This window comes from Xiphophorus maculatus, chromosome 14 (genome assembly GCF_002775205.1).
Source record: "Xiphophorus maculatus strain JP 163 A chromosome 14, X_maculatus-5.0-male, whole genome shotgun sequence".
In the NCBI taxonomy this organism is placed as follows: domain Eukaryota; kingdom Metazoa; phylum Chordata; class Actinopteri; order Cyprinodontiformes; family Poeciliidae; genus Xiphophorus; species Xiphophorus maculatus.
In genome coordinates, this window is record NC_036456.1 from 23,470,513 (window position 1) to 23,714,305 (window position 243,793).

The 243,793-nt window shown below is 38.5% G+C and overlaps 21 protein-coding genes across 27 annotated transcripts in view; 13 read left to right on the top strand and 8 right to left on the bottom strand.

Moving 5' to 3' along the window:
* LOC102229438 (cyclin-dependent kinase-like 5) overlaps nt 1-7,704 on the bottom strand; it is a 9,410-nt gene extending 1,706 nt beyond the window's left edge. Inside the window, exons 1-10 of the mRNA XM_023346899.1 lie at nt 7,614-7,704; nt 6,545-6,724; nt 6,066-6,260; nt 5,677-5,861; nt 5,481-5,593; nt 5,269-5,408; nt 5,039-5,127; nt 3,085-4,941; nt 2,332-2,419; nt 2,156-2,246 (exon numbers count right to left, since the gene is read on the bottom strand). Of these exons, the coding sequence (XP_023202667.1) occupies nt 2,156-2,246; nt 2,332-2,419; nt 3,085-4,941; nt 5,039-5,127; nt 5,269-5,408; nt 5,481-5,593; nt 5,677-5,861; nt 6,066-6,260; nt 6,545-6,712 (2,926 nt within the window). The 5' untranslated portion in view covers nt 6,713-6,724; nt 7,614-7,704. The remainder of the gene's footprint in view (nt 1-2,155; nt 2,247-2,331; nt 2,420-3,084; nt 4,942-5,038; nt 5,128-5,268; nt 5,409-5,480; nt 5,594-5,676; nt 5,862-6,065; nt 6,261-6,544; nt 6,725-7,613) is intronic.
* An 875-nt stretch (nt 7,705-8,579) lies between these two features.
* LOC102229185 (tyrosine-protein kinase TXK) lies at nt 8,580-24,415 on the bottom strand. The gene is made up of 16 exons (XM_023346970.1): nt 23,912-24,415; nt 16,459-16,507; nt 15,039-15,120; nt 14,838-14,963; nt 14,440-14,504; nt 14,172-14,231; nt 14,033-14,087; nt 13,751-13,830; nt 13,543-13,667; nt 12,449-12,523; nt 11,692-11,863; nt 11,392-11,608; nt 10,578-10,642; nt 10,222-10,340; nt 9,980-10,137; nt 8,580-8,978 (listed from the first exon to the last, which is right to left on the bottom strand). The coding sequence occupies exons 1-16, from the start codon at nt 23,922-23,924 to the stop codon at nt 8,907-8,909; spliced, it is 1,533 nt and encodes a 510-aa protein (XP_023202738.1). The 5' UTR covers nt 23,925-24,415; the 3' UTR covers nt 8,580-8,906.
* Nucleotides 24,416-25,811: 1,396 nt separating this feature from the next.
* On the top strand, nt 25,812-46,520 carry tec (tec protein tyrosine kinase). The gene is made up of 18 exons (XM_023346936.1): nt 25,812-25,943; nt 32,106-32,309; nt 33,761-33,865; nt 34,528-34,609; nt 36,160-36,288; nt 36,550-36,593; nt 36,670-36,866; nt 38,835-38,900; nt 40,230-40,284; nt 40,468-40,550; nt 41,080-41,213; nt 41,661-41,735; nt 41,872-42,043; nt 43,020-43,236; nt 43,316-43,380; nt 43,453-43,571; nt 43,994-44,151; nt 45,134-46,520. The coding sequence occupies exons 2-18, from the start codon at nt 32,172-32,174 to the stop codon at nt 45,215-45,217; spliced, it is 1,923 nt and encodes a 640-aa protein (XP_023202704.1). The 5' UTR covers nt 25,812-25,943; nt 32,106-32,171; the 3' UTR covers nt 45,218-46,520.
* Nucleotides 46,521-46,807: 287 nt separating this feature from the next.
* LOC102226953 (endonuclease domain-containing 1 protein-like) lies at nt 46,808-49,024 on the top strand. The gene is made up of 3 exons (XM_023347093.1): nt 46,808-46,927; nt 48,535-48,866; nt 48,945-49,024. The coding sequence occupies exons 2-3, from the start codon at nt 48,618-48,620 to the stop codon at nt 48,972-48,974; spliced, it is 279 nt and encodes a 92-aa protein (XP_023202861.1). The 5' UTR covers nt 46,808-46,927; nt 48,535-48,617; the 3' UTR covers nt 48,975-49,024.
* A 3,052-nt stretch (nt 49,025-52,076) lies between these two features.
* On the top strand, nt 52,077-54,802 carry LOC102234249 (tripartite motif-containing protein 16-like). Its single transcript, XM_023346949.1, has one exon. The coding sequence runs from the start codon at nt 52,249-52,251 to the stop codon at nt 54,004-54,006; it is 1,758 nt and encodes a 585-aa protein (XP_023202717.1). The 5' UTR covers nt 52,077-52,248; the 3' UTR covers nt 54,007-54,802.
* A 31,952-nt stretch (nt 54,803-86,754) lies between these two features.
* On the top strand, nt 86,755-89,854 carry LOC102232935 (tripartite motif-containing protein 16-like). Its single transcript, XM_023346959.1, has one exon. The coding sequence runs from the start codon at nt 86,871-86,873 to the stop codon at nt 88,530-88,532; it is 1,662 nt and encodes a 553-aa protein (XP_023202727.1). The 5' UTR covers nt 86,755-86,870; the 3' UTR covers nt 88,533-89,854.
* An 89-nt stretch (nt 89,855-89,943) lies between these two features.
* On the top strand, nt 89,944-93,875 carry LOC102233198 (tripartite motif-containing protein 16-like). Its single transcript, XM_014475213.2, has one exon. It carries the CDS (start codon nt 91,614-91,616, stop codon nt 93,285-93,287), a length of 1,674 nt encoding a protein of 557 aa, XP_014330699.1. The 5' UTR covers nt 89,944-91,613; the 3' UTR covers nt 93,288-93,875.
* A 1,830-nt stretch (nt 93,876-95,705) lies between these two features.
* Nucleotides 95,706-97,707, top strand: LOC102232411 (tripartite motif-containing protein 16-like). The gene has a single exon (XM_005815768.2). It carries the CDS (start codon nt 95,737-95,739, stop codon nt 97,402-97,404), a length of 1,668 nt encoding a protein of 555 aa, XP_005815825.2. The 5' UTR covers nt 95,706-95,736; the 3' UTR covers nt 97,405-97,707.
* Nucleotides 97,708-100,448: 2,741 nt separating this feature from the next.
* Nucleotides 100,449-103,423, top strand: LOC102233458 (tripartite motif-containing protein 16-like). The gene has a single exon (XM_014475212.2). The coding sequence runs from the start codon at nt 100,516-100,518 to the stop codon at nt 102,178-102,180; it is 1,665 nt and encodes a 554-aa protein (XP_014330698.1). The 5' UTR covers nt 100,449-100,515; the 3' UTR covers nt 102,181-103,423.
* Nucleotides 103,424-104,680: 1,257 nt separating this feature from the next.
* Nucleotides 104,681-106,801, top strand: LOC106700224 (tripartite motif-containing protein 16-like). The gene is made up of 2 exons (XM_023345971.1): nt 104,681-104,730; nt 105,982-106,801. The coding sequence occupies exons 1-2, from the start codon at nt 104,681-104,683 to the stop codon at nt 106,688-106,690; spliced, it is 759 nt and encodes a 252-aa protein (XP_023201739.1). The 3' UTR covers nt 106,691-106,801.
* Nucleotides 106,802-120,825: 14,024 nt separating this feature from the next.
* LOC111611163 lies at nt 120,826-128,099 on the bottom strand. Of its 2 annotated transcripts, none has more exons than XR_002753923.1 (2): nt 121,241-128,099; nt 120,826-121,165 (listed from the first exon to the last, which is right to left on the bottom strand). XR_002753923.1 is itself a non-coding variant. In XM_023346885.1 (2 exons), the coding sequence occupies exon 2, from the start codon at nt 127,503-127,505 to the stop codon at nt 121,602-121,604; it is 5,904 nt and encodes a 1,967-aa protein (XP_023202653.1). In that variant the 5' UTR covers nt 127,506-127,813; nt 127,889-128,099; the 3' UTR covers nt 120,826-121,601. The 2 variants fall into 2 exon arrangements, 1 of the variants encoding a protein (XP_023202653.1); XM_023346885.1 differs by having other exon boundaries at nt 120,826-127,813; nt 127,889-128,099.
* A 1,288-nt stretch (nt 128,100-129,387) lies between these two features.
* Nucleotides 129,388-151,518, top strand: LOC102223938 (F-box/WD repeat-containing protein 7-like). Its single transcript, XM_014473461.2, has 13 exons — nt 129,388-129,701; nt 136,034-136,116; nt 136,915-137,050; nt 139,537-139,671; nt 139,740-139,863; nt 142,486-142,622; nt 142,701-142,814; nt 146,765-146,946; nt 148,184-148,409; nt 148,503-148,569; nt 149,545-149,688; nt 149,779-149,928; nt 150,925-151,518. Exons 1-13 carry the CDS (start codon nt 129,663-129,665, stop codon nt 151,062-151,064), a joined length of 1,677 nt encoding a protein of 558 aa, XP_014328947.2. The 5' UTR covers nt 129,388-129,662; the 3' UTR covers nt 151,065-151,518.
* A 3,162-nt stretch (nt 151,519-154,680) lies between these two features.
* Nucleotides 154,681-163,483, top strand: LOC102226177 (tripartite motif-containing protein 16-like). 2 transcript variants are annotated; one of them, XM_005811425.2, is made up of 3 exons: nt 154,681-154,719; nt 160,758-160,930; nt 161,909-163,483. In XM_005811425.2, the coding sequence occupies exon 3, from the start codon at nt 162,016-162,018 to the stop codon at nt 163,162-163,164; it is 1,149 nt and encodes a 382-aa protein (XP_005811482.1). In that variant the 5' UTR covers nt 154,681-154,719; nt 160,758-160,930; nt 161,909-162,015; the 3' UTR covers nt 163,165-163,483. The 2 variants fall into 2 exon arrangements, with proteins under 2 accessions (XP_005811482.1, XP_023202762.1); XM_023346994.1 differs by lacking the exon at nt 154,681-154,719 and adding an exon at nt 158,556-158,757.
* Nucleotides 156,217-158,458, top strand: LOC102225917 (tripartite motif-containing protein 16-like). The gene has a single exon (XM_023346960.1). It carries the CDS (start codon nt 156,243-156,245, stop codon nt 157,902-157,904), a length of 1,662 nt encoding a protein of 553 aa, XP_023202728.1. The 5' UTR covers nt 156,217-156,242; the 3' UTR covers nt 157,905-158,458.
* A 764-nt stretch (nt 163,484-164,247) lies between the features above and the next one.
* On the bottom strand, nt 164,248-167,357 carry anapc10 (anaphase promoting complex subunit 10). Of its 2 annotated transcripts, none has more exons than XM_023347091.1 (6): nt 167,151-167,357; nt 166,776-166,897; nt 166,603-166,693; nt 165,487-165,607; nt 165,351-165,401; nt 164,248-164,649 (listed from the first exon to the last, which is right to left on the bottom strand). In XM_023347091.1, exons 2-6 carry the CDS (start codon nt 166,888-166,890, stop codon nt 164,470-164,472), a joined length of 558 nt encoding a protein of 185 aa, XP_023202859.1. In that variant the 5' UTR covers nt 166,891-166,897; nt 167,151-167,357; the 3' UTR covers nt 164,248-164,469. The 2 variants fall into 2 exon arrangements, with proteins under 2 accessions (XP_023202859.1, XP_014328942.2); XM_014473456.2 differs by having other exon boundaries at nt 164,251-164,649; nt 165,351-165,404; nt 167,151-167,356.
* A 53-nt stretch (nt 167,358-167,410) lies between these two features.
* abce1 (ATP binding cassette subfamily E member 1) lies at nt 167,411-177,899 on the top strand. The gene is made up of 19 exons (XM_005811421.3): nt 167,411-167,534; nt 169,427-169,568; nt 169,653-169,738; nt 169,814-169,911; nt 170,149-170,266; nt 170,767-170,904; nt 170,985-171,054; nt 172,171-172,267; nt 172,343-172,432; nt 173,148-173,269; nt 173,846-173,970; nt 174,543-174,639; nt 174,709-174,768; nt 174,840-174,898; nt 174,978-175,088; nt 175,742-175,884; nt 176,904-177,026; nt 177,448-177,559; nt 177,645-177,899. The coding sequence occupies exons 2-19, from the start codon at nt 169,466-169,468 to the stop codon at nt 177,690-177,692; spliced, it is 1,800 nt and encodes a 599-aa protein (XP_005811478.1). The 5' UTR covers nt 167,411-167,534; nt 169,427-169,465; the 3' UTR covers nt 177,693-177,899.
* Nucleotides 177,900-179,334: 1,435 nt separating this feature from the next.
* otud4 (OTU deubiquitinase 4) lies at nt 179,335-195,525 on the bottom strand. Its single transcript, XM_014473466.2, has 21 exons — nt 195,148-195,525; nt 194,773-194,856; nt 192,375-192,425; nt 192,254-192,300; nt 191,852-191,924; nt 190,917-190,998; nt 189,876-190,035; nt 189,723-189,771; nt 189,334-189,436; nt 186,876-186,940; nt 186,701-186,798; nt 186,507-186,601; nt 186,060-186,222; nt 185,656-185,791; nt 185,329-185,403; nt 184,556-185,123; nt 183,890-184,474; nt 182,957-182,997; nt 181,441-182,080; nt 181,249-181,325; nt 179,335-180,324 (listed from the first exon to the last, which is right to left on the bottom strand). The coding sequence occupies exons 1-21, from the start codon at nt 195,286-195,288 to the stop codon at nt 179,926-179,928; spliced, it is 3,732 nt and encodes a 1,243-aa protein (XP_014328952.2). The 5' UTR covers nt 195,289-195,525; the 3' UTR covers nt 179,335-179,925.
* A 5,885-nt stretch (nt 195,526-201,410) lies between these two features.
* Nucleotides 201,411-216,242, bottom strand: LOC102226688 (zinc finger protein 827-like). 2 transcript variants are annotated; one of them, XM_005811427.2, is made up of 9 exons: nt 216,018-216,242; nt 213,618-214,092; nt 211,037-211,222; nt 210,281-210,949; nt 208,813-208,873; nt 208,650-208,720; nt 206,389-206,443; nt 205,000-205,185; nt 201,411-204,182 (listed from the first exon to the last, which is right to left on the bottom strand). In XM_005811427.2, exons 2-9 carry the CDS (start codon nt 213,832-213,834, stop codon nt 203,528-203,530), a joined length of 2,100 nt encoding a protein of 699 aa, XP_005811484.2. In that variant the 5' UTR covers nt 213,835-214,092; nt 216,018-216,242; the 3' UTR covers nt 201,411-203,527. The 2 variants fall into 2 exon arrangements, with proteins under 2 accessions (XP_005811484.2, XP_023202692.1); XM_023346924.1 differs by lacking the exon at nt 216,018-216,242 and adding an exon at nt 215,597-216,007.
* A 3,194-nt stretch (nt 216,243-219,436) lies between these two features.
* Nucleotides 219,437-226,624, bottom strand: LOC111611185. The gene is made up of 12 exons (XM_023346993.1): nt 226,590-226,624; nt 224,670-224,731; nt 224,494-224,591; nt 224,305-224,418; nt 224,114-224,219; nt 223,211-223,274; nt 222,743-222,786; nt 222,305-222,489; nt 221,603-221,686; nt 221,252-221,490; nt 220,177-220,281; nt 219,437-220,104 (listed from the first exon to the last, which is right to left on the bottom strand). The coding sequence occupies exons 2-12, from the start codon at nt 224,722-224,724 to the stop codon at nt 220,050-220,052; spliced, it is 1,149 nt and encodes a 382-aa protein (XP_023202761.1). The 5' UTR covers nt 224,725-224,731; nt 226,590-226,624; the 3' UTR covers nt 219,437-220,049.
* A 2,207-nt stretch (nt 226,625-228,831) lies between these two features.
* Nucleotides 228,832-232,813, top strand: LOC111611168 (mucin-5AC-like). The gene is made up of 4 exons (XM_023346914.1): nt 228,832-229,249; nt 230,130-230,406; nt 230,504-230,661; nt 230,784-232,813. The coding sequence occupies exons 1-4, from the start codon at nt 229,039-229,041 to the stop codon at nt 232,748-232,750; spliced, it is 2,613 nt and encodes an 870-aa protein (XP_023202682.1). The 5' UTR covers nt 228,832-229,038; the 3' UTR covers nt 232,751-232,813.
* Nucleotides 232,814-234,719: 1,906 nt separating this feature from the next.
* Nucleotides 234,720-243,422, bottom strand: slc10a7 (solute carrier family 10 member 7). 3 transcript variants are annotated; one of them, XM_023346999.1, is made up of 13 exons: nt 243,142-243,421; nt 241,975-242,057; nt 241,764-241,900; nt 240,688-240,763; nt 240,554-240,592; nt 240,436-240,471; nt 238,800-238,883; nt 237,742-237,907; nt 237,255-237,306; nt 236,769-236,842; nt 236,443-236,588; nt 236,331-236,362; nt 235,037-235,145 (listed from the first exon to the last, which is right to left on the bottom strand). In XM_023346999.1, exons 1-12 carry the CDS (start codon nt 243,239-243,241, stop codon nt 236,342-236,344), a joined length of 1,014 nt encoding a protein of 337 aa, XP_023202767.1. In that variant the 5' UTR covers nt 243,242-243,421; the 3' UTR covers nt 235,037-235,145; nt 236,331-236,341. The 3 variants fall into 3 exon arrangements, with proteins under 3 accessions (XP_023202766.1, XP_023202767.1, XP_014328954.1); XM_023346998.1 differs by lacking the exon at nt 236,331-236,362 and having other exon boundaries at nt 234,720-235,145; nt 243,142-243,420; XM_014473468.2 differs by lacking the exons at nt 235,037-235,145; nt 236,331-236,362 and having other exon boundaries at nt 236,383-236,588; nt 243,142-243,422.
* Between the last annotated feature and the right edge of the window lie 371 nt (nt 243,423-243,793).

The following is a 243,793-nucleotide window of genomic DNA, read 5'->3' on the forward strand; positions in this document are numbered from 1 at the left end:
CTTCCAGAGATTGATGGTTCACCTGTTGATGAGACCTGCAAGGTTTTTGACACGGGATCTAACATCAGTCCAACAACAACCAGGCCTGCCACCGCAAAGGTAAGATAGAAACCAGACGGTGCTGAGCCCGGTGAAACCGTCCACAATAAAGTCCAATCAAGACCTGTACATCCTGTTTGTCTTGTTTGGTATCAAAGTATTCTAATCTCAAAGTGTCACACTATTTGAATTGAGATTTAGAAGCTGAACAAATATTTTCTGAGGTGGAATTCGTTGTAGGGTTAGCACATACAGACAGATACAGAATAATGTATCTTTCTTTGTTCTGGCTGCCATATTGGATCCCGTAGATAATCATTGATTACTATGTGGAGAATCACAGTCAGGATAACCATCAACACATTTTCAATGCCACCAAAATTAAAATCAGGTGTCCAGGATCTATGGTTCAAGATGGCCACCGTTTAACATCCTACCCACAATTAATACTTTAGAATAAAGCATTAAACTATACAATACTGCTGTTTGTTTTGATTTAAATTACCGTTTTGCTTTTTGCTTAGATATAACCACAAAACTGGATCAAGAGTTTGAAAAACTCTAACCACTCTGCCCACTTCTCATAAGACTGACCTGAAATTAATAAACAGCATCAGATTTAATAACCTAGTATGTGTTAAAACATTGTTAGAGGAGTAAACATTTTATTTGTAAAACTTTACAGCAGGTCGTCACAACCCAAAGGTCCGTGGTCCAATCGTCGGCAAGGAAGCCGGTAACCAAGGTACCAATCAGAGAACAACCAATTGCTGGAGGACCAATCAGAAACCACAACACCAACCAAGCTCTCAGACTCCTCTACCAGCTGCTGGCCAATGCCAGAGGGCGTTCGGCTGGCTCTCAGCCAATCAGGAGCCTGAATGTGATGTCGAGCAGTGAGGAGTCAGCGCCAGCCTGGAAACTTAGGGCCATTACATCAGAAGATTCAAGTGATGAGTCGTAGGATTAAACCATTATTTCTTAAATAACTTAAGACTGACGCTAAATACAGAAACCAGTGGGAAAGTTGTCAGTGTACTCAACTGTTGTAATGAGTTTGTTTTATGGGTTGGATTTCTTAAAGTTTACAGAAGTTTTCATTTTTATACCTGTGACCAATAAGACACACCCAACATGTTTTTACAGCTGATTTATTGTTGATTTATTTGGGGAAAAGTTGCATTAATTGTTTTAAAGTTTCCTGTGTTGTGTTGTACCACGAAAATACCAAAATAAATAATTCATTAACAGTTTTCAATAATCAAAGGTTGTTAAAGGAAATGATAACTATAAATGTGTTCTCATACTCAAAGTTTAACATTTTAGGAATTTAAAGTCAGTATTTGAAGTATAGTTCAGCAGCATTTACATCACCATGATTAAATAATAAAAAATTAAAATCAGTATATCAGTTTGGGAGGGGGAACTCCTTTTACTCCATCTGTTTTGGCGCATTTGTGTTGAAGTTTTGTCCATATTGTCCTTCTGATGGTGGACTGAGTGAGACTGGAGTCTTTTCTGTCCTCTGTTCCTTGGTAACACCTTTGCTCTGTTTAGCTGAGAAGACATTAAACATTTTATTTCACTTCTGTCAAGGTTTGGTGTACAGCTGGAGATGTGAATTAGGCACTTTATAAAAGAATAATAAAAGTTTTATTTGATTAAACTTAAATTACATGTGGTTTCTAATAGTTTTCCTCTAATGCTTCGTTTCCACTGAGCGGTTTGTTAAATTATTTTGTCTGTTTCCAGTTTTATGCTTTTGTTCTGGGTTTGACATGCAAGTTTCACTATCTTTGGTATTCACAACGCCTCTCCTACCTGAACAAAGTGATTGCTGAACATCCCCATGTTTCTACTTCCATTTAATTGTTTGAACAGATGGACATGTCACCTCCAGGCACAAAGAAATACATCCACATAACTCAAATGTTTTGTGTATTAACGTATCAGAAGCTTACAACTGCTTGAAGACCTAATAATGTAGGTGTTTGTAAACTTATGTCCTTAAAGAAAGGAACTTTAAAAATCTGTAATAACAACTAACCTAAAATAGAAAAGAAAAGTGATCAGATTTAGTGTCAGACAGAAAGAGTTTGCAAAAATGTGTCCATACCTTCTTTTCCACTGAGCAACACAGAGTTTCTTACATCTGGGAAATGGACGATGTTTTTAGACCTTTCACTTACAAAACTCTTTTCTCGGGCCTAGAGAGACAGAAACAGTTGATATAAGTTATTAGAAATATCCTACTTGGCTGTAAGCAAGAAAGACACCAGTTCAAACTACAACCTGCAAGGTGAAGGACCTTGTGGCCTGGTTCAGTCCAAACTGTTGGTCCTGTCGACCATGACCATAACATATTGGTTTAACTAAATTCCTACAACATGCAAGAGGAACAGCAAGCCGTAAGTCATGTATAACATTTATGCAACTCTTCAACAAGACTCTTTGGATTGTGAGAGATTTATGAATCTGAAAAAACATTCTCTCAACTTTGCTAATGCTAGCTTTGGGGTAAGTTTGGCTAGAAATATTGACTTTACATTGATAAAACCAAAAAAAATCAAGTTACAAAAACACAAAATAATCAATATATAAATACAGTCTAACAAAAACAGTTGGACTGACCTAGCAGTCTAGCTAGGCGACATTTAAAAAGGCATCTAAGTTTGATTTTGTCCAACTGGCCAAGTCAGATTAATGTTTTCAACTACTGGACAAACATTTCAGGAGTTCTTGAGACAGGAACTGCATATTCAACCCTCCCACTAAGACAATGGCTCCTCCGGCCACTGCGTGACAGATGTCATGATCAGACAGTGGGATAGCAGGAGGAGGATGTCCTGTTAGACCGTCAGTTCACGAAACTTTACACAAAAAAGGTAATATATACCCTGCTCGACTGCGCACAAGCTTTTCGGACAACAAGAAAGGTTTTTCTTAAGACCGTTGAAAGGTTGGAGGGTCAAACAAATCTAGCTTATATCGGTGAATTATTCTTAGCTGGGTCAAAATTTCAAAGGCAAGTACATTGAGAACTACCAAAGACTGTTGGTCCCGGTATGATAACTTCCTCCCTGAAGGTGATCGCTGGCAGCAGGCCTGTTGGCACTGGAGACAAAGATGGAAGGGGTAAGGGTTCTGGAAGATGAAGGGAGGTGAAGGAGATTGGTAGCAGGTGCAGGAGGAGGAGAAGGTGTACATGATCGGGCTACACTGTGATTAAATTCATCAGTGTCTGTAGAGTCCCTTTCGTGAAGGATAAGACTTCTCGTCAAAGCTTTGTGATCCATAGACATGACTGAAGTCAAATCAGAGGACATATTTGTGTTGTTTCCTTCTAGCTTGTTGCTTTTCTTCCTTCCATCTGGAGAAAATGCAGTTTTTTGATTCTTGGGGTTCACCGAGAACCTTGTGTGATCACCAAACAATTGAGACATTGTTGGGTTCTGATTAAGGTGAAAAATGTTCAAAGACTTTGCATCAAATTTGAACTCCTGATTGCTATTGTTCCTTTTGTCAATAGGTGACCTTTCAGGAAGCATTAAGGCTTTATTCATTAAGGCATTAGCTGTTGAACTAATGGACACAGAAATAGCTGAATCCTCTTGGTTCTCTTGCACTGACAATGTCAGAGCTTTTTCCACTGGTAAGTTTTCATTTGGCACAAGGGTTGAGGTAACTTTTTCTTCTGCTGCAATCATGTTGTTTTGCCAATTAGAAAAATAATGCTCTGATGAATCAGGTTCTCCATCTGAATCTTGGGCCAACCAAATAGGTTTAGTTGGAGTTTCTGTCATTGGATTCAGCTTCAAGAATCTGTGATACTTCCTAACATCCTGGTCATCAGTGGGTTCCTTGTCTTTTGAAAGAGTCTTTGTTTTTGAAAGTGAGATTCCTCGAGGTAGGGTGGACAGGTTGTGGGCAGCACTGGTTTCTGTAACAGGTGTAAATGACTGTTTGGAAAGATCTGCAGCAGCCCTTGAAGGACTGAATGAGGTGTTATGAGTGTGTTGGCCACTAGTTGAGGTAGTTTGGGATTTCCTGAAGCTTTTTTGTTTGGCTTTTGGACATTCAGGGAAGTCGTGCTTCGCATTAGTTTCTAATAACTCAATCTGAAACTTTGATGTCAAACTTGTCTTTCCCGACTTTGTGACATCGACCGTTGTTGGGGTAGTAAAGTCATTGAAGGATGGTAGAGGATATGTAGGTGCTACACTTGTGTCCGATTCCAAAACGGTTTTTGGGGATAAATTTAAACTTCGACCATCACTGACGGACATTTTAGATAATTTACAAACTTTTAAGCTAGGGTTGCTTGAGTTCCTCACAAACTCTTCATTTGTCTCAGATTTAGATGATTCCCCAAGGAGCTTCATGGTTTTCTCTTTGTCCAGGTCACTGTAGTCTGTGACTTTGGCCTTCTGAAGGTAGTCTTTACTTAAGTCTAGAGACACATCAGGTTTTGTTGCTACTGAAGTTTTCTTCCTTAAGCTTACAGCTTTCTTGGTGACATCTGATGAGTCAGAGAGACAGATTTTAGTTGACTTTAAAATCTCAAGCTCCTTTAACTCTGAACCAGGTGTTTTCTCTGGTTTCATTGAAAACTGCTCTGTGTGATAGATGTCCTTGTTACCAAATGTTTTCGGTTGTTTGGTCACAAAAGATTCATTGGTGGTATGAATAGATTTAGACAGCTTGGACGGTTGCTTTCCCTTTGTTTTCTCTGTCTTATCCTTGTTAACTTTCTCTTCAGTTTGTTCCGATTGTTTCTTGTCTTTGTTTTTACAGTTTTTATCATCCCCTTTATCTTTTTCTGGCAGTGTCGTGGGTATTTTGGGAAGTGTAGAGTTTTCTCTGTGGTCTTTTTGAATTTTAGTGTTCAGCTCATCTAAAAATCTGTGCAGACACAAAGAAAGATGCAGAAGTTTTTGACTATTTCGAAGATAAATTCTAGGATTTGAGACTTATTTCACAAAACAAAGGTAAAGTATACCTGATGTTGAAAGAGTCTTGAGTAAACAGAAGATGCTCTAACAGGTCTGAACACTGAGCTCGTATTTTTGGGTCCATCTCTAGACATTTCTGAGCAACAAATGAAGGTACAAATTATGTTAATGATTTGGTCACTTAAACAATACCAAAAAAGAACTTCCACTTAATACTTCATTGATTTGAACTGTTGGATTGTCTTTGGCATTAACTGATAACCAAACTGTGGAATACCTGTGCCAGATCAAGGGCAGTTGGTGGAACTTTGGAGAAGCGTTGTTGCAGTGGGACAATTTTTGAACATTCAGGTAGTTTAACTCCAGAAAAGACTGGATTTCTGTAAAATAACTCCTGGTGATGAGCCGTCAAGTTACCTGGAGCCAAGGAGAATTTATTAATAAATGAATATGAATCGATATCCTGATTAGGTTACTGTAAGAGCTTACCAAAACATCTGACAATGTGGTATATCTGGTCAAGGTCGGAGTCTCCGGGAAACAGAGGTTGTGCGGTCAGCATTTCTATTAACACACAACCCAGCGCCCAAACATCTACCGGTCTACACATACAAACACACCTACCAGTTATTGCTTGGCATTCATAACATCCAACAGGAAACTAGAGCAGTGCAGAAATACCTACTTTCCATACTTGATGTCCCCTACAAGCAGTTCGGGAGCTCTGTACCAACGAGTGGCTACGTAGTCGGTATACACACCACCTTCAGAGGGCGATGCAATGGTTCGGGCAAAGCCAAAATCACACAGTTTGACCACACCCTCTTGAGAGATGAGGATGTTCTCAGGTTTGATGTCACGATGGATGACCTAATGAGGATAAGTTATTCCAATCACAGGGTCACGCATATTTCCATGACATATTTATTGGAAAAATAATTGAATTTGTGACTGTAAAGCTGTGAGTCTTGATGATAAAGACTAGCCTGGACCTCTGAACCTGTGGAGTAAATTTAATGATCCTTGATGCCATTTTTGCTCATGTTAAAAAGAAGCTTTGAAAGTATTCCTTACATCTTGCTGATGACAAAAGTTGACAGCTCTAAGGACCTGGAATAAGTACTGCCGACAGGTGTTAAGGTCCAATCTGCTTGAGCACTGCTGCAGTTCATCTAGAAGCGTCCGGTCCACGAACTCAAACACCAGGTACCAGCGACGACGGCGCTTCCACACCTCCAGGAGGTTCACCAGATTGTCGTGACGCAGTTGCTGTGAGGTTCAAAAGAGAGCAGAGAATGTAGATGCATGTAGTTTTTGTCTTTTACTATAACTAACACTTTGATCATCATGGTTTCCAGTCAAAGGTTTTTTAACGGGTCAGGCCTTCACAACATCACAACCAACTCAAAACAACGGGTCACAGTTTATGAGAATTTGAGCTTGTTTGTCTTGTGGTTGGCTGATCATCTCAGTGTTTCAGCAGCACTCAGGTTTCAGGCTCAGTTATTCATTGACCGATTGACTGAATGGTTGATGGGATGATTGGCAGGTACCCTGAGCAGCTTGATTTCCCTGAGGGCGATCTTCTTCACTGCCTCATCATCTTCCGAGTCCATGAATTTCTTGATGGCGACCAAGCGACCGGAGTGTCGATGACGGCACTTGAGCACGGTACCGTAACTGCCCTCCCCGACAGGACCCAGAGACTCGTAACGCTCCATCAAAGTTTTGCTCTGAAAGGACAGAACAAACCTTTCAAGTTATTTGTATCAAATTAAATTAAAAAAGCAAACTGAAGCAATGTTAGCACCTTGCTTCACTCCTTATTTTAGTATTTTAGTCCTTAAAAGCTAACTTTTAAGGACTTTCTTTTTATGGTTTAATTTAGTCTTGATCACAAACTCTAAAGACTTTGAGAATCATCCAAAGATTTTATTTTTGGACGTCAGCTGCTTTTTCACTAGTCTTTACTTATTAATATAATTGCTTTATTAATATAACTGCATTCCTATGAATGTTTTTGTTTGCTACTTAATAGTGACCAATGAATTATTGAACCATAACGTCTTCTAAACTAAAGACTCTAGAGCTTTAGATTAGAAGTGGTAATAAAAAAACAAATGTCAATTTGTATCTTTGAGCCTTTTCTTAGTAACAGCTAATTCATATTCAGTGTTTTTCATTTTCCATTTCAATAAAATCTAAGAAAAACACTAACATGGACCAGGTTAATAAAGAAAATTTCAGTAATTAAGAAAATACAGCACTTTTCATTGGAAATTATGGTGAACATTAATGCATATTTGTTATTTTGTACATCATTATTACATTTGATTTATGAACTAATTCTAGAAAAAAATACACTAAAATTACAACAATAAAAAAATCCAAAGTAAAGACTTTACTATTGAATATCTTGTATCAAATGAACATCACAAAGAATTTTCCCTGACAATGACTCTTTTATATATATTTTTTTCTTTTATTTATAACAGTTAAAAACTGATTTTTAGACAACAGATTTATAAAATAAGGCAAAAATAAGTGATTATGTGTCCTAAAACCACATAATGAAGGTTCTATGGACTAAAACAGGGAAAAAAACAACAAAAACAAACTCACCACGTCGCCGACCTCAGCGGTTGATCTCAGTTTGTCGCTTTAATCTGTTCCATCAACGTAAACACCTGAGTATCGGTGTCTTCGGTGTGTGTGGGAACGTGTCAGAGTCACCTGAGAACACGGCCACGCAGCGGCGAGTGTTTCAACCGACGCGTTGCCACGGCAACACTCCCCTCCCGCCCTGCGGTGGTGACGTAGTTCGAGAAAGAAAGAAAAAACGGCTGTTCCTGTTGAAATGTGTAATAAACTGATTCATTAAACAACTTCCCTTCAATTTAACATTTGTGGAAAACTATATTTTAGTTATTCATCACAAGTAAAAGCATGAAAATGTAAGAAGTACCAAATTCTGGCCCAATTTAGCGGCTTTGAAACGGTAACGGTCAGGTTATTTTAGCCTTTTAGCTAATCCCTTTGCCTTTCACGGGCTAATCTACTTGTTCGTAATAACATTTTTTATAGTGAAGAAAAAAAATTATTTATAAAAAAAAATAATGAGTGTTCCATTATTTGAATTAGTGATCATTACAATGAATTAGTGTTCCAAGTTGGAAAAGTGCATTTTTATAGCTATTGGAGGATATTTTTAGTCCCAAAAATGTCAAATGAATACATCTATCCAGCCATTCCTTCATTTCTAGTAAAAACTAAACATTTTTTCTCCTAAATGTCCAGCAGATGGCAATGCTGGACGGAAATAATCCCAATTTCTGAATTCTGTCATACAACCCTGCTGCTTGAGAACTGTAGATTGATTTAAATAGAATTAAATAAAACTGAACTCGTCTAGAAACCTTTATTTTGTCTCCTTATCGACTTCTTCACAGTTTGGTGTTAAGATTTGTTTACAATCCTCAAAAATTCAAACAGAGACCAGAAATTGGGCATTGTTGCACCTCCTCTGAAATATACACTTTAATTCACTTTGCAAAGCCCTGTAACTAAAAGATGGAGAAAGTCACAGCATAAATATTTAAAGTGACATTTATTCACTCATTCATGCTTCATAAACAATCATACATAGTTTTGTTAGTTTGTATTTAACAGTCTGTACATTAATATAAACAGAAGCTTCATATGTATAAAACCAACTTCACATATATAAGAACCAGCTTAAAATTTTAAATCTCTTTTTGGTTTTATTGCATATTTCAAAATAAATAAATGATTTAAAGCACCGGCATAGGTAAGTTTAATTTATACATCTATATACAACAATAAAACATGTTTTATTTGTACATATGCGTTTAAAAACAGTTTGATATTCAGAGGTAAAAGAATAGCATCTTTGTGTTAGTCTGGATTTTCTGCCAGTTTTCTGATTTCCTCCAAGATTTCAGAGAACGCCGGCCGACCCTGAGGTTTCTATAAGACCAAGAAAAATGAGGAGAAAAGAGGTTAGAAAAAATATATAACATAAAAATATACACATACAAAAATTAAACTGGTCACTGGAGTTACTTCATTCGATTTGTTAAGGACGTGGAACTAATATGTTAAATCAATAACAGACTTTATCAATGAAAAGGCCAATTTCCAAATCTAATTGTTTACATGTATTTGTCTAATTAACATCCCTGGATGTTTGTTTGTTGTGTACAGGGCCGGCCAAAGCCTTTTGGGGGGCCTAAGCAGTTTTTTCTGGGGGGTCCCCATACCAACATGTTAACACCAGATGCTTTAGCATTTCTAAGCTACGTTTTGTGGGTATTATTAGCATAATTTGTAATTAGCTTTCATCATACCAGTGTTGTGATGGCTTTTAATTTTAACCTTACAGGAGTAGCTAACTACAAAAAATGATTTGCATTTTGAAATGCAGAGTAGAATTTAAGTGCATTATCTTATTTTAACTATTTGAAAGTAACACCAGCTGATAAATACTAGATTTACAGTTAGCAAATAGACAAGTTAGCTTGTATTTTCCCAACAGTAGCAGCAGAAATCAACAGAAGGATATTAATTATTATTAATAATAATTGTTACACAACTATGAAAACAATGTAGAAATTGTTTTTCCATGTGTAATAGCGTTTAGTTAAATATATATGTTGTTTTTTTCATGCTAGCTTGATGTTCTTGGGGCCCCCTGGTGATGTAGGGTCTGTTTACTTGCCTTGTTCTTGCCATTTGTTTAAATATTTTTAGAAAACCAAACAAAGGATGACAGAGCTGCTTCTCTTGGTCCACTGGAGGTTCATTTTTGCTTCAAAAAACAATCTGATTGGACGCTGAAAAAGACTATTGTTGTTTTTACGCTGTGCTAAAAGCAGTTAGCTTGTCAGCGAAGCTATTCAAAGCTAAAACACCAGAACCCAGCGTTTTCTGAACCATTTTCTCTCGGTGAGGATGAAGCGGGTCGGTACCTCGTGCCAGCAGCGGTACATGATGGCGTACAGCGGCTGGGAAGCGCGGTGCGGCCGGTACAGCCGGATCCCTCTGGTGATATCGTTCACCACCTCCAAGTTGGAGCGGCTCTCAAACGGCGTTCGACCCTCGGAGAAGATCTCCCACATCACCACGCCTGAACACAAACACATCAGTGACCTCTGACTCCTGGCTTTAGAGCAACACGGCGATCAGCTGCTGATTGGTTAAGCTCTCTCACCAAAGGACCACACGTCTGACTTGCTGCTGTATTTGCTGTAGTGCAGAACCTCCGGAGGAGACCACTTCACTGGGAACTTGGCGCCACTGGAACTGGTGTACTGGTTGTCCAAAACGTACCTGCAGTCGGTTTAAAAGAAACGCTCAAAGCTCAGGAAAGAAATAATTATAACTGATCTAATCTAAATGTTTATATGACAGAGTATTAGAGCCATACCAAGAAAAAATAAAAGGTCACACAAAACCCAGCATGTTACTCATTTAAATTGTATAAATTTATTTATTTTTAAATTAAATTTTTATCATTACTAATGATTTTTTAAAATTCTTTATAAGGCTGGAAGTAAAGTGTCATACCTGGTCATCCCAAAGTCGCTGACCTTCACCACGTTGTTCTCATTAACCAGACAGTTTCTGGCTGCCTGAATAAAACAGAACAAACACATAAAGAACAGATATTAAACATAATTTAAACATAATTTAAACAGATATTAAGGACTTTATAAAATATTTCTGAAGTTACTATTCATAATCTGCTTCCAATAAAGTTAGTATTGGCATTTTCAAGTTTATGTTGCAGGATGTAACTAATAATCTAACATGCAATTTTACCTAGTTACTTTTAAAATAAAGTAATCAGTGGTTTGACTGCTTTTTCATTGTAGCTGTGGAAACACTGATGACAACATAAAGCCTGAGTTATGCTGGACGCGTCCATGAGGTCAGAGTAGGTTTGTCCAGCCACCCGCTTCCTCCACACGGCATCCAGTAAATATCTTCTGTGTTTCTTTTACTTCTAAACGTTACATTTGCTCAAGGAGACTCTACACTGCCCCCTAGAGCTTAACAGAATAAATTCTCCAGTGGGGATTGGCTTGAGCGCTCCTATGCTGAAGCTAGCAACTACCTTTAGCATTCTAAGCTTGAGCTAGTGACTAGCTTTAGCATTCCTATGCTTGAGCTAGTGACTAGCTTTAGCATTCCTATGTTTGAGCTAGCGACTAGCTTTAGCGTCCCTGGTCTTAAGCCCGCAACTAGCATTAGCGTCCTTGTGCTTAAACTAACGACTGGCTTTAGTGTTTCCGTGCTAGAGCTAGCGACTACCATTAGCATTCCTTTTCTTAAGCTAGCGACTAGCTATAGCGTCCCTGTCGGTCTGCTGGAGCCTCACCAGGTCTCTGTGGATGAAGCTGTGAGCTTCCAGGTACTCCATCCCCTCGCAGACATCCTGACACATGGACATAAGCCACGCCTCCTTCAGAGCTCCACCCTTCTGCCGCAGGTAGTTCAGCAGGCAGCCGTTATCCATGAACTCAGCCACAATCAGCAGGGGGCGGTGCTTCAGGCAGACACCGTACAGCTGGACCAGTTTGGGATGACACAGCCTCCTGGAGCAGAACACACAGAACCGTTATCGAAACTCGTTCTCTGTGTCTCGTTAGTGGTTTTCATCCTGATTCTCCTCCCGTACATCATGACTTTGGCCTCTTCGACGAAGTCCTCCTCGTACATGGCTCCTTCTCTGATGGACTTGATGGCCACTCTCTGCTGGTCTCTCCACTTGCCGAGCCTCACCACTCCAAACTGGCCACAGCCCAGTTCCTTCATGAAGGTCAGCTCACTGGGGTTGATTTCCCACTTCTCTGAAAGAGAGAAAATCAGGGGCAATTAAAATAAAATATCAGGTTAAACTGATTGAATGTTATTAGCCTTGTACCTTGATAATATTAGAAGATCAGAGAACTAAGAAAATAATCACAATAATAAACAATCTTTTGTGTGATTCATGTATTCTCTTGCTTGTTTTTGGTTAAAAATGTAGTATCTAAGTTTTCTCTGCTAATTAGAAACAACCAATCAGAGTCAAGAAGCAAGTCTTAGCTTTGTCAATCCTCTCTGCTATGCTGCAGCTAGCACAGGCCTGTTGTCAATGCTAATTCAAGTTAGCATAGCCACCGACGGCTGTGGATAAACTATTTAGTACATGTGATTGATTGGCAGCGCTAAGGACCGCCTCCTTGCTCTGATTTGGCGGAAAACAGTGCATTCCATCAGACAGCAATAGAAGCTCAGAGAGTGGGTCTTTTCACAGATTATTTGTCTCATAGCAAACTGTTACAACATGGTAACAACTTACCAAACAAATATGTAAAAATCATAATCTTTAAAAGTTACTAACAGCAGATTTAAACAATGTATGATACGCAGCTTAACATGAATGTGTTTACCTGAGCTGAATCCTGCTGTGGCTGGGACACACCTTCCCATCTGTCCTACAGCGTACCGTAACCGGGTCACCAGACCTACAAACCCAAACATGAGAACGACAAAACCATAACGTATGACAGCGGTGTTGGAAAAATTACAGCAGACCAAGATGTTAAAGTATGAGAGCAGACTCAAAATGGGCGTTTCTAAACGCAAACACTGATTGGCTAGTTCAGAAGCAGAAATGAATCTCTAAATGATGTATTTTATTTTCTTACTAGCATAAATAAACACGCTAGTAACATACTTCATATAGAGTGAAGAAACCCATGCAAAAGCTAAAACTAGCTACAAAGCTAAAGCTGGCTAGAAAAAAACCTAATAAGAGCATTTAGGTCAGGACTAGCGCAGCCCGCTACAGTAACATACTCTATGCCGTGTGGAAAAAACCCAGGCAAAAGCTAAAACTAGCTATAAAGTTAAAATTAGCTGAAAAGAAAACAAACAAACTAAGAATAGCATTTAGACTAGCACTAGCATGTTGGCCTACAGTAACATACTCCATAAAGTGAGAACAAACTCATGTAAATCTTAAAACTAGCTAAAATACTAATGTTAGCCTACATGTTATCGTTAGTATTAGTATTTTATCTAGCTTTAGCTTTTTAGTCAATTCTAGCTTTTACCCTGGTTTTGTATATTGAATGGAGTATGCTACATTACGTCAACATGCTATTACTAGCCTTGATGCTATTACTGGTATTACTGGTATCTACAGCTAATTTAAATTTTTAATAGTTTTTTTCACTCTGCTTGATGTATGTTAATATTGTATTCTATGCTAATGCTAGCCTAGATGCTATCATTAGTGTTTTTTAGCTAGTTCTAGTTCATTTATCTTTATTCATCTTTCTATCTCGTTTCTCTAACATATTAAAGCAATATGTTGCAATCTCTACGTTACAATAACAGTCGATAATTTCGTCCAGTCTTTGACACCCCTACAGTTCTCAATGCTCCTCCAATCGTGTTGCAGTTAATTTGGTTCGTCCAATCAGGTGTTGCTGTTGAGAAAAACTCACTTCGTCTGCAGAGACACTGATTTGTCTCCTACCTGCTGCGTTGTGTTCATGGTAGTGTATAACGTCTGGTATGGAGCTGAAGACGTGTTTTTCAGCCAGGTAGTACTGTCCAGTGTTCGTTATTTTTATCTGGTAATGCCTAATGCCCCCATTCGGACTGAGCAGAAGAAAAATCGGTTAAATATTTTCTGTAGATGTAAGTTTGATTCAAATGTCTGGAATTTAAAACTTGTGACTCACCTCAATGTCTTTGTATAAACAGAAACGGTATAAGTTCCTTGTTTACTGGACTCCCGCACAACAAAACCACCTTCTTTATCCTGGAAAATAGTAATTAATTATTAGGACTGTAGTGAAAATTCACATTTAAGATAAATCAGGAGTTAATTTCTTGCAACTTTCAGGTGTAAATATGTTTATATTTAGACAGCGGGATGAATAAATCAAATCAAAATTCAATTCAAGTTCAAAAATACTTTATTGATCCTAAAGTGAAATTAAATAATCAGAAATAAATCATACCTGCTGTTTCAGCAGCTGTTCAGCTTCTGTTCTGGTGATGTTCTTGCAGTACCACCTTCACGACGGACATTTTAAATAAACATTAAATGTGTTAGAACTGCGCTCTACGGCCGAGTGAAATAAGAAAGTTAAAACTTACGAGTTTGCCTCGATTCTGTTTTTCTCTGTTACGTAGTTACTGGGGATGAAGCCTTTATTCCTGAGCAAAAGCAACAACACATCAGAACCGAGTTGTTAGTTTTTTTTAGAGGATTTATAACCGACTGCCTCAATAATTAAATTTTTAAACATGTTTTTTTAGCTGAATCTGTAAACTTTGACGAACTGCTGATTGAGAGAAATGTGTAAGATTAAATCACAGTTTAACGGATTAAATCTCTGGTGGTTCTGGACTTGGTGTGCCGTACCCGTGTCTGTCCTCCGCTCTCCACCACAGCTGGTCCTGCTTATGGAGGATGACGTATTCCTCTCCCTGGAGACACAAAGCATTAGCATTACACACATTTATTTATTTGCTTTTTGTTGTCAGCAGCGTGTAGTAAATAAATCTGATTTAATGACTAGTAAATATCTGGTCATTTCTTGTTAATTAATCTCTAAAATCATTGTTGTTTTGGTTTGACCAGAGATCGTAATGTCCAATTTTATGAATTTAAATGGAGCAAAATAAATGGGAAAACAGTGTAACAGAAAGTTTTTAGAGGACAATATACAGTTAAATGTATTTTTTCTCCATAATTGATTTTAAAACAGTGAAATAATTTTATTCACCATAGTTTCAGTGAGTTGGTGTGAAATTGTGTACCTGTTTAATGGTGAGGTCTGAGTCCTCCTTGGCCGTGAAGTCGTACATGGCAACGACTCTCGCCAAACCTTCACCTTCTCCGTTCTCTGGAGGGGGCAGAGGGAGCTTTTTCCTGGACCGGTCCACCTGACCCAAACGTAACAAAAATCAAAACCTAGAACTCAATAACACAAGGATACGGAGAAATGCGCTGTTTCTTACCCGCCGGGCATTTCCGGGGTATCGTCTGGTTGGGAAGCAAAGAGACGTTCTGCCCTCCAGCTCCATGCGTGTGCTGATCTCCCTGAAATCAGCCAAATCATCTTTACATTTGGGGTTTTTTTCTATTCAATGTGAAAATGTATCGCAGTTAATCTTTCTAACACTGAGATCTATTAATTTTACTTTTTTTAGTATTGACAAATCAACAAACTTTATTTTTTTGGGTGCACATACTTATTTTTAAAGTAAATTACATTAAACATTTAAAAAAATATGAACAAATAAGTATAACCGATTTAAGTATTAAATTTTGGGGCAGCCCTAAAATACGGGCAGCGCCAATTGTTAAACTCCGCCCATATTTGGGGCTGCCCCAAAAGTTAACTCAGACCATATTTCCTGCTGCCCATATTTGGAGCAGCACATTTGTGAATATTTGGGGCAACTCCAAAAATGGGCGGAGTCAGTTATTTGACTGCGCCCATTTTGGGGGCTGCCTCAAAGCTTTCACCTACTGACAGAAATTGTTATGTGTTATGTATTGTACATATAGGTTAAACCATATTAAGCATCTTCTGAAAGCAAGTGGCACAACCAAGGCTAGTGAGGGGTGAGATCAAATACTGAACTCCGCCCACATTCATTTTAAGAAAACAAACCCAAAGATTTGCTTTATTATTATAAATTATGTCAAACTCCTGAAATAAACATATTTTGACCTTGTTTAGATCTAAGAAAGGTTTTAAGTTAACCTTTCCTTTTGCAATTTTTTTATTTTTAGAGAAAACTTACATATAAGATGAATTGAAAAATTATATGCGATGAAAGAAAATTTTCCTGTTAAAATTATAGACCAAAAAAGGAGTTTTATGATTCAGCCGCTTTTCTTTAATGTTATTTTGGTGCATGCATCTTTGCAAGGTGTTCATGCGTTGGACAAAGTTTGCTCACCACATGGCTCCGAGGGTAACCACAAGCTAAAAACTCTAAAACATGACCTCGATCTGTGAGAATCTGCAGGATGGACGTTTCCTCTGTATCTTTAGAAATATGCAAAACAATATCAACTGGGAGGTTATAAATATCCTCATTTTACTGCCAATATAGTATTTTCTTTCTCTTTACGTTGTTGTGGACTAACTTGAGCCTCTATTGTTTATAATGTTGTACAAACACGTTTCAGATCAACTCGTAGGTCCAACCGCAGCATTTCAATCAAGTTGAGGGCTGGACTTTGACTGGACCAAAGTAACGCCTCTGGCCTTTTCAAGACCTTTTGTTGTGGATCCTGCTGTATTTCTAATATTTTTAAGAGACAGAGTTCCGGGTTGACTCAGTGACGAGCCTTAAAAATCACCACTGAAAATGTAACTGAAGACTTTTCCACCTCAACATTGCGAAAAACAATTCTTATCTTTACCTGCTTTGAACAGCACAGCAGCAGCAGAATAAAGAGTGGGTGGATTGATCTGAAAGAGACAGAAAGAGGAAAAGTTATGGCTAATCTTTTAGCATTTCCATGTGATAGAAGCTAAAATCTAAAATTTTTTTATGGCAGATTGTGTTAAGTTTAGATGGTTGGATGGTTTATCTATAAATTTGGCTGTAAGTAAACAGTTCCTCCAGTTTTCTTTCAATTCTGCCATCATGGAAATTCCCTCAAAATTAACAGATTTTTTCTCAAATTTATTGTAAATTTTCCACAAAATGGTCAAAAACATTGGGTTTTAGCTAGATGCTAACTCCCATCCACAGCCTCAGCCTAATTTTATGTCAATTTAAATATGACTGATGTGATAAGTAACAAAATTCAAGCTATTTTAGTTTGTTAAAGAATGGACATGTTTGTGTCTAATGTGTCTGCTTTTTTCTCACCTTTTTTTTCTTCTAAAGATTTTAAAATTGGTTTGATGATAGAAAAATATCACAAAATTTCTTCTAAATATTTCTAAAGTAACATGACAAAATTTGTGATTGTCAATGGAATAAAAAGCACCAAAACAATCTAAAAATCCCGGAGAGACTGATTTATATAAATCTACTTTTTCTATTCACATAAAGGCAAATGTGAAAAGCTTCTTTTAACACAGGGGTGGGCAATCCTGGCCCTCCAGGCCTGGAGCTGCCCACCCCTGTTTTAACACCTTAATGACTAGATTAAAAAAGTGACATAAATGACAATGTCATCAGCATACAGACGTATTTTAGCTGAAATTAATTCCTTTCCTGCTTCTATATCTCACTATAACTCATTTATGAAAACTTAAATAAAACAGGGACTTAAACATATTCCTGAGGAACGCCTGGATACAAAAGGAGAAGTTAAGTTAGTTGAAATTTATGTTTGTCAAAGTTTAAACCAAACCAATTCAGGCCCTACGCAAAATCAACTTTCTTAGCTTTTTATGTGATTCTCTCATTAAAAACTAACCCAGAGTGTTGATTGGATTGAATATTTAAGAAATCCTAAAATCTCCCTACATCATTCAGGGCCTGAACCCCGGTTCATACAAAATGCTGTCATTTTACCCAAAACTCCAACCAAGATTCTCGACAAAACTCTTCCAGACTAGCGGCAGCAGCAGTTAGCAAACACCTGGTGGAACCGCTGATCTCATTATAGGAGCTTCTTCTCAGTGAAATGTTGGTGAAAATGATGTTAAAGGGTTAATAGAGGAGCCATGATTTCCTGGAGGCGGAGTTTCAGAAAGAGCAGGAGCTTCTTAAAGAGACAGGCGCCCAATTTCAAGGTGTTCAGTTCTAGTCAAATTTCTCTCAAGTTATTTTTGATACAGACACCATTTTCATAACAACCGATGGTAACTTAGTTAATTGATTGTGCTATAAAATGACACAATGTGCCTGCAAAATACACGATACCGCCCGTTTAATTAACTTAGATCTAAACAAATAATTATTACTGTCTAACATCTATAAAGTGTCTTTTTTCAAACCACAGTAGCTCCAGCGTTGATACCTCTGTGAGTTGCATAAAGTTTACACATTAAATTTATTATTATATAATGTTAATTATTTGACCATTTTAGTAATGTTGTCCACTGTTGCTGACGCAGCTTTTAACATACGTTACGTTTATTTTCTGTTTGCCAAGTTTAAACCACTAAAGTTAACATTTGCCCTTTAAGAGTGAAATTTTAACCAGTCAAAAGATAAAATCTAACAAGGAAACGCATATTTGCAAATTGTCCCACCAGCTGTTTTAGTTCATTTTTTCTGTCTTTGTGTCTCTGTGGTTTCAAGTGGGAGGTCTTTGTCAGGAAGTATAGTTTCCTTTTCTGCAGAATTAACACTCTCTCTGCTTTGAGCGAGTCCGTTTGTGTGTTTCTGTGGGCGAGTGAAGAAGATGGTGCGTGTGGCCGGGTCATTGTTTGTTTCAGACTGCAGGGAGAGGTGGCTACATTACTTCCTGTGTGAATTCAACAAAAAAAAAACCCACTCATATGCAGAGCGACGAGTCTCATGCGATTCTGAAGGTACAAAATGAAAGCAGAGCTTCAGGGGGAAAAAGGTGATAAAATAAACATCATGCCAGCGAGCGGTGAACTGTTTTTCTCATTATTACGTCTAATCTACTATTGTGTTACCAAACATGTCAGAACACAATGAATAGTTCATCTAATACGTAGCAAAACAATCAATTTAAATACTTTAACCATCTTCTTTGCAAAGAAATTTGCTTTATTTATCCAAAAGTAAAGATTTCTTATTCAATTATTTAAGATTTGCAACCCATAAGAGATGGGTCATGTAACCTTTTTCACATTTTGTCTCATTACAGAAACAAAATTCAGTGTATTTTATTGGGACGGTGTGTGACAGACCAGGACAAAGTAGGAAAAAGAAACAAGGCTTTAACAAGTTGGGATCCTGGAAAGTTAAATGTGAAACAATGTGCAACAAACTGCCTGCAGAAATCACTTACAGGGGCAGTACTGTGTATTTTATAGCAATATCAAGTAGCTATGTTTCCAGTTTTATAAAGATGCTGTATATATCAAATATATCTTGACTTCATAATTTAATATCTTGAAATTGGGCCTCTGTCTCTTTAAGAAGCTCCTGCTCTTTCTGAAACCCCGCCTTCAGGAAGTCAGCACAACATGGCTCCTCTATGAACCCTTTAGCAACATTTTTACAAGAGAAGTAGCTCCTATAATGAGCTCAGCAGTTCTACCAGGTGTTTGCTAATTGCTGCTGGCTAGTCTGAAGGAGCTGAGTGGGGGAGGAGCCGTGACTCGAAGGCGGGGCTAGGTCCTACTAGGCGTTTAGCACATTTGAATGGTTGCCAGGGAGATTAAAGGACTTATCAAACATGCATGGAAGAATCAAGATATCACTCCAGGTTTGTTTTTGATGGATGGATGGATGGATGGATGGATGGATGGATGGATGGATGGATGGATGGATGGATGGATGGATGGATGGATGGATGGATGGATGGATGGATGGATGGAGAGCTAAAATACATCTTTATGCTGATGACAATGTCTTTTTTAAAAACTTTCTGTTGGTAACTCTTTCCTCTATTGAACAGTTTCTAATCAAAGCCAATTAATGTGTCAGAATGGCCTAGTCAAAGAAACCGAATCAATAGTGAAACATTAATTAAAATTAAGATTAATTACACACAGATGGATGTTTGAAAACCTTTATTTCTGTTAATTATTACTATTTTCCACTTACAGCTACTGAAAAAACGACATTTAAAATTTGATTATTACACTTGATCAAATTTTAAAAAACTACTTTTACAAGCAGAAATGTGATTTTAATGAAAATATGTTCAGGTTTTTATTTACAAATGCTACTGGGTCAGACAAATGAGACTCATTTGATATTATAATTTACTGAATTTGACTGTAAATGTGCAAAAAAAAAAAAAAACACCTGCAGCAAACGCAGCAGAAATATTCCACAAAGCATCGACTAAAATTTACAAAACAGATTTTGTTCAGATTTTAAAACCACTGAACAGAATTAATTTAACTGTAAATGAGAACAAACTGCCATAACTGGAGGAATAAAAGCCCCATAATTTGTTGAAATAATACCAATAACGCATCAGATGTTGGTAATGTTGGGGAACGGGAATCGTTTCTCTACAGGTGAAATGTCAGCGTTCGGCTCAGCATGGGAACGACCAGCTCACTAAAGTTTTAGAAACGGTTTTAACAATTCTTGCTCTTTGAATCTGAGGTTTACCAGATGCATGAGAACCGCAGCGTTTGGTTCGTCTCAGTAAAACATTTCAGTTTGTGGTCAGAACGTGACAAAAGGGACACTTTGCAAAGGACATTTTTACAGAAACAATCAGTTTTTCTAACTTATTACATCCAAACTGGGACATTCTGTCAATGAGCGTCAATAACCAGGATCTACTGGTTTATCAACCAGGATCATGTTTCTACTGGTTTATCAACCATGTTTCTACTGGTTTATCAACCATGTTTCTACTGGTTTACCAGCTGGTCACTGTTGTTTTTAAAACCGTGAAGTTTTTAACTCTGAATGTTTTCACAGTTTCTGTGGATCTTTGTAACAAATCTTTACATTTTTTCCTGACTCTGGTTCTGCGGTTCTGTCCGTGTTGGACCTCCAGGAATCATGGCTCAGTGAAGCTACGTCTGGACAGTTTGACCCAGTTCCTGCCCCGTTTGTTTTAAACTTCTGTCTCTCTGCTCACTTATTTAAAGACAGTTGTTTTATTTTGGCATTGGGTCATATATCTTTGGACTGGATTTGTCCCGGTTGCCTTCAAACCCATTTATTAAATAAATGATACTTCATGGTATCCTGGATGAATTTCTGTTTGGATCTTGGACTCTTTTGGTGTTTTGGACCATTTAGTTCTGTTTTACTTTGTTTATTTTTTAATGGATGGATGGATGGATGGATGCTCTATAGATTTATTTCTCTCTCGTTTCTCATCGTCCATCTGTTCGTTGTTCAGTAACCAACCAGGAACTCGTTTTTACTGCCTAATCCTGTTGTTACTGTGTTCCTGTTTTTGTTCTGCTCTGGTTCCCTGTGGTTTTCTGTCATGTTTTATTAAACATTTAACATGATCCAAGCATTTTGCTCCACCAACAAACTCGCTCATATAGACAATTCCTAGAATAGCGTCTTTACCTAAAGTCCTGGTGAGGATTGTTTTTATTCTACTTCAATCTTTGTTAAACTACAACAACTACGAGAAATTCCAGTCCAGTTTTAAACATGAGTGAAGAACAGAAACATTTTTGCTTAAAGTGTTTAACGATCTCCTAACAGCTGATTGAGGGAACATCTCTGTGTTATTTGTATCGTATCTAGGCGCAGCGACCATCACATCTTTTTATTTTGATTTCAGCGCCATGTTGGTGGTTTGGTTCTCATCGTTTTAGTTTGACAGAAGTTTTCCAGTTCCTCTCCATCACTGCTCTTCTGTGACAATACTCCTAAATTATGGAGTCCCTCAAGGTTCAGTATTATGTCTGTTTTGTTTATATTGTACTTTCTGCCTCTTGGACACATTTAGAAATTTATTATCTTTCTCTGTTTTTATCTGTGGTTTTAATAAAACTGTGCAGCACTGTGGTGCCGTTATTGGCTGTTTTTAAAATGCTTTTTAAATAAACTGACATTGTTGTTTAAAGTCTGACAGTTAGTTTTACGTTGTTTTGCTTTGAGACGCTTTTAGAATGTAAATTAGTAGAAAATCTTTTACTTAATTTCTATGTTTTCCTTCCAAGCAGCCAGATTTTCTTCAGATCTTTCAAAGTGGATTTAAAGACAATAAAGTAAAAACAATGATGGATATTTTTGGTGCACAAAGGAGCATCAGCAGAGATCCTTCCTCCCAGCAGATGATAGATTGTAACTACATACATTTACTTGAGTAACTTTTTGGAAAAAATGTACTTTTATGAGTATTTTTACTACACTTTGCTTTTTACTTTAACTTGAGTAATTTTGTTATGAAGTATTTCTACTCTTACTTGAGTAAAATTTCTGGATTTTCTGCCCACTGAATGAAAAACAAACATGTTTTAAACAAAAACTGACCATAAAACAAACCTGCAAAAATAAAAACAAACCTGCAGATTCTGTTAAAGTTAAATCAGTTTTTTAGTGAAGGAAACTTGATTTGGAAAAATTTATTTTTGCCTGATTTTGTTATTTATATGAACTATTTTCATTTTGCTGTTGAAAATACCAAAATTCCCACATAACTTTATATTTCTGTCCGTCTGATGATATAATGTTTAAACATTAAATGATTGATAATTTCAGGAATCCGTTTATTTTAAATTAAACACTTTTCTTACTTTTACTTCAGTATAATTTCTGGTTCCCATCTCTGTCTATAACCATCATGTCTTAAAACAAACGTAACAAATGTTTTCATCCCTGCTGGTTTTTGCACGTCTCTGTTGATTTTGTAAAAATAAATATCAATATTTTGGATTTTTCTTTAATTATCCTGATCCGTTGTACGTTCCTTGGATCAGAGTGTGCTGTGTTTGGTAACAGCACAGTATTTATTTACGTTGTAATTTTACACTTTCTGTACAGCATGTTATTGTTCATTTTGTTTTTTAATTATTTTTATACTTTTTTCTTTGTCTGAACCTGAATTTCTTGATTTCCTGCTGCGCCTGGATTTCCCCATTTTGGGACAGCAAAGCCGATTTCTTTTCTTCTTCTCTAATCAGCGCTTCTTCTGGGTTTCTGAGTTTTCCTCTGAAGCTTTGCTGCCGTTTCACCCGTTTTCTCCTCGTCTTTTAACCAAATTTGTGCAGAATGTTTTTGAAAGACACAAACTGGGGCAGCCAGTGGCTCACATGCGAATGCAGCAGGTCCAGGTGTTTGATTCCAGGTCACGACCCGTTACCTGCTCACTGCAAAACTCTCAGGTTTAACTGAGTTTTTAAAAAATGGGTGAAAAAGCAGCTAATGCCAAAAAAAAAAACCTTGAAGCTCCTTGAGAACAAAAGTCTGGCTGCTATGGAGGAAAACATTTACTTTTTCTGGTTTCTGGTTTAAACTGTCTGTCAGACATTTTATAGTCTGTAATTAATCATTTTAATGAAAAACTATGCAGGTTAATGAAAAACCTACAAACAGAAAAAGGCAGAACGATGAAGAAAACGTAAATATTGTTGTCAGGACATTTAAAGGTGCAGCAGCTCATGTATGAGACTCAACAAAAGAAAAACTGAGCTTTGTGACCAAAACGTACATGTTGTGCTACTAGTTGTTCATCTCATCTATTAGTTGTTGTTAATGGATGTTTCTTGTGCATCAGATTTATGTGCGTACCAGAAACAAGCAAACAGAAAGTTCCACTTTGAAACATTTGTATATAAAATGTAAAAATGTGAATCATTTCAGATTTCCTGCCAGTTGGGATGATTAACCAGCTGTTTAAGATTTTATTTCTAGATAACTGCCTTTCGCCTTTGGAGGTTTGTGGACTGTTTACTTTGCTTTTCTTCTTAATCTCTAATTAAATCCCAGACCAGATGTGAAACTGCTTCTCTAAAAGCCGCCAGGCAGTGAGAACTGAAACCTGTCTGCAGGCCAGAGCTGCTAACTGAGGAGCTGCTCTGCGTTTCCATCTGCACAGGTGAAGCTCCGCTTTGTTTTGATTAGTCATGGAGAAACGAAGGCCAACCGTCACTTTTCAGGTTTGGCTGATTGTGCAGTTCTAGAAGCAGAATATTGTAAATATTTGAGTGTTTTATGAATCCATGACAGCCTCTCCTGTACATAAACACCAATCATCTGCTTCTTCTAACTCCCTTCATTTGTTCCTCTTGTTCTGTTTCAGTTTAAAGCGTAAATGTTCGGCTTTTGGAGAGTCTACTTACTCGAGTGGATCATGTCGGTGTTTGGCCTTCGCTCTCTTCTGTCCTCCTCTTCCTCCGCCTGGTTTTGCTCCAGTTTTGGTTCTGGAGCTCGACGTCGGCTTCGGTTTCTCAGCGCGGACGCAGCTGCTGTGATGCTGCAGGTAGGAAACGGCCGAGGCGTGGAGTCAGAGACAAGAGGCAGGTGGGCGGAGGAAGTGAGGTAGGCGAAGAAGAAGAGCAGCAGAACAAACCAAAAATAAGTTCAGAAAGAAGATTTTTAATTGCTGGTGTTGATGTTCGGATTGCTGCTGAAAGAGCAAAAAGTTTTCTTTAAGTTATGCTTCATTCGCCAGAGTTTATAGAGAATTAGAAAGATAAAGAGAGCAGCGCAGAGGAAGTGAAACAATGACGTGAACGAAACCGCAAAGCATCCGTCTGAGAATAAATCCAGGAAGAAGAAGGGCTCACATGCAGAAATCGTCATGCAGCTCTTCAATCCGACTCTTTCACTTTATGTTTCTGACTCTCTAAAATGTTTTCTGCTTCAAAGCCCGGAAAAAGAACGACCGTCTGTTTGGTCAAGTCAAAGTTACAAGAGCAGAAAGTAAAGTGTGAATGGATTAATCAAAACGATAAAATCGACGGAACTGATACTAAACCAAATTAGAAATAAGTAACTAACTGTTAGCATCTTGACTTTTACCAGTTTGCTTTTGGTTTGGTTGGTAAACCCTGAATCTGATGACCCGGAGAGGTCAAACAGGAACGATCCTGTTAGCTGAACCTCCAGAAACAGAAGCGAAACCCAGTGCAGGCTGATGAGAGAGTAAAGGTTTCCTGTTGGTTTGGAAGGACAGATGTTGGGGTTGGGCAATATTTGACCACAAAGCAGATCTTTAGGCTACTTATTACCACTAATCTGTTGATGTTTAAACATAGTTGGTTTTATATAAACTCAACAAGGTGGTTGGTAAAACTCTCAGTTCCTTAAATGTCTGTCTGATGCTTCATCTACGAAGTTTTATCCAAACAAAAATAAGCAGTTTTCCCAAACTTTCCTCACATTTATTACAAGTCTGGTGCGTTCAGGGCCACTCCGGCCCACAGAGTGATGAACGCACCGCCAATGGAGACACGCTCAGCCCCGCTGCAACAGAACCGGACATGAAAAGTCAGGATTTTATGAGAATAAAATAAAAATTGTTTTAAGAAAAAAAACCTCATAATAAGTTGAGAATAAAGTCATGATTTTATAAGAATAAAATACTAACATTACAAGAATATAATCATTATTTTATGAGAATAATGTTATAATATTACAAGAACAGTCCAATGTTTTGTGAAAAAACTTGAAATACTACGAGAAAAAAGTCATAATATTTTAGGAATAAATACAAAATATTACAAGAATAAAATGGTGAAAATAAGGTTGAAATAATATGAAAATAAAGTCAGAATATTTTGTGAATAAAGCCTAAATATTTCGACAATGAAGTAGAAAGAATAAGAAGAAAGTCAAAATAATAGAATAAAGTCATAATTTTCAGACAATAAAGGGTAAAATTATAATAATAAATTTTGAGAATAATATTGCAAACAATACGAGAATAAAGTCAAAATAATACAAGAATGTTATGATATAATTTTATAATTTTATTTGTTAAATCCGCCCAGAAAACCACATCATTTCTCAGCAGAAATTAATTAAATAAATGATTAAAATCCTCCATCAAACTTTGACTTCCTGCTAAATTTGTAACATTTTTTCACAGTGAATCTCCATTCTGTGTAAATTTCACAGATTTTCCATTGCAGCTCCAGTTTCACGCCGTGACCTGTTTCCTCTGCTCTCTGTGTGACTTCGCGGTGGCGCCTGTGAGCAGGAGGAAGTTTTTCTCTCCGTGTTTTTTGGTTTCGTGCTGCGCTGCGTGGCGTGGCGCTGCGCGGCGTGTCCGCCCCCTTCCCTTCCCTCCCTCTTCATTTCCTCAACCCTGCTGCTTCACATCGTGAGGGGCCAGAGGTTCGGCTGCGACCCGGAGCATGACGCGTCAAGGTAAGACGGAACATTTTCACCGCTTCGCAGTCCGAGAAAACGCGGCCGGTTCGGTTCTGATCGGACTCTGGCGGCGTGGAAAACCCAAACAAGTCAGAGCCAGAACTTTAAAAATCACTCGATCTGATCAATGAAAAAGACATAATCAATCAGAGAGATATCGATCCAGGCTGTAGAGAACGAGCTTTACTGTGTTTTTCTGTTTCTGCTGATCTGAGTGTAAACTGTGAACACCTGAGGACAGGTGCGATCACGCTGGTGTTGCGTTCAAATGCCGTCGGAAACACGTTTTAGTCAATCAATTTGCGAAACTTGCGCACCGTGACTTCAATAGAGAGTTTATTTAAATGTTTTTAATCAAAAACTTGTTTCGATTAAGCAATTAGAACTGAAAATACTTAACTTTAAAAATGAACGCAGCTTGGTGAGGAAGTCTGGATTTCCTTCACAATAAATGACGGAAATGTGATTTTTTTTTTTTTTTTAAAAAAGTGTGTAAACAAAAACAACAAAAGGTGTACTTGCTGATGACGTCACAGGAGGACGTGATGTTTGAGCGGATCTGCTGGTTTTAGGTGAACCTTCAGTTATACTCAGGTTTCTGTGATTAGCTCATGTCCGGTCCAAGATGGATGCCGCCGCAGAACGATAATTACATCGATAAACAGATTCATTATGACATATTTTACCTCATTTTGCTCCCATGTTGGCTTTGATTTCAGTATTTTAAATATTTAATCTTTTAAATTAGGGATGTCAAACCCATTTTGTACCAGAATATTTTGATAAAACCCATAAAAAATCTGTTAAAACTTTAATAAATCGCTGCAATAAGTACTTTTTAGTATTTGATATATCTTCACATTTTAAAATTTGGTATTATAAAGATAAAAACTGCTTTGATTTTATTTTATTTGATTGACTGAGAGTCAAGAGGGCCACATAAGAAGCTTTAACGGGCCATATTTGGCCCCCGTGCCTTCAGTTTGACACACGTATTGGATAATTGTTCCGTTTTTCCAGATTTTCGTCACATTGAAAGTTTCAAATCATCATTCATATCTAAAACTAAACAAAAAAAAGCCTGAAGTGCAAAATCCAGTTTTCCAACGATGGATTCAGCAATTAGGTGAAGAAATGTTTCCAAACCAGCGTTGAGGTAAGATGGCGACTGAAGTCCAGAAACACTCAGACGTCCAGAAAGCATCTGGACCACAGAGGGACGATTACTCCCTCTGGTTCTGGACGCTGTGCAGCCCGAACAATCTTTTTTCTTTTCTTCGTTTTTCACTTTCAGCCGTTGTTATAATGCGTAACCGTGGCAACAAGGTGTTGTTTTTACAACTGGGAGCAGCTGATTAGTGTGTCAAAAGATTAAATAATATCTGAACTTTGACCTGGAGGAGTTAAGAGTAGCTTCTTGGATGTGGAGAGAGAAGCAGAAACATTTAGAGAGGAGCGGCGAAAGCAAAGGAAGAGGATTAGCAGAGCTAGCTAACAGCTGATGATGTCATCCTGGACTTTTTCTGTTTTATTTGGAACATCACGTCTACCGTCTGAACACTGAGCTGGTAGGAAGTCATTAGACTGTCTTCAGTCAGAGGCTTCTTCAAAATCGCTGCAATACTGACTGCTACTGGAGATCCTTCCAGCCGTCCACAACATCTGAAGAAACTCAGATTATACGAGTTATCGCAACATTTAATTACCTTTTAGGATAAATAACGTTTTTTAAATCAAATTTATTTTAACAACTTTAAACTCTTGAGTTCCTGAAATAACTTGAGGGCAACCGTTGCTGCCAATTGTTGCACAACTGGTTTTCCAGTTCAGAGAGCAATTAAGTTTTCATGAAAACCGACGTTTGGTTGGATAGTTTTTTATTTCCTTCATGAATGAATGAATGCATGAATGCAGTCCCCATTTAAAAACTGTGTAACCATGTTGTTTACTGTGAATAATAATTTTATTAGTAATGTAATTTAAGATTGACATTTAGGTGTTAAGATTTCAGCTTTTTTCTGCAGAAGTTTTGCACATTTCAGCCAAATTGCATTGAAAAGGTAAAACTTCCTTCAGAAATCATAAGTCATAAGTTCTGGAGAAATTCTTGAAACCAACTCCAGTTAGTCATGAGTAAATGTTGCTATGCAACAGTAATTTCCGTTTCACAACTTGGCATGGACCCAAACAGATTCACAGTTTGGTCCAGAGCAGTTTTAAAGGCTTTGCTGTTTGTTTGTTTTTTAAAGAGAGACGGGATCCCAGTGAATTAGAGGTTGATTGTTGTTTTCAGTATCTTCCTGCTGGAAACTGTTTTTAAGCAGGATTTTAAAAATGCATTTCTTCTTCCTCCAACCTGCTCTGAGCTGCTGCCGGGTCTCTGCCGACCCGAGCTGCGGTTCTGAGCGGCTCGTTTGTTCTGATTCATTGCTGTTGTCTCTTTAACCCCGATCTCATTCAGTTCCTCTCAGCAAACATCAATTCTGCGAAAGAAACAACTTCTGCTTCGTTAAATTTAAGTCTTAAACGTTGATGCTGCAGAGGCTGCTGCTGATCTGAGGAAGTGAGTTTCGTTTTTTATCCCGCTGAATAAAAAAACTGATGTTGACAAACCTAGAAATGACATTTTTCTCTGAGGTAGGAAGCAATAATCGAGTTTCTCTTATCAGCGGCTCTGATGGACGTTGGAATCGCGTTGAGCTGGAAGCCAAACGGTCGATTCATCACATTCTTTCTTCTGTTGGGATAAAATATGCAGCTTCATTATGTCAAAAAAATTCAGATTTAGATTACAGACATGTGGTTACGGTGGGAGTTTCTTCTCTCAACTCTCTAATATATCACAATATCATCTGCAAACAATGTAATCCACAATGTGCAAATACAAAGTTTTACATTCAATATGTATTACTATTATAATTATTTAGATTTTTACAGATATTTTTTCAGATTTCATATGTTTTTCATGTTCCACTCTTTCCCATATTTATCTAGTTTCTAGTTTTGTCTTTTTTTTGTGAAGTGCACAAACTTTCTAGTAACTTCCCATCGAGATTTAAGAGATTGTTTTAAGTTAAGAATTCCTTAGCATGAAGAACAGGGGTTTATTTGTTTCAGTAGGTAACGTCTCATTACATACGGAGTCCCGCAAGGCTCAATACCAGGACTTTTTATTCAGTACACTGCAAAAACACAAAATCTTACTAAGCTCCTACATCTTGGTAAAAGTTACTTATAAGTTAGTTTAGTCTTATTTCAAGTGTAATTAGATTTTTAAACTAGACCAAAAATACTTGGTAAGATTTTGTCTTTTTGCAGTGTATCTTTATGCTAATTCAGGTTATTACAGGAAATAAGATTATGTGTCAAATCTATGCAGATGATACACAGATTACAATGTCAGCAGCAGGCCTGACGCAATAAATAAATTAATCACATGATACATTAAAACAAAATAATTTCCATTTGCTTTTATTTTCCACTTTCTACCAAGAACTGGATGATAAAAATCTTCAGTCTGATGTTTTAGTTCCAAATAACTTCTTACCACTGACAGTTTATTTGCAGATACTTTATAATTTAATTTACTTGTTAGTTTTGGTTGTTTGTTTATTCTGAATATTTAAAATGTCTTCCAGTTCCAGTGTTTAATATTCATCAGAATTGAAAGTTTATTGTTATTTAAGAACATATTCTGAACTCATTATTCCATTGTTTCTGTTATTTCACTTGAAAATGGTCAAAAAACAACAATATTATCGTTTATCGCGATAACTTCTGGGACGATTTATCGTCAGTGAGACTGGTTCTGTTGGAGTGAAACTGGTTTTGTTGGAGTGAAACTGGATCTGTTGGAGTGAGACTGGTTCTGTTGGAATGAAACTGGTTCTGTTGGAATGAAACTGGTTCTGTTGGAATGAAACTGGTTCTGCTGGAATGAAACTGGTTCTGTTGGAATGAAACTGGTTCTGTTGGAGGGAGACTGGTTCTGTTGGAGTGAAACTGGTTCTGTTGGAATTAAACTGGTTCTGCTGGAATGAAACTGGTTCTGTTGGAATGAAACTGGTTCTGCTGGAATGAAACTGGTTCTGTTGGAATGAAACTGGTTCTGTTGGAGTGAAACTGGTTCTGTTGGAGTGAAACTGGTTCTGTTGGAATGAAACTGGTTCTGTTGGAGTGAGGCTGGTTCTGTTGGAGTGAAACTGGTTCTGTTGGAGTGAAACTGGTTCTGTTGGAATGAAACTGGTTCTGTTGGAGTGAGGCTGGTTCTGTTGGAATGAAACTGGTTCTGTTGGAATGAAACTGGTTCTGTTGGAATTAAACTGGTTCTGTTGGAATGAAACTGGTTCTGTTGGAATTAAACTGGTTCTGTTGGAGTGAGACTGGTTCTGTTGGAATGAAACTGGTTCTGTTGGAGTGAGAGGAAATCTCATGACCTTTGACCCCCCAGGATGTAGTTGACCATTTTCACATGTTTAAGGAGGAAACCTGTCACCAGCTGATTGTGGCTCAGGGAATCAGTGACCACATTAGTGAGGTTTATTTTCTAGGGACATTTTGCAGCTTTGAAGCCAAAATGGAGGAATTTCAAGATTAAAAACTGACCCGATTTTTAAGGGACAATAGATGAAAAATGGCTGATTGTCCAATTCTGGTGCATTTAGAGCAGTTTTAGTTAATGTGCTTTGGTCTCAATTTGCCCTTTTTATGAAGGATTAATTAGTTTACAGATTTCTGTCTCCATTATTTGTTGTTTTTGATGTTATTTTGGATATTTAAAATGTCTTCTAGTTCCAGTGTTAAATGTTTGTTAGAATATAAAGTTTATTGATCTTTGGGAGGATCTGATTGCATAGAGAGCCGTTGTAGATGGAAAAAAATAATAATTTTTGTCAAAAAACTGATATTTTAACATGAATCTACAAAATTTTCTAGACAAAAATAGGAAATTTCTGAGTCTGAAAACTCAAAGATTTGTTAGAAAAAAATCTGAAATTGTGAGACTAATCTCAGTAATTTATCAGGAAATTTAGTAGTTTGAAAAGTTGAACATTTTCTAGAAAATTTCAGAAATTTTCTGAAATTTTTGAGAAAAAACTTCAAGTTAAAAAAAAACTTTTTCTAAAAAACATTCTGGAAATAATCTCAACCCTCAATAACTTCTGGGAGTTTTTACCATCCAGTAAAATTTATGGTGACAGATCAACAGTCGTGATTGTTTGTAATATTTGACGATATTTTTGTTTCACATTTTCTAGAAAGGTTCGTGAATTTTCTCCAAAAATGTGACTATTTTTGAGGAAATTGTTAAAAATCAAAGCAGATTAACGTCCCACTTCTAGTAGCTGCGTTTATCCAGAACACAGACGGAAGTGAGAACCGGTCCAGAAGCTGAAACCGAATACGGACCGGGTCGACTTTTAAGCAAAACGTCTAGAGTTCTGGTTCAGGAGCCGGGTTCTGTTTCTTCCTTTTCTCTCTGTGTGCAGAACTATTTCCTCTCAAAGGCTTTTCTGGTCACTCTGACCCGGTTCTATGAATGAATGACCCATTTGTCTCGCTTTTGTGGAACTAATTTTGGAGGAACAAGTTCCAGTGAAAGTGAGCAGCACGATTCACAGCAGCTGGTTACAAACTAACAAGATCAATTTCAATTTATGTACAAATAATAGAAAATAAATTCTGTAAAATCTGTTTATTCTCCAACTGGTAACAAGTTTTCTTTCTAAGGAAACTCACTCATTAATTTGGAGGTTTATTCTTCCTCCCAAGCAAGCATGTGGCGACAGTGGACGTGGTTTTCAAAGAATTTTTAAAAATTAAATCTGAGAAAGTTTAACATGAATTTCCAGACTGAAATTTTTTAAAATTTTGCAGCTGCAAGAAATCTTTTATTGTGACTATTTCTACCATTTTCATCGTTTTTCCCTGTTTCTGTTTTCACAACACCATGTAAACGTCACTTTTTTTAAGTCTTCCTTTAGATTTTCACTTGAATTTTGAGCTGGGCTTTGACTAGGCCACTCTAACGCATGGATATGCTTTAATTTAAGACATTTAATTTATCTCTGGCTGTAAATGTAAAATATTTTTCCAGAAACGATGCGTCTTTAGGCCAGTGTTGACGTTTAAAGTCACTGCTGCTGCATTTCCTCTCAGCCCAGCTGCGTCCCTTCGCGGCGTAGCGCCATGGACTGACGGACAGATGCTGCAGGTGGAGCCAGAATGAGTGCCGATCCGCTACTGCAGGAGACGCTGATCAAGCGTTCGCAGCAGAAGAAAAGGACGTCGCCGCTGAACTACAAGGAGCGAGTGTTTGTCCTCACCAAGACCAGGCTGACGTACTACGAAGGGAAACCAGAGGTTGTAATGTTTTCCTTCTTTTTTTATTTAAAAACAACAACATGGTGGCAGCTCAGCTTTACACTCAAACACAGGATTTCAGTTTGAACAGAAATCTGGGTAACATATCGCTGGACCTGTCGCAGTAAGAAATAAATTAATTAATCGCATGAGAAATTAAAATGGAATCAATAATTTCCATTTCCATGATTTATTGCTTCTTTCTACAAAAAACTGAATGATAAAAAAGTCTTCAGTCTGGTGATTTGGTCTCAACTAACTTCTTTTTTTTTTTTTAAAGGACAATTTTATTTGTTTGTTTACTTTGGATATTTAAAATGTCTTCCAGTTCCAGTGTTAAATTTTCATTACAGTTTAAAGTTTATTGCTTTTTTTTACTATCCCATCACCATTACATTACTTGAAAATGGTGTCAAAACAACAATAATATTGTTTATTCACAATAACTTCTGGGACAATTTATCGTCCAGTAAACTTGTTATCATGACAGGCCTACATGTAGCCTGTACACTGCAAAAACACAACGTCTTACCAAGTATTTTTGGTCTAGTTTTTAGTGCAAATATCATCCTGCACTTAAAAGAAGACAAAACTAAATTAAAAGTATTTTTTCAGAAAGAAATGGGAGCTTTTGAAGTAAAATAATTCCTTAATATTGATGAAAAATTACTATTTCTTTATGAAAAGTTACTTTTAAGTTAGTTTTGTCTTTAGATATTTCAAGTAGAAGCCAGATAAATTTACTTGGTAAGAATTTGTGTTGTTTTCAGTGTATCTACAGTGGTTCTCATCAAGCAAATGCACTTCAAAATGTTGGTCAATGTTTCATTTACTGCTGGGTTTTAGTCTCGATTTAAAGACACTCGGTGTTTTGACTGTTTTGCAGTTTTCTGGACGTTTCTTCCAGATTTGTGGTTTGTTGAGACACATTTGTGAAGCTGAATGCTAATCCTCCATATTTGGTTCTGGTTCTGGGGATGCAGAGCAGAACCAGAACCAGAACCTGAGAGGTCTGGAAGGTGATAGAAGACTGATTTTATAATCGTCTTTATGTGTTTCTGAAGATTCAGCTTCAACTTTACTATTATTTTAACCCTTAATCTAATACAAAACCATACAAAAATTATTCATGTAGATTTAAAAGGATTCCATTTTTATCTAAACATTTTATTTTACTGTACATTAGTGACAGTTACAGTTTGGTTTGAAAGAAATCCAGTTTTACGCCCACATGTCTCTACAGTGAGGCGTCAAAAACTGTTCTAGAGGAAATGACAGTTTTTTTTAGGTATCATCATCAAGTTAAAAAAAGAAAGAAATGAAACAAGCGTTTGCTCATTACTCATCTGATAAACTCAAGCTCAGAAACCAAAGTGTCTGTCGGCTGACAGTGACATGTTGTTGTGAAGAAACAGCAAAAGCATTTCTGACGCATTTTTTTCCATCAACAGAAGAAGTTCAAGAGGGGCTCGGTGGAGCTGAGCCGCATCAAATGTGTGGAAATCGTGAAGATTGGAGGTGGGAATATCCCCTGCCAGAACAAATACCCGTTCCAGGTAAAACAAAAACACGCAGCGCCGCTGCATTCTGCTAAAACACGAAGAAAACTGATGTTCTCATCGCGTTTGGAGATGAAAAGGCGTCATGCGTCTGCGCCGAGATAACAATCAGAGAAAACCTGCCGCTGGCAGAGCCGAGCTGCAGCTGCTTTAACCTGCAGATCAGCGTTTCGGCTCACTGAAGAGAGGAGCTGCAGTTACTCCCACACACTTCTTACCTACAAACGTCCTTTTTCCATCCTTCACTGCTTCCCGGTCAGACCAACTGACCGTAAACACGCTAAACTTTAACTGGATTTATCATTTTAACCTTTATTTTCCCAGTTTGTTGCCGAGTCGCTTTCTCCAGGATTTTTATCTTGTTACTGAATCACATTAATCTGCTTTCTAACCCTAAAACATTCCATAAATGAAAGAATGACTTTTAACGTTTAAACTGGTTTTAGAAGTATTTATTTTAAAAATTAGCTATAATAATTTACACATCTCTTTCCAACATGAAGTCTGACTACTGTAGTTGTTCAAAGTATTGCATGTTTAGTTTATTGCTGAACATTTTTAGGCCTTTTCAAGACTTGATGATTTGGACCAAACGTTTGGACCAACAGATTCACCACATCTTACCAAATCTTCCTGAATGTTTCTGTGTTTGTGTCCAGGTTGTGTACGATACCAACACGCTGTATGTTTTCGCTCCCAGTCAGAAGAGCAGAACTCTGTGGGTCCTGATGCTCAAAAATGGTGGGTCAAATAAAAACAAGAACCAGTCAAACTGAAAGTTTAGCAGACGAGTCATGAGAAAAACCAAGATGGCCGCCTCCAGTGGTTTAGAACCACTGGAGGATGCCGGGGGGTAAAGGTTCCCTGGAAAAGTCTGGAAGTTGATTCAAGTGTTTTCCAGGTTTGGATAAAGAAAGAAAATTCACTCTTTCATCCATCCGTTTGTTTCCCATCGGCTGTCATCAGCACTTCTGTAATACTGGATTTTTCTGCAGAATTTAACTCAAATTCATTGATGAAAATTTCACATTTTCATGGATTTTTTTTCCTGTAGATTTTATCTGAGATATTTGATCAATTAAATAATCTGCCAGGCTGCTGTTGGAAATCAGAAATGGGTTTGAAGGGGAATTATTATGCAAAATTCACATTTTTGTTCCCTTTTTGGTCTCATCTGCTTCTAAAAACACCTAAAACGAAAATCACCTCGCTGTTTTAAGCAGTAAGTTAATTGTTTTTATTTCACTTATTTATATTTATTCATATTTAAAATACATCACATTTATGTATACATATATTTTTTTTAAAAAACATCTTGGACGGTTTAGCTTGTTTACTAATAATTAATTTCCCCTTTGGGGATCAATAAAGTAAATTCAATTCTATTCTATTTTTTCATTTATTGGTGTTTCGATAGATTAACCGTTTTGTTACCTAGCAACCCCAGCAGAATTCCACTCGTAACCTAGCAACCTAAGCGGAACTCCAGCACGCTTGGTCAGCTGTACAATGGCTGGTGGAAAAGACAAAGTGTTTTGTTGTTGACTTGCCATCCAGAAGCTGTAACTGTTCATCTGTTTGCAGCCATTTTAAGGTGGAAGTGTAAATTTGGAGTTTGGGGGGCGTGGCCAGCAGCAGCTTCCTTTGATTTAAAGTGACAAGACACCTTAAAGAAGCTCTTTCTAAATGATATATTACAAAAAATAAATTTTCATGTTTTGTATAGGCCGTAGAGCTATTCTAAAAAAGAAAGTACAAAATCTTACCAGGTACTTTTGGTTTGTTAGGAAACATAGTGGGTCACCTTTAATCTCCCTGGTGTTGGACAGTAATGGACGCCGTTGTTCTGCAGCTACTGGACCGGATGAGGTTCTGTTTACCTCCATAATGTTTCTGTTTGATCACGTTCTGATGATCATGGCGTTGAGGGCAGATACTCTGATGTTACCCTGAAACGTTTTCACACTTTGAGCCGCACTCTGGGACCGGTTCCTCTGCAGCCCCCTCTGTTTCCACTGCGCTGTCGCTTTTTCTTTTTTTTAGCTCAAAGCGCTCACTTGGCAGGAAGTGGACCGTCTGTCTGCAGACTGATCTGGTTTGATTTTTTAACACAGATCCACTGCAGTCGGTCAATTTATCCGTTTCGACATCAAACACTAAGCATAAAACTAAATTTATACCTACTTAATTTGATCACATAAAGGCAAAAAATTATTAATACAGCAGAAAAATCCTATATTATTATTAATTTCTCCTTCACGTCTTCTTTTTGTTCTTCTTGCTGCTTCCAGAGATCCAACACAACGCAGGCGTGCTGCTGAAGTTTCACCCCCAGTTCTGGCTGGAGGGCCTCTGGCTTTGCTGTCGCCAGGCAGGCAAACAGGCGCCGGGCTGCGAGGAGTACAACCTGCTGGGAGACAGTAAGCCCCGCCTCCTGGCTTCCTGTTCGGTGTGACGCGGCGTCATCAATCAGTCATTTAATTTAGTCAACTGTGCTGCAATTTTATGCATATCCACAGAAAGTTGAGAGGATGGAAAAATGTTACATAAGTGTAACATTTAGAGCTTCTTGAGAACCATTCGGCTCGAGGTCAAAGGTCACAGTGATCCGGCCAAGAAAGACGAAACAGAAACGTTGAAACTTTCTGCTTCACTGACGGTTTCTGTTCCTCTTCCTCTAGTTTCCAGAAAACCTTTGCCTCCGATTCCTGAACAGGAAAACACGGTGAGTAAACAAAACGAGCAGCAGCAGCCGATGAATCAGAGACGCTGACGCAAACTCTCCGTCCTGCTGTCCGCAGCGCCGGCCCCGACCTCCTCCGGTCCCGCAGGACGAAGACGAGGAGGATGACGAGGAGGAGGAGCAGGAGGAGGTGGTGGTGGCCCTCTACGACTTCCCAGGGATGGAGCCGCACGACCTGAAGCTGGTCTGCGGCGGAGAGTACGTCATCCTGGAGAAATGTGACGTCAACTGGTTCAGGGCGCGCAACGAGTACGGGTGAGAGGTCACACACTGGAGCAGAGGTCACGCAAAGCATGTTAACTGTCCGCCATTTTGGCTCTGTGAGCCAAAATCATAAGCAATCAGGGGTCATATTTTTCCAGTTAAGAAATCTAAATATTTTTACTGTAAATCTTTATCGACCGGTCGATCGCAGGAAGGTTCTGAGTCGATTTCGGCAACAGGTGACAAACTGAACGAAACCAGGAAGCAGAGACCAGAACTTCCTCTTCTGACAGGCTTATCAAAATATCCACTAAGATCCTAAATGTTTGTAGCTTCATTAAAGAATAATAATTCAAAAAATCAATAAAGTGTGTTAAAATGAATAATCTCAGTAATTATTGTTTCAACAAGGTGTTGCGCAATTCAGTGTGTTTTGGTTCCATTAATAAAAAACAAACAAAAAGCGACTCAAAGACCGACTGACTGGCAGAGCAGGAGTTTAAATTATCTGATCAACCATCGCTGTGATCACTGATTAATAATCGAGAAATAAATATCAAGCCTGGAAACTTGATATCGTAACGGACTGAATGTTATGTTTTTAACGTAATCTCTACTCGGCTTGCGGGAAGCAGGCGGTTGCCACGGTAACAGGTGTACTAAAACTACAAAGAGAGAGAGAGAGTAAAAAGGTAGGAGTGGTTTTGAGTTGATCACCTGTTCAGGTTATTTTACCTTTGTTTACCTTTGCTGTGGCTCATTACAGCCGCTGTAGTTTCTAAACGTTGGACTAATTACCTCGTTGTTTACGTCATTCACAACAAACATCAAATAGAACAAATATATTTCATAAAATTTTAACAAACAAACCAAAGTTCAGAACTACCATAACTGACTGACTGGCCTCAGGTTTGCAACCAGCTTGTGACTGAGAAACCAGTAACCTCCTCCCAGTGTCAGAATCTCACTGAGGAAGAAACTGCATTAGATTTTCTATCACTTTATTATTTCTGCTATAACTGATGTAAATTCTCATATAAAATAAGTCAATAGAGTTTAATTTACAGTTTTTATGTCTTCATGTCATGAGGAAGATCTCAGCCGGCTGGTGAGAGAAAAAGTAGATCTTGGTCTCAAAAAGTTTGGACGCCCCTGATTTAGGCCATCTACACCAAGCATGATATATTTATAAACTATAAAAAATGTGCATGTTTGATGATCTAAAAGTATCTCAGCGAAGTAGCTCATGTCACGAATATAGTTCCTGTCACATTATCCCTTGACAAATTTAATTTCGTACTTATTTGTGCTCATAGTTTGTGTTACAGTACGGATGGCAATGGAAAGTAAACTCTGTAGCACCTTAAATATTTAAGTGCTTTACACTAACATGCTCTACTGCTGACCCAAGCTAGTCAATGTAAAACTAGAACATTGTTGTTATGGATGCAGATGATGCAATCTACCTGGTTTTCACCAAAAAGTCAGAACCAGGTATTTTTGCACTGCAAAACCACAAACTCTTACCTAGTAATTTTGTCTAGTTTTAAGTGAAATATCTTACTACACTTGAAATACTTACATGAAACTTTTCAGTAAGATATAGAAAGCTTGTTCTAAATCAATAATTCATTAATATTGATTAAAAGCAAGTAGTTTCACTGGCAGATTATTTCACTTATGATTAAAAAATTTTACTAGTGAAACGAGACATTTTTATCAATATTAAGGAATTATTTATTTAAAACAAGCTCCTTTATCTTGCTAAAAAGCTACTTATAAGTTAGTTTTGTCTCATTTCATATTTGCAATAGAAATTAGACCAAAAATATTTGGCAAGGTTTTATGTTTTTGCAGTGTATTGTCTCAATGTAAAGAGCTGGACGCCTCAGTAGGAAAGGTGGTTAAATTAATCCAATTTTCAGTTAAATATGTAAAAAAATTACTTTGTGCAGAATAAAGTAGATTGTTTTCCCACTGTTTGTACTTTTTAAACTAGATATTTTGGGTTTGTTTCAGGGAGGAAGGCTACATCCCGAGTAACTACGTGACGGAGAAAACGTCTGGGAACCTGGTGGAGTTCGCGTAAGTGGCTTAATTATTTCCTAGTTCAAAGTTGAAACCTGCTGCTGATTTCATCTAAATGTCTGCAGGTTTCATCAGTCATTAACTTTATTAACTCGCACTGATCATAAATTTAGTGAAAGGGAGATCGACTAAGAAGATTGTGTTTATTTAATGAAAGTAAAAGTTCACTTTGATGTCTGTTGCTACTTAAACTGAAACTTATTTTTATTTCCAGCTGATGTAGAAGTAACAGCAGGAGTGCCAAGAGTTTTTTTATATGTGGTTTTTGTTCAAATTTATTATTTATTAACATTATGAGAGGGCATTTTCCCTCTCATCCTAAACATTTTTCTTAAATTTTTAGTGTGAATGTATTTTATTAACTGATCAGGATAAAACCAAGAGATGCTATAAAAACAATATTTTGCTTCTACTTTTCACCCAATATTTAAAGTTTTAGGTTTGGCCCTTCACAATGAAAGCTTGAAGAGACAAAAACAAGGTTAGCAATAACTTTGTATGCAAATAATTCAGCATTGGATAGTAGTAGAAGAAGAAAGACAAGTAAAGCGGTGAGTTTGTCCAGTAGTTAAATCTGAAGCAGAGTAGCTACAGAGCTAGCCCAAGATAAGCTAACTCTCTCATAGCTCCTGCTTGTTGCTAAAACGTTTTTCTCTTTTATAGGTATAAGCAGGAACCATAGTTGCCTGCAAACACTTCAGTTATCCTCTAAAAACTCTTATAATGGCTTATTTTAATATTTAAAACACCAGATACACCTTGATAAGCAGTAATACAGGCAATAGAAACCATTAGCGCTAACGTTTACGGTTTATTTCATTGCCGCTCTTCGAGGATTCAGCCAATCAGAGCCAGGTAAAAAGCAAATGCAGCTCCTTGATTGGCTGGTTTACTAAGTCCAGCCAATAAGGCGTCAGGTAGCATTTCTGCTAAATATTTCAGATTTCCAAGTTGGATTTTCTTTCAAATCTTTTAGATTTGCTGCAAGAATTTGCAAACAAGTGATTTATTTACAAATAAAATGTGTTGGTTTTTTTTGCTGTCCAGTTTCGTAAATCTCAGGTTGATTTTTTTAAGACACAGCGCAGCTAAATGACTAATGTGCTTTTAATGCGCTAGTTTTACTGTAAAGGCTACAAATATGAACCTAAACCAACTTCACCTGCAGTTGTTTTTGTTTCACAAGAACCTAACACTTATTTTGAATTTGTCATGCATTTTAAAAAAAATAAAAGTCACATTTAGGTTGACATTTATTACAAAATATAAGGTAATCTCTCAGATTACGTGGTAAAAGTGATAAAAGTCTTATAACGTTTGTTTCAGATGGTACAGTAAAGGAGTAAACAGGAACATGGCTGAGGAGCTGCTGAGGAAGGAGGTCAGTGTTTATTATTATTTATTTTCTGCTTCTTTACTTTTATCAAACGTAAACCTTCATAATCTGACTGATTCAAACGCAGAAGCTTTGATTTAAATCTCATCAGTTAAATATCAATCAGTTTATCTGTTAAAGAAAAATAACCAATATTTTTGGTTTGTTTGTGTTTGTCGCCCCCTGCAGGACAAAGAAGGAGCCTTCATTGTGAGAGACTCCAGCCATCCGTCGACATACACCGTCTCTCTTTACACCAAAGCAGGATCTGGGTAATAATCCTGTTAGCCTTGATTTTACTTTTTAAATAACTGGTTTCTGCTGGTTTTGTCCGTTTTAGATTCTTGACAAAACTTCTGTTTTAATTCATTTAATTAATATTTAGCTTTTTAGATATATTTAAACTCCTGATTTGACTGGAAATCAGGGGTTTCCAAGCTGGCTCTTGGATTTAGGCCATTTTTAAAATTTAAATTAAATATGTTAATTAAACCAAACCTCAGTTGTGTTGAGTAAAGAAGTTTTGTCTTGACCAGTTCAATATTTCAACCATTTTTCTTTACAACATAGCCGAAGTTTAGTTATAATGAGCAAAAAACATCTGTGAACACCAATGTCTACCTCAGATTCCCAGCTTTAGTTAGGTTTGGACTAGGCCGTTATAACACATAGCAATAGATGTGCAGTGATAGTTTTCCTCCTCACCTTGTGTTTTGCTTACAGACCAAAAGGTCCGGTTCAGTTTAACATGGATTTGTTTCTATTCCTCCCTCTGATCTGCTGTTTTGTTGTGTTTTGTAGGGAAGGAGGTCCAATGATTAAACATTATCACATTAAAGAGACGCAATGCACGCCCAAAAAGTTTTACCTGGCTGAGAAACACCTGTTCAGCTCCATCCCTGAACTCATCGAGTACCACAGCCACAACGGAGCCGGTAACAGAAAACCCAGCAGAATGGAGCTTAGCCGATGCTAACCTATGTTATCGCTATGTAAACCCATGCTATGCTAACCAATACTAAACACAAACATTACATCTAAGCTTTATGTTTAATTATTTTCTTTCTTTGAAAAGCTGTTTAATCAAACTCAAAGTTTTAACACAATCTGGCGTGAGATACAGAGAGGATTTAATTCTCTACAGGGCAGCATCATGTAAAATTGACTTTTTTTTAGCTTTACATCATATTTAACATTACTCCCTTGATTCTTTCATGACTGCTTGAGAAATCCTTCAACCTCCATGGCAACAAGTCAGCTGTGCTAAACGCCTGGGTGGACGTAGCTTATAAAATGGCACAATGTGGCTGGAAAATACTAATTTTTGCCCCTTTAAATATTTGAATAGCAGATAATTTATGTGTGAATTTGTTCTTCTTCAGGTCTTGCAGCCAGGCTCAGATATCCTGTAGGAAAGCAGGACAAGTCAGGTCCATCGACGGCAGGCTTCAGCTACGGTGAGTAGCACCGCCAGATTATTTTTAATCTTTCTAAAGCCCTGAAGGCCTTTACGTCGGACTTTAGTTGACATATTTTACAGTATTTTTACCTTCACCTGCTCTTCGTCTAACCCTGGATCTGTTGTATCTGCAGAAATGTGGGAGATCAAACCGAGCGAGTTGACCTTCATGAAGGAGCTGGGCAGCGGTCAGTACGGCCAAGTCAGGCTCGGCATGTGGAGGTCGCAGCACAAGGTGGCCATCAAGACCATCAAGGAGGGCGCCATGTACGAGGAGGACTTCATCGAAGAGGCCAAACTCATGATGTAAGGACCAGAAAACGAACAAAACTAGAATTACTAGAGTGGTGTACTCTTAAATTGTCGCCATCTAGTGATTAGTGAAAGGTACTGCAACTAAAAACATTTTTAATAATCAGATTTGTTAAAAAAAACAAAACAGATTTGAGTTGGGTTGGAAACATGTTTCCAGTGTTTTCCAAAGTGGGTGGGAAAATAAATTTTGCTTAATGGAAAAGTAATTTCTTTTTCTAAAATGTTTTTGCGCTATGATGAAGTGTTTAAGTCAAAATTGGTTTATTTTGCTACCCTCCAATGGAAACTCCTTTTTCGCATCATACGAGTCAAAAGATCAACAACCTGATGTTACTACTGGCGGAAACCACGAAAAAGACAACAGGAAGTAGTTGGAACATGCAGTGGCATATTTTTAATGACATGACGTGATTTAAACACTTGTGTGATTTTAATTCTGTCTCTTATTTAACAGAAACACAGCAATTCCAAAATAGTGTTGTTTTTTTTACGTTAGCGGAATATCGACAAAGTTGTAACGGAAATGCAGCCACTCAGCGTAACTTCCTTCTTTTCAAAATGTAAACAACGATGGAGTAGCCTCAGATTTTTGCGATTGTAGCATTTGTCCATCTTTGGTAAAAGACTCCAAGTCATTTCTCCCACTGGCACCAGACTAGTGTGTTTGTTTTGGTTGTATTTACCCAGAATGCCCTGTGCTGTAGCCCACTTCCTGCTTGTGGAGCGGGCTCTGGTTCGCTTGGTGTTCACATATGGATTTGAAATGAACCAGAGTTCACTTCAGCTAAACCGAGACAGAGACTTTAAGTGGACCAGAGTTTGTATCGGAGTCCATTTGCGCTTCCACAGACGATTGAACCGAATGCTCTTGGTTCAATTAGAGCAGACTAACGAGGGTGAATGTGAATGAACACAAAAGCCTGGATTTTCTCATGACGGTCCGGTCATTCTCTTGCCGTCTCTCCAGGAAGTTGTCCCATCCCAAGCTGGTGCAGCTGTACGGCGTCTGCAGCCAGCAGAGGCCCATCTACATCGTCACAGAGTTCATGCAGCAGGGCTGCATGGTGAACTACCTGAGGCAGCGGCGCGGCAGCTTCAGCCTCGGGTCGCTGCTCGATATGTGCCTGGACGTCTGCGAGGGCATGGAGTACCTGGAGGCAAACAGCTTCATCCACAGAGACCTGGTACGTCTCTTCACTGGTTCTGACTGGGGCTTTGCAACCACTGCTGCTGGTTCATTTATGAGCTGTTTGTCTTGTGAAGGCGGCCAGAAACTGCCTGATGAACGACGCTATGGTGGTGAAGGTTTCTGACTTCGGCATGGCCAGGTATGACTCTATATTCTGATTATTTTCATATCACTCAAACAAATCCGCGGCCATTAAACGCTCCTCTTGCAGATACGTCTTGGACAACCAGTACACCAGCACCAAAGGCGCCAAGTTTCCTGTGAAGTGGTCTCCGCCTGAGGTCTTTAACTACTGCAAGTTCAGCAGCAAGTCGGACGTCTGGTCGTACGGTGAGGGTGTTCAAACCGCATAGCAACACATTTACACATCAACACCCGAACAGAGCTGAGAAACTCACTCTTAAATGAGTCAACGTTAATTGTGCTAACTCTAAAACGATAAACCAACATGGTATTTAGAGGAAGCTAATGCTAAAGCTAGCGTAAGCTATTGCTAGACTAGCAGAAGCTAAGTGTTTTATTAGCAGATGAGCGATGATGTTCCCAACACTGTTTTCCAGATTATTTTATTGTCAGACAAACTAAACCTGGAAAAATACAACAAAAGCATTGGGTTGGTTCTGATCATTATTTGAAAACAGATATTTTATTTTTTTATATATATCTACGTTGTCTGATGTTAAAACTTCTTTGAGTTAAAACAAGAACATTTATTTGAAGACATTAACATGCTTGTGTTTGTGTGTGTCCAGGCGTGCTGATGTGGGAGGTGTTCACAGAGGGCCAAATGCCCTTCGACCAAAGTCTCAATCACGAAGTGGTTGCCATGGTAACCAACGGCCATCGGCTGTTCCGGCCCAAGATGGCCACGGCCGCCCTGTACGACATCATGCAGCTCTGTTGGAACAACGTAAGTGGAAGGAAGAAAAACTGTAGATATTTGCTTTTTCAGCCTTTTTCTGTGACATTTTACGGCTTCGCTGATTTCAGGCCCTGATTCCATTTTGCAGAGCAAACGGCACAAATTACATGCTGGGATTTTTCACTTGGCACATTCCTTTGGAGAAAATTTTAACATGGAGTTAACAAAAACAATATGTATTAAAGTAAATAATCTGATATATTTTTAGTTTAAAAATAATCTAAAAAGAAATTCTGACTATTGTCAATAAGAAGATTACATAATGACAAAAGTGGGACGAGGTTTTATGTTTAACTGCCTTTTTATTGAATATACTTTTTACAATATGTATAGCAATCCTGTCTGTAAATGGTATTAATTGCATAATTTTTGTTTTTATGGACTGCAGATGGAAATTAGCACTAATATTTTCATATGTTTAATAATAAAAGGTCTTATTTACAGAGTTATGGTTATTCGTTACTGAATGTGTAGCGCCATCTGGTGGACAGTTCTGTTATTTCAATCCTTAACTTCGAATTAAAACAGCAACAAGAGACTTATTTTATTGTTGTAGATAAAAGAAATTTATTTTGTTGTTTTAGCCAGAACAGAAATGTATTTATTTCCTTTACAACATTCCTGTTTTCTGTTTTGTAAAACTATCGATGTAGTAAGTAAATATCGTTAAAGCTTCCACCTACGTTAACTGGACTGTAAATATTTCACACTGCAATAATCTCCTATTTTTGCCGAAAAGTTACCTGTAAGTTAACATTTCAAGAGTACTGAGATATTTGCACTAGAAACTAGATAAAAAATTCTTGGCAAAGTTTTGGGCTCCATTTTGGCGTTTGTTCCACAGAGCAACACAGTTACTTTATTGTTGTATAAAATGAGGTTGGAAAAAACATACCGGCCCTTTAAGAGTTCCAGATTCTGCTCTGTTTTTCTGGAGGAAGCTTCTGAAGTTTAATTTTTCTCCCTGCAGAGACCGGAGGAGCGTCCGTCTTTCTCTGAGCTTTGCCTGAGGCTCTCAGACGTTTTGGAGGACGACGGTTTTTCTTCATCCTGACCATCCAGGCTCCTCCTCATCCTTGCTGGAGACGCACCCTGCTGTCGTAACCTTTCTGACGGCTCTGTGGTGTATATATTTATATTTTAAAACCACAAACGGAAGGACAGCATTCTGCACAGTAACGCTGCTTAACGCGATGAAGCGTCGAGGAACCGACCACATCTGCTTATCAGCCGCTGAACCCGATTCAGGACGGCGAACAGGAACTGAGCGACGCTCGCCGACTGTGGAGGTTTAGCCAGGTGTCTCAACATGTTGGGTGGAAATAAATAGTTTTTACTAAGCTTCCTTTCTTCTACTTGTTGGAGTTCTTACTGAAAGTAAAGAAACTCACAAGTCGAGGGTGTGGTTTAACCGCAGCACAGACTGATTTTTATATCACTTAAGTGAAACCTAAAAAAAATATCAAACTAATTTTTGCATTTTTAACTAAATGAATTTTGTGGCCTCACAGTAGTTTAAACTCTTCAGTTTTTGACATTTTGTTTGGGATAAAAAAAGTTTAAACCTTTTAGACTTTTTTTTTTAAAGCGACATATTGTTGCTAATCACACATTGTTTCAACATATTGTGGTTTGTAGCATGTTTATAACACTGTTTACAACAGTGTTATAAACAATATATTAACGACAATAAGTTGTAAACCATCAATATGTTGCTTTACATTGTTGCTTTATAACATTTTTAACATAGTTACATTGTTTATAACAGGTTAAACTGCAACAATATTGCTGTTAACATTGTTTTACAATAACAGTATGTCGCTTTGTTACAATGTTGCTTTGTAATATATTGTTTATAACATTGTAACGACATACTGTTTATAACAATAGATTGTTGCTATACAGCAGAATATCAACAATGTTTTGTTACAATATGTAAAAAAACTAACTTTTTAGACTTTTGTTAAAGTGACATGTTGCTAATCACAAATTGTTTCAATATATTGTTTATAAAGTGGTTTTAACGGTATAACACAGTTATACTTTATAACAACAACTTTATCAAATATGTTGCTGATAACACGTTATTGTTCTCAACAATATGTAGTTACAAAGCAACATAATGTTGTCATAACGCGCCGTTTCCACAGTCAGTGATGCTTTGGGTCTCTTCTGCTGTTCATGCAGTAATTCATGCAAAGGAGCCCCAACCCAGTGCAGTTTCTTACTGCTCTACTTGCACTGAATGTGAAATAATGGTTTTTATTATCCTTACGCCATAAAACCTCAAAACTAACGTATGAGTTTCAACTTTATGAATGTACTTAACTGAAATAAATTAACTTTTTTTAACAGACTCCCAAAGCATTTCAGTGTGTTTGTTTATCATCGTTGCCATGGTAACAGTGCCAGGTCGACCTCAGCGGTTAAACATGGGTTAAATCCAGACCGATGAACACATCCGTTACCCAGAGACTGCATATAAATACAAACTTTATAGTTTCTCCTCTACGGAGTCTCATTTGGGACATTTCTTTGACATTTGGACCAACAACGTTTCACCAGACGGTCGGGGGGAAATTACAAACACGAGACATGCAGCGGGTTTCAGAGAAAACTAAAGTTAATTTCCAGTTATCTCAAACATCCGACCACTCACTCTGTCATGCGAGTGAGCCACGACTTCCTGTCATGTTTTAGGAACTCAGATTTATTTCTTCATTAAAGGGAGCAGAGACATCGTGACACATTCTGGTAAAAAGCGGTGAGTTATGTGTTGCTTTTTCAACTAAAAACACGGTGAATATGATCAGATAATACGAATTTACCTATTTACAACTTTATAAATTCAATATTTCAATTCAAGATTTTCAGTTTGTAGTTTTAATTACTTTGTCATCCCAACATACTTTTGGAAACTAAGCTAAATAGTCTAGCTTTGTTTAAAGTATACTGCAGAAACATAAAATTCAACTTTTCAGCTAGATATAGAAGCTTGTTTAAGTCGGTAATTCTTTAAAAAAAATTTTTAAGTACTTCCGCTGGCAGATTATTTCACCTGTAACATGCGAAAAATGTATTATAGGGAAAAACTCTGCCAGTGGAATTAATACTTTTTCAACAATATTAAGAAAATATTGACTTAAACAAGAGGGATTATTTGTTAGCTACTGCATAGCATACAGTAGCTATGCTATGCGGTTAGCATAGCTACTGTCGGCCTCACTGGTTGCCATGGTTACCCGCGGTTATCTTGCTGTTTTGCAGTTAGCTAGCATGTTAGCAGCTGTTGAAATTAGCTACTCTACCATTATTAAAGCACATTTGTTCACGGTAAGATAAGATCATTAGCTCTCAGTGAAAAGTGCCGAGTATCACTGAATGAGACAAACACATCCATAGTGAGCAAAGACGCCGCAATAGGATTTTGTTAAAATGTACATTTTCACCTAAAACAAACAAACGGAATTCATATGAGCTTACAAAGGACAAATTAAATATTATTTCTTCCTATTTTGGTCACAGCGGGAAATGAAGTTGTAGTTGCAGGCATTAAATCAAGAGTGCAGCAGGTTGAATCGGAGCTGCGGGAAGTTATAGAGTAAAATAATAACAGCAACAAATTGGTTTATTTAGCCTGTCAGAGAAAAGAATGTGGGCGTTTTCAAAGTCATATTTCACCATATTAGTTATGCTATTAGAACTAAACATTTAATTTCCAAGCTAAATTAAATATTTAGTTAGGAAGCTAAATATTTAGTTTGCAACTAAATTTGTAAGTCTCAGCTAAATAGTTAGTTTACAAATGAAAGATTTAGCCTGCGGATAAAATATTTAGTTTGGAACTTTGACAAAATATTTAGTTCGCAAACTAAATATTTGGGTTTCAAATTAAATATTTATTTAGGAAACTAATTATCGACTCGTGATATCTCTGCTGCAAAGTTACTTGTAAGTTAATGCACTTGAAATGAGACAAAACTAAGATATTATCACCAGAAACTAGACCAGAAATACTTGGTAAGTTTTGTTTGGTCGGTGTAGACGGGGTTCAGATCTGCCTCCGTTCTTCAGTTCAAGTTTCGTGACTTGATGCTTTATCAGTAACAACATTCAGGAAGTTACTGTTGTTTGCCACACATTTTCATTCCAGTTTATCCTGGTTATCAACAGTAAATTGAGCTCAGTTTGTTAATCAAATTATTTCAAAAAGTTTTCTCTACTAAAACACAGCAGATTGTAAATCCTCAGAAAAATGATCAGAGTTGCTAACTGGTCTAATGCAACCAACCAACAATGTTATCTGTTTGTGATATTTGACTGTTGCAGAACAGATCTAGATCGACCCACTTTTGTCTCCTCTGATTGAAGGTCATGACGTCTCAGAAGGTTGGTGTTTCCTACCAACTACAGCTCTTCTCTTCTTCCTGTCCGTACAAACATTTGCTGAAGTGATGGAGTCGGTGTCGGACTGTGACCGCTTCTTTCTTGACCAAACGCCACCGCATGTTCCTAGCATCCTGGAGGGCGGGAAGATCCTCGATCAGAACCAGTACAAGCTCATTTGCCAGACCTACGGGGAACAAAGGAGATTTGTGACGCTTTACGATGTGCAGAACGGGATTCCGGTGTTTTCCGCTTTCAAGTTCACTGGAGAAGTTTCCAGAAGGAGACCCAAGAGCGTTTGGAAGATAGAACCTCAGGTAGGCTTGTTTTCACACCTGAGAGTCCGGTAGACTCTGTTCGATTTGGGATCAAAGTTACATTTGTTATATTTTCAGATGGTGTGGTTGGCTTTCACGCTGCACTGAGTCAAACCAACCAAACCCTTTGAAAAACCTGTTGCCCTCCTCGCCTGTGGGGGCGCTATACCAAGAACCACTGAAGGGAAAACGACACCAAAACCTCTGAAGAAGACACTGAGCATAACTTCCTCCTTCACAAAATGTAAACAAAAATGGAGTGGTGTCAGAATGTAGCAGTTGTAGTTTTTCACTTTTGTCATTGGCAAAAGACCACAATCCATTTCTTACACTGGACTAGTGCGTTTGTTTTGGTTGTATTTATGCAGAATGCGCAGCGCTATAGTCCACTTCCTGCTTTTGGAGTGGTCTCCGGTCCACTTAGCACTCATGTATGCGAACCGCACCAGAGTATGTTTTGTTGGTCTGACTATGCATTCACACAACCCCAAACAAATCGGACTCTCTAGACCAGGGGTGCTCAAGTCCAGTCCTCCAGAGATACCGTCCTGCAACTTTCAGACGCTTCGCTGCTCCAACACACCTGAATCAAATGAACGGCTCGTTAGCAGGTCTGTTCAGAGCTGATCCTGGTCTGTTGGAGTAAGGATGCATCTAAAAGTTGCAGGACAGTAGCTCTCCAGGACTGGACTTGAGCACCCTGCTCTAGACAAACGAACTGGAGTTCAATTAAAACAGACCAAACAGGGCCGCTGTGAATGCACCCTAGAAAAGGGAGGAAGACGTTCATTTCACAATGAGAATAAACAAAAAGATGTTCGATGTCTTGAATTTATAATATCCAGTTTCCCTCCTCAACTACTCTTTCCCAGCTGGAGAATTGAAATAGAGTCAAGAGGATGATCCCCGGAGATACGAACAGAACCTACAACCACCAGGCCGGCGATGTGGATTACAGATCCAATAGAACATTTGACCGGGGTCACATATTTCTAGTTCCTACGCCTCAACCAAAGCGGACAAAGAGTCGACTTTCACCCTGACGAATGTTGTTCCCCAAGCGGAGTCCTTCAACAAAGGCAGCTGGAACAAAATGGAGAGGTGTGTAAACGTCTTTGTTCGCCTCAGGTCCAACATGGACGACTTCACAACAGACTCACTCAGGTTCACTAAATTTATCCTAACAAGAGAAAAAATCTAGTTAGTTAACATCAGTCCAGCAGCGTCTGCCTCTATACAGTAAATAAACTACAATAAATAACCCGAAACAAACTACAGACCAATAGCTCTCAAAGAGCAGTTAACAATTGTAAAATTAAAGACGCCGAAAACGCACATTACATACAAAGAACATATACAAACATGGCAAAATTACACACAAAAAAATGTTACTTGTAAAAAAAAAAGGTGGAGGAGAAGTCAGTTACTGGTTGCTATGGTAACCACCAACTGCCAACAGCAGCTTTACGAGCACCAATGAAAATAACTTTTGATAAAACAAAATTAATTTGAATAATAAATAAATTTAGATGAACTTCACATCTATACTATTGTTCAAAACAAACCCTGTTACATGTTTAACATTCAAAGACTATTATTACACAGTGGATAACAGACATTACTTTTTAAGATTAAAACATACCTAGCGAGAGAAAATCAAGTACAAAACATACACACATAGCACAGTTACTACGGAGCCCCCTAGGGGGCATGGGGAATTTTTTTCTTTTGCGTTACCTCCCAATGGACCTTACCAAGCTCCGCCCACAACCGACCCACGTGACCGTAAGTCTCACAAACAAAGCCTCGCAGCGTGTTGTTTCTATGTAAACATGACTGGATTAGTGCATCATTTCTACCGGATTTTCACAATATATCAGCTACTACAATGGACAGAGGAACTAACAAGTTCATGTCATCATCTGGGAGGAGGTTACTGGTTTCTCAGTCACAAGCTGGTTGCAAACCTGAGGCCAGCAGGTGTCAGTCAGTTATGGTAGATCTGAAATTTGGTTTGATGATGTCAATATGAGAAGCTACAGACTGATAGGAGGAACCAAAGAGCTCTGTAAAGGTAAAGGCAAATCTTCTGAAGTTGGGATATAATTAATTTAATTTCACATAATTACCGCGGTAGAAGCCATTTGTTTGTTAAAATTTTATGAAATGTATTTGTTCTATTTGATGTTTGTTGTGAATGACGTAAACTCACAAACGAACGAGGTAATTAGTCCAACGTTTAGAAACTACAGCGGCTGTAATGCGCCACAGTAAAGGTAAACAAAGTTTCCAGGCTTGATATTTATTTCTCAATTATTAATCAGCGCTTCCCTGAACACAGCGATGGTTGATTGACTAGCTGTACTTGGTGCTAACGTGGCTAACACGAGTAACAGTTTAGTCCAAAGCCTTTTCTGCTAAAATAAAATCTTTAGTGTATGTCAGAGTTTTTTCAACATAAGACAAATACTGTAATATTTGTCTTGCAACTTTCTGGGTGCACTTTTGAGTGCACCCAGGAAGTAGTAACAAATTTGTTACATTACAGCCTTTTTCCAAATAGTATTAAATTTATTTCTTCCCTTGTGATTCTACAAATACCTCATTATGACAATGTGGAAAAAAGATTGCTAATCTGACAAAAGTTAAAAAAAACAACAACTAATCTTCAAAAATATTTTTTTCTGCCAGGTTAAAAATCTGCAAACTGAATTTTACTTTGTTTAGATGGACTGAACAGCAAACAGTAATAAGCATAAACTTTATGTAACAATACTTCTATCAATCATTACATCCAACAAATATAAAAAGTCCAAAAGTCCTGAAGGTGTCTCCACAACACTGTGTTATATCATGTTCATATCATCAAATCCAGCTCAACCACAAAAACTGAGAAAAAAGATATTAAACTTTTGCTCCTGCTGTCTTGATGTCCAACCCGCAGCTTTTATTAAAAATACATGCCTATCATTGCATCTGACCTGATTCAGATAGTAAATCTCACCCCTCTGATCATTCTATAAATTTGCTTCAATTCAAACATATAAAAATAAACTTGACAAGACATGCAAGTAATAAAGACATTCAAAAAAGTTCTTCAGATCTGAAGATTATAGACAAACATGACATCAAAGTTGTTAAAAAACAAAAAGAAACCATGGAAAGTCCCTCCCTGTTTTCACAACAGTTCAGTTATGACATTTCCTGGTTCCTCCTCTCGCACTAGTCTGACCGGTTGAGTTTAGCGAAAAACTCTGCTTTGAAGAATGCGATTAGCAAAGTCTTACTGCAGAAGATAAAAGAGGAAGAAAACTGACTTTTTATAGGAAACTTTTACAAGAGAAAGTAACATAGACAGCAACAGTAGTTGTTTAGAGATGAAATGGCACAACCAGGAAGACTCGTGGATTCAATGAAATTCTTTTGTTCGATCTGTTTGGATCTACTGAAGGATCCGGTGACTATTCCCTGTGGACACAGTTACTGTATGAACTGCATTAAAGACTGCTGGGATGGAGAAGATCAGAGAAGAATCCACAGCTGCCCTCAATGCAGGAAAGAGTTCATACCGAGACCTGAACTGGTGAAAAACATCATGCTAGCAGAGTTGGTGGAGGATCTGAGGAAGACTGGACTCCAAACTGCTCCCGTTGATCACTGCTATGCTGGACCTGATGATGTGGCCTGTGATGTCTGTACTGGGAGGAAGATGAAAGCTGTCAAATCCTGTCTGGTCTGTTTGGCTTCTTATTGCAAAAATCACCTTCAACCTCACTATGAATCTCCTACGTTTAAAAAACATAATCTGGTTGAAGCGTCTACTAAACTTCTGCAGAACATCTGCTCTCGTCATGATGAGGTGATGAAGATCTTCTGTCGTACTGATCAGCAGTGTATCTGTTATCTCTGCACTATGGATGAACATAAAGGCCATGAAACAGTCCCAGCTGCAACAGAAAGAGCTGAGAAGCAGAAGAAGCTCCAGGAGAGTCAACAACAAATCCATCAGAGAATCCAGGACCAAGAGAAAGATGTGAAGCTGCTTCAACAGGAGGTGGAGGCCATCAATGTCTCTGCTGATAAAGCAGTGGAGGACAGTGAGAAGATCTTCACTGATCTGATCCGTCTCCTCCAGGAAAGAAGCTCTGATGTGAAGCAGCAGATCAGATCCCAGCAGGAAACTGAAGTGAGTCGAGTCAAAGATGTTCAGGAGAAGCTGGAGCAGGAGATCACTGAGCTGAAGAGGAAAGACGCTGAGCTGGAGCAGCTCTCACACACAGAGGATCACAACCAGTTTCTCCTCAACTACCCCTCACTGCCAGCACTCAGTGAGTCTACACACTCATCCAGCATCAACATCCGTCCTCTGAGACACTTTGAGGACGTGGCAGCAGCTGTGTCAGAGCTCAGAGACATAATGCAGGACGTCCTGAGAGACTCATGGACAAACATCTCACTGACAATCACTGCAGTGGATGTTCTACTGGTAGAACCAGAGCCAGAACCAAACAGCAGAGATGAATTCTTAAAATATTCACAAAAAATCACCCTGGACCCAAATACAGCATACAGGAAGCTGTTATTATCTGAGGGGAGCAGAAAAGTGTCTTGTCTGATTGAAGGCGAAGAAGAGTCGGAAGAGGAAGAAGAGTCGGAAGAGGAAGAAGAGTCAGAAGAGGAAGAGGAAGAAGAGTCGGAAGAGGAAGAAGAACTTTATCCTGGTCATCCAGACAGATTTAGTGATGTCCCTCAGGTCCTGAGTAGAGAGAGTCTGACTAAACGTTATTACTGGGAGGTGGAGCGGACAGGAAAAGTTGATGTAGCAGTTTCATACAAGAATATCAGCAGAGGAGGGTCACAAGAATGTTTATTTGGATTCAATGACAAATCCTGGTCATTATATTGTACCACAAACAGTTACAGATTTTATCACAACAAAGTTAAAACTTCAGTACCAGGTCCAGTTTCCTCCAGAATAGGAGTGTACCTGGATCACAGAGCAGGTATTCTGTCTTTCTACAGCGTCTCTGAAACCATGACTCTCCTCCACAGAGTCCAGACAAGATTCACTCAGCCTCTGCATGCTGGGGTTTATGTTTTCTCTCATGGAGCCTCTGCTGGGTTCATTAAGCTGAAATAGTCAGCAGTGATCTGAGGTTCAGTTGGATAAAATTTGTATTTATTTGTTTATTTGGTCTTAATTGTTGTTGCTGAGAGATCATTGTCAGTTGGAGTTTGTTTGGGTGCTGCCCCTTCCTGTTTCTGTTCAGCTATGGCGTTTGTCACTGCCCAGGAGGATTTTTAATGCATCTCAACTAATTATTTACATTTATTCCATTTTCAGACCAAATGCTGATATTAAAATCTAGTACAGATGATTTATAATTGTCTGTTGACGGAAATTGTAATTGTCATAATCAATCAGAACAGTTGTCATATTATTGGATAAAGATCAGATCCTGATTATGCTTCAGGTTACAACAATCACATGTTTTCTGCATTAGGAGGTGGAAATATCTTCACATGTTTTGGCCTGTGTTTAAATATATCAGTGCAACAACATTTTTCAACGTGTTTTATGATTTTTAAAACGGCACATCATATCTCTGAGATCCTGCACAAAAAGGTTGAAACAGCCACTTGATGTTGTCTGGACTTTGCAAAGAGAAGAGCTGAGATTTTGAATGTCGTTATTCTGTAAACTGCATTGATTATCATTAAGGTGATTCTTTGTGGGGTTTTTTTCATATGGGGGTTTATACAACTATCATAATTGATTGGTGTGTTTTTCTACTTTAATGATTAATCCGTGTGGTGTAAAAATCTGAATCTAGATTTGTGACATTTAATAGGTTATGATGAGTTAATCTTTCATCTTGGTGAACATTTACATAACTAGAAAATTTCGGAAGAAATTTAGCCGGGGCCTGCCAAGGCGCGCCCGTCGGGCATGGGCCCGGCGTCGTCGCGCCACAAATCGGCGTCGACGCCAAAGGACGCCGCGACGTGATCAGTGGCACGCGGAGAACCGCAAGAACGTTAAGCGAGGCGGACGTGCACCGTTCGGTACGATTTAAAATGTTGTCAAGGCTTTTATTTTGGAAGTTTTGTTAACCTTCATTTCAAAGGGCCAAACTAATCCCATGCGTAATAGTCCTTGGGTTAAAATAGTTATATAATGCTCAAAACACAAGTAGCTGATGTAAAAATATTCAAGGCTTTTATTTTGAAATTTTCAGTATGCTTCATTTCAAAGGGCCAAACTAATACCACGTGTAACAGTGCTTTGGATGAAAAAGTCAAATAAAGCCAAAAAGAGCAATTACGTCATGTAAAATTATTCAAGGCTTTTATTTTGAAATTTTCAGAATGCTTCATTTCAAAGGGCCAAACTAATACCACGTGTAACAGTGCTTTGGATGAAAAAGTCAAATAAAGCCAAAAAGAGCAATTACCTGATGTAAAAATATTCAAGGCTTTTATTTTGAAATTATTATTATGCTCCATTTTAAAGTTCCAAACTAATCCCATGTGTAACAGTGCTTTGGATGAAAAAGTCATATAAAGCCAAAAACAGCAATTACCTGATGTAAAAATATTCAAGGCTTTTATTTTGAAATTTTCAGTATGCTTCATTTCAAAGTTCCAAAGTAATCCCATGTGTAACAGTGCTTTGGATGAAAACGTCAAATAAAGCCAAAAACAGCAATTACCTGATGTAAAAATATTCAAGGCTTTTATTTTGAAATTATTATTATGCTCCATTTTAAAGTTCCGAACTAATCCCATGTGTAACATTGCTTTGGATGAAAAAGTCATATACGGCCAAAAAGAGCAATTACTTCATGTAAAATATTCAAGGCTTTTATTTTGAAATTTTCAGTATGCTTCATTTTAAAGTTCTGAACTAATACCACGTGTAAGAGTGCTTTGGATGAAAAAGTCAAATAAAGCCAAAAAGAGCAATTACGTCATGTAAAAATATTCAAGGCTTTTATTTTGAAACTTTTGTTAAGCTTCATTTCAAAGGGCCAAACTAATACCACGTGTAACAGTGCTTTGGATGAAAAAGTCAAATAAAGCCAAAAAGAGCAATTACATGATGTAAAAATATTCAAGGCTTTAATTTTGAAATTTTTGTTAATATTCATTTCAAAGGGCCAAACTAATACCATGTGTAACAGTGCTTTGGATGAAAAAGTCAAATAAAGCCAAAAAGAGCAATTACGTCATGTAAAAATATTCAAGGCTTTTATTTTGAAATTTGCAGGATGCTTCATTTCAAAGGGCCAAACTAATCCCATGCGTAATAGTCCTTCGGTTAAAATAGTTATATAATGCTCAAAACACAAGTAGCTGATGTAAAAATATTCAAGGCTTTTATTTTGAAATTTTTGTTAAGCTTCATTTTAAAGGGCCAAACTAATACCATGTGTAACAGTGCTTTGGATGAAAAAGTCAAATAAAGCCAAAAAAGAGCAATTACGTCATGTAAAAATATTCAGGGCTTTTATTGTGAAATTTTCAATATGCTTAATTTTAAAGTGTAAAACTAATCCCATGTGTAACAGTTACTGAGTTAAATCAGTTATATACAGCCCAAAGCAGCAAGTAGTTGTAAAGGCCAGTTCTCAGTCCTGATCTGTTTCAACTGAGGATAGATAGAACTACAACGATGCGTATTCGTAGTCCTAACCAGCAGCCAATAGCCTCTTGAGTTCCGTTGCTATGGCAAATAATGGTCTCAGCAGGTGTGAGCTCTGAGCTGTGAGCTCTCAAACACACAAGTGTGTTTGAGCAAACACACTTTACTGAAAAAAAGCATTGGAAACAAATCCTTCTTGTTCGGGAACCGTAATACATATTCGAAAAGCGTTTTAAGCGTATGACAGTTCAATGTGTCTTCTGCGATAGTCCCGAGATTCATATCTGTACCTCACTCAGAGCATTTACAGTGATGAGAGAAAGAAATGTTGTGCCCAGATATGAACCGAGGTCGGCTGTCACTCTAATATGAGCAAAAATGAGAAACTTTGGGTCGCTTAGAGGCAAATTGTGGACAAACCATAACTGGTATCGACGAGCCGTCTTCACTTTCGAAGAGATCACAGACGTATCTACAAAATGAAATTTGAATGGCATTTCTAGGTGAATTTGTGACGACACAGCAAATCCTCAAAAATAGGGTATTTCTAGGATTTTTCCCATTGAGTTATAATGGGGTTTTTTTCGTAGTTTTTTGCGAATTATGTCGCCATGTTAATCCCGAATCCCACCAAAAGTAATAGCTGGAATGGCGTGAATTTTCTGCACGTTTTGATACCTCTTTTGTAGGTGTGCACGCAGCGGTATGAGCCGCATTAACGGTTACGGATGAAAAATAAAGAATAACTAGAAAATTTCGGAAGAAATTTAGCCGGGGCCTGCCAAGGCGCGGCCGTGGGGTTCGGGCCCGGCGTCGTCGCGCCACAAATCGGCGTCGACGCCAAAGAACGCCGCGACGTAATCAGTGGCACGCGGAGAACCGCAAGAACGTTAAGCGAGGCGGACGTGCACCGTTCGGTACGATTTAAAATGTTGTCGAGGCTTTTATTTTGGAAGTTTTGTTAAACTTCATTTCAAAGGGCCAAACTAATCCCATGCGTAATAGTCCTTGGGTTAAAATAGTTATATAATGCTCAAAACACAAGTAGCTGATGTAAAAAAATGCAAGGCTTTTATTTTGAAATTTTCAGTATGCTTCATTTTTAAGTTCCGAACTAATACCACGTGTAAGAGTGCTTTGGATGAAAAAGTCAAAAAAAGCCAAAAAGAGCTATTACCTCATGTAAAAATATTCAAGGCTTTTATTTTGAAATTGTCAGTATGCTTCATTTTAAAGTTCTGAACTAATACCACGTGTAAGAGTGCTTTGGATGAAAAAGTCAAATAAAGCCAAAAAGAGCTATTACGTCATGTAAAAATATTCAAGGCTTTTATTTTGAAATTTTCAGTATGCTTCCTTTCAAAGGGCCAAACTAATACCATGTGTAACAGTGCTTTGGATGAAAAAGTCAAATAAAGCCAAAAAGAGCAATTACATGATGTCAAAATATTCAAGGCTTTCATTTTGAAATTATTACTTTGCTCCATTTTAAAGTTCCAAACTAATCCCATGTGTAACAGTGCTGTGGATGAAAAAGTCATATACGGCCAAAAAAAGCAATTACATGATGTAAAAATATTCAAGGCTTTTATTTTGAAATTTTCAGTATGCTTCATTTAAGAGGGCCAAACTAATACCACGTGTAACAGTGCTTTGGATGAAAAAGTCACATAAAGCCAAAAACAGCAATTACCTGATGTAAAAATATTCAAGGCTTTTATTTTGAAATTATTATTATGCTCCATTTTAAAGTTCCGAACTAATCCCATGTGTAACATTGCTTTGGATGAAAAAGTCATATACGGCCAAAAAGAGCAATTACTTCATGTAAAAATATTCAAGGCTTTTATTTTGAAATTTGCAGGATGCTTCATTTCAAAGGGCCAAAGTAATCCCATGCGTAATAGTCCTTCGGTTAAAATAGTTATATAATGCTCAAAACACAAGTAGCTGATGTAAAAATATTCAAGGCTTTTATTTAGAAATTTTTGTTAAGCTTCATTTTAAAGGGCCAAACTAATACCATGTGTAACAGTGCTTTGGATGAAAAAGTCAAATAAAGCCAAAAAAGAGCAATTACGTCATGTAAAAATATTCAGGGCTTTTATTGTGAAATTTTCAATATGCTTAATTTTAAAGTGTAAAACTAATCCCATGTGTAACAGTTACTGAGTTAAATCAGTTATATACAGCCCATAGCAGCAGTAGTTCTAAAGGCCAGTTCTCAGTCCTGATCTGTTTCAACTGAGGATAGATAGAACTACAGCGATGCGTATCTGTAGTCCAAATCAGCAGCCAATAGCCTCTTGAGATCCGTTGCTATGGCAAATAATGGTCTCAGCAGGTGTGAGCTGTGAGCGCTGAGCTCTCAAACACACAAGTGTGTTTGAGCAAACACACTTTACTGAAAAAAAGCATTGGAAACAAATCCTTCTTGTTCGGGAACCGTAATACATATTCGAAAAGCGTTTTAAGCGTATGACAGTTCAATGTGTCTTCTGCGATAGTCCCGAGATTCATATCTGTACCTCACTCAGAGCATTTACAGTGATGAGAGAAAGAAATGTTGTGCCCAGATCTGATCCGAGGTCGGCTGTCACTCTAATATGAGCAAAAATGAGGAACTTTGGGTCGCTTAGAGGCAAATTGTGGACAAACCGTAACTGGTATCGACGAGCCGTCTTCACTTTCGAAGAGATCACAGACGTATCTACAAAATGAAATTTGAATGGCATTTCTAGGTGAATTTGTGACGACACAGCAAATCCTCAAAAATAGGGTATTTCTAGGATTTTTCCCATTGAGTTATAATGGGGTTTTTTTCGTAGTTTTTTGCGAATTATGTCGCCACGTTAAGCCCAAATCCCACCAGAAGTAATAGCTCCAATGGCGTGAATTTTCTGCACGTTTTGATACCTCATTTGTAGGTGTGCACCCAGCGGTACGAGCCGCATTAACGGTTACGGAAGAAAAATAAAGTTCTATAATAATAATAATATTAAAGAGACGCTTCTCTCCGACAATAGTAATAGGTTCCTGCCATTGCTTTGCATGGCAGGCCCCAACTAGAAAATTTCGGAAGAAATTTAGCCGGGGCCTGCCAAGGCGCGCCCGTGGGGTTTGGGCCCGGCGTCGTCACGCCACAAATTGGCATCGACGCTAAAGAACGCCGCAACGTAATCAATGGCACGCGGAGAACCGCAAGAACGTTAAGTGAGGCGGACGTGCACCGTTCGGTACGATTTAAAATTTTTGTCGAGGCTTTTATTTTGGAAGTTTTGTTAAACTTCATTTCAAAGGGCCAACCTAATCCCATGAATAACAGTCATTGGATAAAATCAGTTATATAGTGCTCAAAACAGCAATAATCTCATGTAAAAATTCTCAAGGCTTTTATTTTGAAATTTTCAGTATGCTCCATTTTAAAGTTCCGAACGAATCCCATGTGTAACAGTGCTTTGGATAAAAAAGTCACATAAAGCCAAAAAGCGCAATTACCTGATGTAAAAATATGCAAGGCTTTTATTTTGAAATTATTATTATGCTCCATTTTAAAGTTCCGAACTAATCCCATGTGTAACAGTGCTTTGGATGAAAAAGTCACATAAAGCCAAAAAGCGCAATTACCTGATGTAAAAATATTCAAGGCTTTTATTTTGAAATTATTATTATGCTCCATTTTAAAGTTCCGAACAAATCCCATGTGTAACAGTGCTTTGGATGAAAAAGTCATATACGGCCAAAAAGAGCAATTACATGACGTAAAAATATTCAAGGCTTTTATTTTGAAATTTTCAGTATGCTTCATTTCAGAGGGCCAAACTATTCCATTGTGTAACAGTGCTTTGGATAAAAAAGTCACATAAAGCCAAAAAGCGCAATTACCTGATGTAAAAATATTCAAGGCTTTTATTTTGAAATTATTATTATGCTCCATTTTAAAGTTCCGAACTAATCCCATGTGTAACATTGCTTTGGATGAAAAAGTCAAATAAAGCCAAAAAGAGCAATTACCTGATGTAAAAATATTCAAGGCTTTTATTTTGAAATTATTATTATGCTCCATTTTAAAGTTCCAAACTAATCCCATGTGTAACAGTGCTTTGGATGAAAAAGTCATATAAAGCCAAAAACAGCAATTACCTGATGTAAAAATATTCAAGGCTTTTATTTTGAAATTATTATTATTCTCCATTTTAAAGTTCCAAAGTAATCCCATGTGTAACAGTGATTTGGATGAAAACGTCAAATAAAGCCAAAAACAGCAATTACCTGATGTAAAAATATTCAAGGCTTTTATTTTGAAATTATTATTCTCCATTTTAAAGTTCCAAACTAATCCAATGTATAACATTGCTTTGGATGAAAAAGTCATATACGGCCAAAAAAAGCAATTACCTGATGTGAAAATATTCAAGGCTTTTATTTTGAAATTATTATTCTCCATTTTAAAGTTCCAAAGTAATCCCATGTGTAACAGTGCTTTGGATGAAAACGTCAAATAAAGCCAAAAAAAGCAATTACCTGATGTGAAAATATTCAAGGCTTTTATTTTGAAATTATTATTATGCTCCATTTTAAAGTTCCAAACTAATCCCATGTGTAACAGTTACTGAGTTAAATCAGTTATATACAGCCCATAGCAGCAGTAGTTCTAAAGGCCAGTTCTCAGTCCTGATCTGTTTCAACTGAGGATAGATAGAACTACAGTGATGCGTATTCGTAGTCCTAACCAGCAGCCAATAGCCTCTTGAGTTCCGTTGCTATGGCAAATAATGGTCTCAGCAGGTGTGAGCTCTGAGCTGTGAGCTCTCAAACACACAAGTGTGTTTGAGCAAACACATTTTACTGAAAAAAAGCATTGGAAACAAATCCTTCTTGTTCGGGAACCGTAATACATATTCGAAAAGCGTTTCGAGCGTATGACAGTTCAATGTGTCTTCTGCGATAGTCCCGAGATTCATATCTGTACCTCACTCAGAGCATTTACAGCGATGAGAGAAAGAAATGTTGTGCCCAGATATGAACCGAGATGGGCTGTCACTGTAATTTCAGCAAAAATGAGAAAGTTTGGGTCGCTTAGAGGCAAATTGTGGACAAACCGTAACTGGTATCGACGAGCCGTCTTCACTTTCGAAGAGATCACAGACGTATCTACAAAATGAACTTTGAATGGCATTTCTACGTGAATTTGTGACGACACAGCAAATCCTCAAAAATAGGGTATTTCTAGGATTTTTCCCATTGAGTTATAATGGGGTTTTTTTCGTAGTTTTTTGCGAATTATGTCGCCACGTTAAGCCCAAATCCCACCAGAAGTAATAGCTCCAATGGCGTGAATTTTCTGCACGTTTTGATACCTCATTTGTAGGTGTGCACCCAGCGGTACGAGCCGCATTAACGGTTACGGAAGAAAAATAAAGTTCTATAATAATAATAATAATATTAAAGAGACGCTTCTCTCCGACAATAGTAATAGGTTCCTGCCATTGCTTTGCATGGCAGGCCCCAACTAGAAAAACAAAATTTCTGAAGAAATTTAGCCGGGGCCTGCCAAGGCGCGCCCGTCGGGCTTGGGCCCGGCGTCGTCACGCCACAAATTGGCGTCGACGCTAAAGAACGCCGCAACGTAATCAGTGGCACGCGGAGAACCACAAGAACGTTAAGCGAGGCGGACGTGCACCATTCAGTACGATTTAAAATGTTGTCAAGGCTTTTATTTTGGAAGTTTTGTTAAACTTCATTTCAAAGGGCCAAACTAATCCCATGCGTAATAGTCCTTGGGTTAAAATAGTTATATAATGCTCAAAACACAAGTAGCTGATGTAAAAATATTCAAGGCTTTTATTTTGAAATTTTCAGTATGCTCCATTTTAAAGTTCCGAACTAATCCCATGTGTAACAGTGCTTTGGATGAAAAAGTCATATACGGCCAAAAAAAGCAATTACGTCATGTAAAATATTCAAGGCTTTTATTTTGAAATTTTTGTTAAGCTTCATTTCAAAGGGCCAAACTAATACCATGTGTAACAGTGCTTTCAATGAAAAAGTCAAATAAAGCCAAAAAGAGCAATTACATGATGTAAAAAATATTCAAGGCTTTTATTTAGAAACTTTTGTTAAGCTTCATTTCAAAGGGCCAAACTAATACCACGTGTAACAGTGCTTTGGATGAAAAAGTCAAATAAAGCCAAAAAGAGCAATTACATGATGTAAAAATATTCAAGGCTTTTATTTTGAAATTTTTGTTAATATTCATTTCAAAGGGCCAAACTAATACCATGTGTAACAGTGCTTTGGATGAAAAAGTCAAATAAAGCCAAAAAGAGCAATTACGTCATGTAAAAATATTCAAGGCTTTTATTTTGAAATTTGCAGGATGCTTCATTTCAAAGGGCCAAACTAATCCCATGCGTAATAGTCCTTCGGTTAAAATAGTTATATAATGCTCAAAACACAAGTAGCTGATGTAAAAATATTCAAGGCTTTTATTTTGAAATTTTTGTTAAGCTTCATTTTAAAGGGCCAAACTAATACCATGTGTAACAGTGCTTTGGATGAAAAAGTCAAATAAAGCCAAAAAAGAGCAATTACGTCATGTAAAAATATTCAGGGCTTTTATTGTGAAATTTTCAATATGCTTAATTTTAAAGTGTAAAACTAATCCCATGTGTAACAGTTACTGAGTTAAATCAGTTATATACAGCCCAAAGCAGCAATTAGTTCTAAAGGCCAGTTCAGTCCTGATCTGTTTCAACTGAGTATTCCACTATAGATAGAACTACAGTGATGCGTATTCGTAGTCCTAACCAGCAGCCAATAGCCTCTTGAGTTCCGTTGCTATGGTAAATAATGGTCTCAGCAGGTGTGAGCTCTGAGCTCTGAGCTCTCAAACACACAAGTGTGTTTGAGCAAACACACTTTACTGAAAAAAAGCATTGGAAACAAATCCTTCTTGTTCGGGAACCGTAATACATATTCGAAAAGCGTTTTAAGCGTATGACAGTTCAATGTGTCTTCTGCGATAGTCCCGAGATTCATATCTGTACCTCACTCAGAGCATTTACAGTGATGAGAGAAAGAAATGTTGTGCCCAGATATGAACCGAGATGGGCTGTCACTCTAATTTGAAGAAAAATGAGAAACTTTGGGTCGCTTAGAGGCAAATTGTGGACAAACCGTAACTGGTATCGACGAGCCGTCTTCACTTTCGAAGAAATCACAGACGTATCTACAAAATGAAATTTGAATGGCATTTCTAGGTGAATTTGTGACGACACAGCAAATCCTCAAAAATAGGGTATTTCTAGGATTTTTCCCATTGAGTTATAATGGGGTTTTTTTCGTAGTTTTTTGCGAATTATGTCGCCACGTTAAGCCCAAATCCCACCAGAAGTAATAGCTGGAATGGCGTGAATTTTCTGCATGTTTTGATACCTCATTTGTAGGTGTGCACCCAGCGGTACGAGCCGCATTAACGGTTACGGAAGAAAAATAAAGAATAAAGAAACACTTTCTCCGACAATAGCAATAGGTTCCTGCCATTGCTTTGCATGGCAGGCCCCAACTAGAAAAACAAAATTTCTGAAGAAATTTAGCCGGGGCCTGCCAAGGCGCGCCCGTCGGGCTTGGGCCCGGCGTCGTCACGCCACAAATTGGCGTCGACGCTAAAGAACGCCGCGACGTAATCAGTGGCACGCGGAGAACCGCAAGAACGTTAAGCGAGGCGGACGTGCACCATTCGGTACGATTTAAAATGTTGTCAAGGCTTTTATTTTGGAAGTTTTGTTAAACTTCATTTCAAAGGGCCAAACTAATCCCATGCGTAATAGTCCTTGGGTTAAAATAGTTATATAATGCTCAAAACACAAGTAGCTGATGTAAAAATATTCAAGGCTTTTATTTTGAAATTTTCAGTATGCTCCATTTTAAATTTCCGAACTAATCCCATGTGTAACAGTGCTTTGGATGAAAAAGTCATATACGGCCAAAAAAAGCAATTACGTCATGTAAAATATTCAAGGCTTTTATTTTGAAATTTTTAGTATGCTTAATTTTAAAGTTCCAAACTAATCCCATGTGTAACATTGCTTTGGATGAAAAAGTCATATACGGCCAATAAGAGCAATTACGTCATGTAAAATATTCAAGGCTTTTATTTTGAAATTTTTAGTATGCTTAATTTTAAAGTTCCAAACTAATCCCATGTGTAACATTGCTTTGGATGAAAAAGTCATATACGGCCAATAAGAGCAATTACGTCATGTAAAATATTCAAGGCTTTTATTTTGAAATTATTATTATGCTCCATTTTAAAGTTCCGAACTAATCCCATGTGTAACATTGCTTTGGATGAAAAAGTCATATACGGCCAATAAGAGCAATTACGTCATGTAAAATATTCAAGGCTTTTATTTTGAAATTATTATTATGCTCCATTTTAAAGTTCCAAACTAATCCCATGTGTAACATTGCTTTGGATGAAAAAGTCATATACGGCCAAAAAGAGCAATTACGTCATGTAAAATATTCAAGGCTTTTATTTTGAAATTTTCAGTATGCTTAATTTTAAAGTTCCAAACTAATCCCATGTGTAACAGTTACTGAGTTAAATCAGTTATATACAGCCCATAGCAGCAGGTAGTTCTAAAGGCCAGTTCTCAGTCCTGATCTGTTTCAACTGAGGATAGATAGAACTACAGCGATGCGTATCTGTAGTCCAAATCAGCAGCCAATAGCCTCTTGAGTTCCGTTGCTATGGTAAATAATGGTCTCAGCAGGGTGTGAGCTCTGAGCGCTGAGCTCTCAAACACACAATTGTGTGTTTGAGCAAACACATTTTACTGACAAAAAAGCATTGGAAACAAATCCTTCTTGTTCGGGAACCGTAATACATATTCGAAAAGCGTTTGCAGCGTATGACAGTTCAATGTGTCTTCTGCGATAGTCCCGAGATTCATATCTGTACCTCACTCAGAACATTTACAGCGATGAGAGAAAGAAATGTTGTGCCCAGATCTGAAATTCTATTCAAATACATGGGAGAGAGCCTCAGACAGCCTCAGAAAATCCTGTCGCATGACTTTGCTCTGAAGCACCGTGACAGAAAACCGTACGGTCTAGATAAATTTCGAAAACATTTTACCGGAGCAGACAGGCGTATCAATGTCAGGACCGATTTTGATACTAATCGTGCGATATTTGTGGGCGTGATGGCGATTTCAAAAATGATTTGGGTTGAAAAAGTTGTCTTCATCTCTCACTCTAAGCAGCCAGAAACGCACTCTAACTTGAGCAAAAATGAGAAACTTTGGGTCGCTTAGAGGCAAATTGTGGACAAACCGTAACTGGTATCGACGAGCCGTCTTCACTTTCGAAGAGATCACAGACGTATCTACAAAATGAAATTTGAATGGCATTTCTAGGTGAATTTGTGACGACACAGCAAATCCTCAAAAATAGGGTATTTCTAGGATTTTTCCCATTGAGTTATAATGGGGTTTTTTTCGCAGTTTTTTGCGAATTATGTCGCCACGTTAAGCCCAAATCCCACCAAAAATAATAGCTCCAATGGCGTGAATTTTCTGCACGTTTTGATACCTCATTTGTAGGTGTGCACCCAGCGGTATGAGCCGCATTAACGGTGACGGAAGAAAAATAAAGAATTATAATAAAGAGACACTTTGTTGGGTGTAGAGTAATAGGTTCCTGCCATTGCTTTGCATGGCAGGCCCCAACTAGAAAAACAAAATTTCTGAAGAAATTTAGCCGGGGCCTGCCAAGGCGCGCCCGTCTGGTTTGTGCCCGGCGTCGTCACGCTACAAATTGGCATCGACGCTAAAGGATGCTGCAATGTAATCAAGTTCAGATTTCTTTAGCCGAAATCTCTTTGCTTCCTTGTCTTTCGTTAGGCGATGAAATACGTTCATGTTTGGTTCGGTTCAGTTCTACTCTAGTGGGCAGACTGTACCGCAGCTGCTGCGCTACAGATATTTCTCCGCTGATTTTCAGTAAAACTCTACAACGGAGAACCTGGAGGTTCTGGTTCGGATGAACAAAATAAACCCAGATATTTTATGTTTTATTATTTGAAATTATTGATAGGCCAAGCATAATGAAAAAAAACTCAGATCATGAAGTTATTTTATGTAATTCAAACAAAAATTATAATTTACATCATACCAAGCTAATATTATGTAGTTCTGCTGTTTTTCACTGTCGGCACAAGACGGCAGCTGAGAGTATCTGTATCCGAAGCAACTGATTCAGTGAAGTAGCTTAATATGCTAGTTCCGGTTATTTGTGGCAATTTCTGCAAGTCACAATAGCTCTAGGTTGAGGTAAAACAAAATTGCCTTATTTCAGCTGATCAGATTGATGTTAACAGAGATTTTGTAGCCTAACTGGTTTCACGAAAGCCAGTTAGCAAAGTGCTAACATGTGAACAAATTGCGGTTCCATCAAGCTAGCAGCTACGCTATCAGAGCCACAACAAAATATCCCACAGCAGTCAAACTTTTAAAATCGATCACATTTCTTAAAGAACACATTACATTTAACAACTGTAAGCAGTTCTAATAATATAGTAATGAAATTAAATAGTATATTTTATGGACATAACACAAACACTTCTTACCTTAACCAAACAGTCGGAAGCAGAAAGCTCTTCTTCTTCTTTTTGTTTTTAATGGCGGTTGGCAAGCAACTTAATGGTGTGCATTACCGCCACCTACTGGTATGGAGTGTGGATCAGGGCGCAACTTAAAAAAAAAAAACACTAAATCCTTTCTATCAGTTTAGTTTTCTTAAGAAATTTTATGAAATAACATAAATATTCATGGGGCGTGCTGTGGTGGCGCAGGGGGTTAGCACGCCCCACGTTTCAGTTAACCGCTCCCCAATCTAAAGTCTTACATATAATCCTGTTACCTTCAAACATGTAATAACCGCTTTATTTATTTTGTGTTTAATTAATATCTTATTAAGTTTAAATGTCTCTATATCATATTTCCTAATTTATTGTACTTGCTTTATATTTTCCACAATTAATTATTACATGTTCTACTGTTTCCATATCCATACCACACTCACATCTACCTGTTGGATGTTTACCAATCAAATTTAAAGTTTTGTTTAATCCAGTATATCCAAGGCACAATCTTTTTTTTTTTCATACTTGCTCTTTTCGCTTTTCAGACTTACAATACTTCATTTGAGCCAGCTGGGGGAGACAATTCTCTGTTTTAGCCAGTAGGGTATTAGGGTTTTCAATGGATTTTCCCCATTGAATTATAATGGGGTTTTTTTCGTAGTTTTTTGCGAATTATGTCGCCATGTTCATCCCGAATCCCACCAAAAGTAATAGCTGGAATGGCGTGAATTTTCTGCAGGTTTTGATACCTCTTTTGTAGGTGTGCACGCAGCGGTATGAGCCGCATTAACGGTTACGGATGAAAAATAAAGAATTATAATAATAACTAGAAAATTTCGGAAGAAATTTAGACGGGGCCTGCCAAGGCGCGCCCGTGGGGTTCGGGCCCGGCGTCGTCGCGCCACAAATCGGCGTCGACGCCAAAGAACGCCGCGACGTAAGCAGTGGCACGCGGAGAACCGCAAGAACGTTAAGCGAGGCGGACGTGCACCGTTCGGTACGATTTAAAATGTTGTCGAGGCTTTTATTTTGGAAGTTTCAGTATGCTTCATTTCAAAGGGCCAAACTAATCCCATGCGTAATAGTCCTTGGGTTAAAATAGTTATATAATGCTCAAAACACAAGTAGCTGATGTAAAAGTATTCAAGGCTTTTATTTTGAAATTTTCAGTATGCTTCATTTTAAAGTTCTGAACTAATACCACGTGTAAGAGTGCTTTGGATGAAAAAGTCAAATAAAGCCAAAAAGAGCAATTACGTCATGTAAAAATATTCAAGGCTTTTATTTTGAAATTTTCAGTATGCTTCATTTCAAAGGGCCAAACTAATACCATGTGTAACAGTGCTTTGGATGAAAAAGTCAAATAAAGCCAAAACAGAGCAATTACATGATGTCAAAATATTCAAGGCTTTTATTTTGAAATTTTTGTTAATCTTCATTTCAAAGGGCCAAACTAATCCCATGTGTAACAGTGCTGTGGATGAAAAATTAATATACGGCCAAAAAAAGCAATTACATGATGTAAAAATATTCAAGGCTTTTATTTTGAAATTATTATTATGCTCCATTTTAAAGTTCCGAACTAATCCCATGTGTAACATTGCTTTGGATGAAAAAGTCATATACGGCCAATAAGAGCAATTACGTCATGTAAAATATTCAAGGCTTTTATTTTGAAATTTTCAGTATGCTTAATTTTAAAGTTCCGAACTAATCCCATGTGTAACATTGCTTTGGATGAAAAAGTCATATACGGCCAAAAAGACCAATTACTTCATGTAAAATATTCAAGGCTTTTATTTTGAAATTTTCAGTATGCTTCATTTTAAAGTTCTGAACTAATACCACCTGTAAGAGTGCTTTGGATGAAAAAGTCAAATAAAGCCAAAAAGAGCAATTACGTCATGTAAAAATATTCAAGGCTTTTATTTTGAAACTTTTGTTAAGCTTCATTTCAAAGGGCCAAACTAATACCACGTGTAACAGTGCTTTGGATGAAAAAGTCAAATAAAGCCAAAAAGAGCAATTACATGATGTAAAAATATTCAAGGCTTTTATTTTGAAATTTTTGTTAATATTCATTTCAAAGGGCCAAACTAATACCATGTGTAACAGTGCTTTGGATGAAAAAGTCAAATAAAGCCAAAAAGAGCAATTACGTCATGTAAAAATATTCAAGGCTTTTATTTTGAAATTTTTGTTAAGCTTCATTTTAAAGGGCCAAACTACTACCACGTGTAACAGTGCTTTGGATGAAAAAGTCACATAAAGCCAAAAACAGCAATTACCTGATGTAAAAATATTCAAGGCTTTTATTTTGAAATTATTATTATGCTCCATTTTAAAGTTCCGAACTAATCCCATGTGTAACATTGCTTTGGATGAAAAAGTCATACGGCCAAAAAGAGCAATGACGTCATGTAAAATATTCAAGGCTTTTATTTTGAAATTATTATTAAGCTCCATTTTAAAGTTCCGAACTAATCCCATGTGTAACATTGCTTCGGATGAAAAAGTCATATACGGCCAAAAAGAGCAATTACGTCATGTAAAATATTCAAGGCTTTTATTTTGAAATTTTTGTTAAGCTTCATTTTAAAGGGCCAAACTAATACCATGTGTAACAGTGCTTTGGATGAAAAAGTCAAATAAAGCCAAAAAAGAGCAATTACGTCATGTAAAAATATTCAGGGCTTTTATTGTGAAATTTTCAATATGCTTAATTTTAAAGTTCCAAACTAATCCCATGTGTAACAGTTACTGAGTTAAATCAGTTATATACAGCCCAAAGCAACAAGTAGTTGTAAAGGCCAGTTCTCAGTCCTGATCTGTTTCAACTGAGGATAGATAGAACTACAGTGATGCGTTTTTGTAGTCCAAATCACCAGCCAATAGCCTCTTGAGTTCCGTTGCTATGGCAAATAATGGTCTCAGCAGGTGTGAGCTCTGAGCTGTGAGCTCTCAAACACACAAGTGTGTTTGAGCAAACACACTTTACTGAAAAAAAGCATTGGAAACAAATCCTTCTTGTTCGGGAACCGTAATACATATTCGAAAAGCGTTTTAAGCGTATGACAGTTCAATGTGTCTTCTGCGATAGTCCCGAGATTCATATCTGTACCTCACTCAGAGCATTTACAGTGATGAGAGAAAGAAATGTTGTGCCCATATCTGATCCGAGGTCGGCTGTCACTCTAATATGACCAAAAATGAGAAACTTTGGGTCGCTTAGAGGCAAATTGTGGACAAACCGTAACTGGTATCGACGAGCCGTCTTCACTTTCGAAGAGATCACAGACGTATCTACAAAATGAAATTTGAATGGCATTTCTAGGTGAATTTGTGACGACACAGCAAATCCTCAAAAATAGGGTATTTCTAGGATTTTTCCCATTGACTTATAATGGGATTTTTTTCGTAGTTTTTTGCGAATTATGTCGCCACGTTAAGCCCAAATCCCACCAAAAGTAATAGCAATCATGGCGTGAATTTTCTGCACGTTTTGATACCTCATTTGTAGGTGTGCACCCAGCGGTATGAGCCGCATTAACGGTTACGGAAGAAAAATAAATAAAGAGACGCTTCTCTCCGACAATAGTAATAGGTTCCTGCCATTGCTTTGCATGGCAGGCCCCAACTAGAAAATTTCGGAAGAAATTTAGCCGGGGCCTGCCAAGGAGCGGCCGTGGGGCTTGGGCCCGGCGTCGTCACGCCACAAATCGGCGTCGACGCCAAAGAACGCCGCGAAGTAATCAGTGGCACGCGGTGAACCGCAAGAACGTTAAGCGAGGCGGACGTGCACCGTTCGGTACGATTTAAAATGTTGTCAAGGCTTTTATTTTGGAAGTTTTGTTAAACTTTATTTCAAAGGGCCAAACTAATCCCATGCGTAATAGTCCTTGGGTTAAAATAGTTATATAATGCTCAAAACACAAGTAGCTGATGTAAAAAAATGCAAGGCTTTTATTTTGAAATTTTCAGTATGCTTCATTTTTAAGTTCCGAACTAATACCACGTGTAAGAGTGCTTTGGATGAAAAAGTCAAAAAAAGCCAAAAAGAGCTATTACCTCATGTAAAAATATTCAAGGCTTTTATTTTGAAATTATTATTATGCTCCATTTTAAAGTTCCAAACTAATCCCATGTGTAACAGTGCTTTGGATGAAAAAGTCATATACGGCCAAAAAAAGCAATTACATGATGTAAAAATATTCAAGGCTTTTATTTTGAAATTTTCAGTATGCTTCATTTCAGAGGGCCAAACTAATACCACGTGTAACAGTGCTTTGGATGAAAAAGTCATATACGGCCAAAAAGAGCAATTACGTCATGTAAAATATTCAAGGCTTTTATTTTGAAATTTTCAGTATGCTTAATTTTAAAGTTCCAAACTAATCCCATGTGTAACAGTGCTTTGGATGGAAAAGTCAGATAAAGCCAAAAAGAGCAATTACATGATGTAAAAATATTCAGGGCTTTTATTTTGAAATTATTATTATGCTCCATTTTAAAGTTCCAAACTAATCCCATGTGTAACAGTGCTTTGGATGAAAAAGTCATATACGGCCAAAAAGAGCAATTACGTCATGTAAAAATATTGAGGGCTTTTATTTTGAAATTATTATTATGCTTAATTTTAAAGTTCCGAACTAATCCCATGTGTAACAGTGCTTTGGATGAAAAAGTCATACAAAGCCAAAAACAGCAATTGCATGATGTAAAAATATTCAAGGCTTTTATTTTGAAATTATTATTATGCTCCATTTTAAAGTTCCGAACTAATACCATGTGTAACAGTGGTTTGGATGAAAAAGTCATATACGGCCAAAAAGAGCAATTACATGATGTAAAAATATTCAAGGCTTTTATTTTGAAATTATTATTATGCTCCATTTTAAAGTTCCAAAGTAATCCCATGTGTAACAGTGCTTTGGATGGAAAAGTCAAATAAAGCCAAAAAGAGCAATTACGTCATGTAAAAATATTCAGGGCTTTTATTTTGAAATTTTCAATATGCTTAATTTTAAAGTTCCAAACTAATCCCATGTGTAACAGTTACTGAGTTAAATCAGTTATATACAGCCCATAGCAGCAGGTAGTTCTAAAGGCCAGTTCTCAGTCCTGATCTGTTTCAACTGAGGATAGATAGAACTACAGTGATGCGTATTCGTAGTCCTAACCAGCAGCCAATAGCCTCTTGAGTTCCGTTGCTATGGCAAATAATGGTCTCAGCAGGTGTGAGCTGTGAGCTCTGAGCTCTCAAACACACAAGTGTGTTTGAGCAAACACACTTTACTGAAAAAAAGCATTGGAAACAAATCCTTCTTGTTCGGGAACCGTAATACATATTCGAAAAGCGTTTTAAGCGTATGACAGTTCAATGTGTCTTCTGCGATAGTCCCGAGATTCATATCTGTACCTCACTCAGAGCATTTACAGCGATGAGAGAAAGAAATGTTGTGCCCATATCTGATCCGAGAGCGGCTGTCACTGTAATTTCAGCAAAAATGAGAAAGTTTGGGTCGCTTAGAGGCAAATTGTGGACAAACCGTAACTGGTATCGACGAGCCGTCTTCACTTTCGAAGAGATCACAGACGTATCTACAAAATGAAATTTGAATGGCATTTCTAGGTGAATTTGTGACGACACAGCAAATCCTCAAAAATAGGGTATTTCTAGGATTTTTCCCATTGAGTTATAATGGGGTTTTTTTCGTAGTTTTTTGCGAATTATGTCGCCACGTTAAGCCCAAATCCCACCAGAAGTAATAGCTCCAATGGCGTGAATTTTCTGCACGTTTTGATACCTCATTTGTAGGTGTGCACCCAGCGGTACGAGCCGCATTAACGGTTACGGAAGAAAAATAAAGTTCTATAACTAGAAAAACAAAATTTCTGAAGAAATTTAGCCGGGGCCTGCCAAGGCGCGCCCGTCGGGCTTGGGCCCGGCGTCGTCACGCCACAAATCGGCGTCGACGCTAAAGAACGCCGCAACGTAATCAGTGGCACGCGGAGAACCACAAGAACGTTAAGCGAGGCGGACGTGCACCATTCAGTACGATTTAAAATGTTGTCAAGGCTTTTATTTTGGAAGTTTTGTTAAACTTCATTTCAAAGGGCCAAACTAATCCCATGCGTAATAGTCCTTGGGTTAAAATAGTTATATAATGCTCAAAACACAAGTAGCTGATGTAAAAATATTCAAGGCTTTTATTTTGAAATTTTCAGTATGCTCCATTTTAAAGTTCCGAACTAATCCCATGTGTAACAGTGCTTTGGATGAAAAAGTCATATACGGCCAAAAAAAAGCAATTACGTCATGTAAAATATTCAAGGCTTTTATTTTGAAATTTTCAGTATGCTCCATTTTAAAGTTCTGAACTAATCCCATGTGTAACAGTGCTTTGGATGAAAAAGTCACATAAAGCCACAAACAGCAATTACGTCATGTAAAAATATTCAAGGCTTTTATTTTGAAATTTTGAGTATGCTTCATTTCAAAGGGCCAAACTAATCCCATGTGTAACAGTGCTTTGGATGAAAAAGTCAAATAAAGCCAAAAAGAGCAATTACATGATGTAAAAATATTCAAGGCTTTTATTTTGAAATTGTCAGTATGTTTCATTTTAAAGTTCCGAACTAATCCCATGTGTAACAGTGCTTTGGATGAAAAAGTCATACAAAGCCAAAAACAGCAATTACATGATGTAAAAATATTCAAGGCTTTTATTTTGAAATTATTATTATGCTTCATTTTAAAGTTCCAAACTAATACCATGTGTAACAGTGCTTTGGATGAAAAAGTCAAATAAAGCCAAAAAGAGCAATTACATGATGTAAAAATATTCAAGGCTTTTATTTTGAAATTTTCAGTATGCTTCATTTTAAAGTTCCAAACTAATCCCATGTGTAACAGTGCTTTGGATGAAAAAGTCAAATAAAGCCAAAAAGAGCAATTACCTGATGTAAAAATATTCAAGGCTTTTATTTTGAAATTATTATTATGCTCCATTTTAAAGTTCCAAACTAATCCCATGTGTAACAGTGCTTTGGATGAAAAAGTCATACAAAGCCAAAAACAGCAATTGCATGATGTAAAAATATTCAAGGCTTTTATTTTGAAATTATTATTATGCTTCATTTTAAAGTTCCAAACTAATACCATGTGTAACAGTGCTTTGGATGAAAAAGTCAAATAAAGCCAAAAAGAGCAATTACATGATGTAAAAATATTCAAGGCTTTTATTTTGAAATTTTCAGTATGCTTCATTTTAAAGTTCCAAACTAATCCCATGTGTAACAGTGCTTTGGATGAAAAAGTCAAATAAAGCCAAAAACAGCAATTACCTGATGTAAAAATATTCAAGGCTTTTATTTTGAAATTATTATTCTCCATTTTAAAGTTCCAAACTAATCCCATGTGTAACATTGCTTTGGATGAAAAAGTCATATACGGCCAAAAAAAGCAATTACCTGATGTAAAACTATTCAAGGCTTTTATTTTGAAATTATTATTATGCTCCATTTTAAAGTTCCAAACTAATCCCATGTGTAACAGTTACTGAGTTAAATCAGTTATATACAGCCCATAGCAGCAGTAGTTCTAAAGGCCAGTTCTCAGTCCTGATCTGTTTCAACTGAGGATAGATAGAACTACAGCGATGCGTATTCGTAGTCCAAATCAGCAGCCAATAGCCTCTTGAGTTCCGTTGCTATGGCAAATAATGGTCTCAGCAGGTGTGAGCTCTGAGCTGTGAGCTCTCAAACACACAAGTGTGTTTGAGCAAACACACTTTACTGAAAAAAAGCATTGGAAACAAATCCTTCTTGTTCGGGAACCGTAATACATATTCGAAAAGCGTTTCGAGCGTATGACAGTTCAATGTGTCTTCTGCGATAGTCCCGAGATTCATATCTGTACCTCACTCAGAGCATTTACAGTGATGAGAGAAAGAAATGTTGTGCCCAGATATGAACCGAGATGGGCTGTCACTCTAATTTGAAGAAAAATGAGAAACTTTGGGTCGCTTAGAGGCAAATTGTGGACAAACCGTAACTGGTATCGACGAGCCGTCTTCACTTTCGAAGAGATCACAGACGTATCTACAAAATGAAATTTGAATGGCATTTCTAGGTGAATTTGTGACGACACAGCAAATCCTCAAAAATAGGGTATTTCCAGGATTTTTCCCATTGACTTATAATGGGGGTTTTTTCGTAGTTTTTTGCGAATTATGTCGCCACGTTAAGCCCAAATCCCACCAAAAATAATAGCTCCAATGGCGTGAATTTTCTGCACGTTTTGATACCTCATTTGTAGGTGTGCACCCAGCGGTACGAGCCGCATTAACGGTTACGGAAGAATAAAGAATATTAAAGAGACGCTTCTCTCCGACAATAGTAATAGGTTCCTGCCATTGCTTTGCATGGCAGGCCCCAACTAGAAAATTTCGGAAGAAATTTAGCCGGGGCCTGCCAAGGCGCGGCCGTGGGGTTCGGGCCCGGCGTCGTCGCGCCACAAATCGGCGTCGACGCCAAAGAACGCCGCGACGTAAGCAGTGGCACGCGGAGAACCGCAAGAATGTTAAGCGAGGCGGACGTGCACCGTTCGGTACGATTTCAAATGTTGTCAAGGCTTTTATTTTGGAAGTTTTGTTAAACTTCATTTCAAAGGGCCAAACTAATCCCATGCGCAATAGTCCTTGGGTTAAAATAGTTATATAATGCTCAAAACACAAGTAGCTGATGTAAAAATATTCAAGGCTTTTATTTTGAAATTTTCAGAATGCTTCATTTCAAAGGGCCAAACTAATACCACGTGTAACAGTGCTTTGGATGAAAAAGTCAAATAAAGCCAAAAAGAGCAATTACCTGATGTAAAAATATTCAAGGCTTTTATTTTGAAATTATTATTATGCTCCATTTTAAAGTTCCAAACTAATCCCATGTGTAACAGTGCTTTGGATGAAAAAGTCATATAAAGCCAAAAACAGCAATTACCTGATGTAAAAATATTCAAGGCTTTTATTTTGAAATTATTATTATTCTCCATTTTAAAGTTCCAAAGTAATCCCATGTGTAACAGTGCTTTGGATGAAAACGTCAAATAAAGCCAAAAACAGCAATTACCTGATGTAAAAATATTCAAGGCTTTTATTTTGAAATTATTATTCTCCATTTTAAAGTTCCAAACTAATCCCATGTGTAACATTGCTTTGGATGAAAAAGTCATATACGGCCAAAAAAAGCAATTACCTGATGTAAAAATATTCAAGGCTTTTATTTTGAAATTATTATTATTCTCCATTTTAAAGTTCCAAAGTAATCCCATGTGTAACAGTGCTTTGGATGAAAACGTCAAATAAAGCCAAAAACAGCAATTACCTGATGTAAAACTATTCAAGGCTTTTATTTTGAAATTATTATTATGCTCCATTTTAAAGTTCCAAACCAATCCCATGTGTAACAGTGCTTTGGATGAAAAAGTCATATACGGCCAAAAAAAGCAATTACATGATGTAAAAATATTCAAGGCTTTTATTTTGAAATTTTCAGAATGCTTCATTTCAAAGGGCCAAACTAATCCCATGCGTAATAGTCCTTGGGTTAAAATAGTTATATAATGCTCAAAACACAAGTAGCTGATGTAAAAATATTCAAGGCTTTTATTTTGAAATTTTCAGTATGCTTCATTTCAAAGGGCCAAACTAATACCACGTGTAACAGTGCTTTGGATGAAAAAGTCAAATAAAGCCAAAAAGAGCAATTACGTCATGTAAAATTATTCAAGGCTTTTATTTTGAAATTTTCAGAATGCTTCATTTCAAAGGGCCAAACTAATACCACGTGTAACAGTGCTTTGGATGAAAAAGTCAAATAAAGCCAAAAAGAGCAATTACCTGATGTAAAAATATTCAAGGCTTTTATTTTGAAATTATTATTATGCTCCATTTTAAAGTTCCAAACTAATCCCATGTGTAACAGTGCTTTGGATGAAAAAGTCAAATAAAGCCAAAAACAGCAATTACCTGATGTAAAAATATTCAAGGCTTTTATTTTGAAATTATTATTCTCCATTTTAAAGTTCCAAACTAATCCCATGTGTAACATTGCTTTGGATGAAAAAGTCATATACGGCCAAAAAAAGCAATTACCTGATGTAAAAATATTCAAGGCTTTTATTTTGAAATTATTATTATTCTCCATTTTAAAGTTCCAAAGTAATCCCATGTGTAACAGTGCTTTGGATGAAAACGTCAAATAAAGCCAAAAACAGCAATTACCTGATGTAAAACTATTCAAGGCTTTTATTTTGAAATTATTATTATGCTCCATTTTAAAGTTCCAAACTAATCCCATGTGTAACAGTTACTGAGTTAAATCAGTTATATACAGCCCATAGCAGCAGTAGTTCTAAAGGCCAGTTCTCAGTCCTGATCTGTTTCAACTGAGGATAGATAGAACTACAGCGATGCGTATTCGTAGTCCAAATCAGCAGCCAATAGCCTCTTGAGTTCCGTTGCTATGGCAAATAATGGTCTCAGCAGGTGTGAGCTCTGAGCTGTGAGCTCTCAAACACACAATTGTGTTTGAGCAAACACACTTTACTGACAAAAAGCATTGGAAACAAATCCTTCTTGTTCGGGAACCGTAATACATATTCGAAAAGCGTTTTAAGCGTATGACAGTTCAATGTGTCTTCTGCGATAGTCCCGAGATTCATATCTGTACCTCACTCAGAGCATTTACAGTGATGAGAGAAAGAAATGTTGTGCCCAGATATGAACCGAGATGGGCTGTCACTCTAATTTGAAGAAAAATGAGAAAGTTTGGGTCGCTTAGAGGCAAATTGTGGACAAACCGTAACTGGTATCGACGAGCCGTCTTCACTTTCGAAGAGATCACAGACGTATCTACAAAATGAAATTTGAATGGCATTTCTAGGTGAATTTGTGACGACACAGCAAATCCTCAAAAATAGGGTATTTCTAGGATTTTTCCCATTGAGTTATAATGGGGTTTTTTTCGTAGTTTTTTGCGAATTATGTCGCCACGTTAAGCCCAAATCCCACCAGAAGTAATAGCTCCAATGGCGTGAATTTTCTGCACGTTTTGATACCTCATTTGTAGGTGTGCACCCAGCGGTACGAGCCGCATTAACGGTGACGGAAGAAAAATAAAGAAGACTAGAAAATTTCGGAAGAAATTTAGCCGGGGCCTGCCGAGGCGCGCCCGTCGGGCATGGGCCCGGCGTCGTCGCGCCACAAATCGGCGTCGACGCCAAAGAACGCCGCGACGTAAGCAGTGGCACGCGGAGAACCGCAAGAACGTTAAGCGAGGCGGACGTGCACCGTTCGGTACGATTTAAAATGTTGTCGAGGCTTTTATTTTGGAAGTTTTGTTAAACTTCATTTCAAAGGGCCAAACTAATCCCATGCGTAATAGTCCTTGGGTTAAAATAGTTATATAATGCTCAAAACACAAGTAGCTGATGTAAAAATATTCAAGGCTTTTATTTTGAAATTTTCAGTATGCTTCATTTCAAAGGGCCGAACTAATACCACGTGTAACAGTGCTTTGGATGAAAAAGTCAAATAAAGCCAAAAAGAGCAATTACCTGATGTAAAATTATTCAAGGCTTTTATTTTGAAATTTTCAGAATGCTTCATTTCAAAGGGCCAAACTAATACCACGTGTAACAGTGCTTTGGATGAAAAAGTCAAATAAAGCCAAAAAGAGCAATTACCTGATGTAAAAATATTCAAGGCTTTTATTTTGAAATTATTATTATGCTCCATTTTAAAGTTCCAAACTAATCCCATGTGTAACAGTGCTTTGGATGAAAAAGTCATATAAAGCCAAAAACAGCAATTACCTGATGTAAAAATATTCAAGGCTTTTATTTTGAAATTATTATTATTCTCCATTTTAAAGTTCCAAAGTAATCCCATGTGTAACAGTGCTTTGGATGAAAACGTCAAATAAAGCCAAAAACAGCAATTACCTGATGTAAAAATATTCAAGGCTTTTATTTTGAAATTATTATTCTCCATTTTAAAGTTCCAAACTAATCCCATGTGTAACATTGCTTTGGATGAAAAAGTCATATACGGCCAAAAAAAGCAATTACCTGATGTAAAAATATTCAAGGCTTTTATTTTGAAATTATTATTATTTTCCATTTTAAAGTTCCAAAGTAATCCCATGTGTAACAGTGCTTTGGATGAAAACGTCAAATAAAGCCAAAAACAGCAATTACCTGATGTAAAACTATTCAAGGCTTTTATTTTGAAATTATTATTATGCTCCATTTTAAAGTTCCAAACTAATCCCATGTGTAACATTGCTTTGGATGAAAAAGTCATATACGGCCAAAAAAAGCAATTACCTGATGTAAAAATATTCAAGGCTTTTATTTTGAAATTATCATTATTCTCCATTTTAAAGTTCCAAAGTAATCCCATGTGTAACAGTGCTTTGGATGAAAACGTCAAATAAAGCCAAAAACAGCAATTACCTGATGTAAAACTATTCAAGGCTTTTATTTTGAAATTATTATTATGCTCCATTTTAAAGTTCCAAACTAATCCCATGTGTAACAGTTACTGAGTTAAATCAGTTATATGCAGCCCATAGCAGCAGTAGTTCTAAAGGCCAGTTCTCAGTCCTGATCTGTTTGAACTGAGGATAGATAGAACTACAGTGATGCGTATTCGTAGTCCAAATCAGCAGCCAATAGCCTCTTGAGTTCCGTTGCTATGGCAAATAATGGTCTCAGCAGGTGTGAGCTCTGAGCTGTGAGCTCTCAAACACACAAGTGTGTTTGAGCAAACACACTTTACTGAAAAAAAGCATTGGAAACAAATCCTTCTTGTTCGGGAACCGTAATACATATTCGAAAAGCGTTTCGAGCGTATGACAGTTCAATGTGTCTTCTGCGATAGTCCCGAGATTCATATCTGTACCTCACTCAGAGCATTTACAGCGATGAGAGAAAGAAATGTTGTGCCCATATCTGATCCGAGAGCGGCTGTCACTGTAATTTCAGCAAAAATGAGAAAGTTTGGGTCGCTTAGAGGCAAATTGTGGACAAACCGTAACTGGTATCGACGAGCCGTCTTCACTTTCGAAGAGATCACAGACGTATCTACAAAATGAAATTTGAATGGCATTTCTAGGTGAATTTGTGACGACACAGCAAATCCTCAAAAATAGGGTATTTCTAGGATTTTTCCCATTGAGTTATAATGGGGTTTTTTTCGTAGTTTTTTGCGAATTATGTCGCCACGTTAAGCCCAAATCCCACCACAAGTAATAGCTCCAATGGCGTGAATTTTCTGCACGTTTTGATACTTCATTTGTAGGTGTGCACCCAGCGGTACGAGCCGCATTAACGGTTACGGAAGAAAAATAAAGTTCTATAATAATAATATTAAAGAGACGCTTCTCTCCGACAATAGTAATAGGTTCCTGCCATTGCTTTGCATGGCAGGCCCCAATAATAATAAAGAAACTTTTCTTGGGAGAATAGCAATAGGTTCCTGCCATTGCTTTGCATGGCAGGCCCCAATAATAAAGATGACCAAGGATTAAATCTTTTTGTAAAATCTTTCATTTCACATTTTACTCTTACACTGTTATCCTTTGCTGTATTTTCTACAGCTAAATACCACAAAATGCCCAGTAAAACTACCATAAGACGTCTTTACAAGTAGTTACTGTAATTTGCATTGCATTATGGGTAAAGTACATAGTATTACAGTAACTTACTGTATGTTTTGAATTTGCAGTAATTTACTGTTTACACATTACAGTAGTGGTACTGTACTTATAATATACAGTAAGAATTATATTTGATTCCCAACGGTCATCATACACTGTTAGCCTTTGCTGTATTTTTTACAGTTAAATACCACAAAATGCCCAGTAAAACTACCATAAATAGGGTGACCATATTTTCAGTTGGGAAAACCAGGACACGTTGTAGCGAGGGGGGGGTGGGGGGTCTGAAAGCGGGGAAACTCTTTTGTAAATAGTAGGTAAACATACATTTGCGCTTTCGTATGTTGTTGGCTACTGACAGCCACGCTATCTATCTTCTGATTAAGAACAGGGCTGCCCGCACTGACGCGGCTCAGGGATTACGTCACACGCAGCGCCGTGCGCAGTGCCCTAGTGCCTGTAAATATAATGGTCCAATGAAGGTAATTTAAAAAACAGGACATTTCCTCACTTTCTAAAAAAACCCCGGGACGCCCGGGACAGGACGTGAAATACGGACATGTCCCGGGAAATACGGACGTTTGGTCACCCTATAAGACATCTTTACAAGTAGTTACTGTAGTTTGCATTGCATTATGGGTATAGTACATAGTATTACAGTAACTTACTGTATGTTTTGAATTTGCAGTAATTTACTGTTTACACATTACAGTAGTGGTACTGTACTTATAATATACAGTAAGAATTATATTTGATTTCCAACGGTCATCATAGCTGCTTCATCGTGGTTCCCTGTTTCTGTATTTTTACTCCTTTAGTGGTTAACATATTTTTAAGGCAGAAAGAGAGAATGTACTTTTGTTTTTTTCACATCCTAGCTAACATTAACATGCAGTTTATCTAGCTACGTCATCAAGCGTGGCTTCCAACTGTTTTCTGATGACGTTTGTTTTAAACTCCGAAGCTTTTCTCTCCAAGTGCAAGTGCAGCTCTGTCTCCGTGCTGTGGGCTCACACTGCTTCAGCTCCTCAAGACAGGTAAGAAAACACTTCTTAGAAAACTGTTTGAAGCCAAAGCCTAGTCTGGAAATGTACATTTTAGATGGAGTTAACGTAGCTTATAGCATCATGCTATAACTTAGCATTATAGCATGAGCTGGTTTGTGCTGGTTAGCCTGGTAACATAACGTTACCTTTACTAACTCTGGTGTTTTATATAACTGGCATATTGCAACCTTATAAGTTACGTGTCTGTAAATGAGGTGAAAGATAGGAAAATATGATGGTTATTTTTTGAGCTGGTTCGGAATTAACATTAGCTAAGGTGCTAATTTTACCGTTGAAGGTTTTAGCTTGACTTTTGCCGCTTAATCTTCTTCGGGCGGCTTTGGGTTGAGATGAGCTCAGTGCTGAGTGTCTGTTAGCATTGTTGCTACATCCTTTGTCGAACAATATAACCTTAACTCATAATTGATCCCCTTCTCTTTTTTTTTTACATCTAATGACTGTTCATTTGTTTAAACTATGATCTTGCAAATGTTAAAAGTGCAGATTAGCTACGTAGGTCAGGATGAATTTCTAACTTTGTTCTTTTTTTCTTTTCTTCAGATGACCTTTTTTTTTAACTCCTAAGCTTTTTCCCTCCAAGTGGCTGTGCAGTTCTGTCCTGCTGACTGCTAACATAGCTTCATCTCTTCAAAAGACAAGACAACAGGTAAAAAGCTCTTCAAACATATTTGAAGCCACAAAATAGTCTGGAAATGTAGAGGAGCAGCTAACCTAATCTATAACTTTGAGCTTGCTACAGCTGGTTAGCCTGCTAAAGTACCATTACATCTCCAACATAGTGTATGAGAGTCTGTAAATGAGGACAAAGGTGAAAAACATTAAAGTGGTTTCTGTTATTTTTTGAGTTGGTTCAGTCACAGTGGCAGGTGGACAAAAAAGTTAATTTCCAACCCTGGTTACATATAAGGATTGTTCACATGTTTAAACCATGCTCCTGCAAATTTAAAGTTAAGTCAGTACTAACAGGTGCAATTATGTACAGGTGTAAATTCTGCAGCATTTGTACTTCAGAATTTACAGAATTTTGTAGTCATGTGAAGAAACATCAACACACAGCTAATTATCGGTTTGCATGTGGAATAGAGCAATGTCCTGCTTCCTTCAGAACATTTTCTGCATTCAGGTCCCACATGCACAGGAGTCACCGCCATTGCAGACGTCAGACTGAACACTTGTGGAATGTAATGCTTTAAAAAATGCATTTAGCCCCACAAACTGTCATTCACATCCGCTGTTTCAGAGTGGTAGCAGGATGTAGGGGTAAAATCTAGTCTAGTCTCCGGGATGAGGTTCTCAAAAACCTGTTGTAATCTGGGTGAACTGGCCCTTTAAATATAAATTACTACCAGTAATTCATATTTAAGAGAGTTTTCCTTTTATGTTTTAAAGGTATCTTCCACCAAGATGTCTGTTGAAATGGAAATGACCTTACCCACTACACCAAGGGTAATCATGCTTGGTAAGAGGAATATTTTCTATCACTATAATTTTTTCGTAGCAATGTATGTAATTGTTACGGTAGTCTGTACTTTTACTCACTAGCGTTAGCCTGACAAGGGTTTGTCTATTTTAGGAAATAGCTTGATGTCTGCAACCCGGTGGATGGTCAGTATGGAGGAGAAGGTATTTTTCCAGCCTGAGCAACTACATGACTTTGCCAGCGTCCTTGCTGTCTTTTTTGGGTCATATTATGTCTTCAATCTGGAGTATCAGGAGTCAGCATCCACCACGCTGGAGATGATACAATGGCAAGTACTCTACACCAAGCCATTTATGAATTAAATTTAATGACAGTTTGACTGATGATGAAGAACCATAGCTGATTGCTGTATTGTACGTCTTCATTAAAAAATACAATTAATATATTTTATTTCTGTTAAAAGATTCTTTGTGAGGATCAATCCAGATGTTGGTACCAAATGCACAGCCAAAGTCGGTACAAGCCGCAAGACGGGAAGTCTTGTCAAGAGGAAAGTAGTCAGTGTCAACTCCCAGATCACCACCTTCTTCCAACAACTTGCTGAATTTGAATGGAGGACTTCCAACTAGGTAAGTATTTTACCAAATGTAAATGTTTATTATTTTGTTGTCTTTTCCTCCTATCTTGCATGCTCTGACTTTACTTTAGCCTTTTTAATATGATTTTAATGATTATTTATAAATGGCATGTGATTCCTACACAATAGCCCTTTAGAGTAGCCTGCATCTTTTCTGTGTCTGTGGTAAAAAGTGGATGTCGCTGCATCTCTTAATAAATCACAGAAATGTATAAGTGTGTAGTCGTTTAAGTGTGGTGTATTTTTATACTATGCAGTTTTCAGTTTATTAGGCACACCTTTGCAGTAATCCGTCAGCACCAACAAAATGACTAAAAAGATTGTTGTACTTCATCGTCCCCTTGGGGACATTTGTAGTACGCAATCTTTTGAATTACTGAAGACTGACTGACTGCTTTTGCCATAAACAATCCAAAAACCTGAAGTGAAGCCAGTCCTGCTCATTCTTTATGCAGCTTCTATTATCACTTCAGTCCAATTGATTTTTTTTAAAACAAATTATCAACTTAATGCTGCTTTATGACAAAGATTTTATGCATTTGAACATTGTCACTTCAGCTTAATTTGTCAACTTCCTGTCGATTTGAAAATGTAGATAACTTCCTGACCATCTCACGGCCTCCCACATTGTCTGTCTTATTCTTTACAGTTCAGCTTCCACAAGATGGATCCCACTGATTTTGTTTGACGAATGGAATAAAAGTTCTTCTGATGTAGGAAATGTGTTCTATGGTTTTGTTGTTTTATAGCACATTATATTGTATTGTGACATTGTTTTTTATGACATTGCGAATATGTAAATGGATTTTATTTCTACAAATCTGCTGAAAATAAATACCTGTTATTCACAGTACTTGGACTAAAATTTCTTTTATGAAATTTTTCGGTTTATGGTAAAATATTCTTATCTTAAAGAAATGTAAACTTTAATTTACAGTAAAACTCTGACATTATGTTGTGAAACAAGTTTACAGTAGACCAGCTTTACTATAAAATACAATTACTGTATTATACTAGAAACTACATTTACAGTAATGCAGTTATAACTGTAAAGCACACTCACAGTAAAAATTAACTGTGAAATATCATAACAGTAAAGGTACTGTAGAATGGTAATTACAGTAACTTACTGGCAACACTGTTGCCAGTAAGAGTACTGTTGCCTTACTGGCAACACTGTTGCCAGTAAGAGTACTGTAGAATGGTAATTACAGTAACTTACTGGCAACAGTGTTGCCAGTAAGACTACTGTAGAATGGTAATTACAGTAACTTACTGGCAACACTGTTGCCAGTAAGAGTACTGTAGAATGGTAATTACAGTAACTTACTGGCAACACTGTTGCCAGTAAGGGTACTGTAGAATGGTAATTACAGTAACTTGCTGGCAACAGTGTTGCCAGTAAGTTACTGTAAAATTACAATAAAAGGTCTAACAGTGTATTTCTCTGTATTTATTTTTGGGGAAACAGATGACCTTTGCCATCTCTGTTAAGCCAACCCTTCCTCCACAGTTTTGTAAAGGTTTACAGCTTTTCTGTCAGAAGAGTCGTTTGGTGTCAGAGGCTCAGTAGTTCAGTCATTTATTGCAGAAACATGTTTGTAATTCAGACACGTATAGAGACGGTCAACAGCAGACACGGTCCTCATTCAAGCAAAAATGCAATCTGTAAATATTAACCAGCAAACACACACACTTCACATGAGAAGGTAAACAATGTCTGGACATAAATACAGGTAGAAACAGGGAGTGTTTATCCAGGTCCGTAGAGTTTGCTTTGCCTTCCTGCAGCCGTTTCTTTACGCATACTGCAGCACCGAGACGCAGAGATCAGCAGTCGGACAAAAACATCCTGTATAAAAACAAATCCTCCTCCAGCATGGATACAATTTTACACACGTTTTTTCAAACCCATGTCACATTATTAAACAAAAGCCACATTTTTAACAAAGTTAAAAACAGTTTATGACCAGTTTTCATTTTACCAGAAAGTTTCATGTATTAAGCAGCATTAAAACCACCCTGTACATAAGTAAAATATAATTAATTGATGTCTTAAGATAATACTAAAATTTCTCTCCTTGTGAAATTAACACAGATTCAGGTCATACACAGACTTTACAAACAGGAAGCAGTGATATACATATATAAGGCTGCATTTAATCATTTCAGCAACAGAAATCTTTGACCTGTTTCAAGTAAACTCAGTACATACAATTTGTCCACTTGGTGGCATCAAAACTCAACAAAAACATCAAAAACCAACCAACAATCCTGTGAGAATGAATACAAATTAGGTTTAAAAAAAACCCAATAATTTTCTTTTTGAGATTTTGTTTTGCCCTCTGGAGGATTCAGTAGTTCTGAAAAAAATCAAAGAATGACCCAGACATGTATTCTAAAGGCAGGACACTGGTTTCTTTCAGCTGTAATGTTTTCTGTATTTTCCCTGCTTAATTAAATTTAAACAACAGTCAGAATCTACTCCTTCAAATTTTACTCTCTTACTGATGAGGTAGAATCTCCAGGATGAGAATAATGACACGATCTCCTTATTTTGACGTAGAAAGGTTACTTCCAATAAATTGAGCTCAGAGCTTTAATTCAGGGACTTTAGAGTATGTCAACAATTAAAAAGCAGCAGAAAGGCGAGTTGAATAAAACCAAAACTTTCTGTTCACTTGAACTACCTACCTGTCTGGACTTGAAAGAACATACTTTCTTGTTCCCTCCTCATGTTTAATAAGGCAGTGGGTGTAACCATAAACATTCGCTGCAGAGACATGTTGTGTTGATCAGACTTTAAGCCAACTTTACTAGTGAACAGTTGAAATTCAAACATCCCAGGAACTGAGAGGGAAAATGGCTGAGAGAGGAGATCATCTGAACAAAGAAAAATTCTCCTGTTGCATCTGTTTGGATCTACTGACGGATCCGGTAACTATTCCCTGTGGACACAGCTACTGTATGAACTGTATTAAACACCACTGGGATGAAGAAGATCAGAGGAGAATCCACAGCTGCCCTCAGTGCAGGAAAGAGTTCATACCGAGACCTAACCTGGAGAAAAACATCATGCTATCAGAGTTGGTGGAGGAACTGAAGAAGACTGGACTCCAATCTCCTCCAGATGATCACTGCTATGCTGGACCTGATGATGTTTCCTGCGATGTCTGTACTGGGAGGAAGAGGAAAGCTGTCAGGTCCTGTTTATCATGTCCAGCTTCCTACTGTAGAGATCACCTCCAACCTCATTATGATGTTCCTGGATTAAAGAAACACAAGCTGGTGGATCCCTCCAAGAACCTCCAGCAGAGGATCTGCTCCCGTCATGATGAGGTGATGAAGATCTTCTGTCGTACTGATCAGCAGTGTATCTGTTATCTCTGCACTATGGATGAACATAAAGGACATGAAACAGTCCCAGCTGCAGCAGTAAGAGCTGAGAAGCAGAAGGAGCTCCAGGAGAGTCGACAACAAATCCAGCAGAGAATCCAGGACCAAGAGAAAGATGTGAAGCTGCTTCAACAGGAGGTAATAATCATCAATGTCTCTGCTGATAAAGCAGTGGAGGACAGTGAGAAGATCTTCACTGAGCTGATCCGTCTCCTCCAGGAAAGAAGCTCTGATGTGAAGCAGCAGATCAGATCCCAGCAGGAAACTGAAGTGAGTCGAGTCAAAGATGTTCAGGAGAAGCTGCAGCAGGAGATCACTGAGCTGAAGAGGAAAGACGCTGAGCTGGAGCAGCTCTCACACACAGAGGATCACAACCAGTTTCTCCTCAACTACCCCTCACTGCCAGCACTCAGTGAGTCTACACACTCATCCAGCATCAACATCTGTCCTCTAAGACACTTTGAGGACGTGGCAGCAGCTGTGTCAGAGCTCAGAGATAAACTACAGGATGTCCTGAGAGACACATGGAGAAACGTTGAACTGGCAATCACTGAAGCTCTTTCAGAACCAGAACCAAAGACCAGAGCTGGATTTTTAAAATATTCACAGGAAATGACTCTGAATCCAAACACAGCAAACAGATTTCTGTTATTGTCAGAGGGGAACAGAAAGGTAGAATCAAATCATGAACTACAACCTTATTCTATTAATCCAGACAGATTCAGTGATTTTTTTTCTCAGATCTTGAGTACAGAGAGTCTGACTGGACGTTGTTACTGGGAGGCGGAGCTGAGAGGCAGAGGAGTTGCTGTAGCCGTTTCAAACAGGAACATCAGCAGAACCGAAGCATTTGGTTCCAATGACAAATCTTGGTCATTATATTGTGACTTAGACGGTTACATATTTCACCACAATCACATTTTAACTCCAGTATCAGGTCCAGTTTCCTCCAGAATAGGAGTGTACCTGGATCACAGAGCAGGTATTCTGTGTTTCTACAGCATCTCTGAAACCATGACTCTCCTCCACAGAGTCCAGACCAGATTCACTCAGCCTCTACATGCTGGAGTTGGGATTTACTATTATGGATCCTCTGCTGAGTTCATTAACCTGGATAGTCAGCAGTGATCTGAGGTCCAATTGGTTAAAAACAGTGTTTTAGTTTCAGTTTCTGTAGTTTCTATCATTGTTGCTGAGAGCTTCTCTGCTCAGAGATCAGCTGTCTCTATGGAGATACGTTATCATCTTGTTTGTTGTTTTGTTGATGTTGGAGTTTGTCTGGGTGCTGCCCCTTCCTGTTTCTGTTCAGCCATGGAGACAGTCACTGCTCAGGAGGATTTTGTCCACCTAAACTAATTATATTCATATTTGTTTTGTCAAATCAAATGTTGCATATTCAGGTCTGCAGATAGAAACTAATTATCCTCATCAATCAAGAGAATTTTACAGCACAGATCAGATTCTGGGTCAAACTGGTTGTTGAAATGAAAAAGCAGATATGTGGACAAAATATAATCTTAAAGTTTTTGTGGTTTATATTTTATTTTGTGTTGGCAAGTAATAATATTCTTAAAGTGAATTGTTGTATGCAATGGTGTTTGGCTGCAAATGTTGATGTAATTAGGAACTTAAGATCTCTAGAGATCATTTAAATCTGTTCTGCTTTGGCTGAAATGGAATTATTCTCTTTACTATATTTTTATGATTATATATTTATATATATATAGCTGCATTTGTTTTGTTTGTTTTTTTATTCTGCTTTTATCTTAAAAACACAGCAGGATTTTTGTGTCGACCTCTATTATCGCCTCATCATCACCGTGAACATGATTGTTTCCTCAGTCCTAGAAACCAGTAATATCTTTAATAGTTCCACTTTTTCATGTTTTTCTGTTTGTTTCTTTTTTTTCTTCGTTTTGGTTTTGCTGTTTGCTGGTTTTTCTTTTCTTCCTGTTTTTATCTCTTGGTGGGAGACGTCTGTGTTTGTGGGGCTAGTGTTGACCTTTGACCTAAATATGGATTCTGATATTGTTGAAAAGGAAACATGTTTGAGATTTGTACTCCAGTTGACATAAATCTACACATTTGTGATGCAAATGTTACCTGGAATATTTTAGATAACACTTTGAACTGCAAGGGTTTACAGAACAATGCGTGTTTGTAGATTTAACATGTAAGATTATAATTACATGATTTTAATAATGGATTACTTTGAATAGGCCGGTCTGAGCCACTCCGGCCACTACTGACCTTTTATGATGAAAGTATCAGCCTGAAGGTTTTTAACTATTTCTTTTGGCCGTGCTACAGGACAGATATCGACGGACAACTAAACAATCTCATCAAATTTAAAGTAAGATTACATTTTTTTAAATAAAGGATGCAATTTTAATAGGTTCCTAAGAGTTACATTTTCTAAACTGACATTAAAATATGTTTTTTATACCTCTGATGGTTTTTCTGATTGAAAGGATTTGTTTATGCTTCGTAGAAGGTTTTGTCTGGAGTTTTTAGTGAGTTAGCAGTTAATAAGCAGCACAGGTGATATTTTATTTGAACTATTTTGAATGCCTGTCTGGACTTGAGAGCTGCTGGGCTGCACATTTCAAATTCAGTTTCCCTCAAGTCTTTGGTGTGTAATTTACTGTGTGAATGTTGTTTATTCTCACAGTTTCATGTTTATATCTAAGCAATTATTTTTATAACCATATTTAGAAGAACAGAGTAATACACTTTAAGCACTAATCTGGTACTAAAATTCAGAAAACGTTAATTTCTAAGTTTAAAGAATAAATATCTCTAATGAGCTGACTGGTTGTTTATGGTGCTGTTAAGTAAACCAGAGATTGTCACCAGGAATAAGGATTAGGGCGATGGCATTGAGGCCTTCCAACCTCAATCAGGACTTGGAGCTGATCACCAGATTTTATTCCACCAAAATACCAGAGAAAACATCCAAAATGCTGGTCAGTGATTACAAGAAGGGCTTCCTGCTGCCATGCCAATAAAGATATTACTGCTGATAACTGAGGAGCTGGTAAAGACATAGAAATAAAATGTTATAATTCCTTGACTCCCATAAAGACTCTCTATCCCCCCTCACTCTGCTGAACCAGGTTTAATTTCATTTATTGATTCATTCCAGACATGACCATTGTGTCAAGCATGTCCACATTAACAATAACATAAATATGTGCATCTATATATGTATACATACATGTGTGCAAACACACACATTTGAACATATAAAAAAGAAAATCCCTTATAAAATGTATATCAATCAATACATCTACTTTAACAGAATGCATACAAGAATAAATCTATAAAGTATATACCCAAGGTGCACACATCTGTCCACCCCTACATACCTGTCTACACACACAGTATAAATGATACATAAATCTGACTTTTCCTTTATTTGTTCATTGTTAGAAAACACTGGTGAAGCAACCAGTCAAGAGACACTGAGGGACATGTCCATGTGTGGGGATGAGAGGAAGGCTTTAGTCAGGATGGGAGAAACATCATGATAACATGTAATCTCTGAGCTACATAATCAACCTGCGGAGCCAGAATCTCGTCTCCAGCACCTTCCTGCTGAAAGGCAGAAGACATCAGAAATACTTACACTGAGGCTGAGGTCAAAGACTCAGGGTGTGTTGAAGTGATGGATGGGCTACTGAAGCTGCCTGGTGTCGGAATATTACCGGAACAACTGTGACAGTCTATTGTAGTCTGTTTGGGTTAATTAAAGAAACATAGTTTGTTTAGCTATTGTTTGTACAGTTTCAGGAGTCTGAGTTGCTCAGGAGTTGTTTTTGTTAGTTTGCTTTAATGTGAATTCAGTCCACTCAGTTTACTGCATCATTCACAAAACTGTGAAAAGGTTTTCATTGGCAAATTTCATTTTTGAATATTTGATATGTGAGCTCTTACTTTAACTTTATATAGAACTTAAAAAGTGACTGGTAGGTGGGAACAACTAAGGATCAGAACCTAGAATCGTTCCTCTTTATCACGTATGCGGAAAAAGGCACCAGAAAGGGTTAATGTACCTTCAGGAAATCAGTCCGTCTGAAAATATATCGTCTTCCTGCTATGAAATAGTGATTCCAGTTTATCCACATATTTTTTAAGTGGGTGTAGCTTGCACCTGTTGACAGTCAAGGTTGTCTGAGTCAAACATTTTCATTGTAGCTGAGAGGCAAAATGGCTTGGAGAGGAGTTCAGATAGACTTAGAATCTATGTCCTGCTACATCTGTTTGGATCTACTGACGGATCCGGTGACTATTCCCTGTGGACACAGTTACTGTATGGACTGTATTAATGACGACTGGGATGGAGAAGATCAGAGGAGAATCTACAACTGCCCTCAATGCAGGAAAGCCTTCATACCGAGGCCTTTCCCAAAGAAGAACATCATGATAGCTTCTGTAGTCGATATGAAGAAGACTGAATCCCAAGCTGCTGTATCGGATCACTGCTATGCTGGACCTGAATATGTGGCCTGTGATGTTTGCACTGGGAGGAAGAGGAAAGCTGTCAAGTCCTGCTTATCCTGTTCAGTTTCTTACTGTGGGAATCACCTCCAACCTCACTATGATGCTCCACCTTTACAGAGGCACAAACTGGTGAATCCCACCAATAAGCTTCAGCAGAACATCTGCTCTCGTCATGATGAGCTGATGAAGATCTTCTGTCGTACTGATCAGCAGTGTATCTGTTATCTCTGCAATATTGAGGAACATAAAGGCCATGAAACAGTTCCAGCTGTAGCAGAAAGGGCTGAGAAGCAGAAGAAGCTCCAGGAGAGTCGACAACAAATCCATCAGAGAATCCAGGACCAAGAGAAAGATGTGAAGCTGCTTCAACAGGAGGTGGAGGCCATCAATGTCTCTGCTGATAAAGCAGTGGAGGACAGTGGGAAGATCTTCACTGAGCTGATCCGTCTCCTCCAGGAAAGAAGCTCTAATGTGAAGCAGCAGATCAGATCCCAGCAGGAAACTGAAGTGAGTCGAGTCAAAGATGTTCAGGAGAAGCTGGAGCAGGAGATCACTGAGCTGAAGAGGAAAGACACTGAGCTGGAGCAGCTCTCACACACAGAGGATCACATCCAGTTTCTCCTCAACTACCCCTCACTGCCAGCACTCAGTGAGTCTACACACTCATCCAGCATCAACATCCGTCCTCTGAGACACTTTGAGGACGTGGCACCAGCTGTGTCAGAGCTCAGAGACAAACTAGTGGACATCATGAGAGACACATGGACAAACATCGAACTGAAGGTCACTGAGGTGGATGTTTTATTGGCAGAACCAGAAGAAAGTAACAGAGCTAGATGTTTAAAATATTCACAAGAAATCACTCTGGATCCAAACACAGTACACAAAAATTTAGTTTTATCTGAGGGGAACAGAAAAGTAATATTTGTGTACCAAGAACAATCTTATCCCCATCATTCAGACAGATTCAGTGATTATTATTATCAGGTTCTTAGTAGAGAGAGTCTGACTGGACGTTGTTACTGGGAGGTGGAGATGAGAGGTGGAGCTGGAGTTGGAGTAGCAGTTTCATACAAAAACATCAACAGAGCAGGAAGATCAGATAAGTGTTTATTTGGATTTAATAACAAATCTTGGTCATTATATTGTGACGGAAACAATTACACTTTTCATCACAACAACATTGTAACTCCAGTATCAGGTCCAGTTTCCTCCAGAATAGGAGTGTACCTGGATCACAGAGCAGGTGTTCTGTCTTTCTACAGCGTCTCTGAAACCATGACTCTCCTCCACAGAGTCCAGACCAGATTCACTCGGCCTCTGCATGCTGGAGTTTATGTTCATGCCGACTCCATTTCAAAGTTCATTAAACCGAAATAGTCAGCAGAGATCTGAAATTTAGTTGAAGGTGTGTATTTTAGTTTCAGCTTCTTTAGTCTCTGGCATTGATGAAGAAACATCACGACTGCCATTTCTTCACTGCTCAGAGAATCACCTTTCTTTATGTAGCTACTTTGTGATCCTGTTTGGGGTTTTATTGATGGTGGGGTTGGTTTCAGTGGTGCCTCTTCCTGCCATGGAGGCTATCAATGCTCATTTTGATTCTCCTTAAATAATTACATTTGGTCTGACAAAGTAAGACATGTAAATGTTGTTCTAATCCACATGATCATTAATCAGGATATCAGTCATTGTTTTACTGGACAAATTCTGGCTGAACCTGATTGTAGAAATTAATTTAAAAGTAGAAATGTACAGAACAAGACTCACTGTCTGCTTTATTCAGACACAAATATTGTTACTGAGCATTTTGAGCAGACAAGTGGTCACGTTCTTAAAATGTTTATGCACATCGATTTGGGGCTGTAAATGTGTTCATTGGGAAATATTTTAAAATAAAAAACTCTGTAAATCCCTAAAATCAGCTTAGGTTATTAAAAAGTGATGTTCATTTTCCTCTCTGTATTAATGTGTTTTTAGGCGTTTTTATTTCTAAATCTTTATGTTTTTTTCTGCTCTTAGTTTTAAAAGTCCTAATAAATTTAGAATCTAATGCTCTTAGATATTTGTATAACAAATATCAATTTCACATGACTCATCGTCCTTAGTTCCTGGAATTAATGTTCCAGAAATCTTTATTGTAGTTATTTAATCAACAAATATTTAATTCAATAAAATTAACCAACATGGCTGACACAACATACCTCATGGTATTTCAAGTGCATCAATCTTCTTGCAATACATAACTTCATTTGAACCAATCCTTGGAAAAGGCACCCTCTGCTTTGTAACGCTGCCATCTTGTGGACAAAAATGTGCAACTACCAGTTTTGGGCTAGAACAAGCTGACTAAAGTCAGGACCTGTGAAGGAAAGCACGAATGGGTCGTGATTGAAAATCAGTTAAACTTCATCATTAGGAACATTTATTTCTGAGTTGTATTTAGATCCAAACAAAACCAACATCTACTAAATGGACTTCCTGACGTGTGGAAACTTTTCCTCTGAGAGAATAAAACTCGACTAGAGAGAGACATGCTGTAAATGGTCCGACGTGGGAATGAGCATAGAAATGTATACTTTTGAACAAGATTTAATACCAAAGTAATTGTTTCTCTTTTAGCATCTAAACATCCTGGCTGTTCTTTTTCTCTCTTTGGGGTTTAACTCACAGCTGATGAGGAAGACAGAGTCTGGGGACGACCCAGCTGAGAGCAGCACCACTTCCCATCTAATTCAGATGTGAATTATAGAGCTGAAGCAGCTTTCCCTGGTTCTGTACCTGTTGTTGCACACATAGACCGTAGCTCTGTAAACAAGATCATCAACTTGTAAATGGATGATAGCAATGGCTGCCTGACCTAAATTTCAGTCAGACGTGACGCTACAGGTTCAAAAGTCACATTAATTGAGGTTAAGTGCTTAGTTACAGGTGTGGCTTTACAGACTGTTGTTTGAATAGCTCCTTTATGCAGTTGTTGGTCTAATTTGAAGAGCAGTTTGTTTTTAATGTTAAGAATTACCTTTTTATCTGGGGATTACTTGGTTTTTTATAACTGACAAACTGCTGCCAGAATAAGAGAAAGTGATCATGAAATCTGGATCTACATTTTAAACTAATTTAGGACTAATCCCAGCTGAGGATCCTCTCTGAACTGGACCCTGAGCTAAATGCATCTCGCTGTCCGGTAGCTGACAGCATGTTGAGCTGTGGAGGCTTTGGAGCGTGTCTGACGCAGAAGAAGAGCATCCTCCTTCACTCATACAATCTTGCTGACTTCTGATCACTTCAATTTGAAAAATGTTCCCTGATTTCAAAACTTTAGCTCCCGTTTGTAATTCCAGAGTCCAGTGGGGCTGCAGGGTGCAGATTCAGCCTCCAGATCAATATCAAAACCCTGAGACATTTGATTACGCACGAGTGGGTGAACTGTTCATGTTCATAATATAACTGTGTTGCATGTATTTATCTGCTTGATTGTGTAATGACACAATGTGGACTCTCTGTTCAACTTGTTGAATATTGATTAAACTGAATGGCACAACCTCTCGGTTGGGTTTGTGCCTTATTAGAGGCACAAAACAAGGAAACGTTTCATGCGACAAAATTACAGTTTGCCTGTTTGATTTGCTTCAAACCAGTGAGACCCACTTTTGTTCAGCCTTATGTTTATTGCCCAACCCTTTAGATATCACAGGGCAAAACAATAATGGCAGAGCTCAAAGTTTAACTGAATGAATCACATGACTGGACTAAAGTTCAAACTAATTAAACCTAACACTAACCCTATGACATAAAACTCACACAGTCATTGTTGCTGAGAAGCAAAATGGCGCAGAGAACAACGCAGCTGGAGAAGATCACCTGTTCCATCTGTCTGGATCTACTGAAGGATCCGGTGACTATTCCCTGTGGACACAGCTACTGCATGAACTGTATTAGACGATACTGGGATGGAGATCAGAGGAGAATCTACAGCTGCCCTCAGTGCAGAGAGAACTTCAGAAGAAGACCTGCATTGAGAAAAAGTACAATTTTATCAGAGTTGGTGGAGGATCTGAAGAAGACTGGACTCCACGTTGCTCCAGCTGATCACTGCTATGCTGGACCTGAAGATGTGGCCTGTGATGTCTGCACTGGGAGGAAGAGGAAAGCTGTCAAGTCATGTCTGGTTTGTTTTGTTAATTACTGTGAGAAACATATTCAGCTTCATTATGAATTTCCAGCTTTGGCAAAACATAAGCTGGTGAATCCCACAAAGAAGTTCCAACGAAACATCTGCTCTCGTCATGATGAGGTGATGAAGATCTTCTGTCGTACTGATCAGCAGTGTATCTGTTATCTCTGCACTATGGATGAACATAAAGGACATGAAACAGTCCCAGCTGCAACAGAAAGAGCTGAGAAGCAGAAGAAGCTCCAGGAGAGTCGACAACAAATCCATCAGAGAATCCAGAACCAAGAGAAAGATGTGAAGCTGCTTCAACAGGAGGTGGAGGCCATCAATGTCTCTGCTGATAAAGCAGTGGAGGACAGTGAGAAGATCTTCACTGAGCTGATCTGTCTCCTCCAGAAAAGAAGCTCTAATGTGAAGCAGCAGATCAGATCCCAGCAGGAAACTGAAGTAAGTCAAGTTAAAGATGTTCAGGAGAAGCTGGAGCAGGAGATCACTGAGCTGAAGAGGAAAGACGCTGAGCTGGAGCAGCTCTCACACACAGAGGATCACAACCAGTTTCTCCTCAACTACCCCTCACTGCCAGCACTCAGTGAGTCTACACACTCATCCAGCATCAACATCCATCCTCTGAGATACTTTGAGGACGTGACACCAGCTGTGTCAGAGCTCAGAGACAAACTACAGGACATCCTGAGAGACTCATGGACAAACATCTCACTTAAGATTGCTAATGTGCATGTTTTACTGACTGAACCAGAACCAAAGACCAGAGATGAATCCTTAAAATATTCACAAAAAATTACTCTGGATCCAAACACGGCAAACATGAATCTGTTATTATCTGAGGGGAACAGAAAAGTAACATCAATTGACCAACAACAGTCTTATCCTGGTCATCCAGACAGATTCACTGTTTTTCTTCAGGTCCTCAGTAGAGAGAGTCTGAGAGGACGTTGTTACTGGGAGGTGGAGTGGAAAGATGGAGGCGTTTACGTTGCAGTTTCATACAAGAATATCAGTAGATCAAAATTGTCAGATGAATGTAGGTTTGGATCCAATGAAAAATCTTGGTCTTTAGAATGTCACTGTTCCAGAAATAGTTACATATTTCATCATAACAACATTAAAACTCCAGTACCAGGTCCAGTTTCCTCCAGACTAGGAGTGTACCTGGATCATATAGCAGGTATTCTGTGTTTCTACAGCATCTCTGAAACCCCGACTCTCCTCCACAGAGTCCAGACCAGATTCACTCAGCCTCTGTATGCTGGGATTAGACTTTACTATGGATCTTCAGCTAAGTTTATTAAGCTGAAATAGTCATCTGAGGAAGATGGCCCTACATTTCTAGAGTTAGCTGAGAAGCGAAATTTCTCCTGATTATGTAGAGAAAACCTGGTAATGAATTGAGTTATTCAGTAAACTGCATTGATTGGATTCATTAAGATGATGCTTTGTATTTTCTCCATATGAGACTTTATGCAACTGTCATGATTGACCTTTTGTTTTACTTTCATGATTATATCAATGTGATATTTTGTTGTTAAATATGTGCATTACCTGAATTTATCTGACATTTAGCATATTTTAATAAATCTTTCATACCAGTAAACAGTAGCACAATAAAAACAGAGATGACACCTTTCTAAATGGTTTTATATTGCTTTTATTTCTCATTTTATTTGTGGAGAAACGGACTTTTGTAATATCTGTTACTAAAAGCAATTGACCCGTTGAGCTACATTTAATCCTTTCAGCAACAGAAATCTTGACCATGAATCAAATCAACTAAACTCAATTTGGCCACTTGGTGGCAGCAAAACTCAACATAAAAGGGTAAAAAGAATCAATCAACAAACCTGTCAGAAAGAAAACAATAACTGAGTGGATAAATGAGCAGTTATACTTTACCTTAAAGACATTAACCTTAAGCAAAGGGACTCACTGAAGGGACTTTATTTCTCAGCCAGAGGGTTGACCTTTCTTGTCACCCTCTGTCATTACAGGGTCAGAGGTCATAAAGACCTAACAATGAACTTATTCTTCTCGTCCTGATCTGACAGCCGGCCCTGTACGACCAAGTTTACATGCAAACCCTCTCCAGGGCCAGATGATCTCAATAAACCCTTTGGGGTCGTCATACCCCAGCCCCGAGTCCCTGAATTCCCCCCAGAGTTGTGTGGAAAATTGGCCTCAAATGGTAGCAGAGGCCGATGTTCCACACTCTGCATTGAAAACCAAAGTTCTGGAGCCTTTTAGCCGTCTGCTTTGGCTGGAGTGTCCCACGTGGTCATGCCGGGTTTGATTTTAAAGAACGGGATTGCATGATCAAAACAAGACCACCTTTTTCTTTGCAGCCCCAGAAATCACCCCAGATACTTCAGGGAAAGTATCATTAAGGGTTAGTAGGCAGTCACTAAGAATAGGCCTGAAGTGTGGCTGATCCCTCTGCTTCAGTTTTCCCAGGCATTCACTCTGGATACAGGTTTGAAGAGCAGGATTGCCCGATTAAAAAGAGCCCACCCGTGCCTCGGTAGCCCACTCCTATCCCCTCCAAGAACCCTAAAGGGACCCCAAAGTAGTTTTGGAAAGATAATGGGTCACCAGCAATACTTTGTATTGAGACTGGGAGGCCGCAACTGGTTTTTTCACTTGGACTTCGGGGAGGTGGGGCCGATTCATGCTTACTGCGTGATTTTTTTTTTTTAAGAATGGGAATGGCCGATCAAAAAGGATAAATGTTTCACAGATTAGGCCCTGCAACCAGTCTCCCATTTCATTTGGGTGGAATATTCTCTTTAAGACTGAAAATGTCTTCGCAGAATCCAGCAAATAAGTTTTGTGGCCACTCTAGGAGGGGTCTTTATTTCTGATGAAGGTCTAGGATCCTCGACAGGTTTGGGTGGCAGAATTTAGGAAAACAAAACGAGTAAATATCTTCCTATGCTCCATAGAACTTTACTGAATCCTAATTCCTGTGGTTTTAAACATAAACAATACCTACTGTTAAAGGTATTTTAGCTTTTACCTTTGTCAATACACAATTTCTTTAACAGAAAGTCTTGCAGGTATCTTGTACAAATACCGTTTGCAAATGTATGGCCAATCTATTCCTCAAAGGGAAAGGTTTATTGGATCCTTTATTGTTTTATATCCTAAGGATATAAAACAAAATAAAATAATTTGATCAATTAATTTGATCAATTAATTTATTACCGTAAGTGAGTGACTCTCCAGATAACAGTATATTGAGTTCTTTGATTCCAACATTGGAGCAAAACCTTTTAATAGAAACCGTGGGATCCAGAAAAATAATAAGGATAATAATAATGAGTGAGACTGTCTGGATCTTTATTTCTCCTGAGAAAACCTTCAGTGTGTTGGCTAAGACACATTTATCAAAGACAAAACATGATAGCATGACACGAAGACCAGATTAATAATAAACTACCTGATAAACTCTTCCACCACCGTCATTTATGACATTCTGCAGCCGTCGTCATCCACCCAGTCCAAATGAACTGCAGCAATTTCAACACTAAAGAGCTGATTAGCTATTTATATAAGTAGATTAGATAAAACTTTGAAAAAAGGTTCATAATCAAACATAAGTGCTCCACAAAAATCCCTCTTTGATCCAGTTTATTTTCTTTGACCTTTATTTTACCAAGTTAGTTGGCTGAGAACAAATTCTCATTTTCAACACCAAGCTCTTCAGGAAGCATCAAATTACAAAACAGAACATCACAAAGCAGGAAACAAATGAAAAGCAAATTCTAGTCTATGTATCTAAAAGTCAAGTACTAAACTTCCTCATTACTGGCAATGAGGAAGTTTTCCCTGATACTGTGGCTGATTGTTGCTCACATGGAGACCAAAGCTCTGCAAACTGGATCATCAGCTTGTAAATCAAAGATGTTAAAGTTCTGCTGCAGGTTCAAAGGTTCCTTTATTTAAGGTTTTAGTAACAGGTGTGGCTTTAGAATAGAATATAAATATAATTTATTGTCCCACAATGGAAACAAATCCTGTGCAAGAGCAGCAAAGTGGCAGGTAAATGTTCTGTAGTTGCTGATCTAATAGGATCTGCAGTTTGTTTCTTTTTAGTTAAAAAATTAATTAAACATTAAAAATTAAAAAAAACACAAAACATGGGACAAAAGCTGCTACTGTTAAAGAAATAAGCATTCAGTTTCTGGTATGAAATACTGTACCTCTCTTCCTATAACTAAAGTCATGCGAGTCTATCTTCTTCCTGTTATAAAACACCACAAGCTCCACTTTGTTCACTTTGATTTATATTGCCCAACCAATAAACAATAGTGGCAGAACTCAAAGTCTGACTGAAAGAAACACAAGTTCAGATTAAAGTTCAGTCATTAAACCTTTAAGACAGAGAAACTCACTCAGTCGCTGTTACTGAGAGGTGAAATGGCTCACAGAGGAGGTCGGCTGGAGAAAATCTCCTGCTCCATCTGTCTGGATTTCCTGACGGATCCTGTGACTATTGCGTGTGGACACAGCTACTGCATGATCTGTATTAAACAATCCTGGGACACAGATGAGAAGAAAGTCTATAAATGCCCTCAGTGCAGGAAAACATTCACACCGAGGCCTGTCCTGGTGAAAAACGTCATATTAGCAGAGTTGGTGGAAGATCTGAAGAAGACTGGATTCCACTCTGCTCCAGCTGATCACTGCTATGCTGGACATGAAAATGTGGTCTGTGATGTTTGTAGTGGTAGGAAGATGAAAGCTGTCAAGTCCTGCCTGGTTTGTTTGAATTCCTTTTGTGAGAATCACCTTGAAACTCACAATGACGACCCTGAATTAAAGAAGCACAAGTTGGTGAATCCACCCAAAGAGCCGCTACACAGCATCTGCTCTCGTCATGATGAGGTGATGAAGATCTTCTGTCGCACTGATCAGCAGTGTATCTGTTACCTCTGCTTAATGGATGACCATAAAGGTCATGAAACAGTTCCAGCTGCAGCAGAAATGGCTGAGAAAAAGAAGAAGCTCCAGGAGAGTCGACAACAAATCCAGCGGAATATAGAGGACCAAGAGAAAGAAGTGGAGCTGCTTCAACTGGAGGTGGAGGCCATCAATGTCTCTGCTGATAAAACAGTGGAGGACAGTGAGAAGATCTTCACTGAGATGATCCGTCTCCTCCAGGAAAGAAGCTCTGATGTGAAGCAGCAGATCAGATCCCAGCAGGAAACTGAAGTGAGCCAAATTAAAGATCTTCAGGAGAAGCTGAAGGAGGAGATCGCCGACCTAAAGTGGAAAGACGCTGAGCTGGAGCAGCTCTCAAACACAGAGGATCACAACCAGTTTCTCCTCAACTACACTTCCCTGCCAGACCTAAGTGAGTTTATACACTCACAGGGCATCTATATGCATCCTTGGAAAAACTTCAAGGATGTGATAGCAGCTGTGTCAAAGCTCAGAGATCAACTGCAGGATCTTCTGGCAAAGACTCGTACAAACAGGTCCGTTAAAGTCAGCAAGGTGGAGGTTTTAAAGTCAGAACCAGAACCAAAAACCAGAAATGAGTTCTTAAAATATTCACAAGAAATCAGTCTGGATCCAAACACGGTGAACACAAAGCTGCTATTATCTGAGGGGAACAGAAAAGTAACGAGAAAGAATAAAAAACAGTTTTATCCAGATCATCCAGACAGATTCACTGGTCACTTTCAGGTCCTGAGCAGAGAGAGTCTGACTGGACGTTGTTACTGGGAGGTGGACTGGAGAGGAGACAGAGTTGGAGTAGCAGTTTCATACAAGAACATCAGCAGAGCAGGATTGTCAGAGAAATGTGAGTTTGGAATGAATGACATGTCTTGGTCATTTGACTGCCGAACAAAGAGTTACACAATTTATCACAACAGAGTTGAAACTCCAGTACCAGGTCCAGTTTCCTCCAGACTAGGAGTGTACCTGGATCACAGAGCAGGTATTCTGTGTTTCTACAGCGTCTCTAAAACCATGACTCTCCTCCACAGAGTCCAGACCAGATTCACTCAGCCGCTATATGTTGGGATCTGGCTGTTTTATGTTGACTCTTCTGCTGAGTTCATTAAGGTTAAATAGTCAGCAATGATCTGAGGTTAAAATCTGTACTTTAGTCTCATTCACCGTAAACTCAATGTCATTTCTTCACTGCTCAGATCAGCTGTCTTTATGGAGCCACTTCGTCATTGTTTTTTGTTGATGTTGGGTCTTGTCCCGTCTCTCAAATTAAACTTTATCATAGCGAGTTATTTTTGACAGTCCAGACTGTTCTGTGGTTCTGTTAGTATGAAGCCAACTTCTGCTCCATTAGACTCTGTTTTTAGGCAAAAAACAATCATGAAGGTTAATCACTTTTTTCTTTTTTAGTAATCAGTGGTTAATTGCATTGTTTAGTTCTGATTGTTATATTGTGTGAAGACTGAGACTGAAACTGTGTTTATCCTGTTAATGATTAAATCTATGACGTGTCGGGAAACTGAGCCGACTGCATGCGGCGTCACATGGAGTCTTACATCTGTCTGAATAGAATCCTTCTGATGTAGAAAAACCAACGATCAGATCGACTGTGGTCACGGACACGTGGCCGGACCCTGGAGTCAGATTATGATAAATGTAGTTTTTCTAAAAATGCTTTGCAGATTCAGTGTTTTGAGTGAATCTCTGCTGAATCTTATTTGGTTTTTCCTGCCATGTGTGATTCAGGCTTTAATATTTCAAAGTGAAGAATATTAAATTGTCAGTAATGCAGACTTGGTGTCTAAATGCGCAGACACTGGTCAGTTTTAGATGTGATTTATTTTTTTATATGACTTTTAATAAACTATCACTCACTGGGAAAAGTGTAAATGATGTAAATGAGAATTTAGATTCAATTGAATTTACTCATAAGTGATCGAATTACGTTTTATTTTGGTAAGCTGTGAAATTGATTGATATATGAAAATGTTCTGTGTAAATTAAGTAAATTTTGATCAAATTCATTTGTACCTTCAATGAAATGAAGCTTAAAATCAATAAGTACACTTAAGATTTTCAATCAAGTTTATCATCTTTAGTGGCTGCAGACCCTTGGCAAAAACAAATCTGTCTTTGTTTTTTTTTTAAAAAGTCACAAAACATTATTTTCCAGCATTTGTTTATCTATGCAAATCAAAAACCTGAAATGGAATAAAAAATGTTAAGATCTACTTTGATTTGTTTAAACATTAAGCTGTAACTAAGAATTGTTTTTAGACACAAAGTGTAAATTTTATTGAAATCTTAATTCTTAGTTTAGTTTGTTTAAAAGAAAACTTATTTGAATAAACTCTTACCAAAAACACGTCTAGTTGATTATTGAACCATCTTCTTTTACTTATTTATATTCCAATGACATGACATTTCAGGATTAATAAATAAATGAGCTGGTTGCCTACATGCAAAAAGGCGCAAAAACAAAACCTGTAACCAGAATCCTGCTTGCATGACCAGGGAAAAGGCACGTATGTGGAAATGAGTGAGTTTTTGTTGAATGGATGTATGTGAGCGAGTTGTCATGACTCTGGGAGAACATTGGTCCAGACAACAAACAGGAAGTAAAGAATAAAAACTGGTAACACTTTATTTGACAGGGTGTGAATAAACCTGACATGAAACGAACATGAAGGAGACTTTATGAATAACTGACTGTTGTTATGAAGTGTCATTTGGTAAATAATGACACTTTAATGCAAAGTTGCCACTTTTAATGGACTTTTAATGCAACTTTTAAAGCAACTTTTTGTTAAAAGTGTCATTTTTTACTGAATGACGCTTCATGACATCAGTCATAGACATTCATAAAGACTCCTTCATGTTCATGACAGGGTCATGTCAGGCGTATCCACACCCTGTCAAACAAAGTGTTGCATAAAAACCATAAGCAAACTGCTCTGGTTAACAGTAAAGAGATTTTTCATTGGGATTCATTACCACACCCACCTCACATATTCACAAAAGAATCGGAGTCCCAATGAAACAAGAGACTTCCCATCGATACAGAAAGCGGACTTTCATTGGACACATTCGCTCACAAACACAGACAGGAAGTTTAGATCTCACCCGAAGTGATTCTTAGGACAAATGTGCTTCACATGTGAAACATGGAGGTTGGGAGAAGCTGTGAAAATGACCAAACTGTGGGAGAAACTGATCTGTTTCCAGCACCATCCTGCTGAAAAGCAGAAGACTTCAGACATACTTAAAGTCTCTCTGAGTGACACAAAGTTCAAACGCTGAGTGTTGATTCTGTTGGATCGGTCCTGCTGGACTTGTTTGACCAGAAACAAGAAACATAATGTTGTAATGTAACTTATACAAAAGTGACGATCTATTAAAGTTTGTTTAAATTAAACGTGGAGACTTACCTTGTTTACTTGCTTCAGAAGATTTCTTACCCTTTGAGTTGTTCAGTTGGAGGTTCAGAGGTCACCTTTTATTCAGAAGTTGATTTTAATTGTATTTCCTGAGTGTTTCTTTTTCTCAGGAACCTGTAATGTTCCTGGGCTTTTTATTAATGTTTCTGTTGCTGCGTCTGAAACCCAGGATGTTTATTCGGATCATGTTGCTTGGTGCTGAACGGGCCCTCGGAGTGAGCAGCGGTTTGGGGATGTAGATCTTTGGCCACCATTATAGCAAATTAGAAATGCTTTTAAAAGACACATGAATACAGCATTTAATGTGAGATTCTTTTATGGTTGAAAAGAAATGATCTGTGTAGTCGTCACAGTGAATATTAAATGGTTTATCCTGTTCCAAAAGAAAGCTTTGATAAGTTTCTATGTTTCATATCAGAAACAAACTGTTTTGTTGAATAAAATATTTTTATTCTAAATTTCCTAGGGGTATGAATATGTTTAGGCTAAACTCTTTCAGGAAATATACTCAAGAGTTAAACACACCTTTTGGAAATGAGTCAGTCTTAAAACACGTCTTCTTCCTGCTTTGAGAGAGATATTCCAGATTTTCAACATTTCTTTACTCATCTATAAAGCCTGTGAGTAATTAAGACCTGCTGAGAGTCAACAGTCGTCTGATTTAAACGTCGTTGCTGCTGAGAGGTCAAATGGCTCAGAGAGGAGTTTGTCGGGAGGAAATCTCCTGCTCCATTTGCTTGGATCTACTAAAGAATCCGGTGACTATTCCGTGTGGACACAGCTACTGTAAGAACTGTATTAAAACATACTGGGATGAAGAACATCAGAGGAGAATCCACAGCTGCCCTCAGTGCAGGAAAATGTTCAGATTTAGGCCTATCCTTGTGAAAAACATCATGCTAGCAGGACTAGTGGAGGATCTGAAAAGGACTGGACTACAAGCTACTCCAGCTGACCACTGCTATACTGGACCTGAAGATGTGGCCTGTGATGTCTGCACTGAGAGGAAGATGAAAGCTGTCGAGTCCTGTTTATCCTGTGAGAATCATCTTCAACCTGACTACAATGCTCCACCATTAAAGAAACACGAGCTGGAGAATCATGGTTTTAAGAGTCGACAACGAATCCATCAGAGAATCCAGGACCAAGAGAAAGATGTGAAGCTGCTTCAACAGGAGGTGGAGGCCATCAATGTCTCTGCTGATAAAGCAGTGGAGGACAGTGAGGAGATCTTCACTGAGCTGATCCGTCTCCTCCAGGAAAGAAGCTCTGATGTGAAGCAGCAGATCAGATCCCAGCAGGAAACTGAAGTGAGTCGAGTCAAAGATGTTCAGGAGAAGCTGGAGCAGGAGATCACTGAGCTGAAGAGGAAAGACGCTGAGCTGGAGCAGCTCTCACACACAGAGGATCACAACCAGTTTCTCCTCAACTACCCCTCACTGCCAGCACTCAGTGAGTCTACACACTCATCCAGCATCAACATCCATCCTCTGAGACACTTTGAGGACGTGACAGCAGCTGTGTCAGAGCTCAGAGACAAACTACAGAAAATCCTGAGAGACACATGGACAAACATCTCAACAAGACTCACTGAGGCTGAGAGTTCACTGACAGAACCAGAACCAAAGACCCGAGCTGAATTCCTAAAATATTCACAAGAAATCTCCTTGGATCCAAATACAGCAAACAGATTTCTGTTACTGTCTGAGGGGAACAGAAAAGTAACTAGGGTAGAAGAGCAACAGTTTTATCCTGATCATCCAGAAAGATTCACTGGTTGTTGTCAAATCCTGAGTACAAAGAATCTGACTGGACGTTGTTACTGGGAGGTGGAGTGGAGCGGAGGAGGAATTGAAGTCGTAGTTTCAAATAAAAACATTGGCAGAGCAAGGAGATCAAATGAATGTGAGTTTGGATTCAATGACAAATCTTGGTCATTAAATTGTACCACAGACAGTTACACTTTTTATCATAACCTTATTAATACTCCAGTACCAGGTCCAGTTTCCTCCAGAATAGGAGTGTACCTGGATCACAGAGCAGGTATTCTCTCTTTCTACAGCGTCTCTGAAACCATGACTCTCCTCCACAGAGTCCAGACCAGATTCACTCAGCCTCTACATGCTGGAGTTGGTCTTTTCTCCTTATTTTCATATTATGGTGAAGCGACTGCTGAGTTTGTTAACTTGAAATAGTTTATTTAGTCTCCATCTTTGTTGTCGTTTCTTCGTAGCTCAGAGATCTTTATGGCTCTGCTTGGTCGTCCTATATGTTTATATTGGAGTTTGAGTGACTCTAGTTATTTATTTATTTTTTTTACCCCTCCAGGGGGTCTTTTGTGGGCTCTAGTGTCCCTTATATGATAGTAGGCTGACAGGAAACGGGGAAGGAGAGGGGGGAAGACATGCGGCAAATGTCGTCGGGTCCGGGAGTCGAACCCGCGACGGCCGCGTCGAGGATTCAAGGCCTCCAAATACGGGTCGCGCTAACCGCTACGCCGCCACGGCACGCCCACTAGTTAGTTATTTTTGATGGTGCAAACTGCCGTGTTGTTTAGTTAATATAAAGTCACCTTCAGCTTCATTACTCTATTTTTAGAACAAGGAAATTGTTATTTATTTAATAATCCCTGGTCCATTGTATGGTTTAATGGTGATTTTTGCTACTTTGTTCTGTTATTTGTTGTTTTATTGATGTTAGAGTTTGTTTGGGTGCTGCCCCTTCCTGTTTCTGTTCAACTATAGATGCTATCACTGCTCAGAAGGATTTTATTCATCTGATATTTATTTACATTTTTCTCTTTGTCAGACCAGATATTGTTCAATCCGTGTGCAGATGAGGTTCTATCACATGTAAATACTGTGATTTTTTTTATAAGTGGTTTAGTGAAAACAGAATATTTATGTTTGCTTTGTTAGGTTAAAAATCAATTACTGGTTTATATAACACACAAATACTATGAACAAATAAATAGTTTCAGTGTTTTTAATTTCTTCTTACCCCTCCAGGGGGTCTTTTGTGGGCTCTAGTGTATACACAGTGATCCAGTTATTATTTATTGAAGTGTGGTTTGTTGAACATCAGATCTCGCTGTTCAAATACTTTTAGTTAATGGCTTGATATGTAATTTGTTTTGTAATTTGTTTTGTCTCAGATAAACTGGCTGCAGGAAGAAGATTATGTTCATATAAATGAATCAACTTCTTGTAATTCTAGTTCTTAGCTTTTACATTCCATGAATTACTGGGGAGGAAGAGGAGCAGCAACCGCTCCTCATTCAGTCCCAGAGCCAACAATGGCTACAAGCTAGTTTTCCTCTTCCACATTACAAAGCACTGAAACCTCTGTTGGTTGTTTTTTAAATAATCCATCTCAGTTTTTATTTTGTATCTGAGCTTTTTGTCTTATTTGTTGTTAAATAAATTCATGTTGACACTAAACTGATTCCTTAAATGAACCTTTTAATGGTAGCTTTGATTCATTTGGCTTTTCTCAAAGAATCCACACTCCTGTGGTCATACTTTGGACTTTCTTTTGATTTATTGAGTGTGAAGAATTAGACGTACTGCCCCATAACTGCATCCTGTTTGACCTTTTAAAAACTATCTTTGAGTTTATTTCAACTAAGCACTGAAAACCAGAGATAAAATATAATTATAATATATTTTTATATACATAAAAATGCAAATTGAAAACCATTTTGGCACTACCACAAAAGCTAATTATCTCCACTACAGACAATTAGTGCCAAGAAGAATTACGTCCCCTACTCCCTGAACCAGTCTATCACAAGTTAAATATTAAATATGCCTGTTTTATGAGGGAAGAAAAGACACAGATGGAAAAACCCTTTCATTCATTATATTTAGTAGCCAGCTGACCTTCCTTTGGGTTCATAATGTTGCAGCAACTTCAGATTATGGCAACGTAAACTGTACTTTTCATCCTATAAGCTGCAACGTCTTCTCAAAGTAACGTCTATTTTATAGCGTTGACTTCATCCCTATTTAGTGCGTGTGTGTGTGTGTGTGTGTGTATCTGTCTACATTTCTTCTATTCACCACTAGATGGAGCCTCTGTACCACACCTGATCCAGACTGGCAAGCATGGACTTCTGCAAAGGAGTTTCATAATTCTAGTTTTTCCAAACCAGTACGCAAATATAAATTAGTAAATATATTACATACACAGTCTTCAGTTTGCATTAATAAAATTTATGGGTTGTATTATTGACCTCTGACATTAGAGAGGATAGTTTTTGTTTCCTTGCTGAGAAAGAAACAAACGTTTCAACACGTCTCAGATGCAGTTTAGTCTCTCTCCACTGTGTGTGTGCGTGGGGGTGTGTGTGGGCGTGTGTGTGTGTGGGGGGGGCGTGTGTGTGTGTGTCGCATCCAGGTGCCACAATGTCTCCTGTGTTGTTGTCTTTATAAACAAACTGAACGCCACAACTGCTCCCATCGGCTTGTTTCTGTGGGACGACAGAGAGCAGGAGTCTTGGTAATGATTAACATGGAGCTTGTGGTGAATCTCAGTTTTATTTTGCATTTCTTTAGTATTTATAGAAACACTTGGAAGACAAAAGTTTAACCATGCATTTATTTATAGTAAGCACATGTCTAAACGTTAAGCTAGTGCTAGTCTTTCCACAACTAGCCAAATATATAATTTAAGCGGAAAAAGTGACATACTTGAGATTTGTGTAACCTTATATCACAACATATTAATGCTTCAGATGTCTCTGTTAGGGTAGACAGTCAGCAAACACCAACAGCCAGAAGTAATATAACATTTAATTATGCTAACCATTAGATCAGACCTCACAGCTGTTAATACGCTTCAGTGGTAAAGTTACTGTAAACTCAATAAATTGTATTTATACTGTCTGGCATGTAAAGCTGTTGAAAGTGGACATTTAAATGTCTTGCAGCTGCAGTCAGGACTTGACTTTGTCTGGTGAAGTGAATGTAAGCTGTCATTATGAAGGCATAATAAGTGCTTTAAGCTCAGCAGCCTGTATTTATCTTATTTTGAAGTGAGAAAGGAAGTTGTTCTCGAGCTGTCCTGTTGCTTCAGCAGGGTTAAATACTTTAAGATGTTTATGTGATGTGTTTATATATTCAGAAGAAAAAAGAAATGGCAACAAAGTGAAAAATAAGTTATAATATCTGGTAAGTACTTTAAAAATAGAGACCAGCTAAATGTTGGCTGCTAGGAATGCTAAAGTTTATATCAACCTCCGGTAAACTTAATGGATGTTTCACAGTTTTTAAGGAATTTTGATTGAATTTAAATGAATATCTGGAATTTAAATGAGTTTATTTTATTAGTTTTACAATTTTATTTTATTAGTTTATGTGAAAACAAAGAAATGGAGCATCTTTTTTTCTGGTGGTCCGCGGGCGCCCCTAGTGGTCCGCGAGGTACTGCATGTAAACCGCCGTTTATTTCCCGTGACGTCATCTCAAAGCGCGACGCTACAGCTAGCTTACCGAAGGATAGTGATTAAAAATGATAATAAATAAGTGGCTTGAAAACTTAAAAGAAAAGCTGGAGATACCGGTGGAAAGGAAACAACTGCAGGAATATAAATATGATCGGAGAGTATTGATGAGTCGATTCGATTCTTTTGAACGAGTCCCAGTTGGTGAGAACTGTTCTTTGTCTTTTACGAGTTCGCTTGCTTATAATTCTGTTGACATCACATGTCAACAGCTATTGTTATTTTTATTTATTTAAAAATTATTAAATTAAATTATTTAAATACAATTGATAGAATTGGGTGGATAATTTTTATATTTAATGGTGCAGAAAATGATTTTAGTTTCTGCCAAAGTAACTCATGTCTATTTTTCTTTTATTGTGCTTCTAAATTACAAATAGCCCTAAAATGTTATGAATTCGCTGCTTATTTTTGTTATTTTGATGTGTTTGACATAATTGGAAAGCTTAAAATCCACACTTTATGAATCTGTGAATAACTCAAAATGCACCAAATTGACTTGTTCATGGTTTTGTTGTCATATTTATAAAACAGATCCACTTCTCATTAGTTAAGACACTAATATTTCCACTTTAGGTTGTATATACTAACATGTTTTGTTACTGTGGGGCATTTTCCGTTTAGGTGGCCCGTGAATGTTTGTTAAATGGGTTAAATTAAATAATCCTGGTGATGTGGGCATAGATATAGAGATTTTTTAACTTGTTATAAATGAAATAATCTGCCAGTGGATCTAGTACTTTTAAATAAATATTCCAAGACTTTTTGACCTGAAGGAAACGCCTATATTTTGCTGAAAATGTTAGTTTTGTCTTATTTCCATTGTACTAAGATATTTGAACTGGAAACTACTCAAAAATACTTGGTGAGATTTTGTTTTTACAATTATTGTTCATTTTATCTTTTATGTTCTTTATTGTAATTTATATATTTACTGAATGCTTCATGTCTGTACGCTATGAAGCTGAAATCCTGCCAATAATCTGATTCTGATTTTGAATGGGATTGTGGTGAAATCCTCAGATTGTAACAGTTATAGAGCAGACAGTAGGTGTGTGTGCAGGAATGTGCAGCAGTCGACATTCCCCAGACTCAAGTCTCAACTGTTGCATCATGGGAAATGAAGTCTGCTCCCATGGGAACTGTACTGATATCTTGTATTTGTGTCTGTCTACAGAAATCTAAAGAAAACGAATCCGTATTTCTCAGGATGTAAGGATGTCAGTTTTTTTTATTTTCTGACTTAATCAGGTGTAACTACGGATGAATGTTAAAAAGGATCTTTGCTCATCCGAATGTGCTTCTTATGCGCGAGACAGAAAGGAAAAAGTGGGGCACTAATCTGGTGAGAAAGGTTGGCAATCTAAGAGCTTTTTTCCTGGATTACTACACATATAAGAGATTAAACTCCCCCATACGCAGCGCCACACATACATTCCTCCAGACGAATTACATTAATGCTGTCTAATACTCCAGAGTTTATCTTTGTGTCGAATCGGTTTTAATGTGTGCGTCCTCAGCCTCTGGTTGTTAAACGTGGCGATCACGCTACGGTCAGATGATCGGCGTGAATAAAAAGCGCGTTAGAGCCTCAGTGGCATGTCTGGTATGCGAACACATCTCCTCTTACAGTTTGAGTCTGAAGGATGAACCTGATGATCAGACGAGGCGTTCAAGTTTCAGCCGCTGAGAGAAATATTTACATTTCTACTCACTTTACAGATAGAATGGTTTTTGTTTTGATGCTGGAGAAATTTATAAGCCATAGTTTCGCTTGTTTTTCTACCTGAAACTAGAAAGATTGAGACTCAGAACTTCAAATTTAGTTTGAGTCAAATTTAATTCAATTTATTCAACACAAGTTATCAAAATAAAGTCAATTTAATTCAATCTGCTCACCTCTTAACCTGTTTCTGTTTGTGTGAGATTTTATTACCGTTCAAGCTGCAAAAAACTTAATATCTTGTGTTTTTCTCATTTAACTTTTAGTCTCATTTCTCAACGGACGTGAAATAAGACGAAACTAACTCTTGGTTCGTTTCTGTAATCCTGCAGCAGCCCTGCTGAACAGGCTGGAAAAACCCCAGAAGCCCCATGTGAGCGCTGCAGATATTCTTGTCCTCATTTATGATTCTCTGTGAAACAAAAAACAAAAAAAACACAGAGCAGAGAGCTCGAAGCAAGAAAGGTGCAGAAAATCTGTCCTGTTTGATATTTACACACCAATGAATTAATGTTTGTTGTACTTTAAAGTCCAGCTGCACAGACTTGTGGGAAATGTGGAAATATTACAGCAAAAATATAAAATATTATCAGTTATTTTGGTGTAGTTTCTGGTTCAAATTTCTTAGTACACATGAAATTAGACTAAACTAATTTATGATGGATGACGAGGCTGAAACAGGTGACAAAAATAATGAGTCTTCAAAACTTAAACTAAAGAGATAATCAACTTTGTTTCCCCAATAAACTGGTTAATAGGTTAGATAGGGTCCCGTTTTTATGTTTCTGTGCGAATTTTGACATTTTTATGTAAATTTCTTTAGTTCCACGTCATTTTGAATTGCCTCATTGCTGCCCCCTTTGGCCAAACGGTGCCTAGCGGTTGATTTCTCCTGATTTTTGTCATAATTACAATTTTCACCAATTGTTTATTCCAGCTTTACCACATCCACTGCAAAAACAAAATCTTACAACTCGTATCTTATAAATTCAACTCGTATTGAATTTCTTGTTCAAATTCAATTCAATTAAATTAAATTCAAACTTCATTAAATATTAAATATTGGTCCATATTGCAAATATTTTACTACACTTGAAATAAAACACAACTAACTTACAAGCAACTTTTCAGCAAGTTATAGGATTTTGTTTTTTAAGTTCATAAAAGCTGGCACGTGAAAATGGCTGCAAACAGATGCACAATTTAACAGCTGTACATCTGTGAAAAGTAGAAGTGGAGCCTCCTGCACAACCAACAAGGATACACCACCAAGGTTTCTTGGTGGTGAGTCAACAACTAAACATCGGTCTTTTCCACACTCCAAAACACAAAATCTTACCAAGTATTTTGGGTTTAGTTTTTACTGAAGATATTTTAGTTTACTTTAAATAAGTCAAACTAATTTACCAGTAACTTTTCAGTCAGATAAGAGGCTGTTTTAGGTCAATAATGAATTAATAAAAGCTCTAGTTTCACTGGCAGATTATCTCACTTAAAACATGGGAAAAATTAAATATTCTGCCAGGGGAACTAGTAGTTTTCATCAATATTAAGGAATTATTTAATTAGAAAAATCTATTATATCTTGCTGAAAATTACTTCTAAGTTAGGTTTGTCTTATTTTAAGTGTAGTGAGATATTTGCAGTAGAAACTAGACCTTGGTACGATTTTGTGTTTTTGCAGTGAATGTCTTTAACTGGCCAGGTTAGAGTTCAACAAACTGTTAAAAATGATCTCATTGCATCTGAAACAACAATAGCTGCACCCATTTGGCCTAATTTTTCTTGATCTCCTGATCTTTCTCTTTCTTTCTTCTTTTTGTCTCCTTCACTCGTGATTTGTGTGTGAAAATACCTGACAGCTCTCCTCTACAAACCCTCTTCCTGTTGTCTTTTGTCTCACACATTATTTGTGATTAAGTCTCTTTCTTTGGCTCATACACACCTCAACACGCCCTCATGCCCGCTCTCTCTCTCTCTGTGTGTGTGTGTGGGGTGGGTGGGGGGTGGGTGTGTGTGTGTGTGTGTGTGTGTGTGTGTGTGAGGTCACATTCCAGCGCCGGGCAGCTTTCCAGCCATTCAGGTTCAGTGCAACCTATCCAGCAGAGTCAGCACACGAACACAAACTCGGCCGCGCTCTTTGAGCTGCAGCAGCATTCCTGAAGTCTTCAGCAGGATGAAGGTTCAAACTTTGTAACCTTCCAGTTGCTGTTCGGCCTCCTGATGTGGATGGAGCTGCTGAGGGGCCAGAGTCAGCAGGCAGAGGGAACCAAGGGCATCGTCACAGTTAAAGAAACATCAGAGACCCGGGATCTGCAACCTGTGGCTCGTACGAAACCAAACAGGAAGTTTGAGTTGATTATGGTCATTTTAGGAGTTTTCCCAGAAGTCCTTGAGTGAAATCTGCTCTTACTATCTGCAGGTGCGTTCACACCAGCCCTGTTTAATCCGCTTTAATCAAACTCTAGAAAGTTTGGTTTGAAGAAAAGTGAACTCTGATCCACCTACAAACTTCGGTTGAAGTGAACTCTGATGCGGTTTGAATGCATATGTGAATGCCAAACAGATCGGTGAAAGCTCCCAGAGCAGAAAGTGGACGACAGCGCAGGGGATTCTGGGTAAATACAACCAAAACAAACTTGCTAGTTTAGCGCTAGCGTGAGAAATGGCTTGGCTCACCCCATTTTGCGAAATAGGTTTTTGTGTTTTATTATAATGTTGGATTCTGCTCTGAAAATCTGAAAATAGGAGTAAATTTTAATGAATTTTTCTATCTTTCATAATGAAACATTTTATGTAGTACATATTTAGAAAGTGAGTTTTATTTTAAAGTGACTTCATGGCTTCTCACGCTTTCAGCTCAACTCAAATTTAAATAATTTTAACCACATCCCTCATGCAGCCTCTAGTGGCCACTGTTTGTACTGCACTCATGGCAGGTTCTTCATTATCTCCGCAAGTTCAACCAAACCATGTATGAAAGCATCTTAACATCCTGAAATATCAGTTTCTCCTCTCTTTCTCTTTAACTCGCTCCGTCTTTCAGCTTTGATCGGTGAGTCTGTTAAATCTCAGCGTCTCCTCTGAGAGCGCTTAGAGACCCACACATGACTGCTTGTTAAAATATACATGAGCACTAAGTCTCCTACATCCCTGCAACACCACCAGCATTCATTATTGATGAACACACTCTCTCTCACACACACACACACACACACGGCGCGGTTTGCAGCAGTATTGTTTATTGTCTTTGTTAAGCACATGTTTGCTGCATTGCACCTTTGCAATCTGTCCCACTGGAAACACGAGAGGCAGCTTGTTAGCCCACCAACAACAGTTTCTGTTGTGCTGACCGTCGCAGTGCTGCTTTCCTGCTGGATTTTAATGAAGAAGCTCTCGGCTGTGGCTGCTCCAGGCGCTGCCATCGCGCCTGGAAATGGTGGCAAACAGTTGTTTCACGCTAACGGATTAGATCTGAGGTCCTCACTGAAGCCTCCAGGCTTCTTTAACTCATGAATATGATGTAAAACAAGCATTAATTACCTCTATTTCTGTGAATGTCTTGGCTTTCATTTGCTGAAATGCAGAGCGGTTTGTTTTTTCTCGGTGGTGTTATGACTTTACCCCCATCTCTGCTCTCCGCTCTCATGTTAACCAACATGTTTTCAGAAAATGTCAGCTTTCTGAGAAGAAAATTGCTGTTTAGTCTGAACTTTACCTACATTATTATGAAAATGACGTTCGGTTTCAAAACAAAGAGTCACACGAGGAGCAGTTCCTTTGCAAGAGATTATTGTAAAAATATCATCGCAGTTTAAAGGTAACCCATCACTGAACAGGTTAAAACAGATCTATGTACATTATATCTACACAGTCAGTCTTAGATGATCAGGTTTTAGTCTGGTGAGTTCTGCCTTTCAGATTGAGCTGTTTTAGGGCCTTTGTCACTTTAAATCCAAACAAGTTGCCAACTCAACGTTTACTCTTTAAACACGTAAAAATGGAGGCACAATTATACAATCTTAAATCTTTGACAAGCAAAAGTGGAGCCTGCTGCACAACCAACAAGAATTCAGCAAGTGGTTTCTGGATGGAAAATCAATATCAAAACATTTTGACTTTTCCAGCAGCCATTGTACAGCAGTGAAACCAGCTGAGCAAACCTGCTGGAGCTCAGCTTTGGTTGCTAGGTAACGGCGCAGCAATTAGGAGGTTTTTGAAACGACTCGTTTTCCATGAATGCTTCAGGTTCACTTTGATCCTGTTACACCTTAATTTTCTCACTGTGGGAGAATAAAGGGTTGTATATTTTTTTCTATTTCCTAATTAAAAACGAATCCAAAATGTAAGAAAACAAAGTAACTCCATGACTGAAGCTTAGCAACAACATTTCAAACATTTAGAGATCTGAACTTTGACTATAAACTTGATTCTTTGCTTTTCTTACCCGCTCTGTTGTAGTTTCGCCGCCATGTTTGACTCTAGAATAGTTTGCTGAGCAGTTGATTGAAAACCATGTTTTCCATTTGGATTTGTTATGTTTGTGCTCATGTTTTAGTAACGGTGAACACAGATCAGAACGTCCCACTGTTTTTCCAACTGCAGCCAGAACGGGCTCGGCTCTGAGGTGACATCACTCCCAGGACCCGACATGCAACACAAACAGACCATAATCACCCTGTCAAGGACTCAGCTGGTTACCATGAAGCCGACATGAAGCTTTTGGTGCTTCATCATTTCCCTGAACTCTGCAGGGTTCACTTCCAGACCTTCGGACCTTTACTGCACACCCTGCCTCTGTTTCTGCCCGTTTCTTGTCTGATTACTGTAAATAAAATTCTGATTACTGTTCTGTTAAAAGCCTTTGACTCTCCCCAAACTGACAGGTTGCTTCTAAGATCATTAAGACGCAGCTGCTCCAGAGCAGAAAATCTGTTAAAAACATTAAAGTGTGGAAATATAGCTCTGCCCCTGACAATTTTTTACAATTTCCACTAAAGTGGGCGGAGCACAGACTGAGGGGCGTGGCCAAATGTAGGGATTCAACCATTCACCCCAAAGAGTGAAGCAGAGTTCACCTTTTTAATGTTTTCATCCGTTCATTTGGGTTTGTGCTGCTTATTCCGGCAAACATGGTCACTTATTACATGAGAAACCTTGTTAAAAATAAAATGATCTGCCAGTGAAACTGGAACTTTTTCATCAATATTAATTCATTATTGACTTAAAACAAGTTCTTCTGTAAAATTTACTTGTTAGTTTTCTTATTTCAACTAATCTAAGATATTTGCACTAGAAACTACACACAAAAAAAATACTTGATAATATTTTGTGTTTTTGCAAGTGTTTTGTTAACTTGTTGGTTGTGCAGGAGGCTCCACTTTTGCTTTTCACAGACGTGCAGTTGTATAATTACCCATCTTTTTGCTGCCAGTTTCATGTGTGAGTGTAAATGTTGAGTTTGGGGAAGTGGCCAGCAGCTGTTTATTTGGATTTAAAGTAACAGGAGGCTCAAAAACATCCAATTCTGAAACAAAGTCTCATTATCTAAGAACGATTTGGTGCAAAAAATGTAATGAGAATGTTTCTTATGTACTATTAAACCTGTCCTAACCTGTTCAGGGAAGCACACAGGTCACATTTAAAGCCAGTTTCTCCAGTAATCTGCTGCTGAGTCCCACCACAAACAGTGAGAACCTGTCTGGGGCCGGCGACCCCTGATGGTCCGCCTGTCGACTTCATTAAAGACGCTGGGATGACGGGCTGAGAGTCTCTCCTCTGCTCCTACTGTAGGCCACACAGAACATCTCCAGAGTGAAATGAAACATCATCTCCTGAAAATCAATCCTTCACACATTCCTCTGATCCTCTCAGCCTCGGCCGCTCTTTATTGATTCTTCTCACACTCGCAGGATAATCCAGCCGACACACACACACTCATTTATATATATATATATCTACACGTCTTTGAAGTGTAAATGTGAGAGTTTCTGACTTTGAAGTGTTTTCCCTTCCCTTTCCCAGTTTCCAACACTCGTCCTGAATAAAATAAATCTACTGACACACGTCCTGTTTTTGCAGTTTTCTTTATTTTCCTCTCTAATGACTTTTTTTGGTCCCGTTTTCACACATGAGCTGCAAAGGAATTTGATTCAGACCTTCTGTGCAGTTTTTCTCACACATGTCCATTCACAGCTGGAGATTCTTTACTCAAGACGTAACGTCCCTGAGTGGGTCCAAGCTGCAGAAAACACAGCAGTGGGGGGGATGATGGAGGCTTTTTCTCTGTTTATGAATGGATTCGCAGCATCAAAGAACGAGGAAAAGATGAAGCATGAAGGATCGGCTGCTGGTTTCACACTTTGTGTTGCTTTTACTGACATTCCCACCTGGATGATGTTTGGAAATTTCAGGGCTTCAGTTCGCAAATCAAAGCAACTTTACATGCAAATTGGAAAGTGAGATAGGAAAGTTCACCTTCAGAGTTGGGAGTGATGAGGTTAATCTCATATTTACACTCATGCATGGCAGGACTGGAGCAGGTTTGGATGTAATTTGCAGTTCCTGCAGTGATGAGGGTGGAAATGAGTCTGTGTGAGAGAAATTCACTAATCTGGAATAAAGGAGCAAAACTTTCAACTTTTGGTGAAAGTTTTGTCTTATTTCCAGTGTACTAAGATATTTAGTACAAAAATACTTGGTAAGATTTTCTGTTTTTGCAGTGAACACAATAAATACACATGAGCAAAATGCTAACAATAAGATCCCAGGTTTGTGCTAAATATGCATCAACAGGCATTAACTGTATAAATACAAATGGGATCAACTGGAATGAACTTTAGATTGAATTGAAGTTATTTTTTTCCCAAAGTTCCTGAAGACGACTTTTGTTGTAAATTGGTGTAACTTAAATAAAACCAAACTGAATTTTTAAAAATATGTTATTTTGTACATTTGCTGAAATGTTTAAGCACAGAATGATTTGGGTATTTGAAATGACTTGACATGTTTTAATAATGTTATAAAACACATTTTACATGCGGTTAGCATGGATTCAACGAGCCTTTACAGCCTTTACTGCTCGTTATCCTTCACCACCATTTTAACTGAAGTCCCCACATCTAACAACAACAACACAGTAGTGAAATATTCCTCCGTAACGTCAACACTCCACCGCCGGTCCTTCACTGTGGGAACGGGCCTGGTTAATGCAGAGCTTCAGGTTTTACAAGGCCATCAGGGGGAAAAGTCGCTGGAGGGACGAATACCAGAGCGGGGGCTGGGTGGGAACCTTCAAAGCTTTGAACGAGCTGCAGGGAAACAGACGAAGAGGAGCTGCAGACTTATTGTCATCTGTGGCTGCTTTGTGTTTTAATTCAGCTCAGCGTTTTTTCAGACTGACTCCATGATAAAGATCTGATCGGCTGCAGGACTTTAGCTTCAGGAAACAGCCGCTCCGCTCCGACCGCCTGTCTGCAGCTGCTGCGTTCTCTGAAGTTAAAGGAAACACCGTCGGACAGTTTTTAGCCTAACAGGTTATAAATGTGTGAATGAATAAATAAAAGCAACTTAAGTTTTTTACTACAATAACATTAACTCACACTGAAGGTTGTAGAGAAATTTATTCTTTAATTTCCCTTCATTCATGAAGTGGGAAGAAAAATATTAAAATGGTTTAACAGTTAGTATTAATTCTTTTAGCCACTTTTATCCTAAATTTCTTTGCAGTTATACTGGATGCTGTAAAACGTTTTGGTTTTGATTTTGCTACTATTCTCTACAATAATTAAAATAGTTCTCTTAAATATAGCAGAGTTTTGCATGTTTAGGTATTTAGCATGCTAACTAGCATTCTTTATAAGAAATCTTATTTACGCCAACGAAGCTGAAAACTTCACATAGTTTTCAGTGATTTTATTTAGTATGTTGCTTTTTTCTATGGTTTCTATGTTTCTTTTCTCTATTTCTGCAGGTTTAGAAGTAAACTTTAAAGATGTTAACCTGTATTCTCTACAGTCTGTCTGTCTGTCTGTCTTGCTGTTCAGTTAGCCAGATGTTGTCATTTTTACAACTTTGAGCAAATAATTATGATCTAAAAAGCTGACATTATACCTGAGCTTATCCCCTACTCCAACGTCTCTCTGCTCGACTTCCTAAACATTTCAGAGACTCAAAGTGGAGCGGCAAAAGCAAATGAGGTGGAATAGCAGTGCGATGGTTTTATCTTTTCACTTCATTTTGAATCTTTTTGACAGAGAAACCATGAATACATTTATATAACTGTTAAAAAGTTCAGACAGTGAGCGGTGCAGAGTGTGACGTCCAAGCAGAAGTGAAAATTTGGCCCATTGTGACTGTAATCCTTTTCTCTTGGAGGATCATAAACCAGCCGGTAGTTTCCTCCTGTTTGGGAGCATCCGCCGTAAAACTACACGCAGAAACTTGTTGAGTCTGATGAGTAAAACTCAAAGCTGTTGATCTGCTCTGGAGATGACCGGCGTCGCAGCCAGGAGGATTCAGCGTCTTTTGTTTGGTTTTCCTGTTTGGATTCGGTCGGCAGACACTGAAAACACAAAGACTCTGGAAATCTTGCTTCTTATTTAAACATCCACACTGTCAGAGCTGCAGAGTAACTAGTTACATTTACTCAGTTACTTTTATCTCAGTAACGGAGATGAAAATTTTACTTTTAGGAGTTTTTACTACGCTGTACTTTTACTTTTACTTGAGTAATTTTATTATGAAGTATCTCAATCAGAGATCAATCATCATCACAGATTATTGATGATTATGACCTGATCAGGTCGAATCTCTGGAATAATTTCATCCATTTTATGATTGATTGTCGTTTTTAACTGTAATTACAAAAACATTTAAAACGCAAATTTATGCCTCAGTTTGTTGTGAAACTGTAAGAAAGCAACGTGACGTTTAGTCAGGCTGAAATTAGTTTTTATTGGTATAAAAATTTACTTTATCACTTTAATTATGTCTTTACAGCTTAAATCATAATGTTGAATCTTTGAAAGTCAAATTACTGAGGAAGACATGAAGGTTTCATTGATTTGGTTGTTTTATCAAAATCTAGAATAGTTTATGTAAGTAAAGTATTTCTGGTCTTATTGGCATTTATAAATAATAATAATATAATAACATGTGAATTATATAATATAATAACATTGGCATCTTGTCTTTTTTGCTCAGAGGTTTCCAAACTTTTTCATTCCAAAAGCTGTTAGTATTTTTATTTAATCAATATTATTGATTTATTGACTTAAAAGCAGCTCCTTTATCTTGCTAGAATGTTACATGCAAATTAGTTTTGTCTGATTTAAGCTGTAGTCGGATGTCTGTGTAGCGGCCTCTTGGAGTGAACAGCCAGACGCAGGGAGTTCCAAACGGGTGCAGTTTATTATTAGCCTTCCTTGTCTGACACCGTGAAAACTGCAGTATAAACAAAAGATACATGGTGTATAAATAAACATAAATGTTCACAAACACAATTGCGCACATTCCTACCTCGTTCTGCTTCCCAAGAGCGCTATTTTACAGATTTTCTTTGGTCTTTTCCTCAGGCTCTAACGCTCACTCGGCGTAGTTAGCAAACAGGAAGTGCCCAACACAAAAACACGCGAAGAAGAACTCTACCGCTCCACAAAACAAATTCACAAATCAACCACTAAGTGTCACTGTGGTACCAACGAACAAAAAGAAGAACCCCACCATTTAGTAGCTATTTACACTCCCACCAAATCCTGTCTCAATAAATGAACATAAGAAGACATGAGGAAAGTAATTGAACAGGATTTCTTGACTCTACTAAATGAGCATTTCTGCAGAAAAGAATAACATGGTGAATAAACTGTACAAAGGTTGTTTATCACTTCTCATCATTTTCCAAAAGAAGAACCAATTTCTGGATTGGTCTCTCAATAATTGAGAGTTTGGAAGAGGAATTGGACTTTCGCTCTCCGACTTGAACTTTGACTCGACGGACCAATCCATCATCGCCTTGAACAGTTTCAACCACTCGTCCTAGTTGCCACTGATTTCTTGGAAGGTTGTCGTCTTTGATAATGACAATGTCCCCTTTCTTGAGGTTACGCTGAGCCGAGTGCCATTTCTGTCTCATGGAAATGTTCAACAAATATTCCCTTTTCCAGCGACTCCAAAATTGTTCAATGAGATACTGCACTCTCCTCCACCTCTTTGTGGCATATAGGTCCTCTTTGACAAACACTCCAGGGGGAGGAAGAGAAACCTTAGATTTCATCATAATGAGATGGTTCGGTGTTATGGGCTCTAATGCTCGCGGATCATTGATTCCATCCACTGTTAATGGGCGGCTGTTTACAATAGCCATTGCCTCATATAACAATGTCCTGAGGGAGGCGTCATCAAGTCGGCCTGAGCACTGTGCAAAAGTAGCATTCAACACATTTCTGATGGTTCTGATCTGTCTTTCCCAGATACCACCTGCATGACTGGCAGAGGGGGAATTGAAAACAAATTCACACTGTTTGTCCGTCAAGAAAACTTCAAGTAACTTAGTGTCACATTGTTTCAGTGCTTGTGTGAACTCGTTCCTGGCACCAACAAAATTAGAGCCTTGATCACAGTGCAGTTGTCTTACAGCTCCTCTAATGCTGATAAAGCATCTCAGTGCATTTATGAAAGAGTCAGTCGACAGGTCTTCGAGCATTTCGATATGGACAGCTCTAGAGTAGAGACATGTGAAAATTAGACCATATCTTTTGTATTCTTTGCGGGCTTTCTTCACAATGAAAGGGCCAAAACAGTCCATGCCGCTATATGTGAAAGGTGCAGAGGATTCGACGCGTTCTTTAGGAAGGTCAGCCATTCTCTGCTTTTCTGTTGGCCGCCTAAGTTTTCTGCAAAACACACAATCGCGTATCATCTTGGCCACCAACTTACTCCCACCAATGACCCAGAAGCCATTGGTTCTAAGTTCCATTTGTGTCTGGCCTCGACCCTGATGACATGTCTTAGCATGGTAGTGGGACACAATCAGCTTAGTAATATGACTGTTGTTGGGTAGTATCACTGGGTGTTTGACTTTAAGACAGAGAGATGACTGCTTTAATCTTCCACCGACATGAAGAAGCCCTTCAGACCAGATGGGATCACAACTGAAAAGAGCGCTGGTGTTTGGAATGTTCTTTTCACCTTTAAGCAATTTTACTTCATTTGGGAAGGTTTGTTGTTGCACAATCTTAATCACTGTTTCAGCAGCCTTTTCACGTTCGTCAACAGTCACATGTTCGCCATGTTGTTGCTTTGAACCTAGTCTCTTGATTCTTGCAACTACCTTGAGGAGTGTTGTCCAAGAGGAGAATCGATTCAGGCGATTGAGGATGTCATTACTACATTTGACATCAGTTGCGAGCACCTGAATTGTCTTGACTTCAGGATCACCGACTAGTAATTCCGTTGGAGTGCTGGTCGTCAGTTGTAACTCATGCTCCCAAAGAAACCTTGGTCCTTGCAGCCAGTTTGTCGAATGAATATCTGAAGCACAAAGACCTCTGGATGCATGATCAGCCGGGTTTTCTGACGTTTCAACATAATGCCACTGATTAGGATCACTGTTATCTCTAATCAGTTGAACACGGTTGGCAACAAATATGTGGAACCTGCGAGCCTCATTATTGATGTACCCTAGTACAACTCGTGAGTCAGTCCAGAAAAATTCTTGATCAATCTTTAGGTCAAGTTCACATCTAAGCATGACACTGACCTTTGTAGAAATCACTGCTGCTGCAAGTTCTAATCTTGGGATACTTGTGATCTTTGAGGGAGCAACCCTTGCCTTTGCTATCACAAGACTGCAGTGAACTTCATCCTTGTCATTTATGTATCTCAGGTAAGAACATGCACCATATCCTACACAGCTAGCATCAGAAAAATGGTGCAGCTCTACTCTGACAATGTTGTGGAAGTCAGGGGGGTGATAACATCTGGGAATTGAGATCTCTTTCAATTTCAGTAGATCATTTGTCCATTTCTCCCACCGTGGCTTTATGTCTTCTGGGAGAGGATCGTCCCATCCTATGCCTCGGTGACAAAGCTCTTGAAGAATCAGTTTTCCACTAAGGCTGAATGGAGCAATGAATCCGAGAGGGTCATAAAGTGAAGCAATGATGGACAAGCAGCTGCGGCGGGTTGAAGCTTGATCTTTTAAGCCGATGTTAAAAACAAAGGTGTCATTTTTTATCAACCACTGAATCCCGAGTGCACGCTCAGATGAGGATGGATCCAAACCATGGGGCTCGATGGCTGCTGCTACTTCTGAAGAATCCAAGCATGTGAGAGCGGCTTCCTTGTTTGAGTTGAATTTATGAAGCCTTAAGCCTCCTTTCTTACACAACTCTTGTGATTCAATGATCAGTTTCTTGGCTTCCTCAACTGATGGCACACTGACTAAGCCATCATCCACATAAAAGTTTTTCTCAATAAATGTGGCTGCCTGAGGATAGTTAGCCTTGTGTTGCTGTGCCAGATGCTTTAACCCAAAGTTGGCACATCCTGGAGATGAAGCAGCTCCAAAGAGATGAACTGTCATTCTGAACTCCTGTGGTTCTTTCTCCAAATCTCCACCTTTCCACCAGAGGAATTTGAGATAATTTCTGGATTCAGGAGTGACAGAAAATTGGTGAAACATTCTTTCTATGTCACAAATTATAGCTATGGTCTCCTTCCTGAAGCGACATAGTACCCCTACCAAAGGATTGATTAAATCAGGCCCAGTAAGCAATGTGTCGTTAAGAGAAACACCATGGAATTTGGCTGAACAATCAAAAACAACTCTCAGCTTATCTGGTTTTCTGGGATGGTAGATGCCATGATGTGGAAGGTACCACTCTGTTTCTCCTTCAGATGTTGTAGGGGCAGGCTCTGCATCACCCTTATTTATGGTTTCTTCCATGAATGTTTTGTATTGCTCATAGTATTGTTTGCTGGTCTTTAATTTTTTCTTAAGACCCTGCAGGCGAACTTGGGCTAGTCTTTTGTTGTTTGGTAGGTTAGGCAGGTCGTTGCCTTTGAACGGAAGAGGCATTTCATAATGCCCATCATCCCTCTGTGTGATGTTGTTACTGAGAAACTGTATAAAATTAACATCATCTCGGGACACATATTTTTCTTCGTAACTTCTCTCCGTAAAATCCGACTCTAAGACCTTTAAAATGTCAGTTGAAGACGGGCTTGGTAGCTCCTTTACTGTGAGTCGATGCACAAAACTTTGACCTCCTTGTCTGTCTAGGTGGGGGTTTGATGAGCCTATTATACTCCATCCTAGTTCTGATCTCTGTGCAAATGGTTGGTTTTTATCACCTGTTATAACTTCAAGTGGAGCTAGAGCAGCTGGACAGTCGTATCCAATGAGAAGCCCTACATCACAGTCCTGAACGGGAGGTAACTTATCTGCCAAGTTTCTGAGATGGGGCCACATTAATGCAGTTTCTTTCGTCGGAATATAAGACTTGTCCACTGGGATAAAATCTCTGCTATAAGCTTGATGTAGTTGGATGCGACTCTCAGAGTTAAGTCCTCGAACTTGTAGACCATGAACACTCTTGCTGGAAATGATTGTGTCGACAGCAGTCATAGTACTCAGTTTCAGCTTTGTTGGATGGAAATCCACATTCAGTCTGTCAATTACATCTTCTAACACAAACGTCGAGTCACTTTGTGTGTCCAGCATTGCATATGTTAGTATTTCTCTGTGTGGCTCTTGTAGTGAAGACACAAGTACTGGTACAATACTGGTAGTGGCAGAAACATGCTGAGTCAATGTATGGGACACAACTCTGTGTGTTTCTTGGTTTGCATGTTCTTCTGTGGAAGTGGAGCTATTTGTTGTTGTCTCCACAGATCTTTCCTTCCTCTCTTCATGTAAGCAGGTTGGATGACGACGTCTGCATATATTGCATGTGTGTCGTCTCTTACATTCCTTGGTCACGTGACCTTTTCTCAGGCATCCAAAGCAGAGCCGATTTTCGTGTATGAATGTCCTTTTGTCTTCAACACTCTTTGAGGCGAAAGCGGGACATCTGGTGATGCCATGGGCTTCACTTTTACAAACATAGCAAGATGATTTTGCTTTACAGTCATTTGTATCTTGTATCCCATGACTGAAACTCTTTTGTTGTGCATTTGTGTTGAAAGTCTTGGCTCTCTTTTGGGTTCTGTCGTCTGCAAACTTGAAATTTCCTATCAGGGGTGAGGCAATGGGATTACAGGCTATTTTTGCCTCTTTGCTTAAAAACTCTGTGAAGCATTTAAAATCTGGATAATCACCTGATTCATCAAGTTCATCCACAACTATTCGACTCCACTTGCGAACAATCCATTCAGGTAATTTTTTGAGCAACTTATGGTTCTCTTCACAGTCACTGAGGATAGCTAATCCCTTGACATGTGGAATTGCTTCCTTGCAACCATGGAGGAAGTCAGAAAATTCACGTAGTGCAAGTGAGTCATTTGCATTAATCTTTGGCCATCTTGCAAGCTTATCACGAAAAGCCTTCTGTATAATAAACGCGTTCCCATATCTGTCCTGTAAGACTTTCCAAGCTCCAATGTATGCACTTTCTGAGTCTCGGTAAAAGAAACCTTCAACAGCTTTGCGTGCTTCTCCAGCAAGATAATTTCTGAGATAAAACATCTTCTCACTAGCTGGGAGGGGCTTTCTGTCAATGAGAGTCATAAATGACATTTTCCAATCAGTAAACCTTAAAGGATCCCCACTGAATACAGTAGGTTCAGGGACTGGTAAGCGACTTATACTTAATGAGCTGGCGATTGCTTCAGCTAGATTGGATGACTCAGGATTTATTGTCACCTCCGGAGCCGATTGGTAAGGCTGGAACGATGTAGCTTCTGGACTCAAGCAGGGTTTATCTCTAAAGAAGATAGGGTTTGTTCTGTAATTAGTATCTTCAACATTGTTTTCACTGCGTTCAAATTCATCATATGCTCTCACACGAGCTGCTGCTACAGCTATTTCCTTTTCTTCTTTTAACCGCTGCAGTTTTGCTCTTTCCTGATCCAGCTGCTGTTGCATTTCCACTTCTTTTTGCTTAATTTCTGACAGCATTTTTGACTCTTTAAGTTTCCATTCGTTTTCTAATTTTTGGAGCTGTGCTTGCTGTGCTTGAATTTCTTTGGTGGCCTTTGATTGCTCCACTTTAGCAGCAAGCTCTGCTTGCGCATCTGCTTTGCTGTTACTGGTACTAGATGAGCTGGAATGGCTGCTTGAATTCTCTGATGATTTTGATGAGCTTACGGTTTCAGTTTGAGTGTGCCCAAAGATAGAGCCATATTCATCTTTGTTTAATGTTTCTCTCACTCTTTCTTTCTCAAGATGACTATTATAATCTTTATCAATAGTCTCTGTACGATTGTTTATAAGGTCACAAATTTCCTTTGTGAGCGTAACACAAGCCTCCATCCTTTTGACAATCTCTGGTGTGGTGTTACTGTTACGTAGGATGGGCTCGTACTGCAGTCTTACAGCATCGTACTTTGCCTGAATGTTTTCTTGTAAATCATTGAGGTCTTCTAATGTACAGAGGGCCTTTAGTTTTTTCCTAGTTTCTCTTGCTACCCACTTCCAAGAATCATAAGCCTTCTGAAACGCTTTCTCACGTTTTTTGTTGTCTTGGACGTGCATCTCTTGGCCTTTTTCTGTTAGCTTTCTTTCTCTGGAGCTAGACCTGAGTGGCATGTCTACAGGATCCGTTTTCTCTGTTGGAAGTGACATCTTATTTGCTTCCTGCAACTGCCTTGGTTCACCGAAGACTTTTTAATTATCCTTTGACACACTATGCCAATTCAGTTATGCTGTGAGCTTGTTCATGTAATTGTCCATTTATCTTGCCTGTGTGACATCATCGATGCAAGCGGTGACAGCTGGGTTCCAGGTAGAATGGTGTCGGCTTCACTGCAGAAAGATCTGGTCTCTTGCAGCGAGTTTTCACTGTAGCGGCCTCTTGGAGTGAACAGCCAGACGCAGGGAGTTCCAAACGGGTGCAGTTTATTATTAGCCTTCCTTGTCTGACACCGTGAAAACTGCAGTATAAACAAAAGATACATGGTGTATAAATAAACATAAATGTTCACAAACACAATTGCGCACATTCCTACCTCGTTCTGCTTCCCAAGAGCGCTATTTTACAGATTTTCTTTGGTCTTTTCCTCAGGCTCTAACGCTCACTCGGCGTAGTTAGCAAACAGGAAGTGCCCAACACAAAAACACGCGAAGAAGAACTCTACCGCTCCACAAAACAAATTCACAAATCAACCACTAAGTGTCACTGTGGTACCAACGAACAAAAAGAAGAACCCCACCATTTAGTAGCTATTTACAGTCTGGACCAGAGATACTTGGTAATGTTTTGGTTTGCTGCCTCCATTTTGTGCTGCAGTGCAGGTGGGATGATGAGGCCTCAGTCTGAACCGGCGCCGTGTTTTGCTCTGCGGGTCCAAACACAGAGAGACGACGGACCGAACAGGTGAGGCTGATGTTTAGTCTCTGCAGGCCGACCTGCAGGTTTGACCCCCACACCGCCCCCATGCCCCCCGGCCCCCTGCTGGGTGTCACTCAGACTGTTTGGTTGATTTATGGATCTGCAGTTAAACCTGTTGGTTCCACCTTTCTGCTGCTAGTGGAGGAGGCTGGAGGCTCTTTGGTCCAATTTACTGCAAATATCTCACTGGAAATAAGACTAAACTAGTTTTCATCAACAGTTAAGAGCTCGTAAAAAAAGAAAAAGTATTAACTCCACTTGTAGCAACATTTGTCCCATAACTCCCAGTGGATCCAGCACTTTTTAATTCATTTTAAGGAATTATTGACTGAAAAAAGCTCCTACATTTTACTGGAAAAGCTTCTAGTTTTGTCTTATTTCAAGAACTACAAAACTAGATCAGATACTTGGTAAGACTTTTTTTGCAGTGCAAGATTCCTGAGTTTGACTTAATGCTTTAAAGAATTAATAACAAAATAGAATAAATGGTCAAACTTGTGAATTATTTTATCAACTGAAAGGAGCTGAATTATTTCTTTAATAAAAAGAAAAGTTGCAGCAACCAAACAGAAATAAAAAATGCTCTGATTCTCTGTAAAGGTTGGATCAGGGAACCAAACTGCAGCAATTCTCCTCCTTTCTGATTTTCTCACAAAGTTTAAACTTTTCAAATTCAGAAATATCTGAAATTTATTTCAAAATTTGTTAAACTTTTAAACTCATGAATTTTCTTGAGTTTCACATTTTGAGGTTAATCCCATAATTATGTTATTTTTTGTGCAGGTTTTTGACTGTTGGAACTTAGAAACTTAAAATTTATTTTCCAAAACATTTCTGAGTTTTTGTGGCAGAGTTTGTTTTTTTTTATCAACTCCTCTAAGGCGTTTTTGTGTTAAGTTTATAAAATCACCTCAAATTAAAACATTTTATGAAAATAAACCAAACGTTGTGACGGAAACGTGACGTAATCAAAATATAAACGTCCGTTTTTTTATGATTTATTGATCACCGCACAAGAATCACACCGCATCACACACACACACACACACACACACACACACACAAACCCCAACACGCGCACTCACACACGCGCGCGCCCGCGCGGCTCCACCCCTCGGCAGCACGCGGCGCAGAGAGGCTTGTCCCTGCGTGTTCGTGCGGGAGGTCGAGCCTCACAGATCCGGAACCGGGAGAGACAGAGAGAGAGACAGAGAGAGAGAGAGAGAGAGAGAGGTTCCGTCCGTGGATCCCGCAGCGGCCGCAGCTCCAGCTCTGCGTGGATTCTTTAATCGATCCGCGATCGCTCCGATGGATCAGTGAGGCGTCTGGATCTGCGTGTTTCTGCGTGAATTTCTGCGTGTTTGCCGGCGGTTCGGAGCGGTTCTGCGGCCATGGGTTTCTACGGCACCCTGAAGCTCATCTTCTACAAGGCGAGTATCGGTTATTGATCGGCTGTTTGCTCAGAAGGTTGTCCGGCTCGTGCGCCGGACGGGATGACGAGGCGTTTCTGCTTCTGACAGCGTGGCGCGTGCGCGTGGCGGGGCGCGTGCGAGAGTGGACCACTGCGGAACCAGGAGAGAGAGAGAGAGAGGTCCGGTGGTCTGAGTCGTGATTGATTATTGATGATCAGCGGCTGACGTGATGAAATCAGTTTAAATGAATCAATATAGTTATTGATATCGTCAGAATATAGAGATCAATCATCATCACAGCTTCAGATTACAAGATTATTGGTGATTATGGCTTCATAGGAGCCTGATTAGGTCAAATCTCATTTCACCCATTTTATGATTATTTATCGTTTTTAACTATAAATTACAATAATTAAACATTTAAAATGAAAAATTTTGCTTCAGTTTGTTGTGAAACTGTAAAAAAGAAAAGAAAAAAGAAAAATACCCACCATTAGTCAGGCTGAAATTTACTTTTATTGGTCTAAAAATGGACTTTATCACTTTTAATATGTATTTACTAAAAATGTCAAATCATTAAAATTCAAATTACTGAGGATGAATGATGTGAAAAATCTACAAAAATATACTTTTTTCCTTGAATTTTGAGTAAAAGCTTAAAATAATATTTTGTCCCATGAAAGACCATCAATATTTTACTCATTATTCTGTAAAAATCCAACATTTTATGTTAGTATTTTTCTTTTATAGTTGGTTTTGTGTTTTTATTACTTAATTATTCACTTTTATTCAATATGAAAAGGAGATTTTCTTTTTCTTTTTTTTTGCTGTCCCTTTAAAATGTAAAAATCTTTGGAATAATTTCCTCCATAATCATGGATAAATAATTATTTATAATTTTAGCTGCAGATGACAAAAATAAAACATTTAAAATGTAACTTCCTGCTTCAGTATTTTGTGAAACTGTAACAGAAAGCAGCATAACCCTCAATCAGGCTGAAATGTGATTTCATTGGTCTAAAAACAAAAAAAAAGACTTTATTGTGTTAAATATTTAATTATAGCTTAAACACATGAAGTCACATCTATGAAAGTCAAATTGCTTTGGACGTAGACTTCATTTATTTGGTTAAAAAGTTTTTTACTACCAGAAAAATTCATAAAAATACAGTTTTGGCTTTGAATTTTGAATTAAAGCTTAAAATAACATTTTGTCCCATGAAACAGAATCAATATTTGCTAAATATTCTGCAAAAATCCAATATATCATGTTAATATTCTCCTTTTATAGTTGTTTTTGTATTTTTATAACCTAATTATTAAATTTTAATCCATACAAAAAGCAGTTTATTTTTGTTATTTTGTGGTTTTTCCTTGCAAAATGAGTTATTTTTTATATTTTCTTGGTGAAAGGGCAGGATAAAATCCATAAAACAAGTTTGAAGCATATTAACATTCTTTAAAAAATAAAAATATGATAACCTTCTAGAACAAAAGACCATAAAGCTTTAAGAAAAGCTTTAATTTTCAGCTTCAAAGATTCCTCCAAAGTGCACCTGCAGCGTTTTGCATTGTTTTGGCCAAACCTCAGAAAAATTACGACCAATTACACTTTAATATTTTATGTTTATGTTTATTTTAAGCTGCAGATGATAAGATTAAATCCACTGAAACACGACGTTTCTGCTTCTCTGCTAATTTAAAATGCAAATAATGGCGGATTGCTGCCATGTTGGCTTCACAGGTGCAGAATAAGATCTTAAAACGTCATTTTACATTTTACAGCTTTTGCTAAAAGCTTTGATCTACAGGACTAGAGCTTTAAAACGCAGGTTTTCCCTCCTGCAGGAGGAAGATTCCCAAACACAGCTGCTGTAATTGTGATATTTCCAGGTAAACGTGTCATCAAGCCTCCAAGCTGCAGTTTGAAATAATGAAAAATGTTGTTTATTGCAGCTGAGAGTTTATTTTTCTGATTCAGTGTTTGGTCACACTCACATCCCTGAGAGGGAAAAAGTGTCTATAATCTGCTTTGTTTGGGCCAAATCTCACAGAGATGAACTGGAATCTGCTGCTTGTTTGTCTCTGCAGATGCAAACCAGCAGATTGAAAACCTGGAAACACGAAACTTCTGCAGAAATTCAGATTAAAGATGAAATCAGCTCACGTTCCGACTTACTGAGCTGTTTTAGGAACAGAAAACCAGTCAAATGTAAACAAAATACTTTATAAACTGCTTTAAATCTATGAAATGATATGAATTTTGTGACCCCACTCCAGTACTTTCACAGCCACCCTCAGGGCCACGACCCTCGTGTTGAAGAACTCTTCAATAAAGTCATTTTTTATTCAAATTTCTAAAGTATGGCAGTTTTTATGACAGTGTATTAGGGACATTGTTCATAAAATAAAAGAGTAAATTTCCGTAAATTTTTTAAAACTCTGAAATTTTCTAGAAAGAAAATTGTAAATTTACAAAAAATTCTAAATGTGTGAGAAAAAAACTAAGAAACTTTGAGCTCAGAAAATTTCTAGAGAAAAATAGGAAATTTATGAGTTAAAAAAGTTTAAAATTTCCTAGAAAAAAACCTTTCTAGAAAAATGTTACAATCTTCTGAGCTCATGAAGGTGAAAATGTTTCACATTTGGAAATTTTCTGAGTTTTAGAAGTAAAATATTTTCCACTTTTGAAACTCGGAAACTTTCTTACTGTTTCTGGAAAGTTTCTGAAATTAATCTCAAAATTTCAGAGTTTTTTGGTGAAGATTTACTACTGCATTTTTTCTAATAGCCCTGATATTTCAGTAATATTCTGATTTACTGTATCTTAGAAAAGAAAACCAATCAAACATGAACAAACTACTTGGTAAATTGATTTTATTTGATTACGTCGGCATATTTTGGCCATTGCAGGTAGAAATAAAGAGGAGTAAATTTGCAAACCACCAGATTAAAAGCTTGGTACTTCTCTGGAAATGTAAATAAAATAGATCAGAAAATAAAACTGTCGACTCTCACAAGCACAAATAAATCCTGTAGATAAAATGAAGGATTTAAACCTGGTAGATGAAGAACCTTTTGCTTTTGTTTTTTCAAGTCCGATTTCGGCTAAATCCTGATCTGCATTGTTTTCAGCTGCATAATAAAAGATTAAAGCCTTAAAAATACGAATTTTTCTCTCAGGAGAAGGGATTTTATAGATTACAGCTGCTGTAATCTGCATGGCTTAGATCCTGTATGCAGGACAAGGCATCAAAACTCTGTATTTTAACCACTGCTGATCTTCACAGCGAGAACTCTGAAATAATGACCTGAAACTGAAATGCCTTCATCATTTCACTCTAAAAACAGTCAACACTTTGTTTCAATGAGACTTATTGCTCTGAAAAGACATTAAATCATCTGCAGCCGTATTTAATTTCAGCTTGAAATGCTTTTCCAATGTCAGTCCTCTGGGAAGTGAATTATTGCTTCAGGAAATAGAGATATTACAAACCAAATCTGTTTCTAAAGGAGTTATTTAGTAATATTTGCCCCATAAAACATCTGAGCTTAACAATATTTAAAGCCTCTGGGAGGGATGATTTTAAATAAACCAAAATGTAAAAATATGAAGTAAAATAATACAAATACATTCATTTAGTGTTTTTCAACGTTGTGTCTTCAAACCAACATAATTTAGATCGACATAGATATCTACTAGCTAGCTGTACGGCTAGCCAGCTAGATGTCTAGATAGCTAACTAGCTAGCTAGATGCATCTAGCTAGCTATAAAAATAGATAGGTAGATACATAGTTGCTATAGCTAGCTAGATATACAGATATCAGTAGCTAGCTAGGTAGATACAGATACCTAGCTAGCTAGTTAGTTAACTAGATATACAGATATCTATCTGTAGCTAGATAGATAAAGCTAGCTAGCTAGCTATAGTTAGGGATCCACACTGTGTACAGCTAAAATCCACAGATACTTAAAACCTGCCTTAAAACATTTATAACTGGCTATTATAATAGTTCAAACACCAAATATAACTCAATATGCATAAATATGAACAGTGGGAACCATGTAGGAGCTAAAGCTAATATCTACACTCCTTTGTCCACTCTAATCAGTGCAGCTTAGCGTTGTTGAGCCCAGGTATTTCAACAAATATTTTAGATATGCTTGACAAAAATTTGGTTTTCTACAATTTTCCACAGGAAAATCTACAAATAGTGGACAATGAAATCTAAAAAGCTGTGTATTTCACACAGAAAACCAGAATTCTGTATCAGAAGGAAAAGCCTGATCAATTTATCTTTAAATAAAACAAAAAAGGAGCACTAATCTGTGAAAATGAAGCAAAATGTGGCTTTTCTAATCGTTAGTATCGTTGTATCTTCTTCCTGGGAACATTGGGATTTGATGAATGGGTTTGTAGCGAGGTCACTGATAATGGCAGACTCTGCTGCAGCATCAGAGTTAAAACATCAGGACTGAGTTATTCTGGTTCTAACAGGAAACACATTCTTTTGGCTCTTACCACAAAGTCAAGGTCTTTTTTTTGTTGGTGTTTTTTAGCAGAATTGCCACCAACAGATGTGACATCTGTTGGTGAAAGCTAAAGAGTCAGGCAATAGAAAGCAGATTCTGAATTAGTTTTTATAGAGAGTCACACACAGGTTGGTGTGTGTTAGCTTGCAGCGTTCTATTTTAAAGCAGCGCTGCACCGGCGACATTCCTCCGATTTTCTGCATTCCTGCATTCATTCACTGGCTGAAGGAGAGCGAGTCGGAGGAGGGAGGCTGGATCGGACCTCCGGGTCGCTGTGTCTGTGTTCCCCTCTCACCGTGGGAGTTTCCAGGAGAAAACGTTTATCTGCGTCTCCTCGTTACCTCTGGACTCTGAGGGTTTTTTATGATACCAGTGACGACCCAGAAACCCACAAATGTTTACAGGAACATGTTCTGCTTCTTCCACCAGAGATGTAGCTGCTAAAATTTACCGCTTAGTGATTCTCCACAAGGACGTTGGGTTTATGTCATCCAAAAATGTCAGACAGGTTCTGTTGTTAAAGCATCTATTTGTCCACTGACCCAATATGGCCGACTTCCCAGCAGACGCACTCAGCTTCACTGTTTTTATTCAAACAAGAGAGGAAATTAAGTTGGTGGTTCACATCAGTCCAGCAGGTTCTGCCCATATACATTAAATAAAATGCAAAAAATAACCTGAAGCAAACTACAGAGCGACGTATTTAACAGGTGTTAAATTAAATATGGCTGAAATGCCAAACAGAATTTTTATTAATAGTTAAAAACATGCAAAACATGCAAAATTACACAAAAATATATGTTCAAATGTAATACTTACAGAGAAATACAGAGAGAAAAGGGGGAGGAGCTTTCAGTTACTGGTTGCTACGGTAACCACCAACTGTCATGAGCAGCGTAACTTGTATACCAATAAATGTCGGGAGAAAATAGATTTTTGTCTAAACCAATTTTTGTCTAAACAAAATTTATTTAGTCTCCAAAATCAATTTGGAGACTAAATAAATTTTGACTAACTGTACATTATATTATATTATATTGTTTTATATTGTTAATTATTGTAACTGTTAAAAACATACAAAACATTGCAAAGTTACTCTTGACAGCCTGAATATTATAAAATCTTCTTAAAACGAATGTTAAAGTGTATTAATTGTAAAGAAAACAAAGAGATGATCCTATTTCTTACCACAGTTACCGACAGCAACAATTTAATTTCCTTTTGGGATCAATGAAGTTCAATTGAATTTGAATTTGATGAAGCTAGCCAGCCAGCTAGCTCGTTAGCTGCTATAGATGTTATAGATTAGTGGGTGAATAAAACCAAAACAAACGTGTACATTTAGCGCTAGCTGGCGAAATGGCTCGAGTTTTTTTTTATCAAAGACAAAAGCACTAAAATCTGAAGCTACTCCATTTTTGTCTACATTTCATGAAGAAGGAAGTTTCGCTCAGTGTCTTCCTCAGAGGTGATTTTGTCGTTTCCTTGGTTCTTATTGCAGCGCCCCCACAGGCGAGGAGGGCAACAGGTTTTTAAATCTTAATTTGAAAAAAGTTTTCTAAATTAATCTACTTGATTAGATAAAGTAAAAATATGAACACAATTTTAAGAAAGAATAGGGCTTGATTATGTTAATCAGAAGAGTGAGTTCTCAGTAAAATAAACTAAATGATAGAGAAATATTGTATTAGCAAAAACTTCACATACTGCCATTGTTCATCTCTCGTTTTTGTGACTTTTGCTTTACAGCCTGCTCTGATTCTGGCTCTCTGGTTGTTTTCTAACAGACTTTGTGTCTTTTCTTCTTAACCTCAGATGAAGAGGAAGCTGGATCACGGTCCAGATGGCCGGCCGTTCCCCTCAGGAAAGAAGCACTGCAAGGGGAACGGGTACCTCAGGTAACACAGCTGCTGTAACAGCAGATGAAACGCTTCATCACCTCCATTTAAAGACGATAATCACCTTAAAGCTACCAGCAATATTAACCCTTGATCTTTTTTTACATTTTGTTGCAATAAACTACAACTTTCAGTTTGTTTTATTGGGATTAGAGCAGCATGTATTTGAGAAACAAAAGCTAAATGATACTCAGGTTTAAATTTGTTTGTAAAATAAATATGGGAACAGTGTGAAACCCCTAAATAAAACATCCAGTGCAAATCGTTCCCTTCAGAAGCCACAGTAAACAGAATCTCTCTGTGGGTTTTTAAATCTCCACCAGGTGTCAGGTCATCCTGAGCTCACCACTCTCTCTGTGAAACATGGTAGTGGCAGCATCATACTGAGGGAATACTTTGCTTTGTCAGGAGCGTGGAAGTTGAGGATGCAAAAAATTCAAGACTTGGGTTGAGATTCCTCTTCCTGCAGGACAAAATGATTCATAGATAGAACGGCCTAGTCAAAGACCATAATCTATTACAAGATTTAAAAATGATCCGACTGAACTGTATCTGGGTACTAGCTTAGCAAAAGCTTGTAAAGATGAGATGTACCCAAAGTACTTGCTGTAGAAAGATTTGACTCAGGCAGCAAAATTTACATTCAAGCCACACTTTTCAGATTTTTACATGGAAAAATGAACTTTTATTATTTTTCTTCCTCTTTAAATCATGAGTTACTTTCTCACATAAAATCCTGATTAAATACAGCGAGGTGTGTGGACTCATTTCACTCACACTTCTCGGTCTCACCTGCAGCCCCTCCAGTCTGGCTCAGGCCACGCCCACTACCTTCGGCGACCTGCGGCTGGCCAATGGGCATTCAGCTCAGCGCCGACGCGTCAACTCCGGCCCGCCTCCCTCTGGACTGCAGGACTGGCTTCTCACCTTCCAGGTTAGCCTGTTAAATCACAATAAAATGATTTATTTTTCTAAGATATTTAGAATCAGTTGGACTGGAACGATTAATCGTGATTAATTGATTATTGAAATATTATCAACTAATTTAGTAATTGATTGATTGTTAATTGGATTACAGAGACTCGTAAAACTACCATTTTCTGAAAGAACAACACATTGAAAGCATTAATTAAACCTATGCAGTTAAACAATTAGATAAATTTGCATTTAAGATGAAAAATCTTCTTTTTCAGTAAATATATTCTGAACAGAACAAGTTTCAAAGTTTTAGCTTCACCTGATTCAAATTCTGTAAACAACGAAAAGCAACTTTTCCATCTAATTATTCATCAGTTAATCATAAAATTAGTCAACAGATCCGGTTTACACTGTACTGGGGCTAACAGTTATTTTTGTAATAGATTAATCTATTATTCTGATGATTAATCAAAGGGAAACAGTTTTTTATTTAAACACTTAAGCATTTTGTATACAATATTAGAAATACATAAAATACATTGTTGCCTAAAATGCAACGACATTCCTTTTGTAAATCTGGACCAGATGAAACTAAAAATATTTTTGTGTACTAGAGGAGTTTTGGTTAAAGCCTGTTTATAATTAAAAATGTTTTCATCTTAAATAGAAAATGTATATAAAATGTACAGTTTTAGCTTATTTACTGCAATAAATATGTTTTTTTTTTCCAGAAACTGGCCTTATTTTGAGTCTGTATGTTCCAGATAACGATTAATCTATTACTAAATTAATTGACGATTATTCCAATAATTGCTTAATCACAATTAATCGTTTTGGCTCTGCACTGTATTGATATTAAGATTAGCAATTAATCTATAGAATGATCTTTATTTTTTGTTTATTTACCTCTCAATGTACTTCTAACATTGCATAAATAAGGTGTAAATGGTCAAATTAAAAACTGTGGTCATTTTTTATCTGATTAATCATCAGAATAATTGTTATTTTAAGTCCTAGAATCAGATAAATAAACAGGAAGTTTAATATTTCTTAAAAGACAGATTCAAAAGACCTTTTTCTGTCAGTATTGTCTGTGGATAAAAGCCATGCTCTAGTTGTTTCTGTCACGTTTCTCTTGTGATCTTGTAAAGCTGCAATAATCAGCGGTTCTGCAGGCTCTCTGAGGCTCGTTCAGTTCTTTCTTTGGGCCGGTGCCGGATGGCGGATGACTCACTCGGTCTTCAGACTCCACCTCTCCTGTCCTGCAGCGCTGCAAAACACAATCCACATTTCTTCACGTTCTGCGTCTCCTTGAGTAGATTTCGGTCTTTGAGTGCGTCTTCATCCGGCGGCACATGAAGTGCTGCCTCCGAGCTGTCCTGATGCGACCGACCGAGGCTCGCACAAACCAGCTCATCTGCACACGGCCAGATTAAAAAACGGCCAGATTAAAAAAACATGGAGTCTGATTTTGTAGAGAGGAACATCAAACGGCTCCAGATTCAGGAAGGCATGATGAACCAATAGCAAAGAAATGAAAGAACACCGAACAAAGCAAAAAGTAATTTAGTAACGGATATAAACAAGTAGGAAATTAGTTAATATATTCAAATTTCACATTTTTCACATGTATTTTTCTTCCATTTTTGTTTCTGCTGCCTCCAGAAACAACCCAAGTGCTTTAAAAAAACAAAACCTGGACTTTTTTATTGTAGTAAGTTGATGTTTTTTTTTGGTGAGCCGTTTCAAAAACTTCTGGACTGTAAGGCCACATTCACAGGGCACTGCGCCGTTACCTAGCAACGCCGTTACCTAGCAACCAAAGTGGAACTCCAGCAGTTTTGGTCAGCTGGTTTTACTGATAACAAATTTCTCTAGATGATAAATTGACCCATTAGATAATACTGTTCTTTTATGAGACCATTTTTATAAAATACAATTTAATATGACGCAAGTTCACACTCTCAAAGATCAACAAGCTTTTATTTCTTACAAAAATTTAATGCTGGGACCTCTAAGACATTTTATAAATCCAAAATAAATAAACAACCAAAACAGCAAATAAATAGCAAATAAATAAATTGTTCTTCAACCGCCAGGGGGCTCTATAGCAGGAAGTGAATCATTGGAAGTCAAAATTGGAAATCAAAGAAGAAAGTGCTAATTTTCAGCCTGCAGGCCGGACGGAGACATTTCTCCAAACTCATATGATGCAGCTTTTAAGCAGAGGGATGTCGATCTGGCAGTACAGGAGGGAAATAGAGCCGCTGCACGTAAACACGGCGGAGGGATTTTAATCCTCCTTAATAAATATAGCAGCTTTATTAGGACGCTGCCCTCTGCTGGGTCCTTGTGGAAAACCGAGAACGGCGGATTTACCAGCGGCTTATATATGTACGTTTTCGGAGTTTTTTTTTTAAAAATTGTAGCTGCGGCTTATAGTATGGTGCCCTCTATAGTCCAGAAAATACGGTCCTCATGATCTTTTTTCTCTTTCTGCAGACGTGGAGCGGCCCGGAGAGGCTGCTGGCTCTGGACGAGCTGATTGATCGGTGCGAGACCAGCCAGGTGAAGCACATGATGCAGGTGATCGAGCCTCAGTTCCAGAGAGACTTCATATCTCTGCTCCCCAAAGAGGTAAAGCCTGAAAACTCGACCAGCGTGTCAGAGACGGAGCTCGGCGCTTTAACTGTGCATCTGTGCAGCTCGCCCTGTACGTGCTCACCTTCCTGGCCCCGAGGGACCTGCTGCAGGCGGCACAGACCTGCAGGTACTGGAGGATCCTGGCCGAAGACAACCTGCTGTGGCGGGAGAAATGCCGTGAGGAAGGTAAACACTGATCAGATCAGCCTTTTACCAGGGCTGGGCGATAATCGATTTCATCAATTAATCAAACGTTTTGGTTTTTGAAAATGAAATTTTTGGAAAATGTGGATTTTTTCCCCCACCAATGTGATCCTTGGAATTAATTGGAGCTTCTATTTGTTTGGACTTTGAATCCAGGTCAACTCTACAACGCAGACTGTTTTAGTAATTGATTGTTCTGACTATTAATCAATTAATCAAACAGTAAATTGGGAAATTCTCCTGATTTTTAAATGACCCATTTAAGCCTTATTATGCAATATTAGAAATACATTAGGAAAATGTAAATGGATCATTTATTTCTATTTTAAATTATAATATAAACATTTTATTGCCTAAAACCCAATAAAATAGCAAGGATGCATCTGCAGAACATATTTACAGACAAAGAAGGATTTTTAAAATCCTATATATATATATATATATATATATATAAAATTATTTGAAGAATTGATTAATCACGATTAAACCAATTAATCGTTTCAGCTCTACTACAATGGAATATGAGTCTCTGGTCTTTTTAAAATACAAGAATAAAACCATAATATTTTCTGCATAAAGTAGGAAAATTAGAAAAATGTGATAGTAATTTTATGAAAGCTCCTACAAGAAAAAGAATAAAATAAAAATAATAAGTGTTTCTTTGTATTTTCACAACTTTTCCACTAGTTTTCACTCTAGCTGAATATTTGCGGAGCTTTTTTATGAGGTGTGCTTCTAAACCACTTCAGGAATGTTGACCTCATGAATCATTCAGGTAGAAACAGGCTCTCCAACTTAAGGAACTTTGTTGATTTTACTTATATTATAATCACATAAGTTTCAATTTGTAGTCTTGTTTTTTTCTTTGTCTGACCATAAATATAATCAATCTAAAATAATACAAGATGATGAAAATTATTACCTTGGAAAGATTATCTAAAAACTGTTAAATTGGCCTCTGCCAGATTTATTTATAGCTAATGGACTCAGTATTTTACTAATGGAGTCTTGGCAGAGTTGAGCATCATGCAAATAGGATTTTACTTTAAATAAATGAAATGCAAGAATGTGATACAGAAGGAGTAGTTTATAAACAAATGTGTTTGTGAAGTTTCAAGCAATTTGTAAGTGTCATCAGAGCAGAAACTCTTCATATATGTTATTATTTTAAAGATAAAACAAAAGAAAAACATGAATTCAAGCTAAAAGACGAACTTTCTGGATGTAAAATGCCTTAAAACCTGAGGGTTACATGCTCATACAGCAATCCATCACTACTCTTTCATTCAGCGCAATGCAGTAGATGCGTGTGTGTATGTGTGTGTGTGTGTGTGTGTGGCTGGGCGTTGAGCCAGTCAGTTGAGATTCACTGCCAGCGCTCAGCAGCCATACCAATGAGGCTACCTAACGTTAGCGCCACACCACAGCCATACTAATGAAGGGAGCGCTAACTGCTTCTCACCAGCTCCATAAATAAGGCTAATTATTAGCCCTCACACCGCGCCGCTGGGAACAGTGTTGCTGTTCACAAGAAGTCAGTCAGAATACAGATGCAGCTAGCCTTCATTAGCATCGTTCCATTTACATACTAATGGAACAACTTTTTATGTTATAGAGCTAGCTAGCTAAACTAAAGCTACAGCAGATGCTTTTTGTTAAGAGCAGTGATACCAAAGACTGTTATGTTAGAAGGACTCGGCTTAAAGGACTGCAAAAAGCAAAAATATAGTCCCAACATCAAAACTTTAGCAGCTAACGTTAGCTTACCTCTAATAAGGTAAGCTAATTACCTTATTAGCTTACCTTATTAGAATAACAACCTACTGTTTTGAAGTGTTGAAAGTTTTTTCTGTGGTTATTTCTAATAATATATTGTTTGGGATTTATATAATAAAGTAACTCAGAACTCGGATGACAACCATATTTGTAGTTAGCTATAGTTTTAGGCGTTTAGCTTAATTAGCATTAACTTTATTATCCATTTTAGCTGTTAGCTTTAAATAGAATAAAATAGAAATATCTTTTATTGCTCCAGATTGAAGTTCAGCAGCAAAATGATCGTCAATCAAGACATGTAGGTTCACACAAAGATAAAATAAAGTATATTTTTAGTTTATAACTAAACTAAAAATAAAATATTGCACAGTAAGGGCATAAAATACTGTGCAGTTATTTGAAATACATGGCATCAGGAGTTGATTGTTTCTCACCCTACAAATACTGATTACCTTAAATATATTAGAATTGCAACCAAAGTGATCTATTTAAATTAAATATATAAAGTGAACATATTAAGCCATTGAAAGTTGAATATTTGTAGTGAAAATTTAAACTAGAATTTTAATTCTAATTAGTCGGTCTCAAAATTGCTCTTGCACTTTCTTTCTTACATGAACTTGGCTCAGTTCCATTGATAATACTGTAGTTAACAGATTAACCAAAAAGCCCAGTTGGAACCAAACACTGCAGCGCCAACACTTTCCTGTTCATTCAATTTTAAATCACCATGATAGGTCTGCTGCAGCTTGGTTTAATTTCTTACATTACTGTAAGAACAGCCATTAAACTGGACTCTGTTGAATTATTGTTGTGTTTTATTTTCAGGCATATCAGACGGCGTGCCGTATCGCCGTAGAGAGAGCGTTCGCCCCGACGCTTCGTTCAGCCCGTGGAAATCCGTCTACATCAGACAGCATCGCATAGAGACCAACTGGAGGATGGGCGACACGAGGGAACCCATGGTACCATCCAGCTCAGCTGAGACCGAACAAACCAGCCTGCGTTTCATAGACACCCACTGACTCTTCACGTTTTCATAGGAGCTGAAAGGCCACGATGATCATGTGATCACCTGCCTCCAGTTCAGCGGCGACCTGATCGTCAGCGGCTCGGATGACAACACGCTCAAAGTCTGGTCGGCCGTCACTGGGAAGGTAGGGCGCCATTCAGTACGCGGATTACTGCTTTCTGCCGCTTCCGCTCAACTAGGCTGGACAATAAATCAGTGAAAACCAGAGGCAGGCAGAAAACCCAAATATTATACTCAAGTAAGAGGAGAACTACTTCAACATATTGTTACTCAAGTAAAAGTCAAATGTACCCATCCAAGAAGTTACTGCAGTCAGAGTAAAAAGTACTGAGTAACTGATCCAACTGTCAATCACTTAATATTTAAAAATTACATCATCAGATGGACCAAAATATAAAATTTTGTTTTTTTTTAACAACGAAAATAACAATAATTCATATAATTAACTAAATCAGGCCAAAATAAATTTTTCCAAATCAGTTTATTTCAATAAAAAAAATTTAGCAGAAACTGCAGGTGTGTGTCTGAGTCTGGTGAATGTTTGGTTAAAAGAAGTTTGTTTTTCATTCAGTGGGTAGAAAATACAGAAATTTTACTCAAGGAAGAGTAGACTTTATGATATAATTACTCAAGTAAAAGTAAAAAGTACAGCGTAGTAAAAATACTCCTAAAAATACAAATATGTATTGTGATAGACACATGATCATTATCAATTGAAAATGCGTTCAATAAAATATTCACTGAACGCCACAACCGCACGGCATTCTGGGGGATGTAGCCTGCTAAGAAATTGAGTGGATTCAACTAACTCACTGTCGTTGGTTACCTAGCAACTCACTCACTCGTTACCTAGCAACCAATTGAGTTGCCAGCAGCAGTTTAAGTTCCGTCACTATTCCTTATAACTTCTTAAAAATAAAATACAAAGCCGTAGAGTATTTCAGATATTTAAAACAAAGAAAGCTAATCAATAACTACCAATACTATCAGATATGAAATACTTATATTGGGTTAAGTTTTTTAGCCGTTATTTTAGCCTGTGCTTTTAGTTTTAAACATAACTTATGAAAGGTTGCAGAGGTTCTAGTGAGGTGGATTTTGCTGAACGGTATAACGTGGAGGCAGACGGACCAGTTGTGTTGGTCTGGGTGTGTTTCAAACACAGCCTGCAGCAGCGTTAGCTCAACACACATTGTGTTCTTTTACCTGGATAACAGGTAAAAAAAGAGTCAACAGTGATCTGCTCTGTTTGTTAACGGTCACATGCTGCTGTGTCTGCCTTCTCATCCTTAAACAAACACAGACATGAAATAAAAACATTCTGGATCCGTCATTAAACCGTCACTGAAGGTTTAAAAGACACAGAAATGACCTAGTTAAACTACCTTTAACTAACTTCTGAGAAGGTTAGCAGGAATGCAGCAGCGGTTTCAGAAATAGGAGTTACTCTCTTCTAACGCAGCTAAACTCTTCTATAAATGCTTTTATGGTTAAAGTACAGCTGCAACTAACTATTAGTGTAATTATAAATTATTATATCGATTTATTCTGATGATTAATCGATTGTTCTGGTGATTAATCGATTAATCGGACACAAAAATTGCCACATTCTGTGTTTTTCATTTAACCAATTAATTCATTTTTACATAATGTTAGAAATACATTAAAAACAAATAATTAAGTCCCTTTTTTAAATAAGAAAATAAACATTTTATGGCCTAAAATCCAATAATAATTCATTCCTATAGTGAATGCTCGATTGTTTGTAGAAAAAGATGCATCTAAAAAATACTTCTAACATCATATTTATGAAAAGAATTCAGCATTTTTTATTTTTCTATATTTTCTTACCTGAAAAAGTCAAGTACTGCCGAAGAACATAATTTAACACTCACTTTAAGACATTTGAGTTGAATTAGTGAAGGAGCACATTATCCTGTAGCTAAACGACCTTTGACCTGCTGTGGCAAACGTTAAATCTGATATAGTAGAAAGATCCAAGTTAAGTACTCGGATTTTCTAGATTTTTTTCTCTGCTGTTTATGGTTGCTAATGCTAACCCTGCTAACTAGCGTAAGATGCTAAAGCAGTTTGAAGAACGCAGACCTTCACTAACTAAATCATTTTTGCTTTAAATCAGTAAAACGCTGCGATCTGATCGACACGCTGCTTCATGTCATATTCATAAATAATGAAACGCTCACACAGGAAGGCTTAGAGAAATATTTTAGAATTGTTTACTTTTCTAATAAAAATAAACAAATAAATGCCATTATAAGATTAATATGATTGTCATTATTAACAAGTATTGATGTTTTAATGGCAGAACGACTAGTTGCTGCTTTTCTGTTCTGAAATGATGCTAATTAGGTAATGTTATAGTTTAAAGTTTTAAATATTTATATAATCGTAAACATTTGGTCTGTGTTTGTATTTCTTCAAATCAGAGAGAGTTTTTGTTCAGATAAGCCCGGTCGTTAGAAGGTGGGGACGTTTTATGGGTCTTAACTATTCCAAAAATGTGCAAACATTTTTCAAAATACCCATAAAGTCAGATCGCTATCACGGGACTTTCTTCCTATCGGGACAGGTGAGAGTTCAGAGTTCATCCTGAGAGTTTCAGCTCAAAGTTCACATGAACTGAAACTCTCGTGTGAACTTTGAGAGACGCAGCTGCATCTGTTGTGATGAATTTTTTTATATCTGTGCTGCTGAAAAGCACTAAAATGCATCATGCTCCCTCATATCTGCCTTTAGCGCTGCAGAGGTCAGTGGATGTGACCTTCAGTTAGTCAAACAAACATTTTTCTGGTTTCGGTTGAACATTCTTCAGCGCGACACACCTGCTGCTGTCTCTGTCCGGACCTGCCTCGCTGCCAACATTCACTTAGTCGCGTTGTGAGGACGTTTTCTCTCACAACACAAACACACAACCCTCAAAACGTGAACAATTAAAAATAAAAACTGTTTGAAATAACTGTTATTTTGCGTCCCGGAGCGACGAAGGTGTGCGTTCTTCAGGTTTGTTTTGTTTTTTTAAACAAACATCAGCATCTGCAGTTCACGGAGGTCAAACGTTTCCCTGCCGCCCCCTTCCCTCCCCTTTTTGTGTCGTTGCCACGGCAACCCCAACCACAACACCACCGAGGTGAAACCGGATTGTTGTCCGTCTGCGCGTCCTTCGACTGCGGCTGTGAAAGTAAAAACAAATATTGACGCGGGTTTGTAAAGAATGTGACTTTGAGGGCAAAATTCACGCCCAGGCAGGAAAGTTTGGACAAAAAAAACACATTTATTATTCATTTAATTTGTGGAAACTGGCAAACAAACAAGGTCAATTTAAGATTTTACTTTTGTCATTCTGTTCTCGGTTTTCTTAGTTCATTTCTATGAAGGGCAAACATTTTGTTTATTATTATGTTAAATACATCAGTGCGATAATTAATAAGTCTGATGCTTCTCTGTTATTTGTGTGTTTAAGTTTTATTGAGTTAATATTAAAATATATCAGAAAAAGCATCAGTATAGATATTTAATCTGTGAAATTCCACTTTTAAAGTAATTTCTGACCAAAAATAAGATTTGATTCATTCTCTTAAAGTTAAGTTCATCTCCAAATATCTCAAATTTTAATTTCTTTTCTTGACTTGCTTCAAATAACCGAACAAAACACATTTTTGGGGTTGATATCTTTAATTTTAAATATATAACCTTTGTCAGATCAGGATCTGATAAATCTATAAAGAAAACTTCACAATTTTGTGTCCACATAATCAAAGTTAATATTTAACTTAACTACAGTGTTAACATTTCTAAAAATGCATTTGATATAGAATGTTAATTTATCTTTATATGAATATATAGTTTTTTTTCTCAAATCTGATGCAATTATTCCATAGAAAAACAGCAAAACTGGTAAAATATATATTTTAAAATAATCTGTATGTTTAAAAGATGTTTCTTTATAAAGTTTAGCAGCTGTTGGAGCCACATGTTGGTAAATCTGTGCGTTGCTTTAAGATGTGATCGATCAGATCAGCTCTAATCGTGACTCGTCTCTCTGCGTCGCCTCAGTGCCTGCGCACGCTGACGGGCCACAGCGGCGGCGTGTGGTGCAGTCAGATGGCCGGCGCCACGGTGATCAGCGGCTCCACCGACCGGACGCTGCGGGTCTGGGACGCCGAGAGCGGCGAGTGCGTCCACGCCCTGTACGGCCACACGTCCACGGTGCGCTGCATGCACCTGCACGGCGAAAGGTAGCGCACTCACTCACTCACTCACTCACTCACTCACTCACTCACTCACTCACTCACTCACTCACTCACAGGGGGTAGGGAGAGTAAACGTGTCGTCTCCATAGCAACCACAAAAGACCCTGAAAAAGCGCACGCACTAACGCGCATCTGTGCGAGCACGTCTGTGTGGCTGGCTCCCGTCTCCATGGCAACCTGCTGATGCAGGGTGTTTTATTGTTGTCGTAGCATCGTTTATCAGGGCCACGCTTGAATGGAGGCGCCGAAGGCCAGCGGAGCGGAGCGAGGAGCGAATACGAGAGCAAACAAACACGGAGTCATCAATAATTCATTAGAAAAACGTAAATATGGAGAAGGACGACATTTAGAGCAGATTCGGCTCACGGCTCCAAACGCTGGGATGGTTTAGTTACTGGGCTGCAGTCGGTCAGTTTATTCTATCAATTAATTGATTTATTCTGATGAATAACTGAATAGTCAGATAGAAAATCAGAACATTTGGCACACCATTGTTTTATGCATCAAATTATTCCATTGTTTAATTGATTCATTCTGTCAGTTAATCAATATGTTCTATTGATCCATTAATTAATTAATTTTATTGATTAAACTATTTATTCTGACAATTAATCTAATGGTTGAATAAAACATTGGCACATTTGGCACTCCATAATTTCAGTCATTGATTTATTCAATTTAATTGATCTATTCTATTGATTAATCAATTAACTCTCTCAAGTTATCAATTAATTGGAAAGAAATTGTGACAATCTCTAGATTATTTTCATTTAAACTATTGAATCTTTTTCTACACTAGAAATACATTAAAAGATGAAAGTAATCAATTAATAATTGTTTAATAACTGAATTTGAATCTTCAGCTACTAGCAATTATTTTAGTTATCAATTATTCTATTGATTATTCTGACAACTAATTGATTAATCTGCTAAAAAATATGTTGGCACATTCTACAATTAATTCATTATTGGCTATTATTGTAACAATTGATTAATTGTGAATAATCTGATTAATCGTTTGAGCTCTAATTCAGATTCTCCTGATTAAAGGTCATTTTGAGCATAAGAAAAGATTTTAAATAATTTTACTTTTACAGTTTCCTGTTGTTTCACTGGGACTCGTCGCATATTTAGTGTTTCTATCAGAAGATCAACCCTTAAAGTGGTAAGTGCCTCATTCTGATTGGCTCAGGCTGCAGTGACGTCATGCCCTCTGTCACAGGGTGGTGTCTGGTTCCCGGGACACGACGCTGCGCGTGTGGGACGTGTCGACGGGCCGCTGCGAACACGTGCTGACGGGCCACGTGGCGGCGGTGCGCTGCGTCCAGTACGACGGGCGCCGGGTCGTGTCGGGCGGATACGACTACATGGTGAAGGTGTGGGACCCCGAGACGGAGGTGTGTCTGCACACTCTGCAGGGTCACACCAACAGAGTGTACTCTCTGCAGGTAAACACACACACACACACACACATCAGCGAGTGTGTTCCATCTCTGTCGTTGTAGTTGTAGCTGATTCTGTTTCTTCCTGTTTTCATGCAGTTTGACGGCGTCTTCGTGGTGAGCGGCTCGTTGGACACGTCAATCAGAGTCTGGGACGTGGAGACAGGTAGATGCTTGGCACATACACGCTACATCCTCACAGGTTTGTTTTAGACGGCAAGATTTTCAAAACCTGAGAGACACAGACCATAAAATAAATCTTAGCTGCAAAAGGATTGGTTGTACAGCGCGTGGTGTCAAGCCACATGAATTTCATTCACCAACATTCAGATATCAGATCGGAGACTAAACGTGAGTTCAGCGTAAACAAACATGGCCGACTAAGAGGAAGTGATGAGGACGGTTTGTTGAATCCTTTTAGCAGAAAGTAAACAATACAAAAAGACATTTGTGACGTCAGCCTGGCCCTTCGTGTTTCCCTCAACTTGCTTTCTGTATATAAGTTTGTTGCAGTAATCAATCAATCAATCAACTGATAGATTAACATTTTCATTCTGTTTAATATTTTTGGAAGGGCAATTTTGCTTAGAGACTCTAATATCCATTTTATTTATGGTTTTGGTCATGTGTGAGGTAGACCTGCAATAAATCACAGAACAAATTAAAATAATTTCCATTTGCATGATTTATCGTTTTCTTTTTCTCTGGATGAGAAAAGTTTTCAGTCTGATGCTTTAGTCTCAGTTAAACCTTTTTGTGAAGGATGATTTTGTTTATAGAGACTTCATAATTCATTTTCTTTGTTTCTACAGTTTTGTTTATTTATTTTGGATATTTAAATATATATATCAGTTCCAGTCTTAAATGTTCATGTGAAGTTTATTGATCTGTGAGAATGTGTTCTAGAGTTTTCATGCCATAAACATTATATTACTGGACAATGATTTCAAAACAACAATATTATTGTTTATCCCAATAATTTCAACAATTTATTGTCCAGGCCTTGTTATGTGTCAGATTTGTCAGCTAAATGTCTTGAAAAGTGAATTTAACTCTAAAATATGTGGATTTTAGAACAGTTTTGAAACATCTTTAGGATGAAACGACCTCTTGTTGACCTTAACGTTGATGGTGTGTTTAGGCGGATGTGTTCACACGCTGACCGGCCATCAGTCGCTGACGAGCGGGATGGAGCTGCGGGACAACATCCTGGTGTCCGGGAACGCCGACTCCACTGTTCGAGTGTGGGACGTTCGGACCGGACAGTGTCTTCACACGCTGCAAGGTGGGATCTGAAAACAGAAACCAGTTTGACCAAAGATGGAGTCAAAGACCCCAGTGTGATCCGAGGACTGACGTTCTGGTCTTCGTTAAGGTCCCAATAAGCACCAGTCTGCAGTGACCTGCCTGCAGTTCTGCAGAGGTCTGGTTCTGTCCAGCTCCGACGACGGGACCGTCAAGCTGTGGGACCTGCGGACCGGCGCCTGGCTGCGGGACGTGGTGGCGCTGCAGAGCCGCGGATCAGGTCAGTTTCAAACACATCTGGATGCTTGAGAGCAGCTTTTATAAATCCAACCGAGTTTCAGGCAGTCAGTGGATTTCTGTTTGATTCTCATTCAGTGGGGAGAAATTTTACTCACGTAAGAGAAGAAATAGTTCATAATAAAATTACTCAAGTAAAAGTAAAAAGTACGTTGTGGTAAAAATACTCCTAAAAGTCACTCAAATAAATGTAACTGTAAATGTAAACAGTTTCTACCCAACTCTGTACCTGCACAGAACTGGATCAGAGTAAATCCAACTTTTCTGGACTCTTAAGGACTCAGAATACAAAAACATTTATTAATAGATTAAAAACTGGTTCTGACTGACATGTCCCCTTTAAAATGAGCTTTATTCCTTCCTAAAGAGGAGCGATGAAGAGTCAGCATGCAGCTTCAGTTATTACAGCTGGAAACTAGAGATCAGGTCCCAAACCTGGGAGTAGTGATGGACTCTGACCTGAACCTCCAGAGCCACATAAAGACAGTTAAAAAAATCAGCCTTCTATCTCCTGAAGATCATCTCCAGGATCAGGGGACTAATGTCTCCGCATTAGAGAAACTAATTTAGTCACCTTGATTACTGCAACAGCGTCTTCACAGGTCTGTCCAACAAATCAGTCCTCCAGCTGCAGCTGGTTCTGAATGCTGCTGCTGGAGTTCTGGCTAAAACCAGGAGGATGGAGCACATAAACCCAGTTCTAACGTTTCTACACTGAGAGAATAAACTTTAAAATACCGACGTTAGTTTATAAATCATTGAAAGGTTTAACTCCAGAATACATTAAAGATCTGATGTTGTCATAGCAACCTTCCAGACCGTTCAGGTCTTCTGGTTCTGGTTCTGCTCTGCATCCAGACCCAGAACGAAACATGGTTTGATTGATTGATTGATTGATTGATTGATTGATTGATTGATTGATTGATTGATTGATTGATTGATTGATTGATTGATTGACTGACTCTGCGTTGCTCCTCAGGCGGCGTGGTTTGGCGAATCAGAGCGTCCGACACCCGGCTGGTTTGCGCTGCAGGAAGCAGGAACGGCACCGAGGAGACCAAGCTGCTCGTTTTGGACTTTGACCTGGACGACACCAAGAACGACTCGGACCTGAAATGAGAGAGAAACCGACCAATCAGACTGAAGGAGGCGACAGAAACTGACTCTGTTGTTGTTGACCAAAGTCCGACTGAAGTCAGCTGTGAATGTTACAACACGACCAGAAACGGACGGACGAAAAGAACCTGCTGCTGGACGATAAATCAAACAGAATAATGGATGTAATATATGAATGTCTGACGAACGAGGGATTTCGCTCCTTTTTCTTTTCTTCTTCTTTTTTTGCTGCTGTACCAATGAGGAGGTGAAGATGCTGTTTAAACTAACCAAACCTACCAAACCGTAACGGCGCTCGTCTTCAGTCAGTGTTGATCTCAGACCGGCGTTATTTCAGCTGGAATGTCGTTTCCACATCATGAGAGGAGGGAGAGCAAACCCAGAAACCACAACCAGAGCCTCACATCTGCAACAGCTGGAGCAACTAAAACCTCCGCTGGAAATAATAGAAGCAAAACGAAACCGATCCACTGCAGGTTAAAATGGAGGAAAACAGAACAAACGATCAATTAAAGGAAGGATTTTAACTATTAATCAGAAGATTTGATCAGACGCATAAAATCACAACTATTACTGTTGTTTGTTTGAGAAATTTTCAAAATCTTCTTGATTTGAACTGATCTCCTTCCTGCACTTTCATCTCCACATATACAGATTATACATCAAAATGCAGGAATTTTTCTGCTCTTTGACGCGGTGAATCTGTCACTGCTGTGGGATTTACAGTTTTCAGTCAAATCCCCTCAGAGTGCTCAGTTTGCTAGCCTGAAATCTAATTCACTCCCGTTTTATTTCATCTCTAAACGTTTCCTTCAGAAACTAATCTAAATAATTTCCAACACTCAACATTTCCACCATAAATCCCTAAAAGTTTCTTTTAATTACAGTTGAAAAACATTTGATTTGTTTGAGGTTAAAATTAAGCTCCACCTCTTTCTACAAAAAAGGCGGGAATCGCCATGGCAACCATGTTTTGTTTGTTTTTTTGTTCTTGTTACAGTAACTCATCATCAAATCTAATTCAAAAACAGCCAACAAAGGGAAGTTGTTGGACTTTGTGTAGTTTTTATTTTGTTTTTCAACTCGTTTCACCTCATAAAGTTTGATATTTACTTTTAAATCCGGCTTTTAATCCAGTCGTTCAAGGCTAAATCTTACGTTTTTCTTTGGAGGTGAAATAAATGAGGCAGAAATATCCAAGTTATTCGCAGCGAGAGCTGCTCAAGATCTGTAAATGTTTCAGATTGGAGGCAAAATGCTTCTTTTATCATCTTTCTTTAGAATAAGGAACAATAAAAACATCATTTATGTGAAGAAAAAAGAGATTATTAGACCCTAAACTCCTGCAGCAGACTCCTCCAAATCCTGCTGATTTATTTTATTCAGCCTTGTAAACTTTCTAAATGTGATGAATATAGATGTAGGAGGGAGAGCACGGTTTATGAAAACAGAAAGCATTTATCACCTTGTGCCTTTTTCTTTCCTTTTAACAGCCAAAAAACACAATTATTACTTGAAAGACGGGTAGAAAAACCGAAAAGCTGCAGCAAGAATATTACTTTTTCAGTTGAAAACATTAGATATGCTGTTTTAATCTAATATACTTTAAAAATATGATAAAACTAGATGTATTTATCTTTAGTACTCATTAATCATACGTTGTTTTTTCTTAATTTTTCCTTAAACTCAGTAACTTTTCAAACTCTGGACAGATTTTCTGTAAAAACATTAAACAGCAGAGAGGATCAGATTGTCTCTGCTTTTATCTGCACATAAATCATATTTTCATGTTTTCTTTTTCAACGCTGGTAAGAGATTTATTCAGTATTTAACAATTTAGCCTCGGTTACATTTGATGTCAGGGAGCTTTAATTTTTTTATCATCCTGCCAGTAATTATTATCTTTTTCGTTTATTTGCGCAGCTAAACCATAATTATGTTTGTCTTCATGTTAATCCCTCGATTACACATTTAATCCGAGTTTAAATTCAATCTAATGAACCTCAGAAATCTGCCTTGTTTGAACATTTAGTCACGTTTTGACGATGAACGATTAAAAACGCAGATATCAGACATTTAATTATGTGCCTGCCTGTTTGGAGCAAATTCACTTTAATTCAGCTTCTAGAAAATCTGAATCTTTTAAATTAATTTCTGTTTTGAGTTTGTGAAGCGAAACCTTACTTTCATGTTTTTTTCTCAGCTATTGAAACATACAATAATAAAAAAGAGGATAAATAATTTAAATCAGCTGCTGGCTGCAGACATTAATTCGATAAGCCGCTGTTGCTAGGCAACAGTAAGCAGAGTTTGGACACATCTTCCCAGCAACAGGTGGTATTTCAGGAGGAAGGCTGACCTTCTGCAGGTGTGAGGCTCTCCGACGATCGTTTTCTGTGAAATAGTGTAAATACAGAGAGGATGTACATAATGAAGTTTTTATAAATAAAAGAAAACAGAGGAAATATTGTCCTGGTTGAGTGGAAAAGTCCTGGATGAATGAATATGAATCAATAAACACGAGTTTTATAAAAATGTGGACTGATGGTTCTTCATCTAATAACTCCTATGATAAAGATAAATAAATGCATTTCTGCCACATTTTTAATCAAGTAAAATTGATAAATAATTAGTACAGCTCAGATCTATTTTACAGATTCAATAATTATGAATATTACTGAAAACGTCATTTATTTCAGTAATTAAATTTACTCTAAGTGAAGCAGATTAACACAAACTGATGCTTTTAAGCCTTTATTTCAGTTAATTTTGATGGTTTTCTGCTTACAGTGAATGAAAACATCACATTTAAGGTCAAAATATTAAATGAAACTAATAAAAAATATATTTTAATACAGAAACGGGCTTTAATGAGCGGCTTAAAGTTTGTTTTTAAATAAATTCACTTTAAGTGAAACATTTTATTTATATTAACACAAACTGATGTTTTCAAGCCTTTATTTGTGTTAATTATTGTGATTTTCTGTTTACAGAACATGAAAATATATTTAATGTCAAAATATTTATCTTTATTAGTGTCTCACGAAAAGCATCTTTGAAAATCTGACGCTTTTCTCCCGGCTTTATTTTCTATAAATATACATAAATAATGATAATATTTTCCTGAATAAATTCAGAATAATCTGTTTAAAAGCTCTTTGACATATTCTGAGGCTCACAGTAATAAAATGAAACAAGAAATATTGATAAATAAATAAAACTGGCTGATCCAGATCACTCAAACAATTACCTTTTGTTTTCATTTAAAGATTTTTTTAATATTAACTTGAGCTTAATGCAGAAAAGTAGGTAGTTTCTAAATTTTATTTCCCTATGGAGTCACTGAAGTGAATTATAATTTAGTTTAATTAAAATAATCTTCGCCTGGTTGAATTGTGTTCATTTTAACCAGCAGCATGTAGAAATTCAATGGAAACGTTTTTCTAGTTTTGAATGAAAAAAGATTTTTATTTATTGATTTATTTCGCAGCAGAATGAAGTTCAGCCTCCGTCTCCTCGTTTCCTGTCTGAATCTCAGCAGAGCTTCGTGTTTCTCTACGTGGGAGTTGGTGGGAGAGCGGAGCGGAAAGCGTTACGCAACCAGAACCGGGCTCGGCAACCAGAACCAGAACCAGAAGAAGAAGAAAACACGTAGGAGGTGTGAGCATCTTTCTCTGAGCTTCATTAATAAAACAAAACCCGAATCCCCGGCAGAATTCAACATGTGAGCTTTGTTTTCTGCAAGCACTCCGATGGCTTTTTGGGTTTTCTGAGCCGTGGCTTTAAAATCCACTGAATGCAGAGACAAAAGCATGAAAAGGTAAAGAAAATTATGAAAAAAGGAACAAGATATGGAAGGTAATTAAATGGAAAAACAGAAGGGTGGTTGAAAAAACAAACATATTTTAAAACTGAAGGAAACAAAGAGATAAAAGGAGGAAGAAAAGGCCAATAATAGTAAAATAAACTAAATATATTATCCTGTTTCTTAAGAGACGTGTCCTTGTGGTGTTTCTGTTTATCACCAAACTCTCCTCGTTCCTCTGGGGTTCGCCTGTTTCCATGTGAGTTATTGTCGCTACCTGAGGAGATTCTGATGGTTCTGTGGGGAAGCAGCAGAACCTCCTGGGTCATGATGGATCACCGATGTTTTTCAGCTGCAGGTTGGAACAAACAGGCAGAGTGAAAAACAAACCGGCTCAAAACTGAAACAGACAGGATAATAACAACCTATTATTATTATAATTATTATAATTATTATGTAATTATGTTAAATGTTAAGGCTACAGAGTGTACTGTTAAAATATTTTCCATTTAGTGCAGGTAAGAGTTTCTGCCCTTTTCAATAATATCAGGATCAATATTATTGTTCACACAATGAGCGACTGTTTCCTTAATGAACAAACTTCTCATTTCATGTTTCTCCCTTTTAATTAATAACTCAAGTTATTGTGAATTGTTGGTTTTCTGTTGCCCAACAACAGCTGCTAGTAAAACAGGGAATGGTTACTGGTGTTCACTGCAAAAACATAAAATCTTACCGAATATCTTTGGTCTAGTTTCTACTGCAGATATTTTAGTTCACTTTCAATAAGACAAAAGCTTTTCAGCAAGATATAGAAGTTAGTTTTAAATAAATAATTTCTTAATATTGGTGAAAAGGTTTTATTTCCATTGGCAGATTATTTCACTTGTGGGGAAAATGTCGTGTTGTAAGTTAAATAACCTGCAAATGGAACCAAAACATTTTCATCTAAGGCATTATTAATTACCAACAAATTAAAATAAGTCCTGCTGAAAAGTTATTTGTAAGTTAGTTTTGTCTTATTTCAAGTATGTTAAGATACTGATGAAACTAGACCAAAATTATTTGGTAAGATTTTGTTTTTACAGTGAATTGCTGATGTTTTGAACATCTTTTATCAGCTTTTAGTGCTTTTATCCGCACTCTGAGAAATGTTGAATCATGTATTTTTTCAGGCATCACCACTTTCTTTTTATGAAATACTGACAGCTCCACCTATCAAAGTTATTTCCTCACCCTCTCAGATCTTGATAATCTAAGGGTGTGGCCATCAGGTACATTCCACCTTAGATGACGTCCACTGGAAGTGATAAAAGTACCGGTGAAGCTCAGAGGCATTCTTACCGAGAGCCGGACTAGAGAAGAGAGGATTTCAGATGGATAAATTCTCCTGTTCCGTCTGTTTGGATCTACTGAAGGATCCGGTGACTATTCCCTGTGGACACAGTTACTGTATGAACTGTATCAAATGCCACTGGGATGGAGAAGATCAGAGGAAAATCTACAGCTGCCCTCAATGCAGGAAAGAGTTCAAACCGAGACCTGTCCTAAAAAAAAACATGATGTTAGCTGCCTTAGTGGAGGATCTGAAGAAGAATGGACTCCAAGCTGCTCCAGCTGATCACTGCTATGCTGGACCTGAAGATGTGGCCTGTGATGTTTGTACTGGGAGGAAGATGAAAGCTGTCAAGTCCTGCTTATTTTGTTTGGCTTCATATTGTGAGAATCACCTGCAAACTCACTACAATGTTCCGCCATTAAGGAAACACAAGCTGGTGAATCCCTCGAAGAACCTCCAGGAGAACATCTGCTCTTGTCATGATGAGGTGATGAAGATCTTCTGTCGAACTGATCAGCAGTGTATCTGTTATCTCTGCACTATGGAGGAACATAAAGGCCATGAAACAGTCCCAGCTGCAGCAGAAAGAGCTGAGAAGCAGAAGAAGCTCCAGGAGAGTCGACAACAAACCCATCAGAGAATCCAGGACCAAGAGAAAGATGTGAAGCTGCTTCAACAGGAGGTGGAGGCCATCAATGTCTCTGCTGATAAAGCAGTGGAGGACAGTGAGAAGATCTTCACTGAGCTGATCTGTCTCCTCCAGAAAAGAAGCTCTAATGTGAAGCAGCAGATCAGATCCCAGCAGGAAACTGAAGTGAGTCGAGTCAAAGATGTTCAGGAGAAGCTGGAGCAGGAGATCACTGAGCTGAAGAGGAAAGACGCTGAGCTGGAGCAGCTCTCACACACAGAGGATCACAACCAGTTTCTCCTCAACTACCCCTCACTGCCAGCACTCAGTGAGTCTACACACTCATCCAGCATCAACATCCGTCCTCTGAGACACTTTGAGGACGCGACAGCAGCTGTGTCAGAGCTCAGAGACATAATGCAGGACGTCCTGAGAGACACATGGAGAAACATCGAACAGGCAGTCACTGAAGTCGATGTTCTACTGTTTAGACCAGAACCAAATTCCAGAGCTGAATTCCTGGAATATGTTCGACACGTCAACCTGGACCCAAACACAGCACACAGTTATCTGTTGCTGTCTGACGATGATGGAAGAGCAACTTTGACTAAACAAAAACAGTCATATATTGATCATCCAGATCGATTCAGTTCTTGGATTCAGGTATTAAGTAAAAACAGTCTGACTGGGCGTTGTTACTGGGAGGTGGAGTGGGGAGGCGGAGGTGTTGAAGTGGCAGTTTCATACCCAAGTATCAGCAGGGCAGGTAACTCGTATGAATGTGCCTTTGGCTTCAATGAAAACTCCTGGGCTTTGCGTTGTGATGGCAGAAGTTACACAATCAGGATTAACAAAGTCGAAACCAAATTACCAGGTCCAGTTTCCTCCAGAGTCGGAGTGTACCTGGACCACAGAGCAGGTATTCTGCGTTTCTACAGCGTCTCTGAAACCATGACTCTCCTCCACACAGTCCAGACAACATTTACTCAGCCGCTACATGCTGGGTTTGGGTTCTTTAACTACTATTTGTACTATTCAGGAGGAGACACAGCTGAGTTCATCAAACTGTAATAGGAGTGGTTGGTTTAATTCTTTCATTTTCATATATATCCCTTGTTGTGTTTTACTATGTCATCATTATTAAATGTTCAACTGTCAATCATCTTCTGTAGGAGCCTAATTTAAAAGTTCCCTTATTTCTTGTTTTGATCAGATTTAGTCTATTTATGGATGAGATGCTTGGCTACAGATACTGCAGTAGCTTATACACATGAAATATTTACCTTTACAAATTTTACTCAACCAAATGTAAATTTTGATTCTTGTACCTAAAATGTACATAATTTTACTTTGTACCTAAAATACATTTAAAAAGCTGTCCTGTCTTTGCAATATGTATTTGCTGTTGTCCATCTATTTTTCTGCAAGATATTAAAACAAAGAAACATCATGATTATCACAGGTCGTTGGAAATTAACTGATTAGAAAATAATGTGTGTTAAAATGTTTCTGCATTAGTTGCTCTGTGGAGCCTGATGTAATGTTAATAATCAATAATTACCAGGAATGTAATATTTTTTCCATTATTTCTAGGTAAATGGGGTTAAGGCCACGTTGGGCACCAATAGTTTGGGGAGTGAAAAAGTGGCTAATAATAAAAACAAGTCATCATACCAGACTGTTTCTGTCTGCTTTATTTGGCAAACCTACATTTTACACAGTTTTCATGTTCACACAGTTTTCATAGACTCTCACTGGGATAGGGACATATTTATACTCCAACCTGTCCATGTATTTGTGTGTAGCATTTTCAATCAGTCCCGTTCATTTTTTGATTGATGCAGATCTCTTGACTTGTGTTTTGCTGAATGCTATGAGAGTTTCCTGGAATTGTCCTCAGCTGGGACGCTTCAAACCTGACAACGTGAGTAATTCAAGAGTAATTTCCTCATCTCTCAAATTTTAATTTGTTCCTGACTTTCCAGCTCAGAGTGACCCAGTACATTTCCTTCTGATGAAAACATGCCTTAGTGCAAAACAGTCAAATAACTATCAACATAATCAGTGGTTAGTCTGAATCTGAGTTAGCATCCAGAGTCTCTGTTAGCTTGACCTTAGCTAGTCATTATTCTGACTCAGATTCTAAGCTAATCACAGGCTAGCTGTTAGCTTGACGTTGACAAGTTGTTACCTTGGACGATATGAACTATTAGACCAATTCCCTCTCACTGTAAGATTGACTCAGACTACCTGCTAACTGATGCTAAACAGCTTTTAGCTTAGTTCTGAGTAACAGTCAGTGTGAGCCTTAAGCTGCTAGCTTGAGCCTCATGAGATGTTAAATTCCTGTTAGTCTTACTTTGAGTAGCAGTTAGCTTGACTCATTAGTTTCCCACAGTTATAATGACCATGAACTGACGAGCTGTTAGCCTTACTAGCAATAACTCTGAGTCACATTTGACTTAGACTACATGCTAACTTTACACTAACCAGCTGTTAGCTTGGCTCTTACTAGCACTTAGCCTTAATCTAAATAAAAGTCAATTCCAAGTGGGTTTTTTTTGTTTGTTTTTGTAATGAAACTTTATGTTTATTTTACTTTTAAAAGCAGTCAGAGCTTTTACATTTTTTTACTTTTTAAAAAAAAAACTTGTATTAAAACCTCAATCTGTAATCATTCCTGTTGTGTTTTTTTAAATACCAGCTTATATTTGGATTCTTAAGTCATTATTTTACCTTGTGTATGAAACATATGTAGTTTAAAACACAAACGCTATCAGAAATAAATGAAAGATAAAACACAAATATCTAAAGCATCAGAAATCATTGCTTTATGTGTTTTACTGTGTGCTGCTCAGGCTCAGAGCTTTTCTTTTCTTTTCATCCTACACACACCAGTACGCTGTGTGTAACCCATATTTTATCTTTCCAGTTCACACAGGGGTCTGATTGATTATGTATGTTGAGCTCGTAGCACTGCGCTGCGTTTCTGTCGGCCCGTTTCATCTCCTCCATCTGCACACACCCCCATCGCTCACAAAGAAAACACTAGGTAGGCCGGTCTATATATATGTGATATATGATCAAATAACACAAACACCTGCTCCGTGTAAGGAAGCACATCCAGCTGTGTGAATCTCTCCAGAGCTTTCTGCTGGTCATCATCATGCCGGTGTATTGTGGTCGTAAAACAGGCAGAGCCATGCTTTTAGTGAGATGAAACTGGCCCTGATGTTGGTGTGCGCTTTACGGCAATTACATTAACAGGATAAACACACAAACTGATTATGTGAGGAGCCTCGGTGATATAATGCATCGCCCAGCCAACCTGATCTGCTGTGAATCTGAATCTAAAGCAAGAAAGATAAAATAAGTAAACCTATTTTGATATTCTTTGATTAGTTCTGTTGTTCACCTGTTTTTTAAGGACTAACCACTGGTTCTTATTGCGTTTAAATGACAAATATGAACAAATCTTGGTTAATATTTGGCTAATGTAAAAAAAACAAAAAAAACAACAACAAACACAATTTCCTAATTGCTGTGTTTCCATTAAATAAATAAGAAATGCAATTAAAATGACAGACACTACATTTTTTCGCACCTCAAATATTTATGTAAAAAATTCCTCTAACTACTTCCTGTCGTCTTCTTCGTGGTTTGCGCCAGTTCCAACTTCCGGTTGTGGATCATGTGACTCCTCTGATAGGAAAAAAGTGTTTCCATTACAGTTATGCAAAAATAAATCAATTTCAAAACAGCCACACAAAAAAACACACATTTCATCCACTTTTCTACCACGAACAAGCCTTTATTTTGACACAGCTCTAGTGATGTAAATGCTACATGCTAATGAGTTCTTTGTAGTTTCTAGACAGATTAAACGTCATGTCAGGTTTTGTGTTTATCTGTGTTTTCTCCCAGCTGGATTTCCTGGTTTGATTTGACTCACACATCAGTGCGATTCAATAAGGAGCAACGCTTACTGGTTGTGACAGACCCAGTTACCACAGAAACCAGAACCGAAAGACCAAACCTGCTGAGATTGCTGCTTGGCTTCTCCAGCGGCTCCGGCTCCCCCTACAGGCCAAACGGAGGTAATCAGATATTTTACTTCTTCATCATCACAAATTCAAAAGAGGCATTCAGGAATTATTTTATTATTTTATTATTCCTTCAAAAATATGGTCAGGTTTTCTTCTTCTGATCTGTTCAAGGCAAGTGGATGGATTTTTGTTGAAACTGAAAGTAGACAAAGTCCTAAAAAAAAAAATCTGCAAGACTCTCAGAAACAATTGAAGACCAAAAACTGGAGACAAGTTTTTAAATGATAAGAAAAACTGGCTGCTTGAGTGAAAAATGTGAATAAATAAATCTGAGGTGTTTGAGGTGTTTTTCTGTTTTTAGAAGCATGTTTAAACATTTTACTTCATTTTTTCAAAACCAGTAAAACATCTGTTTAGCTAGTGTCAAAATCCTATTATTGGGAGACATTAAAACATTCAAAAGTGGTGCAAATCGGTGTTTTACTTAGCTAAAAAAATATCCAGTGGTTGTGAATTTGAAAGCAAAAATCTGTGTAAGTTAACCTGTCACCACAACAAAGTTTTCTGGATGATAAATTGTCCCAGAAGTTATTGGAATAAACTATAGTATTGTTGTTTTGAGACCAGTTTTAAGTAATAAAATGGTAATGGGATAATAATCATGCAAGAACACACTAATGAATATTTAACACTAGAGCTGGAAGACATTTTAAATATCCAGAATAAACAAAACAGCACAAACAACAAATAAAGTGAATTATGAAGTCTCTAAAAACAAAATGACTAAAATCAGCAAAATGACTAAAATTTTTGCTGATGACTAAAATCAGCAGACAGAGGATTTTCATCATCCAGGTTTTGGTAGAAAGAGAAAACAATAAAACATGCGAATGCAGTTGATTGAGGTTATTTATCAACCTTCTTAAAGTTGGTAAATAAACAATAAAGATTAAATATGAATCATTCCTGTTTACGGTGTTAAAGTCTGGCTCCTCCCTCAATCATGACAACATATTTCCTCCCTAACAGGGTCACAGGTTGGATTCTGGGCGTGGCCTATGATTTACATGAGCAAGCAGAGCCGTTCCTGTTGTGAGGAAATGAAACTTACGGGAATGTTCTGACTGAACGGTGCAATGTCTTACAAAGGATTTCACCTGGACCGAAGGAAATACTCCTGTTCCATCTGTTTGGATCTACTGAGGCATCCGGTGACTATTCCCTGTGGACACAGCTACTGTATGAACTGCATTAAATACTTCTGGGATGGAGAAGATCAGAGGAGAATCCACAGCTGCCCTCAGTGCAGGAAAACCTTCAGACCGAGGCCTGTCCTGGAGAAAAGCATCATGTTAGCAGAGTTGGTGGAGGATCTGAAGAAGACTGGACACCAAGCTGACCCCTGCTATGCTGGACCTGAAGATGTGGCCTGTGATGTCTGCACTGGGAGAAAGATAAAAGCTGTCAAGTCCTGTTTAACTTGTCCAGCTTCCTACTGTAAGAATCATCTCCAGCCTCATTATGATGCTCCACCGTTACAGAAACACATCCTAGCGAATCCCAGCAAGAACCTCCAGGAGAACATCTGCTCTCATCATGATGAGGTGATGAAGATCTTCTGTCGTACTGATCAGAAGTTTATCTGTTATCTCTGCTTACTGGATGAACATAGAGTCACTGAAGTTGGTGTCTTCCTGCCACATCCAGAACCAAAGAACAGAGCTGGATTCTTAAAGTATTCATGTAGAATCAGACTACATCCAAACACAGCAAACAAATACGTGTTATTGTCTGATGGGAACAGAAAAGTGACTTTAATGAATCATCGGCAGTCTTATCCTGATCATCCGGAAAGATTCACTGACTGGTTCCAGGTCCTGAGCAGAGAGAGTCTGACTGGACGTTGCTACTGGGAGGTGAAGAGGAGAGGAAGAGGAGTTGATGTTGCAGTTTCATACAGGAACATCAGCAGAGCAGGGAAATCCAACAAATGCGCATTTGGGTTCAATGAGAACTCCTGGTCAATATCGTGTCAGAAAACGGGTTATACTTTCTGGCATGATGGTGCTGAAACTCAGATACCAGGTCCAGTTTCCTCCAGAGTCGGAGTGTACCTGGATCACAGAGCAGGTATTCTGTGTTTCTACAGCGTCTCTAAAACCATGACTCTGATCCACAGAGTCCAGACCAGATTCACTCAGCCTCTACATGCTGGGATCCAGTTCTATTACTACTTACATTCCTACCGAGGAGGAGACTCTGCTGAGTTCATGAAACTGAAATAGAGATTAGTTTGGTGAAAAGTGTCATTTCAGTCACCACAGTTTTTACCATGAAGTCATTACTGAACTTTGAACAATGGCCCCATTGTTCAAAGTTAAACTTTTAAACACACTTTATATTAAGAACTTTATTTCTTGTTTTTTTGTTTTGGTTTATTTGCTTTTAAGGGACGAGGTGTTCAGGCAATAGCTGCTTTAAAAATGTAGGTGCGTGTAATGAATTTAACAAAAACCAAAGGCAATATTTAATTTGATTGTTAAATTGATGTAAAGTCTTTTAACTCACATGTTAAGTTACAGAAATAAATCTGACTTGTCTTGATAAAAAAATGTTCATGGTACATATTATTGATGGAGTGTTTGGGTCAAGGTAAGAAAAAAATTAGAATTACAAAAATAAAGTCATATTAGGGGAATAAAGTTGAAAAATATGAGAATAAAATCATAATTCTATGACTTTATTCTCAAAAAATAACTTTTCATATTATTATGACTTTATTCTCGTAATATTATGACTCTATTCTTGTAACTGACAGTGTGTGAAAGCGAACCACACACCACCTGAAAATATAAGAAATGTTTTGGTCTCCAATCGAGTGAAAACTCTTAGTTTCACCCTGATTTGCTTGACCTTTGCTGGCTGTTAGCTTTAACTTTAGCCATTATTCTCCATGTTAGCTTGACTTGCTGATTTAGTTGTTTTTGTGTCAGAAGATTAGAATTACAGGCAACAACTGCAGACAATAGTTAAAATTTGTCAGGTTTATTGAAAATACAGTTTATGGATCTTTGTTTCCTGGCTGGAGAGTGTTTGTTTGGGATATATGAGCAGAACCTGGGCTATTTCTACTCTATTTTTATTTTTAATACATTTGCAAAACACTCAAGAACTATTTTTCCATATTGTCTTAAAGGTGAATTTGTGTGTTTAGGTTTGAGAAAAGAGATTAATTTAATACAGTTTGGCACTCTAGTTCATCTGGATTAGAGAACCGATTCTCTGTTGATCTGGGATTATGAATTTTAACGTCATTTATGTTTCACTCATAAACAAGAGTCACATTTTTGGTTTGACAACATTTATTTCACAGTTAAAAAACAAACCCAGAGGAATTGTTGGCACAAGGGTTTCACTCCAAACTCAGTTTCAGTCCCTCATTAAAGCAACTTTAAATATTGGCAACCTGAAAGATCCCAACCCAATCATAACCAGTGAGAAGCCGATCGGTTGAACCCGTCGGTCTTCCAGACAAGCAGCTCAGTCTCCGTCTTCTGTCCTCTGATCCTGAGAGTCCCGGATCGGCGGGATCACCTGATGGTGCGGTACATCATGAAGTCCACCGTGGTGCATCGTGGGAACTTGCCGATGGAGCTCTCCTCCACGGGCGTGTAAACCTTGATCTGCCGCATGTGCGTGTCTCTGCCGTTCTGGTGGTTGGCGAGCACGGCGATCTGGATCATGAAGGTACTGATTGGTTCGTTTGTTCGCTGAAAAACACAGAAATTAAAAATTACACACTGAAAAAAACCCCAGAATAAACATCAAAAATGAACACAGAAAAACTTCACGGATGCTTTTAATTTGTACCGCGGTAAAAACAAAAATCTAAATACTAATGTCTGAAAGTTTTGTGCTGCAGAACAACACTGCCGCCAGGTGGTGAAACCCGGAATTACATCTGTTTGAGTTCAGGAGGAAATAAAATGCAGTTTTCAGGTATTTAAAAACAACTGAGATAAAATAAACAGATAATTCATGGAAATAAAAATTTAAAATGCAGGGTTTGTTTTGTGCAAAGAAGTGTTAGGGCCATACTTAAAAAATAAGAAGATAAAATTAGGAGAATTAAGTTCAAATAACATGACGATAATGTCAGAATATTTTGAGAATAATGTAATATTACGAGAATAAAGTCATAAAATTACAAGAATAACGTTGTAGTATATTGCTTTTTCTTTACTTTACTCTTATACGACTTTATTCTCGTAATTTTATTTTTTATTGTGCTAATGTGGCCTTAATAGTTTGTCGCAGTTTTGGACTGAAAAAATAAAAACAGGTTTAAATCAGTGGCCTTAATCACAGATCTCTTCAACCATTTAACCCCTTGAAACATGTTTTTATATTTAAAACAGGCAGAAAAAAATGGTTTTCGCTGAATCCAAAAACAGGATCTGGATGTTTTTACCTGATTTAGTAGAGAGATGTGAATCCAGCCGCTGGGCTCCACCATCTCCAGCTGCTGCAGAGACGAAGATGAAACAATTGGACGGGTTTAACATCCAGCAGCTGTGACGGTCTGAGCCGCAGAAACACAGACTCACCCTGATCTCCTGAAGGTTGTGGAAATTGTTGCCCACTCTCACAGAGATTTTACTGGGCGTGTAACTTTCATCTGATTTATAATCGGCGTAAATACACAACATCTTCACCGTCGTCCTCCTCCTGCAGACGACCAGAGGACCAATCAGAGGCAAAGATACGACAGAAATCAGAAACGTAACAAACAATAACAGTAAAACTGCAAAACTCTGCTCTAAAATCTGCTTTTCTCTAAAATTTCAGAATACGTAGAATAAGTAGGACACGTAAGCATTTGTGCTTGAAGTTAAAAACTGCTTGTAGCTTTTTCATATTAAATAAAATCAAACCTACACATTTTTCTATTTCAGCCAAAACCTTCCCATAATTTTTTTTAAATGAATACATGTCTGAAAAGTGTGGCATGCATTTATTTATGTGTTAGAATGGCCCAATCAAAGCCCAAAAGCTAAATCCAATAAAGAATCAATCCAGTGTGACTGAGCTGGAGCTGTTTTACAAAAATCTCATCTGCTGGAGAAAAATCCCAAAAGATTTGTAGCTGTAGCTAAACGGAAAGGTGGTGCCACTGATTTAGAGCAGCATGCCACACTTTTCAGATTGTGTTACTGCTAAAAACACGGATCTTTTCCCATCAGTTCACAATTGTGACCTACTTTTAGTTGAACTAGCACAAATAAATCCCAGTATAGTATATAGAAGTTTCAATGTGACAAAGTTTGAAAAGTTATTGTACGTGAATATTATTTTAAAGCACTTTAAGTTTAAAAGATTGAAAGAAATGATTCAGTAATGACTCAGTTACCAAAATTTCATATTATAATAATGAAATCTTAGTCTAATTGTTCTTTTCTTATCGTTTTCCTTCTGGTTAGATTAAAGTTTGGACGACTTATGTAAAGATTAAAAGAAAAGCTACAAACTTTAGTACAGAGTAGAGTACTGACAGTGATGTATTGAGATTATTTGTATGTATAAATGTACATTCAACATGATTTCTAACAGATTTTTAACAATTTTACACATAAATAGGGAAGGAACTGGGTTTATATAAAAGCCAGCATGAATCTGAAGTAAGAAGAGACCCGATGTGATTGAGAAGGATTTTCCAGAAATACCTGAACTGAATGTTGACCAGGTGCGGCTGGGATCCATCTGACTGCCAGTAGGTCTCCAGGTTGTCATCCCTCAGCTGATCCACTCCAAACCCTGCGCACAGGACGCGTGTTTTCCACAGAAAACACTCCTCTAAATGTGTGTGTTCCTGTAGATCCGGTGCCGCGGTTCCTACCTGGTTTACAGGAGGACAGCGACCACACCGCCTGGGAGCCGATCTCCCGGACCGTCCCGGTCCGCTCAAGCTGCTTCGGGTCGGCACCGGGTGGGGTCTTGCTCGGGGTGGCCATCCTGCAACTATGGAGACGGAAGAGAAGCGATATGTAGTTGCGTTTTGCTCTAATACGCAAAGCGAAAGACGGATGTCTTGTAAATTTTTTTAAAACTAATTTACACATAAACTACTATAAGCACATTAGATGATCAGTTTCAGGATCTGAACACGTTTATTAAGATATTGCGAACAATTCGCCATGTCAGATATAATTACCAACCACTTATTTCGACCGAAACACAAAATAAACAAATTGCCGCAGCTAGCGGCTCGTACCTGAAGTTTTCACACCAAAACTCCTCTAAAACCGCTAAAACTCAGTTTAAAACAAAACCATCCCAGCGGAACTCACAATAAGCGTTAATATATTCCTCAAAAGACACCGTGTCAATACATGAGATGGTATTTTATTAAAAAAAACTTAGAAGAAAAGCCTAAAAGAAATTATTGCTGCTATTTTCCTGCTCTGCGTCGCTTCTTGTAAACGTCACAACAGCACCGCGTCGCACCAAAATGTGCGTCACTCCCGCCATCTTTCCAGCCGGCTTCAAGTGAAACACGTTGCTGAGGAAAAAAACAAGTTTTACTCCCAAATATTTGTTTCTAATCGGCTGCTATACTTAATTTTCACCGAAGGCGGGTTAGGGGAGCCGAAGAGGGGTGAGTTTTCAACCTGTCACCCAGGATTTTGTTTGGTTTTCTCTGTTTGTTGCTGTAGAATGAGCAGCTGTCACGGTGCGGGCCTCAAGCTAACCGCTAACTGTTAGCGTCCCCTACTGACTGTATCTAGTCACTCTTTCTAGCTTTACTTTGAGGATTTAAAATTGATGATTTATCCGTTTTAATTCTCAATGAGAGCTTATTGGTTAGCAGAAACCAAATATTTCTTACTAGGCTGTAAAAACGGAAGGGTAATCTCCCGAACTCCGCTTGGTTTCTAATGAATTTAACATTATATTCACAATTTAACAACCTAACACATATATTAGAGCACATATTTCTGTGTTTTAACAAGCAACTGGATCAGTTGATGATTTCGGCTTATGTTTGATTTGATATTTGTAAATGGATTCTGGAGTAAATCCACCTCAGATGCTGGTCGCCACCGCCCGTCACGTTTCATTTGGACGCAGAAAACCTGAATGCGTCGTCAGTGATTCGGAGTTAAATGTTGGTCAATCATGTCTGGTGGTTTTGAACAGTTACAGGCCCGGTCCAACATGCAGGCGTGACCGAGGCTGCAGAGGAACCACCAGACGTCAGAAAGAAACCGTTTAGTGTTTGGGTTTATCAGAACCGGACAGGATCAGATGCTGCAGCTGAAAATCCTGATCCAGCCTAAAAATAACTTTCCTCTCTGTCAGGGTCTGAACTAAGAAGCTGCAGGTCAAATTTTGAAGGATTTGGCATCAGACAATCTGGTTGAAACACATTAATGTTCATCATGCTGGTTTCTTCCATCTGTTCCTCACGGAGTTCAAACTCTTTGAAATTCTTAAATTTCCCCTTAATTTACTCATTTTAGATTCTAATATTCTCCCAGGAAAAACTAAAGTGTGTTTTTATCTTTCAATAAATGTGAGGATCTATTACCTACCACAAAATAAATGTAAATTAGGGCCACGACCAACAGTTATTGTATCGGTCAATCGATTATTAAGACGATTAATCAAATTTAAAAATTGGCACATAATGTAGATTTTTCATTTAAGCTTTTCTTAAATATTATAGTATATTAGGATACATTTAAAGATGCAAATAAACAAATAATTTATTTTTAAAATAAGAAAATAATGATTTATTGCCTAAATGCAATAATATATTTGCAGACAAGTTGTTGTTGTTTTTTTTTATCTTAAATGCAAAATAAATAAATTGTATAGTTTTGGCTTAAACATTGTTCTGATTACGTTGTTCTTTAGAGTCTGTATAGTCCAGTTAATGATTAATTGATTACTAAATCAGTTGATTATTTCAATAATCGATTAATCACGATTAATTGTTTTAACCCTACTGTAAATGCAGGTCTATCATTCATTTTTTACATCGTATAAATGCACAAAACCTGCTCATTAACTCACAGTGACAGTCTTCAGTCAGAGGCCTCAGCAGGAGAGCTGTAAGAACTACAGACTGCTACAGGAGGTTATTCCTGTCATCAGCCTCTACAGCAACTCTGAGGAAATCTTAAATGAATATGAGTTATAATATTAAAAGTTTAATCTTTAATTCTGTGGGACATAAACTGTTGGACTCTTCCAGTTTTTCCTGTTTTATTGAATGAAAAATATTTTACATCCAGCTTGAATTCAGTTGTTTTGTTTCCTATATTAGTTTCCTTTCCAACTCTTTGATTTTGTTTCCTGTTCTGTTAGTTTAGCGCTTCTTTTTTTAGCGTCGCTGAGTTAAATAGAGGAAGCCTGAGTTCAGCTTCACACAGACCTGGAATCAGCTGAATGAACTCAGCAGTTCTGTCTCTGCTGCTGCAGTAAAGATTAAAGGTTTGATTCTTTTCCTTCGTCTTCTCTCCTCTGTCTGCCTCCTCCTTCCAGCTCCGCAGGCGCTAGCGTCCGTCATTCCAGCCCTCCAACATGGCGGATAAGAACACCAGGATCGCCATCGTCAACCACGACAAGTGCAAACCTAAAAAATGCCGTCAGGAGTGCAAGAAGAGCTGCCCGGTGGTCCGCATGGGTGAGTGTTTGGACACCGGAGCGCTGTTGTTGTTGATGATGATGCGGCGGCTGCAGGAAGCTGATGAGCTGCGTGTGTTTGCAGGTAAGCTGTGCATCGAGGTGACTCCTCAGAGTAAGATCGTCTGGATCTCAGAGTCGCTGTGCATAGGCTGCGGCATCTGCATCAAGGTAGCCACACACAGATTGGATTGTTTGTGTGTGTTTAGTCAGGTTTCTTTTCCTCACTTCCTGTTGTCGTCGTAGAAATGTCCGTTCGGAGCGTTGTCCATCGTCAACCTTCCCAGCAACCTGGAGAAAGAAACGACTCACAGATACTGTGCCAACTCCTTCAAACTGCACAGGTACGCAGATTACTAACCATCACAGCTCTGATGTGGTTGATTGTAACCCAGCAGGATCCGCCAACCGGCCCGTATATTTACAGGCTTTTTGGTCTTAACTTTAATCCAAGGTGCCTTTAAAAAGGCCATAAAAGGTCTTGATTTTGCTGACAGTCTGGTAAATCTCTCCTAGTGATTCGTTTCCTTGCAGGATGAGTCTGAAGATGACCTGAGGTTTGTTTCTGCTTGTTGCTGCAGGCTGCCTATTCCCCGACCCGGAGAGGTTCTGGGGCTGGTGGGGACCAACGGTATCGGGAAGTCCACGGCCCTGAAGATCCTGGCTGGGAAACAGAAACCCAACCTGGGGAAGTTTGATGTGAGTGTCGGAGCCGATGGTTTCCACATTTGTTTCTTTTCTCCGTCTCCTCTTTAACATTTTGAGCAGCAACATTTTTTGTCCAGTGTGACAGACATGTAGAAATGTTATGATATCTTTAAAAAAGTAAGTTTATTACCTCTGTTGGCAATATATTGGCAGCTTTAACTACCATATTTTCCAGACTGAGTCACATAAATTAAAAAATTTCTCATGAAGAGGAAAAAAGCATGTATGAAAAAAACTGTGACTTCTAGTCCAGAAAATACGGTATTTGGTTTCAGTTTGTTTATGATAAGAATGAGGGTGGAGGAGCTTTTGTTAGCTAAAGATAAGATTCATGTTTTCATATCTGGAAGTAAAAATATAACTTTATTAATATTTATAATGTTGATCTAATGTGACAGATGTGTAATGTTGGCTCTCTCACTGATTTATCCTCCATATATTTTCATTTTCTTCCAGTTTTTGTAATTTTTCTCGTATTTTTGTCGCCTCAGAACCCTCCAGACTGGCAGGAGATCCTGACCTACTTCAGAGGTTCTGAGCTGCAGAACTACTTCACTAAAATCCTGGAGGACGACCTGAGGGCCATCGTCAAGCCGCAGTACGTCGACCAGATCCCAAAAACCGTCAAGGTCGGTGAAACCGGCAGCCGCTTCAGTCCAGGCTTCGGTTCGCTTCTCCACCTGCTGTAATGACTCGTTTCCGCCTGCAGGGGTCAGTAGGGGCCATCCTGAGCAGGAAAGACGACACAGACACTCAGGACATCATCTGTGACCAGCTAGGTAGAAACTTCATCCATTACTGGACCACTAGCCTGTTAGCCGCTAGCCTGTTAGCCACTACAGCTAGCGACGCGCTACTTCAAACTGTTCCAATGTGGGAGGAGTAAAAATGGTCGTAGCGTTTTTGTTTATTATCGGATTTCTGTAAAATATGAGAAGATGGCTGATGTTTTAACGCTTAAAACGTGTTTTCTCTCTGGATATAAATTGCTAAATAGTTTTTCTGTCAAGATGCAAGCAAGGATTATGAAAATTTCTCTTTTAATTTGGTCAATAATTTAATAATTGCTGCTGTAGGAGAAAAAAATACTTTATTGATCTCCAATGGGAAATTTATTTGTTCACACAATCCAGTGTTAAATATCACTAAATATAATATAACCACAATCTATATACAATTTTTTTTAAAAATATGAAAGTGTTGTAAGATATTAAATATGACTTAAATATTAAATGAAATAAAATAAACCATGTGAGCCACAGTTTGTTTCAAATGGAGCAAATAAAAAAATGAACAAATGTGTAAATTAAAAATTAATACATTTAACAAATCTTGTAAATTTTTTAATTTGGCAAATTTTAATTTAAATTAAATTTTTAATTTAAGAAATTAAATTAAATTTTTAAAATTCAATACAAAAATAGTTTTTTAAGTTTAAAGGATAAAATTAAGAAATGTATTTTTTAATTTAACAGATTTGTTAATTTTAACATAAATTTTTTTAATTTAAAGATTAAAAAATTTGTTACATTTTTAAAATTTTACAAATTTGATCAAATTTAACAAACTACGGTTCCTGTACTTTATGAATAATTTCATTCTATATGATTGTTTTTATTCTTGTGACTTTCTATGAACCAGGGTAATTAGTTCAGTCTTTAACATTTATTGATTTGATTATTGATTATTGATTTATTAGTGGCTGCAGACATGAAAATGACAATTACATCGAAACATTTCATCTCTTCTTCAGATTCTTTTCCTGATTGCATCTTTTTTTCGACCAACATTATTCATGTGACATTAATATCAATCAAAGGAAGAATATGATTAAAAATAAGGCTGAATGTTTGATATTTTTATTGATTAAACGAGTAAAACTCTTTTCCCGGCAGATCTGACTCACCTGCGGGAGAGGAACGTGGAGGATCTGTCCGGAGGAGAGCTGCAGAGGTTCGCCTGCGCCGTGGTCTGCATCCAGAAGGCCGACATGTGAGTCCGACTTGGGTTTCTAACCGGACCTCAGAGCCGAGCCCGGATCCCGACGGTTCTGTTTTCTGTTCTCAGCTTCATGTTCGACGAGCCGTCCAGCTACCTGGACGTGAAGCAGCGGCTGAAGGCGGCCATCACTATCCGCTCGCTCATCACCCCCGACAGGTGAGCGGCGCCTGCAGGTTTATACGTAGTTCTCATGTGATGTCACGTCCGGGAACTTTGTAACTGACTGCCATCTTGGTAGGCAGTTGCTATGACAACAACAAGCAAGCCACAAGCTTAAAACTAGCTTAAACAGTTTAAGTACATTACAACTGTTATTTATTCTCAATATTTGAGTACTTTATCCACCTCTGTGTAATGCTAAGATAAACATCAGTGATATTTACTGTAGTACTTACTGCCGAACTAGCTAAATTAGCTTAGCTAATGTAGCTATTATCTGCTAGCTAAGACGGTCATGTAGCCTTCGTTTTATTACATGAACTTACTCTGCCAGTCACCAGAACCTTGTTATTCACACAGAGTGTTTGTACGTCCTTTACTAATCCATTTAAACACTGATTTCAGGCGAATCTCCACTCATGTTCATTAGCTAGTTAGCTAATAGCAGATTGATTGCATCTGACATATTTTTCTTCTGCGTCTCATTTGGGTTGATCCCAACAGCAGCCATTTTATTTCTGTCTTTATCTCACACATTGGTCAAGAGAGTCCACATATATATATATATATTTTTTGTTGATCTTGAAGCCATCGGTCTGCTATGCTTTGTGCTGCGCTTGCCTACCAAGATGGCGCGGATCACTTCTGGTTCAGACTTGTGGGATTTAAGTTTTTTTGTATTCTGCTTTGGTTTAATAACTCTGTGCTTCAGGTACATCATCGTGGTGGAGCACGACCTGAGCGTGTTGGACTACCTGTCAGACTTCATCTGCTGCCTGTACGGCGTCCCCAGCGCCTACGGGGTCGTCACCATGCCCTTCAGCGTCCGGGAAGGTCAGACCGAAACGCCCCGTTAATGTCCGACTGTCTGGGTTCAGATATGAAGGCACAAGCAGAGAAACTAAAAATGATCAGCAGATTTGTTCATGTTTACTTTGATTTTTGTTCAGACTATCTAAAACATTCCACACCAAAGCAATGCAAGAGGATGTATGGAAAGCCATTAATCTATTTTATTCATAATCTTTCTCTGATTTTGCTTTTGAATTTGAGGCCAAATGAATTGAACAAATGCTTTATTTTATAAAAACAAAGATGCCTGTTGGTCCTGGACCCTCTGAAAGCTGAACTCTGACCCCACAGACATATTTTAATAAATCTGTAGAGACACTTAATTAGGCTCTACGATCAGAATGGAAGAAGCTCTGGTGCCAATTTAGCGACTTTTCAAACCATTCTACTGACTGGACCTATTAACTTCAGAAATTTAATAGGTTACTTTAAGCTGGAATATATATATATATATATAAAAAAGAAAACATTCTTAAGTTCTTTAAATAGGAATCTGCTCTAACATGGAGGTTCTAGCTCTTGAAGCTCATTCTCTGTCTTCTTCTTTTAATCTTCCAGGTATCAACATCTTCCTGGACGGTTACGTTCCCACGGAGAATCTCAGGTTTCGGGAAACATCGTTGGTCTTCAAAGTGGCAGAAACGGCCAATGAGGAGGAAGTGAAGCGGCTCAGGCATTACCAGGCGAGTTTATACTTCAGTTTATGCTCATTTAGTTTTACACCGACTCTCCACTTTCATTTAGGACAGGCCATAAATAGATGTAATCAATTAACCCAATCTTTGGTTTTTGACATTTTAATTCTTGGAAAATCTCCTTGTCAGTGCGGCTAGGGCGGCCATCTTGTTTTACAGCTTATGTTTATTTAAACTTTGAATTCATGTCGACTCTACGATGGAATATCAAGGCCAGGCTGCGAGAAATTTAGTTAGAATTACGAGGATAAAGTTGTAATTTTATGAGAATCCAATCTGAAAACTAACAAAATTAAAATGAGGAATGTTGAGAATGTATAATTTGGGATACATTTGACCAATATTTGATCTTTTAATACATCAGTATTGAATTAGCATCAGTAGCAGAACTTTATGCAAACAACTGAATCTATTTTTAAAGATCTACACAAAGTGAGCTTATTTCTCATTAAAATAAAATGTTTCCAGTAATTTTATGTTGTTCTTTCTTTAATCTTGACATGTTGTGACCCTCAGAAATCCCAGATTGTTCCTAACATGAGGCTGTTTGTCGGTTTCAGTACCCAGACATGGCGAAGACGATGGGCGAGTTCATTCTGGACATCAAAGGAGGAGAGTTCACCGACTCTGAGATCATGGTGATGCTGGGAGAGAACGGTAAGCTGCTGGTTCGGTTCTGACGGGTCCTGACCGACCCACAGTCCAGTAACCTGATGCTGTCTGCAGGCACAGGGAAGACGACCTTCATCAGGATGTTGGCTGGAGGACTCAAACCTGACGGAGGAGGTGAGTTTTCCTCCTCATTACTGGTAAAAGATCTTTACTGTCTCATGTTTGACCTTCCTGGCGTCTTTCAGGGGAAGTTCCCATCCTGAACGTCAGCTACAAACCTCAGACCATCAGCCCCAAGTTTAAGGTGAAGCATTCAGCAACTACAATAAAAAATAGGAAGAGTTTTTTTAAATAGGCTAAATGTTTCATGTTTGTGGCTGCAGGGTAGCGTCAGAGCTCTGCTCCACGAGAAAATCAGAGACGCTTACACGCACCCGCAGTTCATCACCGACGTCATGAAGCCGCTGCAGATCGAGAGCATCATCGACCAGGACGTAAGAACTGCAGATTAAACGCCACACAGTAAACAAACTTAGTGAGGAACGTCACCATCACGCATAACGAATGGTGGTTGTTCATCTTTCTCTAGTCATTATGGAGAAATTCAGCTACAAAGAGGAGGAACGTTGGTTCAGGGCAAACAACTGCAATAAGAGAGAGGTGCCATTTTGAATCATTGTGATTTAAATATAGAAAACTGGGCTGAATAGACTAACATTTGACTTTTTTTCAAAAGTCAAACCAATCTAAAGTAGATTGCAAGGTAAAATGATCAACAAGTCATACAAAAACAAAGTAAACATGCTAGCATTAGCCTGGGGCTAAAACATACAGGAGCAAGAATCTGTTTTGAGTCAAATAGCTGCTTGTGAATTCATTACTACTTCAGATCGCATCTTTTCAAAATAGTATAGATTTGTTTCAATATGATCAACAAGTCATATAAAAACAAAGTAAACATGCTAGCATTAGCATGGGGCTAAAACAAACAGGAAGAGGAAGCTGTTTGTTTTGAGTCAAATTGCTGGAAAAGTCTCACTGCTCTGGTCCTGAACGCCTAGAATAGACGTTACATCTTAAAATAACTCGTAGTAAAGAGTCTCCTATTGGGTTAACCTTCCTCCTCCTCCTCTTCCTCGTTCTCCAGGTGCAGAACCTGTCTGGTGGTGAGCTGCAGAGAGTCGCCCTCACGCTGTGTTTGGGCAAACCGGCCGACGTTTACCTGATCGACGAGCCGTCTGCGTACCTGGACTCTGAGCAGAGGTTGATGGCTGCCAGGGTCATCAAGAGGTGACGCACAAACACTCGGCCTCTTCTGGTTCACCTTTCCTTCAGAATCTGGGCTTTAAACGGCTTCAGCTTTTAGAGATTTATTTTATTATGTGGGAAAACAAGAAAGAATATTAAACCCATTTGAACTAAAATGGGTTAAAATGAAAGTTTTCTTCCACAACAGTTTGAGTTTGTTGAAATATTTCCAGGCTTAGTTCCTGTTTCACCATCTGAATGTTTTTGGTTTTACTGTTTAACTTCTAGCAAAATATTTACCACAAACTCAAAGTTAACTTTAGTGTTTAAACTTCAAATATGGAAGGAAAATTTGACTCTGGAAACTGATGAAACCTGTAGATTTACACCAATAATCTGAAACAAAATGTCATTAATAATTATTTTATTGTATCCTGTTAAGTTTACTAAAGTTATTTTATTTTATTTGCTGTATGGAATGCTCTCCCTGACACAATTTGCTGTTTTTCTGTTTAGCAACATTTTTGTTTCACCTTCTTAGATTTTTGTTTTAATCTTTTATTTATTCACTTTTTAAATTATTTTTTATCCATTGTAATTGCTTATTTTTAAATGTTTTTTAGACCTTTGAAATCTCAAGATGTAACGGCCATTATAAATAAATCCTACTATCATTGTAATAATAGTTTTATTAGCCATTTTATTTTAAATGGCTAGTTTTCTTTCACACCATATTTTGGACACTGTAGTTTATTAATCCTTTGTTAAAATATGAATTTATCAATTTCAGGGGAAAAAATCTTCAAAACCATCAAATTGAGAAATGGATCAAACTAACTCAATATTTAAATTAATCATTAAAAGTATTTTAAATATTCATTCAGTTCTGCTGTAGTTGGGTTATTGCTGTATTTCTTTAGTCAATTCAAGTTGCGTAATGCTTCAGAATGGACAGACAATAGCAAAACTTTGCTACTGATGATAGAAATGTGTTGCTCTTATATTTGTCTTCCTGTTGGGGGCGCTGCTGTTTAACGTTTTTGCTGTTTTTTTTCTCCCAGGTACATCCTTCACGCCAAAAAGACGGCGTTTGTGGTGGAGCACGACTTCATCATGGCGACATATTTGGCCGACAGAGTCATCGTGTTCGACGGTATCCCCTCCAAGAAGACCGCGGCTAACACGTAAGCTCCGCCCCCAAACAGCGAACGTTTGGATCATGACCCCCCTAACCTAACCACCTTATACCATCTGATTTTAGATGGCCGTGAGTTCTGTGGAGGAAAATCGTATTGTCAGATAATATAGTATGACTTTATTACGAGAGAATATAATTTTTTATTACAGTCCTTTTGATTATAAGGAAATATGTAATATTTTATTACCACAGTTCTTATGGCGTCTTAAACTTTCATTTTTTTGCTTGAAGAGCAAAACAGTTGAATCAGAAAATGAGCATCAGAAATATCATTATAATCAATTAACTTTTATTGTCTTTTAACTATAAACTCAGATGAAAAATTTCTGGGTTTCATTTTTTTCTGATCTTTTTGAGGCTGCCATTTTGAAACGTGTTGTTTTTAAACCTGAATGATTCTCCTTCAGGCCCCAGAGTCTTCTGGCCGGGATGAACCGCTTCCTGTCGCTGCTGGAGATCACGTTCAGGAGAGACCCCAACAACTTCAGGCCGAGGATCAACAAGCTCAACTCCATCAAGGTGAGCGACGCCTCTATGCAGACGACACTCTGATGAATATGAAACGTCACCAAAAATAATTTCCTTCCCTCCTCGTCTTTTCCAGGACACGGAGCAGAAGAAGAGCGGGAACTATTTCTTCCTGGATGACTAAAGCCGCCGTCCGGCGTGACTGACTGCCACCTCCCGGCTGCGGGCCGTCGCCCCGGCAACGCGTCGCCTCCACGTTTACAGCCGGGTCGCGTTTCACCCCCAACGTGATAAAAAAAACAAACATAAGAATCAACAAAAATAAAACGCATCAGCCTTTCTGTACAGAGCTGCGTTCAGTATCCAGCCATGTTGTGACGTGTCAGATGATGAAGAAGTCTGCGTGGCGTCGGCCCGACCGTGTGGGCGGAGCTAACCAGGCAGCGGCGTTGTGGAACATTCAGCAGCGTATTTTATCACTCATGCATTTACAAGTCATAATAAAAAGACGCTTCCGGACCTGGAAATGACTCCTCATCTTTTCTACTGATTATTATTCCATAGATTTATGGACTATAAAACAATTTTTTCACAAAATCGTTCTTAGAAAAGTCTGATCAGTTCTGCCTATTTCCTTTATTTTAGGGGATCTTGTCACTTTAAATCCAGATAAGCTGCTGCTGGCCACTCCCCCAACTCAACATTTAGCATAAAAATGGCTGCAACAGATCCAGAATTATGCAACTATGCATCTTTGAAAAGTATTAGTAGAGCCTCCTTCACAACCAACCATAATGCAGCAAGTGTCTTCTGGATGGTAAATCAACAAAACACTTTGCTTTTCCAGCAGGTAAAACCAGCTGTACTGTGCTGGGGTTGCTAGGTAACGGCACAGTGCCCTTGAATGTGACTCAACTGGAAGCTTTTTGAAATGGGTTATTTTCCAGACACTAAAAAAAAACATTTGGCTGTTTTTAGAAGCAGTAAAACCAAAGTGGATGTACAAAAATGTGAAAAAAGTTAATTTTCCACAATAAATCCTTTTTAAGACTTGAGAAAATTCAAAATGGCAACTGCAGGTCTGAGCTGTAGCTTGTAATCGTTTAGAGAGTTAGCCTGACGTTTCTACGCAGAATGAAAGGTTTGATTCTGGATCAGCATAAAATCAAAATTTCAGTTCCAGCTTTTATCTGTTATGTTTTTTCCAGGCAACTCTTCTTCAAAAACTGAACATCAACTGTAAATAAAGCAGAAGTTTTATTAAAACACAGAGAAACTGCCCAGATTAAACCACAGCTATAAAAACTACAGCAGCAGACCTGGAGTCAGACAAACGAGCCTCTTATGTGATTGGAGCAGCAGCTGGACAGTCGTCCAATCAGAGAGCAGAAGAGAAGCAGGAAAAGTTTCAGGAATTCTGCACCAGCCAATCAGAATGCTTTAATTTTTAGTTCCAAAATAACTTTTCTTTCCCCTCCCCTCGAACTACACGTTTACTCCTTTTAATATGTTGAAAACATTTTAAAAAATTGTAATTATATTTTTAAAATTTTATTAAAATACTAAGTATTGAACCAAGAATTGATCCCTGTGGTATATCACAACTTGATCAAAGTTGATAAGTTTCCAGTTTTATTTCACATGATCAGTTTTTCACTTTTGCAGGATTTTTGTAGAAAACACTTGAACTAGCTCGTAAACTATTATAAGATTTTAATTGGTCTTTGTACCATTGTTATACATGAATGTCATATTTTTATGTTTGATATTTTCTGAAGCATTTAAAAAAAATGTTATGTTGACTATCAACATTAAAAGAAGCCAACTAAAGTTTTGAACCAAACTTTTTATTTAACCACATAGAAAAATCCAAGGCAGACATTCTTTGTTCTGTACAGCAGTGTTCCTCACCAAATAAAAGTAGCAAACTTAAGGCACTGATTCCTCAGAGTTTAGATCTAAAGTGAAGAAAGAAGGTGAAACCAGCAGCAAACACAGAAACAAACCTACACACACACACACACACACACACACACACACACACAGACGGCGCTGAATAAAACCTGAGCCCTACAAACGCATCACCCAGACGCCACAACTAATGTTCAGGCGCTACGATGCATTGAAGTGACAGAAAGACGGTGGGAAATTGGAGTTTTGGAGGGGAGACAGGTTTTTCTCAGCATGGAGAGGCAGCAGCGCTTCGCATTAAACAGGAGGGAAAACAGAGCAAATTATTTCCAATGGGTTCCTCGTCCCCACGTTAATTTAATGTTACATGGATTTTAGACGCCGCCCCGCCCCTTTAATTCTTACATTCAGCCGTTCAGAGACGTAAACTTCAGATTGTACATGCAGAGCGGAAGAAGCAGAACGAAAACATAGTGTTCGAGATGCTGCTCTCTCATTGGCTGAAGCTAGTAGCCCCTCTCCCGACCCCGCGCCCTGAAGGAGGAGTTAAAGAAATTAGTCCCCGCCCCCTGGTCGCTGTGGCGACGCCTGCCCCTCCCCGGGTCATAGCTGCTCCTGCCCCTGGGCCCCCGCCCCCGGTAGATCTTCCTCTGCCCGCCGTAGCCCATGGCGAACGGATCCAGCTCGAAGTCGTCCTCCGTGCCACACGCCACCGACAGCGACTCCGACATGCTGACGGCCGGCGCGAACACCAGCTGGCCCGGGTCGCCGGGGACGACGGGAACGCCGTACGGCTTGGGGCTGGGGAAGTGTTTGCGGGCGCCTCGGTAGGTAGACGGGGAGGCGGGGCTGCTGCCGGACCGCAGGGCGGCGTCGTTCAGGTCGGGGTCGGACACCACGGCGAGCTGAGACAGAAAGACATTCAGACAACTACTGACCCCTAGTGGACAAAACGGTAATTAGTACATCATGTTCTGCTTTAAGGCAGTGGAAGCTTAGTCCGCTCCACAGGTCTTTAGAGAGTTTTTCAAAGTTTTTCTTTAAATCACAGGTGTCAAACTCCAGTCCCTGCAACGTTTAGATGTGCCTCTGCTGCATCACCTGAGTAATTAGGTCATTACGGTTCTGGAGAACTGATCTACACCAGGAGGAGGTAATGAAGCCACTTGGCACATCTAAAACCTGCAGGACTGCGGCCCTCAAGGACTGGAGTTTGAGACTCCTGCTTTAAATTAATCAGATTAATTAAAATAACTGACTAGGCACAAAGCATCAATTTGCTGAAAAAACCAACATATTCAGAGCAGTAATTAAGCCAAAACTGTACAAAACCTGCATTTTGCATTTATAATGGAAAAGACCGTCTTTGTAAATATGTTTTAGATTCACCTGGTTGAAATTCACTAAAAGAATTAATAAATTTTATTATTTAAAAATTATGTGCAACTTTTAATGCATTTCAGATACTGTATAAAAAGACTTAAATGTAAATATATCAAATTTTCTAGATACTGTGACGGAATAGTGCTTTAGCGTCAGTTTCCACTAACTTAAGTTAAGGCGAACGCGCTACTCTAATAAAGTATTTAGCGAGAGCTAATCTTTGGCACTGTACCAAAACTAATGCTAAAGTGTTATGGTAACATGGTATCTAGCAAAAGCTAATGCTAAATCACTAAGCCAACTACCAACACTGTAGTTAAAGGTTCCCACCACTGCTGCTAACAGTTTAATCAATCATCTCTATGTTATTGCAATGTTTTTATTTAGTTCTATGTCATTTTAATGTTTTTAGCATTAGCAGAGCTCAGGTAGCATGCTGTACGTACTATGGGCTTGTTGTTGAGTGGGGGGTCCACCAGCAGCACCGTCCGGGTCAGGCCCTCTAAAGCCTCCTTCTTCATGGCTGAAGGGGGAAAAGTTCTGTTATAAGTTGCATTGAGATATTTACACATTAGCGCCCCCTGGTGTAGAAGCTGTGAAACTGCTGTCATCTGCTGCTGAGAACAAAAGCCACTTACTGTAGTTGGTAGTAACCACAATACTTCTGTTGCTGTTAGCGTTAGCCATGCTAACAGTGGGCGGGGCCTCCAGCGGACCCAGGACCCGGACGTGTCCGTGGCTGTGGACGGGGTCCGGGTTGGCGGGCTGCAGCTGCTCCATGGCCGCCTGGCTCACCTGGAGCTCTTCGGGGGCCGACGGCGGCTGGTACCCCAAGGAGAAGGGCGGGTACGGGTACAGCGAGTGCACCGTCGCCTGACCCGGGTGGTACCCCTGAGAGGACGGCGGGGCGTTGGAGTACGGCGGCGGAGGCGAGGGGTATCCCACAGGACACGGCGGCGGGTTTCTGGGCGGAGGCCACGGCAAAGAGGCACAGGGCATCCTCTGCGGTGGCGGAGGCTGGGAGACCGGCGGGTACGGATTCTGGTTGAACTGGGTTTCAGCGGGGCGGAGGGGCTCCGCCGGGGGACTGTGGTGGTCATACTGGGGGGAAGAGGAGGGCACGGGGTACGGGGTCGGATGGTAGGGATCCTGCAGCTTGGTGGGGGGACTGGAGCAGGGGTAGTGGGAGGACGGGGCGTGGGGCTTCATCTGCATGGTGGAGTACTGCTGCAGCGGGAAGAGGTACACGTAGGGGGAGAACATAGGCATGGAGTACGCCTGGAACAGAAAACAGTCAAAAAGGTTTATTTTAGTTACCGTATTTTCCGCACTATAAGCCACACCACATTATAAGGCGCACCTTCAATGAATGGCCTATTTTAAAACTTTTTTCATATATAAGGCACACCGCATTATAAGGCGCATAGAATAGACGCTACAGTAGAGGCTGGGGTTACGTTATGCATCCATTAGATGGAACTGCGCTAAAGGGAATGTCAACAAAATAGTCAGATATTTCAGTCAAACTTTATTAATAAATTACAAACCAGCGTTCTGAAAACTCCGTTCATTCCCAAAATGAATTGTTTTATTATTTTCCCCGAGGTAAAGTCAGTGACGTGGTATTTTCGTGACACAGTTTATCTTTTAACAGCAGCAAGGTATAACATATAGTGGAGGGGAACTTTTCCTCGATTCAATAAACACGTAAAAAACAGTCTGATGCTGTTACGGTAAATCAAACGTTAGTGCAATCACAATATATATCCACTTCCGCTATAACCATTGATTCGTTCATGTTAAATTCTCTGGCTGCTGCTCTGTTCCCGTGTTTCTACTGTGTCACTGATCACCTTGAGCTTAAACTCTGCATCGTAGGAGTGTCTCTTAATAGGAGCCATTTTGGGGTCTTTACACAAAACCCAGCATGCACCGCGCGCTTCTTCTTCTACGGGGGAAATGAAGTCGGTGGCTGCTTACCGTAGTTGTGAGACCAGTTGTGGTTCAATATTGGTCCATATATAAGATTATAAGGCTCACTGTCAGCTTTTGAGAAAATTGAAGGTTTTTAGGTGCGCCTTATAGTGCGGAAAATACGGTAAACTGTAAACAAGACACGTTTCTGAAATAAGTAACTTTAATGAGACTTTTTACCTTGACGCCCAAGTTGAAGAAAAACCTCAAAATGTTGATGTCTGGAGGGGAAAAAATATATACATTTAGGAAAAATAAATCCTCTTTATTGATATGAACAAGAAAAAAAAACAATATTATTCAGGCTCCTAAATAATTTATTCAATTTTAGTGTTTTTCATAGTTGATTTTTTTTTTGTTAGGATTAACCAAAGCAGATCATCTCCTATTTCCTCCTTCTCTTCACAGATGAAACGTCTGTTGGCTCATCTATCGTGTTTCCAAATCCGTCCAACCTATTGACGATTCTTCACGTGTCAAACAATCTCAATCTTTCCTCCCACCTTGTTTCTAAGCATCTAAACCAGCTCATTTTAATCCTCTCTATTTTTATCCCAGCCAATGAACATCTACACAGTTTCTTTTTCGTTAATTCTTAATATAGATCACAACGGTCTTCCTGCCAAAACAAGGTAAGTCTAAGATCTTGTCCCAGATAGATATAATCAGAAGATCACACTAAATTGATCCATCACTCCAACCGTACACCTCACCACTGTCTCACTGCCCTTCCACAGTATCCTGAAATACTTTTCTGGGTACTTTTCAAGGTTACTTTTTCACCAATTCCCAATATAGACCACAGTATCATCTGCAAACAATATGATCCATGAAGACTTCAGCCCCATTTCTTCAGACGTCCTGCAAGAACAAGCTGGAGATCTTAACCCAGATGTTTTCAGCTGTCTCGTTGTTCTGCCACACCCTCCAAACATTTTCTGCCACCACAGGACTTGTCATCCTTTTTTCTCTCGTGGTGAAACCTGACTGCTGCTCAAAGGTTGTCTTCCCCAGATTATTACCCTATATTCGTCGCATACCTGATGATCTCTTGTCAAGTACAAACTAAATGCCACATTCAAGGAGTCGTGTGCTTCTGTAATATGTTCTCACCTTTCGGCAGGTCGTCTCCAGACTTGCTAGTGGAGAACGGCGGGATATGAGCGACCTCTCCTTTCTCTCCCTGGGGGAAGCCGGGGAACAGGGGGTCCTGGTAGAGCTGGGACAGCTGCTGCAGGGGGACGGCGCCATGGATGGAGTGAGGGAAGTGAGGTTGTAACTGGGGAAGAGTGGCAGGGGCAGCAGGCTGTGACTGCTGAGAGGCAGGAGGAGAATCAGACTTTGGAGGCTCCGGGTCTTCTGGACTCTGAACGCTGGGGGATTGTTCAGAGGACTGAGGGGAGCGAACCGGGGTGCCGTCAGACTGCGGCTGGAGTGTTTGCGGTTCTGAAGACACCTCAGTTAGGGACTGTAGCTGTTTCTGGGGGGAGGAGACCTCGGTCTCAGGCTTGATCTGGATTTGTGGTTCTTGACTTTGGGTCTGGATTTCCTGTAAAGAGTGTTGGGTTGTTCCTTCTGCCTGAGGCACCAAAGCTTTAATCAGGTTTGGAACAACTTGAGGAAGACTCTGAGGGACGGACGTCTCACTCTGTTGAGGCTGAGGCGCCGGAAAACTCGTCTCAGTTTTTGGTAAAACATCTGGAAATACAGAAAAATCAGCATGAAAACATCATCTGCATAGAATATAACACGACAATCTGCTTGAATGGACTAACTCACCGGTGTGGGCTGGTGGAGCTTCTTTGGGTTGAGCAGCAGGTGGGCTCAAGGTGGGGGAGGGAGAGAGAGGACTGGGCGAGCGAGGCAGCGCGGTGAGCGGGGAGAAGGGGCGGGTGAAGCCCTGAGCCGCTGTCGGACTCGGAGCGATAGGGGCGATGAACGTCGGAGCGGCAGCCGACGGTAACGGCGGAGAAGATGCAGCAAATGAGGAAGATGGAGGATGATGAGGAGCTGGAGAGGCAGCAGGGAGAACCGGGGTGATGAAGGAGAAGGATAAAGGAGCCGGGGGCTTAATGCCCGGCGGAGGGGAAACCGGCACGGCCGCGGCGGAGGCGTAGGACTGGCCGTTTGACTTAGTCTCTGGAGCAGCACAGGTGGGCGGGAGAACGGAGGCGGAGCCTGATGCAGCGCCGGCGGCCATGTTTACATTCACAGAGCTCCGCCCAGCTGAGTCTGAGTTAGCAGCAGGAAGAGAGGAGATGGTGACAGCAGCTGGAGGCGGAGTGGAGGAGTTCGGTCTGTCGCCTGCAGAGGGCGACAGCGCTCTCATGTCTTCAACTGGACTCTTCTATAAACAAAACACGGAAGATTAAAAATATATTTTTTATTGTTTAAATGTCCAGCACTGCCCAGGATGTAAACTAAAGGAATGTTTTTATTGTGTTTTATGAAAAGCTAAGTAAGATAAAATGTTTATCTTATTTTAAAAAGTTATTTGTTTATTTGCATCGTTTTGCTGTACATCTTTAGTTGTAGTTCTGGTGTGAACTCACCGTCTTGTTTCTCTGAGATCGCCTCTTGTCTCCAGTTTTCTTCCTGCCTGATTCAGCCTGAGTCACAGTCTGACTCTGAGGGGAGAAAAAAATTATGCCACAATTTAATAACACCTGTTCTCCAAAAGAGATGAACAGATCCACCGGCCAACTATTATTAAAGACACACTCTGGTTTTATTCCCCAGATTCTATGACTCACTTCCCAAAGGGAATCTGGAACCATGATGTAGGTTTAGTATTTGGTACATAACACATTGTGTGGATGCTAAGAAGCAGGATTTTCAAGATAAATCAGAGAATCAATCTGTAAAGGTGATGGACTCACGCCGAGGGCGGGGAAGCTTTTCTCGTCTCTGAGCTGGATCTCCATCAGCGCCACGTTTATCTCCTCCTCCTCCTCTCTGGCCAAACGTTCCCGCTCTGTCAACCTGAAAGACGGCTCTGCTGCGCCCAGCGACTTCCTGGACAGAAACACCGCCGTCAAACCAGCGATCCACCAGAACACATTCCTCACATCCGTCCTGTTTTATCTCTCTTTTTAAAGTTTATGTCTGAATTCACTAGGAAGTGAAGGATTTCAGAAAGAAAGAAATCATAACTGCTCTTCTGCAATTTTCACAGAATAAAGTCAATGCTGACAGAAGAAAAACATAAATTAAATAATTTAAGACTGAATTAAAAGAGAAATGATCATTTGATTGATCAGGGTGAAGTGATGTGAACTCTGACCTGCTGGGCTTCCCCTGCTCCTCTACGGTGGCCTGCGGGGGCCACGAGTGTTGCTTCTGCATGCGCCCACTGGAGCCCACAGCGGTTGCCTGGGAAACGGAGGAAGAGGAGGATGCTGGGATGGGCTTCCCTCGTCCTCTTCCTCTCCCTCGCCCCTCCCACTCTGTAAGAGAAGAAAACGCCTCAAACATCCAGGAAACAGAAACAAGCAGGACTGGTCAGACATTTATCGCATCGTTTATCACAATAAGTTTCTGATTTATTGTCACAATAAATTCCTATTAATGATGGTTAAAAACCTGAAAATGTCGTTATTATCAGAATTGTCACCAGTTTACCTGGATCTATTAATGCATTTCTAATAACATCGTTGTTTGCTTTATTTTAGGTTTTTTTTTTAGAAATTGCTCCGTTTGTGTTTTTTGTTGCTGCAGGTTTCAGCTTCACCTCCGTGTCCGTTGCTCAGCCTCTTGTCCCGGTTGGTGACGGTGGTCCAGCTGTTCTCGTCCTTCAGCGGCCGGATGTTCCACAGCGGCACCAGCCTGCACACCAACACACACCGTTAACACACTCCGTTAACACACACCGTTAACACACACCGTTAACGCTCAGCGCGGAGCTCCTGCGGCGCTGCGACCTACTTCTTCCCCAGCTCCTCCACCTGGACTGCCACATGGCTGTTGTCGGGGGGAACCTCTTTGATGGTGGCCTTGTAGGTCCGGCCGTTGTCCAGGCGAACCTGGACGTTTTACACAAACATAAAAATCACGTTTGAGTTCAAACAAGATGGGCGAACCTACAGCGGACGTCACAGACCTGACAGCGATCCCCAACAGAGAACTGCATCCCTGCAGCGATGGAGTAATCCATCTTCTGCTGGGCTGCAAGGAAACACAGAAACACCGGAAATCACTGATTCTTCTGATTCAATATTAAAAACAAAGTTAATTAAAGCTTTTAAACTGAACATACATCATTTCCACAATGCAAAAATGCAGACAGTCACAGAATTTAATAAACAAAAGGATAAACAGTAGCTTCTGTTGTGTTTTGCTTGACATATCTACTTAAAGCTAAAGTTATTTAAAGGTATCAAATTGTTACTTGTGTAAAAAACTGATTTTTTAAAAACGTATTTATTGAAACTGTCACCGTGTCGTGAAAGTTTGTTATCAGTGTGAAAAAAAAAACGAGCTCCTCTGTCTTCTCCCACTGCTAACTAGCAAAGCGATGACAATGATGTCAGATTAATGGTTTTCCTTCAATGTAACTTGTTTCTCCATCATTAGCGCATTTAGCAGCGCATACTTAAGGATGATTGGCAGTGCCAAGCCCCTCCCCCTGGCTCTGATTGCTTGTTTTTGGTTGGGAGCTGCACATTTCTTCAGACACTAATAAGAGCCAAATGAATCTTTTCATGATTATCTGCTTTGTATTAATTAGTCACAAAATGGTAACAGTTTTAGCAAATAAGGGAAAAAAAATAAAAGTTACGTACTGCACCTTTAAGACAAAAAAAGGAAACTAATTTCACTCATTTGTGGTAAAGTAATGCAAACCACAGGAGAGAAGCTACAAATCAAAACACCGACTCATTACTCCAGTGGAGATTCATGCGACTGTTTTTTTTTTTTTTCAAAGTATTTTGAGTTCGACTCAAACATTTTTAAAAAGGGAAATTTTCTTTTACAAATTTTTTCCTTTTGCACAAAACATGAGGGAGAAACTTTTAAACAATTTGTAAAGCTGATGTTTTGTTTAATCACATCAGTTTGCTTAATTTGTGACGCAGAATAACAGGAAACATTGACCTCCAGCTGTTGATTTGCGTATTATTTTCTCCATTCAGACCACAACTACACACCTTTTGGGTTAATAAATACGTTTAAATGGGAGAAAAAGTGGAGAATAACGAGACAGATTTCATATCAGGCAGCAGCAGTCTGAACGTTTAAATCTGCTGCTCGAGAAGCGCTTCAGATAAACGAGTTTCCAGCTCCTGCTGTTTGCCTCGTTACCGTCGGCGACGCAGCTGCCACATAAACGGCCACCTGGAGTCTCAGCCGTAAAGCAACGCGACTCGGCAGCAGACATTTTAAATATTAATGCCTCAGTTTCCCTCATCTGTCTGAACCAGACGCCACATTATCTGCTCTCCTTCCAACAACAAACCATCTCAGTCTGACGTCAGTTTCAGCTTAAACAACCTGCAACTGGCTCACGTGCAATTTGGAGGTGTGCGTACACATCTGCCCAGAATGGAGCTTTTTTTGTTTGTTTTTCCTATTAAAGAATCTTATTATTTGTTGTTAAAATAGCTCATGTTTAGTTTATTGTTGCGCAGGCAAAAAATAAAAAGATGTTTAGTTGTTTAGGAAAAAAAAGTGACAGAAAAACTGATAAAATCTTACAAAATCCTTAAATTACTGAAAAAAACTCATAGTCCAGAATAATCTGATGGAACTAAATGCTCCGATTTTCATCTTGCAAACTCAGGAAAACAAAAACATTTCTAGACTCAAACTCTTCAGTTGTGTTTGTGGAAACACTAGCATGCAAGTTTTTTATATATATTTTTGTTGTTGTGTGTGTTATGTGATTTTGTCCGTTAAATAAATCAGCTTTCTCCACTATTCAGGACGGTACATTTTTCTCAATTCTTGTTAAATTACATTAAAAATCCACCAGGTGGCAGCACCTCTCTGTAAAATACAGCATTTCCTTCCTGTAAGGTTACATCATAAATCCAGTTTTTTTTTTGGTAAATTGGCATATTATTATGTTTTTATGTGTCAAAATTTTTCTATTGTTGATGTTCTGATGATAAATCTGACTGCACTGCAAAAACTAAATGTTACCAAGTATTTTTATTCTAGTTTCTGGTTCAAATATCTAAACACACCAGAAACACGACTAAACTAACGTATAAGTAACTTTTCAGCAAAATCTAAAAGCTTGTTTAGAGTCAATAACTCCTCAACATTGATGAAAAAGGACTAGACCTATTGACAGATTATTTTACTTAAAACATGACATTTCCCATGTTATTAGTGAAATAATTTGCCAATAGAACTAGAACTTTCTCTGTAATATTAAGGAATTATTTACTTAAAATAAGCTCCTATATTTTGCTGAAAGTTAGTTTTGTCTTATTTCTAGTGTACTAAGATATTTGCACCAGAAACTCGACCAGAGATGTTTGGTAAGAGTTTGTGGTTTTGCAGTGCAGTCAGATGTAAGTGAAGACGTAATTGAGAGTTTCTGTCTCGGCCACCTCTCTTGGTCTTGTGCCAGATGTCGTAGTCGACGTTTCGGAGCAGAGTCGGGTTCAGGGAGCGCCTCACCCGCTCAGGCAGACTCCGGGCGCGGCCTCGGCCCTGAAACACACACACTGTCACCCAGAGCGGGTCGGGAACCAGGCAGGAGCAGAACCCACCGGAACTTTTTAATATCAACATTAAGGAATTATCGACTTAAAACAAACTCCTTTATCTTACTGAAAAAGACACTTTTTACTTAATGCACTTGAAGTTAAACAAAACGTTGATGTTTGCATTAGAAACTAGATTAAAATATTCTTGGTAAAATGTTATATTTTTGCAGTGTAGCAGAAAACCCAAAAAGTTACTGCAGTAATGCGAGTATTTTCTGCCCAGACGTTACCCTGTAGCTGCCGGGTCTGGAGGAAACCGAGCCGGTTCCGTTTTCCACCCTGTAACGATAAAAAGAAACGAGACGTTTTTGAGTTTCACCGGATTTCAGCCGAACAGAAACTTCATTTCTCTGCAGAGCGCCGTCTCCTCGGCGATTTCCCACCAAAGCGGCTCGTGGGTTTCCTGGTCGGACTCGTCGCTGCTGCCGCAGACGGCCATGCAGTCGTCGCTCAGCAGGTCCGTGGCCCGGCTCATCCTCTGACACGGCAGGGAGCTGCGGTCCACCCTGAAGACGCCTTCGTACAGCAGCTCGTACAAGATGGCTGCAGGACAGGAAACACACTCTTAACACTACTGGAACTGGACTGGACAGCCTGGAGGTCAAAGGTCAGACTCTATCTGTTCATTTAATAACATACTTTAGAGGGAAAAGAGAAAAGGGTTCCTCCTCCACAGTTCACAGTATTTTATGGCCATTTTTAAAAAAAAAGAAAGTAGAAAAACCATAAGCTACAGATGTCAGGTTTTAAATATAAAACCAGCAAAAAACAGAGAAAGAAATAAAGTGAAATAGACAGAAACACAGAAAAGAAAGAAAGACAAAAAGCAAATAAGACCAAAATGAAGAAAGACAGAAAGAAACAGAGACGAAGAAAGAAGGAACAAAAGGAAAACCACAAGAAGGAAAGAAAGACACAAGGAAGTGAAGACAAAAAGCACAAACAAGGAAACAAGGAAAGGAAGGACATGTGGACGATGACAAAGGGCACAAGAAAGGAAAGGAAGGAAGAACACAAAGAAGGAAAAAAGAACGAATATGGGAGAAAGAAACAGAGGAAACAAGGAAGAAAGGAAAAAAAGAAAAAAGGTGGAACAAAAGGGAGGGACAAAGGGCACAATGATGGACTGATGAAAGAACAGAAAGAAAGAAGAGAGGAAATAAATGGACTTGAATTGAATTCTGCTGAGTTATTCTGTTTTGCAATTGGATCCAAGAGAAAACGGGTCAGAAAAAACCATCCGACCAACAGAACGTAAAAACCGGATTATAGTTTCTGTTTTCCTATTATTGCTGTAGGTTTGTCAACTACTGACATGAAATCCAGGAATCCTGGTATCAATCTGGTGAGTTCTTAAGAAAAACCCGGTTCTGATCAGGAATAAACCTGGAAGCAGCAGCAGGACCACCTGCTGTGACGCTTACACTGGCAGAGAGCAGCGCTCTTCATGTGGCTGATGGGGTAAACGCTGTCGTAGTGGTTTCCATTCAGGAAGCACAACCGAACCTGGAGGAGAGGGAAACAGAACCGTTAGAGGCCGGGTTCTGACCCGGCAGGCCAGCAGCACACCGACCAGTCGGGAGATTACTGGAGATCAAATTAAAGATGCTAAAAGTTGCAACTTCTCTCACCGTTTTCACATTTTAATCCAATATTTACTAACGATCAATCGAATTGATCACGATTAATCGATTATTGAAATTATCGTCTAGTAATTTAGTAATCGATTAATCGTTGATAAGAGAACAGGCTGTAAAAATGAAGATTTGCTGAAACACAATCAGAACTGTAATTAATCCAAAACTGAGCAAAAAATATAAACATTTTGCATTTAAAAAATATATTTTTCAGTAAATATGTTCCACTAAAAACTCCTCAAACTACAGTTTTAGCTTCACTCTGTTCAAATGCTGTAAAAATAAATTAAGGACGTTTTATTAATCAAATTATTACCCCAAAATAACCAACAGATCAGCAGACAGTATTTTTACCTGCTGATGCATCTTTGCTATAAATGATCATTAAGGGAATAATGTTACAACGTTTTAGGCTGAATTTTTTATTATTGAAAAAGATTATTTGCGTCTTTAAATGTATTTCAAATATTGTCTTCAATGCTTATGTGGTTAAATTTAAAAAATCAGCAAAATGTGGAAAGTTTTATGTCTGATTAACCGATTATTCGTCAAAATAATTGATAATTAAACAGTAAAGCCAGGATTATTTTTGCTGCTGTAGTTTTACATTTATTTGTCCCGTAGTTTGACATTTCTTAGAAATCGACTTGGAGTTGAAACCAGAGGTGAATTTAGATGTTTGAAAGCGTTTTGTTGGAATATGTCAGGTTGCGGATCCTCACTTTGTCCTTGAAGTTGTTGTCTGTGATGTTCACCGCCGGCTTGCCGGGTTCCTGGAAGATCAGGAAGTCTCTCCTGACGGAAAATAAAAATAAAAGAAATGAGGGGAAATCCTCACGAGTCTCTTCCAGCATCCAGAACAGAAAGTCCACTTAAAGCTGAACTTTAAACTCTGCTTTGTATTTCAGTGAGATCGCCATAGCAACTGAGTCGCTTCATTCGTCATTCATGATGGTTTTACGTAGAGATGAATGATAACTTTTTATTTTTTAATAGTTTTCTCACTCCAAAGGCCAATAATCCCAAAACTGGACGTTTGTAGAAATGAAGCTAAAGAACATTTTTATCAGAGTCTCTAGACGACAGCGGGTGTATTTACATTACGAAGCAGCGGGTGTACTTACTTATACATGACAGCCAGAGCGTTGATCTCCACTTCTCCCACCCATTGCTGTAAAACCGTGATGTCATCAGTTTATGTTCAGCGAAACGCTACAGAGTAAAAGAATGAATCTGAGGTTTTACCTGCGGGTCCTGCAGCTTGCTGAGGTATTCCTCAAAGTTTCCCTCGATAAACTGAAACAGAAATCAGAGCAACGAGTCCGGAGACATGAAAAACATCTGAACGCAAAGGAAATATTTATATAACGAAATGTTTTACAGTGCTGTAGCCAGAAATGTGATGACTCATTTTTAAATTTCTCTAACTTGGTGTTTGAACTTCTGGTTTGTTTCAGTATTTAGTGCTTAAAAGGACAATCTCATGATTAGTAATTAAATGTTTTATTTTTTTATTTCTAGATTTTTCGGTCACGTTAAAAGATTATTTTAGTCTAGTTCCGAGAACGTTGGCTTTAGAGTAAAATTTATGAGACAATAAACTCATAAAGTCATTTTTTAAATAGTTTTGTTTCTCTCAAACACTTTAAATTTATTTCTTTAAATAAATCTTGTTTTTTTCCATGTTCTTATCATGTTGTTTACTAAATAAAAATGTTTTCCTTAAAACCTCAAATTAAAGCAGCCTGACCTTTTATTCAATTAAATTAAATCTCCTTATTATTGCATATAATATAATATATATAATATTAATTCCTTTATTTAATCAGGTAAACCCCGTTGAGATCTAGATCTCATTTTCAAGAGGGACCTGAGACAAACTTCACTCCCCGTCAGGGAATCGAACCCCCGGTCTCCCGCGTGACAGGCGGGGATACTCACCACCATACTAACGAGGAGCTATGTATTCACTTTGCTTATATCCTAATAATAATCATAAATATTCATAAGATTTTTTAAAATGCATAACATTTCTACTTTTTGTTGGTAAATTAAATATAAATTTAATCAACAATTCCTCAAAAATGCAATCATATTAAAAATATATGATTGTCTTTTTCCATTACATGATCTGTAAAAGCAGTAAATAAAAGACTCAAACTCCCAGAATTCATAGCATGTTATCAGTGAGTGCCTGAAAGTTGCCGGTTCAGTTCTGCAAGGCGCCCTGCAGCATTCTTACAGGAGAAAAGTCCTGATCGCCGTCAGAAAGACGCAGCGTTTATCTTTCGCTTTCAGTCCAGCTTTAAGGAAACAAACCGAGAGTCGAGTCTGAATCATTAACAGCTTTTATTCGTTCCTCCTTCATAAAGCCATTAAGCAACATTTGGCTCAGTTTCTGCTCTTTCTATCGTCAGATTCACTGATAAAAACCTGCAATGTTTTCACCTCCTTCTGTCGTTCACTCAAACTTTGAAGATCTCCATTTTTGTTGAATTAAAATGGAAAAAATCTCACTTTGCTCAAGTTGGAGTTGATATTTTTTACTTGTAAGGCCAAAATGATGTGAAAAAATGAGTAGCACAACTGGAAACAACCAGAAACTGTTGCGACCTTACAGTCGAGCTTTATAAACAATGTTCTACATGGATTTCTGATACTCTTTGGGTGGATGTTTGTGTTGACTGAAAGTCTTTACTCCTGTTGCTTCTGCCTATTTCTATATTTTTTTTTACATTTCTGCATCTCTTCTGCAGCTGACTTCAAATGCTGCTGCAATTTTCACTAAAAATATTCAGCTTACAGTGAATTTTCACGGACTGTTTTCTTCACACACACATACAACCTGTAAATTTTATCTGCCATTATTTATGTATAATCCATTCCCTAACATTCTTGTATATTCTGTATAATCTGTATAATCTGTGCATATAGCTCCCATATTTATATTTATACAGAATATCTATATCTCTTGCTATAACCACTTATAGTCCATACATACATAGTCTTGTACATCCGTAAATAAATATTTATATCTCATAGAGCACTTCTGGATAGATGCAAACTACATCTCGTTGCTTGTACTTGTGACAGTGCAATAACAATAAAGTTGAATTCTATTCTATTCTATTTTCACAGGAAATGCAATGATTTCTAGTTAAGTTTACTTCAGTAAATTTTGGGGGAAAAGATGCTTTGTTGTTTCACAATGACTGTGGATGCTAAGAAATATTTTACTCAATAGCAACAGAGTAAGATTTCTGACTCTACCCAGTGGGAAATAACTTTTCTGAATGAATAACAATGTACATGATATTTATGTCAAAGTGAGACCTCTTTGTTTGTTTACCATCTTTGATGTTATTTTCTATCTGCTGCATTTGGAGGTCAAGTGAACATACAGTAAACAGAATATATTGTCACTACATGTACTTTACCTCTAACATTTATATTATCTACTGCATGTATTAGTTTTATATTTAAGTAATTTATTGGAGAGAATTTTGTTTTATAATCATATGTACTTGCATATGTTTTAGATGTGTTATTTTTACTTTACTTTCTGGCTACTGTACTCAGCTCTGTCTAGAATCAGAATGAAATTCTGTTAGAAATGTAAAGTGTGGTTAAAGCTGGTGCTTACCGCCTCATAGCTGTCCCGGTTCTGCTTCAGGAACTCTACGCATTTGGTCCGGACCTCAGTGTGGAGGCTCTGGCTGTGCAGAACCTGGGCAGGGTCAAGGGTCAACACTTAAAACAGGCAGGATTCAGCGTTATGTCACTTATAACATAAAAACATTTGTGTTATATTTTAAGTTTAGATCGAGTATTTGGGGGCAGGAAACCACACAGAGGCGTGTTAGATTTATCCTGCGGCGATCCCCGTTTGGGAAAGTTAAATTTAAACTCGGAGAAGTTGCTATCGCACAGCAACACAACAAACACACCTCATCTGAGCGCAGCAAGCTAACTGGAGAACAACTTCCCACAAACATTTTGCCGCTTTGCCCCACTTTACCTGCTCGGCCACGGCTCGGAACAGACACGACCCATCTTTGGCAATCTTCTTCCGATGAAAACCCATCGCTTTCAAGTAGTTATCCATCTGTTTCTCCGCGTTTCGCTCCTCGTTACTCTGCATGTTTCCGCCGCTGTCCATGCTAGCGGGGCTCTAGCCGCTAAAGCTAGCTGCGTAAAGCGACGGTTATTAGGCGGTCAAAGGGGAGAAACTTGGACACAAACTGGTAAAATCACCGCTGAATGTGATCACAAAGACACATTTGTGACCTGAAGGCCCTCCGGTAAAACTAGAACTGCTTCTGGTTTCGTTTCCCGGGAAGTCCTGGGTGTCCAGCAGAGGAACCTCCTCAGCGACAGAAAGTGAAACTTTAGCCTGCCGTTAGCAGGCGAGCTAAAAACTGACAACACGCCCCCTTCTGGCCATGAGAGTGAAGTCACACCCAGTGTTACATATTGTTTCCGGTTTAATTTCAAAGTAAAAGCTAAACAGAGTACAATAATCTTATGGAGAAATAATTGAATAAGACAAAAAAAACAAAAAAAAAACACTTTTAGCAAACAGTCAGGTAGCAAAAAATTCTCTCTCTTTTTTCTTAAATAACCACAATTAAATTTCTAAATAACTTGTTGAATAAATAACATTGGTGATATCCAAAACATTTGCAAATACTGACGTTAAATAGATAAATTAATGAATTGATGTATCTATTGTGTAACATTTATTAAACATACCATTTTAATTTTTCATGTGAAAATATTTATTTCAAACATATGCGTTAAATTTTTAAAACAATTACAATCATTTATTTATTTATTTTGATCATTTCATAGTCATGTTTTTATTTTTTCTGTACTTATTTCCTATCAACCAGCAGATTTTTCTCATATAAACTGTTTTTTCTTTATAAACAAGCTGATTGGTCGGTAGTTGAGTTGTTGTGCAGGTTAACCAATAAGATGTTAGGGTCTATTTAATAAATTATAACTGCAGCTGAAAAGACTTCATAATGGGCTGGAGAGCACAGGAAATACGAAATAATTGAATAATAATAATTGAAGAAATATATTCAAATAAAATAGTACATAACTTTATTGATATGGAGAATTCAAGTTTTAGTTCCCATTATTTTAATTGATTTAAGAAACTATTGACTAAACAACATGCAAGAGTAAATATATTTAAATGTTTTCTTTACAATTCTGCTTCATTATGACAAATAATTATTTAGTCAATAATTTATCAAATAGACAAATCCAAAGTAAAAAAAAACAACACACAACTCGAACTCTCCATTTGAACAGAAGTCCTGTTCTAATATTAAATAATATGTGTTATTAAATAATTAAATAATAACAACAGAATTATTATTATTATTTAAAAATAAATAATGAAACAAATAATGGTAATCATTAAAAATAACAATAACAATTCTAATAATAATAATAATAATAATATAAATAATTACTACTAACACGTCAAAGTCGAAACTAGTCACTGCTAAAACTTTTTGTTCTTCACTGCGTGTTGCATTTAAGTGCATTAAATTTGTTGGAAAATCCCCAGAAGTTGTTATTAACAAAATAAATCTGTGAATTTGTCACTTTTTTATTTACAGAAAATCTTAAAAGGCAAGAAAAGAGAATTATTCCAACAAAGTGAATCAGTTGCTGTTTATAAACTCGTTGCAGGTCGGCTCTTCCCTCCCTCCTCATCATCATCCTCACCTTCATCATTTCTTGTTCCTGCGTTCAGCAGCTCCAGCTCCAGCTCCAGCAGCTCCAGCTCCAGCTGCAGCAGCTGGATCATCATTGATTTCCAGCCTTCAGAGAAGCTGCTGAGTGCAGCGGGTCGTCTGGGCCGCTGGAACATGCTGTTCTGCACTACGATTCATTCATTCATTACAGAAAAGTTTCATTTTAAAAGCTAATAATTGTATTTATCTCTAAAATTTCTTCTCCTACATCAGTTTAATTCTTATTTTGTTCCTCAAATTTCAGTTTTCAGTGGAGAAATCACAATGGATTTAAGTTCTAATGCTCATTTCATTCCATAATATGGATTATAAACACGTCTCTTCTAAGAAAAGACAAATTAATTTTTTTATTTAGCCATGCTTGAGTCAAAGGAGGTAGATTATCAGAACTTACTAATAACTGATGATGTCATACCGGACATGTTAATGTAAAATATCTTTTAGTCTTCAGTCAGGGGCTTCTTGAGATTCGTCGCGAGACTGACTGCTGCTGGAGATTGTTGGAGATTGCTGCTCTCCACAGCGTCACCATCTTCAAAGTTTCTGAAGAATTTTTAATTAATATGAGTTTCAGCAACACTTAATTTCCCTTTTGGGATAAATAAAATGTGTTTCAATTAAATTTTCTGCAACTTTTGTTTAAATTTTCTGTCATTTCTTTGATGTCGTGTCGCAGCTTTTCTTGTGTATGGATGATATTGTATTAATAAAACATTCCTTTAAAAGTAAGGAAAGGACGACATTTCAGATTTTTAAACAATTTCTAAAAGTTTTTAACTTATGCAGTTGATATTAATAATGAAAAACTCAAGGATTCATTCACAAATTTCTAAAACGGTGATTTGGATGATCAGCCTGGATAACGACCTTACGCTACTTAGCCGTGCAGCAGGAGTCGATTCAAACAGGTTTCCACACCGCTGGCTTGTTTAATCTATAATTCATGTGGTCAGCAGGGGGACGGTAACGAGAACATGCAGCAGGCTGTACATACGGAAACGCAGCAAAGTCTAGAAAACTTTTTCTACACCGGTTGGCTAAACGGCATCAAGGTGGGACACGAGGATTCGATCAATAATCTGGGTTTCCCATCACGTTGAAAGAGATGATCAATTTAGTTTGTAATGATGTAATGTAACTGTAATGATGAAAGTTTCTGATAAAGTTTTTAAGACAGTTTAAGATTTATTAATAAAATGTTCAAATAAAAAGGAGGTTTTGTAGTGGCCTAGTCAAAGTCTGAACTGTGGCTTGACATTAAACAAAATTCTTAAAAGTAGCTAATTCAATGCAATTCTCCACAGAAATGCTGACTCATGTTCCAATAAAGTGTTTTTAAAGACACAACCAGCAGTTTCTGCCTTTAACAACTGAAATCATCATTTGGAAATCAGCTCTTCTGTCAACTCAGGTTGAATTTTTATGAAACTAAAAAATGTTGGTGAGCTGAAAAACCTAATCCAGCTCAGATTAAAACGACTTTATTTCTCCCAAAAAGAAATGCTGCCAGTTTCAGTGTGAAACTGTTATTAAGGCAGCAGAGACGATATGCCACATAGAACGATGTTAGAGGAGGAGATACGTTCCTCGCTCACTATGACTGATGGAGGAAAAGTTTTTACATCTTTCTTCTACATCAACAAAGCTTCCTCCTCAGCTTCTCCTGGATTTGGGGTCAGAGTTCAGGTATTCACTCAGAAACTCATAAACTTCCCAAAGTTGAAAAAAAAAAGTTTTATGTAGAAAATTTCTGAGATTAATCTCAGATTATTATTTTTTTTTTGCACATGTTCGACTTTTGGAACTCAGAGACTTCCTTGTTTTTTATAGAACATTTCTGAGATTAATAAAAAAAATTTAAAAATCCTTTTTTTTTCTGGGAAATTTTCAACTTTTGAAACTCAGAAATTCCTAATTTCTTCTGTATTTTTTTTTCCTCACAATTTTTTTCTCTTTGGCTGGTCAGAAAATTCAGATTTATTTCTAGAACATTTTTGAGATTAATCTAACACTGGAAGTTTTTTTTTCTTTCTTTTCTGCAAATTTTCTAGAATTTTTCTGGGCCTAATCTCAAAATGTCCTCCTCATCTCCCTCCCTGCGCGGCCCTCACACTCTGTCGGAGACATGTGGCATTTCTTCCATCCTCAGCTTCCTCCTCCACCTCCCGGCTCCTCTTCTTCCTCCTCCGGTGCCATTTCCTCAGATCTAATAATGACCTTTGTGCGCGGCGGAGCGCGGCCTTCGCGCTGCGGCTCGGTTCTACAGCATGCCAGGTCGCCATGGCAACGGGCGAGGAGGGGGACAGGACCCATGGCGCCTGACACTCATCCTCCCACTCGCCTGGTGAATGCGGTGCTTGACCTTCATCCCGGTTCGTCTCTGGAAACGATCCGTTTCTCTTCCCCTCCGCCTGTAGATGAATCCCGGAGCCGTTTCTCCCGCTCGGCGCGGCGTGGAGCGGAGCGGAGCGCATCGCGGCCGTCATCTTATGAAATCACTGCAGCCTTTAAACTCCCACTTTCTGCACGGCATCGCGATCCGAAAGTCACGAGAGCTGAGCAGGGGAAGGACCGGGGAGCAGAGGTGAGCCGGATGAAATTAAAGTTTATTATTGATCATCGCAGCAGCAAACAGTTACAGGATACAGCAGAGAAACCCAGGAAATGAAAGGCGAACCACAGACAAAATGTTTCTACTATTTCATGCATCTGTGAGTAAATAAAGTGTTAAAAGAAGAGACGTGCAGAGTCCAGCACCATTGATTAGATTTCATATTAAAACACCGGTGTGCAGGTTTGTCTCGTCCTTCCTGCACATATTACTGTCTCTTCTGCACATGCGCACTGTGCAACAAAAACATTAATAAATAAAAAGCTTAGAAATATTCAGATTGCATCTCATGAATCTGGAGCAAACCACGACAACATAAGCAGTAAAACGTGGTGAGCTGAAACATTCATATAATCACGTCCTGTTTTCAGGGAGCGAGGAAGGCTGCTCCTGTCTGTCCAAGGTGAGTTATTTTCATTACCAACCTGTTTGTAAGACATGCTGGGTCACAGAAAAGCCGCGTTACATTCAGTCTAAGCATGAAAATGAAGATACAAAAGGCAAAAAGAATAAAAACTTTTGGTACATAAAGTTATTTTAAGGGCAGTTGAAGTTCATCCAGGTTGAATCTTCGTTTAGGTTAAATTTGGAAGCAAAAAATGTCCAAATTTAAATGTATTTTTCTGCCTTGATTACAGAAAACAAACTGATGCTAACATACCAAACAAAACAAGTTATTTAAATCCAATTTTTCCCTAAAAACAGCAAACAGACAACACACCAGATGTTGAAACAAAGATTTACGGTTTAAGTAATGGTAGGCACACTTCCTGTTACGATAACAGCTAGCTCATTTTTCATTTAGCATTTTTGCTAACATTGAAAATGTTTAGCAAATATTTTCCCCTTAATCAAAATTTTCAAGATAAATGTTAAGGCGTTAACTTGAGGTACCAATGGATGCGACCATTTCACATCAGTTGGTAGCCATTAGTGGGGGCATAATTAGCTAATGAGCTAACAGCTAGCTATTTTACCTTTAGCGCTAACTTGGAAAGAAAGTTAGCAAAATTAAATTGAAATAAAATTGCATATCGGTTAGTATTGATAAGTGTTGGGTATAATTCTGCTAATATGTAGCTAATTTTTGGTTTAGCTCCAGAAGGTGGATTACAGGTAAATCCACTAGGAAATAGGAAAAAGGCTCTAGGAAAGTTTTATTTTGAGGGGAAAAGTGGCTCTTTGATTGCTAAATGTTGCTGATCTGTTCTAGTTATAATGAAAAGGGATATAAATTTGGTCAATCCTTATTTAACCACTTGAGAACACTCACATAATATTCTAATATAATTCCCAGATAGCCAGCTGATCCTTTATTTTGACAAAGAAAATAAAGCAAGACGTAAATATCAGGGAAAAGTAACGTCCCGGTCATGATCCAGCAGGACACTGTGAATTTCTCGCTAATGGACCTGAACTTTGACAGCAGAAACTTTCATAAAAACACAACATGCAAACATTTGAAGACATCACAGCACCTGATGTTCCAAAATTTAGTTTCCTCATGTTTAGACCAAACAACTCAAGTGTTTTTAAAAAAATCCCAGCATACATGGAACGACACAAAGCAGCAACAGATTAAGATTATGTATTAAAATGAATTAAGTTGAATGTGAATGGGTGTAATATAATTAACCGGAATTGAACAACATGTATGTTTTATTTTACAAAACGTGTTTCAGAAATGTTTATAACTGAATGAGGCTTAAAGATTATAACCATTTAAAGCTAATTTTTGCTTTTGTCTTCAGTGATTCCACATAATTCCTCAGAAATTTTAAATTAAAGAGTAAATTATATAACAATTGTTTCTCAGTTTTATCTCATTAAAAATATGTTCGTCTTCCTGCTGAGTAATTAAAGAAAATTACATTTAAAAAAATAAAGTTTGTCATCTAGTGTGTTGTCTTTTGCTTTTTTCAATTAAATATTGAGTTGAAAAATTACAAAAACAGTTATTTTCTGTATTTATTCACGCTCAACACACAGCCAGGGTTTTGAAAAATAATAAAGCAAATCAAGTGACTGTTCTCTGGGGGAAGAATCACTTTCTGTCATGCCGTGATAATAAAGTCATGTGAATAAATCTATAAATAAAAATATGTAAGAAAGTAAATTGCACAATCCTCCATGTTCTGATCAACACTTTCATAAAATAACAGGGTTTGAAAAGATATGATGTTATTTGTTTTTTGCTTTGTTCAGGTAGGAAAGAGAGAAAATGTACAATATTTTAACTTTAAGTCCATCCATTTGTTTATGTCTCTATAATTCCTGATATATTTAATTAAACCGTCAATCAAATGTTAAACTGGGATATAATGTAAATATGTGGGTTTATTTGGCTTTTTGAGTGTTTCAGTGATTGTAATAAAATAAAGAAATGTCTGAAGTGATTTCTCTCTAAAACCAACATTTTAGTGCAACTTTCGAGATGTTTTGTACTCCGTAGGGCCTCATGTTGTTATGTAAACACAAATACATCATCAATACACAACACAGGTATCAGAAATGTCATCACCGTCCTCCAGAAACAACAAATCCTTAAAAATCCTGGAGCGACAAAGAGAAACTCCCAACAGGAAGTAGAAAAACTACAGCTGAGAATAAAAATAAAAGCACTTCCTGGATTTGATTATACCGGTTATCTTAATAACGACAGTTAGCCCTTAATGAGTGATATATTAATTAACTAATGGAAAATCTGGATTTCTAACGTTTAACTAAAAGAAGATTAAATTTTTTAGTCTGGATTTTAGCCAATTTGTTTTCTAAGATAAGGAAAGAAAAAGTTTTTTAAATGGTTTTTATCTTGATTTCAAGTTAAAGTTGAGAGGAAATAAAAATCAGGCAGTAAGTTTGGAGGCGACTTCACACAAAATGAGAGGAAAACAAACAGAAAGTTGGTCTTTACACTAGAAACATACGGTTATGGTATAAAGAGGTTATTATCATTTTATCCTCATATTATCACAACATTATTCTCAAATTATTCTGATTTTGTCGTATTAATATGATTTTATTTTCACAATATTCGCATTATTACTCCAATTTTATTCTCGAATTATAAAGACTCTTTTATTGTATCTTTCTGAATTTAATCTTTTACTGTTACGATATTACTCTCACATTATTCTGAGTTTATTCTCAAATTATTTAACTTTATTCACATAATAGTCCAACTTTATTTTTTTATTATTACAACTATGTTGCTGTATTATTACAGTTATATTGTTGTATTAATACAACTTTGTTCTCATATTATTCCAACTTTAATCTAATATTAATGACTTTCATATGAGATAATTCTCATATCTCACAATAATAGGAGAATAAAATTGTATTTCACAATTTTACTCTTGTAATATTTGGACTTTATTCCTGAGTTATTATGACCTTATTCTTGTAATTTAATATTTTTTAAACTCCATTGTAGTTCTAAACATCAAAACTGTGATTTTTGTTTGAATTTGTTCTTTATAAAATATAAATAATGATGTTTTTCATGTCATTGTGAGGCCTGAAGTTTGTTTTATCCCGAGCAGCTGCTGTCGAAGCGTCGCTAACTTCATGATAACTTTTTCTTCTCTGAAAGACGAACTGAAAAAATGTTGCTCAGCTTGATTTTCTGTAAACTGGAACCATCTCCTCTGATCTAATCTGACCTTTCCTTCAGTGAGTAACCAGACTTCATTCAGGAAGCTTTTTCATCCAAATAAACCTGTTTTTCACTATAAAATAATCCGGATCTTTAGGTTCAGTATTTCTGGAGGACGAGAGACGGGCGATAGATAAATATGTCCCACAGTCACCTAGCTAAGAGTAGAGTGGCTATATGAAGGAGTAAAGCAGGCAAAACCACGAGCTTAATGCAAAAGTAGAATAAATAGAAAACATTCCCTATGTGAGCGCTGTTTGACATTCTCATACGTAGTGCTGGGTGACTTTACATCCATCGCTTTTTAGTCCAGAGGACGGACAGAAGGAAGGGGGGATGAGAGGAAAGCAAACATTTACAAAGACGTGAGGCCGAGGTAACCCAGGAAGGAGTGTTTGTTGGAGCAGTGCGGTGAGGAAGAGGAGCAGGAGGAGAAATAGGAGCGAGGTTTCAGAGAGATGAGCGTTGTGATGGGGAGGAGAGGAGATAAATCCCTCCATCCTGTGCAGTCGGAGAGCAGCGGCTGCAGCGCAGGAAGAGGAGGAGCAGCAGGGCGAGGAAGAGAGGAGGCGGTGTGCAGCCGCCGGACGTGTTTGCTGGAGCGCTGACCGTCTCCGTGGGGGGCGTAGGTCCGGTGCGTGTGCACGTCGGCGTTAACGCCGGCGTTAGCGCTGGCATTAGCGTTAGCGTGCTTCACCTTGCAGTGCAGCCGCAGACTGTCCCGCCGCTTGGCGCTGTAGGGGCAGAGGTCGCAGGTGAACGGCCGCTCGCCCGTGTGGACGCGCACGTGCTCCACCAGCTTGTTGGCCGTCCGCGTCAGGTGGCCGCAGCGGTCGCACCGGTACTGGTTGCCCTGGCGATGACCCTGGAAGTGGGCCAGCAGCTCCGGTTGCCCGGGAAACGACCTCTGGCAGATGCGGCAGCGATGCTCGGAGGTGCTCTGCTCCGGCTGTGTTGCCACGGCGACCGGCAGAGCTCGGCTGGGGGCGGCGGGGAGAGGGGCCGGGCGTCTGGACGATGAGAAACATCCACAGCCGAACGTTATGAACTCTGTCACTTTATCGTCTTTATTTAGGATTTAATCTGACAGAAAATCAGACAAATTCTGATTTATTTTCATTAAAGACAAAATGAAACATTTCTGGTTCCTCAGTTAGTGGCTGTGTTTTATTTTTGTGTTTTTATGATGGACTGTCTTGTTGCTGAAATGTCATTAATTGATTGATTATCTTTTAGAAATAAAATCTCAAAAGTGTGGTGTGCATTTATTTTCAGCCCAACCAACCAAATGTCTTTCTCAAAACAATTTAAAAAGTTTAGGAAACAAGATGTTTTTCCCACATGACAAATGAAGAAATCTGCAACTTTTCATCAATATTCACTCAAAACAAGCTCTTATGTCTTGTTGAAAAGTTACTAATAGTTTAGTTTTTTTCTGATTTCAAGTACTAATGTATTTGCACTAAAAGTGGGGAAAAATACCAGAAAACATTTTGTGTTTTTGGACTGTGTGGATTGTAACTCCAAATTATTTGTGGAAAATTTGACGACTCACATTTCTTTGTACCTAAAAAATATAAGTACTTATTTATATTAAATGTGTCAAAGATCTGCGACGTTTAGGTAAAATTTCAAGCAGATGAACACTTCATAATGTAACAGTGAAGGGTTGGAAAAAAAAACTTCACTGCTACAAAAATCATAAAAAAAACTTGGAAAGTTGTTACTATTTTGTTATGAAATGTTTAAACATCTCTGTTTTCTGAAAATAAAATTAAAACATAAAGAAAACAGTTGCAGAAAAGGATGGACATGACATGTACTGACCTCATTTCTCCCGTGTCGCAGTGTACATGCGTGTCCACATGGGCCATCATCTCTGCCTCCTGATTGGTCGAATGGTCGCACCTGCAGCAGTGCAGAGAGAAGGAGCCGTGTTCCCATTGGCGGTGCTCCGTCATGTGACTCTTGAAAAGGGCGTGGCCCTCCGTCTCAAAGCCGCACACGTGACACCTAACGTGGACGAAAAGGTGAACGTATTTACCAACTAAAACAGGCTGTTGCCATGGTAACAGACCCGAGCTTTACGTCATAAATGTTGTGTCTTTCATGAGTTATATCTGACTGACAGCTTACATCGAGTCTTTTGTCCAAAATCAGCCTCTAACTCAGTAATCCGTACTAGTGAGTTCTACTCTATGCAGATGATATTGTAGTGGGCTCATTATTTTAATAAAACGCTCCAGCACCAACTGGACCTAAATGGAGCCGAGAACTACATGGGCTCTGGGTCACATAAAGGTGATATTAATATCGATATTAATTCACAACATATTTCTGTAACGTACAAAAGTAAAAAGTAAAACCAGGAGATTTCACTGCTTGTTCTGGACGATTAGGCTGAATACACCAACTAATACTACATGATACAGAAGTAATATTTGGTATTTTATAGATTTAAATACTGTTGTAAAATGTTTATTTACTAGAGATAGCACTGTACTATCCACATATACTATAAAATATAACAGAATTACTGATAAATATTTTGCTACTGCTGTTATTCCTGTAAATTATGTCAAAAAACCACCAAATTTTGAAATTTATTTTATTGTGTATTTGTGCTTTAAACAAACTCACAAATAAAACTATAAATTACAGAAACACTTCTTGGCTATGAATGCAGTTTAAATGTACATGTATAACTTTTTTTAAAAAGTTTTTGCAACAGATCAGGGAGCATCTATTTTGTGAAAAGCATTGATCTATTTAATACCATTTTAACCTTCAGATTTAGGATAAATAAATACGTAAACAAGGAAGCTTTTCCATTTACTGGGGGTTTAGCTTCAACTCGCTAATGCACATGTCTGTTCTGTAGTTTAAGGTTAAAATGTTGACTGGTTTGGATTTTATTAGGGTTGTATTTGATAAATGCATTAACACTTATACTTTGAGATAAAACACGACATATTTTGATTTAATGACATTCAGTTAAACGCAGTTTTTTACATTCTGATCCAGAGAAATAAAGCTAAATCAAAATTATTAAAATATGTTGGTTAAAACACTAAAAAATGAGGAATAATGGAACATATAAACCTAAATGAGGGAATTAAATGATTTGCTAAATTAATTCCAGTAATATAAATGACAAATCTAATTTAGTTTGCTTTATTTTATGATTCCTGAAAGGACAGAATATATAAAAATTACCTGAAGAAGTAAGAAGAACCCGAGGTTTGATCTCTAACGATGCTGGTTTGCATTTCTGCAGAGAAAAAGGAGATATGTTCATAATCCTGCGAACAGATTCATGAATGAGTGGATTAATGATGTGAAGTTATTGTTGTCAAACCTGCCGTTGACGAGGTAATATAACTTCACTAGCATCTTTATTATAAAGCCAAAGGGCAGAGCTTCCATTAATCCATAACACAAACAACAGCAGCGCAGCAGAAGACGGTCATTAAAAACCAATAACATCACCAATCAGAGGGACAATAAAACCACTGCAGGCGACTGGAGGAACAAATTCCCTGGCAGTTTTCATGATGACGTGTTGGATCAGACGGGAATCTGACGGAGGATAATTATTAACAAAGTCCTCTGTCTGAACCTGCTCCTGTCCGCACTTCGGACTTCACACATGCGGAAGGCGTGAAAACTATCTGCATGTGAGCCGGGGTCACTGGGTCAGGCGTTCTTTAAATGGCGACCAGTCAGGAAGATGTGGCGCGAAAAGGAGACGCCAGGTTATCGGGGAAATGCGAGAAAACAGAAAACATGAGAAAACACGAGAAAAAACAGAAAACACGGGAAATAAATAAACAAACTGATAATTTAAATGATTCATGGATTTATCTACAGATGGAAGAAATACAACCGACAACTTGATTGGTTATAAAACCGCTGACGAAACATCCAACCGTCATCCAACACTTATCCATCCATCCATCCATCCATCCATCCATCCATCCATCCATCCATCCATCCATCCATCCATCCATCCATCCATCCATCCATCCATCCATCCATCCATCCAGTTTTGAATTATCTCTCTTTTTGTTCTGTTTTTCTTTGTCATGATTCAATTAACACAAAAACCAAAGACGGTTTGACAGAGAGGAGGCAGGATTTGGGTCCAACAAGGAGACATTGTCTTAAACATCGATCCCTGAAGGATCATCTCTCTGTCTCAAACTCTGCTAATCATCGTCTTATAGATTCACCTTCCTTCTTTTGCTCTCCCGTTTCATAAAACCTGCTTAAATCTCCCACAGTTCCCTTGGTGAACCTGCTTTCACTTTAAATTCACTTCCATCAATATTTCAGCTCTCCTTAGCCATCGTTTCTGGCAGAATGTCACTTTTTATTATTCAAAATAAGGTCGGGAGTGGCAGGTGAGACACATCAGTGACGATGTTGACTCCATGTTTAATTAAATGTCTAATTAAAAGAAAGCAGAGCCAAGAGACTGCTATCAACAGAGAGAGACCTACGCATCCTGAAGGAAAACCTGACGGTGCTGTGGCCTGCATCATTAGTGAAAACAGAGCCAGTGTTTTCATTCATTCAAATGAAAACACTAAATATTTACTGCTTTATCAGTAAATATCACCTGCAGAAACAGGTGAGAACAACAAAAGGTCTAACTAGGTTCAGTCAGGCTGTTACTAAGCCAAACTGGTCTCTTTTGGTTTTGGTTTCAGTTGGAACCAACATGATGAAGAGTGGCGAAGTGGAGACATTTTAATAATTTAAACATAAAGACCTACAATGATTGTCACGAACAAGAAACGCTTATGAAAGTAACAGAAAAGAGAGAGACGATATACTGAGGAAGGAGTGGAGATTGGGATGGGAACCAGGTGAGGCAATCAGAGGAGATGTGGAACAGCTGTGGCAGAAAGAGAGCTGAGGATGGGTGGCTGTTTTCATGCCTGACAGTCCAGCAGTTATATGTTCTGTAGATACTCAAATTTTGAGAGGATGTACTTGCATTAATATGTCATTATTATTATTATATTAGTTAAAAATGGCTTATCGCAGTAATTTCTGGGACAATTTATCATCCAGCAAAATGTGTCATCATAACAGGCTTAATGTCAACATGTGCCTAACAACAATATACGGAGAAATTAAACATAAAACCAAAACTCCAGTGATCATAGCACACTTTTCTGTCTCAACAGAAACGTTGCTGTGTTTCTTCACTAAGTTGAGTCCGTTCTGCTTATTGGGTTTCACCAACACTTCCCCAAACCAGATCTCAGATAAACATCAGGATTAGTTCATGTTAAAGTGAATAACATTCATAAATACCAAAACCCAAACTATCGCCAACTGTTGCCAGGGCTCATTGGTTTGGATTGTACCATACTGGTGGTATCTCTGAAGGAATATTGGCCTGGTTCCATTCGGGTTTGTTCTGATGGTAAATAAAAGCAAAACAAACCAAAACAGAGTTTTATTACCATGTAGGGTTTCTCTGGGGCTCAACAGTGGAGAGGAAGGGACGTGGTCCATGTTGATCTTCAGAGCAGGACTACAAAGACGACAACAGACAGACAGAGTCAGTCTCATAACTGAGATTTATTTATTTATGGTGAGATTATCTGTAGGAATTATTTATGCTACCTGCTTCTGATGGGTGGAGCCATCCTCTCCACCTGCTGACAGCTGGACTTACTGACCTTCTCTGTTGACAACCAAGAAAACATTATGTCATAACTCATCAATGAAAACCCAGCCAGCATATGTTATGTCACCAGCAGGTTAATAATGCTTTGATTGATTTTGTCAACCTTCTCAGCTGTTATTTGGATCAATAAGCTCCGATCGATGTCAATCAAAGTTGACGTGTTTTTCCAGAATGATTTTTAATTGTCTTACAGTAACATTTGAGATAAGCTGGGAAAATAATTCAATAACAATATCTGTCGTGATAGACACGTGATCAATATCAATAGATAATACATCCAATAAAATGTTCAATAATCTCACTGACTCTGATCCAGAACCGCACAGCATTCTGGGAGATTTAGCCGCTCTCACAACTTCTCACTAATCTAAGCTAGATTTGTGGAATCAACTCACTCACTCTTTGGTTACCTAGCAACTCACTCATTCTTTGGTTACCTAGCAACGACATACTGAGTAACTTGCACAGCAGTTTCAAGGAAAGATCACGGCACCAGTTTGGCAGTATATCAGATATTTAAAGGAAAAAAAAAAGAATAATTATCAATAGGCAGAAACGTTTGTATCACAGTACGTTATTCTACTATATCGCTCAGCTGAACCAGGCGTAATTTGAGCTTTTCTTTGTTTTCTGACATGTTATGATGTCAGGTTGTATCAAGATTTCTCTGTTTTGTGACAAGAACAAGCAAACAGTACAAACCATAGATCTCCAGGTGCTGAACCTTCTACAGGTTGGTTTATTTCTCTAGATAGTTCACAATTTTTATCAATTATCACAATAAATTATAGGAAGTAGAGCTGCAACAGTATAAAGCTTTGGCTAGATATGTATATCCAAAATTAATTAGCAGTTATTCCTGATATTTACTGAATTATATGTATCTCCCTACCATTTTGCCAAAAAAAAACACGTTGCGTCTCTGATTCAGTTAAACTCCCCACAATCCTTTGCTGCATCACTATCACTGTCACATGACCAGCCGCTTCCCCTAATGAAACTTAAATGGCACCAAGATGGAAGCAAACATTGGTTATCAATATCGGACCAATACGCTAAAACATGGGCATTCCCAATAGAAAAAGTTAAAACCTCAAATGTAATTTAATCTATTTTTATTTCTACACCCAATTTCTCCTGAGTTTGGTTCTGATCTCCACTTGGGTCGGTTAAATCTTATGACTCCTGATCAAACCAGAACATCGCGGTCATGTGACAGTGAATTTAACCAGCCATTAAATTCATCAGCTCAACCGTAGTTTGTCAGTCAGTAACTGTTTTCTTTAGAGGTTTCCATTTTAGGGTTGCACTGGAGTCACATTGACCCTGGAGAATAAAAGTTGCTCTATATCTGAAGAAAAGCAACATATTGACCTGAAAACGACCAGGGATTAATTAGCTTACCGGAGAGCTGATGCAGTAGCGTAGAGGCCAGGTTGACGGACATGTCCTGCCACAGGACCGCTCTCAGGCACTCGTCCTCCATCTTGGCTCCAAAGAGAAAGTGCTCCTCTATTTTCGCTCCAGAGAAAACCTGAGCGGCCATCTTGGCTCCAGAAACAACCCCGTTCTCCAACATGGCCGCTGAAGGAAACTGGCTCTCCTTCGTGATACCAGAGAAAAACTTGTTGCTCATCTTAGCTCCATTGAACGGTTTCTCTGAAATCTTTGCATTGACAGGACGAAGGTTGTCCATCTTGGCTCTGGGATGAAGGAGGTCCTCCACCGCGGTTTCAGGAGCTGAACAATCCTCCAGTTTCACCTGAAACTGAAAACCGTTTGATGCGTTCAAGAAGCAGTCTGCTGGGTGAGAGGAAGAAAATCCATCTCCTGCGTTAAGACCAAAGCTGTACTGGTCCACCATATTGGCTCCAGGGTGCAACTGTTCAGCTGGGTTATTCCTGGTGAGGAACTGGTTTTCTGGTTTTACATTGAAGAGATGGTGGTTCGTCATCCTTAAGGTGGAATGAGTCGTCTCCTTGACGACCAGCTGACTTGGGGTCATGGCGTCGACCTCCAGAGGCTCCTCTTCCTCTTTGAGCCTCAACATGTGGCCGCTGACATCCTGGCGCTCTGTAACACCAGGAGAACATGGCAAAGTGTTCTTAATTATCTCTGAACATGGTGACGTTTCTGTAACGTTTGTCAGTCTGTCTGTACCTGCCAGTTTCCTGAGCAGGTCTGAGGCCAGGGTGTCTGTGACGGCGTTTCCCTCCGGGGTGTGGGTCAGCGACGGCGGCTCGGGACTCGCACCGGGACCGTCCGGCGACAGGGCGACGCCGGGTTCGTCCTGCTGCTCCGCCTCCTCCTGGCTCCCAGGATGCATCTGGGCCTTCTGGGTGGCCTCTGAAGGGAGTGAGAGAGAGTTCAGCTGACAGGACTGACTTGACCCCTGAAAGGCTAAAGGTCGGCAGAGATCCTGACGATACCATGACATAATAGGGTGATAGCATCCAGTTTTCTGGGATTTTATTCCACTTTACCCAAATTATGCTGATTTATTCTTTGGTTGTCATCAGATTTTTTTCTTTCATTTTATTAGTTTGATATTATTTTTAAATGTAGCCTCCATTGTCCCACCAGACTGTAATTTAGATGCTAAAGTTGCCACCAATGACCAGCCAAGCAACTGGATTATCCTGTGGTAGATTGGCCTGGTGGGGGTATACCGCCAACCTTTAACCTTTGACTTCTGAAGACTTGTAGTAAATCTTGGTGCTGATTGGCTGAACGATTAAAGGCAGAAATAAGGAAAACTTGACATTAGTTTCTGCTGTAGAGCTAAGATGTTTTCCACTGCATGTATTAATGCATATTAAGGTATATTTGGTGTCTGAACCATTAAGACAGGCAGTTATCAACTGAATCTCTCATCTGCTTCTCTAATTAATGATCCATGTATTTGTTTCCATCCACTATCTTTCCACTTTCTATCCAAAAAGGTTAAAAAGTTCAAGTTGTGTGAAAAGTTGTGCAATATTCCATATAAATTCAGTAGCTTTCCAAAGCTCAAAGAATCCAACTTGGCTGGGCAGAGAATACAAATAATCACACAGCGTTCCTCTGCTATTTTTAGGGAACGTTTCTGGATCCAGCAGGTTTGGGTGATGAAATAATTTTAGATTATTTTAGGTTTGGTAATTTAACAGGTCTCCAAATAAATGCCACTCTGTACCAAAGATTTTCCCCTAATCCTCTATAAGTCTGAAGAATTTGCATGCGCTCGATTGAGATGACAGCTTTCTTCGATGGATGCTGCTGCTTTGCCTGTCTGCCGGATCGTTTTCAGTTACAGCTGGAATAAATTGGCTGCACTTGGGCCTCAGAGTCAGCAATATTTCATTAAATCAGGTAACTTTTCCCAATTCCTCCCCATCTGTTGCCGCTCTGCAGCAGACATGTTGACAGGTTAAGCTTCCCTTTGCCCAGATAGCCCAAATTTTAATGATTTTTAACACTTTCTCTAAAATCAGAGCTTTTTCTGCTTTCTTTAAAGCATGTGTGTTAAACTCGTGGTGCAGGGGCCAAATCCAGCGCACTGTAGCACTGGCCCTCTAAACTCTATAAATATAACTTTCAAGATAACAGTTGTGTGCTTAAATATTGTTTTATCAATTAAGTCAAAGCAGTTTTTAATCTGTAATCTGTTTTAATCCCTCCTTTCTTACTTTTACTACACTGTTGCATTAGCCTCACTGGATGCCAAGTTATAATCCGTGATCGATGTGCCGAGTAACAAACAGTCATGTTTACCCTCAAACATAACTATACTGCAAATATTTCTGAATTAGATCTTCCAGTTGGGTTTCAACTGCTTCTAAAAACAACCAAAGCGCTTGAAAAAAAAAATCACCCAGGTGTTTTTTGGTGTCTGGAAAATGAGCCATTTCAAAAACCTCCTGATTGTTACATCTCATTCCAGGGGCTCTGCGCTGTTACCTAGCAACCCCAATGGAACTCCATCTGTCACCTAGCAACCCAAGCTGAGCTCCAGCACATTTGGTCAGCTGGTTTTACTGCTGTACAACGGCTGCTGGAAAAGATGAGTGTTCTGTTGTTGACTTACTAAATCTGAAACACTGATTTCCTTAGAGTTGCTTTTGAACCATAATAAATGGAACATTGAACAACACGTTGATGATTTTAATGACGGTACTTGACAAAATTTAATGTATGTTATTGGTTTTCACAATTGTTGATGATCTGTTTATGATGGAAAGCCGTTTGATCTGCTATATTATTGAAATATGCTACAAATAAACTTGATTGATTGATTGGTTGATTACCATCCAGAAACCACTTGCTGAATTGTTGATTGTGCAGGAGGCTCCACTTCTGCTTTTCAAAGATGTATGGTTGTATAATTGTGCATCTGTTTGCAGCCATTTTCACAGTCGTGTGTAAACGTTGAGCTGGGGGGCGTGGCCAACACCAGCTTACTTAGATTTAAAGTGACAGAGGCCCTAAAACAAGTCATTCTGAAACAAAATCTTAGAATGATTTTGTGCAAAAATATTTAATTTTAATGTTTTGCACACATAGATCTGTTCAAGAAAGTATAATAGCTCACCTTTAATGGGTTTTATCTATACATTCTGGCACAATTTGAGAACATTTGTGATCTTGAAATGTCTGAAAATGAAAATGATTGACTTTAAAGTCAGTGAAAAAAGGTTAAATCCTGGAGAAGTGAAGAAACAAAGCTCACCGTGTAAACGGATGAATCTGTGTGTGTGACTACCTGAAAGCCTGATGAGGAGGTCAGACGCCATCTTGGTGCTGACATCAGGGCTGAACAGAGAGGTGGCTGCTGGGAAGGGACTCGAACCTGCGGCGCGCGCGTCACACACACTCATCGACAAAGCCTCATCACCGGAGTGTGTCTTTGTCAGTGCGGGGTGTGTGTGTCGTTTGGCTGCATCAGAGGGAGGCTGCAACACACTCGACCCACGCTTCATCTCACAAGAGTGTATGCGTGTGTGTTTGACGGAGAAAAAAAAAACAAAAAAATAAATAAAATAGGAAAAATCAAGAGTCAAAACTCAGAGAAAGAGAGAAGGGCAAGAGAGAAAGAAGAGGAAGAGAAAGAGGAGGAGGAGGAAGGCAGCGCTGCTAAAATAAGAAGACTAACGTATGGAAGAGAGGAGATCATGGTGGAGAAGAGAGGAGAGGGAGGATTTGCTCTTCACAGCGAGCTGTTGCTGACTCTCATTGACCTGAAAGACAGAGAAGAAGAGGAGAGACGGATGGAGGGGAGCGAGGTGAAGCCGGGGAGAGAGGAAGATGAGCAGGGAGGAGGACGAGGGTGAGAAAGAAGAAGAACACGAACAAAGTGAATCTGTGAATGAATCAATTATTAAACAGATAGAGCCTAATAATAATAAGAGGATAAATCTTTCCTGTTACCGCCATGGTAACAAACCCTGCTGTGTCATCTCCCGCCCTGACCTTCCCACCGACAAGCAATCATCAATTACGATCAATAATCGTCACTTCAGCCTGCCACCCTCTGTTAGTCTTGATCTCTTCATGCACTGCCATCCTGCCTCTGTCCTAAACACCAGGAGCTACATGCAGACACTATATGTACATTTAACTAACTGTATACCCATGAAATAGAAAATACTATTTTAAAAATATTCAAAATATCTCATAACAATTAAACTCTAACATGAAATAAAAATCTAACTATAATAAGGAATCACAATAGAATAATTTATAATTTTTTTAAAATGTTTAGGTTTACTTTCTGTCATTATGACCCTTCAGTTCAATTATTAACTAATTAAACCAATAAGATAATACATTTCTAAGATAAACTAACAAATTAGGTAAATATAAATAACAAAATAAAATAACATGTAAATTAAAAAATATTAATTATGCTAATTTGTAAAAACTGGTAAAAAAAAAGGGTACAAAAAATAGCAAAAATATCAAATAAAAATTTTATTCAATATATTAAGGTAAAAAAAAAATATTAAAACAACATATATTAAATAAAACATTATTAAAATTTGATTAATAACTCAATTAACAGAAATAAATACAAAGTAATATGTAAGTTAAATTTAAAAATAACAATGAATATAGTTAAATTCATTATTACAAATATAAGCAATGTATTTAAGACATAAAATGACAATAAATAAGAAATAAATATTTGTCAATGGGATTTTTTTTCAAGAAAACTAATTTTGTAAAATTATAATGAACATTTGCAAATACTATAATACAAAGAAATAATTTTTTTTTAAAAAAATCTTTTTAAGCAAAAAAAAATTAAGCAGATTGTTTTACAAAGTTACATTCATAAAATTTAATGCATTTAAAAAAAATTATTCTTAAAGAAGATACAAATATTTAAAGAGAACATTCACCCCAAACATGTTGCTTTAAGTAAAATAGTGAACATCCAAACGAAGTAATTTTTCCGTAATAGCTCAGAATAACGGGAACATGTTGTGTTCTTTCGCCTCGGTGTTCTCGCTACCCTCGACCCCGTTTCCTCCAGCCTCTCGCCCCTGTCTCTAGGCGACACCATGCGGGCTGCTGCCGCCGCATCCGGCAGGGGAGCGAGAATCCACCGGACACCAGTTTCACCACAACCCCCCTCCTCTTCGCTCCCCTCCCCTCCGGTCCCCTCGGTGTTGGTCGGTCGGTCGGTCGGTCGGTGTCAGAGCCCCCCGGAGCCCCGCTGTGTGTTAGCTGGTCGGTTACCTCTCTCCCTCCGTCTCCCTGCTGCTGCAACATGGCTGAACGGCGCTCACGCTCCCCGGCACGCCGAGTCAGAAAGTCATCTCGCGGGGCTTTGGGATGTTCAGTTCCGAACGGCTCTAACGGTTTCCGCTCGCGCTGCCTCTCGTTACCGGGAACAGGGGCATGTGTCAGCGCGCGACCACACACACACACACACACACACACACGCTGTTACACACACACACACACACACAGTTACACACACACACCTCCGCTCCTCTTCCCTCTCGCCCCCTCTCCTGCAACATGGCTGAACGGTAACCCGACCTCACAAGACCTCAGAAGTCATTTTCACGGGTCAGTTAGCATCAGCGCCCGGTCATAGCCGGGACCAACCCGCCCCGGGACGAGTCGATCCCCGGCTTTTCCCTCCGTGACTTACCGGTACCATGAGGGCAGATGGTGGCGGCGGCGGCGGTGGTGCAGTCCGGGGCATAGCCTATATATAGACTATAGATCTCGTCCATATTAAATCTCCCGATTTTACTTCTTCATTTCATCCATCCTCCCGTTGTTACTCCCGTTTCTGCATCCAGTGTTATATAAAGTAGAAGGGAGAGAAGCGAGGAGAAGATCCGTCTCCTCCCGGTTCCTGAGGATGACGGGTCGGTCACCGAGCAGGGCAGATGGAGGTTTCCGCCTCCTCTCTTTCTTTCTCTCTCTCCCTCTCTGTGTGTGAGAGTAACACAGAGGAGAAGCAGTGTTTCTTGTACATGTAGTCCTGGGTTCATACAGTTCCCACCATGAAGAAACCCAGAAAATACCTGAAACCCTTGCAGACATGATCACGTAACTCTTTGAAATGATTGTTCGGGCTGTAAGCTGTTCATTGCATCCATTAACCATAAAACTGCGCAACCTGAAATAACGAAAATAAATCCACTTACTAGAAACAAGCCAATTTAGCAAAAAATAACGTCACTTTTTTAAAAAAGTTTTTGTGCTAAGATAATGTGTTTTTTTGGCAGTATCAAAATCGATGTATTTGGCAGAGCTGAGATGGAAACACTTTTTTTCCGCATCATGAGTCACGTGATCCATAGCCGGATGTTACTCCTGGCGAAAACCACGAAGAAATGCAACTGGAAGTAGTCTTTTTTCTGGATAATGTGCAGCTGGCTTCACTAAAGCTCTTCTGGCACAGTTCATGAAAAGTTGTGTCATCTAAACGGGTTCAATCATAGTTTTTCTGTAAAATCTCCCCTAAACTCTACATACTTAGCCATTTGCAGGTAGAAAGGGCTTGTCACTCCAGCGCCTTTATAAAACCCAGATGTTTCCTCTGATGGTTGATGGATGACATTAGTGGAACAAGGGTGTTGAGGCTACTGGTAACTAGCTGCTGATGTACCATTGCTAGCTAGTTAATTAGCTTTGTTCTGTCTGTCAAAGAGTAAGTGCAAATTTATCTGGATGACGTTCATTTTTACCATTGACTCACTGCAGTTGCCATCAGATATGAGGCTAGATGCATGACTAGAAGAACTCTCAGGCACAACAAACAGGTTTGGTCGTACAATGTGTGGTGGTGAGCCAAACAATTTTATTCACCAACATTCAAATGTCAGACCTCCAGAGACCAAATGTGAGTTCAGAGTAAACAAACATGGCTGACAAGGAAGAAGCAGTGGCAATAGTTTGTAGACTATGTTTAACAAGGAATATTAATTTTTTTAAAAAGATGTCTCCAACATCCACCGGACTTTCTGATGCACCATTCAGTTGATTTGTCTTCAGGTTTAGACCAAAATGCCTAAAATAGCATCATAAACATGGCATGCTAGTTTGTCTTGTGTTTGGCGCAAGCAGTGACATTTTTCTGTCTCCAAATCAGTGGACTGTGTTGTGTGACACCAGCCAAACTATCCTTCTAAGGTACCAAACCATTGTCCTTTGAACCTGCAGCTGAAGGGGTCCAAATTTTGTGGAAGGGGTTGGTTGTATGGGCTATTTTTAGAGTAGAACCAGACAATATACTGTACCAAACCACACCGACACATGCCATATGGAAAAGAGACAGCAGAGTTTATTAGAGGACAATTAGCATCAAAAATACCAAGAGATACAACAGAAAGGTCACAAAAAGGTTTGATGTTCACATCCAAATTGACAAGCTGTGAAGGAGAGCATTAATCAGAGAAGAAGACACGAGACCCATAGATCCACAGTTCCAGCTAACAGACTACTGACAGGCCAACTGTTAGCTGCGCACTTGACAAGTCTGGCATCGATGGAACAAAGCCATAACAACGCTACTGATTGTAGCTTCCCACAGTTCTACAAAGTCTAGAAAGTATTGACACTTGTTGGGAGGTACAGATCTAGAGGAATGAAGCAACACTTAGCTGTACCTTTGACAACTCCAGGCTACTGATGTTAAGGCCACATTTGCATAATGTCAAACTAAGAGCCAATCATGAAAAGGTTAGAAAGTTTAAAAGATTCCTTTAGAAAAATGCAAGGAAGATTGGACTGGCTTTCAGCTGGGAAAGCAGTCACCATTTCAGGGTATTGTTCTGTCAAAAAGGTGAAGAAGGTTAGTCTGAGTAACAGGAATGTTTTCAGAGGAGAAAAGTTTACTGTAGAGATCCAGAGGGAACACTGGAAGAGGACAGGCAGGTGAGTTGATATGATGAGTGCTAAACAGCTTTTACTGAAGAAACAAAAGCCCAACAGAGGAATCACAGAGATTGGCTGGAGCAAGGAGAATATGAGTGGGCAAATCTTGGAAGGCTTCAACGAAACAGAGATCCAAGAACAGAACATGCAAACAGTTGCTGAGGAGCTCAACAGCCTAATTACTCTAAACAACAACCTGATGGAGGACACAGGCTTCAGCTGGTCGTTATGTGCTGGTAGGCTGATCAGATGATGATTAGCATGTGTACCCGATGCCTTGAGCGACAACAGGAGTGCACCCAACAACCACGACCTACTCTGGCCTGACAGGTAACAGCAGGTGAGCAGAGAACAGGGCAATACAGGCGACAGCTTGGGTATTACAGCATCAACAATAAAGAGTTGCACCTAAAGAATCAACTAGAGTTCATGTTCTAGTTGTACCAGTTTCAATTATAGAATTAGAAAAGAAATTCTGCAATAAGTCTGGTGGAAAAAAAAGAAAAACTGACCATGAGGAGTTTGTTTGTTGTTCCGATTACTGTTTCTTGTTAATCCCCATGATAAGGGCCTGATTAGGGGTATTGAGACATTTCTAAGGCTTTTGGAAGCAAGAATCACAATGTTCCTTCCCAGGAGGGGCTGGACTACGAACTATCTTCAAGAATGCATTGACGATTCATCCAGAAGGTCACTAAGAACCCAGATCCACTTACTTGCCTCAATTAAGGACAGAAACCGAGAGAGACTGGGCAGAAATGGAAGAGTCCTGGTCAAAAATCACTGCTCACCAAAAACCCCCACAAAATCTCCTCTCACGTTTGCCAAAAAAACGTCTTGATGATCCCAAAACTTTGGGCTGATGAGACAAGAATGGACCTTTTTGGAAAGTGTTTGTCTCATTACCTAAAATTAAAGCCTTTAAGAAACAAACCGTCACAGTGACAGTCAAACACGGAGGTGATAAATTAAAACAATTCTGCAAAGAAGAGATCACTAACTTTCCTCCATAATGATGCAGATGTCAGTTGTTGCTGCCACAACCTCAGAGTAATTACTTTCCACATCAGGACAGGTTTGCTTTTGTAGCTTTTGCTTTTGATAAATGAAATGATCATTTAAAAAGTTAATTTTCTTAATTTTAATCAGGTTATTTCTGATAGTGGTTCATTCACAGACGTCTAGAAGGGTGCAGTTTTTTATTTCAGCCAGCAGAGGGAGACAGAGTCAGCCATTTATGCAAAGACCTTTCACTACAAGAAGTATCAGTAAAAAGAGAAAAAAAGTGTAAAAAAAACAACGTTTTATTTAAGACATGCAATAAATTTCATCTTAGGGAGAAACCGGATTCATTTGTTGTTACATTTTAACATGACGAAGGGAAAAGAGGAACGGAGACTGAAACTTTTAACCAGCTAGCATCACTTTAAGATGCTAGCTAAAGAGAAACCTGAGCACAACTTTCATAAAAACATGATAAAAACCAAACATATGTTGAAGTAATTCATATTTAAAAATGTTTGTAACATATTAAACACACAAAATCCCTGATAACAGATCAAAACACACCTCTGTTGTAGTGAACTAGAGCAAAACTGTAACTGTAACTCTTTAGTGCAATTTTATGTACGAACATGATAACATGTTTATTTTTAATTGACCATTGATCAGATAAAACAATTTTGAACTTGGAAAAAAAAAACTAAAAGAGAAATGTTTTCATTCAAGTCCAGAATAATCTGGTAAATATTCCTGCTTTGAAAATATGCAATGTGTGAGCTGAACTCTGAGGAAGCTATAAAACATCAGCCCTGATGTGGATTTCTTCATCATCTTCATCCTCACAGCTCCTGCAGCAGAATAAAAACATTTAGAGACTCTTCATCACATCAGTTGCACAGACAGACCTGCTTGTTTCTTACACATATTTATGGAGGCTCTTCTGATTCATCATGTGCTCCCTGAAGATGGCGATTGCTTTATGGACGTCCATTTCATCCTGGTACTCCTCCACCACCGCTTTGAATCTGCCAAATGCAGATTAAACAACAAAGTATAAACTTTTTTTATAGTTTCTAGAAGGAATTTGTCCAGAGAACCAACAAGTCCTTTGGATTTGGTGTCTACCAACTTTGTACGTCTACAGACAGAAATATTTGTCAGTCGTATTGGACGGGGAGGATTTGTAATCATCAGTTTAGAATTTTGCTACAGGTTCTTTATTAGATCTTAGTTTTTGTATTTGACTAGGCCATTTAAACACTTGAATATATTTGATATAAACCAGGGGTTATCAAAGTTTTGGAAAGTTTGATGGTTCATTTGTACGTTTCATTGATGTTGTGGGATTTACCTGCTATAGTTTGGCGTCATCTACATTGATAAAAGTATAAACAACTTCCTGTTGTGATCAGAGTTCATTTAGCCTCCTGTCATAAAAATACTGGTGTTTGGTCATCAAACATCATTAGCTAGCACCTCTTAGCAGACCAAACCAGCTGCTTTTCCATTACAAATGTACTTCATTAAAGTAGAAAAAAAAACACAATTTTGCAATTTAGCGGCATTTCCATTAAATAAGAAATCACACATGAATAAGTTTATTCATGTGAGAAGTTATTAAAAATCAAGCCGCAGCATCATCTTCCAACTACTTCCTGTTGTCCTCTTCTTTGTGGTTTCTGCCAGTAGCAACATCCAGTTGTTAATCATACAACTCGTGTGATGTGTGATTTCCTTAAGCAGATTTGTTTTCAAAATATCAAATTGTGCAATCATATGGTCAATAGAAATGTTTACTGTGGCAGTGAAGCATCTTCAGATCCAGCCCATATAAATCCAAACTTTAAATAATCATGGTCTCACTTTAGTTACTAAAAGTCTATCCAGTTTGTGTCTGGTAGAGGCTTGGTGAAGTTGGCTAAATGTTTGAAGTTTCTGGTTAATTTCAGGTCCAAACGTAGTTGGACTGATTACGCTGAAGCAGTTCACACCTACCTCTTAACCCAGACAAAGTCCACGTTCTCCCTCCTCCACATCTGGTAGAAACTGTTCTTTTTCAGGCTCGGAACCTGTGACCCGAGTTCCTGATGCAGCTTCTGAGCCACAAAGTCCTGCAGGCAGGCCCGGGCCGACAAAGCCAGGAGCCAGTACACCGGGTCGTCCAGAACCACCCGGTGGAAAGACTGCAGGGACCACTGGAGCCACTGTGGGGCCGGGGAGGAAAGATGGAGGCTCTGCAGGAGGAAGAATGAAGGTTAACCAAAATTCATCTTTTCATTCTGAATGCAGTTTGGAGTCATTAGCAGAGACATTGGTGGTAATTTATCTGTAATCTGTTCTGGTCACCTGCTTTCCTGTCCCGTATCGTCTGAATGTGTCCAGCAGCAGCGACCTAATTTTACTGTGTTCATGGAGACGCCCAACCAGAACCTGCCCAATGAAACAAGAGGAAAAAACATGACTGAGCTGCTTCAGACGATGATTTTTATTCAGTCTCTTATTTAATGGAAACACCACCATTGAAAATTTGTGGTTTTTCAAAACAAAACTGACAAAAGTTTTGTGGACATTTGTAACAGAAACGCAGCTACAGATAAAGACGCTGTCCACCGTGACAGTGTCTTTATCGCCTTTTCCATATGAATGTAAGAAAGTAAATGTTCAAATGATTCGACTGAGTAAAACATGAAAAAATTCAAGGACAAAATTAGCAAATATTTTTTAAAAGGTGGTAACTCCCTCTTTCAGAAGACACTTTGAAACCAGGTTGTGCTAACTGCTCTGTGGGTTCGTGGAGCTTTTTGTCTGCTGGTCGCCATGGCAACGGGTCTGTTAAATTAAGCTATAACTTATATGGTTCGCATAGGAAATAAGGGCGCTGCGACCAGTTTTGTGACAGATTACTGCTCATGCCGTATTGGGACATCGTCGCTAGCTGTAGCGGCTAACAGGCGAAGTTCAATCCAGTGATATACATCAGTGGCTGTACCATTTAGTGGAAATGAGGCTCAATAAGTGTACGATGGTATAACAGTGGTGACCTCTGACCTCAAGTGTGCTTCTGACTCTGAGCAGGTAAGTCTCCTCCTGCTGCATGAATGTGTTGTAGCAGCGTTCCGTCAGATTGCCAGACCTCAGGCCTCTGAGCAGCGAGGATGAGAAGAAAATCTCCTTGGCTTGAGTGGAGCTGGAGTCCCAGACGACGTCGAACAGAAGCACCCCGGGGACGAGCCCTGGGCAAGAAGAGACGCAGACTGAGGGGCAATTTACAGGCTGGAGCGATACGCACTGCAATGTCCAGATGAAGACTCTACTGATCACTGAGGGCGACTTAACATTCACCTAAAGCTGACCTGCTATCTGAACAGGTTAGGGTGGGTTTTGGGTGGATGGGTTTTACAAAACATGTTGATCACATTTTTTGCCCAGATAATAAGAGTTTAATCTGATCATTTCTTCTATTTTTTGGTTTTAGGACAACCTCACCTGGTTGAAGCAGCTTGTTTCTGCTGAGGTCAGCGGAGGTAAACCTGAAAGTAAACAAACACAAAACTGAAAGACTAGAAGCTGTTAGCAACTCTCCACTGAATGATCACATACAACTGCTGCTGCCATGAACTTTGTGTCCTCTCTGGGATTGTTTCTTGTTGCAGGTGTGCCTGGCCCAGTGTTTGTGCATTGGTCTGTGTCTCTTTCCAGTTTGAGTTTTTGACAGAATTACGCCTCCCACAAACTGCACTCAGTTTTACCTTTCCATAAAAAATACTCCTGACTCAGTTCTTAACTGTTCGCTGAGTCTCTGCGTTTAACCATTTATTCTCTCTTTGTTCTTTCCAACTGAAAGTAAACCAGGCCCAGTTCGTCTTGGTTTCTCAGAAAACCTCTGGTATAGAGACTCTCCGTTGAAGGAGCTGAAATGACTCCCAATGAGATCACTTCTCAACTTTGGCCTACCTCGGTGAAGTGGTGCAGATGTAGAACCGAAGTTCTCCACAGGGGGCGCTCTGCAGCTCTCCAGCTAGAAACAAAGACACATTAAGTGCTTTCAGTCCAATTTAACTTAAATATGGTTCACATGAGTTTCTAAATTTAATTTATATTGGAACCATATAAATCTTAAAGTATTTGATAGGTCGCTCCAGCACTTTTCCTTCTTCCTTCCTCCATATCCACTCTTTGTTTGGTGCTAATGACATCATTGGGGCTTTAAACTTACTAGTCTGTATACTACTTGTATGTACTAGTATATGGATTTTACACTTAGGCTGCTGGATGAAAAACTTTAGTTTTCTTCACTGTTTCACCAACCAGAACAGGCAAGTATTGGCACAATTTGGAGGCGTGTGCGCACTTCTAGATATAGGGAGCCCAGTTCAATCCTACCTGTGGAAGGGGCCATTGTTTCTAGCCATGGCATCTACGGAGTATTCACCAGCACCACCTTATGGATATGGTGCATCTGGTGAACCGTTTTCTCCCTTTCGTTTTCAGAGGACACATGTTGAAATTATTAGGAATTCACACAACCGCCCCAGAGGCATTTTGCTCCAGTTCGATGCAGAACTGGTCCGTCATGAGTGTTTGGAACAGCATTGTTCTTTAAAGATGTGCCTCAACCAAACCCGGTAACAACTATCAATAGTTTGATTTTAAATGTAGTGAAGTGTTAATCCAGCTTGGAAGGAGTTTTTGTTTTTACTTGCATCTGATGGAATGAGACGTAATACATTAACAAGCTTTTAAAACAAGTGGGTAAATATGTTAAGACTTCTAACGCATCAGGTGTTAAAGGTAAACTGGTGAGATGTAATAGTAGCTGTTTGCTCTATAAATATTGCATTCATGCATTTTGTTTACTTTTGGGTATCATTTCCATGCAGAGTCCAAACTCTTTGGTCTTTTCGTCCATCTGGTTGGTCTGGTTGTTAAGCAGATAGTCGTCACTCCAAATCCTTGATCCATTCTGTCAGAGAGAGAAAAACAAAGATGGAGATAAGAGTACTGTTGAAATCAGGTGTAAAACACATAAATCTGACGCCTCTCCTCACCTGGTGTTTACCCAGCCACACAGGTGTGCTGGTGTTGGTCAGTTGGAGGACAATTTGCCTTTCCTCCGGGTTGTGGAGCAACATGAGGTTCCCACCGGTCTCAGAGCATAAAGTCTAAGACCAGATACTCAGATTACACACAGGAGTGACAGAGTGGGACAGAGAAAGCAAACGTTGGCTCTTACTTACACTGGCACTGGTCCAAGAGCTCCACACGGGGAAGAAAGCAAAACATCTCCGTCCGAAGAGGAGCCACCCGGGTTGACACTGAGGGGAAACGCCCACTCCTGTAAATTACACAAATGTGAAAAACTCTCGCATTGGTGACACTTTTTACTGTTATAATAGAAACAAGTCATTCGTACCTGAAGACGATGCAGAGAAGGACCAAAGCAGCAGATAAACTGACACGGTTAGCATCTTCCAGCTGTAACACACAGGCAGAAGGTTAAAGCCAATGGGAGCTGCAGTACGCAGCGTTCCTACAACCATTCATCCGTTCATTCATCCATAATCTACAGTTACCTCAACAAAGACCCTGACACTTTCCACCAGGAGGGTCAGCCACAAAAGCACACAAACTGGTTGTTCACAAAGTGTTGCATCCAAGTACATTAATGATGGAAAGTTGAGTGGAAGGAGAGGGGTAGAACAAGGAGAACCTTTCCAAACAGATCCAGAGAATCAAATTGTGTTTTATCCAAGGATCAACGCCTTTGACTGTCATTTTCCAATGAAAATTATTGATCTGGAAGACTGGAGGTGAAAACGATGAACTGTCTGCCTGCTGTGACTCAGGCAACAGAAAACATGGCATCTCACTTCCTCGTTCACACAAAGCCGGTGCATCTTTCAGCTTTTCATGCAAATCATTGGACATGCAACACATCTACTTTCTAACTGCCGCTCATTCAAATGTTAAGTTTCCTAATTTGGTTCTGATGGGCTGCTATCAAGAGGAAGAGGAGACACCAGGGGCAACGATGAAGATGAGCTGCAGGACGGTCGCTGATACAGAAACTCGAGTTTCCTTCACAAGTCAGCAAAAACAGGCTGAGATTCTCAAGTTGAAAATCCACATTTTATTGTTTTTATGCAATATTCTTGTTTTCTTTATTTAGAAATGGATATACCATTTTGTGACTGGAATTAACTTTTCTATAAGAATACTTTCTGATCAAACATGATCTTTCTGCTGAAACATCAGTCAAAAAAAAACAAAAATGTAAAGGAAATGAAACATTAACTTCCCTGAATGTAAAATTCCTACATATTTTTTCCATTATTTATTATTAATTTAATCAGGAGGAAGAAAACAGAGTGGGGGCAAAACACAACCCATCAAATTTATTTTAATGCATGCCCATATTTATACATACATTTATGAATTAAATTAATACTTAAATATTAAAAATTATAAATATATTTACACATTTAGTTATAAATCAAATAAATGTGCTTCCCAATTTAAAACAATAATTTTTCAGCATATTTTGAAAGTCTCAATTTAGCATTTTATGCAGTAATTAGACAGTGGAAACTAATCAAACTTTATATCAATCATACATTAATTTACTTTTCTGCTTCCTGTGTTTAAAATACATACAATAATTAACAAGGCTGATCTGTCAGGACTTAAATGTTAATTCTAAAAGTAAAAGGTAAAAGGTCCGTCTTTGTTTAATGGAAACATGAAAAAGTTTCTTCATTCAACAGGAATATATCTGGATATTCAGTCAAAGATTTATGAACAAACTACTTTTGTCCAATAACAGCCAAGTTAGTTTCTTATTAATTAATTTTTATTTTATCTTCGTCTCTCAGGAAGTCTGAATATGATTTGCGTGTTAAACCTGATTTTCTGCTTGTTGTTGTTTTTTCTGCTCATCTCATTTTGTGAAACTGTCCTGACGCTGCAGAGCACAAAGACACCAGTAAGTCCAGAAGAACCAGTCTGAGTGATTCACTATGCAGACTGGTGGTGGCAGCCAGTTCAGACCAACTGGCTGCTGAATTAAAACAGTGATGAAGGTTTTCATGACAATGAAGCAACAGAAAACATTCAGTTATTACCTGACTTATCTTCACCTTTCACAGATTTAAAGAATATGTTCATGTTTTAACCAAACAACTTCAATAAAATACATAAACAAAAAAATAACAAATAAAAATATGTCAACCTTTTCCTAACACTGAAGACCAAAAACAGAACAAATACATTTAATCTACTGTAAAATATTTGCTGCAGAATAAAATTATGATGAATTAATAAGTACTGGACTCACCTGAGCTCAGGTAGGGACTCCTCTTCGTTACAGGAAATTATAAGCAATGCAGAGAATCTTTAATATGTTTGTGAGCAGAAGGAGGGGCCTTTGACTAGACTGCTCATCCTGTTTCCTGGAGCATTTTTTATGTACAGCTGAACAAAAACATTCCTGAGTAGGTGTGAGGTGCACAAGTAAAAAAAATGAAGGGAAGGGAAGTTTTTTAATTATTTTTTTTATCACGCTTAAAGTAAAGCTTCATGTCAAAGATGATCTGTGACGTTTTCTTGAACAGAACATGTTTATCACATTTTTATTTGCACAAAATTATTCTTAGGTCATGAAATATTAGTCGCACATGAAAATTAGCTGCAATCAAATGCACAATTATACAACTGTACATCTCTGAAAAGCATTAGGGGAGCCTCCTGCACAACCAACAACAATACAGCACGAGGCCACTTGGTATGTCAACAACCAAACACTTGTCTTTTCCAGCAGCCATTGTAGAGCGCATTGAGAGACTATACCAGCTGACCAAACACGCTGGAGTTCCCCTTAGGTTGCTAGGTAACAGGCAGAATTCTGCTGGGGTTGCTAGGTAACAGGCAGAATTCTGCTGGGGTTGTTATTTTTTAAGCGCCTGTTTTTTAATTAATGCATAATAACCAGTTATTAATGATTTAGAAAGTCAGATGAATTAATAAACTACATATGAACTATTTAGTAGCTTTATTGTAAAGCGGTGCCAAATTATTTTCTTTTTCAAGCCAGTATGGATTGATTTTAATTGATCAAACATTAGTTATTTGCCGATTGTGGCGATTAAATCGCTAAAAACATAAAAAACAATCATATGTCCAGTCCAGGACAGCCAATGTCTGCTAACCGGCTGCTTGGTTCTCTGTTGCTCCTCCACAGTGGAAAATATCTGTTCATTTGGCTCAACTTTTTCTTTTTTCTCTCTCTGAGTCTTAATCTCCACCCTTTCTTTCTTTTTTGCATGTTGGTTAATGTGACCCACTCCTCTTTGTTCCTGCCTTTTTCATGTCTCCCCCTGTGTTTGCATAACATCAGCCTGACCCAGACTGATGTTTCACTGCCTGTTAAAAAAAGGCTGTGCAGTCGGCCTGATGCGCTTTATTAAATTGGGTTTAAAAATAAAATAAAACAAAACAAAAAATTACACATTCCGACTAGCGGATGCTTCCCCAGCCTCCCGTTGGACGGATCTGCGCCTGAATCCATTCATCCGTCCAGAAAACGTTGTTTCTTTTCTCTCTGCTGTGTTTGGTTGCGCTGAAACGCTTCTCCATCACTGTTACGGCAGATAATCCACCGCCAGCTTTCTGCTCTGGAGCAAAATGAGCTCAGAAAGAAGATCAACAGAAACGTCCAGGAGATCCTGGAGGCAGCCGGCTGCAGCTGGCCAACATCCTGAAGATTATCCCGTAGAGATAAATCACCTAGAACTCGAAGAGTCACATTTCTTCTGAAGAAACGCTCCACAGTCCACATTTTTAATCTTATGAGTGAGTTAAAGTTTATTTTTGTTTATAAAATCTTTACAAAGTGATTAGATGGTTATTTGCATCAACAAAATGATAAATTGAGTTATACACTGCAAAAACCACAATCAATAATTGTAATAATTTATCTATCAATTGCATTTCACTTATTTGTGCATCGGCTCAAAATTACTAAGTAAAATGTAATTATATTTTATCAGTAAAGTTAAAGATGAATAATGAACAGAAAATTAACTAAATTTGTCTCAAGGCAAAACACTTAAGTTTCAGATCATGTTTCACATTGGTAATATGCAAATTTATTGCTTTGATTCTTTTCTAAACTTCATGATGTTTAGATAGACCAGCGTTCGGGTAGATTCTGCAGTTCTACTGGTTCTGGTTCTATGTGCCTGGCTCCAGCGGATCCTGTGAAATCCTGAAGTTCTCCTCTTTACTCCCAGATCGGATAAAACCGTCAGTAGCAGAGCTGGAGGGGAAACGCGCTGCAAGGTGAGGAGGCTCCTGGGTCATGATACCGTCCTGCTGCTTCATCATCTTCATTTACAAGACATGTAAAAGTCTAATGTTTATTTTAATGCAACTTATTTCAAATTTCATTGTTTATTTTAAATGTAACTTAAAAAAAATACTGTTTACTTTAAATGTAACTTATTTTAAATTGTATTTATTTTTTATTTAACTTATTTTAAAAATTATTCATCTATTTTAAATTTCATTGTGATATAACTAAATCAAAGACAAGCAGGATAACGTGAACAGAGACATAAAAAATAAATAAATTGTGTGCACAGAAGGAACAGAGTCCAGAGTCCTCTGGGTTTTGTTACAAAAATCCCTCTGATTCCCATATAGAGTCTCTGAATTAATTGGCCAGTTCTACTCTTACTCTGCTCTCTGTTGGTATAATTTCTAATTGCAGTAATTATGCAGGTTTAATGATGTCATCCAACCTCCTCCTTTGGGGCGGAGCTGTGCTGTTATGCTCCATGGTTTGGCCCATCGTATGTTTCTCCCACGGAGCGAGTCTCACTTCCTGTCAGGAGATGATTCCTGGACACATCCGCGCTCATCCCCTGGACCCGAAGCACAGCTTCATCACCTTACACACCTCATCATCCTCATACCTGCCTGGGCAGTTAATAACAGGTATCAAGTAACTCAGTTATTTAGAAGTTTGTTTTGAAAAGTAGTGTCGTGTGTTAACAGGAAAGCTAATAGGCAACATTGTCAAGCTAACAATGTTTACCTCAGAGTTTACCTAAAATTAATAATCTGCTAACATTAAACTGTTTCCAGTTAGCATAGCAATAAGACTGGAGCTATCAATAAACTGAGGCTAGCACAGTCCAGCTAACAGTTAACTGTCTTTTCCACAGACAATATAACTAACAATGTTACGCTAAATACTAACAGTAACCACCTAGCAGCACAGCTTACATCTACCAAAATGTAGCTACAAGCTAACATGGTGGAGTTGAAAGCTAACACAGGCAGGGAAACACCGTGAAGCAAACACCAAGCACAGTCTTCAGGAGTCTAGCTAGCAGCTAATAACACAGCTAACATCTAGCAGAATTTAGTTAAAAGCTAACATGGTAAAGGTAACAGCTAACAGAGGCAAGGGGACACTGAAGCTAACACCTAACAGTCTACCAGCTTTCATGAGCCCAGCTAACAGAGTTCACCTAACATCACAGCTAACATCTAGGAGAATTTAGCTAAAAGCTAACATGGTAAATGTAACAGCAGAGATGAGCAAAGAGTCTAGCAGCTTTCAGGAATCTTGCTAAAAGCTGCTATCTAATGGGACAACTATCAATTACCAAAATTTATCTAAAAGTTGAAGTGATAAAGGTAACAGCTAACAATTAAACAGAGTGAAGCTAACATGTAACTATAGCAGTTTACACGATTCTGCTAACTAGCAACTAGCTGAATCAGTCTTCTTTTAAATTCTGTGTAGTTAACTTTAAATGATACTCACATTCCCTCTGTTATGTCCATTAATTGCTCTCTCTGCGCTCAGTGTCTGTACGAAGCTCCAGAGACTTCATGGGTTTCCTGCTCCAGGCCCGCAGTGTTGGTGGGGAAAGGAATGGGTTTGGAGAAGGTCCTGGTATCAGGACAGAGAGACTTGGTCCACTTCTGGTGGGTGGCTCCTGGATTCGATCTCCACCAGGTACCCACACCTTACGCTGCCTGTTTGAAGGTGACACGGTCACACACTCGGACAAACAGCTAAAGAGGAACCTGTCGTTTGTGTGGAGAGCTCCTGACATGCCAAAGGGAGACATGCGCTTCCAGTAAGCTGCCATTACTTGATCTCTACAACCTATTTAGGGAACTCCAATAAATCAAAATGTTTATTTTGCCACATTTGTCTATTAATCTGCACGCCAGCATAACTGTGGTACAATCCTACTTCGTGTACTGGACTGGTATCGAGTCTGCAGTGGTGCGTGATCGGAGTCCCAGTGTTTGGAGACGCAGTAAAACCAAAATGGCGGATGGAGCAAGCACAATTGTTGCTGTGCAAGAGACAGTTACTACCCAGACAGGTTGGCATTCTGTGTTCATTACTAGCTAAAAACAGTGAAAAATTAAAGTTAAGAAAATGAAAGGTGTTGTGAAATGTTATTATTTATTTGTCTTTGTTCTTTTTCCCTCCTTGCGCTCAAAGCTAACACAAAAGCTACTCTTGCCTCTTTCTCTGGACGCCCTTCCAATATAAAAAATGCAACTGAGATTCTGAAATTTTTGAAACTACAAACCGAAGATGATCACACAACATTAGAAACAAGCAGCTCTGTGACTTGGAGAACTCAAACAGTGGCTGCAAGGAAGACTTTGACTTCAGGACCTCCTCAAAGTACCACCAATGAGTCTCCTGGATTCCTCGCAGGCGTGTCGAAAAGGATAACAACTGAACCCTTTTCTTACACAAGTGTCTTTCCCTTACCATCATCACCTCCTGATACTGTATATACAGTTACTACAACACAGTTTCCACTGGCTTCATTTTCCGCATTAAACTCTCTTGTACCCTTACAAATGGACGCATGGACAAAGAGCAACGAACTCCAGATAAAATCACAGGAGCTAAACCTTAAAAACAATCTTGAAGGAAAACATTACAAGACATTTACTGTAATACCAACCCAAGGTCCAACAATGGAGACCTTTTTCAGTACACATACTCCTGTAAACCACACTTTGACAGACCCAAACAAAAACAAATCAAGAAAGTCTGAGACCTCAAGTAGCTCAGAGAAACTGGGTGACAATGTCCCGTCTAATTCCCAATTGAAGATAGTCAAGACCGAAGTAACTCCATCCTACCAAAGGTCTTCGTTCAACTCTTCTAGGTTTCAAATGGGTGCAGATCTTAAGTCCCAAACTAATGCAAGTCAAACCTCTGTAGGATCTAAAAGTACTCCAAAACAAACCAGTTCACCTAAAAAAACAATCCCTAACTTTCATCAAACTCTGCCTCAAACTCAACCTATTTCTCTCCAAGGCGAAAATACCCAATTTGACTCAACAGAGACTTTGAGACCATTTTCCCAACCACTGTCCCAAACAAGAAGGGTGTTTTCTCAATCCACTGTAACTACTCAACCAGTCACAGTCTCCTCAGGAGGAAATGATCCTACGTCTGAAGGAAATACCAAAACCATGGCCCCGGTTGTTGGTTTTGTCACTTCAAACACTTCATCTTCTTTTTCATCATCAAATTCCTTAAGCAGTTCTTTTGCTAGTCACAGCAGTGAAAACTTCACATCAGTCACATCAACATCTTCCATTCATTCCCCTTCTAGCCCATCTCAGAACGAACCTCAAACAACCCCAAATCATCCTGCACCAGCATCACCTTCCCCAATCTCCATACCTCAGCATTTAACCTCTACTAACTACCAAACCACCACTCCGCCAACCTTCTCTACCTCTTCCACCATTTCTTCCTTCAGTGCCTCCAACTATCCAACAATGCCTTCTTTGCCTACTTCAATCTCCCCAACTTTCTCTTCCTCTACTCCCTCTTTCTCAGTTACCTCACCATCTTTAAGAGTGAGTTTGTCATCTTTTATTTCACCCATCAGCTCCCCTAAACCAGAACCAACACCAGCGCCTCATAAAATCACTCTACATCAGAAGTTGGTAACCCAAACCCACCATGCACCAAACTCTGAGACTCGATTCACCTCACCGGCACACAGAAAGGTTGTCCATCCAAATCCCAAACCTTATCCCAACCTCAGACCAAATCATGACCAAGAGATCAAACCAAACATTCAAAACACAGATACCAAACCAAAGCATCCCTCAGATCCCGCTGACGCTCCAGACAAAGAAGGAAAGTATCCGGACATTGTCCCCAGACACAGTGCCTGGGAGCTGGGCATGCTGCTGGGCTGCTCAGCCGGGTTGGGCATGGTTCTGGTGGTCGGGCTGAGGTATGTCTACCGGCAGGCCTGTGGCAGGCGGACTGAGGTGACGCTGAACGACCGCGAGCGAGAGTACGGGAGAGGGGACCAAGGGCTGGTTCACCTCCAGGAGTGTGGCGATTTGGTCAGAGTTAAAAAAATCAGAGAGAACAGCTTCGTGTTTCTGGCGGAGTACGATATCCTGGCATCGCCTTCAAACTGAGAGAGGCTCATCAAGACCGACGTTAAACATCCGAAAGACGGATCTGGAAGAGGATTAGGACAACCAAAAAAATAAAAAATAACTTTTCACAGAATTCTGATATTAAACTTCTGAGATCAAAAGTCATATTCTGACAAAAAAAAGTCCAAATTTTGAGATTAAAGTCAGAATTCAGAGTGAAAAAATAATAATTCTGGGATGAAAGTCAGAGTTCTGAGAATTTTGGCTTTTGAGAAAACAAGTCAAAAATAAAAACTAAACTCTGAGATTAAAGTCACTTATGAGAAGATTCTTTTTAGTGGCCCTAATCATCTTCCGTAGAAAAATGCTGCTTTAAAGATGACAAAATTTATTGTTTAGGAAACATTAGAGTCATACATAAAATTTCCAAAAGAATCAAACCCACCAGAAGAAATTCCTTCGCAAGTAAGAGGAGATGAATGTTTTCCTTTATATCCCAAACCTGTTGCTATAGCGCTTACTTTATTATAGTAGATAAATTTTAAGTACTTTTATCATATTTATATCGTTCTTATGTTTCTATTAATATGACTAATGTTGACAGGTTTGTTTCATGCCTATAACTGTATGAGAACATAATAAAAATACTTACAAATAGGTTCCTCTGCACAACATTGTGGCTATTAGTTCTAAATTCAATCTGTTGTTTGACTTGATGCTCCATGTTTCACTGATCTTGTCAAGAGTAAAAAATTGGCTAGAAAAAAAAAGTTCTCAAATTTGAAATGAAGAAATTTTCTAGAGAAAGTGAAAATCTGAGTTTCAAAAGTCAAAGATTTGCAAGAAAAACATTTTTTACATTTTTCTAACAAATTTACAACTTTTGAAATTTATTTTTTCTTGAAAACTTCTGAAAATATAAAAATATAATTTTTTCTAGATTTTCAACTTTTCAAACTGAAATAGAATTTTTTTCTAGATTCATCTCAGAATTTGTTTTTTCTTGCAAATTTGTGACTTTTGAAACTTCAAATTTCAGAAATTTATCTCAATTTGTGTTTTTACTAACAAATTTGACTTCAAATTTTCAACATTTGAGAAGTTTGAGGGTTTTTTTTTATCACATTTCTCAGTTAAATCCCCAAATTTGTAATTTTTCCAGAAAATTTGTGACTCTCGAAACATAGAAATTGTGTTTTTAATAGAAAATTTGAGTACTTTTCTGTGACTTTTCCAGCTTTTCAAACTCAAAATCTCTTGTTATATCTAGGAAATTTCTGAGACTTTTGGCACAAATTTTCTCCTTTTTCCATTTACAGTGGCCGTAATGCACCATCACATGTCTGCACATGTGTAAAAATAACATTACTTTATTTGTCACATAAGGTAATAATCCAGTTTATTTTCAGTGATATATGGTTTACCCCTGCAGACAATAATGTTATATTAGACAATAATGTTTCTTAAATGGCCTAATTTCACGTTAACTCCCCAGATATTCCACAAGCTGATATTAGCTGCCACTTCTGCTTGCAAACGATGTGTCAGAGGCGCCATCTGTCCTGGAAAATGACAGGTCACTAAAATTAACGAGCTGCCAGTCGGATTTGTTGCCAATTTGTTGTCTAACCAGCAACTAAAAGGAATAATTCCCACATGGATTTGTCCCGCAGCGCAAACAAAATGCTCATTAGGAATATTCCATCTTAAAACGCCAGGTGCTGTGTTGCTTTGGGGCTCCGTTTCATGAAGTGTGTGATAAAAACATTGTTTTATGTATTATTTCAAATTAAAAAAGCACAAACTAATTGGTTAAAATCCAAGAAAGGGATCCAGACAAACTGTGGTGTTTAAATAACACAATAGAGATATTGAAGTGAAATAACAGGAGATAATTTGTTTAGTTTTGTGGTTTATAAATATCAGTGATTAGCTCAACACCGCCCCCTTTCTGTGTAACATTAACACTGCTTCTGCTATATTAAAAAAGGGTCAAGAAGTCAAATTGTTGATGTTCATTTCTATATTAGATGCAACAATCCAGCATTAATTTGAACAAAACCATTTACAATCTCTGGCAGTAAAAGCTGGAAGAACCAAAGTAGAAAACAAATAACAGAACTGGTCCCAGAAACCTCACCCACCTCCTGAAAATAGATCCTTTCCCCCCCAGAACTAGTTTTTTTTCTTCTCAAAAGTTCAAGATATAAAAAAATAAAACACATTTCATTTAAATATAAAACAATATAAAGGATGGAAATGTGAGTTTTTTTCTGTTTTGTAGAAAATAGTAACAGGCTTTGATGGTAAACAGTGAATCCCGCTCTGCCACCTGGAGGTCCTAGTTGTTGTTGTTGGTCGTAACAAGGCACTTTTTGTATCCTTCCGCCGCTCGGACGCATCAGACCGGCTGCAGGCTTGATAGTTTGATCCCCTAAAACAGAAACAAAACGTGTCAAAACACTGATATTAATCAAAATTGTATTTATTCTTGTGAAAGATTTTAATTCATTGTGTTTTTATTGACGTAGTTTGATGAAGAAGGAAGTGAAATGGTTAAAATAAAGGAGTGAATTTCCCGCCACCAAACAGAAAAGCTCATTTTTGCAGAAGTGATCCCAGCAGGTGAAACGTTTCTACCAGCAGGGGGCGCTAATACACAGTACTCTCAACTAATTTACAGCCAATCAGAGCGATTAAACTGTTCATAAAAGAGGCTTTATCATTTTTGAAATTATGAGGATAACGTTATAACATTAAGAATTTAAAGACTGAAAAAAGTCATAAAACTGCCAGAAAAAGAGTTTCTTAATGAGAAAGGGGCTTTTATCTACGATGAAGTATTAAGAGCCAGACTAAGAGAAAAGAGAATAAAGTAATTACATTAACAGAATAAAGATGAAATATCAGAAATTATGAAAATGTTGTTTTAGGGAGAATAATGAAAATGCTTCAATAATGAAAATATTTTTTTATTTTAATATATTTTCTTTTTATAGCTATTTAATATTTTTTAATTAATAATTTATATTCTATTTTTAATTTATAGATTTTATTTACTTTTATTGCTATTTTGTAATTTTTTTAAACTTACTTTAATATTCTTTTTATTATTTAACTGAAGGATTTTTTTTATTTTTAATTCACTTATTTTCATAAATACTTTCTAGACCATTTCTATTACTATCTATTTATTTTATCATTCAGCATTTTTATTCTATTTATTTTAATCTTATATTTATTTTCATTGCTAGTTTGTGTATTTTTTAATTACTATCCTTTTTTATCTTATTCAACTGAATAATTTTTTTTCTGTTTATTTTTATCTTTATTTTTTTCATTGCTTATTTCTATGTTTTTAATTAACATTACTTTTGGACAATTTTATTATTCAACTGATGCATTTTTGTATTTTTAAAACATTATTATTTTTAATTGAATCATTTTTGAAGCCAGGTTTCCATCATTGTTGCTTCTTGAAGTTCTGAATTTGGGCTGAATGGCGCCACCTGCTGGTGGAAGGAAGCTGAATAGTCCGGGATAATTAAATATCGGCACCAATCACTCCGACTTAAAGTGTCAGGCAGAGACAGCCTGCTGGGCTTCAGTCTTTACTCACTCAGCCGTGGTCTATCTCAACAACAGACTAGTCTGTCAGAGAGGATAAAAGGTCAGAGGTCAGAACAGGAGCACAGCCAGCAGCCAGGGAGCCTCCACAGCGACCGGGTTACCTTCTGTCGGCTCGTCATCCAGCTCCGGATGGTCGGCACCAGGACGGAGCCGAGCAGGATCTGGGCCGGGTGGTAGATGAGCAGCGGGACGGAGATCAGAGACAGATGCTGGTAGCCTTCGAAGACGATCTTCAGCATCGGGATTCCTGGACACACAGCCAGCGTTCAGCCCCCTCCTTAAACTATGTATCTGAATTCATTTTGCCTTTCACAACAGACTCTTTATACATTATATCTTGTCATTACTTTTGATTTTTTGTCATTTAATGCAAAACTTGTTTGTTCAGTTAAGATAAAAAAACAGTAATGATGGGAGCCGACGGTACCCAGAGTGAGAGACTTGTGTGTGGAGCAGAATATGATGGCGACGGTGTCGGCGGGACTGAATCCTGATCCAGACCTGAGAAGAAAAAACAGTAAGACGGCGTGTTAGGGTCACTGTAGGCAGAAAGAAAAGGAGAAGGAGCCAAAAAAATCAGATTCTCTGAGATTCTCTAGAAAAAACTTGGAAATTTCTGAGCTGCAAAAGTTTAACATTTGCTAGAAAAAACTCGATTGTTGAGATTAAAATGAGATATTATCAGAGTTTAAAAGTAAAAATTTATTCTTCAGGAAATTTTTTGAGTTTCAAAAATCGAAAATATTCGACTTTTTAAACTCAGATTTTTACGTTTTTTTTCTAGAAAATTTCTGAGATTAATCTCAGAAAAAAACTGGGAAACTTCTGCGTATCAAAAGTCATAGATTTGCTGGTTAAAACTGTTTAGTGAGATAAAGGAGCCGAGTGTTAATTAATTAAGGTGGAAACTGACCTGGTGGAAAAGGCGAAGGTGAGCAGCATGAAGCTGACCTGGATGGAGAAAACTGCAGAAAACAAAAGAAAGTGAGAAGTTTATAATCTTTTAAACTTTTAGCTGATTCTAAGAGGAAAACGTCTTATTTTATATTAGAGAGGCGAAGCTACACTTATAAAATACATGCATTTATTTATTTAATATATGGTATATTCACACAGAAACTTCCAGAAGTATTTGCACCTCTAGTTAATATCGTACACTGCAAAAACATAATATTACAAAGTATTTTTGGTCTAGTTTGGTAAGATTGTGATTTTGCAGTGTATAAAAAGCCTCAAAATAAATTCAAAAATCAGCACAGGCAGTGTTGTTTCCAATTCAAATGTTGGATTTTTCTAAATGTTTCAGATTGATATGAATTTATTTCAAGGCTTTTAAACCATTTCTACCGGCGTTGGAAGCCAAAAACCCAAAAGGTTCCGGTCAGGCCTTGAATACTGACTGATGATGACGACCAGCAGCAGGCTGGTGGGGTCCAGCTCGATGTTGGGGTTGCTGAACGTGTCGCAGAACGTTGTGTAGATGATCATGAGGAGGACGGCGCTGCTAATGGCGCCGAACGGAGGCTTCCGGCGCTCCAGGGACTCCTTGAGGAAACCGCGGCACACCTGCAGGCCGAGCCGGGAGGCGTTAGCAACTCGGTGTGTCCCAATTCAGGGGCTGCATCCTTCGAAAGCCGCGAATAAACGAGAAACGGGGCAGAAAAGCTGTTAATTCGGACAGGCCTAGCCTTCAGCTAGCTGCCTAGCCTCCAGCTAGCTGTCTAGCTTCCGCCGCAGCATTACTCATGTTGCCTAGCAACCGTGTCAGAGCGGCAAAAAGGAAAAAATGGAGTCCGAAGTTTATGATTTTTACTCCTGCATTATCTTCTCCCTTTGTATAAAAGGCTGTCCGTTAACTTTAATCAGTCAGACCTATTTGCTCAGGAAAACAATAGATACTTAAGTAAAACAGACATTATACAGGTAGATATTACCTGACTGAATCTGTGTTTAACTCCCACCCATTGGGAAAAGCTTGCGGGAGTTTGAAAACGATGTGCCGGGAGTCGGGCTTTCTCTCCCGGTATACGGAACCTGAAGCGCCCCGCCAGCTGACAGCTGATGACGTCTCCGAAAATGTCAGAGCAATATTGCAATTAGGTGATGTACTGGTAAACTGATCATATATTTGATATCCACACAGCTATATTCTCGCCTAAAAACATTGTAAAAGTTCATGTGTCATATAAAGTGTAATATACCAAACATAATTTGCCGCTCTTCACCGCCCCGCAATGAATCATGGGATATGGTGGTCCGTGAGGGATACACCGAACCCAAACTTCAAATCTGGGGAAAAGAGGGACGCGTTTGGAGGAGGCTTCGTATTCGGATAGGCTATGATGTAAACGGCCTACAAATGCGGCCTTCGAAGGATGCAGCCTGAATTTGGATACGGTTAACGGGAACGAAGCCGCCGGGGCTGACCGGAAGTGGTGCGTCAAAAGCGTCTTCCTACCTGACCCAGGATCAGCGGAACAACAACCGTCATGAAGAGCTGAGAGAAGATGGAGGTGAAGGGAACAGAGGATGAAGATCCGAGCTGCAGGAGGAGGAGAGCAGCCAGGCGAAACAAAATGAATAAAAACGGAAAAATCTACAGAGTGGAGCGATTTAACATGCAGTTTTTAATATTCTGGTTGTTCCCATGATGTGTTGGATCACAATTTAGGGGGAAAAAGAATTAAAACAGTAATAAAGAACACAAAACACTGCAAAAGCACAACATCTTACTAAGGTTTTTTGTCTAGCTTCTAGTGCAGATATATTAGTACACTTTAAATAACTTACAAGTAACTTTTCAGCAAGATATACAAGCTTGCTTTAAGCCAATATTTTTTTAATATTGATTAAAAGTGATAGATCTAGCAGATTATTTCACTGGTAACAAGACATTTTTCCCTTGTTATAAGTGAAATAATCTGCCTTTGGAAATCGTACCCTTTTCATCAATATTACTATATCTCACTGAAAAGTTACTTGAAAGTTATTTCAAGCGTACTAAGATATTTGCAATAGAAAGTAGACCAAAGTTACTTGGCAACATTTTATGTTTTTGCAGTGATTAGAACAAAAATTATTCAAAATACAAGACAGATGACCCAGAGTGGATGAAGATTTTGTGATTTAATGATAACTGATGAACAGTAAAGAAACCCTGAACTAAAACATCATGATATCAGTTTAATTATGAATATAAAAGCCAACAGGAGCATCTTTTCACCTCCGTCTACAATAATTTGAGTAATTTTCTGGTTTGTAAGCATTTTTTGTGATTAGAAAAAGGTATCTAAAGCTACAGTCTGTAATTTTTACTTAAAAAATATGCTGTTTACATATTTATTAAAACTATGAGTTTGTCCTCTGCCTTCTCTCAGAGCTAACTAGAAACAACCAATCAGAATCAGGAGGTTCTGATTGGTAAATGTGACATTGAAGGATTTATCATGCTATAAATTGAAAACCAAATACAAGTTATTTTTTACCTTCTCAACAATAATTAGTTAAGATATTTGACCTGTCATGTCTCCAATTATACAACCGACTTTACATTCTGGAGGTTTTTGAAACGGCTCAAACATTAATTTAATGTGAAAAAACAACTGGGTGTTTTTTTAAGCGCTTCGGCTGGTTTTATAAGCAGTTGAGACCCGAATGGAAGTACAAATAATTTTTTTAAAAAGTGAATTTTGCATAATATGTCCCCTCTAGAATATTTTAATTAAACAAAGTGGTCACATTGTTTTAGGAAATGGTTGTATAAACTGTGGAAACTTAAAACTTAAGAAGGAATTTGTATGTTTGTCTTAAAAAGGCAGTTTGCTATATTTTTACTTTTGGGGATCAATTGAAAAACCAAAAAGATCTAAAAGAATCCATTATCACCAGTAAGAACAGGATATGGCTCATTCTCTCTTTGGAAACAGTTTAGTCTAGTAAATAAATTATTAAACTTGACTGTGTGTGTGTAAAACTAAAGAAAATGCAAAAAGATGAACACTTTGTGTTCTATCTAACATTTTGCATCGTAAAAACATTTCCCAAAAGCTTTATTGGGAACATTGTCAACACATGGCGAATGTTTTATGACTTACAAAGAGCAGCAGCAGCAACGGAGTCACCACGATCCCCTGCAGGACAAACAGAAAGCATTAGAGCCCGGCCCGATCCGATACGGCCCCAAACCCGACCCAGACCCGAACCGCTCCTCACCAGGAAGCTTCCGAACGCCGAGTTAAAGATGGCCGCCGCCTGGAGGCACAGAGAGCAAGTGGTCAGCGGGGAGACAGCAACAGGCAGACTCACCAATCGCCTCTCGGGTCGAACCGACTCGGTGTGAGCGTCACCTCGTTCCCGCCGACTGCTTTGGTCAGAATGACGGCGGAGGAAACCGGAGGGGGCATGCAGCTCACTGTCTGTAACCTAGGCAACAACAACAACAGGAAGAGGGTCAACTGGGGAAAAAACGTTTTCCAAATACATTCACATCTACACAGGGTTTCCCCCAGTGTATTATAAGCCTGGCGGGCCACCAGGCTTTCCTTGTGCCCCCACCAGGCTAAGCTTTGCTTATTTATTTAAGTCCTTTTAAAATGTTTGCATTTTTTAAGACTTTATAGTTGGTGTTCAGGTATTAATCTTCCAATCTTTCAATAATACATAATTATCAAATGATATTTTCAAATTTCCTGTCAACTTTAATCATTTTTTAACTGAAAAACACGACGGGCCGCTGGATGAACGACTGCCCAAACACCCAACCAGTTTCAAATGTCAACAACAAAACACATTTTCACTTTTTTCATTTTATATTCTGTTTATTTCAGCGTTATGTTCTCTTTGCTTTACTTGTGTATTGAAACTTTAAAATGACCAAAATAAACAAATATATCTTCTCTTTTTCAGCAACAATTGTATAGCACATGCAGAAGGAAAGCCAACTGAGTTCTGCTTGGGTTGCTAGGTAACAGTGCTGGGCTTGGCTGGGGTTGCTAAGTAACAGTGAAGGCCATTAGAATATGAGTTAAATTTCTGAAACAGTTCATTTTTCAGACACATAAAAACATTATTTTATTGATAAAAAACAGTTTGGTTGGGCTTTTTTCAAGCATTTGTTCTGTTTTTACAAGCAGTTGAGACCTGAATGGAAGTTTAAAAACATGAAAAAAGTTCATTTTTACATAATGTTGAGTTGTCTTTTTGGTATTTTCTAATGATGCTGCTGTTTCAGTAGCGAGGCCCCAAAAGAAAACAGAGCTTCAACCTGAACGTTACATAAAGTTTGGATGTTGCTCCTAAACTTGCATAGAGAATCAGCTGTAATAACCATGACTGTGGCTCTTTGTGTTCGGCCCTCAGGTACATTTTAGACCCAGACAGAGCGCCCCTTTCACACACACACACCCACACACACACACTGTACCCTTTGAGGAGCCACTGGTCGATGGCGGTCAGCGCCAGGACCTGCAGCAGCAGCCAGACGACCAGGGGGAAGAAGACCAGTGTGAACGACTGGACGAAGAAGTGGAGGCGAACGTGGAACAACGCGTTCCTCAGCTCCTAACGGGAAAAAAACAGACACGATGTTGAAAGGTTTCTGAGCTGCACCTGAAGGCAACGCGGCGCTGACTCACCTCCGTTTTCAGAGACAGGCCGCTGTTGAAGAAGATGAGGGAAACGGCGATGTAGGTGATGGTGACCTCTGGCCTTAGTGGACCTGACAGGCAAGAAGAACAAGGCGCTATTTTACACCGGTAACCGCGGTAACAGACCAAATCATTAGCTGCTAGACCTTCACTTTATGTTGTTCTAACGCAGTGGTGTCCAAACATTTTGCCCTGTCAAATTTAAATGAATGGTGGGCTAGAAAAATCCTTGTGTTTTTTAGTTTTACCTGCTCAACAATAAACATTTTTTAATTAAATCTGTAAATTATTAAAGATACAAGACATAAAAAAGGCTGCAGACATTTGCCTTATTAAAAGAAAAAACATCTAATTTCCCATTTTTTTGGTCATCAATTGTTTTCTGCCTTGTTGGCCAAATTTCCTACCATTCTGGACTTGTGGTCAGAGGCTGAACAAAATCCTTTCAAAGTGTCAAATGGTTTAAATTAGGACAATGTTTACTAGTCTTAGTTTTTTTTTCATATCAGATCAAGTTTTAATTGTTTTTAGTATTTTGTTTCAATAAAAAAAAAAGATCACAAATGGCAGAAAATATTTTCATAAAGTGGAAAATATTTTCCAATGATTGAAAACGCATTCAATCATTGAATGCTATTGGGTGGAGAACACGCCACACTTTTTAGATTTCATTCATATGAAAATTTAAAAAGGTAGGAATAAAGAAACATTTCTATGTTTTTGTAAATCGAAGTGAGGATTTTCGAGGAGCACCTGAAGGCAGCACAACAGTAGCAGCCGGGCAGGTTATCTTATCTACAGGTGAGGCGGAATTACATTATATTACTTATTTATCAGTACTTGTTATCAGTATTTGAGCAACAATCTCAGTATTAGTTCTAAAACTGTCCTCAGATTATATCTGAAAATCCCCAGACTGATTCTTCTTATAAAAACTAGAAGATAAAAGTCCTGACAGGAGTGTTGACATTTCCGCTGAATGCAACGTGTCACTAGGATCCAGGTAGGAGGAAACATTTCAGCGTCTTCCAGATAAATCTAAATCAATTCAGATTTATATTCAGCTGAGCTCTCCGTTTCTAGCATTTAAAGTTAAAAACTCTCTATATATTCATTCAAAACTTTAAAAGAACCGCTTCGAACTCCGAGGCTCACCTCCTTTAACACCGACACCGGGCAGCAGTTTGGCCGACAGGATGACCAGCACTATCCCGATGATGAACCACTCCTTCCGCAGCCTCGCCAGGAGGCCCATGATTCAGCTGCCGGGGCTCTGCCTGCGGCCTCCCAGCCGGCCCTCCTATCGCAGCAGCCGGACTCAAGTTTCTGACACCTGCCGCTGCTTCTTCCTTCCCGGAGTTCAGTTGAAAAACACCAACGGAGCAACAGGAGCTACTTCCGGACACGTGGGCTGCGACGCCGCCGTAATGACCGAACAGAGGCGCACAATAACTTACCGTAACAAATGTTTGAAAATATAAAAAAATATACAGAACACACAACACGGTTTAGCCCAAAATAAAACACACAATCGTTCACGTTTGCAACTTCAGAACAACGTTCACAACTGAAAATACCGGATACAATCTTAAAGCCGGAATTTGTCCCTTAAAAATAAGAGCGTTAAATCTAAAACCGGAAGTTAATCATAGATAGAATGAAGTAAAAAAAATATGCGCCCAGATACAAACAAATATAGAACTTAATTTAGAGTTATTCAAAAATAATATAGTTATAACACGTATTTTAAAGTGAATATGTTTAAACTATAAAGAATTTAATAGCATAAATTAAATACAAATATTTT

Excerpts from the sequence above, each read along its gene's own strand:
- abce1 (XM_005811421.3), top strand. The coding sequence starts at position 169,466 with ATGGCGGATAAGAACACCAGGATCGCCATCGTCAACCACGACAAGTGC. Across the intron at positions 170,267-170,766 it reads CCAACCTGGGGAAGTTTGAT|AACCCTCCAGACTGGCAGGA; the intron begins GTGAGTGTCGGA and ends TTGTCGCCTCAG. Across the intron at positions 173,270-173,845 it reads GCCCTTCAGCGTCCGGGAAG|GTATCAACATCTTCCTGGAC; the intron begins GTCAGACCGAAA and ends TTAATCTTCCAG.
- LOC102232935 (XM_023346959.1), top strand. The coding sequence starts at position 86,871 with ATGGCTGAGAGAGGAGATCATCTGAACAAAGAAAAATTCTCCTGTTGC.
- LOC102229185 (XM_023346970.1), bottom strand. Across the intron at positions 15,121-16,458 it reads TGCTGTGCTGTTCAAAGCAG|GGAGATCAGCACACGCATGG; the intron begins GTAAAGATAAGA and ends GGCTGATTTCAG. Across the intron at positions 10,138-10,221 it reads GTCAGACGTGTGGTCCTTTG|GCGTGGTGATGTGGGAGATC; the intron begins GTGAGAGAGCTT and ends GTTTGTGTTCAG.
- slc10a7 (XM_014473468.2), bottom strand. The coding sequence starts at position 243,241 with ATGGGCCTCCTGGCGAGGCTGCGGAAGGAGTGGTTCATCATCGGGATA. Across the intron at positions 241,901-241,974 it reads GCCTGTCTCTGAAAACGGAG|GAGCTGAGGAACGCGTTGTT; the intron begins GTGAGTCAGCGC and ends TTTTCCCGTTAG. Across the intron at positions 237,908-238,799 it reads TTCCGCTGATCCTGGGTCAG|GTGTGCCGCGGTTTCCTCAA; the intron begins GTAGGAAGACGC and ends CTCGGCCTGCAG.
- LOC106700224 (XM_023345971.1), top strand. The coding sequence starts at position 104,681 with ATGTTGCTTGGTGCTGAACGGGCCCTCGGAGTGAGCAGCGGTTTGGGG. Across the intron at positions 104,731-105,981 it reads GTGAGCAGCGGTTTGGGGAT|TCCTCTGAGACACTTTGAGG; the intron begins GTAGATCTTTGG and ends CATCAACATCCA.
- LOC102233458 (XM_014475212.2), top strand. The coding sequence starts at position 100,516 with ATGGCTCACAGAGGAGGTCGGCTGGAGAAAATCTCCTGCTCCATCTGT.
- LOC102226177 (XM_005811425.2), top strand. The coding sequence starts at position 162,016 with ATGTCTTACAAAGGATTTCACCTGGACCGAAGGAAATACTCCTGTTCC.
- LOC102232411 (XM_005815768.2), top strand. The coding sequence starts at position 95,737 with ATGGCGCAGAGAACAACGCAGCTGGAGAAGATCACCTGTTCCATCTGT.
- LOC102234249 (XM_023346949.1), top strand. The coding sequence starts at position 52,249 with ATGGCACAACCAGGAAGACTCGTGGATTCAATGAAATTCTTTTGTTCG.
- tec (XM_023346936.1), top strand. The coding sequence starts at position 32,172 with ATGAGTGCCGATCCGCTACTGCAGGAGACGCTGATCAAGCGTTCGCAG. Across the intron at positions 36,289-36,549 it reads GTACAACCTGCTGGGAGACA|TTTCCAGAAAACCTTTGCCT; the intron begins GTAAGCCCCGCC and ends CTCTTCCTCTAG. Across the intron at positions 41,214-41,660 it reads CCACAGCCACAACGGAGCCG|GTCTTGCAGCCAGGCTCAGA; the intron begins GTAACAGAAAAC and ends GTTCTTCTTCAG.
- LOC111611185 (XM_023346993.1), bottom strand. The coding sequence starts at position 224,724 with ATGCTAACCGTGTCAGTTTATCTGCTGCTTTGGTCCTTCTCTGCATCG. Across the intron at positions 224,592-224,669 it reads CTTCTCTGCATCGTCTTCAG|GAGTGGGCGTTTCCCCTCAG; the intron begins GTACGAATGACT and ends TGTAATTTACAG. Across the intron at positions 224,419-224,493 it reads GCTCTTGGACCAGTGCCAGT|ACTTTATGCTCTGAGACCGG; the intron begins GTAAGTAAGAGC and ends ATCTGGTCTTAG.
- LOC102226953 (XM_023347093.1), top strand. The coding sequence starts at position 48,618 with ATGGAGTCGGTGTCGGACTGTGACCGCTTCTTTCTTGACCAAACGCCA. Across the intron at positions 48,867-48,944 it reads TTTGGAAGATAGAACCTCAG|ATGGTGTGGTTGGCTTTCAC; the intron begins GTAGGCTTGTTT and ends TTATATTTTCAG.
- otud4 (XM_014473466.2), bottom strand. The coding sequence starts at position 195,288 with ATGGACAGCGGCGGAAACATGCAGAGTAACGAGGAGCGAAACGCGGAG. Across the intron at positions 190,999-191,851 it reads ACAACAACTTCAAGGACAAA|GTTCGGTTGTGCTTCCTGAA; the intron begins GTGAGGATCCGC and ends CCTCTCCTCCAG. Across the intron at positions 180,325-181,248 it reads CACTCAACAACAAGCCCATA|CTCGCCGTGGTGTCCGACCC; the intron begins GTACGTACAGCA and ends TTTCTGTCTCAG.
- LOC102223938 (XM_014473461.2), top strand. The coding sequence starts at position 129,663 with ATGGGTTTCTACGGCACCCTGAAGCTCATCTTCTACAAG. Across the intron at positions 129,702-136,033 it reads TGAAGCTCATCTTCTACAAG|ATGAAGAGGAAGCTGGATCA; the intron begins GCGAGTATCGGT and ends TCTTAACCTCAG. Across the intron at positions 148,410-148,502 it reads ACAGAGTGTACTCTCTGCAG|TTTGACGGCGTCTTCGTGGT; the intron begins GTAAACACACAC and ends GTTTTCATGCAG.
- anapc10 (XM_014473456.2), bottom strand. The coding sequence starts at position 166,890 with ATGGCCACCCCGAGCAAGACCCCACCCGGTGCCGACCCGAAGCAGCTT. Across the intron at positions 166,694-166,775 it reads GCTGTCCTCCTGTAAACCAG|GGTTTGGAGTGGATCAGCTG; the intron begins GTAGGAACCGCG and ends TCCTGTGCGCAG. Across the intron at positions 164,650-165,350 it reads ACATCTCTCTACTAAATCAG|CGAACAAACGAACCAATCAG; the intron begins GTAAAAACATCC and ends TGTGTTTTTCAG.
- LOC102225917 (XM_023346960.1), top strand. The coding sequence starts at position 156,243 with ATGGATAAATTCTCCTGTTCCGTCTGTTTGGATCTACTGAAGGATCCG.
- LOC111611163 (XM_023346885.1), bottom strand. The coding sequence starts at position 127,505 with ATGTCACTTCCAACAGAGAAAACGGATCCTGTAGACATGCCACTCAGG.
- LOC111611168 (XM_023346914.1), top strand. The coding sequence starts at position 229,039 with ATGATGTCATCCAACCTCCTCCTTTGGGGCGGAGCTGTGCTGTTATGC. Across the intron at positions 229,250-230,129 it reads GCCTGGGCAGTTAATAACAG|TGTCTGTACGAAGCTCCAGA; the intron begins GTATCAAGTAAC and ends CTCTGCGCTCAG. Across the intron at positions 230,407-230,503 it reads AAGGGAGACATGCGCTTCCA|CATAACTGTGGTACAATCCT; the intron begins GTAAGCTGCCAT and ends TCTGCACGCCAG.
- LOC102226688 (XM_005811427.2), bottom strand. The coding sequence starts at position 213,834 with ATGAAGCGTGGGTCGAGTGTGTTGCAGCCTCCCTCTGATGCAGCCAAA. Across the intron at positions 211,223-213,617 it reads CCTCCTCATCAGGCTTTCAG|AGGCCACCCAGAAGGCCCAG; the intron begins GTAGTCACACAC and ends CACTCCCTTCAG. Across the intron at positions 204,183-204,999 it reads TGCGACACGGGAGAAATGAG|ACGCCCGGCCCCTCTCCCCG; the intron begins GTCAGTACATGT and ends CTCATCGTCCAG.
- LOC102233198 (XM_014475213.2), top strand. The coding sequence starts at position 91,614 with ATGGCTTGGAGAGGAGTTCAGATAGACTTAGAATCTATGTCCTGCTAC.